The 288358-nt window shown below is 36.9% G+C and overlaps 11 protein-coding genes and 1 long non-coding RNA gene across 25 annotated transcripts in view; 5 read left to right on the top strand and 7 right to left on the bottom strand.

Moving 5' to 3' along the window:
• The window catches only part of LOC139963333 (transcriptional repressor scratch 2-like), a 15063-nt gene extending 13845 nt beyond the window's left edge, over nt 1–1218 (top strand). The window contains exon 2 of the mRNA XM_071963976.1: nt 1–1218. This exon is cut by the window's left edge and continues 3075 nt beyond it. The gene's annotated coding sequence lies outside the window, so the exon portion shown is untranslated.
• Nucleotides 1219–33263: 32045 nt separating this feature from the next.
• LOC139963340 (uncharacterized) lies at nt 33264–45051 on the bottom strand. Of its 3 annotated transcripts, none has more exons than XM_071963990.1 (6): nt 44761–45051; nt 42722–42950; nt 42036–42084; nt 41516–41680; nt 39504–39616; nt 33264–37386 (listed from the first exon to the last, which is right to left on the bottom strand). In XM_071963990.1, exons 1-6 carry the CDS (start codon nt 44885–44887, stop codon nt 36882–36884), a joined length of 1188 nt encoding a protein of 395 aa, XP_071820091.1. In that variant the 5' UTR covers nt 44888–45051; the 3' UTR covers nt 33264–36881. The 3 variants fall into 3 exon arrangements, with proteins under 3 accessions (XP_071820091.1, XP_071820109.1, XP_071820102.1); XM_071964008.1 differs by having other exon boundaries at nt 42722–42926; nt 44686–44842; XM_071964001.1 differs by having other exon boundaries at nt 33265–37386; nt 44686–44842.
• A 1855-nt stretch (nt 45052–46906) lies between these two features.
• On the top strand, nt 46907–70138 carry LOC139963436 (L-methionine gamma-lyase-like). Its single transcript, XM_071964200.1, has 10 exons — nt 46907–47353; nt 53759–54001; nt 54757–54915; nt 55527–55661; nt 56384–56556; nt 57408–57519; nt 59659–59772; nt 60942–61073; nt 63466–63611; nt 65931–70138. Exons 2-10 carry the CDS (start codon nt 53765–53767, stop codon nt 65992–65994), a joined length of 1272 nt encoding a protein of 423 aa, XP_071820301.1. The 5' UTR covers nt 46907–47353; nt 53759–53764; the 3' UTR covers nt 65995–70138.
• On the bottom strand, nt 69203–98436 carry LOC139963497 (uncharacterized). Its single transcript, XM_071964321.1, has 6 exons — nt 98112–98436; nt 94946–95615; nt 94137–94390; nt 92438–92681; nt 91255–91452; nt 69203–72903 (listed from the first exon to the last, which is right to left on the bottom strand). The coding sequence occupies exons 2-5, from the start codon at nt 95346–95348 to the stop codon at nt 91325–91327; spliced, it is 1029 nt and encodes a 342-aa protein (XP_071820422.1). The 5' UTR covers nt 95349–95615; nt 98112–98436; the 3' UTR covers nt 69203–72903; nt 91255–91324.
• On the top strand, nt 79548–85390 carry LOC139963350 (uncharacterized). 3 transcript variants are annotated; one of them, XR_011791568.1, is made up of 3 exons: nt 79548–80161; nt 81617–81831; nt 82516–85390. It is a non-coding gene; the product is annotated as an uncharacterized lncRNA (long non-coding RNA). The 3 variants fall into 3 exon arrangements; XR_011791566.1 differs by lacking the exon at nt 79548–80161 and adding an exon at nt 80235–80817; XR_011791571.1 differs by lacking the exon at nt 79548–80161 and adding an exon at nt 80235–80817 and having other exon boundaries at nt 81620–81831.
• Nucleotides 98437–99157: 721 nt separating the features above from the next.
• LOC139963451 (uncharacterized) lies at nt 99158–113468 on the top strand. Of its 5 annotated transcripts, none has more exons than XR_011791587.1 (5): nt 99158–99831; nt 100443–100544; nt 101319–101509; nt 111553–111617; nt 112553–112692. XR_011791587.1 is itself a non-coding variant. In XM_071964224.1 (4 exons), exons 1-4 carry the CDS (start codon nt 99158–99160, stop codon nt 112693–112695), a joined length of 1110 nt encoding a protein of 369 aa, XP_071820325.1. In that variant the 3' UTR covers nt 112696–113468. The 5 variants fall into 5 exon arrangements, 3 of the variants coding, with proteins under 3 accessions (XP_071820325.1, XP_071820335.1, XP_071820343.1); XR_011791588.1 differs by lacking the exon at nt 112553–112692 and adding an exon at nt 112179–112544; XM_071964224.1 differs by lacking the exon at nt 111553–111617 and having other exon boundaries at nt 112553–113468.
• On the top strand, nt 101593–105479 carry LOC139963380 (uncharacterized). Its single transcript, XM_071964078.1, has one exon. The coding sequence runs from the start codon at nt 101740–101742 to the stop codon at nt 103573–103575; it is 1836 nt and encodes a 611-aa protein (XP_071820179.1). The 5' UTR covers nt 101593–101739; the 3' UTR covers nt 103576–105479.
• A 595-nt stretch (nt 113469–114063) lies between the features above and the next one.
• Nucleotides 114064–139202, bottom strand: LOC139965453 (uncharacterized). The gene is made up of 8 exons (XM_071967796.1): nt 139055–139202; nt 137778–138754; nt 137024–137291; nt 135207–135481; nt 123120–123257; nt 121786–122700; nt 120917–121184; nt 114064–118990 (listed from the first exon to the last, which is right to left on the bottom strand). Exons 2-8 carry the CDS (start codon nt 138696–138698, stop codon nt 118758–118760), a joined length of 3018 nt encoding a protein of 1005 aa, XP_071823897.1. The 5' UTR covers nt 138699–138754; nt 139055–139202; the 3' UTR covers nt 114064–118757.
• An 808-nt stretch (nt 139203–140010) lies between these two features.
• On the bottom strand, nt 140011–149692 carry LOC139963393 (protein unc-93 homolog A-like). Of its 2 annotated transcripts, none has more exons than XM_071964123.1 (4): nt 149549–149687; nt 148121–149096; nt 146121–146388; nt 140011–144639 (listed from the first exon to the last, which is right to left on the bottom strand). In XM_071964123.1, the coding sequence occupies exons 2-4, from the start codon at nt 149027–149029 to the stop codon at nt 144356–144358; spliced, it is 1461 nt and encodes a 486-aa protein (XP_071820224.1). In that variant the 5' UTR covers nt 149030–149096; nt 149549–149687; the 3' UTR covers nt 140011–144355. The 2 variants fall into 2 exon arrangements, with proteins under 2 accessions (XP_071820224.1, XP_071820215.1); XM_071964114.1 differs by having other exon boundaries at nt 140012–144639; nt 149554–149692.
• A 2829-nt stretch (nt 149693–152521) lies between these two features.
• LOC139963387 (protein unc-93 homolog A-like) lies at nt 152522–172349 on the bottom strand. 2 transcript variants are annotated; one of them, XM_071964100.1, is made up of 5 exons: nt 172167–172349; nt 157376–157502; nt 155238–156218; nt 154383–154650; nt 152522–152805 (listed from the first exon to the last, which is right to left on the bottom strand). In XM_071964100.1, the coding sequence occupies exons 2-5, from the start codon at nt 157415–157417 to the stop codon at nt 152522–152524; spliced, it is 1575 nt and encodes a 524-aa protein (XP_071820201.1). In that variant the 5' UTR covers nt 157418–157502; nt 172167–172349. The 2 variants fall into 2 exon arrangements, with proteins under 2 accessions (XP_071820201.1, XP_071820192.1); XM_071964091.1 differs by lacking the exons at nt 157376–157502; nt 172167–172349 and adding an exon at nt 156536–157359.
• On the bottom strand, nt 160640–172172 carry LOC139963403 (protein unc-93 homolog A-like). Of its 2 annotated transcripts, XM_071964138.1 has the most exons (5): nt 170892–172172; nt 170030–170297; nt 162567–165440; nt 162339–162403; nt 160640–161764 (listed from the first exon to the last, which is right to left on the bottom strand). In XM_071964138.1, exons 1-3 carry the CDS (start codon nt 171789–171791, stop codon nt 165208–165210), a joined length of 1401 nt encoding a protein of 466 aa, XP_071820239.1. In that variant the 5' UTR covers nt 171792–172172; the 3' UTR covers nt 160640–161764; nt 162339–162403; nt 162567–165207. The 2 variants fall into 2 exon arrangements, with proteins under 2 accessions (XP_071820239.1, XP_071820247.1); XM_071964146.1 differs by lacking the exons at nt 160640–161764; nt 162339–162403; nt 162567–165440 and adding an exon at nt 167806–169055.
• Nucleotides 172350–179716: 7367 nt separating the features above from the next.
• LOC139963505 (probable G-protein coupled receptor CG31760) lies at nt 179717–225961 on the bottom strand. 3 transcript variants are annotated; one of them, XM_071964351.1, is made up of 12 exons: nt 225843–225961; nt 219226–220019; nt 214538–214664; nt 213877–214043; nt 212511–212682; nt 201766–201834; nt 198489–198598; nt 192464–192690; nt 191737–191881; nt 188924–189026; nt 183645–183767; nt 179717–182532 (listed from the first exon to the last, which is right to left on the bottom strand). In XM_071964351.1, exons 2-12 carry the CDS (start codon nt 220008–220010, stop codon nt 182299–182301), a joined length of 2262 nt encoding a protein of 753 aa, XP_071820452.1. In that variant the 5' UTR covers nt 220011–220019; nt 225843–225961; the 3' UTR covers nt 179717–182298. The 3 variants fall into 3 exon arrangements, with proteins under 3 accessions (XP_071820452.1, XP_071820444.1, XP_071820434.1); XM_071964343.1 differs by lacking the exon at nt 225843–225961 and adding an exon at nt 222988–223359; XM_071964333.1 differs by lacking the exon at nt 225843–225961 and having other exon boundaries at nt 219226–220579.
• Nucleotides 225962–288358: the final 62397 nt, after the last annotated feature.

Below are 288358 nucleotides of genomic sequence, written 5' to 3' on the forward strand. Positions count from 1 at the left end.
TAGTGATTTGAAAATAGCTGCGTTGGCATTTTCATTAAATCGTTTGCAAAAATGCGTTGTATTTTTAGGACTAATTCCGGCGGGGAAAGTGTTTAGCCCGTGACTTATCAAAAAAGAGAATATTGCCACTGTCATATCTTCCTTTTGTTTTATCAATCAGACAGTTAGGTAATTAGCAACTCGTTATTAGTTCAGTGTAGAATTATTTCGTGTCTGCAAATTTTACACATATACTACACACAATATAATATCGTTATTTCAATTAAATTAAAAAGTAAAGGAATACTTTACGCCTCACTTTGGAATATTATCTGGTTTGCCGTGTTATTGTCAACAAAACAGAAAAGAATAACTTGAAAAGATTTGAAAGCGTGATAAGCCTCAATATTATTCTTGGAGATGTTGCTTATATATTTTATCATAAATAATGTTAGAAAGGTTCGAATTCCACGTAGGAAGCAATATTTCACGTATTAAATTGGCCTAAATGGGTTTGTAATTTTGTGGTTCGAGGGACATTTGTTTGAACCAAATTGAGCCTGACAATAATGAAGATCCAATTAACTCCGTGGATTCTACGCCTGCTTTCTGTTAATCGAATATTAAGCTCGTGAAAAATCATCGTTAAGTTAATAGTTTACATTTGAGTAACCGCATTGGTGTGCTTCGGTCATTAAAAGAGCGAGGGGGGGGGGGGGGCGAATGAGGTGGCTACGGTTAATTCGTTTTAATTGTAAATATCAATATGATATTGGCAATTTCTGGGTCATATCCATTTTAACTTCAGACTATTAAAAACTCAGTATTACGGAGGCTACGTCCAAGCAAATCTGTCCAGTAAGTGACCAAGCGCATTGTTTGACATGATGAATTAAAGTGTTCAATTGAGAAGCTAAATGACGAATAACGTTGCGATCATAAAAGTGATATTCGTCAAAAGTATAAATATGGAGAATATTTAGTTATCATTGTTGACCGCTGTATTATAACATTCACGTTTTAGTATTCCATTACTGTACGGGAGTCTGATTTCATGCAAAATACTTTTTGTTTTATAGAATAGAACCACTCACTTTAAAATTTGGTACTTTATATTGACGTTACCCATGCATTCCTTATGTTTATTCTTTATCAATAGACTCATACACTGTGTAATATGGCTGCGTGTGGTCGATAACTTGAGTTGATTGGTGCTGTGAATATATATATATATATATATATATATATATATATATATATATATATATATATATATATATATATATATATATACATATATATATATATATATATATATATATATATATATATATATATATATATATATATATATATATATATATATATATATTTATGGCGGTATTACAATATTTTATAGATAACACGGTGCAATGATTCGTTTTAGTTTGAAATTATTTATTATAATTTAAATACGTTTTATCTTATCATATTAATTACATTGCGGCATGCTATTAGTAATGTCAAATGACGTGTGCAATATGTATATTGTTGGAAATTGTTTCTGAAATATAATACATATTTTCTAAACGTAAACTGCATCCAATTTTAATCTCTCCTTTATCTTTATTTAGATGTAATTTATTCTGTTGTTTCAAATTAGACATATCATGATATAAATTTATAACTATCTACATATTGTTACCATGATTCAAGTACCCCCTTCAAATTGCTTCAGTATTTAGATTTACAGACAAGGAGAAAATAATCAAGATGAAGATGCGGGCAGTTTATAACAAAAAATACGAAGAACTAAGAAAGGCTCTGACTAATGCGAATTTACTTTTTTCCTTTGACAAAGCCAGACTGTCCCCACGGACGCCCAGCATAGTACGGTAACAACAACACTTACATAAAACAAGTTACATACGTATATCATACAAACAACTCTTTCATGCAACATATTACATATGTATATCATACAAACAACACTTACATGAAACTTCTAACGTTCGTACATCATACAAACAACTCTTATATACACCATATTACTTATGTTTATATTACAAAAAAACTTACATGAAACATGTTGCATACGTATATCATACAACATTTTTCATATGTATATCATACAAACAACAATTACATACAACAAAGTGCATATGTATTGTATACAAACAACTTACATAAAACATGTTACATACGTATATCCTGCAAACAACACTTAATTACAACATATTTCACAACACTTACATACACCATATTACATATGTATATCATACAAACAACTTTTTCAGGCAACATATTACATATGTATATCATACAAACAACACTTACATGTAACATATTACATATGGTTATCATACAACATATATTACATTTGTATTATCATACAACAACACATATAGGCCCACATACAACATATTACATATGTATATCATACAAACAACACTTACATGAAACATGTTACAGACGTACATCATACTAACAACTAAGAAAACATATCATGAAGTCTTCCCAAATATAGTTTCATAAAATTTATTTCTATAAATTGTGACTGTTTCAGCGAGCCTCAGAAAGCGTGCTTTTGCAAATTGTATGGAGGTGTTAAGTTGTCAATTTACTATACCTTTGACGGCACCTGAGTAATCGCGCTACACCATTTCGTAGACAAAATCGTGTTCTATTTAAATTAATCTTAAACAGTTTGACAAATATTAAAATGTTGTTCGATGCTCCTCTTCCATAACAATGTAATCCATTATACTGACTCGGCAAGTTTCATTTTAAATGAAAAAAATGTAAATTGTCTAAATAGCTTTGTAATTTGATAAAGAAATGGAATTAATACTTACGTGAAAGAAATTTGATGAACGGACTGTTAATAATCGAATTAAGTTCATTAAGTGTTCGCTAATTAGCCTTTCCTGCCTTTTTTTTAATTATTTGCCTGTATAGGCAGGGAAGTAACCGATGCAGTCAAGTTGGCGGATGTGGGAGCGCGTGTATGTGTGTATGTGTGTGGGTGTGTGCGTGCGTGCGTTTATGCATGTATGTGACGCCCCAGCTTGTAAACACGATATCTCAAGAAAGGTAACCTCTGTGTGGCTTTCCAATAATTAGGGTGGAGGTCAAAGGTCATTTGGGGGCAGTAGGGAGCGAATGTGAATATCTCAAAATCTCCATAACCTGAACATCAAAATAGCTCATATACGCAGGATAGGATAGACTTATGAAGTGTAAAGTGTTTACACAATTATGTGAAGGTCAGAGTTCATTTAAGTTTTCCTTGTCAACACGATATTTCCAGGTAGGAAACGTTAGTGGCTTATATATTTTGCATGTGTCTTCAATATAATGAGTACAAAAACATTATTGGTTTGGGTGGAGGTCAAAGGTCATTTGGTCTCATCAAAGGTTACACTTTGTAAAGCCATATAAACACAAATCTTGTAAACACGATATCCCATATTACATCGCATATCTCATATTTGGGCATGTGACTTTCTTATAGTGAGTGCAAGAACCCTTTTATTTTGGTTGAAGGTCAAAGGTCATTTGGGGTCAGCAGAGGTTCAAATGTCAAAATATCAAAAGGACTTTATGTTCAGAACTATAAAATTCAAAAGAGAATTTATATGCATGGTAGATTACCCAAAGGGTAAGTAAACTTGCTCCACAATTGGTATAAGTGAAAGCTCATTTAAGGTTTCCAGAAGTCAAACCCTACGAAATTTCTAACGGTTAGGTCTCAATGAAGATGTGAAACTTATGCTGAATTGACTTCCACATATGCAGTAGAAACTCCTTGTTGTTTTTGGTGGAGGTCAACGGCTTAGGTACATCCAGTAGGAACGTCAGCCAGGGTTAGCTTGCAAACTACTCTTTTGCTACATATGATATGTATTTATAGGCAAGTAACCACTGCGAGGGATCTCCCTCGGGATTTCCCTCGGGTTTTTATTTTTTAATTTTTTTCAATTGCCATCTCAGGTTTGGTGTTACTGACTGAACGCATCAAAGTGATTTGACGCAACACCTGTAATGTTAACATCAGTGATAAGTCTGGAATACCGGGCTGATTAAAGTTAATCTACAAAGGCATGGGGAGGACAGTCGGGGGACTTTTACATACAATCGGGGGAAGAGTTATACCACTCCTCCGGTCAGGACGACACTAGGCGCTGGTCCAGGGGAGTGTGATGGCACACCGCCCTTTCAACCTCACAGAAAACTTCAAAAGTACTTATTAGTACAACCTTTCGTTATAATGACTTATATATAGTCTAAGTCTACCGTGCCTCAAAGGGCACTATATGGCGAAAAATCCTCCTCCCCCCCCCCACACACACACAGGGGCCAAACCGGCTCCATTATGAGAACCTTTCATCCATCTTTTGCTCTCTCATAAAGGTTCATGTCACTATACCTAAATCAGTAGGGGGAAATTGTCCCCCTCCCTCAACCCCCCCTGCCCCTCCCACACACTTTTGTAATCCTGTACACACCACTGATGAACTTTATATTTTACCATACTTGAAACAAAGACAAATCTCAAGATACTGAGAGGCTTGAAAGAAGGACTCGACAAGTATTATTCTTCGTGACAGAGCATTACAGAAATGACCCTTGTTTATACCATTTTCATTCGTTGGAATAAAAAATTAAACAACGAGGTCTGTCTATGCTCTGAAGAAAGAATATTGACACATTTAGCAGAAATGGTAACACTTGGCATGTAAACATGCTTGAAACTAGCCTTTGTGCTACTTGTGTACATGGGTGTCATAATGAATACTTGAACCTACCACACTTTAACAGCGGATGGACCTAGCCTATCCTACATTGAATACAAATGGCAGAAGTGTGTTATTGTCAGTTACTCTATTCACCAAATTATTTTTACCGTTTTATTGATGACTTCCTAAACGGTTTTGAGCTGCACCTCTAAAGTTAGTGAATTGTAGAATAGTCCCCCTCCTTTGTGCTGGGTCTATATATCTGGTTTGTGTAATTCAGGGTGTCTTTCTGCAAGATATGTATTTTTGCAAAATACGTTTTGTAACCATATGTATTTTTCGTGTGGCATTTGACGCAGTTATAGTGATAACGTTACCCGCAGCACGAAAGACCAGTCTCTACCCAGGAAGCTGTGGACCTTTTAAAATGGAATGGTTGAGGGGGTGCGGTTGGCACACCTACTTACACACCTACTTACCTAGGCATATACAGTTCTTTTATAATCACAACATCCTGTTTATGAACTCTAGTGGATGCAAATAAATTAGAATAAAATACTCTTGTGATTCCAAACTGACATGTTTGAAATGCAGCACAATTTGTCAAGTGGAAATCTACGGCTTGTTGTGCCATATCAAACGAAAGGCAATCGACAAAGAAATGAAAGATTTTCGTAGCAAATTAATCTGAACCGAGCTGATGTCGCCAACAATTGAATTTTAAAGGAGCATTCCAGGCTTATCCATAGTACCCCCTCCCCAACCCCAATCCCCTCAACCAACCCCAACCCCTCTCCCCAACCCCCAACCCCAACCCCCAACCCCACCGGTTACAAAAACCTAATGTGTAAAGCAAATAAACAATAACTAATAACCACAGAGGTTAAAATGTGTATCTATAGGGGCTGTGAAATTGTCATCTATTAATATACAAATCAAATGCGATATTGGACCGCGAGAAGGCTGGGTAAAATGGCAAGCTTTCACTAAATCCGCCACCCCATCCATGGACTAGTAATGAAAGCTGTCTCCCCCCTCCCCCTCCCCTTCCCCCATCCCTACAATATCACCGTTATGTTCCACTCGATAACTGTCTTCTGTAAATTTTTCTCTTGTATTGAAAAATAATATTTCTTTAAATCTTACATAGATTTTGTTCAATATCTCGTCATCTGCCATTTTACATCACCATGTGTGCCTCTGAAAACGCCGTCATAATTTGAGGCCATAACGAAATAAATATAGCGTACTATTCAAATAATAGATTTTTCCATCCAACTTTTCTCAACTTCACCCTCAACTTTAACAAACAAAGCATTGTAAAGTCCTTTTGCGAAAGATTTGATTTTTTTTTTTCCTCTCCGATTTTTTTTTTTTTTTTTTTGCACCTAAAACGTGACAATTAGGCATCCACGGTGCAATCTTGATGAAAACAAGAATTGTATGCTGATGAAATTACAGATTATTTCATTCCACATTTTGTCCATTAAGAAGGAAAATTTTCAAATTATGTTTGCTGACACGCTGCAAGGTCTTCGCACAAATAGACAAAGCACTTTTGGATGATTTTATCAAGTTACAAATTGTTGCTCGAAAGCCTGTCATGCGAGCTAAGCATTCATGAACCTGTTCGAATTATCGACGGGCATATGCATGCTATATAGGAACATATTTCACTGTTTTATTTTAATTCCGTAACGTGACCGGCACGACTTTATCTGATTTTTTATTGAACTTTCAAGCGATACGGTTAAATTTACGTCAATCACTATCGTCAGTATAATGTGGAAGAATTTGGCAAATAAAAGGGAAAAATCAGTGTGGAATTTTTCGCCACTTTTCTCGTGTTTTTGAATTTTATATAAGTGAAAATGTCACAAACAAAGTCAAAGAGTAACTGGGGAAAATAGGAGGGAAAAATTATATCAAATGGAATGATTAGTATAAATACGCTTAATATAAGTTTTCTCTGTATATCAATCAATTCAAAGACAACGTTACATTATAAGATATCTTTTGTTGGATTATTTTGGAAGTCGTTTATGTGACTTTATAAGTAAAGTTAATCTGTTAATGTTACATTAATCATCTAATGTTCACAAATGACTCCAGATTACAACATGGACGAACAAATGCATGATCAGGATAGTCCTCGGAGTAATATATCACATAGGGAGGGGGGGGGGGAGGGTGTGCTTGAAGGCACTGTATCTGATTTCAGTGATTGACTAGATGGCTCTGGAGGCGCCTTTAGCTCCTTTGCCATCTCAGCCCCATGGCTACATCTCTGATGAGGGGAGAAATCGTTATTATATATAGAACAGTAAAAGAACACTCATTGCCAACGCTCCGATTGCAGGTGAAGTATGAATGTTTTCCATCCAGGGTCTTTCTTAAAACACAATCAAAGTAGAAGCAGAATTTTCCAAATTAAAAAAAAAACTTACTTGACAATTCCACGATAGCATTTAACTGTAGTTTACCCTTTCCTTCAATTTTTTCCCTTTTTTCCCTTTTTACATTTAAAAACAACAGTTCAGTAAATAAATGGCGTTAACAGAGTGCCATTTAGTTTCATCATATCACTGACGAGAAGACAGTTGAATGTACATTAATATACTAAACTTACTTCATTTATAATGCAGACGATAGGAAAATTGTCCTTATTTATGATGGTATTAACTTCTTTATTTAAAATTAGCGATATCTTGACCATTGCAAAACTATCGCAAGTTAGTATCAAGGTAGTCCCTCCTGAATTAATAACCATAATATATATATATATATATATATATATATATATATATATATATATATATATAGTGTATACTTCCATTCCACAGGAGGGACTACTTGATAGCTCTATTTAGTTATCAACTAAAGGGACCTATTAAAGTCTTCTTAATTACTGCCGTCAAGCGTTTATCACTTTACGATTCCCCAATGAACTCTTTTTATGTACTTTATGGAATTTTCGTCCTCTATCGATATCGATTTCTTTAAGTATATATTATGACGTTTTAGTCTCCATTTTTCAAGATTAATGGCCCCGCAAAAGCGTCTCTAGTCAATATATATATATATATATATATATATATATATATATATATATATATATATATATATATATATATATAGATATATATATATAGATATATATATATATATATATATATATATATATATATATATATATATATATATATATATATATATATATATATATATATATATATGTGTGTGCATGTGCGTGTGTGTGGGTGAGTGTGTGTGTTAAAGCTAGAAAAGAAAAGCAGCGTTATAATGTTATCCAGTATATCCTTCTTTCAGTAATTCCACAGTCATGTTTTTTCTATAATGTTCTTCTGTATGTCCCTCTTACAGGTATTCCACATTCATGTTTTTTATATAATGTTCTTCTGTAAGTCCCTTTTTCAGTAATTCCACATTCATGTTTTCATACACTGCTCATGAGTGCGTCATCCTTTCTTGACCCCCTTCTAAGTTGCCCTTTGTTCATGTTTTTTCTGCCCCAAACTGTTACCTCACCAAACCACGGTCAGCCTCTGAAGGTCCCTGTGGAAAACTTTATTCAAAGTTTGTCATGATTCATTCTGTGCTTGCCATTACCTTAGAGAATTGCTCTTCATATTTTAAGATTTTTAAAGGTTCAGGTTGGCTTGTGAATTAAGAAAGTGTCGTTCTTTATATTATGTTACTTTAAAGGAGGTCTGTCAATAATTGAACAATTTTAAAGTCTGGAGGTCCAACAAAAGTTACCGATAAAACATAACAATAAATGATGGCAATGGCCATCAATTGAGGATAAACGGCTATGTGTGTTTTAAAATCGAAGAACAGCCTCTAACAAAACGTGATCTCTACAATGCAAATAGTTGTTCATATTTATGATTGATGGGTAATTTACATTAGTTTTCTCTACACGGGTACACTAAGGGGTTAATTATTGATGGTGAAGTTAAACAAGGTTGTTAGATAAGCAATATAAAGAAACACACAATCTTAAAACCAGAGAAGCATACAACCATCAAGCAGGAAAATATATGGAAAGAGTGGAAACTCATTATTCAAGATAAAGGAACAATTATATCAATTTATAGAAATAATTACAGAATAAAATGCAAACATAATAAAGATGCCTAAGTAAGTATTAATTATATCATCATTAAACTTAAGAGGTGTATCTTGTTGAATGTTTTATCTAATGGAAATGCAAGAATATTTTCGGATAGCAATTCCTTCGAAGTTTTCGCCAAGCAAGTTTCTCTGCCGCCAATTTTTTTGTGTGGCTTTTCGCCCTAACGTACGTCTTGTGTCGATGTATATATAGAGCATTATACAATCACATCCATGCTTAGCGCATTCAATGAACTTTATTGAAAATATTCAGTCGATGTACACATAGATATAAATATATATATATATATATATATTATAGATATATGTAGAAAGAAACAGAGTATCAATATGTGAGATACTTTGTAATGAGGGAGATAATGTGTATACCGTAGGGAAAGCATGCATGATATGCGACTAGGCACTGACTGCCATCGAAAGATATGAGTCATCGGATGAAGAATGGATATTCAGCTTTAAGAAATATTAACGAAAACAGCAAATAAAGATACACTATATATATATATATATAAATATATATAAATATATATATATATATATATATCTCTATATATATATAAATATATATAAATATATATATATATATATATATATAAATATATATATATATATATATATATATATATATATATATATATATATATATATATATATATATATATATATATATATATATATATATACACCTGCCTCAAGTCATGAATCCATCTCATTAGTGTAAATATATATGATTGAGGTATAGAAACTAAAATAATGGTATGGCCTACGAACTTGCAAAGGGGAAAGTGTGTGTCAAGTTTGAAGCATATTTATAAATACATATACATTTAGACATATTGTTTTGGTTCTTAATGCCAGAAGGTAGCGAACAAGCTGTCATTGCGAAGGGCTTGATAAGGTTGATGACAAATGTTGTAAGAGCATTTAGATTATTAGTCAAATTGCTTAACCGAAGGACAAATTTATTTTTGAAAGTTCTGTATTTATTTATAATAAAATATTAGTTTTGTAGGAATTCAAGAGTTAGAAGTCACTGTCCCCTGCAACAAGTGTATACGAGTAGGTAACACTAGCACTGTCCTAACCAACTAGATGTAATGTTGTGTACTATCCTAACCAACTAGAGTTATAGCTGCGTACTGTCATAACCAACTAGAGGTCATGTTGTGTACTGTCCTAACCAACTAGAGGTAATGTTGTGTACTGTCCTAACCAACTAGAAGTAATGTTGTGTACTGTCCTAACCAAATAGAGGTCATGTTGTGTACTGTTTTTACCAACTAGAGGTCAATTTGTGTACTGTCCAAACCAACTAGAGTTATAGCTGCGTACTGTCATAACCAACTAGAGGTCATGTTGTGTACTGTCCTAACCAATTAGAGTCAATGTTGTGTATTGTCCTAACCAACTAGAGGTAATGCTGTGTACTGTCCTAACCAACTAGAAGTAATGTTGTGTGCTGTCCTAACCAACTAGAGTTATATAGCTGCGTACTGTCATAACCAACTAGAGGTCATGTTGTGTACTGTCCTAACCAGCTAAAGGTAATGTTGTGTACTGTCCTAACCAACTAGAGTCAATGTTGTGTATTGTCCTAACCAACTAGAGTCAATGTTGTGTATTGTCCTAACCAACTAGATTCAATGTTGTGTACTGTCCTAACCAAATAGAGGTCATGTTGTGTACTGTCGTAACTAACTAGATGTCATGTTGTGTAATGTCCTTACCAACTAGATGTCATGTTGTGTCCTGTCCTAACCAATAAATATATATATATATATATATATATATATATATATATATATATATATATATATAAATAAATAAATATATATATATATAATATATATATATATATATATATATATATATATATATATATATATATATGTGTGTGTGTGTGCGTGTTCGTGTATGTGTTGTTATGACAGCAGTGATGCTTGCTTACATCATACAATTAAACTGGATTATAGCGACGTGGGCGAAAAAGAGCAAACTATGTACAGTGGCAACTGTTACATAGCAAATCAAAGAAGAACAAGAGGAAGATGGAGAATAAAATAGTACAAGTGGTCGGTTGAAGCGATTCCCTTTAATCTTTTGTTTTCTCGAGAGTCCCTCTAACAGATGGGTATTTATTGAATGCTGGATGTGAGGCGTATCGGTCGGTTTGAGATTACCTCAGCGTTACTCGTTATGCACGATCACTCTTGTGTTACTTCCCTGCGCCGAATCCCGATCGCTTGATATACTTTCAACTTGCCAGGTAATTAAGGGCACCTTGATCAATGGTTTTCCAATCGAAAATAAATGCGCGGACTTGTTTCTTCCTATTCCCCAGACGAAAGCGTGAAAACAGATCTTCTAGTCAGGAAGTTGAAAATGGAATCTTAGTTCAGGCCACCTGCGTCTCACACGCCACTGAGCTCCAAACGTGCAAGACACAAATTACATTTCGCTGTCATTCCAAATGTCGCCGGATTGCCTTTATGTTTCTCTTGAAATCCTTTTGTGGCAATAATTTTTTTCTCTATAAAAATAAAAGGGAAAAAAGAGGCCTCGAGTCTAGTCAAGGTCTGAGTTTTTATTCTACAGGTTACTAGAAAGTGTTAACAGGTTGCTATAGTCAGCGGAGCGCTCTTGTTTTGACGTTACTTTGTCAATAATTCACCAAGTTAGAAAGAAAAAAAAATTACATAGCCAAATGGAATCGATCAGAAAACGTAGTTATCAAATGACTAACCATTCCATAAATTACGATGTATGCCAAGTGAGGGGAAATCTTAATAGTGTGGCAGATGGCAGCCGGTTCTCTCTCACTCTTTTAATGAGTGTACAAAAGTCGCCGTGTGCTCTTTACAGACTTTGACGTCAAGACGTTCTATTTACATTTGAAGATTACATATTGAGATACAAAATCAGTTTCCGTTCATAATTTATGGCTTGGTTCTCCTCCCATCTTTCCCATTTCTGATATTTATATATATATTGTTGTGACAATAAGTTTGCACACATACAAGAACATTAATGTTATTCAATATATTACAACTTCCAAATAATGTCAAAAAATTTGCTATGGGTGATGACTGATATATTTTCCAGTCTATATACTGTTTACAATTGGAAACGTTTTACGTGAATATGAAATGCTAGCAAAAGAGCCAGTTAATAGCCAACCAGCGGTAAATTTGATACCCTTTTTGGGTTAATTGTACTAATATGCTATTGCCTCTGCTCTCCGCCTAGCTTGTTAAATTGGTGCATTTATTTAATAACATACAATCAATTTGATTATGTCTTTTGGTTCGATACTCTGAATGGTACATTTTGTGTGATACAGTAACTATGACTGTTTCGTAATGATCTTTTGATTATCTTTTGAGACTGTTTAGATTCCCATTCGGTAAGTTGTGTCGCGGAAAGAATATGTGTGGATAGTGAAGAATAGTTTTTTAATACGTGACATAGGGACAGACACAAGCTAGAGTGCACCACTATATATATATATATATATATATATATATATATATATATATATATATATATATATATATATATATATGTGTGTGTGTGTGTGTATATCTATATATATATATATATACATATATATATTTCTATATGTATATATTTATATATATATATATTTATATATTTATATTTATATATATATATATATGTGTGTGTATATCTATATTTATATATATACATATATATAAATATATATATATATACATATATATATATATGTATATATATACATATATATATATATATATATATATAGATATATATATATAGTTATATAAAGATATATTTATTTATTTCACTCTAGCTTGTGACTTCTAAGAGTCATCTATGAGTGTTCTTGTCAATGTCGTTCTCCTTAAGAGACATCAGCATGTAATAAATCTATTAAGAATGACATAGAGGTTTGCGCCATATTGATATACACGTTATGAACATTTAAACAGCATGGACTTTGACTTAGAACGAAAGACAAGAACCATATTTTTTTTTTATCTTTGTAAGAAAAAGAAATTAAGATGATGGCTTGATAAATGAAATTAGATTTAAGCAATAAAGATGATGTGATTATAATAATATATGAACGATTTTTTTTGGGGCGATTTTTTTTTGGGGCGGGGTGGGGGGTTATAGTATTATCAGAGTATATTAGTACCATTCTCACAATGATATTATTACACAGGGCACTCTAGTTTAGTTCCAATAAGATGGACACCTTTTTAAACCTTGTTATATTCAAATCACTACAGAAAAATTCATTCAAAATAAAGTCAAATTTACACCAGCAGTTGTGTTCCTTCAAATTGAATTACCATTAACATACAACAACACGTTTATAAGGTTAAAAAAAGCCAACATTCATCCACCATAAGATGTTAGCATGTTCCCCTTATACTCCCCTGCCGTCCGGTATTCAGATTTGTAGGGTCGTCACCCAGTACAGCACATGATGCGCTAGCAATTTGAGAATTTGATTTCATCAGTATCACTAATACAGTCCAGACCAAAGCATATACAACCTGTGAGTAAGGTTCAGATCTCTTGAAACACTCTACGATCCAACACGTTCCTCTGCCTGAAATGTTATCAAAACATTGCAATATTAAACTGATTTGCCATTTTTTCATCCATGCTCTATTACAAAATACTTTTCTTCTATTAGCACCGTTAGAAAAAATTTCTTCTTTTTCTTCTTTTTTTCATTAAAAGAATAAGAAAAAGAAACAGGAGAGAGAAAGAAAGAGAAAAATGTAAACTGGCAGAGGATGCTCGGATCTGGAAATGTACAAGGACAAGTGTGGCAACAGTTATTAATTTGAAGAAGCCGATATAGTGTTCTTATTGATTGTGTTCATTGGTGGGCACCTGATGATCGCCGTGCGCTCTATAATTAAACTCTAATGTTTATACAGGGAGACAGTTGCCCGATAACACCTCACGATCTAAAGATTAAAATTTGAAGGCTGGATCAAAGAAAAATATGAAAATTAACAAAGAAAAAGTAACTAGAACCTTGAAAGAACGTTTTATTATTATTATTATTTGAATCTTTTTGGATCAATGACTTCTAAAGGCATTGGCCAGTGATCGATTTATCTGTTTTTAAGATAAAACAGTTGTAAATAATCACTTATAGCTATAAATATTAGTTGAAGGAATAGAACATTTTGGTCTCATAATTTAATTGTTGTAATCAAAGATTATGAGACAGCTGGAAAATTTATTGTCCAATTTTTTTTTACTTTATCAACAATTTATTTTGACAATATTTCCATACTTACTACTCATTTAGCATCATCTCGATAGTGGAGGGGGCGGTACAGTAATAGCATATATTCTGCTACATGGTAGTATGCATGCAGTATTCTGCATGGAGTTGAAACTAAAATAAGTAAATATTAGATGTAAGATGATGCTGAGTGAATAGCCATACCACATACAAAGGATTTGCTTTTTCAAATTATGAATCGACATGTAAATGTCTATTAAATTGAAGTGATTTAAAAGCAAATAGAAAAAAAAAACGATTTATTATCCCGAGAAAATCATACTTGTAATAATTGTTCCAGTTATTCTAACTTGAGAAAAGACAACATTTTCTTGATTCTTTAACACCGTTCTCGGGCCTATCTTGCAATTAAACTCCTATAAAATTAAAGCTTGACATTTTCAACATAAATCATATATCACTCGATCTTTAGTCAATACACAGTGAAAAGTAACAGCCTCATTAGGATATTAAATCACAAACTTGTAAATTATTTTATTGACTGACGACCGTAAAAAAACGTTAAATATAAAACCTTTGTCCCGTCTCTATTGTAAAACGTAAGATAAACCCTAACACAACAACACATTATCAGTTATATTCTATATCTTACTTGAAAATTTTTCAAGATCCTTAACAAGAAAAATTAAATTATGTATAAACCTATGTTAACAGCTTAAAATTAAGTGTACAAACATATTGCCCTTCGTTGAGTCATCTGCGCGATGGCTTTAGGCAAACAATTCGTGTTGGTCTGCTATTGTTATCCCATAATTTAATTAAACAAGACATTCTTCGTTTATGTCATATTTGACATTAAAACTATATTTCTGTTTATGTATCTGAATATGTATCTTCCCTAAAGGTCAATAAGAGTGGCTAATCCTTCAACTAATGTAAACTCATGTGTTTGGATCCTGAGGTCACCCACACTCCCTCCCTCCGTCCCAAAATTTGTTTTTATAATTTGTATTCTACAGTATTATGCTCTAAAAGTACTATCAAACTGTATTGCATGGCGCATGCACCTTTCAGTTTACATTTTGTCTCTGCATGCAGAGTAAATACAAAGGTTAACCAAATTCCTTTGTCCTTTTGTTTAAATTATTAGAGACGTAATTTTTGTAAACTGTCTGAATATATCAAGTTTTGATATCAAGTTTAGCATTTTAAATTAAAGAGAGAGAGAGAGGGGACTTTGTCTCGATTGACACCTTGAACTTAAACGAAGAAGAGCCTCCACTCTGGAAGGTTATTGTTAGACAAAGCTAACCTCTAAAAGAATCGTTATTAGTTTAATCTGCCCGTGTGACGAACTGATTCACTCAAAGGTGTGCCAGTTTTAATTTGTTCACACGTTTCAAACATACTATCAGCCAAGTCATTTAATTCAGTATTCTTTGCAACCACGTCTATCCATCACTTCTTTTCAGGATCAAAACGTGTCGAAGATGACAGCAGATTAAATTGCACTGTATGAGTTTTTAACCTCTGCATATCCATCGGAGAGGAACCTCTGCTCCATAATTCTCTTAAAAAAAGAAGGACGGTCAAACCAGGGATTACGAGGAATATGTTTGTTTTTGAGGTTAAAGTCAAAAGAAAACATGGTCTACGTTTGCTCAATTTGTATAGGTTCAACGCCGTAGTCTAAGTACTTCTTGTATAAGGCATGATTCCGATACCGTGTATGCTTCCTACAACTAACAACCATCATTCTGTATCATCTTTTTATATTGTCTAGTCACGAGTACATAAATTAGACCAGGTACGTTGGCTCATTCTATAGTCTACCAAAAACTTGATATTCAATTCCACGCGATCCTCGGATCCCGAACTGGAGTGGACACAAAAGAGTTAAGCAGAACGAGATTGTGTTGTTTAGAATTATACGGATATGTCTGCCGTCATTGTTTGAGTCAAATTTTGATTGGCCGCTTAACGATCATAGTATTCAACAAAGGTTATAATACGACAGGGTTGCCCATGTGCTCCTTCTTCCTGTTCTCCACCGTACACCTCCGCACCCCTTCCAACAACACCCCTCCTCTTTCCTCCCAACAGCCTTGAGTAAATCAATCAATCAATCAATGAACTTGCTGCAGGCCACTGTAGATAACTCCCGACAATCCTGTGAAACATCTAAGTAATTTATTAACTGTGTTTTCTTAAACTTTGATTCATAATGTTAACTTGAAACTCAGAAATCAGATTGTTGCAGTTTACTGCAAAGATATATGAAATACTTGAACTTACCGTTTTATTTCGTACATTCTGAACAATCTCATACAAAGCTCAGAATGATATATATCGCTGCATAAATTATTAACTCCTATTTAGAACTTACTTTTGTACTCTTTAGAAACTTTGTAGTGATATCCATATAAACAATATGAAAACGTATAGACAATAATTATGTAGAACAAAGTAGATGTATACGGCATTATACACACCTCTTCGTTTGATAAAGTCTAGTTAAGCGTTAACCGCCCTCCCCCCCCCCCCCCCCACAGATGGACATAGAGCTTCGAATAACGAAATAATGTATACTTAGACGGTTATTAAAGGCGTCCTTACCATCTCAGTTATTATAGGCGTCCTTACAATCTCATCTCCGTTCGATAGTCAAATATATCACTTGTCCGCTAAGGTCTACAAACCTCGCAGAGTCTAAACACCTGAACAGCTATACCAACATCCTGAGGGCAAATGAGTACCGCTGTTCAAGTCCTTGCTATAGTCTCTATGCAAGTCCCTGTAAAATGGACAGAGAGAAGAAGAATAATTATAAAGAAAAGAAAAAAAAAAAAACCTGTTGAAATTTCATCATAATCTCTGACTGACAACTTCATAGACATGAAATGTCTTTCTCTCAATTCCATTAACTGACAATTGGGGGACTTGGTGTAGTTTGAGGTAGATGTAATTATAAGTCTGACAAGTGCTAGTGTCAATGATGGTGGAAATACAATTAAATAGAGTTTTCATTTTAGCTGTATTAACTTTTGATCTTTTCAAGAGTAGGAATTCCTCCTCAACATGTTCATTGCATCTGACAAAAGTAAAGTTTGAGCTTGTTTGATGGTTTCATTAAGATATATGGGTCTCCGTATTGCAAAACCGTGTTGAAAACATGCGTTTTTCAAAGGATTGTATGAATTCTCGAAGGACTTGAGGATTGGAATTTAAAAGGGCTTAAGAATGTATAGAGCCAAATAATTTCTAAATTAATTCATAACCTCTGATATTTATACCAAAAAGGTTAGGACAGTATAGGAACTGTATAGACGGGAAGATGTCAATAACAGCTGTTTTAATCATTACAAGTAAAATAAAATAATTAAAGAAGAAGAAGCTATTACTGTGATATACTGTAAGTTTCTACATAGCAAGGAATTATGAAACATATCTCAGTTCAAGTTTTGGATTGTTAATACTCGAAGTGTGTCTTTATGAAATAACTAAAGATAGTCCTCGCCGTGGTATGACCTCTGACCACCCCTGCCATGTACCCTGGATCCATGGTCTGTAAATTACAAAAATACTGTTTTTTTGTTTTCGCCATCGAGATATTGATTGCTTCTCGGTTGTCAAATGTACATACAATGCATTGTAATTAAACATGCAGCATTTTTAATCTTTGCACTTACTACTGCAGCGAACTTACTATTTACATAGTCAAACCTTTGACAACAACTGAATCACTTTAACAAATCCAAACTTTTGTGTAAAGCAACGAGGCCTTCCGTGAATGTTTTCTTTGTAACTTTAAGAGACTAAAAGTAAACATAGAACTAAGCAAATTCGTTATCTTTAAAAATTTCCGCAAGGAGGCCTGTAGTCTTTAAACGGAAAGTTTGATTTCAGATATCAAAGACGAAAGATGAATTACTCAAATTCAAATGTATTCACAAAATCGTAAACATATTAAAGTAGAAAGTCACCATCTTTACTTTGCAAGTGAGGCTTCCCTTAAAGTTATTTCTGCCGGAACATCTACTTCAAATGTCAGATTATCTATAAAGATGACAAGGCTGGTTAGGAAGATGTGTTCGAGGTGTTGAAGTCATGTTTGAACGACACGAAGATGACGAACGTATGTTACAACGTACAATCGCTTTCTTTTCAATTATAATTTCTCAAATGAATATTATATGTACTTTATACAACTGATGCATGATACAGACAGATCATATAAAATACTATAAGATAGCAATGAATAACTCTCTACTTGTTGAACCCACATTCATTCATTTTACAATCTCATAACCTTTGTTGTCCCAACGGCTCATATTTTCAAGGATATAGTATTGGATGGTATGTTTGCCTTACATGGAGGCCAAAAAAGGCTCACTAACAAAATGTTTGAATTATAATTCTATCAATTATGAGGAAGAGCCGTCGCTTATTTTTTTAGTATTCGTACGGAAGACATGTCTGTGAATGATCACAAGTCTGTGAATGGTTACATGTCTGAGAATGGCTACATGTCTGTGAATGGTTACATGTCTGAGAATGGTTACATGTCTGTGAATGATTACAAGTATGTGAATGAAAAAGGAAAAAAGTATATTACAATGTTTTGTGATATCAGAAAATCGGGCAACAGAACTGTTACATGTCTGAGAATGGCTATATGTCTGTGAATGGTTACATGTCTGAGAATGGCTACATGTCTGTGAATGGTTACATGTCTGAGAATGGTAACATGTCTGAGAATGGTTACATGTCTGAGAATGGTTACATGTCTGCGAATGGTTACATGTCTGACAATGGCTACATGTCTGTGAATGGTTACATGTCTGAGAATGGTAACATGTCTGAGAATGGTTACATGTCTGAGAATGGTTACATGTCTGTGAATGGTTACATGTCTGAGAATGATAACATGTCTGAGAATGGTTACATGTCTGTGAATGGTTATATGTATGTGATTGGTTACATGTCTGTGAATGGTTACATGTCTGAGAATGATAACATGTCTGAGAATGGTTACATGTCTGTGAATGGTTATATGCATGTGAATGGTTACGTGTCTGTAAATGGTTTCATGTCTGTGAATGGTTACGTGTCTGAGAATGGCTACGCTAAAGGAAAAAAGTATATTACAATGTTTTGTGATATCAGAAAATCGGGCAAACTGTAAACTTTAAAGTTTCTTGCTTTTCATTGAAAAGGGTAGTACTTTACGAATTAAAACTTTCTTTTGGTATTATTGTTGGGATAAGGCTTGGGGGAGGGGGGTTATGCTTAAATTTAATTGAGTTACTCTGAGAAAACAATGAAAACGATTACTGAGCGACAATAATGGGATCGAACGAGTCAACTTAATGCGATAGAAACCTACTATTGAGATTCGGTTTAACAATTTAATAATTATTCTACTGATAGCGGAATATCTTCATCAAAGATGGTATAATTACAGTATTTGGTGATGTTAGTAGTATGTGTCACGACAGACCGATAGATATGACAAGTATCTCGTATAGAGAGTTTTATAACACTGAAGTTTCGACTTTGAAAGTAATTCAATGTTTTCACATTTTGTTACGACATTTTGATTAATAAAATTTAAACCCCAAGTATCAGATCCATCTGTTACATACAATCTGGATTACTCAATTAGTTGATCCTGGAAATCTGATACAAACCTAAACAAACTGAAGAACGATTCAATGCGTTCCGAATAATTACAAATGCTTTAAAACAGTGTCATCTACATAATTCAAAAGAAATCTTTTCTTTTCCTAAATTCTTATCAACTCACATACTCTATTGCTTTACGATATGAAATCGTTCACTCGAATTTAAGCCAGGTCAAAGGTGAAGACTGGAGGAAGAACAAAGATGCAGCATACGTTGTGAAATTATTCCATCAAGATTTTAACGACAAGCATAACAGTCAACCTGGATCGATATAGACTAAACCCATTAACACTTGTCTAACTTTTATGTTGGAAGATCATCGACTAAGTCAATACTTGGAAGCTTTTTGGGGGAAAACATTTGTTATTATTTTGGTGACTGTTATTTACCTGCACGATCGCAGCGAAGAGGGCTTTCTTTGTTGACAAAGATGTACCCAATGATACGGATTTATGATGTTTAATCTAGAACCTTTAGCGAGCAACACCTCTCCAGAGATGAAGGATTCTGTTTCAATCAACTCCTATAGCGGCCCTGGCTCAACTTGAGCTTCAGAAGAAACTCGTCCCTTCTCCCGCGTGATTTCGCCGACTTCTAGTTAGAGGCAAATCAGTCGCCTGCGATGTTTGGATATCATTTCAGTGCTAAGCAACAGTCTCAACCCCTGCGGGAGCATACATCACTTGGCTTCATCTGGCCAATCCTAGCATTTAATCAACGGAACTGCTCATTCGATTGCTTCAACTTCTCCCTTCTCTGTCCACCATTTCCTCGAACGCTACAATTTCTTAAATTAATTGTGTTGGGTATCCATGGCCTTAAACTATGATGGTTGTGGCTTTATACAGCAATAAGACAATCCATGTGGCGATTACGATAAATCCGATCTTTTGGCGCAGTGGTGAAATTTGGTTTCATTGGAGAATATAACATGATCATAAATCCCCGCGGCCTTCCAAGACTTGTTCGCGAAGAGGATTGGCGGTAGTAGTAGGACCAGTGACGAAGAGTTCGTCATAAAGAGTCACGATACGTGCACTAATTGCCTGCTCTGCGTCGGTTGACTGATAATTTCTGTAATTGTTGAAACAACAACCATCTATAATTAGGAAAGTGATATTCAATCTTTTGAGTTTTACAATTTTCATGTGTTTAACAGATCTTGTCATGATTAAAAATATGAAAAGGGACACCTTCGTTACTTTAATTGAAACGGTTGCTTGTCAATACTAATTTACTTTAACACGTTTTTCTAAAGTATTTTGCACGATTGGATTGATCCGAGCAGAATCTGTGGCATAGTTTGGCGAGAGTTTATCGAAAGTTTATGGGGTGTATTAAACTAGCTTTGCGTATACATAAATATTTTGTATATACATAAGAAAATGTCTAAGTCATTTCGTTTACTGATGATGCACAGATGTTTCCTAAAATCATGGAAAACCATACAATTAGAGACACAATGATGCAAAATGAAATGATTATTTGTTATGAATATTTGGTAACATATCTACAAAATGAAAGTCAGTCTGTTCGGAATTATGAAAGGGAAAGCTATAAAACCAAGTTCGTTTTGTCGGCGAGGCTCTGTCTTACAATGAACCACGACTGAAGCTGACTATAAAAAACATTATATGTTATACACTTTGATGATTTTATTCTTGCAATAGTTTGCAAAGTTTAACAGAAAAGATTGACAGTTTTAATGTTGGTTGAAATTAAACAGATTGTATGTTTTGTGTCTTTTCAATTAACATTATATTTATGATTGTCCATGTAACAAAGCCCACAGTGAACTATCAATACCGATCTGTTTACATATCATCTATAATGTCATGGCAAGTTTTTTTCGGCAAATATTCGTATGCATGTGTGTATGTATGTATGCATGTATGTATGTATGTATGTATGAAATATGTATCTATAGTGATTCCATGCAGACACACTTAATTGCTACATAACCTGTGAGTATAAATGAGATATGTCTCTGGAAGCAATATACCAAAATAATTTTAATATATCTTCAGTGACACCTGAAAAAAAAGAGAAGAAAAAAAGAAAGAAGGGGAAAATAGTATTCACACAAATCAAATACAGTGGACAGGTGTTTTCCGAAATTTTGACAGTGCGTCATTTATTTCTTCATAGACCAACATTTTCCCTCGTCCTCATTAATACCAAATATGGTAGAATAATGCTGGCGCGAAGGAGGCCACAAGTAAATGAGTTGGAAGCTCCCCCGGGAATATCAGATGATTAACGAATCATCATCGACTATTCTGTGCCTTCTGCTACTGCTGCTACTAACGATGATGATGAAGTTCTTTGGCAGGGCAGTATAGTTGTGCGACTAGGACAATCTTTCTTCGCCAATTTCATCTACAAGTCTTTGTTGTTGCCAGCGATCCCGTGAGACGGTACTGGCGGGAGAGCATGGAATTGAACTTTTCCCGGGTGTTGTTTATGTCAAATTTCTTCCGAGAGAAACTGCTCCCTCGACGGCAGCTGAAAATTACCGGGGTCGCTGGCGCGTGAACCGTTTGATGAAAGTCGCAGAATTGCATTTGGGAGAAGCAACAAGCCCGTAGCAGTTGATTTGAACGATATTTGCACGTACATATATCTATATATATATATATGTATATGTAGATATATATATCTATATATATATAGTCGGCATTGAGCCTGTTGAATTTGCCTACAGGTATCCTTTAGCTGTTGAATCATCTTCGTTAGAAACCCTAGTTTCTTTCTTTCTCTTATTATATCAGTTTAACTGTTTCATTCCTCGTCACACGTAACGTGACATATACTTTACAGCTTACAATTCTCGCGTCCAATGGGATTTTACCATTCTCCGAGGAACTATTCTGACGGAAGGGAAACTATTGAATATTTAAATTTCCTTCAGATAGACGTCCCGCTAGCTTTTATGCTGTCAATTTATGCCAATTTCAACTTGGAAAAACATTGTTTGGGAAACACTGGGCTATCATCTTGCCAAAAGTTCACACTTTTACCAAATTCAGTGTGACAGTTCCAACTACAATCATTGACGCCCATGCAATATATATGAATTTAGGTGTATTCGTAATAGTATGAAAAATGGATATTATGTAGCACATTGATATTTGACGTCTTAAAAAAAAAGTGCCTACAATAAATTCCCATCTGAATTGCTATCTTGTCAGCAGGCCTTCATGGGGGTAATTTTTGTGACGTTGCCAGAAATTATTACTGTTACTAAATCAATCCAAACCATGAGTAAAAAAATAAGACAGAGGGGAACAGAATTGTGAAGTTAATTAAAAAAGCAATCATGGTGAAAAGGCTGGATTTAAAGCGGTGCAGTGCTAAAAATTATTGTGACATTTTTAGTAAACAAATCAAAGTTTACAAATACACATAAACAATCTCTTAACTTCGGTCAGTAAACAAGAACAAAAAACTGTCTATTTCAGTGTCTCAGACATTCACTATCGAACACTGAAGGAAAACCAAACAAGAGGTTTGACAACTTGAGAGTTCAGTTTGGCAACTATCAAGTTAGGTCTAAAACAAACATGTCATGGATGGCCATCCAATTTTAACCTCTAAAATTACGGAAAAGGTTGACATAAATTACAAAAGAATATTAGTAAGGAAAGAAAGGTCTAAAATGATGCCGATTATTTCTGAAGCAGAGCTATATAGGAGCATTATATCAGGTATCGCTCCCTGGGTTATTATATTCATATTCATGAGCATTGATAGATCATATGAAATAAACATTAAGATTACCACGCTGTGCTGGATATCCCCTTCTGCATGAATACGAGTACTTCTCGTCACCTCGATTAGGCTATACGGGGTAGACATTCAGGGCTGCACTGACTTATATCCTTGCCCAAGCGATACACTGTTTGTACACTATTCATTGCATAAAACTGATCAGTTTTGTGGCAAATAACAGAGGTATTATTGATAACGACAAAATAGGGAACAAAATGCAATGAACTCATTATTTATACCGAGATATGGAGGTACTTTTCTAAACAAAAATTAGTTCTTAATTAAAAGAGATTTACACCCCACGTGCTATACATATAGGGAGAATGAAATAATTACACAGTTAAATGAGATACTATAACAGTCTAATAATGCTGTCTCAAACTACCATCATATTTGGACTGACTGCATCTCAATATTTAACATTTCTTAAGTGAGTCGGAAAGTGACTTTCTATAGGCTACATACAGTACTATACAACATGCACAACCACTCAATGGATTGTGTATCAAGATGTGTTTTTTTTTGCGGGGGGTTGGGGGGGGGGTGGTGGAAGGCGGATGCCCAGCTTTGATCACTTCATGGCGATAGGGAAATAGTCATGATATCGTCCCGCCTGCAACATTCTCAATGTCTGCAAAAAATACAAAAAAAGAGTTATTGTAAGACCCGTCCTAAAAAGTGATATCGATACATGATCTCGAAAATATTCACATCTATGTATCTATATGTATATATATATATATATATATATATATATATATAAACATATATGTATATATATAGATATATATCTCTATTTGATACCTTAGGTCGACAGTGTATGGTAAAAAAAGCGACCTTAGGTCGACAGTGTACCTTAGGTCGACATTTCAGTGTACACCTAATGTTTTTGCTACCATTTTAAGACACTTTTTTATTGTCGCAAATAGCTTTATAATGTTCTCCGTCCTCTAAAACGTTCATTTACAAGGTTTGGTTAGGGTCGATTCAGGGTTAGGGTTAGAAAAAAGGGTTAGGGTTAGATAAAATTTAGTGTGTAAGTCAATGTAAATGTCGACCTAAGGTATCATTTAGAGTTATATATATGTATATATCTATATATATATATATATATATATATATATATATATATATATATACATATATATATATATATATATATATATATATAATTGAAATTATAGTGAGTTGGAAAATCCAGAACAGTGAACAAACTTCCAGCCTCTAACGGGATTCGACCCGATTTTTATGTGGACACCCTAACCACTAGGCTATGGACGCTGATTGTATATCCAGAGGTTCGAACCCGGTAAGGAAGGTCGTAATTCCACTGTCGGCGCTTGTCACCTGTATCGAACAATATACTAGCTCAGTTTTGGCGACATACATGCCAGACCCCAGAGATCAAACATGATGCTAACCAACTCGAAATCATTTGTAATTCCTAATGCCGGAACTCGAAAGAGATACTCTGAACAGACAATGTTAAATGAAATGGAAGTAAACGACAAAGTCAAATGAATATGTAATTGATATATATATATATATATATATATATATATATATATATGTATATGTATATATATATATATATATATATATATATATATATATATATATATATATATATATATACATATATGAAGTTGATTTTCACACTACAAACTATTGGATATGCTAAACTATCTATAGGGAGTTGTCATATGAAATGTCAACTCCCAGATATATGGTATTGATAATCAAACTATCAATAATAAGTACATAAAGGGAGTGCGAAAGGTCTAATAAATGTGTCTTAGAAAATGGAAGAAAGCAGTCAGTAAGTACACTTTTCTATTCTATCTTCTTAATAGCCCCTGTGTACGTCAGACACTGATTGACAATGGTAAGTGGTAATGGAGTACAACTACAATAATTTCTATTATACACTGCGTATTGCAATTTGTTGTTGTTATTAAAAACAAAGTGCACATAGGTGAAGAGAACATTAGGGGTTATAAGGACACATTTAGTGTTATACATATAGCTTAGGAATTTTACAACATTTTGATGCAAAAAGTATGTTTGCATAATGGATCGGACGTAAGATGAACAGGAATTTTTACTATCGAACAACGTGACAAAGTAATCTCATTTAATTAAGATGGAAACACATGATAAAGATGCAGACGTGTTTCCTTCCTTCCTAACCCTTCCCGCCCTCCCCCCCCCCTCTCCCATGCCTCCCCACAACTCCTGCATTTATTATGATCGTTCCAATACCCGATCCTACCATCGATTCAGAAATTAAACAAAGGAAGCCGTTCCGGTATTTCACGGTACATTATCAGTTCACCCGTCACCTCAAATCTCAGCTAAAAACCTTTTTGTGAATTCATTGAATATTGGAAGTAAACAATGTAAATTAAATGTCACCATATATAGGAGGCGATTCAGGCCAGTGTGATGTAAAGCCATCCATCCATGTAACTGAACTTAACACTAATTATCCATATAAAAACAGACAGCCCTCTGGATTTTGTGGTCTGATGAATTCCGACCTGTTTTTAAAAAGAACAACTGACTCCCTGTCTAATTATGTTGTGAGTCCCTGTCACCGTATAAGTCAATGCATATATATGATATAAACGATACTTTCATTCAACTATGAAAATAGGCGCCGAGAACCAAACATTCGAACTTTCAAACTATTTGTAAGGAATATTGATCTCCATTGAACCAGTTCATTTATTTATTTTTCTATTCTTGATTCTCTAGGAATGCGAAGATGCAATAGTAGTTGTAAGGGTGATTTGGCTAAGCAAACAGACAATTTTAAAACGGCCAAAAGTAGCCTAATTAAGGAGAAAGGCATTTTGTTGGGAAGCTTTTAGTTAAAAAAAAAATTGGATGACAAATTATTCGTCGGAATTTAAGATCTTGCTAAGGATCACTGATATTGTGAAATCTTTTGTCTGTTTAAAGCTCGTACGGAATTTGGTTCAATGTTCTCTTTCCTCGAAAAATATATTCATGCAGTTGTCCATTGCATCGAGTAAAAATTTATTAAATCATTTATGATATTTCTAATAAAACAAATTAATCCTGTCGGGCAGTTTATGTTCAAAAAACACATTTTAATTATAGATATATAGTTTACACAAAAAGCTGCAAAGAAAATGTTAGTAGTATATATGTCGCATTGGCAAACCAGAATATTCGATATTGAGCTGTTGCGACCACGAAGTGCCGTTATATAAAATTCCACCCTCACCTCCCCCGCACTTCTAGAAGAGGTATAGAAAGAATACAAAGAAGTGAACCCCCACCACCACCCCCATGTCCTAATAAAATCAGCTTTTTGTCATTAACTTTTAGAAACTGTTAGATTCTTTTTCATATTCTTCAATTCTGTAACAATTTTATGACAGCTTGACAATAGTAAGATTTCTTTTAAATTCGATTGTTTCTCCCGCCACGTTAAACGTGATGTATGTTGTTATTTAACTGCTAGTTCATGGAACTATATATTAAAACTCAACGATTTTGATTTAATAAAACATATAAAGTTCTTTTCTCTGCAGAACTCACACATCGCAACTTCCTTATGTACGGGTCTACAATACGTCAATGGCGTATTTATAACTTAATGACTATGTAGCTTCGTTTATATTGTATCGAGCGGAAGTTGCTAATGTCATAAAACTAGTAAAATGAAGTTGCTGCTAATTGAGTTAATTGAGTTATACGATATACTGCCTTTATGTGTACTTGACATGGATCTCGTGTAAGGAAGAGAAATATGTCTCTAATGTTATTAATAATATGTACAAACATGCATTATGAATTAGAAAAACTAATTCAATTTTCGATACGATTTCTATGGTCATTGACATGATAACACTAAGCTTATTTTACGACATGTCTGCTTGGTAGCAATAATCACCTATATACAGACACAAACGTGCCACAAAATGCTTGGCAAAATGTTATTAATGTTAACCATAAACAGGAACAGATTGGTAGAATATTACATTTGATGTAAATAGTTAAAAGCTGTCCAAATTCTAAATAATACTATATGTTGTTAGAACATTTTGTAATTAATTCTGAATTTACACCGAGGAGTGAAGTCATCTCCAATGAGATGATGAAAAAATTGTCTGTGCGAAACCGAACATTGTTCGACTGGGAAAATAATAATAAAAATTCGTTTTTTCTTATAGAGTATAACGTGTCACAAAAGTTAAATAGTATACAAACTATATTTTGATCACTATATGGAACTTTGGAAAAAGAAAAATCATATTTAGCTATATCATTTTCATATTTTGTTTGTGAAATGTTCATTACAGGAAGGAATAGGCCTCCCCTTACATAATGTTATATGTGTAAAGCATCTGTCGACTTCAAATTCTATGTTAGATTACTCCTTTTACAGAATAAAAGTTAAAACTACAAATCAATCGTTTCTCATGTACGGCTATAAATCAGACTAACTCACTCTTCGTCATGATAAACATGAACATGTCATCGAAAGTAAAAACCTTCATTCTTATAAATAGAAAGCAATGATTTTGTATTTCCTAGCTTGCGCATATGTATTCATTACAATTTAAGAAAAACACATACACGAATGCAGCACAACGTATATTTCGGTTCTGGTAAAATTCTCAAGCTGTAAAGCAGATTCCCCAACACCCACCAACACCCCACCCCACCCCAACAAATCATTTCTCCTCGCGCAACCCACTAACGACGTAACATATTTCAATCTTTACCTAGATTTGAATTCTGGAAGCCCACAACAAGAATAGGTCTATACTCTTTTTGTTTTTGCCACAACCCATCCACTTATATTCTAAATCTCCCTTGACCCTTCAAATGGAACTTAATTGTGCAAAGAAAATTGCAAAAGACCATGATATAATTATCCGCTCCTGGGTAAAATTGGGGCTGTGACTCTGCTGCTGAAAAATAAAACTATGTGTTGTGTTTACAGAACATGCAGTATTGCAGGATATGCAGTGTTAAAAACACATAGTAAGATAATAAGGTTATATGGAAAAGTACTATAATCTACCGTTGTTTATCTACATGTGTTTAACCCTTAGTTACAAACCAATCGTTCAAATTAGTTAGCGAAGACAACATATATGGACATTAATTTGTATACTATTAACGCGGTATAAGAAGATAGTCCAAAAGGCACTGTATTGAACTGGTATTGGTGAACCTCTTGTGAACTTCTCTCTTAACATTCAAGCATGTAGCCTATAGATCAAATTACATTTGATTTATATCTGTATATATTAGTGTAATTTCACATTGATTGGTCCTTCGTTTCTCGGAATATTTTGCGAAGATGGGCAGAGGTCGAACAGAGAAGTTGGTACATAGAAAGGACTTGGAAATGGCTCGATTATGAATTGTCTTTATTAACTCTCAGCGGTTTTAATGAATTTGGTTAAAGGTCGAGCAAAATAATTGATGTTATCTCAGATTGAACCAGATTAAATGCGTAAAGTTACAGCTGACGTTATACAGTCTCCAACTTGTTTATGAAACTACAACTGTGAACAACGATGTAACATATATTTCATTCTTTATCCAAACAATAAAGTTATGGCGTCATATTAACTGCAGTCTCTCTAAAGTACGTCAGTGGGCCAATCCACCAACTTTTTCAGAATGTTTTTAATTGAATTTGGCTTAAATTTTAATCCAATGAGTTAAAATTTCTGTGTGAGAATCAATCCGTAGGATTACTGGGTTCATTTTTTCTGTCGTTCCTTCTTCTTTTTTCGAGAAAGATGCTTTTCTCTACAGTTTTGAATCACCAGCAAAGGAAGTAAAATCAATTATTTAATATGTTTGACCCTCCCCGGGGGAGAAAAACCACTCTTCATAACCATTCTTTCCTTTCTTCCTAATCTGCTTTTGCCGCCAAACGCTTTCTTTCCCCTTCTGTGGGATGTGAGAAAGACTTTTATCTTAGATGTGTTTCACAGGGTTGTTTCTCACACTTGCCACAAAGTTAATCCAATAACAGTTCGCAAAATCGCGCTGCAGGCTGAAGTTAGTTACCCGCAATTTATGGTTTTTATGCACCACGCGCCCGTATCATGACTCTAATTAATTTTAGTTATAAGTTTTGCAGCTTTCTCGTAAACTTAAATTCCCGCCGAAACAGAAAAGCCGATTAGATTAATTTCCTTGAGTGCTTGTAATATATTTCCCGCGGATCCTTGTAAACATAGCAACAAGGTCGCATCCAACGTCGCCTGCCAACAGGTATGTGTAGTATACGGTATATATGCAACAAACCGCTTCCAACAACATTCACATAAATCATTGGTTAAGGTTTGTTACGACAGGGATGTGAAGATTTCCCCCATTCGCAATTTAGTCATTTAGCTTATTGGGTTGTTCGGCTGACAAAGAAGAAATAAGAAAGTAATGGTTGATTTCATTCGATAAGAATTCATTTGTTAAATTAGTCTGAAAATGCTGGCTACCGGACGTCATGCAGTATAGGATACGACTGTAAGTGAAAGACGATATAAATAAGAATTCGGTGAAAGGTCCCAATTAAGAGAGAAAAATGATCCGTTAAAATCACCAAATTAACAGATTACATTGGCCAGCCTGCAGTACATGGTGATGGGCTATCTGTTTTGACCCAGCATAGGTAACACTGGTTAGTCACGTGATTAGTAATTGTGTAGAATGAGTAGGTGACTGTATATGTATGGTCAGGAATGGCTAGAACATAAATTCAGAAATTCAGAAGTATACATGACGATACACGCCTTCCAAAGAGCAACCATCGATCCACTATTTGCAGAAAAGGAGTCCGATGAAAAAAATATATAAAAAAGAAAGAAAAAGAGTTAAATTTGCAAATGAATCAACGTTTGGTCATTTTGTGGGGTGGGAATAGGGCGTTGCATAGGTCATCAAGATAATGTTTCTACGAGCCAATATACGTTACCGATAATATATTGATTGTCATGGAGATATACATTCCTGAATACGGCGAATCCGAGCTAGAAGACGCGACTCCATAAACGCAAACGCAAACCACGCATAACGCACACACATATATATGTAAAATATATAGAGAGAAAAATATGCAAGGAGGTATAACAGTATAATAAAAATATGCAAGAAGGACGTATACTAGTATAATAAATTTATTGATCTGCCCTGAAAACTATACCGTAAGTAATGTAGGTTACAAATTGTGTTTAAAACTGTATTTTGGGCTGACTTCGCTACAAAGTTGGTTCCTTTAAACGTTATCTTACTTCGAAACGCAAATACCACACCAGGAACTTACGAAGACAAGAAAAAATATAAGATTTGTTAATAAAAATTTAAAGTACACAATACCAATTCGTGCGATACAATTGTTCTTTACTGGATTATTCAACGAAACTTTTTCCTTGAGTAGGTGTTGATGTGTTAATGCTATCCCATAATCCCAAAATTCCGAAACAATAAAAGTCGCAAATAAAAAAAAAAAAAAAAGTTGTATAGTATATTATTTGCATGTGATTATTACCACATAAATCAATTGCGATGACACAGTGAGAACTCATTAATTAAAACTTACTTGATGAGTAAACAAGGAAGGTTTATTAGTTTGAGTTGCTGTTCACTAAATAATTCACTTTTCTTCATAGCAGCTAATTGCGAGCATTCGAATAAAACATGGACTAAAAATTACATAAATCAAAGTGTTGGAGATTTCATGTAGTTTACCACGATTTTGATACTCATCGGGACGAGAGACTATTTTTTTCTTCATAAATTTGCATTGCCCTATATATATATATATATATATATATATATATATATATATATATATATATATATATATATATATATATATATATATATATATATATATATATATATATATATATATATATATACGTTGCGACACCTTCATTGTAGAGCAATCAAAGTGTAAGAAATGAGATGTGTAAGTATGAATGTATTACTGTAACACATAATGGAAATATAAATGAATATGAAAAACTTTATGGGTTTTGTGGTACTCGGAAAGTTGTCTGCATATAACCTACCCTCTTTTACCTTTTCATTTTTCTTTGACTATGCACACTGTACAGATGTCTTTAGCCTCTGTTAAAGTTAAAATCGCTCGCTCTGTGACGTAGTGGCGCTGACCTATGACGAACGAGAATAACTTTGGGGGATGGGCACATTGTAAGTGAACCGGAATAAGATAGGGTTTGAGATAATCACCGATTGCCCCAAGAAAGGGAACGGGTTAAGGGAGAGTACACTTATCGAATCACCCGAGTGTAGTTTAACAACGAACCAGGGCTCATTCCAAACATTAGGGGTCTCGATTTGGTGTCACTACTTATATAATATATATATTACTATATATTAATATATAATACTATATATACATATATTACTATATGTGTATACTACTTTATGTATATATATATATATATTATATACAACATTTTACACCAACCTGGCTGCAGACCTGTGAAGATAGAATTGTCAAGTGATTACCTTAAATCTTAAGCCGCACAGTTTCTAACACTTCTATAAATATTATTTTCGTTCTTATCGCATATCTATATGAGAAGCCACTCAAACTCAATGTATTCCTCGGGATTCGCTATTGTATATACAAGTCAGTTACATATTTGGTCAATGTTATTTCTTGTTATAATCTTTCATGTTTCAAGGTTTTAGAGACATAAGTTACTCAAATCTCTATTTATCTTCTCGAATATTTGGTCAATATGGCCTATACTTCTACGGTCTGTTTCTATACTATCGATGTCAGAAGTACTTAAACTGAGGTCTTCTCTAGTTTCATTTGACTATAAATTACTAAACAACTTGTGTATAAACTAATATAACTATAAACGTCTGGAAGGAGAAAGAATAGTAGACGATGGTCATTACTGGAAAATGGACTGCAGAGCAGAATATAAATTAAAGAAAGAACGATTTCATTTGGACGGAAAGAGCTACTGTATTATATATTATAAACGTATATAACCAATAAAATGTGCATTCGAAGCGATTTGTTTCCTGTATAAAAAGAATCTAAATTTATCCATTGGTTTAGTGACGACTAAGAGAGTTAGATGTATATCCTGGAGGTATAAGGGAGACAACCATCTTGTCATGACTGCACATTTGAGACAAACATCCCTGCCAGATTCATTACTGCTACCCCATTTAACTGATGGAAAACCCTCGTGATGGTTTCATAGGAAGGAATACGGCCAACTATAGAAATAGCTACATAGTGCACATCTGCGAACTCCACCACTTCAGTATTAAAGTAGGACTTAAAAGCATCACAGTCTAGCTAAGATTACGTACTAGCCCTAAGCAAAATACAAAGACATTTGAATGTGAGTCAGTGTTGCGCATGGACTTCTGTTGTTTCTGCTAGAAAACAAAAATGTCTGGACGACCTATTATATAGAAAACAGTAGAGATACACGGTTATTGCTTAACCTGAATATATTGGTTACCGTGTAAGGAACAGGGAATAATGTACTCACTAGTATATACACACACACACACACACATATATATATATATATATATATATATATATATATATATATATATATATATATATATATATATATATATATATATATATATATATATATATATATATATATATATATATATACGTGACCATCAGAGAGCTGATCGGATAATCTAAGAGAAAATGCTTAAAATATGATGTAACAGGTTTTAACAGTCGTGGATCATGCAATGAAATCATAACAGATTATTCATTTTTTTTTTTTTCAGTATATTTCAAATCATTTTACAATTTGACGTAACACGTTCGCTTTAAGAAAGTCAATAATATGACCAACTAAACTTGACATTTCACGCAACAGTTCCTCAATCTTTCCTTTTCAAATGTGACATTGTTTTTTTGCTTTCCATATACACGTCCGAATAGCTCATGTTATTATATCGATCTCTAAGGTATGGCGTTTGATTTAAGAAAAGCAATGATATAACCGAATAAAATTGACATTTCAAGAAAAAGTTTCACAAACTTTTTCCAATTTTTAAAAAAAAATTGCTTTCCCTTCGACACTTCTGAATTGCAACTCTCATTGTACACCGATCTCTTAGGAATTTAAACCTTTAGTTGCTGGTTTCCTCTCATACCGACATAACACTTCCCAGCTCATTCTATTATGAATTGCCACAATCTGGTAGAATTTACTACTCCACCGAAACCACAACAGAAATGATGAAACTGGCGTGCGATTTTCAAAATACGATAAACTATTACATAACTTAGATACACCCGTATTTCTGCATTGGATTATAATTCGTTAATAACTCGTTAATCAGGAGTATTCAATTGTCAGTAACCGCATACATCTCTTAGTAAGATTGAGGGGGGCAGGGGGGGGGAGGTATCCAATGATATGTCAATATAATACGGTGTTGTCAGAATCATACATTATTCTCATGAAAGCAAATACTCAGTGCAGTGGCAGATCCAGGATTATACAGGGGGGGGGGGGGGAGTGACTGACCCATGGATCAGTGAAGCAAACCCCCATGTAGGGCCATTTGAATATCTCTTCCCCGAATTTTCTTCTTCTCATTTTACACATGAAATGATGCATTCTCATGCATAGTTATGCTATAAATTAGGTCTATAAATATATGTCTACATGCAAGGATGTGCTAATACCTACTCATTTTTCGTGTGAGGTAGTAGGGGGGGGGGGCTGTACACCCCACATACCCACTTCTTCCGGTGCCAGGCCTGGGTAGTAATGATTTTGTCAATGACCATTACCCGATAAGATCAATTTTTGTTTCTCATAACGAACAGTTTGCTAGTTTTTAGCCTCGACATGTAAAGTAAAGGGAGGATTTAATCCTAATTTTTCTTAGTCAATTCTTGTCCAGTATGAATCAGTTTTGTTAACCTTTACCATGCTTTAACTTTTATATCTCAAAATTGATTTCCTCATGTTTACATCTCCAAAAATTGCTCACAGAAATTGAATAAGGTCAAATTACACCATCCAATTACCTCACATCATAAAACAATCCTGAGTTTGACAGCCGAAATTTCGGTCTTAAATTTTGACCCTTTGTAGACTTTTCTATAGACTCTGTCAACAAGTGATATCATCACCACTTCAACAGCTCATACAGTCTTCTTTATAAATTTGATGTAGAAGTATACATTTTATTAACTAGCATAGTAGTGTCTTGCTCGTGACCTACTAATTCTGAATCATACAATAAACATAATATTAATAGTTCTCAAGTCCAAGGAAGTCAAAAAGTTAATTATGAGAAAATAAAATACAGGACAAAGGAAATTATTAGGACAGTGGACAGAGTAGTGTAAACTTGTAACAGGAGGAAGATGAGTAGACTTGCTTCAAGTCTTTTAAAAAAGCTGCAAGGCTTCACAATCTTACCATTAGAACCCTGATAAAAGTGGTAACAAACATTAGCCTCATACTAATAATAATTATCAGCAGTTACTTTTACGATACTTAGACAAACCACAAATGTGGGAGAAACCAGCAAGGGCTTATGGATTACAACTTACACGTCAGGTGGATTCCAATTCAACATTTTAACTCCGATTTGGAACCTTGTTAATTTAGAAAGTCATTTCAGATGGGAAAACCGTAGATTGCTCTTGGATGAAAACCCACCTTACTCTGAACCGGCCGGGTATCGAAACCGGAACCTCCCAATTGCTAAGCCTCATTGCTTCAAATGCCATCGCCTTTACCCACTCAGCAACAAAACTAGCCTCATTTCCCAAGATTTGTAGTAAGGAAATGTATGTACAACATATTGTCCTTAACATAGTCATAAATATATGAACTTGGACATATAAGATTGACTTATACTGACTGGAAAAAATTAATATCAGCAAAGTATGGCAGCTGCACTCTGCTTTGGGTTGTAATGTTATTATTTTATAATTTTTTTTTATCATTTGACTTAGCCTTATTGTATTCAACATATCTTGAAGTCCTTCAGCTAACTAAGAGATTCTAGCAGCTACTCCTAATTCTGGAGTTTTATATTTAATCCATGTTTTAAAATGTTGTGTCGCACAAAGTAAATGTAATGTTTTCATCTTTGCCTTTGCTACCCAATGAAGTTTCTGCCTGATTATATTTTTTCCCTATAGGGTGCTCTTGGTAGATTATAGTAATGTGCTAATTATTCATGTTCTTACATATCTCCTTTGTTGTTGGAAAATAACATCACTCCATTGTAGCAAGTTCAATGCAAAATGCAGTTTAAAGGGTGTGAAGACTAGTGCACAAAGAAACCTCTCATGCCGGTAATATGACTTGGTTTCGAATGAGGTGTAACAGAAGTGTTATACACCACCATCGATCCCAGAAAATACACACACAGCTTGCTACTGTCGGTAATTAGACACTATTGTACAGTCAATACATACAGCTGCGGTCAGTGCCCACAACACAGTGTACATAGCAGCCATGGACATCTCAGGTCTAGATAAAAGATAACAAGGTATCACGTTTCATTACTGTTTGCATTTTGTAGCGACAAGAAGAAAACTTTACTTGCAAGCAACGGAAAGTTTTTCAGAGCGCGGCACACGGTTTGGGGCGAGTCTTCAATGCCTTTAAGACAGGTCACAAACTTACAAACTCTATCAGTGGACCATAAGCACAATAAAGTCAGTAATATCCAAATGAAAGCATTCAGAATATTACTAAAGGAAACTTTCTGTTAAATCATTACAACCATCATTATTATTTTTCTATTTTAGAACCAGCTGGTGTCTGAGATGATTGCCATGGTTATTTGCTCATTATTACATATGATTGCTAGCCTCTAAGTCCTCTGAACTCAGAGCAGAATGAACAACACTATGTCATGTCGTGTCCAGTGCTGTACTTAATTTACCAATTTCAAATCTGCTTTAATTGTAGCCAACTCTCCAGAGCTAGGCAGCCATTATTTACCATAATTATATTTATTAATGCACATATCCATCAATATTAGATATGTTGAAAGTTTTAGATATTAATGATAACTGTATCTTAATGTCACTGATGACAAGCCACATCAGTCGGGGTTCTGTCAAAAATAACCTAATTAATAATGAGTATTGTCAAACTACTCAAAAACCCTACATCTATACAACCAATGTAAAAGGAATATCAAATAAGTTGATTCAATTCCACCAACAATTGAAAAATCATATGTGCTTACATCAAGTTTTGTTGTCGAAATTAGCATTTTTATCACATTCTTAACACCTCTATCAATTGTCATCTTCTCCTCTTGTCATCTTCATCCAATAATTCCTCATCAAAGTTGTTATTACCCTGCTCATCAAACTCTTCTAACCCGTCCTTCCCGTGACTTTCTACATTATACAGTCCTTTCACTCTTCCTTTTTGCCTCCTCTTGACAGAGTTTTTGAATTTGTCAATACTGCCCTCAATCGTCACCTCTGTGGTTAAGTCCAGCTTCTTCTGTGCTTGTAACTTCAACAGTTTGATCTGTGAATGTATTTCGTTTTGATTTAGTCCAAGTACTGGGTCTAACTCCCTTCTTACACCTGCCTCTACCTCTCCTTCTGGTCCAGGGGGTGTGTCCAACGAGGGTTCAGACCAGCTCTCTGTCTCCTCTGGTCCCCCACCCGTATCCTCAGCCGGAAAATCGGCCATTTCTAGCAAACGATCTACCTCTGCTTTCATAGCAGCAGTCTTTTCTTGCAAGAATGCTATTTGGGGGATCTTTCCCAGCACTCGATGGTTGATGAGTTCATGCCTATTGAGATAAAAAAATAATAGAAAATACTTGCATAAGAAAAGTGAGTGCATGTAACTGTGGAAAAATTCTGAAATAACTTTTGAAAGAACAAAGAAAGTGTTCCTTCATGTCTTTACTATACTGTGTTTTTCCATTTTCCTGTATAGGTCTGGTGGAGGGAGGGCTTCCTTTATGTTTTTACTATACTGTGTTTTCCCTTTTCCCGTACAGGTGTTGTGGGGGGGGGGGTGGGCGAGGTGTTCTTTTATGTCTTTGCTATACTGTGTTTTCCCTTTTCCCATATAGGTGTGGTGGGGGGGGGGGAGGGCGAGGTGTTCTTTTATGTCTTTGCTATACTGTGTTTTCCCTTTTCCCGTACAGGTGTTGTGGGGGGGGGGGAGGGCGAGGTGTTCTTTTATGTCTTTGCTATACTGTGTTTTCCCTTTTCCCGTATAGGTGTGGTGGGGGGGGGGGAAGGGCGAGGTGTTCCTTCATGTCTTTACTATACTGTGTTTTTCCATTTCCTGTATAGGTGTGGTGGGGGGGGGGAGGGCTGGGTGTTCCTTCATGTCTTTACTATACTGTGTTTTTCCATTTTCCTGTATAGGTCTGGGTGACAGAGGGGAGGGGTTCCTTTATGTCTTTACTATACTGTGTTTTTTCATTTTCCCCGTATAGGTCTGGTGGAGGTAGGGGGGGTGTTCCTTTATGTCTTTACTTTACTGTATTTTCCCTTTTCCCATACAGGTCTGTTGTGGGGGGGGTGGGGAGGTGTTCTTTATGTCATTACTACGATGTGTTTTTTCTTATCTAGATCTTAAGTGCAAGTGCATAACTGCTTTCAAATTCTTTTTATTTAGATGGCAGCAACAATATAGTACTATGCATGTACTGTATGTAAGCATCACACTCCAACTAGGTAAACTGGATAAAAGCACAAAATGTAAGGAATAAATGTGAGAACTACAGCCTTCATTCCTGTTTCAGCACAGTAAGATTAACCATACGACAAGGCTAGTTTGGATATTATACAAGGGATGACTCTCGGCCCTCTCAAGTCAACACCATTCTGAGCAATCTCCACATTCCAACCTCATTCTCTATCCCCCCCCACCCCCCTTTCCTTCCCCATAACTCCTACTTCACTGATACTGACAATTACAATGTAAGCCCAGTAACACTTGCATAGTGCCCTGAATCACTGACTATTCCAATTGGGACTACCAATCAAACACAGGGTTAGACAGTGGTGATTCAGATTTTATTCAAGTATTTCACCTTACCATATGAACAACCTCTGCAACATCTTGAAAGATCATACTCCTCAAGAAAAAATGAACTTTTCAAACTTTCAACTCATCAAGAAAACCGTTAATTTACTCAAACTTGAATTCAACCAGAAATGTTTGAAAACAGGTGAAAAGTACTCAAGTACAACAAGATTGGGAGAGGAAATCTAACACATCCCTTGCCCCCTGGTAAGATGGTTTACTTACTCATATTATGTCAAGAATAATGAGAAAATATGTCACAATATACATGTGTAGAAACATTACCCTCTAGATCAGGGGTTCCCTAACTGGAGTGCATGAAACCCCAGTGGGTGCGTGAGTCCATCCCAGGGGGTTCGTGAGACGTTTCTGAAAGTCAAACTAGAGTACTTTTTGTTGAACTAAAATCTAATATATCATATAATTTAGTAATGTACAAAAGTCGTACCTATAGACAAACTCTTTTCGCATTCCATAAGCATATGTTGCCATGGTAGTACCGTACCGTGCATGTGATAAATAGCTGAATTATGAAACAGACACAGGCTGCATGACTTGCTGAAGTTGGTGTATGCATGACAGTACGTTGTGAAGATAACAAGCTGATCTGATCTTGAAGTTTCCAAATAAATATTTGTTCGTCTCTTGGTTTTTTTTTCATTACAATAATACACTATGAACTTGATCTTTTACAAAGCATTGTAATGCGTGTTATAGTATAATAATGACTCAGATAGTGTCTCGAAAAGTTGGGGGTTCGTGAACAATTCTGACATCCACAGGGGGCTTGTGGGAGGATAAAGTTAGGAAAACCCTTCTCTACATAGTAATATCACTGTGGTGAAAAGTGTAACAATTCTGTACCTTATCTGACGGGCATGTGAATCTAAAGTAGTCTGTATCCTCTGGTCATCTTCGTGATTCCCACTAGCCTGCCAGTAAATTCTACAGGTGCTCATGTCCCCCGTCAAACGGACCTGGAAGAGAGATTTAACATATCGATTAGCCAACGCATTCCATTCAAGATAAAATAACAATATAATATCAAGATATAATGATATAATTTAGCTAATTATACTCCTAACGATGGGTTAGGCATTCGACCTTTAACATCTGAGATTTTGTTGGTAACGTAATCTTTGCAATAGAAGCTAACGAAGAACACATATTACGAACAATCTGCAATTACTAGAATGTAAGCAGAGCATCAAGGTGATAACTGAGGCCTGATTTTTACAAGTGTTTTTAAGACTATTAAAAATAACTTTCAACATCTAGCTGATGCACTTCTTGAACAAGGTCAACCAGCTTGTTGTCTCCAAGCCTTTCACTTTCTTAAGAAATTCACACTGGTCTATCTATCACTCAGTGTAATTATAGTCAACCCTTGCAAGGAATACATTACACTTCACACTTATATAAAATTCAAGCAAGAATAACTAAGATGTAAACTGTTTGTCCGTACAGTTGCATATGTGTAGAGTTAACTGTCATCTGGCTTATTTACATATATAATGTTACCTGTCTTCTAATATATATGTACAATAATATTTTATCTGTATACAGTTTAATTCATAAAGTATGGTCATATGTTATCTGGTATAGTTACCTATATATCATGTTACCTGTCATCTGGTATATTTACATGTTTGTATCGTAAGGTCATATATTATCTAGTATATAGTTTAGTACATATAAGTATGATCTTATTTTTTTTGTTATATATAGTTATATACGTAATATTACCTCTTACCTGTTAGTTACATACATTTCAAGTTACCTGATATCAGTGGCATAACCAGGGGGTTGAGAGTGGTTGGAGCACAGGAGCCTTAGGGGCCCCAAAGATAAAAAAGGTCACACAGCATACTATGTTCAAAAGTAACCTCAGTTCTCCTCATGTTACTTCGTAGAAGGCAGTTAGCCGCCCCCCCCCCCCACCCCCAAGTCTACTATTTACATTGGTTGGTAAAATTTTGAAATTTTCTTGTCCATTCTAACCAAATGTTTTGAGATATTGATCAGTTTAAATTTTTGAAGCATGTAAGCTAATATTAGCTGCAGTGATTTACAAAATCATCATTGTCACATTAAATTCATTCATTTTCCATGAAGAGGTATGTAAATGTAGAACAAAAGGATCTATTCTTCTCGGACAGGGTCGATAATAACCAAGAAAGGTAGGAGCTATGTTTGGCATATTTAGTAGTCAGTGTAAATACACCTTCCAAGAATCTCAAATTTCTCTGGAGCAACCTCAACTGGTGTTGGTTTAACAAATGTATTTACAACTGTGCAAACAAGTAGAATTTGCTTTTTTTTTATTATTATTATTTTTTTATTATTGTCATTTTTAATGAGGGTAGTCCTGCTCAGTGCAGAGCACTCCTTTTCATTTAATGTGATTGTTTCCAGCTTCATATTAACTGCAATGAAATTTGTTTTTTTTTCCTTGTGTATATCTTTGAGTAACATGGTCAAATATAAAAGCTGCAGGGTTTACTCCAAGCTTTGAAACATCGTTCAGGACTAGCAGCCCATGCCATTTGGTCATGCCATCTCCTCGGCCGTTGATGTGTCTCCCATTCTGACGTCATTTCAGTGGCCACCCCATAACTGACATGACCAATCCCACAGCTTACATCACCTCTAAATAAACTTACAAAATTATGTCCTCTGATGCAATAAAGACCACGAGCTGTTCTTTCCATCAAATGAGGTAAATGCTTAGACAAGCCAATGTTTATAATTGTTTGTAGATACTAGTCTTTTATCAACCTTACCCCAACGATGGACACCTGGAGATCTTGTAGCTCCTGACTGATAACGCCAGAGTTCATAATTGTTTGTACATACTAGTCTTTGATCAACCTTACCCCAACGATGGACACCTGGACATCTTGTAGCTCCTGACTGATAACACCAGAGTTCATAATTTGGTCCACATGCTCGTGAAGAATGGTATTATAGGTCTTCAGTTTAACACTTTCCTCTGGTCCCATCATCTTTGCACCTGTCCTTTGTCTGGGTGGATGATTCACCTACAAGTGTCAATGAAGCAGGGTATATTATGAGTGTGATTGACACTTACAACACACAGAATGGTTAAATACTGTATGTCTGGCATATAACAGGACCAAACAACATTGCAATATTAGCAACAGTACTTCCTCAAGGGAAACTTTTTCAATTTTTTTTAAGACTCACATGATGCATACAAACCAATTCTCTGAGACACCAAAGCATAACTAACTGCAAGGAGGGAATATACGAAAATGGTGATTTTTTTTTACAAAATACACATCCATAAGGAGCTGTAGAAGTACTGTAACAGGCTTTTCACTTTTCCACCTGAACTTGATTGCACATCTTACCCTTTTCACAGTTATTACTTACCATACTACCAAGCTGTGTGTGTGATACTGCATCAAAAGAATATTTGTGCCTGCATGAAGAAGATATAAATAAAAACAATTTTTCAGTCGTAACACCATCTATAATAAGAAGAGCTCTAACTTCTTTCCTACTCTCCACGAATGAAACTTGTAAATCTGAAATGGAAGACAATCAACCAAAGACATTGTAGGGCCATTGTCACTAACATGTGGCTATTACTATATAATCTCATATGCTGTAGATTTTATGCAAATTTATAGCATATGATTGATAACATTACCGACATTCGGGGTCTTCTTATCTCAGTATGGTGCGGTCCAGTCCTGTCCATAATATCCCGCTAGATGTACACTACTGTAGGACTTGTAGAATGTTACTCTTCCAAGTATAAAATTAATAAACTTGAAAAGCGTTCCTTCCATGTTATGGCTGAATTATACATGGAAAGTTAATTTCCCTTTGTGGATAGAGAAAGTTTGGTAAAAGAGATACAACTTCCCCTTCCCTCCATATCACCTTCCCAACCTCTGGCAAAGTAAATGAGTCAGCCAAGCAATTCATATTTAGTAAATATTGAATTTCATTAAAAGGAGCTGAATAGGTTACTAGTGTGTGAAGTTTATTATACACAATCTTACTACAATGTGCTCACTTGGAATGCAAGGAATCAAGAAGTACAAACTTACTTGTTTTTTTCCAGTAGCCTTTGTAAGTGTTTATCTACTTTTCTTTGCGGGGATCTGCGACTGTATGTATTGTTGCTGGTACAAAGGGTAGCTCTTGCGATGTCTTTGGTACTGTCCAACACTTTGATGTGACTAAATTTACATTGATTGGAGATCATGGTGAGGTGGCTGAAATGCCTGAGCATTTTGGCTAACATCAGAAAGTCTAAAAAGAAAAACAAAACCAATCCTGGGGAAGAAACAGACTGGTATTAGAAAATTTGCAAGGATTGTTCATCACTGTAAAACTAAAACCAAGTAGCACCTTCATTGCATATTATAGTACAGCAGACAAAAATAACATCAATATTTATATCTAAGAAACTCTGCTTTTTACATTAATCTTCCAAGTTTAATTGAATGAAAAGTTGGAAGCTACGTATGAAACGAGCAAACTAAATTTTGACAAAAGGCAATAGTATTTTCCTATTCGGACTTGCTCTTTTATACGTTAAACTGAACAACTTCTCCAGATGACCAGGATGCCAAATTGCTAATTATACATTTTAATGAGATGAAAACCCAATAATCAGTTTTAACATATGATAAAGATACCAACGGCCAAAATGCAAAAGAAAAAGAAGGAAATATTAAGCACTTTCCGGGAGTTGTTCATTCATCACAATCACTTCCATTTATACCATACCATAAAGATGATGGAAGGGTTATTGATGAAGTAAACTAAAAAATTTGATATGTTATGCACAATATGTATTACAGCATCAACTAGAACATTGACCACCAGTAAAATCATCTGACAGCAGACCAACTTTTAAGGATTTTTTGCTGGTTGTCCATTGGACAACATCAACATTATGATGAGATTTGTACTTCATTTCAATAGGAGTTCTAAAGCTGATTTTGCAAGGAAAGACCACATAAAACAAGTGAGCAGACACAGGTTCTGTGAAACAAACAACCTTTGTGCATCATTAGTGCTGTTCACCCAATTAAAATGCTACTTGACAATTATTACGGCCAGTGTTTCCTCTAAGAAATTTCCCATTGAGTCAAAATGGCTAATATCTGAACATTTGACTCACCGCCGTCCTGGGGGAGGGGTCTAAGGGGAGGGGTAAAATTCGGTGGCGAATTATTATATTGAACCAAAGCACAATCCGTCAATGTGTTTCGTGACTCTTCGCGATGTTACATTTTGCCGACAGTATTTGTACCAGGGGTGAAGCAAGGATTTTCAAAGTTGTGGACAAGACTATCTGAGTGGAGCGCCACCATCGGTTGGCGCGGAGCGTACAAGAACATTTTTGGTTTTACAAACCCCCCAGATGGCCGGAAACGGCCCTTCCAGAGTGTTCATTCTGGTTCCCTGGCCTCTTGGTAACTTGAGACACCTCATTCCATATCACTTTAAAACCCAAAAAACAAATGAGTTAAAATAGTACGTAATTCAATACTACATAATGTATTTAAAATTAGCAAGGTACATGTACAGAGTAAGCCAGTAACAACAGGCAACAAAGTGCTGCAGCTCTATTAAGTCTGTTAATCAACGATAAGTTTATTTGACTGTGGAATGTTTCTCAACTGAAATATTATCTGCGTAAACGGGTTCTTAACTAAGATCGGGTCCTAGTCATTAGTAGGAATCGCTTTGTGCATATTTATAATGGCACACATAGTACAGCTTTAATAATTCAATTGGTGAATTCATAGATATGAAAGTGTGTCACGGCAGTACAACACTATATTACGTATACAACGTAACCAAAGGTTAGCATATTTTACAATCGAAGCGTTCTCTTTCTGACATTGAAATGCTAATTAAAGTTGAAATGATTTACCACGCAGTAGTGGAACCCATACTAACAGTAAACTTAGTTTACCCATGTCTTAATCTCTTCTTGAGAAGTTGGCAATATTGGTTATTACATTCATAAAACATAAAAATGCACCATACTTCATACCTTCTTGTCTCCAAACGTCTTACAAGAGAAGCTGGTTACGAAAAAATTGTACCGAATTCAGGACTTTGGAGTCACCTGCACTGGAAATTACTGGGAGATAGCGATAATGTGTGTTACTGTTTACTGTTAGGCATGAAGACGCATACTCATGGTTGACCTGCCATATAAAACATGCGTCAAAACTTCGTATATCTAATAACATGGTTTTATAACTCCCAGGTCAGGCTGGCTATAGTGTGAGTTATCGTCATCATAATGTTGCTGTAAACACCTAAACACTTTTAGGCACACTATCCAGAATCTCCTATGGGGACTGAATCAACACCCAGAAGATCCCTTCGCAGTAGACCCCCACCCGTGACTATTCATGCTACAGTAAGAATGCATGAAAGCTGCATTGGACTATAGCTGAGCATCCGCGCTAAACATTCTTGTAGTTGTGTACTGTAGTTCCGAAACTGTAGATAAATTTTGCGCTTTCTGCTCTCACAGTTCCAGGCTAATATTGATCCCAAATGACCTCTGACCTCCACAAAAATATTCTTACATACAAATATAGGGTATGTGGAAGGAATATGCCCGTCTCAACCTTGAAATAGGCTATAGTACGTACCATATCACAATCTTGATTTTAACCTATAATTATAACTTTTTGGTCTAAATATGCCTCAGAAAACTTTCTTATGTCTTAACTTTCTAAAAGTTTGTGCTTGGGTAGGTCTCCCTGCCTCCCTATGTGGGAGGCGACTTCAACAATATTATACCCTTATAGCTTTAAAAATCCTGGGTCCAGTTGCATGTGCCTCTTTCATAAGTTGCCATAACCATGCCTAAATATAACCCCCTCACCTTGAAAATCATAAGTACGCGACACTGCTCATGGAATGGCTTTTTTTAAAGAATGCACAAGTGGGCTGGGTGCGAGGACGGGTGGGGAGAATAAAAATATAGACCTTAACTCACTTGATAGAATTTTTTAGTTTTATATCGAAATTTCGGCTATTTTAGTAAGATCTCCAAGCAAGTTTTCCGACTGAGTATTGTTGTGTTTGTTCGTTTTGAAAAAAAAAAAAAAAATCGGAGTTAATTACGTAAAGGGTATTTTCCCTACTCATGTCATGTGATAATCATTGTCCAATCATAAGTATAATTCCAGTATAATTCCAGTTAACATGAACAAGTTGAAATTTCGACGTTTATTTCGAAATATATCATATACAGGGAACGTCCAAGGGCTGCATGTCAAATGCCCCCCCCCCCCCAACTCACACACACACAAACATACGCACTTAGGGTGGAAATAACTTAGCTATATTGGGAAATTTGTGATAAATAGTCAATATTTGCAGATGAAACATTGAAATGTCGAAATAAACGTCGAAATTTCAACTTTTTCGTGCTAACTGCAACTCTACTCAGTCGGAAAACATCGAGATCTTACTAAAATAGCCGAAGTTTCGATATAAAACTAAAACTAAAAAAAGATATATTTGAGATAGATCATTGAAATTCCGTTATTTTTAAAAAAAATCTGTCATTATTTTTTGTTAAATAATGAACATATATCTTTACTTCCGGTGATCAGACGGGGGAAAACTGTGCAAGAGGAGAACGCGGGAGCACAGTGTGTTAGGGGAAGGAGAAGCCCCGCGGTTAATATGTTACAATAAAACAAAAGGTCCTTGCTCATAACGTGTAACCTAGACATGTCATCTCATCCTGGACCATAACCCGAACAATTTGGACATACATCTTCAAATGATGTGTAGGGATGTATAGGGATGTATAGGGATGTTATAGCATGCTCCATCGATTTTCATCGTTCTGACCATTTTAGTGGCATTTATCTAATTAGAACTCTGTTGTGCGCGGAACGGTGGTGTCTTACTCTGCAACGACAAATATTTCAAAGCACAAAGTTGCATGACACCTTTGCAACCCCAGGCGTGGAGGAATATAGTTTCACTGTGTTTATCGTATGTCGCAACTGTATAGTAACTGAAAAAGATTGGGTTCATCATGGAGCTCGACAATTAAATGTACCAAGCTATAAATTAAACAAAATTCTGTGAAGTTAGTACGGTGTTTCCGCAGTGTATAACGAAGCACACATTCTCCACTAGGTGTATTCAGGCAAACGTACAACAGTTCACGCGACAGGAACTTGGAAGCCTTTCATATATCGAACACTTTTTAAGAAATGTGTTTTAAATTTATTCTTTACTGAAATTAATCAGTTATACACAATAAGACTGATCGCTGCCATGTCTATGCGTTATGATAACGGAAAAGTAATACTGTACGTGTGGTTAGTATACGCTTCTGTAGGAACCTACCAGACCGAGGTACGGCTGTCCAGGGTGTTGTTATTTGGTCTATCAGGCTTACCAGCTGCCACATGTGCCAGGGATTTGCAATTCTAAATAGCAGTACCACATCACCCAAGATCCTGCAAAAGCTTCGTGTAGTTTATGTTGTGCGGGTTGCCTACCAGTACTAATACTAGTAGTTAGATGAAAATCGCATTGTTTGAGAGTTTTGCAGGAAAATATTAGCAAGAGTTAAACTATCGATACAATACACCACGAGTGTTTTCATACCGCAGGATCTATACTTCATCTTTCAAGAAAATCTTTCGGTTATTTGCCTAAGGAAACACTTTCAAAAGGTAGGCATCAGTTGGTCCCTATTTTCAGGGAAATCAGTGTATTGGCTTGGCGTTTGGGTTTCGTGGTGTTGCTTAGCAGTATATACAGTATACCACCTGTACTAATGCAGTTATTGAGGTATTGGTGCATATAATAGTAGTACTGGTACGTTTTAATCTGTGTAGTTATGAATATTGTATTAGTACTACTAACAAAGGCTAACATACGAAATGCTATCAAGACCAAGGTTTAGAGCTGATGATAACAATGTGCATTTTGTTTTCAATGTCAATCGTAAACTAGCTCAGGCATTATAGAATGTCAGTGCAGGGGCAAATCCTGAGAGATGAGAGGGAGGAGCTAGGCGTTACATCTCAGTGAACAGATTTTGGCATGTGTTTAGCTTCAGAAATGTATATAGATTTGCTCAAATCAGGTACCATTGGTCTAGTGGAAAATTAAGCATTCTTCTTATGCAATTATTCCATTCTCTTTACTGGTGTTTTCTTATGCACCACTTGTAGAATAGCCAGAGCGTACAGGTTGATGTCAGTTATCAGAAGCACATGATTTGACTCCCATTCCGTACCTTACAGCTCTCTTTCTTTCAAGTTTGACATACATACAGTAGCAGTAAGAATTTGTGAACATTAAAATATATGTAACTTGTATGAAACTTCAGAATGCATGGAGGACTGATAACAATATTTCATGCAGAATACTACAACAAACAAAAAAGAAAGCATTAAAAACGATCAATCAATACACAGCTGATTTTGAGTTTTGTTTACTTGTATAGGATAAAATCTTTAAATTGATTTGGAATGTTCCTGGTATGTTTTACATTTTCTGGTTGGATGTTTCATATCATGTTTGTACTGTTTTGTGAATTAAAATGAGGTTGGGTATCTGCTGTAGAAATCAGGGTCTACTAGGTCTACATTATTTTGCTTAACATGAACCTCTGGAGACTAGCACAAGTGGGCCCTATTTCTCCTCAACCCTAGATCCAGACTCAGTATGTTGCAATGTTAAGGATCTGGTCCAACCCTCTCTTCTACTTTGGCTGGTAGCCATACTTTCTTGTCACCATTCCAGACCCTTACATTGTCACCAGACTACAGTGACTTAAGTGGGTTTCGTTCCCTTATCATGTAGTAATATTTTTGCTTCCTTTGATATTTCTTAAGCTGATCTTTGACAGTTCGATGATTCGGCTATCACACATATCATAATATTTATACAACTTCTCTGTGCAAAGTGGTAAGTATCTCCACTTTCAGCCGAAAGACAGCAGAGCAAACTTTCAGGAGTTGACCTTTGTACAGAGTGTTACTTTTACATGTTCACATGGCAGCAGTGTTCTATTTGAACATGCACCTGTGCTATACGAAACTGCTGTTCAGGTACAGTATGACGTACTAGATAATACCATGTTAGATCAAGGGAAGAGGAAAGTGCTAACTGGGTCATTACAGAATGGCAAAACAAGTTCCAAGACCTTACGTGTGGCTGCGAGCCTCGTGCGAGGAAGAATGGTTGCTATTTGATACATAAACCATAAGACAAAATTCCATAAACAGGTGTTTTTCTGCATGAGCTGGTTACAACAGAGGGGACTGAAGATAAAGGCTAAAGAAGCAGGTGGTAACAGGAGTAAAACATACACAACAAATGATAAAGTGAGCAAATTGTGAGGATAAACTGATAGTGGTGGGCTGCTCCCAAAGGTATTGGTGGGGAAAACTTGACCACGAGAAGGGAATTATCATCTCCTTTGGCCCCAGCTTAAATCTGTCAAAAAGTTCACACACTGTATTTACAGACTTAGCTTCTCTGAGACATAAACTTTGAAAGTCTTATCTTGTTAAAAAACAAGACATCTACTTTATTTTCTTATTCCTGTATTTAAGCGAACCCACATTTCTTTACAGCATCGATAATCTATGACCACATGTAAAGAGGGTTGGCTAATATTCCATGAAAACTTAGTAGTTTTAGAACCTATTTGACATACAATGAGCTAAATCAAAGAAAGTCACAAATTAGAGTAATTGAAACAAAGCAGTGATTTGTTTAATACAAATCAATTGTGTTGTGAATATGAGATGGAGTGTACAAAGGCTCATTTTCGGATAGTTCAGGAACGTAGAATCACGTTTTATTCAAGTTCTACACTATCGATATTTACTGCTGTATCACATTTCAGTCATTTTGTCAAGCATAAATTTATTGTAAACACTACTGTACATCAGTAAATGGCATCTAAGAACTCGTGTTTATTTTTCAAAGCAGATTGCAATTTGTGGGCACTGTGGGGTGAAAGTTTTTAATTACCTTTGTTTTTTTTCTTTGTTCATTTCCTCTATTGTTATTGTGTTTATCTGTACTGTTTAACTTGTTTAAGGGGGATTGCTTGTACAAGCTAATGCTTTTTCAGTCCTCCTCTACCACCTTTTTTTTATCTTGACTTTGTACTACTGTACTCCTCTTTTACATTGTGGAACATACTCAAGATCAAGCTACGACCCGATCGTCTTATGGACCATACTGAAAAGCAGCACATAGGAAAACCAGTTTTTGAAAAAGGAGCAGGGACAATTAGATCTTTTTTCCAATCGGTTCCTTTAAGTTCATCTTTGATTCATCTTCATCACTAGGTTCATTTCCCCAAAAAACGTGAGTTTCCTCCCGAGGCTGAGGAGACTGGACATGCTGATATCATAAAGTCTGGTAGTATAGCCGCAACTTCAGAAACAATACAACGACCAACCCCTCAGTTGAAAGAGGAAATGTGGGAAGTGCAAAGTCAATCAGAGAAACTTGATTACATTCAGAAAGAAGTGAAGGAACTGAAGAATAGGGATGCACCGGATATCCGGTCCGGCCGGACTATCCGGCCGGATAGTGAGAAATTATCCGGTTCCGGTTCCGGCCGGATCTTTTTCAAAATCCGGCCGGATCTTTTGCAAAATCTGGCCTGAATTATTCCTTAAAAAGGTGTTGGTATTAACTTAAATCAATGTAAACTATTTCCAAAAATTAATAAAAACATTCAAAGGAAAAATTAGGTTTAACATGTTTAATTTAATTTTCTCAATGGTCAGACCCACTGTTTCTAAAGATCAACCAAAATAATACAACTACTGTAATAATATGAAGCTATATATGATACAACAAATACAGTTTGCAGTGAAATCATTTCTTGCAGCCTTCATCAGTTTAATATTGTGCAGTTAAAATAGGCCATTCATATACTGTACTTATCAGTCAAAATACTGGTCCATTGAATCTTTACTTTCCCATTATTGTTGGCATTCATGTTTTCTCTGAATTTTTATGTGTGAAACAATCTCTTATATGGTTAAATACTGTACATACGTCTGAATTTTTTTTAATTCCACAAAAACCACTTCATCTTAAAGTTCATTCTTAAACCTTAGAATATATAACTTTAATTCTCATCAAAAAAGATTAATTCCAGAGCTGAAAATGAAAACAATTTCAAAAGTAACCTTTCTACAGTTATCACATACAGAGACAATTATCTTAGTAAATAATTTAACAACATGTGACTGATCTAAAAAAATGATTTCCATATAAATTTATATTTTTTGGAGGTTTCAAGCTATCATTCCTTTCAAAGGTAGTATGCAGTATTTTTCCAGCAAACAAATTTACATACTGTAGCTTGTCAACAATTATATTGTAGCTATTTTATTAAAGAATGTAGATTACACCACTTCAAGTCGTATTTAATCTCATAAATGGGGTCTTAATTTCACCTTCTTTATAATATGCGTATACCTCACCTAAGATTTGCTCCTTGTTTCATACTTCTACTTCTTATTAATGATTTTCTTTTGTGTAATGAAAAAAATCCGGTTCCGGCCGGATTTTATCCGGCCGGATTTCATGTACTATCCGGCAAAATCCGGTTCCGGCCGGATCCAAATTTTTGGATCCGGTGCATCCCTACTGAAGAAAGTGGATGAAAGACATGAAAATGTTTCTCTAGAGTGCACTGCTATAAGTCTCAGAAGGAGCAACAGAAACCTGTTTTGGAGTGCAGGGATGTGAACAAAATTTTGAGACAAGCTAAGACCATTGAGAAAATTTGTTACTTGGCACCGTTTTGAGAGCAGGAAGATGATGTGGAATGTTTGTTTGCCCTTTGTGTCTCAATACGTTCCAACTTCAGGGAGGGAAAAATGATTCAGCTGAACTCTAACATGGAATTCTACAATTACGATTTTGAAGTCAGGGTTGACTTCAGCAGTGGCAAAAAACCAATGGCATTCAAAAACTTGAAAACATGTATAATGGAGCATATCCAGTCACAGAAACATAAAATGGCACAACATGATAAAGACCAACTATTAGCAGAACATTGAAGGACATGTGACAGAAACATGAAAGTCAGAATGATTCTCGCAAGGACAGCATATAAAATAGTTAAACTTGGCCAAAGCTACTCGAACTTTGAGACTTAGGTTGCTTACTGTACAGTAAATGCAATATTTGAAGTTGCATGGACAGCAAAAATCAAGCAGGTAATTCGTTGGGAATTGCCTTCAACTGGAAGATTTAGACCAGTTGGTATCCTGGCAGATCAACTAACAAAAAAACACAAAACAGGTCATATAGTAGGGATAGTCTTGCCTATACCGGAACGGGATTTAGCAGAGGCCTTTTTGGTACCCCTTCTTTAGGATACCAATCATGAAAGAACATAGCAGAAGGACCCTTGCTGAACAAATTATTGCTGTGATTCAGGATTTGGAGTGTCCCCCCAGCAAGTAAAAGGAGGAAGCTTTGATGGGCAATATTTCGGATTGAAAGTACCAAATCATATTCATGAAATTCTTAACCTCTCTTCTGATTGGTGCATATTTATTTGGGATATTGCACATTGACTGAACCTCTGTGATCACGGCATCAGAAAGATGAATTTAAAAAAGATGAATTTAAGTGGCTTGTCAAGATCACTGACCTAATTGGAGTACCATTCAGTAAAGTTTCGTACGACAAATCCTATGAGCATTTGCTATCAATTTACGCTGATTTGAAAGTTAAGTTGAAAGCCCCAACCTGCTACAGTGACACACGTTTTGCTGCGTTTGTACATAGGTGTATATGAATGCTTCCTTGATGATCGTGAGCCAGTTAATACTTATTTCGCTCGTCAATACATGGAAGGATGACACAGGAGTTGTTAAGCGTGTACGGGATGGAGCGGGAAATGCACAGTTTCTAATCACTTTTGTGGGATTATGTGACATATATATACAATCTTTTCTCTGTCACATCTCAGTGTGCAGTGTGTCTTCAACCGTTTTTACTATATTGTACAATCGTGTACTGTACAACAAAATTTTGTGACATGGGGGACAAAGTAAAAACCTGCAACATCGTAAACAATGAAGTATTTACCCAGTTGTTTCCTCGTTTTCAAAACTACTGTATATAATGAGATATCTACTTCACTAACATATGGTAAAGCTTCGCATCATGCTCCTGGTACTTTATCGCGCACTATAGGCATGGACATTGCTATGACACAGAAACCCCCAGAATGATGCAAAATATCTGCATTATGACAACCAAAATCGCCTCTCTGATTTTTGTCATGAATAGAATCGCTGATGATATCACTGCAAGAGTATTGCATGGCAAGCCTGAAAATGTTAGTTACATGCGTCAGTGCTTTGACTTTCACCTTTTGGTCAAGAAAATAATGAAACCTGGCGCACTTATGGGGAAGGCGATCTAGAACATTTATTAGGGAAAGCCCTCAAGCAAATTTGTCCCCAGACTGACTGACAATGAAAGCACAATATGCGAAATGGATCGACTGAAAAGGAAAACATGACCGACTGAATACCATCCTGATTGCAGGGCAGAGGTGAATACCATCCTGATTGCAGAGCAGAGGTGTTTGTCAGTTACACTCTGCCGACTCAATGAAATGATCAGAAATGATCTTTCCTTAAACTTTCCTTAGAATTGTTCAAGGACCAACCCAACTTTCTGCATCTTGTTGCCTCGTGTGCAGTTAACACGCATGCAGAAAGCATGGTTGAAAGTATATGGGCTCTTTGATCTAAATTCATGCTCCTTCGCGTCCTCCAGTGGATCATAAACTTGTCAGTAGGGAGGTATTTCTTCACTGGCATGGCCCAGAAATACAAAAAGCAGATCCCCTATTTAGATTGTCTCTTTTTCATCATTTTGGCTCCCAGGAAAAGATTGATTTGTTCACAAGAATCTTGCTGATCTCTTAATTGACACTTGCAAGTCAAACACTCAATAGTCAAACCTTTAATAATAATTTGTCAATGTTAATTTACAATGTGTTTCATACACTACAAGGAGCCACAAAACCCATTGGCATTGCAAGTTCTTGTTTTATCTCTTTCCACCAGATTTAAATGGGGGACTCAACGAGACCGCTGAGAGTGGACACTACATTCCCGGTGAATGAGCTATTCACTAGGAAGATGGAGGAAGTCCGAGACTATCCTGATGATGTGAGAATGGAGACAGTGATGGTTTCCTCTCAGCCCCGTTTAATGGGCCAAGAAAACTGTATGCCAGTGATACCATCCATAAGTGTCTCAGCAACGCATCAGTTCAAGAAAGCAGAGTTATACGGTGATTGTGTGGCAGTAAGTTCAGTTGACAAACTTAACAGACGTTTAAAGGTTATCAGTCTTGTCTCTTCATTAAGTCAGGTTTTAAAAGTTGCTCCTGTAAGTTGTGAACCTTCTGAATCATTCCCTGATACTGAGAGGTGTAAACTTTTACAATTAAGTTAAAATTTCTCAGTGAAAGTAAATGCTATGGGATCTACTTAAAGTAGCTGTGTGTATATATAAGCTTCAGCTGGAGTGTGTACACCATAGCATTTTGCAGGGCTTGAAACAGCTGTTTGTGTATTATACCTGGAAAAATTAATTACTATGATCAGATGTTTCACTGAATTCCCACTAGATAAACTCATTACTCAAGCATACTGAAACTTTCAAAGGATGTTTCGGTTGTTTCCCCTTAAACACAAAGTAATTTGCTGACCCAGTATTGTCGTTTTACTATCCCTGCTGAATGCCTGATAACCTTTGTTACAACTTACTGCTTAAGTGTTGTGTGTACAATATACCCTTGTTTTGCCATAAAATGTCATAAAATTTTGTTTGCTGGCAGGAACATGCATACACGTTCTCGTTGCAGAAACAGGATGTATGGTACATATAGTGCATAGTGGTTTACAGTACATGGTTTAGATACTTTTTTAAATAATATCCCTGTAGAATCAGTTTAACAGTAACAGACGGCTTTACATATATGTTGGCCTGTACGTTTCATATTCCCTGCAGGATAATTACAACGCTCACTGTTTTTGTCACTTTTATTGTCTTTACAGAATGGTTATATTTACCATCGCTTGGGAAGTCATTCAACAGAAGCTGCGGCACATGTCATCAATAACCTTGAAGGAGGTGAGGGCGCTACACTGTTTTCATCAGGCATGTCAGCAATCACTACAACATTCCTTGCCATCTTGAAGTCTGGAGACCATGTGGTAAAAGAAAATTATACTGTAACAGACCATTATTTGGGAAATCATTTTGCTTAACATCATTAAAGAGCAATCAATGCTGAACTGTTTTATATCTAGTCTTTCACTTGCTGCTTTAACACTGTGCAGTACCATTAAGAATAGGATACGTGACCAGCATTCTACAGAAGTGAATTTCTTTCTATATTAGAGTTAATAAACTTAGTTGTATGAATATCTATGTCCCATGAATGCATCAATCCCTGTTTCACTCTGTGTATTTGCAGTAAAAAGGATTTTGATGCCTACCTTACAGATTGAGGAAACATTGCTTTTATAGCTGAAGCTCTTATTTTCTAAAGTAAAGTAAAGTAACGTAAGAATTTAAAATATATTTAATAGAAACTTATCAGTCACCACCCACCCAGACTTTTCTCTGCTGTGAAGACATAAGGCATATTTTGTCATTGAAATGCTTACAAGCTGGTGAGGGGAAATTGTCTTCAGGAAAGTATCTTCCTCAATATTTTTTTAAAAATTTATTTTGGGTGGACTTTCTATTACTTGTATCTTATGATCAATTTTTATCTTAATTTCATCTTAACTGAATATATCTGTGTTTTAATCTACTGTAGATCGTGCCAGACCCTGTTTATGCTGGAGTGTTTACATTCTTCAAACATATGGCTGGTAGATATGGCATCGAGAGTACCTTTGTACCTGCTTGTGAAATAGAGGAATATAGGAAGGCTATCAAGCCAAATACCAAGGTAAACAGACTTAGTTGTATTGTATACCTTCGTAAATAAGCATTAGTGTGATTGATGCTGTACGTTGTAGGTTAAAATTTTGTTTGTATCACTGTGTGATATTTCAATGCTCAATGGATGATTTGCTTCAACTACTGTAAGTGCATTAGGTAGGATTTGTTTGTTCAGAAATATAAATACATATTGTATGTCATACTTAAAAGTACACACTAGTTGGATTTATCTATAAGCTGACTGTTTCACAATGTTTGAGCTACTGTAACAGCTCTCACAAATGCATAATGTAACTCTTACGTGCATGGAAAACCTTTACTGCATTTGAGAATGCCCTTTGTTGACAATTACACTGGGAAATTTTGGGTCTGTTAGCTTTGAGAATAACACTTGATACTTGTCAAATTTGAGGGTAGTTGTTGTAAAAGTTGTCAAAGTGACAAGTTATAAAGGGAACATGGTGTTATGTAAACTTGCACTGGTTTGTTCAGGTCAAACTACAATCGATTTGGATTAATGTTAAACTCAAACCAAAATTGTTTGAAATAAATATGGTTCTGTTGTGACTGTTGCTTTAAAGGTGCATATGTTGAACAGCTGGTCACCTGGGTAACATCTCTACCATATCGAGTCTAGTTTTACTATTAATAAGTAACACAATGTTGCCATTCGCATTCTCCTTATTGTGGAATAAGATAAGCTTCATGCTTTATCATATTTACTCCTAGCTGTTTTTTGGTGAAACACCAACCAATCCCACCATTGGCGTTCTGGACCTTGATGCATTTGCTGCCCTCACAAAGTCTGTTCCAAATGCTATATCCATGGTGGATTCAACATTTGCAAGTCCATACAATGTGCAGACATTGAGGCATGGTATTGACATTGTTGTTCACAGCACGTAAGTTAGTCACTGTGTGGTTTGATTCTGTGTTGTATCTATATTACACTCCCACTATATTAGTGGATAGGGCAAAGAAAAAAGGAAAAAAAAGCCTTGGCACTCTACTAATCATATATAAATCATTTTAAATCATATCAAATCATTTTAAGTTGTTTCATAACAAGCATGGTAAGTTTGTGAATATCATATTTGGGTTGTAGGTTCCCCTTAATTTTTTTAAAATTTTTGATTTTATTATTGTCATATTTAATGCGGGTAGTCCTACTCAGTGCAGAAGCACTGCTTTTCAGAGGAGCCGTCAAGAATGAGGGCATACAGTCCATTAGTTTTGCTGGAGGTCAAAGTTTCAAGGTCATTTCACATTGAAAATTTGTCAAAATCTGAATGTGCCATGTAAACAAGTCAATAAGTTCAGCTTCAGATGGTGAAATTTTATATTTGACACATAAATACCATAAGTGATTTATCAATTGTTGTTGCTTTTTGTGTGGGTCAAAGGTTATTTACAGCTACAGTATGATTGCCACATGTACGAATGGTTCCCTACTTGTCTGTGTTCTGTTTGGAAAGTGCGCAAGCCATATTTTGATCAGTCAGAAGTTTAAATATGGTTGGTATTAGAACAGCTATTTGTTTTAGAAGGGGCCGGGATGCTCTTGTCTTGGGGGAGTGGGGGGTGGGGGTGTTACCTTAACACACCAGGCTCTTTTCATGAGCGGGAAGGGTTTTATGCTTGTTCCATGATATCCATTGGTTGCTGTTTGACAACCATTTTTAATTCGCTAGTATAATTTTAAAGTTTCCAATTTTGAAATTTTGACCAGTCATTCCTTTTATTTTTCTTCTAGGACCAAATACCTTGGAGGACACCATGATCATATGGGAGGGGTTATGTGTAGCTCAGATCCAAAGCTCTTCTTCTACATTTCTGAATTTCAGAAGCAGCTTGGCACAATCCAGGTATTGTTAGATACAGTCATCTAGTAGACATCTCCTCATAGTTTGATATTAAGCTGTGTTTTTGCATCAAAGCTTAACTTTGTGTCATACTGTCCAGCTTCAGCAGCCATTGTACAGCAACAATCTCATATAATTAATAGCCCCATTAACTAACTCATCATTCCCCTGTAAGTTTAGTCTGGTTCCAATTCGCAAGTTTCTATGAAAGGACAATTTCGACCTCACCTGGTCGTACGATTTTCATGGCCTAAAGTACTGTTATACAGGTTCTGCTTTCCTGTACCTATTCTTTCTATTGGTGGTTTAGTGTGGTCTTATCAGATTGTGACAAACCCCAATGAAAAATCCATCTTTAAGATATTTTCACCAAGGAAAGGAATATGATCTTGATGTTGTGGTTAGAGTAATACTTCTTAATCCTATTGTATATGACCAAGGAGAACCTCCTTGGTACAACAATCAAATTTTATCAAAATGCATGCTGTCATTAACATCTCAGTATAAATGATATTTAGGTTTAATTTTTAATGTATTCAAACAGAAGAAGGAGAGAAGGAAACAAATTTGTCATTCAGATTGATTCCCCATGGCTGCTAGAATTTCATCAAAAATTGCTTTAAATGTAATCATTTCAAGATGATATTGTGATAATTGGTAACTTACCCTTGCCTTTTATCTGTTAGGATATTTGTAACATACCTTGTGTGTAAGCTAATTATAGAGTTAAATTGCACATCAATTTGTTACCAGAAGATCAAACTAGACAATGATGTATGGAGTTGTCTCCTTAATTGATTCAAAGTTTTCAAGCTAATCAGAAAACAAGTAAGATAAGCATTATAGACCCGTCCTAATCTGTCATGTCATTTTCATTTTATTGGAAATCTGTGTTAATGGAAGGTATAAGATAGTTTGAAGTATGAAATACAGGTCGTCTTTGTTTACCTAAAGTGTGACTGTGAACACCTGTATATTCAATGTTCAATAGTGACACCTGTTTTCTTTACTATCGTTTGTGGCTGATGAACAAAATATGCCACACTTTAATACTTGCACAGCACAAGCCAAGCAATTGTCTCTATATGTAGTAAGAAGTGCTAATTTGCATCCTGTCAACAGACTTATTGGATGGTAAAGCTGGTAGGCACTTTTCTGTGTTGACGTTATTGCTACTGAATATTTGTACAAGGAAATGTAAATCTTCCACTGAGCTCTGATGCAAATAACATAACTGCCTGCTACACAAGATTGGTCTATATTTGATAAAAGTACATATCCAATTGCAGGGGGTAGGAAGCTTCCAAAAAGTGGGGGGCACAACGTCAGAGGGGCACTTTCTCATTCCACAACCACCACTCTTTATGCTATAAACCGATACACACCAGCCATATCACTTAAATATATGTGATGTGTTAGTATGCAATCAATACTATTTATTGAGATTGTTTATTGTTAACCTTGCTACAAAAAGATATGGGATGCCATTTTAAAAATAGCATGTTCAGACTAAAACTTAATAGTTAAAATAAAATATTAAAATTAACAAAGGCTTAAGATATCCAAAAGACAGTTCATCATCAAAGGGGCACATTTTATTTGCCAGTAGGACACATTTGTTATTTTGGACAAAAGGGGGGGCAGGTGCCCCCCGGCTCCTACCCCCCTGTTTCTTCCAAATATTGTAGTTTGTAGAAACTGTTTCCTAGTTTGTCTTGAAGTGTATTAAAGTATGATGGCCAGGGTCAACAGCAAATGTGTGTGCAAGATAAGAATCCACATCTAAAGATCAGTTTGCTGTGATGATTTACTTATAAATCATACATAATCAGTAATAAAAAATTTAAAAGTTTTGCTGTGTGCTATACACTCAGGCAAGTTCAGAAACATTGCTATTAAATTTTATAAATTACGTTTGGTAAAATGTTAAAATGACTTTCACCGGCACTTTTGATATGATAACTTTTATTACAATGCTCTTTCATGTATCATCATATTAGCCTGCACTCATGGTAGTTAAATAATGATGACGAGAGGTATATAAAGGTTCTTGACATATTTGAAATCATCACCAAGGTTAGGAAAGAAGGGGTTTTGTGCTGTTTATGTATGATTCATCTTGTTCAGTTTCTCTTCTTGTAGGGGGCATTTGATGCCTTTTTGTTGATGAGAGGCATCAAGACACTTGCTGTCCGGATGGAGAAACATGCCACCAATGCTATGAAAGTGGCTACATTTTTGGAAGGGCATCCAAAGGTACGAAATTCTTTGGAATTGATCAGCGTTGCAACTAAGCGTGACATCATGTTGGGTTATGCTTAAGACATACCGGCCGATATTTCTTAAGCATAACCTCTAAGCACAATCTAGTTGGGTCATGCTTAAAACATACCGGCCGTTAAGTCTTCACCTTGAAGATGAGAGATTACCTGATGCTTTATGCCATATTTCCCCTAATTTACTCCGGCCTGTCGAAAATGAGTTGCAAACAGTCACGTACCCTTAATACAAAAGGTCAATAATACAGTGAAAGTTTTCTTTTCAGATGTGCAGTCATAAATTCCCTGTTTCTTTCAAATTATTTGAGTAAAATTTCAAGCTACGTGTGTCATTCATTACCAAACTACCGAAAAGGCCACCGATTTTGATAGACTTAAAGTTGGTACTGTTAAAAAAGGTATACCTTTTGATATCTATTAACGACTTACTTATATTATACTTATATTATCAACAAAAAGCTTGCGACCGGTACCGTTCCTGATCGTATTCAACTTGTTAAAGAGCTAGCTCTTGCTCACGCATTAAATCAATTGAGTACAGCCTAACAGTAGGTAAAACAAAACAGCTGTAGCCATTTTCTGTTTAGTCCTGTCTATAAAGGCTTTTGATCGACCACGCAACTCTGTTGAAGAAACTTTATCAAAACGGTATCAGTGGTGTTGGCTCAGAGTGGAATAAAAAATGTGTCCGATAGGAAGTTTGAATCTAATAATGGAGTCCATTCTGGTTCATTAAGCGTAACATGTGGGGTCCCTCAAGGATCCATGTTAGGTCCATTACTTTTTATTATCTATGTCAATGACATAGCTAATGTTTCAAGTTTTGTACTATTGCTCTCTTTGCAGAAGATGCAATCATTATCTTTACAGGACATTAGAAAACACTATCTGTATTGAATTAAACAGATATCATGAATGTGTTTCCGCTAACAAGCTCTCCATTAATGTAAAGAAGACAAATTTAGTTATCTTTTAAGACCAATACTTCAAATAGATCGATTGTTAATGACATTAAAAACCTCCATGAATGTTGTTTCATGGCAGAGTGTCGATCATATTATTGTTTAAAGGCGTGTTTATTGACTGTGACCTTAAGACTAATGACACTGCATTATTATTTTAATGTGGTCTCCGTTATTTGAACAGGTTGCTAAAGTTTACTATCCTGGGCTCAAGTCTCATCCGTATCATGAGGTGGCAAAGAAGCAAATGAAGACCTTTGGTGGTATGGTGACATTTATCATGCATAACAAGAAATCAGCAGAGAAGCTGGTTGATGTAAGTCTTTGTCTAATTGCAACTACCTTAGGAAAACTTATTGCTTTGCTGGTTATCAACACAAATCCAACATCTAAGGTCACTCCTTCTGCAATAAATTCCAGTGATACTTTTTTAATTAGTCAGGTAATTAAACAGTCAGCCCAAAGTGTGTTTCCATTTCATATTTTATATATATATCTATATACTACATATCAAGATAATGCCATACTGGACAGTTTGTTTTCTTCTAGCAAAACCTCTCATTAGGCAGTTTGAATCTTGTTTATGTTCTGATAAAGAATGGAACTTTAGCAAAACCACTCATTAATAGTTTGAATTTTGTTCGTGTTCTGATATATAATGGAACTTAAGCACAACCATCAATAGTAGTATGTATTTTGTTCATGTTCTGATTTAGAATGGAACTTTTAATATTTATTTGCATTCAGTGTGTAAATTTTCCCGTTATTTTTGTGTATATTTCAGAAGGAAACTGTTGCATGCCCTGCATGTTCAGTAAAGGATCTCTTAACACAAAAGAATATGTGTTGTGGAATTAAAGCAGCTTAGCACAGTTTTCACACTCCTGTTTGAATCATTTTGAATCAGGTTGTAATACACTCTGCACGAGTCTGATTATGTAATACTGCGGTGATGTAATAAGTTATGGTCTTGTGTTCTGATTGGAAGGTATAGTAAGTTTGTTATGTGGCGTTAGGCTTTTGTATGATCTTGACTGGTTGTTAGGTGCCATATGTGTGTGAAATATCCATATTTAAATTGGTGTACTTCCTGTAGTTACTGTACCAGTACTGACTACGGTGACAGCCCAATATTCATAAGGTTCTATATTCATAAGGTTCATTGTTCATAAGGGTCATTATCCATAAGGTTTATTGTTCATAAGGTTCGCTATTCATAATGAGCAAAAATGTTCATTGTTCATAAGGTTCGTTATTCATAATGAAAAATGAAGGTTCGTTGTTCATAATTGGTAAAAGGGTTCGATATTCATAATGATGTAAAAGGCTTGTTATTCATAATAGGACGAAGGGTTCGATATTCATAAGAGCAAAGGGTTCGTAATCTATAATAGACAAAAAGGTTTGTTATTCATAAGGGTGTAAAAGGTTCGTTGTTCATAATTGGTAAAAGGGTTCGATATTCATAAGGGTGAAAAAGGCTTGTTATTCATAATAGGACGAAGCTAGGGTTCGATATTCATAATAGAGCAAAGGGTTCGTAATATAATAGACAAAAAGGTTCGTTATTCATAATAGGAAGAAGGGTTCGATATTCATAATGGAACAAAGGGTCTGTTATTCTTAATTGGCCTAGCCAAAAAGGTTCGGTATCATTCACAATGGGAAAAGGACCCCCTTTAGGAAACGTACAAGTTTATGCTGTTAATATGTCGAAAATGTAGGTTTTGCTGCAGGGGGTAGGGTGAAGCCTGGTCTTGATAGTGTGTGGCTCATATTCTCTGCAAAATTATGCATCCGCCACCATCTGGTGGTGCCCCCCATAAAGACTGTTGTGCCCCCCCCAAAATAAAAAGTCTGTTGAGGCCACTGGTTGAACTCTATAGGCGTTCGCGAAAATGGAGGACGTCTTTTGCACTTGTATGATGCACTTCTCTCCTATTATGAATAACGAACCTTTTTTCACATTATGGATTACGAACCCTTTGATCGATTATGAATATCAGACCCTTTCTACTATTATGAATAACGAACCTTTTTTCCCATTATGAATAACTGACCCTTCGCTCCATTATGAATATCGGACCTTACTTCCTATTATGAATAACAAACCGTTTTGTCTATTATGGATTACGAACCCTTTGTTCTATTATGAATATCGAACCCTTTGTCCCATTATGAATAAAGAAACTTTTTGTCCATTATGGATATCAAACCGTTTTTCCCATTGTGAATATTGAACCTTTGTTTCTATTATGAATACCGGACCTTATGAATTATGATCCCTTTTTATTATGAATAACGAACCTTTATTTCCATTATGAATAGCGAACCTTTTTATAAAAAAAATGCATGTTATGAATAACGAACCTTATGAACAATGACCCTTATGAATAGCGGACCTTATGAATATTGGGCATGCAGACCCCCTGACGACAGCAGTGTTGACATTCTGCAGTATATTACTTCTCTACATTCAAGGCATGATCACTTTAAGGATCATTCACCATGTTAGTCATGCCCGCAAAGCTTTGCTTTTCTTTTAGTCAGGTCATCCATTCAGAAATTTCCACCCAATTGCAGACTTGAGTTATGATTTTTAATTGAAGCAAGGGATGGTTGTATGTGTGATTTGTAATGGTTAGGCTTGGCAATACTACCATGTACACTTAAGGATCCCTCATGTCTGTTTTATGTTCTCCTTCCAGTCCTTAAAGATTATCCTCCTTGCTGTATCGTTGGGTGGCATTGAGAGTCTGGTGGAGCATCCAGCATCCATGACTCATGGTCCTTACTTGATGACTGATGAGGAAAGAAAGAAAGGTGGAATTGATGAAGGCCTCATTAGATTCAGGTAATTGACTGACCTATAGTAGACATTCACAACATATGGACAGACAGACAGACCTACAGACAAAAATAAAACCAAATATAGATTGCATAATATCATAATAACAGCAAACTGAGAGTTCACTTCCCCCCTACAAGGGCCGGCTGGGAAAAAATTGTCCTTTTGTAAGCAATTGACTATAATTCTGGTCAAATCAGGCTGCTACTTTTGTCAGGCCAAACAGACTTTGGTAATGCAACTTCCTTCCCTTCTCAATCCATGTAACTTGCAGTGTTACAGTTTGAAAAATTGGAACTTTTTTCTAATAATAGAAGTTAGAGGCATATTGTTTCATTAAACCTTTATATTGGCTGGAAAGGGAGAAGCTGGGGATTTCAATTTATGTGTTGTTATGATATTTTATCATAATTATGTATGCAAATTAGGTCACCACTTTTATTTTATTCCCTTTTATTTGGGCGGGGGGGGGGGGGGGGGGGATTGGGGCATAATAACGTTTGGTAGGCCAAAATACTTCTGCCACCCCCCCAACCCCTCTCAGTCTATTCATTTCAAACAGGTGACAATTGACTATACTTGTTATTAGATTAGAAAACCTAATATGCCAATTGAACAAAGCCCAATACAAAATCCATACATGAGAAACTTTGACACATTTAAGATGCACTTTTCCAAAAATGGACAAACATTGAATACTGTATACAGTACTGTATACCCTCGGTCAATTGGTTTAGAGTCCATGATAATGCTTTGCTTTCTAGCTAAAGATGGTAATTAATGAACAAATATTGATCAATCCCGCATAGTCTGTGTAGTGGTGTACTTGTGGCTTCAACAGGCAGATAGTATCACACTAGACCAATCTTCCACAACATAAAACTAAACACTATCTATTCAGAACATCTTCATCCAAAGAATGAGATCCATCAACTTTTCTCCTGTTCAGGCATTTTTGTCTCAAGGTTTTCACATTTTTAAATGACCTTGACCACCTCTTTAAACAATTGGCATTTTGAACTCAATATGAAACCTTTACCTACCAGGCTTGAAATCCATTCAAGTTTCCCTTCAGATATTGTTTGACACAAGCACACACCCAGATGCACATGCACACCTTTGGTAAAGTTTACAATTAATTTGAGGCCAAAACTTGGATTATTTCACGATATTTATCACAAGTAAAAGTGAAAGACTACGTAGGTTGTCTATGTATTAAATGTTACAAATAAATGGAGCGAAACAGCCATATCACTGGAAACTGAGAATGTATTTACTGTGAAGCTAACTGCTCCAAGGAGATTTAGCAAACCCAACCATCTTTATAGTTAGCTTTATGGTAGATATCTTTGTGATGAACCACATCCGCACATACTGTATATAAGCAAACTTATTTGGCAGATACTGGGTATGAATAGGTCAATGGTGAGGGGCTTGCGATTTATCATGTGTGACGGTATGTGGTGAAATCATTCAGTACAAATTTCCTGTTTGATCAGCTTTTCCATATTTTCAAGTTTTGTTTAAACAGAAATTACAAATAGTGCCAGTATTTGATTAATTATGAGCCATTATTTTAGGTTCAGCATTTGTAAAGGACATCTCTACTACAGAAAGTAAATATGCTAATAAGTCATGAAAACTTTGAAAATGAAATATTCAAGAGTTTGATGAACTCATATCTATATATGAGTGATGAGACATTTCTCCCAAATAGAATCAGATTTTTCTTAGCTATGTGACCAAGTTGTCCATCACATGTGTCTGTATCACATAAGCCATGATGGGTTGTTGGATTTGCTAAGTTTCCTTTTAATTACAGTATTCAAAGTTACCAGATGTTCCAAAGAAAACAGTTATTTGTGTTTCATCATCAAAAGTGTCGACAAGTTTTATAAACCTCCCAGAGTGCATCACTCCAAAAAGATTGTATAGATCAACCTAAACGCTTCCTTGTAAAGTTTGACATCAAATAAGTGGTTATTTAGCAAGTAAGTTAAATGAATCCAAACCAATTTTAATACTTTTTACATCCAGACAATTCTTGTCTGTTATTGTTTTTGTTAACCCATTGTTAACCATATGCAATTTTATAGAACATTTGTCAATTTCAAAATGTGTTCATTTTTGTCATATTAAATGAAACATGACTGTATTGTCAAGCTTAATAGATATCATTGTTATGATATTTTGTTCTATAGAAAGATTCACCAACATCAAAGCAGTAGTTTGTGTATCAAGTTATTACTGTTGTTAGTTATCACATACATATTTGGTTTGTGGAAAATTGCTAAAGATCCTCTCTTTCATTTTTTCCATCTACAGTGTTGGGATTGAAGATGGGGATGACTTGGTAAATGACTTGAAACAAGCATTGGAGAAAGTCTAAGATATGATACCTGAAAGTTACATGATCGGTTTCTCTTCTTCGGAAAGGTTCAGTTGTGTATTAAATATATATGTTTTGAAGTGTTTTCTGATAAGAGAGTTCTCATTAAATGCATATTCTTTTTCTGAAATGTGCTATATTATTATCTCACAGTGTGTATTCTAAGAATACCTTTATCCTGCCATATTCCAGAGATGACAATCCAGTAGCTTAAATTATTTCAGATGGGAGGGGAGGGGGGGGGGGATAATGGTGAAATTGAGGAGAAAAGTCTTAAGTTATCAAGTCTGACCATAATGAGGGCAAAGGGCATAGAGATCTTGCTTACATGCCAGATTTTGGTGCAATCTATGTCGCTTTGTTTCACAGCCTTATTAATGACTTTGGTCACATGAACTATTCATCATTATATGTATCAGATAAGGATAAACCTGAAAGGAACGCTCATGCTGGAAAGTTAACAGTCATCGGGTAGTATCACAGTAGTGCCTTTCTAGACAGAACAGTAATTTTGTAGTATGCACTATGGTGCTTTTAATTTGTACTTAATTATATTGAAGTATATTTTGATAATTCATTCCTCAGGCCTGCCTCAACAGGTGATGGTAGAATTTCATTTTTCTTATCAGTTTTAAATAATATTAATATAGGTCAGTTTTATTATTCTTTGATGATAAATTTTTATTGCCACCTTTTTAACACATCAATAATGACTATCACAGTAAGAAAAAACTTTACTTTGTATTCCATTAATAATAATAATAATTTCAACATCCAGATGGTTATTCAATGGGAACCTATTTGATAAGAAAACTAATAATATTGATAACATGTTTTGGGTTGGGATGACAAGGGAGGGGATAAATATATCTTCATATTATATATCTTCATTAGTGGTTACCTACTACACCTGAAATGTGACCTGAAATTTGACCTTTGACCTGAAATGTGACCTGTGGCCTGAAATGTGGGTCTAAGTAACCCTCCCCCAAGGCATGCAAACGAATCCAAATTATTAGTTATTTGACCCATGTATTCAACTCACATAAATTATCTTAACTGGCCAACAGCCAATGGCAAACAGACCAAAACCACCTCATAGAATCATATGGCAACTATGGCTAAGGTGTGACATATACTTCCAACTCAAGTGGTAACCAATGTGCGTGCCCATGCGGGTGTGGTTTAATCTGAAAATTTACCTATATAATCCGATCAATAACGAAACATAAATGGATAAGCTTGGAAAACATTTAATCATGTTACTCTTAATAATTCATTAAGGACTTATGACAAAGGTGAAATTAAATGAATCGTACCCTGAAAATTGGTCAATTTATAGTGTATGTGATATCCCGTAGTGTGGGAACCGCCATTCACTACACGGCGTAGAACTAAGTTGGACTTATCAGAAATGGTCGCTGTCCCTATAGTAAGCTACAAAATAGTTTTGAATCTTTAAGTCGATCAATCTGCAAGATCTAAACACAGATAAACTCAAGACGTTGGGCCTTTGTAGCAATCTTTGACGGAACATATTTTCTTTGAATCAGTGAACATTCGGAGATGACTCCCAAATCACTGTGACGGGTGTCAGAATGGTAGATCGAGTGAAGTAAGTATGCATGTCATAAAACACTCAAGGTCATTTTCTTAAGATAGCGCCCTCAAATTTTAAAGTTATGGTAACTTCCGTCTGAAACAAGGCCTCTCTCTTGCCTACATCTGTATCTGCTTTGTGAATGTAGGCCAAAAGTAATGAAGCGTGTATGAATGATTTTACTGTATTAATTTGGAACGACAAATAATTGGAGAAAATTATAATCTGTTGGTAGCTATAAACAAAAGTTAACTTCATGATATAGTGATAATAGCAATGGCTTCTCTAAAGTAGGTTTCAGTTTATATCAGATAAGTCAGACTATGCATATGTTGCTAAGTATATGCCATACTGATGCATTGTGGGTACTTACAGTACCTCTATATGTGGGAATAAAATGACGTAAAGTTAGCTGTTTGGACAAGCTGCATTCCGTTTAAAGTAAACTCCAAAGTATATTACCTTTTTGATTCTTTAAAAAGTTAGATCTGCTTTCAGTTCCAAGCCTAATACTTTTTAAGAAATGATTTGATCTTTCATTTTTCAGAGTATGTAGTAATTTCTTTTATTTATAGCTTTTCCTTTTTTATTCATGTTCTCCAAGTAAGAAGGGAACTTAATAAAAATGAATATACAGTGATATTCCTTATTTCCTAGAACAGGCAAAAAACTGGAGTCTTGGAAAAGGAGCAAAAAAATACTTGGAAAATAGTGGCTGTGAGGCAAATTGTTATATCAATCTTGCTGGCTTGCTTACAACAGTTTTAATTCATGTTATATTGATGATAGCAATGGCTTCAGGAAAGTAGGTTATCAGTTACCAGATAACTATAATAAACCAATATGTATGTTGCTATGTATTTGCCATTAAGATGCACTGTGGGTTCTTATCCCTATGGCAATACAATAAACACCTGCCTGCAAATTTCGCATGACTTTTTATTCTGCTGAGGTAAAAAGTTGGAACATTCCTACACCATTGTGTCAATTTATTTACACAATGTAGCTTATTTTGCATAAATTACTGATATTATCTGTTAGCCTCAGGCCAACACCTATCTCCAACAAGCTTGTTTTTCAATTGCCTAGCTTATTTTCATATGCCACAGGTGAAAAGTGAATTATCACTGATTTGGTATCAATCAGATTTCCGACAAAAGAGGGCATTTGAAGAAAGAAAAAACATGAAACTTGAAAGAAAGTAGGACAGGTGGCGTTACTACATTCCATGTATGAGACGTTATTGCTACACTTAACATTTTAAAGGGGTAATATTTTAAACCATCTGCCATGCATTGAATAAGTTCAAGGGTCATTTTATGGCCAATTGAGAGCAGAGTTCTATTGTGTGAGCAGTTGCCAGTATCATGCATTGTGAAATTTATAATTTTATGAAGGTTATTTGTTATAAAATGACCCGAAAGTGCCGTCAACATGCATTCTGTTAAAAGTTTCTAAAGGTTATTACTATTTGGATTCTATATAAACTTAAAATCTGCTTTCAGTTCTAAGCCTAAAGGTTATGAGGAAATTATTTTTATTTTTACGAGTACAATCTTCACTGTTACAGAATACGTACAGTAGTAGTCGATTGCTTTTTTTAATAGATTGTTTTTTTTTTTTTCATGTTCTCCTTTCATAAGTAAATAAGGAAGCATAATTATATGCATATGCATTGACATTCCTAATTTCCTAGTAGCGGATTTTAATAAAATGGGCAATAAACACGAGTGAGTCACCTTGGAAAATCAGTATTGCAGGAAAAATGTCCAAAGATTACAGGAAAATATTGACCAAAATGTTTTGTTGATGACCTTTATACCTCTGTTCAGAAACTGTCCTATTACTCTGCTGTTGTTAGGATATCTGGCTGTAATAATGTACCTGAGCCACCCAGCATAACCCAAGCAGGTTTAACTTTGTTTGTATTGATAAGATAAAACCATGAAATTACCACAAGTGTGTCATAACATGTACCACACCATTTAAGTGGTACAAGGATTCATATTGCATACATATTTGAACTGTAGATTCTAATCTATAATGCAACATGTTATTGTACCAATTAGGCTGCAAATTTTTGTAAGTTACATTAAGATGTTGTTTGGGCATTGAAGAATCAAATCGAGCACAACTCAATTCCATTTTTTTTAATCCTCCAATTTGCATGGCAGGATGATCATTTTATTCATTCAATAAAATTACTACTTATAAAAAAAAAAAATGGAAAAATGCATGTCATTGACATTTGGGTAAAATTTAAGTACATTTTTACCAACTTTGCTCCTATGTTCTTTGCATTGGTGTATTATGGTATATCATATGTTTTTGAGTTTTAAATTGAATTTCAAAGGTTAACACTTTATCTACTCATAATAGCTTTAATAATACATTTTCCCCCCAATATTTAAATGAAATGATATGTAATATGCATCAGATGTGTTGTTTGCATCCTTCCCTTTCTTTAGTTGAACTATATAGCAAAATATATGTATTCTATTCATGGATATTCATATGGTGATATAATATAATTAAGAAAACATCGTCCTTTCTTTTTCTTTTCTTTTTGGTTTCGATGATAATCATAACCTTTGCATTCATGCGTGTGTGTGTGTGTGTGTGTGAGTGCGTTTGTGATGCCCAACTTGTAAACACGATATCTCATGAAGGGAAGGTCAGACCAATTTCATATTTAGTGTGTAGAAGTACCACATTGAGTACAAGGAGCCTATTGTTTTGGTGGAGGTCAAAGGTCATTTGGGGTCACCAGTGGTCAAATTGTAAAGTACCACATTGAGTTAAAGAAGCCTATTGTTTTTGGTGAAGGTCATTTGGGGTCATCAGAGGTTAAATCGTGAAACCCTTGTTAACATGTACACCCTCATCATACATTATATCAGATTCATGAAGAAAACTGCTGTTACATCATCAAAACTACAATGCATTTTGCATTCTGGTTTAGCTTCTGCTATCTTCCTGCTTTGAAGGATGACTTTCGGCATTATTTGTAGTGTTCATATGTCATCGTGAAACATTTCTAAAAAGAGAGGGATGTGGGGGTGGGGGTATTTGAGAGCTATTATAGCTTTTCTATAGCTGTTCCAGTTGTATCCTGATTGCCTGGAATTTTCTTTTTAAGTTGAGTAATTGATAGACAAATCCCCCTCCCCACCCACAAATCACCTTCCAAAATGAAAGCAGACACTAACAAGAGTGTACACTGAACATCTGTATGAGTTTTCCTTCTTTCTTAAAACTTTAATTTGCCAATTTACCTGAAAGATGTGTAATATACAGAATATATGGTACACCCTGATCAAAAGTTTCAAGATTGAGCTCATAAGTGAGCAGAATGCAAAATGAACCAACAATGAAGTACTCTAGCATTTCCTGGTCTTAAAATATACTCACAGAGACATCATAAACGGAGGTGTGTTGCAGGTGTGCTACAGTGTACAGCCAATTAATCCATAAAGATGGAGATCAATTCTTTAAAGTAATTGTTGGAGTCGATTTTGTTCATGCCATCCTATCATATAATCCATAACAGCACAGACTGGACATGCCTTTATTTCAATTATAAAAGTGAAATTTTGAAATTTCCAATTATGTTGTCATATATGATTGTCACTAAATATGAACAAAAGTGTCTGGGTGACAACAGATCAAACTAAAATTTGAGAACAGTTTGGTTAAACAAATTCTTTAGTATGTTTTAGTCTCATTTAATTAGTTATATTTGGGTTCAATTATTAAGTAGTACTTGGTATATTTGGTGAATTTATCAACCAATTGTAAAAAAAGGGTTTAATTTCACAAAGATTAGAGTGAAGTGATTGTGCTTAAGCATTACAAACTTATACATTTGATAGAACTGACAGGGTTAAAGGATGACAAAATTAATTTTAATATGATGTAGACTGTTAACAAAATACACAGCTATCAGTCAGAATGGCATTCCTATAACACTGTTAAGTTTTAGGAAATGACCAGGATTTTTACTAGATTTTTAACCAGCTGAGGTACATCCCCTTACACAAATTTCTAGTACCCTTTACATGCATGTATATTTCTTGAGCATGTTTTTTGCGCGGGGATTGAAACAATACATGTATGAAAATGCCATCCTTACATGCACTATGCCATGCGTGAAGCATGTATTTGAAAAAATACATGCATGTAAATGAGCTACATTACATGCTCCAGCAAGTACATGCCTAAAGCATGTATTACTCAATGTTTCATACATGTACATGCTTAAAGCATGTTTTTTGCGCGGGGTTTGAAACAATACATGTATGAAAATGCCCTCACATGCACTATGGCATGCGTGAAGCATGTATTTGAAATGTTTCATACATGTACATGCTTAAAGCATGTTTTTTGCGTCGGATTTGAAACAATTCATGCTTGAAGCATGTTTTTCAATCCATTGCATGCACTAATGCAAAGGAAATCTACATGCATGTATTCCATGGAGATACATGCATGAAAGTATTCCATGAATGCATGCATGAGGAAATGTTTTTAAACATTATAGTTTTGGTTGCTTTGTGTGACAAATACATGCTGTACACATGTTTTTAAATTCTGATGTAATGACACACTTTTAGACACAAATATTAAATGTTACATTGAAAGTTAATTTATTGAAATACTAATTACATGGCTGTATATGGATGACAACTGATTTGTGTGTTAATATTATCGGTATTAATATTGCTGATGAGTATAAAATCAGTGAAAATCCAAGGATTGAATTGTGACAAGTTTTTGGCATTATCTGCAGCAAGATTGCAAATTTATGCATAAAATAAGTCTCGCAAATGAGGCAATGCTTAGAAATAAGGTTACTATCGATAAAAAACTGGTTAAGAATAGACTACTTACAAGAAATGTGAAGAATAGACTTGTTAAGAAACGGTGAGGATGAAATGCAAAATCTGGACTGAAAGCACCGAACATGGAAAATCGAAGTTTTATTTATGTTGATAACATATACTAACAAGTGTAGTGAGAAAGGCAAATTTGAGTTATCCTGTCAAGCTACAAAAAGTATATGCAAACTGAAAAATAAGGAATTGGTCACATGTAGATAATGAACGGTAGATTAATTATGAAATGGAATATGGCTGATAAAAAATATAATGCAGGTGAGCTAAGAAAGAAAGCACCTTAAATGCAATTATACAAGTGTAATAAAAATGGTATATCAAACATTACATATGCCCATGGGGCACCCTTAATTGTGACTACATTTTCCTCACTATGGATGTGTAGTGTTATAGTATTATAGTATAGTATACAAGTATACTGTTGTAAAGGTAGTAATGAATGAATCATGTTGAAAGGTAAGATCTGGATACTCAAAACAGCGATCAAGTCATAAAATTTTGCAACGTTTAGCCAATTAAAGAATGGATTGGAAGCTTACAGAATGTTGCATCACAGAATGGCCACTCTGTATGCTATAAGGCACATATATAGAATATATATTTGTCATTAAATTAAGGCAAAAAGAAAACATGAGCAACATTAGTATAGTTAAGCTACACCAAAAATATGTGAACATTCTAAATGCATTAAATTTGGCATAATACATAAAACAAATTACTAACTTGGTCCATTGCTGAATTCTATTCCTATAGGCTTGGTAATTTGTGGAGCCGAATAGCAAATTAAGAACAGAGTAGAAAACTTTCTAGCAGGTACCTATAAGCCAAACACTAGCTTTTCAAGATTTTTACAGCACATGCAACTCATCAATTTCTGTAAACTTCTCCCAGGGCAAATAGGGAATATCTACTTCACATAACTCACATACAAACAAAGTTCATATTAATTAAACTCTACATTTACACTTGCAAAGATATCGGCATATCAAGATTAAGGCATATTTTGTCAATATCCATATGACTCAAAACAAAAGGGAGCATACATTTCCCCAAGCCTAGCATGCAGTATCACGGGAAAAAAACACGCGTTTAAATCGCCGTTTTCGGTCTGTAATTGCGACGTAAATTCCGAGTTCCAGCCTGTTTCCGTTACGTTTCCACTCCTGAAACTAGTGATTAAGGTAAGCTTACGACCCAACTTAAACGCGTGAGTTTTCCGCGTTCGCGATGACTTATTTACCGAGTACGCGGTGACCGTAAACGCCAAGTGTCATCCAAATACGGTGAAGCTCACTTAATCGTGCGGTTTCAGGGAAGGGTAATCTTTACGTTTCCGGTCACAATTACAACAGATTCGCTACCTTAAACATGACCGTTAATCTGGAGTTTACGTTTGAATCCAGCAGTAAACTTTTCGCATTGATCATCGTAAACGCCATGATTACACCAATATATACGGAGAAACGTGGTCATCGTAAACACATTACTTACGAACAATACAGGGGCTGGGCTTATTCGCCACGTTTAGGGAGTCTTAATCGGGTTGATTAGGCTGAGAAATACACGGACCACCTCTATCAAATATTACATTTGATTTAAAGAAAATTAAAAATAATAAACATAAAATCACACTCGTTTGATTTTCCACTTTTTTATTTATATATTTGCACCTCATATCGCATCGTAAACGTTTATTTGTTATTTTTACACTTATACAAAAATTATGTAAATTAACGAAATACCACTTCTAATGTGTAAATACATCTATAATGCAACTCATTATTGCTTTACATCATAGTGTTGAATATTCAGCTTTTTGAATACAAAGTTTAAACCTCGAGAAGCCATTTTCCTTTTCAAATTTCAAAACATGCATTATTGTCCGGAGAATGTTTTTTGATGCCCAAATATTACTCTACTTACATTGTGGCAATTATATACACATGCAACGATTTTAATGCCAGGTGAAAGAAGGAAAAAAAAACAAGTAAATATGGAATGTTTCTATTTTTAGTTACTAGTTTGCAAATCAAAACCTCTGAAAACCAGCTACCCACTTGAAGTAACTTCACATATCAGCAGTTAAATTGAACCAAACAAATTTATGTTTAAAATTCGGTGTGTTTATCCTGAGATGATATAAACGCTTAGGCACTCCTTCCATGATGGTTATCGGCCCCTCGACCCCCCCCCCCCCCTCCACCCAGGCCCGGAAACGGTACCAGCCTCTTTTATGTGGAACGAACTTGGCACAGAACACCACTTCCTGCCTCATTTCGTAGCACGCTTAATATTTTGTTGCTGCTTTAAATTTTATTGTAATTAACATATATTTTGATATAAAATGCAATGATAGCCCAAACAAGATCTCTAAATTTTTTACCCTGAAAGTCTGGAATTAACCATGCATGAATAATGAAAGACAAACGTACAAGTACAACAACATTTCGACGACAAGTTATTAGGCCTATGCTCTATAGCTATGTCTTATTTTAAAATATGATTTACTAAATGATTCATTAACAATTAATAGAATCATGCTTTTTTCTTGGCTTTTGTTAAATATTTTAAGGATAACTTTATCCTTAACTTTTAATCCCTTGATGGAATATATAAGCTGTGAAGGGAAATTTAAAAAAAAGGCTTCCATTAAAGCAAAAGACTAACAAGAAAATAATAATTAATCTGACATCTATTATTATGGGCATATTCTTTCTTCCTTGTTGCATTTATCTCAGGCATGATTTCGTTTTAAAGGTATATCATGTAATTACACCAAATGTTAAATTAGAGAAAGCTCTTCTTTATTATACAAAATCGTCAACTGCAACTTGTTTGTATCCGAAACAACGGCGTTTGCTGTTTGTTCCTGGTGCCTCATTAATCAACAAATGCTCAGGACAGGATTATCCACGTGCAACAGGGGCACGAGTTTAAACGTTGGGTAAAAAATTCAAAGAAATATTTTTATAACGTTACATTATTCTACGTTGTATACAGTACAAAAAGTTCAAAGAAGTCAAACGAAATGGACTTCGATATGCAGTCTTTACGCTGTTGATCAATGACTGTTTTTATGTGATGTTTTAATGTACGTATCATAACCACCGTGGGCAAATAGATGTCTTTTGTGAGCTATACATCCGGCGTTATCCGGTACCAATGTATCTCTATGGGAGCTCCAATATAAACTGTTTGCCACGGGCCTCCCACAAGCTTAATCCGGCACATCAAACAATGACCATTTTCACCATTTGGAGGGGGTCATACCTTCATTGTTATTCTTCAGCCTAATTAACAGCCCAAGTTGGGGCGTCAGTCGGTACGCATTTTAAAGATACGTCTCCTTTCCTAACGGTGGGTATCCTTTTTTCTGGACTTTTCGCTAAGGAGAACGTCCTTATAGAATGAGTCCAGCCTCATTTTGTTCAGTCTTTCCGACTCCGACTTCCAACTCCTGCACTACGGTACCCTAGCTCGTTCGCTCTCCATGTCAGATTCCTCGGATGACATATACTCAGTTGACATCACTGTACAGTCTGTCTTTTCTCTCCTCTGACCAGTCTATGTTCTTCATTGCGCTCAATCTACACTGAAGTTTCTGTAAACAAAGACACAAGAATAAGTATGAATTAGACATATATAAAGATCAGTTGGCATATAGTTTACTTTTGTCGAAAAATATACTAGCTCCAACTGTCAATATCTCCAGCCCCCCCCCCCCAGTGAAAAATGTGGAGGCGCGGAAGTATCATCCCGCCCCACCCCCCCCCCCCCGGCTTCGCAAGTCAGAAAAACCCCTTTTTCATTTCCAAATGAGAAAAAAAATCTCATTTGGAGCACCAAATTGCATCTAAGGCCAGGTGAAAATACAAAATTAAGTTTACAAAATGGGGTGGGTGTTGAAGTGTGCTTTATTGCACCATATTGCATCTGAGGCCACCTGGAAATGCAAAAACTCCCCTTAGACCCCTCCCCCGGGCCGGCCATCAGTCTTCAATCCCCCTACTCAAATGTACCTTCCTACGCCACTGTATGTTTCAACGGTTTACAAAGCAGATTTGTTTATGGGTTGGGGGAGGTAGGGGGTACGTGGCCGGGTGACGTTCACCATCACAAGGTTAGAACGTGAATGTATCAATAACAGTATACCCTGGCAAATTGTGCATGAAACATTTTACAGATATCTAAAAAGAGATTATTATATTATTTCTCTCACTGTCATATTTTAACTCTTTTAATTTATCGTTTTTAAAGGAGCGAATGCCTGTACAGGTCTAGGGTTTATATAACGGTGACTTTTAGTGATTGAAAAATTACATTAATAAGTCTTGGCCTAGTGTTACGTACCGAACAATCCAGTAGCACAGAGAACTTCGTTTTCGGTTTTTTTCGAAAGCAGTTGTTCCTTCTCAGCCAGTAGTGCTCGAAGTGCCTTTAATTCTTCCTTCAAATGTTTGCACCTAGCTTTCTGTCACAACATGTGCATACTGCCGCGGTAGTTCCAACTGTCGCTGCTTCTAAATGTTTTTTTTTCTTTTCCAATACACGTATGACATTTTCCTGCGGAACATCATTAAAAACCAGCGACGGATCGAATTGAAAGTGTACTTTTATAAACTGGCAACCTTGCTTCCAAGGAGCTTCTGCAATAAACCATGGAAGCCGGAATCGTCCATTTTGAATGCTCTTTGCAATGTAGAACTCGATTGAGGATCAAGTGCGGTGTGAATCAAACCAACGTGTTGCTACTTGTGATACCGCCTTTTACTGATTTCAAATTGCCCGCTTTCTAGTAAGCCCAGGCTGTGACGTAATTAACTGTACTGAATACGTTATTGTTACTAACCAACTGGAGTAGCCAACCAGTGACAGACAGTAAACTTTATCATTGTGATGTGACCGGAAATTTCACTTGCTTATCTGGAAATGGTATTTATAGTAAGTGAGCAGTATACTTTTCTGTTTCGTACATATATTGCGGTGGGTATTTGTGCGTTTCATCGCTTTACGTGCATGATATAGGCCTTGAATATATATACTTCTTCGAATATCACTTGACGGCATATTGAGAGAAATCGGCAGAGCAAAAAACGGACTGTGAAATCTATCTCGACTAATCTATGAAAAAGGATATGGACAATGGGAATCGTAAGAGGAGCATTTAAAACGGGGGAGGGGAGGGGAGGGGGAGGGGCAGGGGGGCATGTGGTAGGAGGTTGAAGGTTGGAAAAAGTTTCGCACAAAATTTAAGCAAAAATTACTTAAATCTCAAATATGGATTTGCGCCGCTATGACCGACAAAGTTTAGCCGAGGTTTTTGAAGCCTGACACTGAGTACCGATTGTTCGATATCCCAGTTCCGAGGCTTGTGCCCCCCCCCCCCACCCACCCACCCTGTCCCCGTTTTGAAATAAATGCCCTAAATAGCTATTCTGGACCCGACCATTTCTAAAGCCGCAAAAACGGCATCACCAAAGAACCGGCTAATTATATTTTAATTTCTATCTCAGGACTAAACTCGGAGGGGGTACATATTGTTGGATAGAAGGAGACATCCACAAATATCCACAATATGACTCATTTGTAATATTAGATGAATTCCATGACCATTCTGGATCAGTTTAGGGGCAAATGTTGTATCCATGAGATGTCAATGTGTTACTCGATCACCTAACTTTCCAATTAAAATTAACGGATTACATTCTATAACAAAGGCATATGCAATTACACAGGTTCATAATAAAATTAAGAACGATTCTTTGCATTAACAGTTAAGTTTACCACATATTGGGGAACCTGACGAGGGGGGGGGGGCGAGTGGGTGGGGTGCACCACATGGTTTTATTGGGCCCCCAATGTAGCGTTAAAGGAGGTCTAATTAAAGTACCCTAATTATTGTAAATGCTCATTTAAACGTCGCGGGTTCTCGGAAGCCAAAGGGAAAACTCGAATGGATTTCAAGTGACAAAAATTGTGCGATGCTATGTACTCAGTGTGAATCCTCCAAGCCATAGTTTTTTTGTTTTTTTTTGTCTTGTCTTCGAAAAGTCTTCCACGCAAAGCGATTCTTTTCACATATCAGTTCATGGAAACTGCAATTATTATATTATCATTATGTTCTACTAGTCCATAAATTTGTTAGTACAATCATGGAGGTAAAAACCTCTATCATACAATGGTACAATGTCCTTTCTACGCTTCTGTAGCTCCGTAGTTAGCGTCCAACATTGATATTTCCGAATTCTACGGTCCAGCAACAATAGGCAGCTAAATTCAAATCTGTACGGAAGCCGTGAACTGCCGCTTCTAAAACTTGTTGACGATCTCGTGAACTTATGTTAAAGTCGGAGGAAACTGAATATAGCAGTTTGTCGATCATTTAACCATGCTTTGACTCAGTGATCATATAGAAGCTGGAATCTTACAATAAACAATTAAACAATGTGAAGCGTGTCACAGTGACAATAGCATTTGATATTTACATGTTATTCAGTATATCACGCCTTTTTGACAGTAATCACAAACACATTCTTGCTATATTTTTCAGAGACCCACGAGTTATCATTTTAAAAGGTTTGAAATTCTGACACTCTTCAAAATGCGGCAGTATTTAATTTTTAATTTTATTCAGTTCCATATCAACAGCGTAATGATATAGCTACATACCATTTTTGACATTCAACATATTAAATATCACTTGTGTATTTAACGTTACTTGGTCGAGATGTAGTTTGCAATAATTTTCAGGAAAATTCGTTTCATATATATAACTATTGGAGAATAAAACCATTACCTTGATCCGGCACATGCATATGGATTTCGCTGTGTGTACTACGTATTGTAATGTAGGCGCTCTATTTTTGCCTTTATACGGCACTTATGTATGTTTATTTACTATTTATATATATATATATATATATATATATATATATATATATATATATATATATATATATATATATATATATATATATATATATATATGAAAATCGTAATGAGTTTGTAAATCAAGAACATGTAGTGAAACAAACTTTCAGCCTCCGCCAGGATTCGAGCCACGGGCCTCCCGCTCTGTACGCGGACACCCTAACCACTAGGCTATATGGACGCTGATTGTATGTCCAGAGGTTCGAAACCGGTAAGGAAGGTCTATATGTTTGGGACTTGCTATTCTGTTTATTTAAGACTTGCATGTGTCTCAAGCATGAATGTATTACGGTACCCTCACACACTGAAAAAATAAACTAGTCAATATTGCCACGGACTAACGTTAAATTAGTTTGTAACGTTAGTCAATGCACACGAACTAGCAAAAATCTTCGTTTCATCGCTGCTTCTTAGTCAGTTTACACTGACTAAGAAAAATATAATCGCAGCTTAGTCGGTGGCGACGGACTAAGGTATTTTAACCCATGGACTAAGAACGATACGGACACCCGATTTACGCCATAATCGTAGCTTAGTCGGTGTCGACGGACTAATGTATTTTAACCCAATTCGATTCACTTCAATTTGGAAACCGAGAGGCAACGGCAGCTTGCTGGACTTGGCATAGTTTCATACGATCACTCTAAGCAACTTTCAACCGTAAATCACCCAAGAAGGTCTTTAGAAGAATGGAGGTATTAACTGCCATCATCGGCCTACCTGTTATTCCATTAACTTGAAGGTAAAATTAATTAAAGTTAATTGTTAGGCCACTGGCACTAGTACTCATGTATTATCGTTAGTGTAATGCTACCGTTGTCACGCTGGCGTTTCGCAATACACAAGTGCAATGACAGTGAGTAGCCTATAGGCTTCTACTGGGTACTGCAGTGCATTCTCAACACTACAGTGTGCATTCTAAACACCAATTAACAATGTGTTATGTGTGTATTGGGCTAGACTGAACAGTGGCACATAATCTTCTAATTTATTCCCAAACAAATGCTGGAACTATAAGTCTCAATAGTTTATTTGAAGTCTACACTCATTTGGTAAAGATTTCCTGTAATTTCCCATGTGAATCTAAATGGGTAGGCTTTGTGATATTGAATAAGCAAGGCTAGACCTTCAAACGTACAGTCACAGTAGGCTGAACAAATTATGTTGGCTAGTCAACGGTATTATATGTTGCGAGCAGTTAGGATGCAGGCTTCAGTTCTATTTAACCTTTTCATTTATCATTTTTTAGTATTTAATTTCCGGTCACGCTCAGGAAACAATTGCGACATTCCTTCACGGTCGACTTGTTTACTGTAAGAAGTATTAACCGTTTTTTCTCAGGAAAGCTTGATAGTCTGAAGTTATTATAACATGTGCTTTTAGTATACTGCCAAAAGAGTAAGTTGTTGTATTTGTATTGATATTTTATGTAGAAGTAACGGAAAATTTAGTATGTTTAGTTTGGTCTATAATTGCACGTTTTTTTTCTGTCCAATGTAGTGCAGGGTTCACTTGCGCGAATTCAAATTATTCTGTTTATGTATATGTATATGCATCGATTCGTAGATTATGATGTTTTTTGACATTTATTTGTAATTCAAGCATATCTGTTTAGTAGCAAAGTTTAAAGGTTAAGATTAATTAGTTTTCTCTTTTTGATCCTAGATTGAATGAAACTCATTGACGTAAATAATAGATCAGATGATACAGTTTAACGCAGTTGCTAAAACTCTGGGTATTCTCTAGTCTTCGCCGGTCCATTATATACTTTAGTACTACTAGTAAGACTAAATCAAAACGGCCGAAAGACAAACTTAGTGTAACAAAGTATTGATTCTCCTCTAGCCTAGGTCTAAACAGGCTTGTTATGTGAGCAAGCAAAATAACAACTAAAAACGATTAGGCCTATAAATAAGTTGGCTCAGTGCATTTCTGTTTCTAAAATTTTATATTTTTAAAGATCATAAAAACAAACAAAGATTTAGCCCATGTTTTATTATCTCTGTATTCTGGGCATTTGATTCTGGTTGCAATGGTGATGACACTCTCGTTCAAATTTTCAGCTTATACAGTCTGCTTCAAACTTTGGGATTGTTTTTTGAGACTATAGTGGAAGCAAATCTCACATAACTTTGTGGTGACAACTCTATTTTTTTTTTCTTCAAATGATGAATACTTTGCTGTTTCTTTTTTCCAGCAGGAATTGAGAAGCCAAATATCTAAGTCAAGGGTGAGGTTTCCTGTGATGTACGACACCAGTGTGGAGGCAACAACAGAAGAGGAGAACTGTGTTATATATGGCTTAAAGACATGTTTTAAGATGATATATTGGTACCCTTCGCAGAACAAAAGAGTTTATCCAAGAGCCCAAAAAGCAAAGGAACAAGTACCATAGAGAAAAAAGATGGAAGAGTGAGTTTAACTATTGTACCCAACTGTTTAATGATATTAAAGATATATACTTTTCATAACCTGTTTTAAAAAAAAAACAGTCTAGTATATCATTTACGTGCAAGCTTCATAAGTTTGGTCAAATTTTCACTGATCTGTAGAGCGGGAGTCCAGAGGGTTTGGTTAGCTTGGAAGGTAACCAATTGCCTGGTACATGGCCATTTGTTGCTCTTGGGGCCATACCTGACACATTGTACTTACTTTGATGTGTTACCATGAAAACTGATCTAGGTTAGCTATCAGGTGACTTTAAAATTGCTCTCCCAGCCACACCCACCACAGTCGGTTTGCCAGTCGTCTGGTTTCATATACAGGAATGCACTGTGAACATTGTGATGTACAAGGCAATTGGTTACCTTCCCAGCTAACCAAACCCTCTGGGCTCCCGGTCTATTGGGATCATTATTAACATGATTAACATAATTATTAAGCTTTGAAAAATAACTTGGTGTTATGCTGTGCAAAGCTAATAATTATTTGGTAAAGCTGCTATTCCTGGCTTATAATTTGAGGGACCTAGATTTAAATGTATACTTCCCAATATGTTATAAAATTTTAATGTAAATGTATGTTTATGATAATGTGAGTTATCATGTGCTATATCTGTATCTGTGCTTACACGTATATCATATTTTCTGTTCACAGGTCAATAATGGTGCAGATTTTGGCTTCCTGAAGACAAGTGGGAGGCCATTTGTAGTTAAGAGAAACACTCTTTGTTCGTGAAGACTTAACTGGTGTCGATTTGGGGTACCACTTTAAAACGAAAGTCATGAGGAACCCTTGCCCAAGATTCAACTTTGCATTATTGTGCAGTGCTATACTTTTGCGATTCATGTTTGATCCATTAACTTGTCTTAACTTTGTTGGAATAAAATCATATTTTCAGATTTTTGTTTACAGTGATTTCTTCTCTATCTGTCGAAAGTCAGCCTTTGTAGACATCAGAAGTTTTATCAGAAATAATACTGCCAATGTACACATTATTTGTGTTTCTTCTGCTCTCTTTTCTTTCAGTGATGCTAGTCAGTGAAACTAGTCGGGTTTAATTCTTTCAGTGATTCTAGTCAGTGCAACTAGTCAGTCGATACCGACTAAGAAAGGTTAGTCGGGAGAGGCACCATCCTGACTAATGTAAAACCTGCTATAAACTAGTCGGTGGCTCATATAAATTAGTCGGTAAAGACCGACTAATGTCACCAACTAATGTAACTGACTAATATACATTTAGCGACTAAGAAATTGTTGATCGACTAAGTTGACGGACTAAGATGACCCACTAAGAAATCCAACTGACTAAGGAATAAATTAGTCGGTATATCAACTGACTAAGGCTATGTTAGTCGGGAGAGGCACCAGATGGACTAACGTTATGTTAGTCGGTGAACCAATTTAAGTTTTCAGTGCAGGATAATACTTCCGTGTCTCAGGTATGCATTTCTTTAATGGAATTATATAACGGACACAGGACAATCTTAGCTATTACATATTTGCATATAGGTGCGTGATTTTTACAAACACCACACGTGAATATGCCAATTTTTTGGCATAATGCTTATTTTCTCAAGCGATATAAATTATTTTCGACATTTCCGTAAAAACTACACAGTAATGAACGTCGTTTACGTATTATACACAGGGACGTAGCTAAGGCCTGATGATTGAGAGTGGGTAGGGGGGGGGGGAGATGTAGTGGCTGAAATTCCAACTGGATGGGATTTGGAGCCAGAAAATTCCGACTGCTGCCTTGTAACCCGCAGCCCCCCCCCCCCCCACACCATACTCGTCAACGATACAGTCAGTGTCAGTCAGTCAGTCAGACACTCCATCTTTCGCGACTGCACTTTTGTTTTTTCGGTACATTTGTACCACTGGCCCTCACTTCACAAATTTATTAATCACTCTGGTTAGCGAGTAAGCAATGAGTATAAGTTATCTGCTTGATAGGCTACATAGACTACCAACTAAAAAGGCTATGTTAATGTAACAAAGGGGAAAACTTTTCTTTTTCAACAAATTATATTCGACGACATAGTGAACTACCCCAAAATACAGTGCTTTTTCCTAGCGCGCTTAATATTATTTTCTTGGGGGGGGGGGGGGGCTATTTATCACTCACATGAAAAAAATTAAATTGTTCACTTCATTCCAACTGAGCATTGGGAATGAAGTGAACAGTTAAACATTTTGCAGAAAAATGTTGAGTTGACGAGATACGATAAGTTGCCAATTAAACATTTTGCAGAAAATTTTACAATTGCTCAATTGGGATGAAGTGAACAATTGAACATTTTGCCAAAAACATGTCCAATTAACGAGATAAGATAAGTTGTCAATTGAACATTTTGCAGAAAATTTTTCAATTGCTCAGATGGAATGAAGTGAACAAGTGAACAATTTGCAGCAAAATGTCCAATACACGAGATATGATAACTTGTCAATTAAACATTTTTCAAAAATTGTTCAATTGCTCAGCTTAAGCAACTAAGCAATCCAACATTTTTATGTTTTTTTTTTATAAGATTTTATCTTGTTATTTTAACAATTTACTGAAAAATTTCACTTTATGGGCAAAGTTTTTCTTATGTTGATGGCCATTTTAAGCTTCCGTAGAATAACATTGAGCGTTTTAATTAATTGTATACGTTGTACAGTAGTTTATTAGGCATTTTTTTTAGAGTATTCAAAATCACACAAAGTTTTGTATGGTGGAGTATAAGAACCGCGAGATACAATTTCTTAATATGACAAGGAAAACGTGGTAAATATAACTGATTAAAGGTCAAGTTTGACCGAAAATTGTAGGTCACTCACAAATAGCAAGAATTTATGAAAAATAGAGTGCGACAGTCGGAAAAATTAGAGTGCCACAGTCGGAAATTCCGTACTCATAAGCGTACGTATACAATTGTAATCTAAGGCTGATGGGTACAGTTTCTTCCTCGTTATGATCCCCCACTATAATTTTCAGTTGATATATGTAATCAACATATTATGTTAAATTAAAAGTAAGTATAGGTATCATCAACCTATATATGAAATTGATCGCAGAGTCAATCAGGCGTAATAGATTTAGGGAGGGGAAATTGATTGTGGGGTGAGGGGCTTCGAGTTCAAATACGTATACTCATCAAAAGTAGTCTGTAATGGCCCCAAATTACGGCATGCTGTAATTGCTGGAAGTTTTCAAAAAAGTCCTTTCCTGAAGGTGTTCACTCTCCATATTGTTCGCTGACATTATAAACACACACAACAAGATGACTAAATTTCCCAGTTAGGTAAATTTCCTCCAAGGTGGTTAATAAAACAGCTTAAGAATTTTAACATAAGGTGACCATATTTTAATATGTAGCATATATGGGACCAATAAATCATACTTAGTATGATAGTAATATTTAGTAGTGTAGGGTCTACTCGTTTGTATTGGGCTTTAACCTAGTGAAGTTGCATATAACAAGGTTTGAACCTAACTGGAGACCAAAACTTCCCGGTATGTAACACCTTCGAAAAAAAATGAAGAGGCGCGGGAGGGGGTCGGGGGTCGGACAGAGGATTCAAGAAAGTATGTAATATATTGGCTTCTTTAATAGTGCAGTTCCTAAAGGGTCTACTCGTTTGTATTGGATTTTAATGCTTTCTAAATCGCTTAATTTTCAAACATGTTCTGTGAAGACTACTATATTTCAGTCATACTTTCCCAAGCGTGGGCACAATTCCCCTAAGCGTGGGCACAATAAAGTTACTGTCACACATGCATGTTAACCAATATGTATATGTGTATCTATGTATATGTGTCGGGGGGGGGGGGGTCGGGTGTCGGAAAGAGGATTCAAGAAAGTATGTAATATATAGGCTTCTTTAATAGTGCAGTTCCTAAAGGGTCTACTCGTTTGTATTGGGTTTTAATTCCTTCTAAATTGCTTAATTTTCAAACGGTTTCTGTGAAGACTACTATATTTCAGTCATACTTTCCCAAGCGTGGGCACAATTTCCCTAAGCGTGGGCACAATAAAGTTACTGTCACACTTGCATGTTAACAATATGTATATGTGTATATATGTATATGTGTCGGGGGGGGGGGGGGTCGGGGGTCGGAAAGAGGATTCAAGAAAGTATGTAATATATAGGCTTCTTAAATAGTGCAGTTCCTAAAGGGTCTACTCATTTGTATTGGGTTTTAATTCCTTCTAAATTGCTTAATTTTCAAACGGTTTCTGTGAAGACTACTATATTTCAGTCATACTTTCCCAAGCGTGGGCACAATTCCCCTAAGCGTGGGCACAATAAAGTTACTGTCACAAATGCATGTTAACCAAAATGTGTATATATGTATATGTGTCGGGGGGGGGGGTGGGTCGGGAGTCGGAAAGAGGATACAAGAAAGTATGTAATATATAGGCTTCTTAAATAGTACAGTTCCTAAAGGGTCTACTCGTTTGTATTGGGTTTTAATCCTTTCTAAATCGCTTAATTTTCGAACAGTTTCTGTGAAGACTACTATATTTCAGTCATACTTTCCCAAGCGTGGGCACAATTCTCCTTAGCGTGGGCACAATAAAGTTACTGTCACACATGCATGTTAACCAATATGTATATGTGTATCTATGTATATGTGTCGGGGGGGGGGTGGGTCGGGTGTCGGAAAGAGGATTCTAATATAAAGGCTTCTTAAATAGTGCAAAGCGTGGGCACAATAAAGTTACTGTCACACATGCATGTTAACCAATATGTATATGTGTAGTGTATGCGGCTGCGTACATTATACATATGTTGTCTATGTATATATGTTAATCGTACATATGTCTGTATCTGAGACTGTATCTGTGGACTGTATTGGCCGCAAATTAAGCAACTTGCAATAATTGCTAGGAATGTTCAAAAAAATACTTTCCTTGGAGGTCTTCGCTCTCCAAATTGTTCTCAGACATTCTTAATGAACACAAAAGATGACTGAATGTCTAGTGAGGTAATTTTTCTTCCAACGAGGTAATATAACCGTTTAAGAATATTGACCAGGGGTGAGGTGACCATTTTTGAATATATGGCATATATGGGGCAATACAGCATACTTTAATCCTTCTACATAACCTATATTAGTTGCATATAACAAGTTTGAACCTAACTGGACACCCAAACTTCTCCCGTAGCAACGTAAACACCTTCGAAAATTAAACGGGTGAGAGGGGGGGGGGGGGGGTCGGAGTGTTTGAAAGAGAATATAAGAAAGTATATGATGTATAGGCTTTTGTCTCACTTGCATTTTTTTCATGGGGCCTTCTCGTTTGTACATGGTGTAATGCCTTCCAAATTGTTAAATTTAAGAACAGGTTTTATGACAACTAGCCTAATATATTTCAATCATACTTTCCCAAGCGTGGGCACAATTCCCTAAGCGTGGCACAATACGGATCATATGTATATATGTGTGTGTATAGTGTACGCGGTTGCGTGCAGTACACGTTGTATATGTTCATTTTAATCGTTACGTCTGTATCTAGCCGGTAAGCAATAGGCCCTACCTACAAGTTGTTTTTCATTCTATATATTAATCTTCGTGGCATTGTTCCACTAATTTTGAGGTGAATGTTTGTAAAACGTTTCCATGTTTGAATTCAGAGTTCAATAACATTATCTACAATAGAAAATTTTCAATAGAAATGAACGTGGAACACATTTCTGGCGTCAACATGTGTCATTTATTTACACTTGCTTTCTATGGCTGCAACAGAAACATTTGCAGCAATGAATAAGAGAGGAAAGGGAGAGCAAAATCGTTATTAAGTTGTCGCATTCCTGCAGTAAAGAGTGCACCGTCTTAACTACAAATTTATAAATATATACTTTGTACCTCGTGAAACGTGTTTGGTAAAGTATGTTCTTTACTTTGAATCTTTTACTTGCAATTGTTTAGATTTTACACCCCAATACAAAACCAGTATATCCCGCTCCAAAGGTTTGCTGTTTTGGCCCCTAATATGCCAGGTATTCAAATATGCATGGTCACTTTTGATACAAAAAAAAATAAATATTGTATTTGTATTACCACCCTTGAGGAAATTAACATTCAGTCATTTTATGTCTTTAATTTAGAAAGTATGAGAACAATTTGGAAAGTAAAGACCTCCTGGAAGGTAATTTTTGTAAACTTCTGGCAGTTATATATAGCGTGCTATAATTTGTGGCATATGCAGACTACCTTTCATCCATTTAGCCACCGACAAATTGCTCAACGGGCAAGTATTAGCTTTGAAGTTATGTTTTCAGGATCACCGCCCTATAAGTGTGTTATACATGTGCACATAATGGTAGCAGTGTTATACATATGAGCTGTTAATGTTACCCTAAAACTGAGGCTTTCTAGGCATTAACCCATCATTTCATGCTCACGACCCGACCTATAGCCAGATTGTTTAACAGGTGAGTTACAACTCCCTGATTTAACTAGTAATTAGCTAGGAAGCACATTAACGCAGGAGGATCGCCATCCTTTTGGAAATTTTCCAGTTCATATACTCCCTTAATGGGGTATAAGAGAATGTATAGCAAACGCTGATACGTGTGCGAAAATTATCAAAGGAGAAAACAACCTCCCCGTGTGAAAAGAAAACAAAGAACAATAAGAAAGCAGACGTTAATTCAGTAAGAGTATACTATTACTTTCAAACGTAAATAGTATCAGCAGGGAGTTGTTATGCAACTCCCTGGTATTAGTCAGCCATACATTTCGTAATCTATTCGCGGTCACATTATTAACCTTCCTGTTGTCATGTAAGCAGCTTTGACCGCGTTTGAAAACAAGCGCGTTTTTTCATGCTGGTTTTGCTGTCGTTTGATTGGAGGATGAACAGCGACTGATCAGGGAGGTCTAAAATATCACCTCCCTGATCAACAGATGAGGATTGTTCATTGCGGTTTCACAAATTCTCTACAATAAACCAATTGGATGCACTGTTCTGTTTGATACAGTATAAGGCAGGCCGTATCGTGTATTTTCATTGTTGTATCTGCATATGCATCAAGAAGCAGATAAACCAAACACGTACCATACTAATCGGACATAAATAATAATAATAAATAATAAAAAACGTCAAGCCAACTTACTTTAACACATAAATAATTATACATAAAAAAGTTAGACAGACAGATGAGGAGACCCGTGTATGTGTCTTCTCATCTGTTTTCTCATGATTCCAGCGGTAGTGATAAGAATATCGATCAGCCATGCCATAGCGCCGAACTTAATTCTTTGTGAGGGCGAGCTGTTTGCTGAGGTATTATGATCGAGGGCCCGCAACGTGAATTACGTAACTTACCAAAATGAGCAACCACGAGGAAATTTGCTGATACTCTCACAGAATTATCTTGAGGAGTTTTGTTGGTTTGACGGCTGCATATATATATATATATATAAATATATATATATATATATTTATATATAGGCCTTTATATATATATAGGCCTATATATATATATATATATATATATATATATATATATATATATATATATATATATATATATATTATAACTGAACAAAGTATGAGAAATACATTGTGAGGTACATATGGTTGTATGTATGTGCAAGCCATGCACATTCACGTTGAAAGATATATGCTGTATGAGAACAATGTCAGATATTCAAATATGGTCATCTTTGGTCAAATCCTTTAACTTTTTTATATTACCACGTGCACCCTGAAGGAAATTTACCTCACTGGACATTCAGTCATCTTGTATGTCCATTTACTAGAATTTCAAGAGAACACTTTGGAAGAGTTAAAACCTCTCTTTTTGAAAACTTCTAGCAAGTACTTTAGCATGCTATAATTACAGACGAACATATAATGAACCGAATAGGCAGATGATTGTCTCGGTAAAAATTACCCGTGGGTATAAATTAAATGTGACGTATATGGGCGTTGTAATCATACCGTAATCACGTTCTGTGTATTTCTTGAAATTTCCGACGCTTAAGTTAATATTAATCATCTCTTAAATTCCGAATCTTTATTGAGTCAATGTAAGCGAAGTTGATGTAATCATGCTGTACTGACACTCGTGGTATGTGTATGCTCTTCGCTCGACGCGTAAGTGAATCGTAATCTTACCGTAAATTCCGAATTCAGTGGAGAATACATTCAACGTAAACGCAATGCGTAAGTTGGTGTAATCATGCTGTAATCCCGTGGTGTGCATGCTTCGGAATTTCCGACGTGTATATCCTAAACATGCCGTACTGTGCCTGTTTCAGGCGAACGAAAATAACTTAAACTTGACGTTTAAGGATTTCGTAATCAATACGTAAACGCTGAAATGAAAGTATTTGGGTATTTGTAATTTTTTTTACAAATTGTTTGTAAATTTGTAAATTTTTTACAAATTATTTGTAAATTTTTAACTGCACTCGTTTCAGCCAACGTAAATGTTGAAATTTTGTTCATGAGATGCAGTCACAGGGTAATATCATTATCGGAAAGATTGACATGAGAATTGTGTCCAGTGTTTTATTTCATGGAACAATCAACGTTAACGTCATGCTTAAGTTTGGCGTAAGTTTGTTGTAACGCGTTGTATCTATGCTACGAGTTTCCGATGTGTAAGATAATCGTAATCCTGTCGTAAATTTCTTCGTGGCGAGATTAAGGTCAACGTAAACGTGGAGAAGAAATAAGTTTTAATCAATACGAAAGTAATTATTAACTTCCGATATGTAAGTTGTCATAAACGTAACGGAAATCTGTTGGTTCGTGTTTACAATGTTTACGGATGCGTAATCACATCGTAAACGCGTGGTTCCAAAATGTACGGGTTTCCGATGTTTAAGGTGACCGTAAGCAAGACGTAAACATCCAAGGACTGTGCTTACGATAACTTAAATGCGTGTCTTTCTCCCGTGTATATGTCAGATATTATGTTTACAAGCTACAGTATTTCTCAATTATCAGAGGTGACACTTTTTGTAAAGTTGGTACATATGTTTAAACATCAATTATTGACTTTTCGATGAACTTAAAATTCAACCATTTTGCATGTATGTAATCCTTAACTCATTCCAATTACATTGCTGCAATTCACTTTACCAATTACGGACGTTAAATATTTGAAAAAATGGCAGAAAAGTCAGCCTTTTAGGAAAACTATATCAGACATTCCTAAAACATTCCTCAGACATCAGGTGACCATGTTTTTTTAATGGGTTATAGTAGGTTTTCTGCAGATTTTTTTACACATGTTGATTTTGGGTATGTAAACTCCCAAATTAATAAAAAAATTACCCCAAAAAAGTTGGTCTCCATAGTTGATGTTTAATCTGGTACAGAATCCACCCGTAATTGAAGAATGACTCACACCTAAACCAACAAGAATCACCTACTTTCCATGACCTATACAATTGTCACATAAAACATATAAACACAAGCATCCAACTTAACTATATACGGTACCGGTACAGAGTTTAAAATAATTTCCTGGCTCGTCTGACCTCTCTCCTTACTTCAACGCATTTGCTGTTGACCACAGAATTCAAATCTTTGTCAGCGGGAATGGGCACCCCATTTTTCCGACAATAGCAGAGAACAAAAGCTGTTGCATAAAAGAAAGAAGTTTTTGTTAACTTAAACTAATGGATGCTTCTTACACTTGTGATTAAAACAGCATGGTTGTAATTTTATACAGTATAACATTCAGAGGACTTCAGACCTTCATAAAGCATGGTGGTGATGCATTTATGACAGGAACATGCAAATCAACAATTAGCATAATCAAGTTGGCAAGGCCAAGTTATGGTGCTTACACTGTTCTCACTTTTGTTTACATTTGTTGACCATACAACATAGAGTTATTTCTAGTGTTCGACTGATTGTGATAATCGGTTGGTATACCGATTAGTCAATTAGACGATGCCGATTACTTAATATTTCATCACTTTCGTTGATGCAGTTTTCAATCCATGGTCTTCGGCAACCACCGGCATACTGTGACCTACTTTTCGCTCATCGCGATGAAAAAGTTGTTGTGAAGTAAAAGTTATAGCCAGTTGCAAGAAAAGTTTGGATGCAATGTATATTACAACAGGTCATATATTATCCCTTCACAAGGCCTAATATTCAAGTTTATATACACACAATACGCATGCATGCAGTGCAATGAGTGTTGTAAGATTATGTAGATTAATTGGCTATACAGTACTGGCCTAATAGTCATTTCCATAGATCTGTGCATTAAGAACACATGCAATTTGACAGCTGTTCAGTAAATCAGTTTCCACGAAAATTAATTTCTCAGCTAATATTTTCTACCCCTCCCCCTGCACTCGTATATAGGACTTTCTTTTAGTTGTGAAAAATATAAGCCAGCCAGACTGCCCTAAAATAAACATAGCAAATGCAATGCCTCACGGGCACATCATCTTGACTTACGGATGTCACTTTGTTGCTAAGCCCAAACTGAGCCTAGCTGTGCAATGAATAAGAACGTTACCCTGCGGTTGTCAGGACGAAATGCATCATGATTAATACTTTTAATACAAAAGGCTTAATCAGCATAAAGGGTAGTTTAAATGTTTTACCTTTAGCAGCATCCAGCTTCTTACTGTCAAGAGGAATGCTTCGGGATCCATCTGGCAATTTGTTCACCGCTGTCTTCCTCCCACCAACAGCGCATCCATTTCTCAATTCCTCTGGTGAAAAGAGAACTCCAAGGAGCTTTCTTAACATAAATGTTGGTCCTTTTTTCCCCTTAAGGATGACACATGTTCTTTTTTGAACTGTTATGTACACCCCAGTTCCCTTGACCAACTCAACCAAGTCACTCTGAGAAATCAACCAAAAAAAGAAAAGAAAGTTCTAAAAGAGTCAGTAACATTTAAAACATTAAAATGATTGAACTGGACTATTTCACAATGGAATATCGTATGGGTTTTATCAGTGAGAAAACAGTCACCTGTTCCTCAGTCCATAATCTAAGGTTTGAAATACAAGAGCCCTGAAATACCACCAAAGGATCATACACAACAATATGCAGTTTATAGATTACTTTGACTTGATATCCATCAACACCCCAAAGGTACAATAGCACTTTACCAAAGGATCTTTAAAAATTAACAGTTCAATACAGCATCATTCATTTAAAGTAGGATAGCCTGTTGGTAAAAACTGTTAAAAAAAGAAAATTCAAAACCATACAAAGTTTTGCTTTCATTTGATTCTGTGAGTTTAACTGCTTTTAAAGATCAATTGGTAGGATGTTTTGTAGGTATTCTCCTCACTTGAAAGAAGGGAAAGTCCTATGGGCATACAAAATTGCTATCGTGACATATCCCACACATAAGGAGATTTGAACGAAAAACTATTATTTCCTCCTTTATAGGCCATTCCTTGTTGGAATTCCAACACCTAAGGCAGTTTTTGATAGATTTCTTAGTAGGGGGCATACATATAGCAGATTTGGGAGGACACTGTACCCATATGTAGATTATTTTGGTAACTAGCTATCCTCCTTTAAATTTGGCGTCTAATTGCTATAGCATAAGCTAAGTTTTATAGAATTAATGTTACAAATTTGCATAGCTTCCACACAGGCATGTATGAGAAATGTGAAAAATGACAAGAATAGTGGTCTACTGAACAAACAAGCAAGATGGAAGAGATACCATGCGATACATGAAACAAATATTAGCTTTTTACACAGAAAATATCAAATAAATATTATAAAATTATTTAAACTGAATTTATAATTGAATTTGTTGGAGTGAACTTGATATCAGTGAACTTGGCAAAACAACAAGATAGTGATAATTGCTACTTTCAGACTCACAATAACTTGACATCTCTGTCAAACTAGTCACACTATCAATTGTTATCATATAAGAAACTATACATATCTGTGATTAAAGCCAGTTTTAGTACATTGTGGAGATAATGTCTACACAAATAAATCCTGCAACTTGACAAAAATTGTTATGTTACTCTGATGTTGACTATCCTGTAACAAATGACACTTCAACAAAAATGTACTAATTTAGCTGAGATGTTAAGTTATCACTAGTCTAGTCAGCAAAACTAATAATTTTATACCAACATAATACATTACAATGGGAAAGTCTGGAGAGATGTTGAGTTTTTGTATTGTAAGTTGAAAACAGGACAAAAACCACTACATCTGTTGAGCTGTTATTTTAATAATATGGATACCTCACACCTTCAATGTTCACTCATGTCCACCATCTCAACCGAATTGTTTATTAAAAATATATATAATATACGTACCCTTTCCATGGTTTCATGGGTTGGCAAATCTGAGGTATCAGATGTTTGAGACGAGGAATGACCTGATACGACAGGACTAGGCAAGGATGGAACAAATAAGGACTCATGGTCAGGCATGGATGGAGTAGAGTATGATGCACCACATGAGGATGGACTGGAGGATGATAGCTGACATGGGGATACATGAAGACTAGACTCCACAAATGTGGCTAGTTCTCGCATGAATTTCACCTTTCTTGGTGTGACACATATGCCTAAAGATAATATCAGAACAAAAATATGTTAGACATTTGCAAATTACTATGAAATGGACAGATTGAGGATGTCTTTGAGTAAATGGTTTAAAACATTGTGATTAAGCCCTCAGCGCCAACCATCCATGTTACCTAAGGAGTTGAAAGACCACTGCCATGTGGGAATGTACCTATAATCAACTAGAATGAGTACATACATGTATGTTAAAACCACCCTGAGCATGTCAAAACCATGATTTCTAACAGGGAGAGGGAGGGAGGAATAATCAGATATGATACTGTGTTTAGGCAATCTATGAAATATCAAGGTTATAATTAAATCATATTGTCCAGTTTACAGTATACTGTTTTTCCTTGCTGAACGCTTGAAATGTCTTTGTCAAGCGTGAAAGGGTTCTAAAGACCAAGAGTCTCTTTCTGCTAAAAGAATTCAAAGTATTAAAATGCCATGTATTGCACAATACATACAGAGAACACATTACTTGATCCCCCTTTTTATCAGTTCTGGCACAATCCCTGAATGCTGTTCATCTTACTGTAGGAAAGAAAACATACCTGAACCTTCCAATTGAACAGTTTGAACTGCTTGTGTGCTGGTGGCAGCTTCCAGTGTCTTCTTGTTCTCAAAAAATTCAAGCTTTAAGTTTTCATTCTCCAACCTAAGGCTGTTGCATTGTGCAGTCAGTTCATTGTTCTGCTGAATAAGTTTAAAATTTTCCTCAATTAATGCTAAATTTTCAAGGTCTGACTCTGATGACCCATCATCCATGTTGTGGTATTTTATGTTGGGAGCATCTGTATAGCTCATGTCATTGGCCACCTCCACTGCTTTTGCAATGCCTTCAAATGCATAATTGTCAAGATGTAATGTCAGTCTCATCTTGCACCACGTATGGTGGTGCCACCTCCTGGACAACATCAGATCCAGAGTCACTAAAAAAGCTACTACAAACTGCATGCTTGGCTCTCAGTTTAGCATTTATCTGTTCCTTAGAATTGTCTTCTTGCACTGATTTCACACATACTGTTTTTGTTTTCTTTGTTTTCTGAACTTCTGCTTCTTCATCTTCACCCTCTATTCCCTCTTCAGCTTCAATCACCTTCCTGCTTTTCTTAATTTTGCGTCCTCTGGTGCTTTTACTCTCTTTGAAATCTGCTTCTTGCAATTCACTTGCAATTCCTTTCTCTAACTCTGCTTCAACATCTTTCAAGACTTGTAGATTATCTGCAAGAAAGTAATGAAATGTCATTTTTTTTTTTTAAAGATTCTTGCACACATCAGCATCAAGTTAAGAAGTGTGATTGTAAGAAATTCATTTATAGTTACACAATTTCAATACACGGGGTAAATATTAAAGGCTGGGTTTCAGGTTTTCCAAGACAAATGTGCCAAGGCTTCTGCACTCTTGATTTAATTAGGTATTAAATTTCACCATTTGTTGTCTCTATATGTTTTATTTTCCACTGTACACCATACCTTACCCTGATCATGGAGGTAAAAACAGACCTCCATGCCCTGATTAAAGTAATATATGCCCCATAATGTTAATTTTATGCAATCTCTGCTGGCCTGGCTACAGACCACAGTGATAATATTATGATGATTCAATGTACAATTATATGCTTAAATATATACTTCAATAAAACTTATTGTTTGCAATCGTATGTTGGTATGAGGAAGATTAAAATGGTTGATTGTAAAAAGGTGCAGATAAATCCTAATAGTAGACCTAATTTTTGTAACTGGTACAACTATAACATAACCAGAAATTTCAGTTGTGAAAGTTCATGTCACTCACTACCATTAGGCCATGATTATGCAACTGACAGGCCATCCACAGCTTGCAGCAATAATTAGGGATCATATACACTCACTGCTTAGAATTTTGATTTACTGGAAATCTTTTACTGCTAACTTTTCTACAAAAGTTGGGTTTTGTTTTAACCACAACATTTACTTCTTGAGATATTGTGTTTACAAGGTTTTAATACTTTGACCTCTGTTGACCTTTGACCTCCATGAAAAACAATATGGATCATCTATTCACCAAGGGCTATCTACAAAGCAAGTTTGAAGTTCAACCAAGTTTGACTACATGAGATATTGTGTTTACAAGGTTTTAGGACTTATAACTTCTGTTTACCTCAAATGACCTTTGACCTCCATGACAAACAAGCGAGATCATTGACTAACCAAGGGTTACCCACATACCAAGCTTCAAATTCAACCAACTTTTACTTCTTGAGATATTGTATTTACATGTGTAACGCCGGGGAAAAGGATGTTCTGTGGTGAAATTCTTGGGGGGTGGGGTGATGGGAGCTCGGGGTCTCTGCCGATGACCACAAGAATGGAATAGAAACGATGGTTTTTGTTCTAGTCCATGTGTATTAAATCTACTAGCGTGTACTCTGACACCAACTAGCGAGCTCTACGTGAAAAGGAATGGAAAACAAAGTGGCAATTCTTAAGACTAGTTCTAAGAATAATTTATAACTAGGAGTACTATTTTTACGACTAGGAGTAACAATAATTTCCGATTAGGGTTAAGGTTAGGCTAGGGTTACCCCTACTACATGCGCAGTTGTTTTATTTACTTTACTGCACTTGAATTCGCCGATGTCGTAAGAATAGTTTACAAATAATTGTTACGACTAGTCGTAAGAATAGCCACGGCCAAAGGAAAACAATGTCTCAGAAGTAAAAGCCATTTACAAATAAGATAAAGTGAAAATCTTAACATTACAAGAATAAGGAGCAGCATGGCAAACAATTATGTAAGACACTTAAATAAATGAAAGTAAAACTAAGGGATGGTTACACTGAAATGAGAATACTCCTATTAGGTATCAAGAGTACTCACTTAATAATGAAATACAGGGACGGCTCCTTTAACTACGTGTGGTCAAGTGACCATACACGAGTGAACATTATAAGTTCACAATTCTGATTAGGAATTAACTAGAAACTAATTTATGGCAAAGCAAAAACAAATGATGGTTATTCCCCTCATAACCATAACTTAAAAACTTTAAAAATGGCTCTATAACAATGGTTGCACATTAGCTAACTTTCTAAAGTTATAATTAAAAAGGTGTACATATTTCCCAATACAAAAAAATCTCTTTAAAACCCAAGAGAAGTGTCCAACATTTAGTTAAAACAACCTCTCAGTACACATTAATAACATGTCATTGAAAGCAACTCGGCCTCAAGTTCACACTGACATTACGAACATGAGTAAAGACTATTAGTATCTAACGACTCTGGGCGCGGCCATCTTGCTTTCTTAGGCGCTATGCAAAAATATAAGTGTACTATGACGTAAGGTCCCCTAGGCCTAGGCTACAATACAATTTGTTCATGTGACGTACGTAAATTACGATCTTAGGAACCACTGATATCATTGAGTATGGAGATATAAAATTATGATAAAGGTTGATAAAAGTTTCTGGAAAAGCATTTATACTAATATTAACGAAATCTTAACTCAGCATTTTAATGAAATATTGGATTTAAAGCTACGATTTATGCTGGAAAGTTTAGCCTAGGCTATACTACTCTGGCAGTAGCCTACCATTGAATTAGTGTAAACAGGACAGAGACCGCCAACCGTGACTCTGAACTTGATCGAGAGAAACAAAATCTAATCGATATTATGAAACACAGAACCCTTGTTTGCTTGAAAGATATAAAGAAGAACAGATATTATATAATTACCTCATAGAGCTATTAAAGAAACAACTACAAATGGGCTGCAAAAGCGTAGTAAAGAGGTAGGCCTAAATAGAAAACTTGAAGGTTTTGTGTTCACTAGTAAAAGTATCGTAGTGTCTCAGCACAATGGAGTTCAAGGCTACACCACGCCCTGAAGGGTCTCCCAATCTGAACGGAAGGGTTTTGACCAGTTCCGGTGGAGTTAAATGCTAAGGCATGTCTGCTATGCCAAAAGGGCATGGCTCTACATAAGGTTGACCTAAGATAACCATGGCTTTCAAAACAATTGCTCAGGGCAATTTTCAATAATAGAGCAAAAATAAATAAATTAAAAATAGGAATCAAGATAACACCTACCGCTGATTTTTATGATTCGTGCCTGGTATGGCCCAGTTGCTCCCCACATAACACCTGTTGTAATCCCTTCTCTAGCATCTTCCTTCTTGCATACTGCTGACAAAGGCACTCTACTAACCTTCATCTCGTCCACCCAGTACACCACACAGCGTTGTTGCTTTGCCCTAGGTCTAACAACAACCTCACTAGAGCTTGAATCTCTTGCTTTCGTTACGCTGGACATTGCTAGTAACTCCTTGACGTTCATTATGTCTCCCAAGTTCAATCACGGTATTACTTTAGCTTACTACTGAAACAGAGACCCTCTCGCTCTAGACCAGATCATGCAGACGATAAGTATAGGCTACAGACACACGTACATATTTTAACGTTAGGATATATGGCGTCATCAATAGCGCCCTGATATAACTCGGTGTCAACTTCTCTGCATAACAAACATCTCGGCCCAGAAACAACTCGGCAATTTTTGAAATAGTGGTATATACTTTTCCCTGTTAGTGGTGATAGAACAAGGGGGATTGCCCTTCCTCGAAGATCCCAGCTGATATAAGGCGGGAAAAAATGACATGCAGATCTGTACGCCAACTATAATGTGTGCGACTTATCTCCATGGTGATTTGTTTTGGCTCGACTTCTAAGAACCGTGTTGATAGCCGGTACGACCAGGCCGATATATTTCAGAGCATGTATGCATGCAGCGCTCATACTCATTGTCTGTCGAGTCGGTCATACGGTTTACGTTACGGCTGCAAGGTCGAGCTAGGCTACTGAGTACTGTAGCAATCAATCTGTATCTAGGCTACCTCTCAAATGGAGGAAACTTAACATTTACGGGCATATTCAAACAAAAGATGGAGCTGACTGACAAAACAGGTGAAAATGAACTCAACATTAAACGAAGCCGCAGAGAGGAAGAAAACTATGGCGGTTCATTTGTTCGTCCAAGTCAAAGGGAGCCTAGCGCTAGGCCTAACGTTAGGCCTAACGTTGAAATGAAACGTTCGCGAAGCACACAGTGGCGATTAGATAAGGCTATTGCAGCTCATAGTGGAACAAAAAATGATTTCTTCAGTTTGGATTACATCAAAGGAGTCCAACATGAGGATGTTAGCTTCGTCGGAACGTCAGTCAATTCGCCAACTAGTAATATGCCACTTGCACTAGTAAGTGGCCTAGGGCCTACTTGTGATTCAAAATTAAACCAAAAATGTGCAGACCAGTCAACTAGGCCTAAATTGGACCATGCAGGCCCATCAAATGCTATGACATGTCAGACAGTATCTGGTTCAAATTCAACAAGGAATCATGAAGTTCCATCAAGTGCCATATCCTCTAGTAAAGATGAATGGAGCTTTGAAACTGAACGGTGAGCAAATACCTAACTACAAGATGAGCATTTTAGCTTGTATAATTAAAGGTTGGCTAAGTACCTTTGGCTAGGCAAATTATTATAAAATAAAGGCCTAGGCCTATAGGTGTGTGTGTAGATTAATGTACCATGGTATACTGTCTGATTGACGTAACTTGGAAGTTCTGGGCTTGAATCTAACAGTTTCTTGTGACTATATATCTTCATCAAAATAGCAGTTGGCACCACTAGTAAAAGGTGTGGTCTAAGGGAAGCTAACTTTTTTTTATCACTTTGGGAATTTCATTTTTGAATCTTGTAGCTGAATAGACCATAGCACGCTACCACAGAAAATTTTCTTGAGATTACATAATCGACCTGCCTTAGTAGTAAAATGACCTCTCTTTACCAATTTAGTCTGCAACTCCTGCCACATATTTGTTCTTGTATGAGGGTCTTTGTGTAGCCTATATGCTGTATGATTAACTACACAGTATAGACAAAGAGCCTCATGGTGTCAAGAAGCAATGGGAAAGATCCGACACACAGGAATATGTAAAAATCTTCCATCTGATTTTGTTTCATATTTAATGCAAATATCTTTTTGTATTTTATTTTTTGTATTCTAGTTCCATGGGCGATGATATAACAAGAAGAAGCAATGCTCCAGGTGACATAGGTTTTGACAGGGAAGAACTGGCTAGACTGAATTCTTCAGTACAATCAATCAAGTAAGTACTCTGTATCACATAAACTTGTGCAGTATCCCACACAACCGTTAGTGTTGCTAGAAGAATTAGGATAGCAAAACTTGATAGCACTACTTGTTTAATTCCCATATTTGGGTTACTATATGGTTCAGAGAGCACCCTAGTGCAAATGCTGCTACGTGGCTGCCGATGCCACTCTTTCAAAGGTATAGGCCTACTACACACTCAGTGACTCAAACACATTAATGCTGTCCATATTTAACATACTACAAATTATGTAAAAGTGGGCCTGATATTTCGATCCTAGCAGGATCTTTTTCACAAACAAAGGAGTAGTCCTCTACATATGGGCCAGTATCAAACTAGTGGTACAGTACACATTGCTAGCCTGTGACGTACAATGCGAATCAAACATTGCATAGAAATTTGCACACAAAAGCTTCAGAAATCAAATAGACATTAGGTCAAACAAAAGCACTACAGTGGAATGTACACAGACTGGATTCCATCAAACGATAGTTACACCACACTTGTATTTAAACTACATGACTCATTTGGGCATAAAGTTTAATGCAGTTACTTGTATCAACACTTACAGGTAATCCAAAATTTAACTTTATGTTCTTTAATTCAGTTGTGCTTCTTTTACTTGCCACCCACATACCCAAGTTTGCCACATTTTTACTTGTAATGTATGGTTTGCAATTGGTATATTTTTTATTTTATCAAAATTGGGCAAACATTGAATGGGTAAACCGATAATTTATTGTGATGATTTTTATCTCTTTTTATCAGCAGTGAAGAAGTGAGTTTTGAAGATGACATCGACAGTGTTAATGTGGATTTTGAAGAAACGGATAGCATGGAGGAATGTGAAACTTGGTTTGACTCTCAAGAAGACTTTGACATGAGTGAAGATACCTTAAATGGAGACATGTCAGTGACTTGTGACCAAACTGAAGCTGAAAATTCTGCTAGTGATGAAGGTAAACCAATTTACCATGGTTCAAAGTTAAGTGTTGGGCAAAGTATGCTTCTGATTTTGTTGTATGCAACGCGTCATCAATGAACAGGAGTTGCTCTTGTAGACCTCCTTACATTAATTTCCTTGCATTGCTTGACACCCAACTTGTGCAGAACTAGTCTCCACCTGTTTAACAAATTTTTTGCAAACTTGAGAAATCCTGTGAAATTTCATAAATTTTGCAACTTCTGTATGTACCTGTTGGAGAAAGAGGATCACCGTCCAATATGTGGAAAAGATGTTTCAAATAGTAGTGCAACTTCTGTTTTTATAGAAATTCCCATTGCTCAACAGATTGTTAATCTAATGCAGAAGCCAGGGTTTTATACAGACTTACAGCATAGATTTCATCGGAAAAAATCTGACCCCAAAAATATTGAAGACCTGTATGATGGTATTCAGTACAGGAGGCATTCCCATAATGGTGGGTTTTTTGATAACAAAAACAACATCTCCTTTATGTGGTATACGGATGGCTGTCCAATCTTTAAATCATCTCGTCTCAGTATGTGGCCGCTCTATTTTGTTATAAATGAGCTACCACTCAATAAAAGGTTATTGAAAGAAAACTTAATTTATGCTGGACTGTGGTTTGGTGAGAAGCCAGCGATGGGGTCTTTCTTGAAGCCATTTCACGAGTCATTAAAACAGTTAAAAGAAGTTGGAATTTCTGTTAAAGTTCCAAGTGATGAGGAACCTATAACTGTGCGAGCAATAGTACTCTGTGGAACGTGTGACTTGCCTGCTCGTTGTTTAGTGTTGAATATGACACAGTTCAATGGGGCATATGGATGTTGTCATTGCAAACAAAAAGGCAAGTCTGCTTCAACTGGCAAAGGTACTACATGGACATACCCATTTAAAGAGGTGGATCCCAAAGGTCCAAAGCGAACACATAATGATATGATGATGGATGCAAAGAAGGCCTACACAGAGAAAAAGTCTGTTGATGGCATCAAGGGGCCAACATTCTTAAGTTTTACTGGTTGCGACTTGGTTCATGGTGTAGCTATAGATTACATGCACACTGTTCTTCTTGGTGTTGTACGGAAGCTGCTGCACCTTTGGTTTGATAGTTCTAACCATAAGGAACTGTTCTCGATTGGAAAACAAGTTTATAAGGTAGATAAACGTTTAAAGGAAATAAAGCCACCCCATTTCATTTCTAGAGTTCCTCGTAGCATTAAGGAACACCTAGGTTATTGGAAAGCGTCTGAGTGTAGATCGTGGGTATTTTATTATGCTATTCCAGTTTTGTCTGGTATATTGAGTGATGTTTATTTAAATCATTTTGCACTTCTTGTTGAAGCTATGTTTTTGTTGAATGGAGACTCTATTTCCCAAGAACAGCTTTTACATTGTGATCGTTTGCTTTACCAGTTTGGCTGCACCTTTAGCATTCTATATGGAGATAGATATATGACAGCTGTTGTACATCAGCTTGTCCATATAACAGATGTTGTGAGACATTTAGGCCCACTGTGGGTGTATTCCTGCTTTGCCCTTGAAGATACAAATGGATCACTTTTGAAAATGGTAAAAGGTACTCAAAAACCAGAATTACAAATTGTTGCTAATCTCCAAATTATGTTAAAGCTGCCAACACTGTCTCTTCTGGTTCATGAGGAATCATTCATCAAATCCTTTGTAAAGAAACTAACTTACAAGAAAAGGCAAGCAAAAAACTGTTTAAAGGTTTCTGAAGTTTTCGATATAGTTGGGACACAACAAGAATACTACCCTTCAGAAGTTGAAATGAAGTTGTTGGCCAACTACCTGGGATTTGTCCCTAAAAGGTGTTTTAAATTTCTGAGATTGCAACTTAGAGAAGTAATGTTCCATTCAATGGAATATGTATTTGTCAGAAAGAGAAATTCATACACTGTAAAGTACATAACAAATGACAAGCATGCATTTGGTCAAGTTAGTTTTTATTTGAAATGTGTTGAACAATACACATGTAAACAGAAGTTTTGTTTATGCAGTAGCAGGTATGTAGCACTGGTCCCAGGTGAAAATTCCAGTTAATACCTGTTGAACAGGTTTTAACAGGTACCTGTTGCAACTGGTATTTGGTGACAGGTAATAACAGGTATTAAATGGTATTAACGGGTGTTAACTGGTATTGACAGGTATTAACTGGTATTAACAGGTTTCAACTGTTTTCAACAGGCATAACAGTTTTTAACTGGTATTAACAGGTATTAGCTGGTATTAACAGGTTTCAACTGTTTTCAACAGGTTTCAACAGGCACAACAGCTTTAGCTGGTATTAACAGGTATTAACTGGTAATAACAGGTTTCAACTGTTTTCAACAGGCATAACAGTTTTTAACTGGTATTAACCGGTTTCAACTGTTCTCAACAAGTTTCAACAGGCACAACAGTTTTTAACTGGCATGAACAGGTATTAACTGGTAATAACAGGTTTCAACTGTTTTCAACAGGCGCAACAGCTATTAACTGGTAATAACATACTGTATGAACTGGTTTCAACTGTTTTCAACAGGGGTAACAGGTTTTAACTGGTTCTGTTTTCAACATGTCTTTACTGGTATTGAAAACGTTTGAACAGGTAAGAACATGTATGGAAGGTTTTAAGCTGGTTATAACAGTAGGATTTTCCACACGTTCAATTGTTTTCAACAAGTTATCTGGTGAAAACAGGTGGCGATGAATTTCAACAGGTTAAAATTACTCTTTACAGTTGCACATGATGTAGGTCTAACACTTAACAAGCAAGTTAAGGCGAGGGAGAACTTCCAGCAGATGGAGTAAAAATCACTGTTAACAAAAATCTGAAAATATCATTTTATTCCAACAAAGTTAAGACAAGTTAATGGATCAAACATGAATAGCAAAAGTATAGTACTGCACAATAATGCAAAGTTGAGGGCAATGAAAAAGAAAACATAAATTTGGAGTCTAACAAGAAAGCAAACTTATGAAGTAAACGCTTTCATATTACACATTAAAAACTTATATATATTATGAAATACCAACTAAATATGTTCATTAAAACAATGATTTCATGTATTGCTGTGGCAATTAAGAAAGGAAACTCTATCTGTTAAAACAATATAAAGGTTAATTTTTTATCAATCATTATATCAAAATAAAAGTTACAGCTGAATAGATAAAAGTTATTCAAGAGTTAGCATTACCAAACTATGTAGTGTGCAATTCTGCATGCTAGGCAGACAATAATAATAGCTAGTCAGACAGTAACCTTTTGAAAGGAATTCATTCTTAAATTGGCTACCAATCAGATCTTAAAAAACAATATTTACCTACAAAGCATGTATTTGTAATGCATATTTATACTGAACACATATGTGACGACAATGAACTGTCTATTCTGGAGTTTGAATAAAAATCTGAATACTGTTTAATGGCATTTGTACATACTGATTATATACTAGAAATGTTAGTTCTTTAAAAAAAAATAAGGCAAAAGTGGAAAGATGACTTTGCCAAGTAAAAATCAACATCAGTCTATAATAGTCATGGTTAAACCACTTTCAAGAAAAAACTGTCCAGAAGATCTCCATTGAAAACTTAAGTTGTAATTGACAGCAACATACTTTCCATTTCCTGAATTTAATTAAAAAACTAAATACCATATAATGGCAAACAATAACTGTTTTAAACATAATAATAAATATGGGTTTAATCCTACTTTGAAAAAAGAACTGTCTAAAAAAATTCCTCTGAAAAGTTAACTTGTCAGTGACAGCAATATGCTGTCAGTTTGAATAAAACTAAAGACTGTTTAATGGTAAGCAATAACCATTGAAAAAAATAATATGATACTAATGCTTTAAGGCCTTCTTTGTTTTACGATTGACGTCAGCTTCTCGGATATGTATTTGCTGAACCTTGCAGCTTCCTCAGTAAACTGCAGCTTTCTTTCAAACGTTCCACGAATTGTGCTGCAAGAAACAAAGCGTATGAACACTTAAGAATGGACTTATCATGATTAACAGTAACAGTGTGGTCCTAAAACTTAACAAACTCTCTTGCATTGCTGGATGAGTGCTTTCATGGAAAGTTAAGGTCAAACTTTCCTATGGTTTATAATGTCTCACGATATTTATCTCTGTTGGTATCCAACCTGAATGGACTAGCAATCACAGTCTAACCAAGAACATTCTTTTGGTTTAGAATTTGGGTTTGCTCAATGTAGTTTGATTGTAGGCTTCCTGTCAGAACTCAAAGGCAATTAAGAACCAACCAAAATGATATCAGTTGTTAACTCATGATACTGGAATGCATAATCCTACTGATAAATAGTTCTGTCAGTGTTAAAAAATTACTTACTCCTGAAAAACAGCTTATTCAGTAAATTATATTGTACACTTGTGTACTATGTCATGAGCTTGTAATATAAATGGTAACTTGTTTGAAAGCTTTCCATAATGACTAACCTTCCATAGCATTAAGCTTCACGGGAGACAACAGCGGTTTTCCATCTCTGTCACTGTTGAATCGTGTGCAAGCATTCCCAACGACTTTCGTTTTCAAAGTGTTGGTACCCCAAATCAACACCAGTAAAGTCTCCACGAACATAGAGTGTTTCTCTTAACTACAAATGGCCTCCCACTTGTCTTCAGGAAGCCCAAAATCTGCACCAATATTGACCTGTGAACAGAAAATATGATATACCTGTAAGCATATATACAGATATAGCACATGATAACTCACATTATCATAAACATACATTAACATTAAAATTTTATATCAACATATTGGGAGGTAAACATTTAAATCAAGGTCCCTCAAGTTATAAGCCAGGAATAGCAGCTTTACCAAATAATTACTAGCTTTGCACTATAACACCAAGTTATTTTTCAAAGCTTAATAACCATGTTTATAATTATCCCAAATCAGTAAAAAATTGGCCCAACTTATGACGCTTGTACGTAAATGATGTACCAGACTGTTTTTTATATATATTATATATAAACAGGTTATGAAAAGTATCTAAATAATATCATTACACATTTGGGTACAATAGTTAAACTCACCCTTCCATCTTTTTTCTCTATGGCACTTGTTCCTTTGCTTTTTGGACTCTTGGATAAACTCTTAATATCATCTTACACCATTATGTCTTTAAGCCATATACGTTCTCCTCTTCTGTTGTTGCCTCCACACTGGTGTCGTACATCACAGGAAACCTCACCTGGATATTTGGTTTTTCAATTCTTCCTGGAAAAAGGAAATAGCAAAGCAGCAGTAGTCATGAATCATTTGAAAATATGAAATAAAGTTGTCACCACAAAGTGATGTGAGATTTGCTTCCACAATAGTCTGAAAAAAAGATTCCCAAAGTCTGAAGCAGACTGTATAAAGCTGAACATTTGAACCAGAGTGTCATCATTGCAACCAGAATCAAATGCCCAGACTACAGAGATAATAAAACATGGGCTAAATCTTTGTTTGTTTTTAAGATCTAAAAATACAAGATTTTCGAAACACAAATGCACTGAGCCAACTTATTTATAGGCCTAATTGTTTTAAGTTGTTATTTTGCTTGCTCACTTAACAAGTCTTATTTAGACCTACTGTAGGCTAGAGAAGAAACAGTTCTTTGTCACACTAAGTCAGTTTGTCTTTCAGTCGTTTTTTTAGTCTTACTAGTAGTAGTACTTAAGTATATAATACCGGTGACTAGCCAACATAATTTGTTCAGCCTACTGTAACAGTAAGTTTGAAGGTCTAGCCTTGTTTTATTCAATATCACATAGCCTACCCATTTAGATTCACATGGGAAATTCAAGAAATCTTTACCAAATGAGTGTAGACCTAAGCTTCAAGTAAACTACAGTATTGAAACTCAGTCCCAGCATTTGTTTGGAAATAAATTAGAAGATTATGTGCGACTGTTCAATCTAGCCCAATACACACATAACACATTGCTAATTGGTGTTTAGAATGCACAGTTTAGTGTTGAGAATGCACTGCAGTACTCAATAGAAAACCTAGGCTACTCACTGTCATTGCACTTGTGTATTGCGAAACGCTAGCCTAACAACGGTCACAAGTGCCAGTGGCCTAACAATTAACGTTAGTTTTACCTCCAAGTTTAAGGAACAACAGGAAGGCCGATGGTGGCGGTTAATACTTCCATTCTTCTATAGATCTTCTTGGGTGATTAACAGTTGAAAGTTGCTTAGAGTGATCGTATTAAACCATGCCAAGCAATGCTTACGCTGTGCAATGCAAGTTCCCGTTGCTCCTCGGTTTCGAAATTGAATATGGTGTTGAAGTCAAAGTTCAACCTCGTACAAAATGTGATTATCGAAAAAATTTAAAATATTGTCTTTGGCCCCAATTTGAGAGTTTCATGTCACTAAAAATTACAAATATCATTAATTGATATCAAAAAATTAAAACAACAGTAAATAAGAAAGAATTAAATCATAATACAATTTAAACAGTAATTATTTTTATCTTGATCTTGACTTGGCAATATGTGTCTTACTTTCTTAGACTATGAATCACTGATCTAAATATAGATGCGAGCTCGTCTCAATCTTTTGATGTATGTGTATGCTACGTATTCATATACTATCTGGAAGAACTCTCTCAGAAATTTAATATGTGAATTTTTCATTTTACCTTAATGTACCAAATAGGATAAACAATTCAGTGATCAGACATAGGTTATACCACATCTTTGCAGTGGCAAAGCCAGCGAGGGCGGGGAAGGTGGGGGGCAGGGGAAAGAGTACCTCCACAAAAAATTTTGGGGACGTGATGTCCGACGGTGAAAAAAACGAAGGGAGCAAAAAAAGAGGAAATAATTGCATTATTTTGCATATAAGCCCTTTATGAGAAACACAAATTTTCAAGCCCCCCTCCCCTCATAAACCTTCCCTGACAACGGTGATCCACCATTATGTACCTTAAAGTGGAGACAGAAATTTTAACCAACTGGTACCTGTTGAATGCAACTGGTGTAACAGGTACCTGTTAAACCAGTTGTTTTCAACAGGTACCTGTTAAACCAGTTGTTTTCAACAGGTACCTGTTAAACCAGTTGTTTTCAACAGGTACCTGTTAAACCAGTTGTTTTCAACAGGTACCTGTTAAACCAGTTGTTTTCAACATGTACCTGTTAAACCAGTTGTTTTCAACAGGTACCTGTTTAACCAGTTGTTTTCAACAGTTACCTGTTAAACCAGTTGTTTTCAACAGGTACCTGTTAAACCAGTTGTTTTCAACAGGTATTTACCTGTTGAAAGCAACTGGTTTAACAGGTACCTGTTAAAACCAATTGGTACCTGTTACAGCTTACAGGTAATTTACCTGTTGCAACAGGCAATTAACTGGTATATACTGGTTTTGGTCACAATACCTGTTAAAACCAGTTGTCGTTAACAGGTACCTGTTAGTCCCTGTTGGTTCCGGTTAAAACCAATTGAAATTGTAACAGGTATTAACAGGAATTTTCTCCTGGGGTGTGTAACATGGAAAAACTGCCAATTTCTCTGACGAAGGATGATGTATCCAACAATAAATTAACACATATTAATGTAGTTGCTCCACCCAACCAACGTTTTTTTATTTCTGTGTATGATTTGGTTGCTGTTTGTGTGTGCATGGATTTCACTGATGCAAAGAATATTAGTTACATTGCTGAGGTTCCAAATCTGATTGAAAGTGATTGAAACAGAGGGCCCTGTTTAAGTTACGTATAACATAATCTTTTTATTGGAAAGCTGATTCTGATCAGTATTGTTTGGAGAAAGAAAGTAATCAACACAACAGGGACACTGTAGATATAAATGACTATATGAATAAAATTGTGAATTCAGTACAATGCAGAAAAATTTTATTCTTGTTCACAGTTGATTTTCAAACTCTATTGATAGTTATTTAATTTGTATATATACTAATTGTGTTCATTCAATGAACACAATTAGTATACAAATTAAATTTTGTTTTGAGTTTGAAAATCAGTTGTGAACAAGAATAAAATTTTTCTGCATTGTACTGAATTCACAATTTTATTCATTTAGTCTTTTATATCTACAGTGTCCCTGTTGTGTTGATTACTTTCTTTCTCCAAACAATACTGATCAGAATCAGCTTTGATTGAACAGTACACACCAGTCGAAGAGATGCATAATATAAGTACTATAAGTACAGTAAATGGTATGGTAGTCAAAGGTTTTTTGCTTGCATGGAGACCCAATACTACTGGCTATGTAAAACGATATCTATGTATGGGTAAACTAGACTTTTGTTTACATGTACCACCTTTTTTATGTTTGCCTATCATAAAATTGCAAAATTTTGAATGTAATTAACCCAAATGAGTTAGAAGAGTCAGTCATTTTAAGATCAAGTGAATGTTGCTGTTTGTGGTTTTTCTTTTGTACTGTGTACAGTAAAGACACTGTAGTAAAGTGGAATTTCCAGAGTATGTTCTTGTTTTGGTCCCCCATGTCGCTTTAACTTAAACAGATCTCACCAAGGTTATCCAGGGTAGGCATGACTTGTTCCCTGTCAGTTGTTCACGCTGATATTAGTGGGCATCATACAATTTAGTGCCTGTATATTTTCTCTTAATGGGTTGAGGATCTTAGTATTTCTATAAATTTAACTTTCATTTGTATCTAAATGATTGTTTCCTACCTTGTATTAAATGTTTTCCCCGTAAATATTCTTGTTACTGGTCAAAATTGATAGTTACGCCATGTGATACGTCTAGATGCTCGCGTGCGGTGCTTGTGAGTTAATTGCTCTTTGTTCTTGCGCTTGGCCACTCACCGATCACTGAAGCGAGACGTCCGATTTCCGTGCAGAATATTGTTAGCCAAGAAGTGACTGTTTATCAAGTGATTTTTCTTGTAGGAATAAGTGGGTGAGTTTAATAAGTATTTTTGTACATGCGTGCAAGTATAGATGAAGACTTAATGTCTATTTGAGACCAAAATGAACTTTATTTTGCTGAAGCTAAGTTCCGTTACGAAGTATTTTAAGTAGCGTGTATCGTAACCTGTTATATACTAGTTGTGCGGGTGTATTAGTTACGATCATTCCTTCACCTCGATTGTCAACTTTGGATCTTGTTATTTGAAGATGATAATTTTAATATGAATAACTATATGTTAAGCTCATCTCTAGTTGTGACTAGCGGTGATTATCGATGTTGATTATTTCATATTTTTAGAAGTAACGGTTATGAAATGTATTGTACTTTTCAAGCTAAGGTATCACAGTGAGTGTACATATATGTGAGAGACGGATACGCTCGATGATTTTACGGAAAGAGGGAGACATTCTGATTTGTACTATGAATGTTGATAATATGACATACTATGAGAAAATAAGGTTATTTGGTGATGAAGTATGATATTATTCCAATGTGAAAATGGATTTCGTTATTTAGTGTTTTCTATTGTCGTATGTTGGTTGGTTATCACATCGTTTCAACTCCTAATTCTTTATTGATTATTTGATGTCAAAGTACATTTAGTTGCCATGGTAATGAAGAGTCTTAGTAAAGAATGAACTCAGCAATGGAGGTAGCTGAATTTATAAGATGTTTACAAAAGAACTAATATTTTATTAGGATGGGTTCAGCTTTATAAGGTATGGGTATGATGGGATTTACATTCCATTGTGGATGCATATCTTTGGTTTTTTTATTGTATTCTTGTTATATATTGTACATACAGTAGTGTTATTAGATAAAACAAAGGTCAAGATTGTTGTGTTGAGACAGTGTCACCTGAGCTCTATTGATATTTGGAGAATTAACCTGATAGTATCGCTGGAATGTGTGATTATGACAGCATTGAGTGTTCGTAACATGAGTTGATTTCATTCTTTGGTATTTCCAGACATAACACTGTAGCAGGATTCATATCAACATTTCAATGATTGAATTATGGGAATGGGGTGTCTTGATTATTTTATGTCGTAGTGACCAATGTTATATGATTTTTTGGTTGGCACATCTCTATATTACCTGTTATATTTATTTTTTAGGTAACTGTCCTTGAAGGTGTAAAACTATCCTTGTGAGGGTACATTTTCTACTGGGTATCTGGATGGTGAGTCATGGTGTTTGGTAGTGATGATTATCTTATTTTTCAGCACAGTTCTGCTAAATTACTGCAAGGATATGTATTGGTATCATCTGAACACAATTTTATTGTTATTTGGAAACTGAATGTTTTAGTAACAGTTTTGTTTATAACCATATATTTGGACAATACCTTCTACAGAATTTATGCTTCATATTTTATTGCGTGCACTTACAGAGAGAATTTAGTAAGCAGTTTCAGTAGAAGAGGTGACTATGGTAAAGATGATCAAGTACCTAAAACTGACAACATAGGCTGTGACATGCTTTAATTTAAGTTTTCTCTAACCAACTATCTCGATTAGTAAGGTTATGTTCCAGGTTGGAGATTTTCTATGCTTGATAACATTTGTTTAACTTGCATAAGTTTTATACAGAAATCCCATGTTGATTGTTTACGATGAAGCATGGAGCATAATTACATTTTTTTTATTTATCCAAGTCATTTGAAACATGCTGTTGTGTGAATGCAAACTTTATTTTATCATTTATTTACTTTGGTTTGTAACTTGTGAATTCCATGTTTCAGGAGCTGTTTATCCAGTATTGATAATATAGACCGACAGACCGTATACTTCCTGGTTGTGTGATTCTTTCCCGAGGCTTACTACCTCAAATTTGCGTTCTTCTTCAACACCAATCGTTTATATTTTATATAAACTATTTATAAGCTGCAATATGTTTGTACACAAATTCCATAAGGTTACAGCAGGTCATGTTATGACCTTTTTGTTGTGAAACAATAATTTCAACAAGCATTTCCTATATATATATGTAAGGAATTTCATAGTAATCTGAATGTTCTTCTTCATTGTACAGTATGTACAGTAGGTAAAATCAATTTGAAAAGTATTTGTTGTAACTTGCTGTGGTAAGCCTCTCATCTTTCTTTCTGTTTTACAGGCTGTCGTTCACTTTTGACTCAAGAGGGCATTGCGTATCTCTTTGGAAATTTGTCAAACCTTTACAGCTTTATTCTATGGCGCAAGAGTTACCTGAATAATTTGATTGAAGGGCTCGTGTTCAGTACTCAGAAGGAAGAATAATTACACTTAGGCTGCCGTTCTATTATTGTTTTCTTGGGGGGAGGGGGGGAGGGGAGTAGGGGTGGATGACATAAGTTGATTTGCAAAGAACAATCCAAAGACTATTTTTGCTGTTAGTCATGTTGTAAAGTAATGCCAAATATAGGCTTTGTTTTGGCCTACAGTACTCAAGGAAGTTGGACTGTGCATGTTACACTTAGCTTAGGCTAAGTCTACCAGAACAGGAAAAACATCAGCTTTGGTGAACATTCAAATTTGTACATTTTCTTGAGATGTTCTGAAACTAATTTTATCTTTTTTAATTCGTTTGTTTGTATTTATATGCCTCAACCATACTATTCAGTCTCAAAGTGCAAGCAATTGTGGTCTAGGGATGTTATACTTGACTTCAAAAGAACGTAAATGTCATAGCTTGGCTTGTGCTTTTAACACAGGTTGTCTTGGGGGACATAAGTTTTTATCTGCAGGATGCAAACTTTTTCGGGCAGATGCGCCCCTGGAACGTGCGTTTTGAATTCCTAGTAACTAAAAACACTGGCTGACATTTTCCAATTGACTGTTTACATTTGGCCATCCAAAAAACATTTGGTGTCCATAAAAAGGGTTGTGACCCCAATTTGACTACCAGGGGTGTAACATACAGTAGAGTAGTAGTCCACTTTACTTTCACCAACTCATTGTAGTAATGCATTAGTGAACATTTGTGAATGTATAAGTGGTAAAATAATTATTTTGAGAGTGCAGGCAATTCCAAATATAAATTCAAAAAGTCATACCGCATCATCCTGTATTTTTTTTGAAGTTTTTAAATTTCTGTCATCACAGTATGTAAAGTTGGAATCAAGGCACAGTGTGAAGCATGTACAGTAGCAAAATACACAATGGCATTTCCTAATAACTCATGGAAGAATACCAAATCAATGCTTTATATTTCAGGGTGCTCCATTTAATAACATATGTCACCAATGCACAGGCTTGGGGCGATAACATCTGAATGTAATCGATTACGATTACTTGAGAATGTATGATTACGATTACGATTACAGCCTGAAGTTGAAGTAATCGATATCAATTACATTGTAGTGTAATCGTGATTACAATCATGATTACATTGTGGTTACTTGCACAATCCTCTGCATATCTGTTTAATATAACTCTCTGCCGGGAAATAGGGCAATGAAATAGGGCAAAGGAAGGGCATTTACAGTATGTACGGAAAAAATTGTGGAAGTACTGTATATCTACAATTCCTACCAGGCATTACACATTTATGCCTTAACACGTTTAAGATGTGTAACCCATAAGTCCAGTAAAAAATACAATTTAAACAGGCAAAGAGTAAACAGACATATACTAAAGTAAAACAAATGAAGATTTTCATGCAACACTATATTTTGTAAACTAATAATTTCTGCATAGCAGCAAAACTAAAAACTCTTTTACATTATAACCCAAATAAAACTAAACAGCTTTGAAATGGGGCATTCCACAGTACATGGGACATGGAAGGCCAAAGTAAAAGTAAATTATTTTCATCAACAACTCTGGTAAAGCAAATTCTGATCCACCAAATTCTAGAAGCAGGAACACTTCTTTGGTCACACTAAAAGCCAATAGTAAGAATTAGCTTTAATCATTTCTACTAGCTTTGCCCTTCTCATTCAAATTTCACTGTAATCATAAATGTAATACGATTACGATTACTTTGCCCTTGTAATCGATTACGATTACTTTGTAATTTTCACAAAAGTACTCGATAACGATTACTTCAAAAAATGAAATCGATTGTAATCGATTACGATTACTTTGTAATTTTCACAAAAGTACTCGATAACGATTACTTCAAAAAATGTAATCGATTGTAATCGATTACGATTACTGATTACGATTACCCCAAGCCTGCCAATTAATGCATGAGGTTACTTGAAACAACCAGCTAGCTGAAATTCGAAATAATGAATGCTTGTTTGCATCTTAAGATGTCAAGAGCTCATCTGGAAAAGTAGAAATAATCAAACTCTTCATTCCTACCAAAACTTATTGTGATTAAATATGATATAATCATCCTATATACAGTATACCATAAAATTACATCCAAATTGACTAATTGCATGTGTGCAATTGCAAATTGATCAAAGTCCAAAATACATGCACTGTCAATTTGAATACATGCACTATGAATTTGACAAAGTCCAAAATACATGCTTCACAAGCATTCATAAAACAACTAAGTCCAAATACATGTTTGACAGTTTGGTTACATGCATGCATACACCAACTTACATGCCCAATGGACACTTAATTGCTGCGATACATGCTTAGTGTAAGGTTTACACGCATGTATTCGAATACATGCATGCATAAATACATGCTTCCTGGATGCATGCATGTAAATTGTATGAAAACAGCATGTGTAGAGCATGTACATGCATGCAAATTGCATGTTTTAGCCTTTTCATACAAGATACATACAATTTACATGCAATTTGCATGCTTCAATTTGTATGAGGGGTTCATCACTTGAAGTGACTGGCTTGTACAGTCTAATACACAACATTAGGTCAGTTATTAGGGGCAACACAGAACTCAATGCGAATAAGTCTTGTGGCCTAAAACAACAATGTTTACAATGTAGTACATACTGTATATTGTCAAGGGCAATGATGTTGAATGATATCCAATGGTGCAGTCTGTAGTTGATATGAAGTTAACAGAAAGTGTTTTGGTTGAGTCATTAGAGTTTATAAACAAGCAGTCTTTGTCTTTCTTCTTTTTTGTCTTGGAATGTATCAACAATTACAACGAGTCAATGTTTTCTTTGAGTCATCCTTTAAATGAAAGTAAGTTTGCTTTTAACATAACACGTACCATTATCACTAGATTCAATGGGAAAAAGGAAGTACTACATTTGTTCCTGCTTTTGTTCAATTTGAAAACCAAACAGATTTAACACTGAGCATATGCCTTTGGGTTCACTGTAACATTATGAAGCAGATGCCTACAACTTGTTCTATTGTCGTCAGTGAAAGAGGAATTACACTTGATCATACGCCAATCATTTAGAGCAAACGCTAATTGGGCAACTCGTTCTATACTAAACCAGAAAAATGTAAACTGACATTGTTATTCTTATGCCATGTAATTTTATTATACATGCAGATTACAAATGTAAACTGACATTGTTATTCTTATGCCATGTTATATTATTATACATGCAGATTACAAATGTAAACTGACATTGTTATTCTTATGCCGTGTTATTTTATTATACATGCAGGTTAAACATGTAAACTGACATTGTTATTCTTATGCCATGTAATTTTATTATACATGCAGATTACAAATGTAAACTGACATTGTTATTCTTATGCCATGTAATTTTATTATACATGCAGATTACAAATGTAAACTGACATTGTTATTCTTATGCCGTGTTATTTTATTATACATGCAGATTACAAATGTAAACTGACATTGTTATTCTTATGCCGTGTTATTTTATTATACATGCAGGTTAAACATGTAAACTGACATTGTTATTCTTATGCCATGTAATTTTATTATACATGCAGATTACAAATGTAAACTGACATTGTTATTCTTATGCCATGTTATATTATTATACATGCAGATTACAAATGTAAACTGACATTGTTATTCTTACGCCATGTGAGTTTATTATTCATGCAGATTACAAATGTGGGAGAGAATATTCCAACGGTTGAAATTGTCTCTGAATAAAACTAACTACCAATTACATACCTCGACAACACGTCACAAACATCTATAAAGAGTTCCCCCTCCCACACTCTATCTAGGGGTTTCTACACGTTCCATCTGTTTCAGCTGATTATAAATATATTGGCTTTGATCCTAATGAACGTTGACCAAATATCTCCAAAGTAAATATGACATTAATACATCATTAAGATATGGACAAATTTATAGTTTGAAGGTTTCACAATATACAGTATGCTATGTCCACTTGTTAAAGTTTCTCCACCACACCAAAATCAAAAGCTATGGACTACCATACATCTGGGAGTAGTGTTGTGCCAAGTACTGTATCATACTCAAACTTTAACATGGTTCTTTCGTGTTTAAAATCTCTGATATATATATATACGCTGCATGTAAACACACACTTATTGGAATGAATTAGATTTCTCATGATTTGGACAAATGAATTTTAAATATAATCAAATGTATGAAACTAAGTTATGGCCTGATGTTTTATAGAAACAAACAAACATTGTTATACCAAACTAAAATTGACTCCTCTCAACTTAAAAAAATATACCAAGCATGAAATAAATGCATCAAAAACCTTTACAATCACTTCCTATAAGAACACAGGCATGTTGGGTATAAATGCTCCCAAAAATGCTAGTGCCACTGTGTTTCATTTCAGGTTAATCTAAAATTGTCAAGAGCACTGATTTTTTTTTTGATTTTTTTATTGCTGTTGATAGGAACTGACAATATTGAGCTGTCAGCCATAACCATAATTATCAATCTTTTGTTCGATTCTGACAGATTTGTGTAATTAATATATTTTTAGCATGACTTACTTTGTCATAGATGTAGGTTGCCTACTTGGTGCTGAATATATTTAGCACCGAAGCTACACCACTGGCCAGGCAAACCTTTAAGCTCTCACTGAATAACCATGCTATTCTCCTTGAAGGTATTTACAAATTATTTTAGTCATTTAACAGCACCAATTTTTAAAAATGCTGTTTGCAATATTTCAGAGGCTAAATAAACAAAGGCAAATGAAATGATCTCAATATAATGCTCCAATGAGATGATTAAATTGTCACTGTAATAGATTTCAGTCCAATAACTTGTATACTGAGTTTCAAAAATACTATGAATAAAACTTTGGCACTGTAAGATGTTTCCTTTTTTATTATTAAAAATATTATCAATATTCTTAGGAAATGTTAATCTATTAAAACTTTGACAAAAGATTGCATTAAAAAAATATGAAGACTTGTTCCAGACAAATTGAATATAAAAATAATAATAATCCACCTTCCTGCAATATTACTCAATTATAGAGTGTAACTGGACTGTAGGAAGTATATCTTCTCACCCAAAACAGACTGTGAGAGGAATTATTGGTCATGCTGGTTGCTGAGGACTTCCCTGTCCAAATTCATTTATGCAAAGCAGGCCATAGGCCTAGGTGGGATGAAAGTTATATATAGTAGGTGTAGGCGAAGCATTGGGTGTTTGTTATGAAAAGTGAAAGAACTTTCTCAATCCTTTTGTTGTATTGCAGAAACCATTAAAATGTTGTGTAGCAAAGCAATAGAGAATAGTTTCAAATCCAACCAGCTGCTTTATATAAGATAAAACACTTCTAACTTTAAAGCAGCATTTTGCGTTTGGTCGCCGTTTCCCACTTTTTTGACAAGTCCATCAAGTTTTTTACATATCACAAAACAGCAAACTAATTTATTAACCAGTTTTTCCCCTGCCAAAAGCGTTAATTGGCGAGTAATTAAGGACATTTGCAGATAATGAGAAAAGTGTCGTCCGACAATTTACACATTAATATTAACCGCATACAGTTCCCCCAACCCACCAGTTTGAAATCAACCAATCAGAGATGCAGGTTTAGTTATGAGCCGTTGCTGAAAATAGATTCAAACGTCGAGTTGGTAACTTGGTACAACCAGGGAGCTGGACTCTAACAGCTCTCTGGTACAACTGCCATAGACAAGCTACACAAATAAAGCATGGTGTTGTATTACGTATTGGCCAATGATGTTCGTAGCATTTAAATATTCATATTATGGACGAGGTTTATTTGGATCCCAACGGAAAATATCTTCGAGAAAAACAAAGTTGAAAGTTGTAAATTTTTCGACTATTTTGCCACCATTTGAAGTAAGATTTGAATAGATTAGATATAGTTATGTATGTCGTTATGGCATCGTGGAATCAGTGAGGTTGAGAAAAATCATAGAAAAGGACGCAAAATGCTGCTTTAAAGGACAGTGTTGGAACTGCTTGCTATCACTGCCTATCAACTCTCGTCGATGAAATCCCAGTTACAAATCAGCGAAAACTACCTGGTTTGTTTCTCTTCTTATTTTGTACTCGCAGACAAAGTAGGCGATCATGGAAAACAATAACCAAATACCAATTCCAATGATTTTATGAAAAATACAGATCCCATCTGGAATGGATAAGACAAAGCTGATGCAAAACCCAGCAGACTGCCAGAAACGGTAGTTAGAGAACGCAGGCTCCTGACAACCGGCAAAGATAACACCAATGATTGCTGCGAAGATAGGAATGAGAGAACAGAGTTTAAGTAATGAGATCCATGGAAGAGAGTAATTCATTCACAAAAGAGAGCATGAATTACGTAAATAAAGACTGGGAAGCTCTGATATTAGCCTACATATTGTGTCCAGTGTCAGATAATGCAACATATATCTGTAAAAGAAAAGAAAAACATGATGCAATGGTAATTGAAAAACACATGCCTATATCTTAAGCCAACAATAAAGTTCCCTTCCTATATATGGTTGATTGAATGTTACCTACTGTAGTTTGACTGGCTAATCAGTCTGTTATTCCAGAACATGAATGACTGTATTAAAGTGTATGAAGCCGTCATGGCAGAGGTTTTGCACAAGCTTTACTTTCCTTTCATAATCACATGACATGTGATATATTTGGAATGTTTGCTTAGATGACAAAGTTCTCTGTATTTAGAAAAGCAGGTTTATTTTAAATACTATTTTCCTCTGTGACTAAGTGATTTAAATATTACATAGAAAAACAGAAACACTTTACAGCTCAGCCTTCTTTTAAAATACTACTGTATTTTCCTCAATTACCATGATTAACTATGACACCATTCACACTGCTGTTGCCTAATGCATTCACACAGTATCAGAAAAGGTGAAAATCCTGTCCTATATATAGTAAAGATGCTGAAAGTTTCTAGCAATGTTGATTAGAAATCAACCTGGGTCTTCAAAATATCCCTTAAACCTTTAGAACTTGACATCCTTGAAGGAATTAACTTCCCTTGCACTTGATGTTCCTGGTTGTCTATGAACAAGTTGGATTGATAGCTCCAACGGAAAGCCATGTATGCAACTACAGTATGTGAGAATATAATCACAATAAATGTGGGTAAGAAAAAACATTGAACCAAATTATGCAGAAATTAATTTTAGTAGTTAACAAGTAACACAGTTGTCAGGCATAGTACACATATATACTTCATATCTGGATTGCACTGGGTACTCCTTTTTGATATGATAATATAATTGAGTATTCATAGTACATTTACTCAAATCCTATGAAAGCTCCGTGCAATGTACAAGATGTACGACGTACATAAAACATCACCATGGTGTCAATATTTTCTGGCCAAGTTGAATTTGAACATATTAAATGCAAAGAGTGTAACTGACTGACAAATTGAATTTATGTTATAGTCTGTGAGAAATTACCAGACATACTGTAGCTTGGGCACATTTGAGTACATTTCAAGCATATTTTCTTCTTATAGTATATATATTAAATTATTTGACACTGATTTTTGAGGGAGTAAGCAAGGGTGGTGGGGGGGGGGCGGGGGGAATGGTGAACATTCCTGTTTGTCAGTCAGATGTGGACTTGCTATAAAGTAACTACTGTATCTATTATTAGTTATGATATTCCCATTGAAACTCTCATTTATCTACTGCTTAAAGTACACCAGGGAATAATTTATTCAGTATCACATCACAAAATGTATTCAAAATGGTAAAATTGATTATATACAAGTAGAAATATGTAACTCAACAGTTTTAATCACAATAACCATAGCATTTAACATGAAATGTGTAATGTGCAATCCATAAGCCCTTGCGGGGTTCTCCCACATTTGGGGTCGATTGAGCATCGTAAAAATAACTGCTGATTACAATTATATATTATTAATATTATTAATAGACAAAATTTAGCTCGTTCAAATCTGCTTTACAAACTTTGAACTACTATACTAAATTATTCCACAAGTACAGGAGCCTGCATCTTTACTTCTCACACATTGCAATTTACGTTAAAATACCAGGTGCCGTACTGTACACCTATTATTTCATCACAATACTTAAATAGTTTCTGCAGAAAAGTAAGGGAAAACATGTAGGGTTTTTAAATGATGAACAGAGTTCATGTACACCACTGTACGCTAGAGAGTACTCACATGCACACTGAGTCTGAAAGACAGCATCCCCTACACCCCATCCAACAGCAACAAGATATAGCTGCCATTCAGCTTGTTGGTTTGGTTTCCAGACATAGAGATACACCAACAGACCTGCATGGACCACAGATCCAAGACAAAACAGGAATATTCGGCCGGTAATCTTCTCTAGCTGGCCTGAGATGAGACTGCTTATAACATCTGAAACACCATATGCAATCATAACTAATCCTACTGCGGAGACGCCCTGAGTGCAAGTAATGTAGGACTGTTGAGACAAGAATGGAAAAATGAAGAAACTAGTTCACTTCTGACAAATTCCATGTTATAGTTATGTAAATATGGTTTAGGCAAAGTAACAGTAAGGATTTTGTGGTTCAAGGTTATTAAGGATGAATGAAATGTTAACTGATCTGACCACTGTTTCTTGAACTTCTTCCTTTTTTTTTTGGCAGGATGGGGGGGGGGGGGGTTCATTATGCACAAATCACTATGATCACAAAAGTAAAGAAAACGTATACATTTACAAGAAAGGAGCAATAATGGATGCTGACAGAATATACTTAAAGCTCTCTAACCGAGGCCACCAACCTGCAACAACACCAAGGGCTCTCCGCTGTGTGTATAACATAAGAATAGCACAGACAGGAAAATACTAAGCTTTTCTTAAAGCAACTAACTTTCATCAAATTCAAAAGATTGTATCTGTGAAGTAGTTTCTGTTCTCTGAATATTTGGCCGCTCTGTAAAGCAGAAAAGTTTCTTTACAATCTGTGAATAATGTTGGCCAATAATTTATCTTGTCCTTGATATTGCTCCAACCTTGTTATTTCTTTGCATATGCAATACTGTATGAAGTTCAGACTCACCTTTGTAAAATCTCCAACAATAAATGCCTGTTCAATTCCACTATACACAAAGACTGGTATTAGCAGGAAGAGTTGAAAGTTACCCATGAGTCTTACAGTGGACAAAACCAGAGAAAGAGAAGTTCCGGTGTCCGTTTCAATCCGTGTAGTAGCTGATGGCTGCTCATCTAGGAAGCACATTGAGAGCAATACAGCCAACATGCCACTCACAGAAAATATACAAAACAAAAGTTGAACTTCAGTCTTGCCTGGGCTTGGCGGGTTACTTTCGATGGGGGCACCGCAACTTTGGGAACCGCAAGAGCTGAAATTTGTTGGTCTCTGGTCTTCCATTCCAGCATCCAATATAGTGAAAGATAATAAATTCCCCCAAATTTGGTTGGTTTGAAAGAAGGCAAACAGGACACCATTGAAGCGACTGATGACAAACTCTGGAACTTCATTGATTAATTCGGCAAGTTGAATGGCAGAGGTAGTGAGGTAGGTTCCCTGAGCCACCCATAGTGGTGCCGCAGAGAAACCGAGCAGAAAGCTTGCTGGGATTAAAGTAGCATATGATGGAAAGAAGTTGGCGTAGGAATAAATGCAGTAGCAAAGTGTCGCAAAGACAATTGTCCATTTGGCTCCAAAATATTTAATGACTGTTGGAGCTAGTAAACTGGAGAGCATGAGAGAGCCATAGACAATAGCGAGAGACAGGAAACCCAAGCCGTTGGAAGTATTTACACTGCTCTGTATATTCTGAATGGCTCCATAGGCAGTAAAACAAAACAAGAATGTCAGACTCAAGACAATCAGATTTTTCCAATGTCGTTTCCTTGTAAATATAACACTTCGCTCCCTTCGCACCACTTCGTATTGTCTTTTAAGTAAAGTCTGGTTTTCATCGTCAGAATATTCAGTCCCAAGGGTGGACATTTTGAGTTACGTCAATCTTCTCATCCCAGTTAAAGAGTTCTTTCTTAACAGATGTTTGATGCAGGTGCTGTGAAGAAAAATGATGCTGTGTAGTTATAACACCAATGAACAGGTACAGTATCTGACAATATCAGGAACGCTGTTCAAAAGGGATTTAATCGGCTGAAACTTTAAACCTCCTATACTGAATGTCGTTATCTTTTAAGTAATTAAATTTCATAAGCATGATACTCAAACGTGATACTGTCGAAATGGCTAGGCCGTAAGTCATGGCACAAGTAACTATAGCTTAGGCTAAGTTATAGTTATACAGTAGTTGGGTATAGATGAAATGTTAAAAGTAGGAACAACTCCACACAAAAATAATTAAAACTAACTTGAATGTCACTGCAAATAGATACCTAGATCGCAATTACCTCCCCTGGAAGAGGGTGATTCCGAAGTTGTAATCTAAAGGCCAGGAAATCCAATGTTACAAAGCAATCCCAGTCTTTGCTCACAACCTCAAGTTCCGTCTGTAACTGTCGACTGCTGTGCTGTTCTGCAGATCTAGGCTGCAGTATCACAAGACTCATGTACTTTGACACTTGTTTACAATTTGATTGCGCAATCACTGCACACGCTCAAAGAGCCATGAAATATACTACATAGGATTAACACTGCCGTTACACTCCACGCAGTCATGTTCACCTATCCAATGAACGTAACGGGACTTTTCGCAACCGACTCATTCGCAGTAATTGGACCCGGTGTGACAAGAAATGCGGAAATTTGTGTCCTTCGGACAGTATTATCTGCCCGGGCGGACATTATTAAATTGGGATAAACGTCCGTGTCGAGTGATTTCTGTCTGGGCGGACAGGGACTATCGGAAAAGGCTAATTTTACATATCATTCCATCATTCCATCACATTCCATTGTGGAAAACTATCCAATGTTGTCTGCATATGTCCCGCAATAGATTATTCCCAAATTGGAGATAATGATGCTCTCTTTAGCACTGTCATCCTTCAAATTATGACAACTTCAGTCCCATTTCTTTGAAGAGCAATGTTTTCCAAGAGTTGAGATTTAGCTCTGTTTTGAACTGAAATAACCGTTGGCCTTATTTCGCACTTTAAAATGTTGCCGTAGATTAGTATTGCACAGGGACGTCGCTAGAGGGGGGGGGGGGGGGTGTCTCCAGTGGCGTAGCTACGGGGGGGGCCTGGGGGCCGAGGCCCCCATGAAACCGGCTGGCCCCCCCACTGGACCCCCCACTGGGAATGGGGTAAATAAAAAAAAACACTCATCAGTGCGATTCGCTAATATTTTTTGTTCAATAATTTGGGAAATAGAGTTACACAATTTTCTCGTCTGAATGGTCACACAGCATGGCATGGCAATGGTCGATGCGACGATTGCGACCATACACCACGAACCTTGTTGTGCTGCGTGATAGCGATATCTGCTGAAAATATGTTCAGTGCTTCCACCTAGCGCAACAATCCATCAAAAGATTGGCTCCATTTGTACTGAGCCGAGGTATCAGGTATTCATGGGCGGCGATCATGGGGGGGACATGTCCCCCCAATATTTTAGGTGGGGGGATACAGTATCTTATATCCCCCCCCAATATTTGGTGGCATAGTTATTTTTAAGCATATGTTTTGTATTTTTTTATGATATCGCTAGTAATTTCAAACTAGAAAATGCTTAGATGCAACTTACAAGGCCTGGGAAGTGCCATTTCCAGCGATCTGGGAGGCATTTTCGGCCAAAATTTTCTTTTGCGCTTCGCGCCAACTTATGGTGGCGCTACGCTTAGAAAGTCTGGGTACAAGCTTTGCCCCTCCCTTGGCAAATTCCTCGCAAAGCGCCTGTCTAACCGTGTCACAATTTGTTACTATATATGACCGAAAGTAGTTTTTACTTTTTTTTCTCGAAATGAATAGCTAGACGGACCGCATCCGTAATGAAATTTGGTTTGCATCTTGTGTATGAGTGTAAGTACGTACAATCATACATAGGATCCACATCGATATGGGTTCACTGGGTTTCCATTTGGCCTGTTTCCTACAAGATTTCTAACCGCAGGTGCGTAGCCAAGGGAGGGGGGGGGGGTGAAGGGATGGAGACCGCCCTCCCCCTCGAGCATATTTTTTTGGTATTTTCTATGATATCGAAGTTTTATAGTAGCCGTTATAAGAGGTTTTAATATTTGTACACCAATAACTTAACTGTGTCTGAAATTTCGAAAATTCCTTGACCAACATTCTTCATCATAGTATACTTCCCTCTACACTCGTACAATTTTGACCGGTCTGTTAGTGGTTGAGGGGGGTTTTCTATATTGGTTGTCCATAGATGAAATTTAGTGCAACATTATGGGTATGTTTTGAAGTGAATTTATTATTCAAATTCTGAACAAATAATGGGCTTAAAACCTTGAAAAGTGGGGCTGACGGGTATTGTGGGGCGTTACGTAGAATTACCTACAAATGCAATGAGGTCGAACATGATGTGTGACTGGTGACAATCTTGACAAAAGGTTATGAATGAAAAAAAACTAGTAGGAAAAACTTGGTTCTCAGGCAAAAGTGTACATCTGGTTGGTCATTTTCAAGCCCGAGATGTGCCATTTCCGGTCATCTGGGGGGCTATCAAAACCAGAAAAATTTTCTTGTACGCTGCGCGCCAACCAATGGTGGCGCTCCGCTTTGACAGTAATTCGCCTGCATCCAAGCAGATATCCCCCCCCCCCCCCAATATTTGAAACAGATCGCCGCCCCTGCAGGTATTCATATATTGCCTCGAGTCAAATGAATATATGTCATTGAATATTCCACAAAACAACTTTTTTTATGGCCACGAAACTGTCGAAACAGGATTTTCCACTACTGGTAAAGATATAAAATATTGGGAATTCTGAAATTCCTGCAAATGATGCCAACTTCCCTCAAGTTAAAAGTCTGGTTGAGTTGGCAAGGCCAGTCAGCATGAAAGAGAAAAAACTTTTCTTGCATTTCTGTCACCAAAGTTGCACATCTTTTTGGTTGCTATTTTGCCTCACAGCTGCCATCTCCTGCGATCTGGGGGGTGCTGAAATCTCAAATTTTCTCTGTACGCTCCGCGCCAATCATGGTGGCGCTCCGCTTAGATAGTAACCTCCGGCCCCCCACTAGAAAGAACAGCCCCCCATGGCCCCCCACTCAAAAAATCCTAGCTACGCCACTGGGTGTCTCACCCCCCAATCTTGGTAAAAATGACGATAGTTGGAAAATTTGAGTACGACAGTCGGAATTTCCGACCGTGTCGGAATTTCCGACTGTCGCCAGCTTCAATTCGGAATTTCCGATTGTCGCGCTCTAATTTTTCTGACTGTCGCACTCTTATTTTCATATGTTCTTGTAATTTGTGAGTAACATAAAATTTTCGATCAAAATTGACCTTTAATCAGTCATATTTACCACGTTTTCCTCGTCACATTGAGAAATTGTATCTCGCGATTCTTATACTCCACCATACAAAACTTCGTATGATTTTGAATACTCTAAAAAAAAAAAAAAACGTTCGCCAGCTTCAATTCGGAAAATTTATGTATTAATTTTGCTATTGGGTGGGTCGACCCTGTTCGCTAGCTTAAAGTAAGTTCAGGATATACCAGGGACGTAGCCAGGGGTAGCAGGGAGCAACTGTTCCCCCCTTTGAGTATCGGAAAAAATGTTTAAAAACTGTTGTTTTTTTAGCATGGTATTTTGTCAGTGCTCTTTTGATCTTGAATACTCGTCAGCTCCGTTAACTCGATTATAATCGTAATAACATGAAGGCCTACTGATTCAACTACTTACTTAGTTTGGCAGATGCAATTAGATAAATTTAGCCTATAGCCTATTTCAAACCTACAGTTGGCAACTGCGTAATAAAATACATATTGCCTACCTAACCTCACTCGATGGAATGTCACGAACCGTATGCACAACGACGACGACAAGTTCGTTCTCATCCGTTCTATGATTCGTCCTAAGTTGTTGCACGGACAGCATGTTATTAAGCTAAGCTAGCAATCGTACGTGATACGCACTTCCTATAAATAATTATTACACTGTTAATACACTGAGATAAAGATATTTTCTTTAGGCCACTGCAAATCTGGCTGTCTAACAAAATATGAAAGTTTATATTGTCCATCAATTAAGTTCGTCAAATGTATTTAAGTCCAGACATTGGACAATAGACAAGAATCATCCTTCTGGAAAAATTGTAAAAGAGCACTATGTTTGTCTTTCTGATATATTATGTAAAAGAACATGTAAAAGAATTCAAACAGGAAACAAAATCTGCTGATAATACGATATCATATGATAATGATGAAACTGGCAACAAATTGCACCAGATCGCATCTAAGGACCTTCAATTGTTCAAAAAAATCTCCTCCCATTAGACCCCTCCCCCATATCAATCGCAAAAAGTACTTCCCCTTTAAAAATCCTGGCTACGACGTTGGGATATACATTGTCTCTATGGTATACTATTAAAACACTCAATGCTAATCTACGGAAGTTTAAAAGTGCCATCAACATAAGCAAAAACTTTGCCCCATAAGGTACAAATGTATTCCAAAAAGTTCGGAACAAAAGTGCAGTCGCGAAAGATGGTGTGTCTGACTGACACTGACCGTATTGTTGACGATGAGTGCGGGGGGGGGGGGGGTACAAGGCAGCAGTCGGAATTTTCTGACTCCAAAACCCATCCAGTTGGAATTTCAGCCACTACACCCCCCCCCCCCCCCCAATCATCAGGCCTTAGCTACGTCCCTGGTATTGCAACATAGAATATAATTATACCGAGTATCTCAACAATCGGAAAATAAATAGGCTAAAACATGTGCTCGAATGTTTCTATTTCTTGGAACATAAGTTATCAAACCAAGCATCATGCCTAACTCTTTAAGGCATGTCCGACTGACAGACAGGTGGAGAGAGAGAGAGAGGTGGAGAGAGAGTGATAATAGCATTATAGCAACACCTATTCTTTGAAAGTGCACTACGGAAACATTATTTGTGCCATACATGTTAGTACGCACTGAACATGTTTTTTGCCTCTAGCGTGCAATGAGAATTTTGGCTAAAACAATTCAATCATCGTCGTCTTATTCAGTTAATATCAAGAAGAAAGACGAAAGTAAATAATACGTGACTCGCTGTAATGATCGACTAACAGATAGAGAGAGATAATAGCAACACCTATTTGTTTTGAAAGAGCACTGCGGAAACGTTATTCGTACCATACATGTTGGTATGCACGATACAAATATGCAATCATGGTCGACCTACCTAAGTTTAATTTCAAGAAGAAAGACAAAGACGAAAGTAGATAATGCAAGTCTCGCTGTTTAAATGGAACAGAATGGCCTTAGAAACCGTCTAATTTAAAGAACGTTTTCAGGGATGCCCTCAAAATTCCCCGCCGAGACAGTCGCGACTGCTGCGCGCGGAGACTCTGGCTCTACTGCCCGTGTGGCAGTAATGAGTGTCCGTGCGTCCGTAGGACCGTACCTGTCGACCTTACAGCGTTCTTCGGTACCCCCCCCCCCCCTTCTGTCTCTTGTGTAAATGAACACTCTTAGTTACACGGCAGTCTAAAGAGAAAGGAAAATATATGTTGATAGTAATGATATAACGACAAATTGGCTTTTTGAGAAAGTTGAAACTTAAAAGAAAAAATAGAAAATTATTACCTGGTCACAATTATAACAATTGAAAAGGTTTTAAATGACTACGGTTTTTTAACCCACATATCATATATATAAAACCAATTTAAAATGGTGTAATTCATCAAATTCCGTGCAAATTGTTGTTTTTGTTGCAAAACTTTAAGACGATTCAGAGGAAGTTAATGGAACTATGTTTTTCTCAGTTTTTCGGTTTCGATGAAACTATCAGTCATGCAGGTAGAAGAGTGCGTGCATGTGACATGCCACTTGCTTGTAAACGCTTTCTGGTCACTTCGCCCAACAACCATTTCGCCCAACCAGCCTGGTCATTTCGCCCAACCAGCCTGGTCATTTCGCCCAACCAGCATGGTCATTTCGCCCAACCATTTTTTTACTCATATTCAGTCAGAATAATATTACTTTTTCTATTTCACTAGTTTAATTTGATTTGTTTTGGGTTATATGACATGAAAATATAGCACCAATGGGAAACAAGCAGCACCAGTGACAAGCACGGAGTCTCCTCCTAACTGCATTGATATATGTTATAGCGTGAACAGTCCATGCAGTATGATGTACCAGCTCCCATGTCCAAAGTACAGACCCCTAAATATACAGCCACGTAAGGCTACTTGATTCGCGATTCCCATCGTTCGTGATAGGTTATATAAACAGTCTTAGCTCGTTATCTCTAGACCACTAATAGATATGTGTCCGCAAAGTTGTCCTGGTGTGGTGACCACTGATACGTGTGCTCTTCTCCTGCATACTTTGTGCTTGAGCAGAAGATGGTGTTTGTCAAACACTCACAGCCTAAAGAATTAGTTATGTCACTTGTGTTAGAAGCACGATGTGTCTGATATGATCATTTATTTGTCCATAAACTAAATGATCATATGCAAGAATAACTAGGGATATTTTTGTAAAGGAATGGCGGGGGGGGGGGGGGTAGGGGTCACTTTTACAAACGGGATCTTTGCGAGCCTTGTGATATAAAATATCGGGGTAGAAACCGACATAAAAAAATCCTATATAAATAGAAATAATTTACTTTTTTTCAGTTCGTTATGGATACATGGAGCTGTTCAATATGATGAACTTCAACAAGTCATTCACTTCTTTAAGTATAGCCATCCCCTGACGTATAAATCTTCCCAAATCCAACACAATATCACATTCATCTGTTACAGATTAACAGTTTCTATTTTATTAAATTAGATAGCATAAATCAATATTATCGCCTACATGTCGCACGTCTTTAGCATGTCGCATGCACGTCTTTAGCAACTCCACGCTATGGTAGCAGTGATGGTATGCCTTTCCTATCTTTGTAATCACCGACCACCTAAAAGAGAATGGTAAATAACAGAGAGAATAAACACTCATATAGTTAGGAAAATCGAATTCCCCAAACGAAATTCACGTTATATCGCAATTTACGGGATCATAGAGCCAAATTTATGTTTGATATATATATAAATAACCAGAATGCAAAGTGCACACTTCAATTCTAGTAATACAACAAAAGGCATGGAGATGTGAAAACAATATTCACATTGGCAGCTGATGATCGAAATGGATACTTATTGTCTTCTTCTACTCAGCATTTAGGTATTGTTTTGACAATGCTTTCACAATTTGACCCAGTCGACCTAACATTACCGTTGATATCTACCAAATTCATCATGGTTCTTCAACTTAATGTCGTACACATATAAACTAAGTTCACGTGATCTGACCAAGCTTCCCTTCTTGAGATATCCTTTTCACAAGGTTTCAACAATTTGACCTTTGACCTCCAACAAAGCAAAAGCCGACAGTCTTCTTTCGCTCAATGTGATACACTAACAACTAAACATGAGATTAGACAAAGCTTCTCTTTTTGGGATATCATGTTGGGATATCATGACACCAGTTGAACCCAAATGACTTTTGACCTCTAGTAAAACCAATAGGCTCCATGTACTCAATGTGGGACACACAAATATTAAACATGAGATCTGTCAAAGCTTTTCTTAAGGTATCAGGTCAACCAGGGTTTCAAAATTCCACTCTTTTTAGGAGAAGGCAACTCTCACTCCGAATACCCCCGACGAGAAACGTATAGAAATTTTATGCCAACTTCCCTAATGCTCAGAATATATTCCAAAATTATATATTAAAATGAATGTTGGACTGGGCTGTCATTTTAAAGGAACTATAAACTGAAGCAAAGGGTAACATCACTTTTAAAGTGTACCAAACTTCAATGAAAGACTCAGAGTTGTTTCAATAATTATTATGAATTCATGGAGTTTGCAAATCGTTGATTAAACTTCAAATACATATTCTAATGCTCTAAACAGTTCCCAAAGGAAAGTGTGTCCAGTTAACATATGTTATGGTCATGTTAGCATATCTAGCATTTCTTTGGGTCACAATTCAGTCCTCTAACCGTTTTACAAAATACGTATTATGGTGTTCTGCAACTCTTCTAGAATTTGTGTTTACTCTTACCGTTCACAATATGGATATAATGTTTGGATGCTAATAATGTGATCGATATGTAAAGATTGCTCTAAAAGTGTTGCATTTCAAGAGTATATGCATGCTGAGAAATTGGAAGAACTAGTATGATAACAAAAATTGTTCATGACACCTGTGCTTCTCGTCAATCTCCGTCAAAACATCTCCGCCAATAAACAGATAATATATAAGCAAGTTGTTCAATTACTCTTGAACAACTACTGCTATAAAACCTGGAAAGTGCTTCCAAATGATATAAAAACTGTTAAATCTTATGTAACGTTTAAACGCAAACTTAAAGCCCACCTAATTGAAAACTACGCTGACTGAGTATTGATTATCTCTTGTTTATTTTTCTCTTCTCTTAATTGTTACCTTCTTCCATTGTTATTTGTTATTTTTTGGTCGCTAGCTCGATAAACTACTATTGTTTTTCTAGTGTCCTGTTTATACTATACCACTTTGTTCTATTGTTCTTATGTATAGACGAAATAAATGAAATGAAATGAAAAAAAAAAAAAATGTTTCTATGCCTGAGCCTTGCAGGAACATTCAAGTTGTGTTCTATTTTGCAACTGAACTTTCACTTCTTGGTTTAATGAAAGCCTTTTGATATGTGTACACTTTGAGTTTGATAATACAATGAAGTAGCTTGATGGATTTGTACAGCCAATATGACAAGCAAACACTATTTACCAGATATTTTGTATATGACCGAAAAACTTTACCCTTCACGTTTAATATATACAGTAGCTAAAATTTAGTACAAATGTTTATAAATACGGCATGTACACAAACTACGTACGCTTGCATAAGCTGCCACTAAATGTTTCATATAGGCTTATTATTCAATGTCGTTAATTCTGGAGAAAACAAGTGTTGCTTCAACGTCATAGCGTTTGCAAGAATGCAATTATAACATAACCTAAACTATTTACAAAAGGGGCAGGTAATTTGTAAATAAATAATTACTTCTTTAAACATTTTATCCAAGATCCGCTTACAAAACAAAATAATCCGCAACTGGATAATTTTACTTAAGGAAGTTTCATTTTTATATAGTGTCAATTCAAGAACCTTAACTAGCGCTGGCCGGCTGCGTTGCCTCAACTAGATCTGGTACTTATCCAAAATATTTACAGATAGGCTAATCCCTCCACCATTTGTACTTGCCCACTGCTACCTGGACAAGACTATATACACTGCTCATGCTGACAACATAAAAGTTCATTAAAGGTACATTGGATACTTTAGCTGATGTGGTAACTTGATTTCCCTCAGCTCTAAAATTATGTGACAAACTAAATCAATTCTAAAGCTGGAACATAGCCGTTTAGGTTTTAGGGCTTTACTAAGACTTACGACTATCAGATACATTTTCATAACACAGTGATTGCAATTTTGTGTACAAGGTGATGATCCAGTAATTTCTGGGTTTTTGTTTTGCCTCTGATGAGGTGTCATCCTGAAAAGATGCCCGAAGTAAAATGTCCCGTAGCTTTCTCGGTCTTGTAAGTGAAATGACAGGTGGTTCTGCGAAAACTGATTTCCGACGTTCGGTGCTTTGGAGTATGTGAAAATTCTTATGAATGATATTTGCCAGTGGCATTGTCTGCAAATCAGTCTAGATTATTCATGATTTGGTATACTCAATTGTAATGGGATAACAAATGTTAACGAATGTGGTTGGAAAGTTTCGACGAATAATTCGGGAGCTAAATAAAATTTAAAAAGCAGCTTAAACCCTGAGCATATGACTTTGGTTAACATTATGAATCAGATGGCTGTAACTTGTTTTAATTTTTGACAGTGAAAGAGGAATAGCACTTCTTTTTATAAGCCAATCATTTAGAGCAAAAACCATATGGGAAAATCGTTCTATAATAAACCAGAAATAAACTTACATTGTTATTCTTACGCCGTGTTAGTTTATTATACATGCAGATTAAAAAGGTGTCTGAGAATATTCCAACGGTTGAAATTGTCTCTGAATAAACTTACTACCAATAACGTACTTGCACATCATACAGCCACAAACATATATAAAGAGTTCCCCTCTCACACTAAAAAAAAAATCTAAGGGTACATTGGCTTCTACATGTTCCATCTGTTCAAGCTGATCATAAATATCTTGGCCATGATCCTAATGAACGATGACCGAATATCTCCAAAGTAAATATGACATTAATAAATCATTAGGATATGGACAAATTTATATAGTATGAAGGTTTCACAATATGCTATATAATAATATATAATAATAAATACCATATGTTAAAGTGCTGTTATCATGAAATAAAACATGCTCAAGAGCACTGTACAAAAGAACCAATACCTAGAATATAAAATAACAAACTTAAGAAAACCTAAAAGTAATAAAAACAGCAATAAAAGTAAAAAATGATATAAGACAGGTTTATAAACCACAATAAAGAACATAAATATATAAATATACATAAAAAATGGGCACAGTAATGTGAATAAAACAACGAAAAGATTAATGCCCATACTCAAGCCTAAAAAGATAAGTTTTCAAATACTTCTTAAAAGTGTCAATAGATGTGACATTTCTCAAGTGATGAAGAAGATAATTCCAGAGTTTAGGACCTGCTGCACTGAACGAACAATCTCCATTTGTGACTTTGTTAGTACGAGGAATGACTAGAGAAAGATGACTTTGGGACCGTAATGCCCTAGCTGGAGTGTAGCGTTTCACCAAATCAGTCATATAACTTGGAGATTTATCATGAAGAATACGATAAACGTGCAGAATGAGCTTGTAATTTATCCGGCGATGAATTGGCAACCAATGCAGGTCTCGGAGTACTGGAGTGATGTGTTCGTACCGACGGGTTCTGGTGATAATTCTGGCAGCCGTATATATTCTGGACCATCTGTAGTTTTTTGATTGAGGAGCATGACGTTCCATTCAGGAGAGCATTACAGTAGTCAAGACGAGATGTAACCAGCGAATGGACAAGAGACTTAGTTACCTCCTCGTTAAGGGATGGACGAATTCTCCCGATGATTCGTAATTGGTAGTAACAAGAGTGACTGATTAAATTTATATGGTTTTCCATGGACAAATACGATGCTATTTCCTTTTGTTAAAGTATCTCCTCCACACCAAAATCAAAAGCTATGGACTACCATACATCTGAGAGTAGTGTTGTACCAAGTACTGTATCATACTCAAACTTTAACATGGTTCTTTGGTGTTTAAAATCTCGGAAATACATACGCTGTATGCAAACACACACTAACTTGAATGCATTAGATTTCTTTGGGCAAAGAAATTTGCAATATAGTCAATTGTATGAAAGCACCGTGTTTCATTTCAGGTTAAATCTAACAGTGTTAATGCACTGATTTTTTGTACTAATTTTTGTTGTTGATAGGAACTGACAATATTGAGCTGTCAGCCATAACATAATTATCAATCTTTTGTCATATTCTGACAGTCTTGTGTTAAATAATGTTTTTAACATGACTTAATTTGTCATAGCTCTACGTTGAATCTTCATTAGGCCTACTTGGTGCTGAATATAATTAGCACCCAAGCAACACCACTGGCCAGACAAACCTTTTAGCCCTGACTGAATAACCGATGCTATTCTTCTTGAAGTTGATTAAAATTAATTTTAGTCATTCAACAGCATCAATTTTTAAAATGGTGTTTGTAACATTTCAGAGGCTAAATAAACAAAGGCAAATGAAATGGTCTCAATATAATGCTCCCATGGGATGATTAAAAGTGACTGTACATTATTTCAGTCCAGTAATTTGTATACCGAACTTCAGCAATGCTGTGAATTACACTTCTGCACTGCAAGATTGTCCTTCTTTTTTATTATTACAAATATTATCAATATTCTTAGAAAATGTTAATTGATTATTACCTTCACTGGAAAAAGATGGCATTAAAAAGTATAAAGAGTTTGTCAGAACAAGTTGTGCATAGTAATATTTTATTTTTCAGAAAAATGTCTCAACTATAGGGTGTAACTGGCCTGTAGGAAGTATATCTTCTCACCGATATCGGACTGTTGAGGAATTATTGGTCATACCAGGTAATGAGGACTTCCCTGTCCAAATTCATTTATGCAAAGCAGCGGAGTGATGGTTCTAGACAGTCTAGGCAAAGCTTTGGGTGTTTGTTATGAAAGGTGAAAAACTTTCTCAATCCTTTTGTTGAAATGTATAACAGAAACCATTCGAATGTTGTGCATCACAGCAAGAGAGCATAGTTTCAAAATCCAACCACCTGCTTTATCTACGATATAACCCTTCTATCTTAAAGGACAGTGTTGCATGTCACTGCTTGCTGTTGCTGCCTATCAACTCTTGTCGATGAAATCCCAGTAACGAAGCAGCGATAACTACTTATTTTGTACTCGCAGACAAAGTAGGTGATCATGGAAAACAACAACCAAATACCAATTCCAATGATTTTTTGAAAAATACAGATCCCATCTGGAATGGATAAGACAAAGCTGATGCAATACCCAGCAGCCTGCCAGAAACGGTAGTTAGAGAACGCAGGCTCCTGACAACCGGCAAAGAAAACGCCAATGATTGCTGCGAAGATAGGAATGAGAGAACATAGTTTAAGTAATGAGATCCATGGAAAAGAGTAATGCATTCACAAAAGAGAGCATGAATTACATAAATAAAGACTGGGAAGTTCAGAAATTAGCTTTCATATTGCTTCCAGTGTCAAAAATGCAAGATTTATCTTGAAAAGACAAGAAAAACATGACTCAATGTTAATTGAAAACCCATCCCAATATCTTAAGCCAACAGTAAAGCTCCTTCCCGATATATATGGTTGATTGAATATCACTAATTTTGACTAGCTATACACTCTGTTGCTCCAGAAAGTGGATTACTGTATTAACATCTGTGATGCCGTAATGGCAGAGTTTTGGCACAAGCTTTACTTTGGTTTAGTAATCTCCTTTGGTGATTTATCCTTGACAGGTGGTACATTTGTAATATTTGCGTAGATGCCAAAATTTTCTGTAATTAGAATTTCATAAAAATGCAGTTGTCTTTTAAATATTATTTTCCTCCGTGATTAAGAGATTTAAATGTTACATTGAAAAACAAGAACATTTTACAGCTCAATTACCATGATTAACTATGACATCGTTCACACTGCTGTTGCCTGATGCATTCACACAAGTTGGATAAATAGCTCATACAGTAGGCAATGTATGCAACTAAGTAATTGAGAATATGATCACAATATTTGTGGGTAAGAAAAGAGATTGAACCAGAATTATGCAACAATTAATTCAGTAGTTAACAAGTTATACATTTGGCAGGCATAGTACACATACTTCATATCTGGATTACACTGGCTACTAGTTGATATGGTAATAAAATCCTATTAATACTTAGGAAAGCACCGTGCAATGTACAATATGGACGATGTACCAGAAACATCACCACTGTGTCAATATGTTCTGGTTAAGAAACATTTGAACATATTAAATACAAAGTAAGTAACTGACAGACCAATTGAATTTATGGTACAGACTGTGAGAAATTCCAAGACACACTCTAGCTTGGGTACATTTGAGTATGACAAGAATCCTTTCTTCTTATACGATATTAAATTATTTGTTACTTTGAGATTTGTGAGGGAGTGAGCTAGGGTGGGGTGGGGGTGGTAGGAGGAATGGTGAACATTCCTGTTAGTCAGATGGGGACTTACTATAAGAAACTAGTATTATCTACAGTTATGTGACATTCCCCAAAAAACTCTCACCGGATAAAGTGCTATTTAAAATTGTCAAATTACTATGCCAGTCGAAAGATATAACTCAGCACTTTCGGGCACAATAACCATAGTTAATAGACAAAATTAAGCGCCTTCAATCTGCTACACAAACTTTGAACACTAAATTATTCCTTGTACATTAGCCTGCATCCTTACTTATCACACATTACAATTTACCTTAAAATACCTTCTCGGTGGCATACCGTACACCTATTACTTCATCACAATACTTAAATGGTTTCTGCAGAAACGTAAGGGAAAACATGTAGGGGTTGTATATTGTAATAGGTGAACAGAGTTGTACATTACTGACTGCTAGAGATATCAGTACTTACATGCACACTGTGTAAGAAAGACAGCATCCCCTACACCCCATCCAACTGCAATAAGATATAGCTGCCACTCATCTTGTTGGTTTGATTTCCAAACATACATGTAAACCAACAGACCTGCATGGGTCAAAGATCCAAGACAAAACAGGAATATTCGGCCTGTAATCTTCTCTAGCTGGCCACAGATGAGACTGCTTATTACATCTGAAACACCATATGCAATCATAACTAATCCTACTGCGGAGATGCTCTGAGTGCAAGTAATGTAGGACTGTTGACACAGGAATGGAAAAATGAAGAAACTGGTTCACTTCTGTCGAATTTCATGTAATAGTTATAGAGTTTAGAAAAAGTAACAATAACGATTTTTTGGTGCCACATTAGTTAGGGGTAAATAAAATCCCAACTGAGCTTACGTACTGATTCTTTAGCAATATACAAAATATACTAAAATTACCACACTCTCTGACCGAGGCCACCAAACCTGCAACAACACCAAGGGCTGTCAGCTGTGTTTATATGTAACATAGGAATAGCACAGACAGGAAAGGACTTGGCTTTTCTTAAAGCAACTAACTTTCATCAAATTCAAAAGATTGTATATGTGAAGTAGTTTCTGTTCTCTGAATATTTGGCAACTCTGTAAAGCAGAAAAGTTTCTTTACGATCTGTCCTTTCATATCAACTTGTCTTTGATATTGCTCCAACCTCGTTATTTCTTTGCACATATACAGTACTGTATGAAGTTCAGACTCACCTTTGTAAAATCTCCGAAAATAAATGCCTGTTCAATTCCAGTATACACAAAGACTGGTATAAGCAGGAAGAGTTGAAAGTTACCCATGAGTCTTACAGTGGACAAAACCAGAGAAAGAGAAGATCCAGTGTCTGTTTCAATCCGTGTAGTAGCTGATGGCTGCTCATCTAGGAAGCACATTGAGAGCAATACAGCCAACATGCCACTCACAGAAAATATACAAAACAAAAGTTGAACTTCATTCTTGCCTGGGCTTGGCGGGTTACTTTCGATAGGGGCACCGCAACTTTGGGAACCACAAGAGCTGAAATTTGTTGGACTCTGGTCCTCCATTCCAGCATCCAAAATGGTGAAAGATAATATGTTACCCCAAATTTGGTAGGATTGATAGAAGGCAAACAGGACACCATTGAAGCGACTGATGACAAACTCTGGAACATCATTGATCAATTCGGCAAGTTGAATGGCAGAGGTAGTGAGGTAGGTTCCCTGAGCCACCCATAGCGGTCCCGCCGAGAAACCGAGCAGAAAGCTTGCAGGGATTAAGGTAGCATATGATGGGAAGAAGTTGGCGTAGGAATAAATGCAGTAGCAAAGTGTCGCAAAGACAATTGTCCATTTGGTTCCAAAATATTTAATGACTGTTGGAGCTAGTAAACTGGAGAGCATGAGAGAGCCATAGACAATAGCGAGAGACAGGAAACCCAAGCCGTTGGAAGTATTTACACTGCTCTGTATATTCTGAATGGCTCCATAGGCAGTAAAACAAAACAAGAATGTCAGACTTAAGACAAACAAATTTTTCCAGTGTCGCTTCCGTGAAAATATTCTACTTCGCACCCTTCTGTATTGGTTATTAAGTACATTCTGGTTTTTATTGTTAGAATATTCACTCTCTAATGTGGACATTTTGAGTAACATCAAATCTTCTCTTCCCTGTGAAAGATTTTTTTCGTTACAGACGTTTGATGTAGGTGCTGTGAAGGAAAATGTTACTGTGTAAGCTTTAACACCAAGAAACAGGTATCTGACAATATCAGGAATTATGGTCAAATTGGATCTAATCGGCTGAAACTTCAAACCACATATCGCTATCTTTTAACTAATTCAATTTCATTAGCATGATACTCAAACGTGATACTGTCATAATGGTTAGGCCGTAAAATGACACAAGTAACTAGATTAGGCTTAAACAGCTAGTTATACAGTAGTTGTATACATGTTAAAATAGGAACATTTCCACACAAAAATAATTAAACCTAATAGATCGAAAATACCTCCCCTGGAAGAGTGTGATTCCGAAGTTGTGATCTAAAGGCCAGTAAATCGAAAGTCACGAAGCAATCCCAGTCTTTGCTCACAACCTCAAGTTCTTTAACTGACGACTGCTGTGCTGCTCTGTGACTCAGTACCACCATTCAGAAGACTAGTGTTGACATGCACATGCAGATTCAGGCTGCAGTATCACAAGATACTTGCACTTTGACACTTGTTTACAATTCAATTGCGCAATCACTGCACACGCTCACATTTCATTGAAAAGTACTACAGAGGGTTAATCCTGCCGTTACACTTCACGCAGTCATGTTCACTTAACCAATGAACGTAAACGCGGTCTTATATTTTCACATTACTTATGGATTTCTCGCAACCGACTCATTTGTAGTAGCTGGACCCGGCCGTGAACTCGGATCTCTATTCGTGTTTGTTTAAAAATCCTGGAGTTTCGATAGATAGCGATCATCATACGGGTCATCTCTGGATGAAATTTTGTCAGTTTTCCAGAGACAGTGTCCTCAATATCTCTACAAAAGTTCCTGGTCCTGAAGATTTTTGGTTTCGATGATAATCGTAACCTATGAAGTCATGCAGGCGGATGAATGTGTGTATGTGTAGTGGTGTTCCTCTGAGCTCTGTGTTACTGTCCTAGCTCTGCCATTGTTTTTCGTTGCGACCGTGATGCCGATCTGGTATGATTCTTTCTATGTAGTTTAATAGTTTGACTACCAAGAAGTGCTGACTTATTCCAGTACGATTATAAAATAATGGTTTTTCTTGGAGTGGTAAATGCATTTTAAATATAAGAGCAAGGTGATACTACGCTGGTGCTATTAATCCTACTAGGGATCCGTATAGGCCTGCTGCAGGATATATCTATGGAAAGAATTGATCAGCAGGAAAAATAAAATCCCCATCAAGGACGCTATGGGAGTGTGTCAAAACACGATATAGGAAAACCCCTGAAGTATTTTATTGATTGCTTTGCGTGTTGAGTTAATTGGATGGTAATTATTTTTAAAAAAAAACGAAGACGCAAAAAAACCCAGAATCGATTACAATGCTTAAAATGCTTTTCCAAAGCATCATTTCTTACACTCATTCACACTACTTGTAAGTACGACTTTCTCAGGCAAACCGTTCCACTCATACACAACCCTATCAGAAAAAGTAATGACGAATATTAACCCTATTTGCCATCCCTGGGACCAGGAAGAAACCATATCCAAATCCATTTGAAATTGCTCAGAATCGATTTTGGAAGAGACCCCATAATAAAGTTCGGTGTCATCAGCAAACTTTCTGGCTGTAAAAAAATATCTCCGTCTATTATAGGCAGTGTATCGAGGTTGCGAAATAAATGCGGATAAAAAATGGTATGATAAGGAGAAATTTAAATTATAATATTAGCAGACACGGGTTAGGCTTCATCTTGAGTATGCTATTCAGTCTTGGAATCCTTACTTTTCTCAAGACAAGTAAATTTGGGGAAAAGTTCAAAGACGTGCTATACTAGATTAACTCACTCACCGAAGGATGTTGCCCATCATGATACGACTTCGATTCTCAAGCTCACTATACACCCATGGAAGTTAGTGCCCGGATCGGCTGTCTTTTCCACAAGTATTTTCTTTATAGCTTTCTTGATTGGGACTGTAATGTCTTCTCTGACATTTTTTCTCACCTTGACTAAACTGTACTGAATCTATTGGTGCTTATGATATTTTTTTAATACTTACGTTACCTAGGCCTGTTGTAGATTGTGCATATAGTTGGTTTTCAGCTACTAAAGTTCAACGATCAGTTGCATTTGAAAACATTTTAAATGTTTGTGATATTCGGTCTTTCCAACAAACTACCAGAATGACCCACATGATCACTGCCTGCCAGAAACTAGACTCTGACAAGTTATTGCATACAATACGTCAATCGTGAGGTGTCTCTGAGTGATGACAATCCTTATAGTTGATATCTTTAAAAACAATTCAAAGTTTCATATCCTAGCTATAACTACATGTAACGGGCTTAACGAACGGTGCTTCTTTTGAGAATTTTCGTTTTTCGTAGCGGGTTTGATAATTCAAATGGCTTATCGGTTGCCACTGCATTCCTGAAAGCAATAATAAGTGTGATTTAGAATAACGACCTCAAACCACATCACGCTTTCATCCACCGCGCGTGAGTTTCTTTATCCTGAAATCGGAAGCTTTGTTTCCACCCGATTCACATAGTTTCATACAATAATATTGGATCATAATGATATAATATAAAACAATTATGTTGTTGCATACAGTATTACCCGTTTCACATATATTGCATCATAATACTATCACATAAAACACCATCAATAAAATGTGCATAAAATATTACCCGTTTCACATATCATACAATAATATTGGATCATAATAATATAATATAAAACATCCACAATTATTTTGTTGCATACAGTATTGCCCGTTTCACATATATTGTATCATAATAATATAATATAAAACATGCTCAATATTATTTGCATATAGTTTTACCCGCTTCACATATCATACAACAGGATTGAATCATAAGAATATAAACTCCCAAAAAATATTCAAAAGGCCCCCGACACGTAAGCACGTCTTGCAATTTTATGAACAAGGTGATCATCCAGTAATTTCTGTATTTTTGTTGTTTTTGTGTGCCTCTGATGAGGTGTCGTCCTGAAAAGATGGCAGACGAACTAAAATGTCTCGTAGCTTTCTAGGTCTTGTAAATGAAATGACAGGTGGTTCTGCGAAAACTGATTTCAGACGTTCGGTGCTTTGGAGTAAGTGAATTTCTTCTGAATGATATTTTCCAGTGGCATTGTCTGAAAATCAGTCTAGATTATTCATGATTTGTTATACTCAATTGTAATGTGATAACAAATGTTAACGAATGTAGTTGGAACTTTTCGACGAATGATTTGGGCGCTAATTAAAAAAAAACAGCTTTAACCCTGAGCATATGACTTTGGTTGAACATTATGAATCAGATGCCTGTAACTTGTTTTAATTTTTGCCAGTGAAAAAGGAATAACACTTCTTTTTATAAGCCAATCATTTAGAGCAAAAATCAAATGGGCAAATCGTTATATAATAAATCAGAAAAATGTAAACTTACAATTTTATTCTTACGTACGCCGTGTTAGTTTATGATACATGCAGATTAAAAAGGTGTGAGAGGATATTCAAACGGTTGAAATTGTCTCTGAATAAACTTACTACCAATAACGTACTTGCACATCATACAGCCACAAACAAATATAATGAGTTCCCCTCTCACACTAAAACAAACATCTAAGGGTACATTGGCTTCTACATGTTCCATCTGTTCAAGCTGATCATAAATATATTGGCCATGATCCTAATGAACGTTGACCGAATATCTCCAAAGAAAATATAGTTTAATAAATCATTAGGATATGGACAAATTTATAGTATAAAGGTTTGTTTCCCAATATGCTATATAATAATATATAATAATAAATACCATATGTTAAAGTGCTGTTATCATGAAATAAAACATGCTCAAGAGCACTGTACAAAAGAACCAATACCCGGAATATAAAATTACCAAACTTAAGAAAACCTAAAAGTAATAACAACAGCAATAAAAGTAAAAAAAAAATGATATAAGACAGGTTTATAAAACCACAATAAAGAACATAAATATATAAATATACATACAAAATGGGCACAGTGATGTGAATAAAACAACGAATAAGATTAATGCCCATACTCAAGCCTAAAAAGATAAGTTTTCAAATGCTTCTTTAAAGTGTCAATAGATGTGACATTTCTCAAGTGATGAAGAAGAGAATTCCAGAGTTTAGGACCTGCTGCACTGAACGAACAATCTCCATTTGTGACTTTGTTAGTACGAGGAATGACTAGAGAAAGATGACTTTGGGACCGTAATGCCCTAGCTGGCGTGTAGCGTTTAACCAAATCAGTCATAAAACTCGGAGATTGATCATGAAGCATACGATAAACGTGCAGAATGAGCTTGTAATTTATCCGGCGATGAATTGGCAACCAATGCAGGTCTCGGAGTACTGGAGTGATGTGTTCGTAACGGGTTCTGGTGATAATTCTGGCAGCCGTATATACTGTGGACCATCTGTAGTTTTTTTTATTGAGGCGCATGACGTTCCATTCAGGAGAGCATTACAGTAGTCAAGAAGAGAGACTTATGGACGAGAGACTTAGTTACCTCCTCGTTAAGGGATGGACGAATTCTCCCGATGAGCGTTATTGTTTGTAACAAGAGTGACTTATTAAATTTATATGGTTTTCCATAGACAAATACGATGCTATTTCCTTTTGTTGAAGTATCTCCTCCACACCAAAATCAAAAGCTATGGACCATCATACATCTGGGAGTAGTGTTGTACCAAGAACTGTATCATACTCAAACTTTAACATGGTTCTTCGGTGTTTAAATCTCGGAAATACATACGCTGTATGCAGACACACACTAACTTGAATGCATTAGATTTCTTTGGGCAAAATTTGCAATTAAGTCAATTGTATGAAACTACAGTGTTTCATTTCAGGTTAAATCTAAAAGTGTCAATACACTGATTTTTTGTACTAATTTTTGTTTTTGATAGGAACTGACAATATGGAGCTGTCACCTATAAGAAAATTATCAATCTTCTGTCCTCTTCTGACAGACATGTGTAATAAATATGTATTTAACATTGACTTACTTTTTCATAGCTGTACGTTGAATCTTCATTATGCCTACTTGGTGCTGAATATTATTAGCACCCAAGCAACACCACTGGCCAGACAAACCGTTTAGCCCTGACTGAATAACCCATGCTATTCTTCTTGAAGTTGATTACAACTTAGAAAATGTTAATCGATTATTACCTTTAATGGAAAAAGATGGCATTAAAAATATAAAGAGTTTGTCAGAACAAGTTGTGCTTAGTAATATTTTATTTTTCAGCAAAATTTCTCAACTATTGGGTGAAACTGGCCTGTAGGAAGTATATCTTCTCACCCAAATCGGACTGTTGAGGAAGTATTGGTCATATCAGATAATGAGGACTTCCCTGTCCAAATTCATTTATGCAAAGCAGTCCATAGGCATAGTCGGGTGATGGTTCTAGACAGTCTGGGCGAAGCTTTGGGTGTTTGTTATGAAAAGTAAAATAACTTTCTCATTACTTTTGTTGAAATGAATTACAGAAACCATTAAAATGTTGTACATCACAGCAAGAGAGCATAGTTTCAAAATCCAACCATCTGCTTTATCTACGATATAAACCTTCTATCTTAGAGGACAGTGTTGCATGTAACTGCTTGCTGTTGCTGCCTATCAACTCTTGTCGATGACATCCCAGTTACGAAGCAGCGATAACTACTTATTTTGTACTCGCAGACAAAGTAGGTGATCATGGAAAACAACAACCAAATACCAATTCCAATGATTTTATGAAAAATGCAGATCCCATCTGGAATGGATAAGACAAAGCTGATGCAATACCCAGCAGACTGCCAGAAACGGTAGTTAGAGAACGCAGGCTCCTGACAACCGGCAAAGAAAACGCCAATGATTGCTGCAAAGATAGGAATGAGGGAACAGAGTTTCAGTAATGAGATCTATGGAAGTGAGTAATTCACTCACCAAGGAAAGCATGAATTACATAAATAAAGACTGGGAAGTTCTGATATTTGCCTACGTGTTGTGTCCAGCATCGGAAAATGCAACATTTATCTTTAAAAGAATAAGAAACACTACGCAATGTTAATTGAAAAACCCGTGCCAATGTATATATGGTTGTTTGACTGTTTGATTGGCTGACCAATCCATTACTCCGGAAAGTGGATTACTGTATTTAAATCTGTGCTGTCGTCATGGCAGAGTGTTTGCACAAGCTTTACTTTGGTTTAGTAATTTTCTTTGTTGGTTTATCATTGACATGCTGATACATTTGTAATATTGACGTAGATGCTAAAGTTCTCAGAAGTAAGTATTTCATAAAGAGGCAGTTGTATTGAAGTATTATTTTCCTCCGTGACTAAGAGAATAAAATTTTACATAAAAATCAAGAACATATTACAGCTCAATTACCATTGCATTGTATGCAACTAAGTATTTGAGAATATGATCACAATATTCGTGGGTAAGAAAGCAAATTGAATCAGAATTATGCAGATATTAATTTAGTAGTTAACAAGTAGTTACATTTGGCAGGCATAGTAAACACTACATATCTGGATTACACTGGATACTCCTTTCTGATATGATAATATAATTGAATATGTACAGTACATTTACTCAAATCCTATTAATACTTAGAAAGCTCCATGCAATGAACAAGATGTACGACGTATATACATAAAACACCACCATTGTGTCAATATTTTATGGCCAAGTTGAATTTTAACATATTAAATGCAAAGAGTGTAACTGAGAGAAATATGGAATTTTATGGTATAGCCTGTCAGAAATTCCCAGACATACATTAGCTTGGGCACATTTGAGTATTACGAGCCAATTTTCTTCTTTTAGGATAGTAAACTATTTGATACTCTGAGATTTACAATGGAGTGAGCTTTGTAATGGGGTGAGCTTGGGATGGTAGGGGGGGGGGGGTGAACTAATATTATAGGTATGTGACATTCCCATAGAAACTCTCACCGCTAAAAGTTATTTTCTGCCTACAATACAGCAGATAATAACTGTTCCAGTATCTCATCACAAAAAGCTATTCAAAATAGTCACATTGCTATACAAATCGAAAGATATAACTCAGCATTTTCGGGCAAAATAACCATAGTAGTTTATAGACAAAATGTAGCGCTTTCAATATGCTACACAACATTTGAACACTAAATTATTCCTAGTAGGGTAGCCTGCATCTTTACTTATCACACTTAACAATTTACCTTAAAATACCTTCTCAGTGGAATACACCAATTATTTCATCACAATACTTAAATAATTTCTAAAAAAATATAAGGGAAAACATGTAGGGGTTGTAAATGAAGAGCAGAGTTATACTCTACTGACTGTTAGAGTTATATATGTACTTACATGCACACTGAGTCTGAAAGACAGCATCCCCTACACCCCATCCAACTGCAACAAGATATAACTGCCATTCAGCTTGTTGATTTGGTTTCCAGACATAGAGATACACCAACAGACCTGCATGGACCACAGATCCAAGACAAAACAGGAATATTCGGCCGGTAATCTTCTCTAGCTGGCCACAGATGAGACTGCTTATTACAGCTGAAACACCATATGCAATCATAACTAATCCTACCGCGGAGATGCCCTGAGTGCAAGTAATGTAGGACTGTTGACATAAGAATGGAAAAACGAAGAAACTAGTTCACTTCTGACAAATTCCATGTTATAGTTATTAATACAGTTCAGGCAAAATAATTAAGAGGGTTTTGATGGTGCCACATTAGTAGGAAAAAATGAAATCCAAACTTATTCTTCATGTTCCTCCTATTTTCCTTTTTTTCTTCTTCTTCTTATTATTGTTATTTATTTATTTTTCCTCCGTTTATTTCAACTATACATTAATATAAAAAAATACAATTAACGTTTATATTCAAAAATAGCAAAAGTTAAATAACAATGAAATTGAGCAACACTATGCAGTATAATAACGACCAACGTGGCGGATAAAAACAAATAAGTATGATAAAAACAATTAGAAGAAGTACTACAAATAATAGAAAAAATCACAAAAAGAATCCCAGACTCACTAAAAAAATATTAAAACGAATAACAGCAAAATATAACAATTGAGGATGCGGAAATTGCGAAAATTAAATATTTGAGGTACTTATTAATGAGAAGAAAGCGTCCTTGAGTTCCTCGAAATTAATTCTATTCTTACTATTCTGTTTGTTATGTCGAAAAATATAGTTCTCCACCTTTAATGCAAACGTGAACTTATAAATAAATTCATTACTACTTAAGGTCTTGTTGTAAATATAGAACTTAAGATGAAGAATGAGAAAATTATAACGATGACGTTTCTTTAATAAAAACCCAAAGAAGAAATCCTCTTTTGTGACGTGAATATTTATTCTTCTTCTTCTTCTTCTTATTATTATTATTGTTGTTGTTGTTATTGTTGTTATTATTATTGTTATTATTATTATTATTATTATTATTATTATCATTATCATTATCATTATCACTATCACTGTCATCGTCATCGTCATCGTCATCGTCATCGTCATCGTCATCGTCATCGTTATTATTATTATTATTATTATTATTATTATTATTATTATTATTATTATTATTATTATTATTATTATTATTATTATTATTATTATCATTATCATTATCATTATCATTATCATTATTATTATTATTATTATTATTATTATTATTATTATTATTATTATTATTATTATTATTATTATTATTATTATTATTATTATTATTATTATTATTATTATTATTATTATTATTATTATTATTATTATTATTATCATTATCATTATTATTATTATTATTATTATTATTATTATTATTATTATTATTATTATTATTATTATTATTATTATTATTATTATTATTATTATTATTATTATTATTATTATTATTATTATTATTATTATTATTATTATTATCATTATTATTATTATTATTTTTGCACAAATCACTTTTATCAGAATAGTATTAAATAAAAAGTTAACATTTACAAACAAAAATGGAGCAATATTAGATACTGACAGAATATACTAAAATGAATAAGCTCTCTAACCGAGGCCACCTAACTGCAACAACACCAAGGGCTGTCCACTGTGTGTATAACGTAAGAGTAACACAACCAGGAAAATACAAAGCTTTTCTTGAAGCAACTAACTTTCATCAAATTCAAAAGATTGTATCTGTGAAGTAGGAATTCTGTTCTCTGAATATTTGGCAGCTCTTTAAAGCAGAAAAGTTTCTTTACGACCTGTTAATATTATTGGCCAATAACTTAACATGTCCATGATATTGCTCCAACCTCGTTTTTTCTTTGCACATATACAGTACTGTTAGAAGTTCAGACTCACCTTTGTAAAATCTCCGAACATAAATGCCTGTTCAGTTCCAGTATACACAAAGACTGGTATTAGCAGGAAGAGTTGAAAGTTACTCATGAGTCTTACAGTGGACAAAACCATTGAAAGAAAAGATCCAGTGTCTGCTTTAATCTGTGTTGTAGCTGATGGCTGCTCATCTAGGAAGCATACTGAGAGCAATACAGCCAACATGCCAATCACAGAAAATATACAAAACAAAAGTTGAACTTCATTCTTGCCTTGGCTTGGCGGGTTACTTTCGATGGGGGCACCGCAACTTTGGGAACCGCAAGAGCTGACATTTGTTGGTCTCTGGTCCTCCATTCCAGCATCCAATATAGTGAAAGATAATAAATTCCCCCAAATTTGGTTGGTTTGAATGAGGGCAAACAGGACACCATTGAAGCGGCTGATGACAAACTCTGGAACTTCATTTATCAATTCGGCAAGTTGAATGGCAGAGGTAGTGAGGTAGGTTCCCTGAGCCACCCAAAGTGGTGCCGCAGAGAAGCCGAGCAGAAAGCTTGATGGGATTAAAGTAGCATATAATGGAAAGAAGTTGGCGTAGGAATAAATGCAGTAGCACAGTGTCGCAAAGACAATCGTCCATTTGGTTCCAAAATATTTAAGGACTGCTGGAGCTAGTAAACTGGAGAGCATGAGAGAGCCATAGACAATGGTAAGAGACAGGAAACCCAAGCCGTTGGAAGTATTTACACTGCTCTGTATATTCTGAATGGCTCCATAGGCAGTAAAACAAAACAGGAATGTCAGACTTAAGACAATCAGATTTTTCCAATGTCGATTCCGTGAAAATTTTCCACTTCTCACCCTTCTGTATTTGCTATTAAATAGATTCTGGTGTTTATTGTTAAAATATTCACTGTCTAGTGTGGACATTTTGAGTTACGTCAATGTTCTCATCCCTGTTGAAGAATTCTTTCTTAATAGACGTTAGATGCAGGTGCTGTGAAGAAAAAAATTACTGTGTAGTTTTAACAACAATGAACAGGTACAGGGAAATATCAGGAACGCTGTTCAAAACGGATTTAATAATCGACTGAAACTACCAACCATCTATACTTCATGACGCTATCTTTTAAATAATTAAATTTCATAAGCATGATACTCAAACGTGATACTGTTGTAATGGCTATGCCATCAACATGAAACAAGTAATTATGTTATTCTTAGAGTTATACAGCAGTTGTTTATGTGTAATGTTAAAGTAGGAACATTTCCGCACTAATTTGAATGTCGCTGCAAATAGAAATGACCTCAAAAGTGGTACTGTAGTAAACATGACACAACTTACTAGGTTATACAGCAAGTTTTACAGTAGTTGTCAATACATTTGTAACGTTAAAGTAGGAACATTTACACACATAAATTAGCTTAACCTTAATAAATCGCAATTACCTCACCTGGAAAAGTGTGATCCCGAAGTTGTGATCTAAAGGCCAGTAAATCCAATGTTACAAAGCAATCCCAATCTTTGCTCACAACCTCAAGTTCTTTAACTCTCGACTGCTGTGCTGTAACTCATACCACTATTCATATGACTAGTGTTGAGAGGCACATGCAGATCTAGGCTGCAGTATCACAAGACTCTTGCACTTTGACACTTGTTTACAATTCGATTGCGCAATCATTGTACACGCTCAAGTTTCATTGAAACGTACTACAAAGGATTAATCCTGCCGTTACACTTCACACAGTCATGTTCACCTAACCAATGAACATTACTCGGTTACATATTTTATATTGCTCATGGACTTCTCGCAACCGACTCAATTGCAGTAGCTGGACCCGGCCGTGGACTCGGATCTCTATTTGACTCGATTAGCCTGTTGGTTTAAAAATCCTGGTTTTTCGAAATATGGCAATCATCATACGGGTCATAACTAGGTTGAAATTCTTTTAGTTTTCCGGAAACACTGTCCTCAATATTTCTACACAGGTTCCTGGTCAGGATGACGTTGGTTTCGATGATAATCGTAACCTATGCAGTCATGCAGGCGAATGAATGTTGAGGTGTCTCTGGGTGATTATAATTCGGATGCAGTCATTAAATAAACATGTTATACTTAAATGCAATTCAAAGTTGTCATATCCTAGCTTTAACTTCGTGTAACGAGCTTAACGACGGGTGCTTTCTTTCGAGAAGTTTCGTAAAGCTTGACAACAGGTTCTTTTTTTTTTCGTACAGGGTTAGATAATTCAAATGGGCTCATCGGTTGCCGATCCATTTCTGAAAGCAATAATTAGTGTGATTTAGAAGAACGACCTCAAACTACATCACGCTCTCATCATCCGCGCGTGAGTTTCAGTTTCCTGAAAAATTAAAAAAATAAATCACCCGATTCACGTAGTATCATATAATTATGTTGGATCATAATAATATAATATGAAACATCCACAATATTACCCGTTTCAAATATATTGGATCATAATAATATAATGTAAAACATCCTCAATATTAATTTCGCTCGTTTCACATATCATACAATATTATTGGTTCATAATTTAGTAAATATTAACTCCAACAAAAATATTAAAAGAGCCCCTATAGAATTTACAAGTAAGCACGTCTTGCAATGTTGTGTACAAGGTGATGATCCTGTCATTTCTGGGGGTTGGGAGGAGGGGGGTTAGGTTGGGCTTATGATGAGGTAATGGGCTAACAAATGTCAACTTATGTGGTTGGAACGTTCGACGAATAATTTGAGAACTAAATAAAGAAAAAGCAGCTTTATCACTGAGCATATGACTAAGCTTTAACATTAACATTATAAATCAGATGCCTGCAACTTGTTTTAGTTTTGACAGTGAAAGAGGAATTATACTTCTCTATAAGCCAATCATTTAGAACAGCAACCATTTGGGCAACTCGTTCCAAACTAAACCTGAAAAATGTAAACTTACATTGTTTTTCTTACGCCGTGTTAGTTTGTTATACATGCAGATTAAAAGGTATGAGAGAATATTCCAACGGTTGAAATTGTCTCTGAATAAACTTACTATCAATTACATACCTCGACCTCAAACATCTATGAAGAGTTCCCTCTCACACTACATCTAAGGGTATCATTGGATTCTACCATCTGTTTCAGCTGATCAAAAATATATGGTTCTGATCCTAATAAATATTTACTAATATCTCCAAAGTAAATATGGCATCAATAAATCATTAGGATATGTAAAAATTTAATTTTGAAGGTTCCAAAATATGCTATTTCTACTTCTAAAAGTATCTCCACCACAACAAAATCAAAAGCTATGGACCATCATGCATCTGGGAGTATTATTGTGCCAAGTACTGTATCATACTCAAACTTTAACATGGTTCTTTCGTGTTTAAAATTTCGGAAAACATATACACTGCATGTAAACACACACTTGTTGGAATGAACTAGATTTTACATGCTTTGGGCAAAGGAATTTCCAATATAATCCAATGTATGAAACTAAGTTAAGAGCTGAAGTTTTATAAATACAAACCAACAAACTAAAATTTACTCCCCTCAACTTCAAAACAAAACACGAAATCATACATCAAGATATGACAAGCATGACATAAATGCATCAACAACCTTTAAAATCACATCCTTTTAGAACACAGGCTTGTTGGGTATAAATGCTCTCAAAATGCTTTGCCACTGTTTTTCATTTCAGGTTAAATCTAAAAGTGTAAATGCACTGATATTTATTGTTGTTGGTAGGAACTGACAATTTAGAGCTGTCAGCCATAACATAATTATCAACTTTTGTCCTAGTATGAAAGATTTGTGTAATTAATATGTTTTATCTCTTTGACATCCTAACATATGGCGCAATACAGATAATAATTTTGTCTACGACACATATAATACAATAATATTGGATCATAAAAATATAATTGTCCAATTAATATGTTTTAAACATGACTAACTTTGTCATAGCTGTGTTGAATCTTCATTGGGCCTACTTGGGTGCTGAATATGATTATCACCCAAGCAACATAACTGGCCAGACTAACTTTTAGCCCTGAATGAATAAACGTGCTGTTATTTTAATTTTCAGCAAAATTTCTCAACTATAGGGTGTAACTGGCCAATAGGAGGTATATCTTCTCACCCAAATCGGACTGTTGAGGAATTATTGCTCACACCAGGTAATGAGGACTTCCCTGTCCAAATTCATTTATGCAAAGCAGGCCATAGGCATAGTCGGGGTGATGGTTCTAGACAGTCTAGGCAAAGCTTTGGGTGTTTGTTATGAAAAGTGAAAGAACTTTCTCAATCCTTTTGTTGAAATGTATTACAGAAACCATTCGAATGTTGTGCAACACAGCAATAGAGCATAGTTTCAAACTCCAACCATCTTTTTTATCTACGATATAACCCTTCTATCTTAAAGGACAGTGTTGCATGTAACTGCTTGCTGTTGCTGCCTATCAACTCTTGTCGATGAAATCCCAGTAACGAAGCAGCGATAACTACTTATTTTGTACTCGCAGACAAAGTAGGTGATCATGGAAAACAACAACCAAATACAAATTCCAAGGATTTTTTGAAAAATGCAGATCCCATCTGGAATGGATAAGACAAAGCTGCTGCAGAACCCAGCAGCCTGCCAGAAGCGGTAGTTAGAGAACGCAGGCTCCTGACAACCGGCAAAGAAAACGCCAATGATTGCTGCGAAGATAGGAATGAGAGAACATAGTTTAAGTAATGAGATCCATGGAAAATAATAATTCATTCACAAAAGAGAGCATGAATTACATAAATAAAGACTGGGAAGTTCAGAGATTAGCTGTCATATTGCTTCCAGTGTCAAAAATGCAACATTTATCTTGAAAAGACAAGAAAAACATGACGCAATGTTATTAGAAAACCCATCCCAATATCTGAAGCCAACAATAAAGCTCCTTCCCGATATATATGGTTGATTGAATATCACTAATTTTGACTAGCTATACACTCTGTTGCTCCAGAAAGTAGATTACTGTATTTAAGTCTGTGATGCCGTAATGGCAGAGTTTTGGCACAAGCTTTACTTTGGTTTAGTAATCTCCTTTGGTGATTTATCCTTGACAGGTGATACATTTGTAATATTTACAGTAGATGCCCAAGTTCTCTGTAATTAGAATTTCATAAAAATGCAGTTGTCTTTTAAATATTATTTTCCTCCGTGATTAAGAGATTTAAATGATACATTGAAAACAAGAACATTCTACAGCTCAATTACCATGATTAACTATGACATCGTTCACACTGCTGTTGCCTAATGCATTCACACAAGTTGGATAAATAGCTCATACAGTAGGCAATGTATGCAACTAAGTAATTGAGAATATGATCACAATATTTGTGGGTAAGAAAAGAGATTGAACCAGAATTATGCAACAATTAATTCAGTAGTTAACAAGTTATACATTTGGCAGGCATAGTACACATACTACATATCTAGATTACACTGGCTACTAGTTGATATGGTAATAAAATTGAATATTTACAGTACATTCATTCAGAATCCTATTAATACTTAGAAAAGCACCGAGCAATGTACAAGATGGACGATGTACCTGAAACATCACCATTGTGTCAATATGTTCTAGTTAAGAAACATTTGAACATATTAAATACAAAGAAAGTAACTGACAGACCAATGGAATTTATGGTACAGACTGTGAGAAATTCCAAGACACGCTCTAGCTTGGGTACATTTGAGTATGACAAGAATCTTTTCTTCTTATACGATATTAAATTAGTTGATACTTTGAGATTTATGAGGTAGTGAGCTAGTGTGTGTGGGGGGGGGGGGGGGGTGGTGGTAGGGGGAATGGTGAACATTCCTGTTAGTCAGATGAGGACTTACTAAGTAACTAGTATTATCTACAGTTATGTGACATACCCAAAGAAACTCTTACCAGTAAAATAAGATTCAAGACGGTCACATTGCTATACAAGTCGAAAGATATAACTTTTGAGCACAATAACCATAGTAGTTAATACACAAAATTAAGCGCCTTCAATCTGCTGCACAAACTTTGAATACTAAATTATTCCTTGTACAGTAGCCTGCATCTTTACTTATCACACACTACAATTTACCTTAAAATACCTTCTCGGTAGATTACCGTTCAGCTATTATTTCATCACAATACTTAAATGGTTTCTGCAGAAAAGTAAGGGAAAACATGTAGGGGTTGTATATTGTAATAGGTGTACAGAGTTGTACACCACTATATGCTAGAGATATCTGTACTTACATGCACACTGAGTCTGAAAGACAGCATCCCCTACACCCCATCCAACTGCAACAAGATATAGCTGCCACTCATCTTGTTGGTTTGGTATCCAAATATAAAGATACACCAACAGACCTGCATGGACCACAGATCCAAGACAAAACAGGAATATTCGGCCGGTAATCTTCTCTAGCTGGCCACAGATGAGACTGCTTATTACATCTGAAACACCATATGCAATCATAACTAATCCTACTGCGGAGATGCCCTGAGTGCAAGTAATGTAGGACTGTTGAAACAGGAATGGAAAAATGAAAGAAACTAGTTCACTTCTGTCAAATTTCATGTAATAGTTATAAATAGAGTTTAGAAAAAGTAACAATAACGATTTTTTGGTGCCACATTAGTAAGGGTAAATCAAATCTCAAATAAGCTGACGTACAGTACTGATTCTTCATTTTCCATCTTTTTCATTTTTTTAATTATTATTATGCACTTTCATCAGAAAAGTACAGAAGAAGTAACCATTTCTGAAAAAGGAGCAATATACAAAATATACTAAAATTACCACGCTCTCTGACCGAGGCCACCAGACCTGCAACAACACCAAGGGCTGTCAGCTGTGTGCATAACAAAGGAATAGCACATACAGGAAAAGACTTAGCTTTTCTTAAAGCAACTAACTTTCATCAAATTCAAAAGGTTGTATCTGTGGAGTAGGTTCTGTTCTCTGAACTTTTGGCTGCTCTGTAAAGCAGAAAAGTTTCTTTACGATCTGTTAATACTGTTGGCCAAATACTTTAACTTGTCCTTGATATTGCTCCAACCTCGTTATGTCTTTGCACATATACAGTGCTGTATGATGTTCAGACTCACCTTTGTAAAATCTCCGAACATAAATGCCTGTTCAATTCCAGTATACACAAAAACTGGTATTAGAAGGAAGAGTTGAAAGTTACCCATGAGTCTTACAGTGGACAAAACCAGAGAAAGAGAAGATCCGGTGTCTGTTTCAATCCGTGTAGTAGCTGATGGCTGCTCATCTAGGAAGCACATTGAGAGCAATACAGCCAACATGCCAATCACAGAAAATATACAAAACAAAAGTTGAACTTCATTCTTGCCTGGGCTTGGCTGGTTACTTTCGATAGGGGCACCGCAACTTTGGGAACCACAAGAGTTGAAATTTGTTGGACTCTGGTTCTCCATTCCAGCATCCAAAATAGTGAAAGATAATATGTTACCCCAAATTTGGTAGAATTGAAAGAAGGCAAACAGGACACCATTGAAGCGACTGATGACAAACTCTGGAACATCGTTGATCAATTCGGCAAGTTGAATGGCAGAGGTAGTAAAGTAGGTTCCCTGAGCCACCCATAGCGGTCCCGCAGAGAATCCGAGCAGAAAGCTTGCTGGGATTAAACTCGCAAATGATGGAAAGAAGTTGGCGTAGGAATAAATGCAGTAGCACAGTGTCGCAAAGACAATTGTCCATTTGGCTCCAAAATATTTAATGACTGTTGGAGCTAGTAAACTGGAGAGCATGAAAGAGCCATACACAATAGCAAGAGACAGGAAACCCAAGCCATTGGAAGTATTTACACTGCTCTGTATATTCTGAATGGCTCCATAGGCAGTAAAACAAAACAAGAATGTCAGACTTAAGACAAACAAATTTTTCCAATGTCGCTTCCGTGAAAATATTCTACTTGGCACCCTTCTGTATTGGTTATTAAGTACGTTCTGGTTTTTAGTGTTGGAATATTCACTCTCTAATGTGGACATTTTGAGTGACGTCAATCTTCTCTTCCATGTGAAATAGTTTTTTTTTCGTAACAGACGTTTGATGTAGGTGCTCTGAAGGAAAGTGTTAAAATGTTAAAGTGTAAGCTTTAATACCAATAAACAGGTATCTGACAATATCAGGAATCATGTTCAAATTGGATCTAATCGGCTGAAACTTTAAACCACCTATACTTCATATCGCTATATTTAAATAATTAAATTTCATAAGCATGTTACTCAAACGTGATACTGTCATGATTGTTAGGCCGTAAAAAGACACAAGTATCTAGGTTAGGCTTATACAGCTACTTAAACAGTAGTTGTGTATACATGTTAAAGTAGGAACATTTCCACACACAAATAATTAAACCTAACTAGATCGCAATTACCTCCCCTGGAAGAGTGTGATTCCGAAGTTGTGATCTAAAGGCCAGTAAATCCAATGTCACAAAGCAATCCCAGTCTTTGCTCACAACCTCAAGTTCTTTAACTGTCGACTGCTGCACTGCTCTGTAACTCAGTACCACCATTCATATGACTAGTGTTCACGGGCACATGCAGATCTAGGCTGCAGAATCATAAGACTCGTGCACGTTGACACTTGTTTACATTTCAATCGAGCAATCATTGCATTGGTTTTTCGAAATATGGCAATCATCAAACGGGTCATCGATTTCGATGATAATCGTTACTATAGCTATGCAGTCATGCAGGGAAATCAGCGTGTGTCCTTTCCACATGTATTTCCTTCACAGCTTCTGATTGGGACTGTAATATCCTTCCTGACCTTTTTCTCACCTTGACTAAACTTGTTTGAATGTGTTGATGCTTACAATGGTTTTTTAATGCATACGTTACATAGGCCTGTTATAGATTGTGCATATAGTCGGTTTGCAGCTACTATCAAGTAATTCATCGATCAGATGCATTTGAAAACATGTTTGTGATATTCTGGAGAGTTCGGTCTTTTCTACAAAATGCCAGAATGACCCACATGATCATTGCCTGCCAGAAACTAGACTCTGGCAAGTTATTACATACCATACATCAATGTTGAGGTGTCTCTGGGTGGTAATAATTCGGATGCAGTCATTAAATAAACATGTTATACTTAAATGCAATTCAAAGTTGTCATATCCTAGCTATAACTTCGTGTAACGAGCTTAACGACGGGTGCTTTCTTTCGAGAAGTTTCGTAAAGCTTGACAAAAGGTTCATTTTTTTCGTACCGAGTTAGATAATTCAAATTGGTTCTTCGGTTGCCGATCCATTTCTGAAAGCAATATTTAGTGTGATTTAGAAGAACGACCTCAAACTACATCACGCTCTCATCATCCGCGCGTGAGTTTCAGTTTCCTGAAAAATTAAAAAAATAAATCACCCGATTCACGTAGTATCATATAACTATGTTGGATCATAATAATATAATATGAAACATCCACAATATTACCCGTTTCAAATATATTGGATCATAATAATATAATGTAAAACATCCTCAATAATAATTTCACTCGTTTCACATATCATACAATAATATTGGTTCATAATTTAGTAATATTAACTCCAACAAAAATATTAAAAGAGCCCCTATAGAATTTACAAGTAAGCACGTCTTGCAATGTTGTGTACAAGGTGATGATCCTGTCATTTCTGGGGGTTGGGGGGGGGTATGTGGGGCTTATGATGAGGTAATGGGCTAACAAATGTCAACTTATGTGGTTGGAACGTTCGACGAATAATTTGAGAACTAAATAAAGAAAAAGCAGCTTTAACACTGAGCATATGACTAAGCTTTAACATTAACATTATAAATCAGATGCCTGCAACTTGTTTTAGTTTTGACAGTGAAAGAGGAATTATACTTCTCTATAAGCCAATCATTTAGGACAGAAACCATTTAGGCAACTCGTTCCAAACTAAACCTGAAAAATGTAAACTTACATTGTTTTTCTTACGCCGTGTTAGTTTGTTATACATGCAGATTAAAAAGGTGTGAGAGAATATTCCAACAGTTGAAATTGTCTCTGAATAAACTTACTATCAATTACATACCTTGACCACAAACATCTATAAAGAGTTCCCCACTCACACTACATCTAAGGGTATCATTGGCTTGTTCCATCTGTTTCAGCTGATCATAAATATATTGGCTTTGATCCTAATAATATTTACTAATATCTCCAAAGTAAATATGACGTCAATAAATCTTTAAGATATGTACAAATTTAATTTTGAAGGTTCCAAAATATGCTATTTCTACTTCTAAAAGTATCTCCACCACACCAAAATCAAAAGCTATGGACCATCATACATCTGGGAGTAGTGTTGTGCCAAGAACTGTATCATACTCAAACTTTAACATGGTTCTTTCGTGTTTAAAATTTCGGAAAACATATACACTGCATGTAAACACACACTTGTTGGAATGAACTAGATTTCTCATGCTTTAGGCAACGGAATTTCCAATATTATCAAATGTATGAAACTAAGTTAAGAGCTGAAGTTTTATAAACACAAACTAACAAACTAACAAACTAAAAGTAACTCCCCTTATCTTCAAAACAAAAACGAACACATACATCAAGATATGACAAGCATGACATAAATTCATCAAATACCTTTAAAATCACTTCCTTTTAGAACACAGGCATGTTGGGTATAAATGCTCTCAAAATGCTTTGCCACTGTTTTTCATTTCAGGTTAAATCTAAATGTGTAAATGCACTGATATCTATTGTTGTTGATAGGAACTGACAATTTAGAGCTGTCAGCCATAACATAATTATCATCTTTTGTCCTATTCTGACAAACTTGTGTAACTAATTTGTTTTTAACATGAATTACTTTGTCATAGCTTCAGGTTGATTCTTCATGATGCCTACTTGGTGTTGAATATAATAGGCGACTAAACTACACCACTGGCCAGACTAAAATTTTAGCCCTGACTGAATAACCATGCTAGTCATCTTGAAGTTGATTAAAATTTACTTAATCATTTAACAGCACCAATCATTAAAATGCTGCTTGAAATATTCCAGAGGCAAACTAAACAAAGTCAAATGAAATGGTCGCCATATTATGTTACATCGAGATTATTAAAAAATCACTGTTGATAAATTTAAGACCGTTTATTTTTATATTTGTGAATAAAACTTTGGCACTCTAAGAAATATTTTTTTCCCTTTCTATTAAAAATATAATATTTTTAGAAAATGTTTATCTATTAATAATTTAATACATTCATTGGCAAAAGATTGCTTTATAATATACTAAGTGATTGTGTTTATCAAACATACAGAACTATCCCTTTTGCAGGCTTTGAGATCCACAAATACAATGGAGTTGGCTATAGAGGTACAATCACCCTGCTATCAACTTAGAGTTTGTTCTTGTGGTCCAATAGCTTTATTCCTTCTTTGCATAGAGATATTTTTAAAGACCAACTATGGAGGCTTTTCGATGAACATAAAATCCCACCATTTTGCATGTATGTAATCCTTAACTCACTCCAATTATATTGCTGTAATTAACTTTACCAATTTCGGACGTTAAATACGTGAAAAATGGGAAGAAAAGTCAGCTTTCTATGAAACCTGTTTCAGACATTCCTGAAACATTCCGAAGACATCAGGTGACCATGTGACGTCACTGTTTGTATACCTCACTCACAACAATACTTTTAGTGTGTAATAGGCCGTGGGCCGAAGTAGGAAAAGTGATCTAAAAATTAACTTTCGTTGCAAAGTCACGGGGTCTACATGAAACCCATTATATTTTATTAGCAATAAAATATATTATTTTTTTTATATATTTTCCAAAATCAGTTGTTCCCAAGTGTCAATGTTGCACATTAATGTTTTTTAGGCCAAAATGGCGGCAATTTCCCCATACATATCCTGCACAAAATACAATAGACCACAAATACCATAAAATTGACCAGAAGGAGAATCTACCTTCATGTTGAGGTCCCACCGGCTATTTTGAACATATGTGGAATGATAATTTGTTTAGTGGGGGAAGGGGGGTCTACTAAAAGGTCACAAAGCACTAAAAACAGAAATAGAGGGCGCTGTCCATTTCAGTATATCGGAGCATTGCATACTGCTATGCGAAAAATTATAATTAAAATTACTTCGCGATGCTTTTCATTGTAATTACATGGAAATCTGTCATAATTTCTGATCATGTGCCAAACATCATTCTCCCTAGCCCAATTCTATGCACTGCAATTCCCATAACTATGTTTGGTAGCTGGACATGGATATATTAAATGGTGCCTGCCCCTCTCCAAAATTTCAGAGATTGAAGCCCCTCTTGAATTGAAAATATTGAGGCAAAGTTAAGGGATTGGGAAGGTATGGAGAAGGGTGAGGTGGTGTAAGGAGGGGATATGTATAAATCTAGTTTATAAATGAGGAAAGCGTATGGGAGTGAAGCTCCAATGTAAACCATAAAGTGTTATGTAAAGAACTTAAGAAGGCGAGAAAGGTGTGTTAGTTTCAGTTCTGAATTATATTATTATTGCAAAAGACATTTTTCAAAAAACTTTTGAAGCATTTCTTTTTAAAGTTACTTTATAAAGGGCCAAAACATTATGAATAAAGAAGTGTAACTAAAAACAAGCATTTAGCATATTTGGTCAACGGCATATATGAACCGTGACAGTATTCTAGTTATTGTTACACTTTTTGAACAAGACATTCAACATGCACTGAGTGAGGACATTATGTGGTACAATGATAATTACATTTATATAACCATTCAGAGAGTCAACTTAGTTGGAGATTCCTTGGTTTTCTTTGTTTACCTTCGTGAAAACTACAAATACAAATAATAATTATACAAACAACTACAATATGCACATTCGATGGAATACATATACAATAACAAGTGAATATATCTTCTATGGTAGTAAGGCTAGTCCATTCAGTGATATATAGTCCCATCAAACTGTCGCTAAGTTCTTACGAATAGAATATTTACTATCTCTGTAATTGATGGATATACATATTACAATTGGACAGGAAGAAGCCTTTTGGTCCGGGGTAAACTTGCATCTAAACCATAACATAAATTAACGTACCTCTTTGGACTCTTTACAAATTTCGGCTCAGTTAAGCACTCTGATAAGGTGTGGTAAAGATAAATTGTGTCTTAACAACATGCATGGTCGGCCTATCTGTACAAGGCTGTGCACCCTCTCTCGGAAAATGTCGAGTGAGAGACATCTCGGCCTCGTACACAAAACAATTTAAAGTAACCATTGTGCGGTACTGTAATGTGAAGGATTCCACATCTGAGAATATTTGCCATGCAGGAGAGCACGGGATTGCTGCCGAGCTCACAAATTATGAATACGAACATGTTTAAATAACAATGAATAGATGTTACGTATAGAAATTGTGAATCAACTGTTACAGGACCTATGAAGTACATTGTACATTTTCATAAAAATTTGCAGGAATTTAGACATGGCAACTTTCCATCATGTCGTCTTTCAAGCAGAATTGCAAATTTGAAGGTCTTGAATAATATAACTACTGACGACAGAATGTGGCCACTGTGTAGTGTGTCGACTGATCTCAGCAGCTTTGGGGCAGGTCCTTGATCCATTGATTCTGTTGACAGAGCAGATGAAGATTTATTTAATATGCATTTGGGATACACAAATGGGCTTCTTTACTTCACCTCAAGTAATTTAAAGTGCTTTCAATCCCTTCCATATTGCATAGCTGATACATAGTTTAAAAAGAGATATGCAACATTACAATAAATGTCCACATTAATAAAAACAGTGACTGATAAAGCTCAAATAAAATATGCTTATTAACTTATGCTGCATACCATGAGTTTTGCAAAATTGATTATTCTACATTAATTGTTTACTTTACAATTCAACGATTTCATCCCTCCTCCTCCCTCCCTTATTTACTTTTAAACAGAACATGGATCTGAATTTCCATTGAAATACATTTAATAAGCAAGACAGTATGCATGTCTGTTTACTAACCAAACCATGTTGCCGTTTTTTTCTCAATGATATGTTCACACATGGAACGGGACTACAAGCAGTTATGTATGTTAAAAGAGCAACGTTTTGCATCATTACAGTATCATAAGTATTTGTATTGGCCTATATTCCAACACGTACATATTTGCACTCTATTTCAAGGCAACAGACGGAAATCTTACCTGATTGATCATTGAGTGTGAAGTCTCCAAAATCTGTGCAGTATCAGTTTTAGCTGGTAAATCCTCTGCAAGACAGAAAATAAAGAGAGAGATTTCAACAACAGTTTTGTTGAATTGAGCCTAGGATGACGATCATATATTTACTTTGTGATTATGATTTACTTCAAGGCCTGTATTTAAGAGACAGGTTTCCATGTAATATATCAAGAATACTTAAATACAACTCACCAACTGATTGTGTAAGTTTAGATATAGCCCTGGAGATTTTGGAAACGTCGGTAAACTTTATATAACATTGCCGATGATACCCGCACGTTGTTGTGTCCAACGTCAAGTTGAGTTCTGCATTGTCAGACAAAATAGTATTGGCAATATCCACTAATTCTCCACCTAAAGTCTTCCATTCCTTAGCACATCTGATTACTTAAGCTTTGGAGACATTGGTGAATGCAATCATTTTCCCTGTGGCTGTCTTTGAAACGCGGATAATGCATTATAATTTCATTTTCGTTCAGCAGGCCGCCTTATCACTAGTTGACGCCATGTTCAAATGTTGCCAGATGTTAAAAAGTATTGCGCAAGCCTGTAGACGCGATTGTGATTGGTTACTCGTGACATCATACGCTGTATTTTCGCCTTATAAACTCTCTCCAAATTTGATTAAAATGTTAACGGTTATTAATAACAACTGCAAAAATGTGCACGTTAGACAACTGGGAACAATCGATAACGGTGATTTCATATTATTTTCATAATTATAATGGCATTTGTTGGTAGTCCTCTCTGTGTTGCAACGAACTTAAACGATTTTGGACTTGGGCCCACGGTCTATAAAGTTGTATACTTGAGCTGCCAAAAACATCAACGATATTACTCCTTTTCCCCCGAAATGCCACAATTCTGTGTTGTTGGAGGTTGCAGTTATACCTCATCCAACAAAAGCATCAGCTTTTTTAGATTTCCGAGTAAAAGAACCGACGTAAAACGCCGCAGACTTTGGATCAATTTTTGAGATCCACGCGGAAAGATTTTTCAGCACCCGGAGTATCTCATGCCCATGAGTCCACATGCATGACCCTGCCTCTGTGTAAGCTGCAAATGTCTCATTCTGCGAAAGTTATATTCTTTCGATAGCTGTGTCGGACCATGGCCGGACATAGCTAATATGAAATTGACCGTAAACAAGCTCTGGACGTCCTTACATGTAACATTATATCACGCAATTGACAGTATAATATTTACCGTAAGAGATGACCGTGTATATACCGTGCCTATAGGGTAGCATTGTTAGTACATGTATGGCTCACAGCATGTGTAAATAGTCATGCTATAGGATTTCATCGCATTTATCTATTTCCTTTGTTGTATTCCAGTATCGTGAGTTAGTGATACATTGTGTTATATTGCCCGTTATGTTTATTCCGGCATCTGCATGGTCCAAGGAGTTGAATAAAAACGGTTCTATGTAGCGATCGGACGTTTTATTTCGTTAGTGACTGTCTTGTGATTGTGGGATGTAAGTGGTCAAGGCCTGTTTCAACAAGACCTAACTCTATGGAATTACACAGAGTCACGGTAGTATTTCGCCCAGGATTGAACGAGAAACGTGGATTTGGATATTCACTGCTAAATTTTGTTTATTGAAAGGATACTTTTTCTGTGTTTGTACTTTTGGATATTAAAACGAGTAAGTACTATGTTCAGCTGAAGCCTAGTCATGTATATGCTACCCTGGTCGATTCGGGTCAGCGTCTTCTCGTAGTTGTTCGATATGTATGTTTAGTGTCTTTTTGGTAATTCGTTGACAGTAACGTAAGCCATTTTCCCGTCACATATCACGCATGAGGCATCTTTTAGGTCTATTCTTCTGTTCAGTTTACGGTATCTTGCGATCAAATTGTATTACGGAATCGCCAAGCTGCTTGCATGTTCTACAGTATATTGTACCGTACGCTCCGCTATGTAAAAGATGCTTCCATTTGAGTGGATATTTTGCTAATGAAATAACCAATTTAACTAAAATTTCTGCTTATAATTGTCTTCAAACTAGTTGTTAACCTTCATGTGTTCTTGTTTTAAGCTAACAGCTTTTCAAACGCTCGAAATTAGAATCAAAAACAGTATAATTAATCGCTATCTGTGTACAAACAGTGCCTATATCAGCGTTTGATTTTCGCGGTATACAAACAATGACGTCACACGGTGACCAGAGGCTCCTTTGGGTCAATCTCTGTTTTCAGACATTCCAGAGGTTCATGTCACGTGACTACCCAAAATGTCCATTTTTGTGGTCGTTTTTTGATGGGTTATAGTAGGTTTTCGAAGATTATTTTTTACACATGTTGATTATGGGCATGTAAACTCCTAAATTAATGGAAAATCCCCCCCAAAAAATTTGCCTCCATAGTTGGTCTCTAAATGCTTGGATTTCAATGCTAATGGGATAATAATATTAAACTTTCCAGGTAACTGGCTGAACTATATAGTGTAACAGGCTTGTAGGAAGTAAATCCTCTCACCCTAAACAGAATGTGACAGGAATTATTGGTCAATACCAGTTACTATGGACTTCCCTTCCAAATTCCTTTAAACAACGCATGCCATAGGCCTAGATGGGATGAAGTTCTATACAATAGGTGTAGGCAAAGCATTGGGTGTTCTTTAGGAAAAGTGAACGAACTTTCTTAATCCTTTTGTTAAAACTTATTGCAGAAACCATTAAAATGTTGTGCAGCAAAGCAAGAGAGAATAGTTTCAAATCCAACCAGCTGCATTATCTAGGATATAGGCCCTGCTGACTTTAAAGGACATTGTTGCATGTACAGTGCTTGCTATCACTGCCTATCAACTCTCGCCGATGGAATCCCAGTTACAAATCAGCGAAAACTACCTGGTTTGTCTCTCTTCGTATTTTGCACTCGCAGACAAAGTAGGTGATCATGGAAAACAATAACCAAATACCAATTCCAATGATTTTATGAAAAATACAGATCCCATCTGGAATGGATAAGACAAAGCTGATGCAAAACCCAGCAGACTGCCAGAATTGGTAGTTGGAGAACGCAGGCTCCTGACAACTGGCAAAGATAACACCAATGATTGCTGCAAAGATAGGAATGAGAGAACAGATTTTAACTATGAGTTCCATGGGAAAGAGTAATTCATTCACCAAGGAAAGCATGAAGTACAGCTTAGATGTATCCTTGGTGTTTAGAATACATATGTAACGTCACAAACTGACTCAGAGACATCATAAAGAGACTAATTACCAGGATGTTTTGCATACATATTGATTCACAGGGCCTGTGGAAAATTTGGAATAAAGGGAAATTTCCTGAAAGAAACTTACAAAAATGATTTTAGAAACAATCAACTTCCAACGACAAACAATTACAATAATGATGCATAAATATCATGAATAGCAATAGCAGATATGGTATCCCTCACTTTAAACAAAGATGAATGTATCACTCTAACTTCAAATGTACGGGAGAACAATACTATACTGCTTTAAGATTCTAGTATTCACAGTACAGACAGCAATGGGTAATACTGTAGAAACCAGTCAGAGCCTTAAAGGAATACCAATAGTAAACAACCTTGCATTTTATCAGATAAAACAACAAAGATGTCACCGCTTTCACTATTCAATTCACAAGGAAATACAAATATTAGCAGAAAATACAATTAATCTATCAATCGTGTTGGAAAATATGAGTGATTGATTACAACAGATATGTTAATGGTCCATTGCCACAGAGAAAGTAACTATGCCAAAAGATTTCACGGACTTCAAACCTCTAAAGGGGAATATCCTAAGAGATTAACAAACGCCTACACACAGTACATGGACATATCATATAAAACAAGCTCAAAACTGAACACAAGATTCAACTATTTTTAGATATGGTTCCATCTGTGACGTAGAGTAACCCCTTAGAAATCAATCAGAATGAATCACTATTAGAGACAGAAAACATGGTGAACTAAATCCTTTGTTCTCTAATTCTCTAAGAGCCTTACTAGATACAGTTAGAATAATTATCAAAAATATATTCAGACTCCAGAAACTATGGCGCGAGAAAGCGGAATATATTACGTAAAAATATATATGCTGTACTTGCGAAATATATACATGGTTAACTTCAAAAATACATTTTAGACATATTTGTATATATGTTTATAATAAAATATTATCTAACAATAAGTATTCTGTAAAGATATATATGCTAACACAAAAATTATATGTTTCTATGCCAAGAAATTATTTATTCTCTAAGAGAAAAAAATATATTCTCTAAGAGAAAATATATATATATTCTCTAAGAGAAAAAATATATATATTCTCTAAGAGAAAATATATATATATTCTCTAAGAGAAAAAATATATATATTCTCTAAGAGAAAAAATATATATATTCTCTAAGAGAAAAAAAAATATATATTCTCTAAGAGAAAAATATATATATTCTCTAAGAGAAAAAATAAATATATTCTCTAAGAGAAAAACAATATATATTCTCTAAGAGAAAAATATATATATTCTCTAAAAAAAATATACAATTGAGTGAAATGCGCCCTGCACCACTGACGTAACAGTTTACCTGCCTTACAGATTTCAATAGGCACTTGCGGTAGATCGCAAGAAAATTTGAGTTGTGGAAATGACTTTCCCACGTTCGTTTCATTTGCAAGGTTTGGCAAACTGCTTACGTAACACACCGGCTAACGTTCCAAACTAATAACCTTGGAATGTGAAGAAGTGAGCAGTTACTGTTAAGCCGGCTAGTTACGGTACAGAAGGCTTCGCTGTGGCGAACGTACCGTCGTACAATCAGGGAGTTGTTATGGAATAATCCCTGGTACTATCATGTGCAATGTGATATCGCAAACCCACTAACTATGAACTGCATTAAGATTCTGAGCAAACATGTGCGTTTTATGAATGGCCAGTGTAATGAACAGGCTGGTCACTGCTGAAGTTACTGAACAATAACAAACATCTTAGTTAACACTTACAGAGCTCCGTACTTTGTACAGAATATATTTTTCGTACAGAATATATTTTCCGCACAGAAATAGGTCTTTGAATGTTAGAGAATATATATATTTTCTTTACACACAGTAAAAATATATTTTTGCACAGAATATAATTTTTCCTGAAGAATATATATTTTTTCTGTCTCAGAATTTATATATTTTGTTAGAGAAAAATATTTTTCTGTCAGAGAATATATATGTTTTTTAACAAGATGTCTATATATATATATATATATATATATATATATATATATATATATATATATATATATATATATATATACATATATATATATATATATATATATATATATATATATATATATATATATATATATATATATATATATATATATATACATATACATATATATATATATTGAAAGAAAATATGTATTTTTCTCTTAGAGAATATATATTTATATTATAAATGTTTTTGTGTCAGAGAATATATTTTTTTGCAGAATATATATAAATATGTCTAATATGTATTTTTGAAGTAAACCATGTATGTATTTTACAAGTAAAGCATATATATTGTTGTACACAATATATTCCACTTTCTCGCGCCATAAGAAACATACAATTGTATAACAAGAAGAAACCTTGTATAAAACTTGTATAAAATATGTCAAAGAACTTTAGCTTAGAACTAGATAGATGATAACATGTTAGCACAGAACTATCTGGTGAACTTACATTATACCAAGACAAAATGTATATCATACCAATGATGGATTACATGCAATGTTACAATATCAGATAACTTACAAGTAATCTTAATTGAACCAATTAAGGCAATATCAAACAATTCTCATGATGAATTCCAAGTCATCAATGTATATTCAATACACATACTAATTCAACTTATGCGAATACCATTAATTAAAAATGACACAAAAACCAAGAAACTTACCCTAGCCGTGTTCCTAGTCCTTAAATGAATAAATCAAGTAGAACTTCTAACAGAAAATCTACTTGATGCATGAAACTACTAAATCCAAAAAATGGAAACTGTAAAAGGCATGTCCAACTCAGTGATCACAAGAAGAACAGTGGTAATGACATGGGTGACAACAGACAATCCGTAGGGTGGTTGATAAGTCATTACCAAGAAGTCTAATAAGGATTCTGGAAGATGCATCAAGAGGGCTTATACTTCAAGGGGTTGACCTATCAAATGCCAATTTCACACATAGATACAAATATCAGTGGATTACTGAACTAAAGTGTGTAATGCCATCATGACAGACTTTCTTCACAAGCTTTACTTTCCTTTAGTAATACTCTTTGTTGATTTATTCTTGACCTTGCTTAGATGCAAATGTACTCTGTATTTAGAATGTCATAAAAATGAAGGTCTATTTACGTGTTACTTTCCTCTGTGGCTAAGTGATTTAAATATTACATAGAAAAACAGAAACACTTTACAGCTCAATTACCATGATTAACTATGACACCGTTCACACTGTTGTTGCCTAATGCATTCACACAGTGTCAGAAAAGGTGGAAATCTTGTCCTATATAGTAAAGATGATGAAAGTTTCTAGCAATGTTGCTTAGATATCAACCTGGGTCTTCAAAATATCCCTTTAACCTTTAGAACTTGACATCATTGAAGGAATTAACTTCCTTTGAACTTGATGTTCCTGGTTGTCTATCAACAAGTGAGAGCTCCTGTGGAAAGCAATGTATGCAACTACAGTATGTGAGAATATAATCACCACATTTGTGGGTAAGAAAAGAGATTGAACCAGAATTATGCAGAAATTAATTTAGTAGTGAACAAGTTATACATATGGCTGGCATAGTACACAGACTTAACGTCTGGATTGGACTGGGTACTCCTAGTTGATATGGTAATATAATTGAATATTTACAGTAAATTCACTTAGAACCCTATTAATACTCAGAAAAGCACCTTGCAATGTACAAGATGTACGATGTAACTGATACATCACCGCAGTGTCAATATTTTCTGGCCAAGTTACATTTGAACATATTAAATGCAAACAGTGTAACTGACAGACCAATTGAATTTATGGTATGGCCTGTCAGAAATTCCCAGACATAATGTAGCTTGGAAACATTGGAGTATGTCAATCCTCTTTTTATCTTCTAGGATATTAAATTATTGGACACTTTGAGATTTATGAGGGAGTCAGCTAGGGTGGGGGGGGGGGGTGGGGGTTAGTAGGGTAATGGTGAACGTTCCTGCTAAGTAACTAGCATTAATAAGAGGTATGTGACATTCCCATTGAAACTCTCACGGGTAGAATTAACTTACTGCCTCCAATATGGCAGGGAACAATTTATCCAGTATCACATCACAAAATGTATTCAAAATGGTCACATTGCTATACAAGTCGAAATATGTAACTCAACATTTTTAATCACAATAACCATAGTATTTAATAGACAAAATTCAGAGCCTTCAATCTGCTACACAAAATTTGAACACTCAATTATTCCTTGCGCAGTAGCCTGCATCTTTACTTATCACACATTACAATTTACCTTAAAATACCTTCTCGGTAGCATACTGTTCACCTAGTACAATACTTAAATAGTAAGAAAAAGTAATGGAAAACATGAAGGGGTTGTGAATGATGAACAGAGTTGTACACCACTGTACGCTAGAGAGTACTTACATGCACACTGAGTCTGAAAGACAGCATCCCCTACACCCCATCCAACTGCAATAATATATAGCTGCCATTCAGCTTGTTGATTTGGTTTCCAGACATAAAGGTACACCAACAGACCTGTATGGACCACAGATCCAAGACAAAACAGAAATATTCGGCCTGTAATCTTCTCTAGCTGGCCACAGATGAGACTGCTTATAACATCTGAAACACCAAATGCAATCATAACTAATCCTACTGCGGAGACGCCTTGCGTGCAAGTAATGTAAGACTGTTGAGACAGGAATGGAAAAATGAAGAAACTAGTTCACTTCTGTCAAATTTCATGTTATAGTTATAAATACAGTTTAGGCAAAGTAACAATAACGATTTTTGGGCCAACATTATTAAGGGAAAATTAAATCTAAACTGATCTAACAACTGATTTTTGATTTTCTTCCATTTTTTATCATTTTTATTATGCACAAATCTCATAAATCTGGAAAGTGAAGAAAAAGTAAACATTTACAAAAATGGAGCAATAATGGATACTGACAGAATATTTATTCAAATTACCAAGCTCTCTAACCGAGGCCACCTAACTGCAACGACACCAAATGGCGGTCCGCCAGTTACTGTGTGTATAACATACGAATTGCACAGACAGGAAAAGACATAGCTTTCTTAAGGCAACTAACTTTCATAAAATTCAAAAGTTTGGGTCTGTGGAGTAGTATCTGATATTTGAATAATTGTCAGTTGTATAAGAGCAATGTTTTTTTTAAGATCTTCATACTTTTAGCCAAGAATATATCTTCTCCTTGATATTGCTCCAACTTCGTTATTTCTTATGACATATACAGTACTGTAGGACGTTCAGACTCACCTTTGTAAAATCTCCGAAAATAAATGCCTGTTCAATTCCAGTATACACAAAGACTGGTATTAGCAGGAAAAGTTTAAAGTTACCCATGAGTCTTACAGTGGACAAAACCAGAGAAAGAGAAGATCCAGTGTCTGTTTCAATCCGTGTAGTCGCTGATGGCTGCTCATCTAGGAAGCATATTGAGAGAAATACAGCCAACATGCCACTCACAGAAAATATACAAAACAAAAGTTGAACTTCATTCTTGCCTGGGCTTGGCTGGTTACTTTCGATGGGGGCACCGCAACTTTGGGAACCGCAAGAGCTGACATTTGTTGGTTTCTGGTCCTCCGTTCCAGCATCCAATATAGTGAAAGATAATATATTACCCCAAATTTGGTTGGTTTGAAAGAAGGCAAACATGACACCATTGAAGCGGCTGATGACAAACTCTGGAACTTCATTGATTAATTCGGAAAGTTGAATGGCAGAGGTAGTGAGGTAGGTTCCCTGAGCCACCCATAGTGGTGCCGCAGAGAAACCAAGTAGAAAGCTTGATGGGATTAAAATAGCATATGATGGAAAGAAGTTGGCGTAGGAATAAATGCAGTAGCAAAGTGTCGCAAAGACAATTGTCCATTTGGCTCCAAAATATTTAATGACTGTTGGAGCTAGTAAACTGGAGAGCATGAGAGAGCCATAGACAATAGCAAGAGACAGGAAACCCAAGCCATTGGAAGTATTTACACTGCTCTGTATATTCTGAATGGCTCCATAGGCAGTAAAACAAAACAAGAATGTCAGACTCAAGACAATCAGATTTTTCCAATGTCGTTTCCGTGAAAATATTCCACTTCGTACACTCCTGTATTGGGTATTAAGTAAAGTCTGGTTTTCATTGTTAGAATATTCAGTGGACATTTTGAGTTATGTCAACCTTCTCATCCCTGTTGAAGAGTTCTTTCTTAATAGACGTTTGATACATGTGCTGTGCAGAAAAATGTTACTCTGTAGTTAACACCAATGAACAGATATCTAACAATATCAGGAATCCTGTTCAAAAGGGATTTAGTCGGCAGTAACTTTAAACCTCTTATTCTGACTGTCGCTATCTTTTAAATAATTACATTTCATAAGCATGTTACTCAAACATTATAACGTCGTAATTGCTAGGCCGTAAACATGACACACGTAACTAGGTTAGGCTTATAGTTATACAGCAGTTGTTTATGTGTAATGTTAAAGTAGAAACATGTCACACTAATTTGAATGTCACTGCAAGTAGATCGAAATTACCTCCCTGGAAGAGTGTGATTCTGAAGTTGTGATCTAAAGGCCAGTTAATCGAAAGTCACAAAGCAATCCCAGTCTTTGCTCACAACCTCATATACTGTAACTGTCGACTGCTGTGCTGTTCTGTAACTCAGTACCACCGTTCATATGCCTTGTGTTGACAGGCACATGCAGATCTACACTGTTTACTGTCTAGGCTTCAGTATCACAAGACTCTTGCACTTTGACACTTGTTTACAATTCGATTGCGCAATCACTGCACACGCTCAGAGATCATTCAAACATACTACAAAGGGTTAACTCTGCCGTTACACTTCAAGCAGTCATGTTCACCTATAGCTAACCAATGAACGTAAACGCGGTCACATATTTTCACATTGCTTACGGACTTCTCGCAACCGACTCATTCGCAATAACTGAACCCTGCAGTGGACTCGGATCTGTACTCGACTCAAAGTAGGGAATTGAATTATAAAACTGTTTATCGAAATTGGGCCATAATCATATGGGCCATCACTGGATGAAATTCTGTCAGTATTCCAGAGACAGTTGTCCTCAATGTTTCCAGAAAAGTTCCTCGTCCTGATCATTTTTACTATTTATGCTTAGATCTTTAGCGAGCTAAGTCAGTGTTCCACTGTCTATTTTATTATGGAAATGCATGGATGATGTATTTCTTTTAGATGATTGGAACGTTGCTAATGTCTCTCTCATTTTTATGAAGGGTGATAGGTCTCTGCCTTGTACCTATAGGAAAATCAACCACACTAGTGTTGTGTGTAGGCCTAAGGTTATAGAACCCATGATTCTTAAGAAAAGGTGTCTAAGTTGTCAGGGACTTTGAAAGTCGTGTTTTAAATAGGAATATCTAAGCACGGCTCCTGTCAAAAAAAATCTTTTGTTGCATTTATTCGAAGATGTAATAGTTCTTTAAAATTTGTAATTGTCAGTTTCTATGATTTTCAGAAGGCTTTGGAAAAGATGATCGGTGTCTTTTGCGTAAGTTACATTTAATGGACTCTGTAAATTAGAAATTTAGAATTTCCTATATGCGAAAGGGAAGCAGAGGGTATTTTTCATGGGTTAACGTTTCTTCTTTAATTGGCAGAGGTATGAAGTGGTGTTTCTCTGAGCTATGTGCTACTGTCTTAGCTCTGTAAGTTGTTGTTCGTTGCGACCGTGATGCAGATCTGGTATGATTCTCTCTATTTAGGTCAAAAGGTTCAATACCAAAAACTCTCATATGCAATCTCATTGCTATCCTTAAATACAAATTCAAAGTTTTCATATTTTAGCTATAACTTCATGTAACGGGCTTAACGAAGGATGCTTCTTTCCAGAAGTTTCGTAATGATTGACCACAGATTCTTTATTTATCTGTCTTACCGGGTTCGATATTCAAATGTCTCATCGGTCACCGTTGCATGTCTGATTGAAGGCAATATTTAGTGTGATTTTTGGAAAGCGACCTCAAATAAATCAGGCTCACATCCTCCGCGCGTGAGTTTCTGTTTCCTGAAATCGAGAGCTTTAAGGCGGGAGGGGGAGGGGCGGGGCAATATTGCCAAAGTTTGAATACACGGTCGCTTGCCTGAATCGTTCCTGATTCTCGTCCAAATCGTTCCCGATTCTTGCCCGAATCGTCAACGACTCCTGCTTGAATTTTTCGACAACGGCACAATGAAAACGTCACGAGATAGTCGGCAATATTTGGCAAATTCGGCAAAAGTTGTTGAAAGTTTTTGGCAGCATTGGGGCACTTACTTTTCGACTGTAATCTTTTCTTCAAACAGTATTGATTATAAGCCCCCCCCCCCCCCCCCAGTCTGCCCATGCATGTTCTAATATATTAACTAGTCTCCTTCTTACAAAAATCCACCAATATTAACAATTCATGACAGCAGTCACACAGAGGTCGGCCTATTAGTAATTAGAAAAAAATTCTCATTACCAAATGTGGAACACCCTTACAAGCAGTGGCGTACTAAGCGGTGGGGCGGTCCGCCCGGGTACTATTCAGGGGAGCCCCCATTCTAAAAGTAGAGGAAAAAAGAGAAATAAATGAAATAAATAATAATGAAAATCCCTAAACATGTAAACAGTCCAACACTTTGCAAAAGAAAACACCACTTTGCATCTAAGCCAACTTTCGTGCTGACAAAAGAAGGATCCGTCCTGGGTGCCATCTATTCTAAGTACGCTGCTTACAAATGACAATTTCAATAATATAATACTCGCAACGGCCATCAGCATATTTCATGTGGCTCGTGTAGTAAGTTTCGAAACTTCGGGCATAGTTTCATTATCCGGGCAAAGGGTTTCTGCCTCCCCCTCCCCCTCCCGCCCGAACGCCTATTTGTACCACAATAATATGATATAAAACATTCACAATAATATCGTTGCATAAAGTATAACATGGTATAATGATATATTATGATAACAATAATATATTGTTCATTATTTTAATATTACAGTACAATAGCAATGTATACTAGCTTGTGAATCGGCTGTTGTGTCATCACTCGATGCAAAACTCTGCTATACGTGGATCATCGTAAAGTGTACCGATTTCATATAACTTCTAATTTTGATGAGCTCTGGCAAAAAGGACGTAGGCTATCTGTCGGATACATACGTAGTATGTAGGCCGGTGTGTTAGATTTATGCATAATCTGTGTTCGGTTAACGATGTTCCATGATCAGATATGCAGCTGAAAACATGTTACAAGTTGAGAGATTTCCAGCTTCTCTGTAAACTGCCATAAAAACCGCCCTCCCAAATTATCCCTGACAAAAACATCATTCTTGAGGGTCTCTGAGTGAAGATAATAATTTAACATATTTCCATGTCCTAGCTATAGTTACATGTAACGGGAAGCTTAAACGATAGTTGCTTTCCTCCAATGCAGAAGCTTGGATATTATTGACACCGGGGGTTACAACAATTCCCTTTTAGAAAGGAAACCATATAGTGGATTACTTTAGATTTGTTTATACCAACGTAAAGCAACTTTCAAGTACAGGAAATACAAGTCTCTGTTGAAATATGTTTGATGCCGACCCAGTTACACGTTACAGTAAAATGTAACATCAAACGTGGTGAAGAATAAAGCTTTTCAATGTTTCCTTAGGGGATGTATGAAGTAGAAAAGCGGAAAAGCGGAAAAGCGATGCATGTACGCGTTGAAAATCAACTTCCTTCTGTAACAAATACATGCACCCTTCTTCGGATCCTAACTTCACTGATGAAATACAAAATCCTTGAAAATATTAACCAACCACATATTCCTAATACTTTTGATAAACACAAATTTCCTTGGCGAATGAGGTAAAATATGTGATGCAGGATCCGACCGACTGCCAGAAAACGTAGTTTGAAAACGCAGATGCTTTATCCTCGCTCAGGAATATGTTTCCAACCAAAGCTGAAATATTAAACTAATACATATACCAATCATATCATGATTTATTATACTCAATTGTTATGTGTTAACAAATGTTCATGTGGCTATGGCGATTTGACGAATGATTTGTGAGCTACTCAAGCAACGAGCAGTTACACTTTTTACCTTCGGAATTTAAACGGCAATTACTTATATGAAAGTTGTTTTCAATATTAGTGTCGATCTATTCATGAGACACACAAGACATTTGAATCATCCAGATTGAATCCGCTACATCCCAATTAACATCGACGAGGAGAAGTTGCCAAATCAGACCAGTTACTGCATCCCACAGATAAAGATACACCAGAAGTGAAAGTTGTACAACGATACTGAACAGAATAATTCAACCAGCTGTTTGGACCAGCGGTCCACCAATGATGGTACCGGATATTATACCCGAGACCCCATCAGGATCAGGCCCACCGTTAAAACATCCTGTGTGCATGTGATGAAAGACTGGAAGGGAAAAATATACAAATTTGATAAGTCAATAGAAATAAACTTTAAAAAGATAAATGAAAATGAAATACGTTGGTAAATAAATTAATAGCTAAAATCCAATATTAAAACAATGAAAGGATTCGTTTGGAAGCCTAATACCTTCGCAAAAACATAACAGCTCTCTTCTATGTACTGGCATGGGTTTAAAAGAGTCCTTATCATACATGAAACATATGACACAGAGTCGGTGAAATATTTATTGTATAGATCTAATACTGCTAAGATACGATATAGAAAAAGACGTTCGCGCTCATCTTAGTGTCAAATCTGCGTCCTATCTATTTAATACTATATTCACTCGTGGAAAATGAACAAAAGTGATGAAAATAGACTGGATTCCTTCCAATACCAGTGTTTGAAGAAGGCACTACAAATATTCTGGCCCAATATCATTTCAATGGATGAGCTCAATAAATACACCCAAACTGCAAGAATAAGTCAAGAAGTCAAAAGAAGAAGATGGAATTGGATTGGTCATGTTTTAAGGAAACCAAATGATCACCATTGTATGATTGCCCTGATGCGTCCTATCTATTTAATACTATATTCACTCGTGGAAAATGAACAAAAGTGATGAAAATAGACTGGATTCCTTCCAATACCAGTGTTTGAAGAAGGCACTACAAATATTCTGGCCCAATATCATTTCAATGGATGAGCTCAATAAATACACCCAAACTGCAAGAATAAGTCAAGAAGTCAAAAGAAGAAGATGGAATTGGATTGGTCATGTTTTAAGGAAACCAAATGATCACCATTGTATGATTGCCCTGACATGGCGGCCAGAAGGGAAGCGGAAAGTTGGCAGACCAAAAACAACGTGGAGGAGGACAGTGGAAAGAGAAAGAAAGCAAGGCGGGTGGAAGACTTGGAATGAGGCAAGGGAAAGTGCACGAGACAGGGACAAGTGGAAACAGCGTGATGGCCTTATGTGCCACAAGGCACGAAGAGGATAGTTGAGTTGAGTTGTCACTTCACATAACGTGTTTTCTACGCTCGTTTAGTTACATGCTTTACATGCAGCGCTGCTTGGAGCGTTAGCAAAAAAGCTCATCGTCGATGACGTCATGATTGCTCACTTTGATTACGTCACACAGACATCAATCACCCAGTCCTTTGTGCCTGTGTCCGCTAACCTCTGTAACTATGTATATACACGTTACATACTATGCTTTTGTGTACTGTCATAGCAGGTTAGGTACTGTCGCACATCAGCTATGAAGCCCAGGATACTATTTTCCGTCGGACCAGAGCGACGCCTGTCGGACATAATCTTGCTGTTTGCCAGAAAGTGTCGTTCTGAAGAAAAAAACTTTCCTCCAAAATTTAGAAGTTTTATCTTGAAATTTGACGTTTTACGTTTGACATTGAAATTCTATCGTGATATTTTGACGTTTTGTCAAGCTTTCGATGTATTATCCCAACATTTCGACAATTCGAATTGCTTTATCTAAAAGTTTCGCCGGCCTATTGTTCAAGGCAAAATAGAGACAATTCATCGCAAAATAGCGACCTTAAAGCTGGAATGTGAACGGTTTATCTTGCCGTTTTATCACAAAATTCCAGCATCTTATGTCAACATTTCGAAGTATCATCTCGATACTTTGAAAGTTAATTATAACATCAAAACGTTTTATGTTGAAATTTTGGACGTTCTAGCATGAAATTGGAACTTTCATTTTCACTATTTTTACACATTATTCAAAATGTTAATGTTCTAAATTTGACAGTTTAGCTCGAAACTGTTAAATTTCATATCTAAATTGTGACGTTTTATCACACAATTACGTTTTGTGTCGATATTTTGATGTTAAAAATTTCAACATTTCGATGTTTAGCTCCAATGTTTGAGGATATAACTCAAAATGTCTCCGTTTTAGACGTCTTATTTCAAAATGTCGATGTTTTACCTATAGGTATTTTTAAAGTTCTTATCTAAGATGATCTTAATTATGATGTTTACGCGACTTCAAATGTCGAAATTTTGGAAGTTCTAGCTCGATATTCGAAAATTATATTTAAACGTTTTAACCTTGACATTTTGGATTTTCATCTTGTAAATTTTTAAATTTTATCTCCAAATTTCGACGTTTGTGACATATGAACACGCTATCTTGAAATTGTACGTTCCATCTCCCAATTTCGATATCGTAATAACGACTTTAAAAGTCAAAATTTCGACGAAATTTAGAAAAAGTGGATCACACGAATGTTCATTTGCGGTGTGAGCGTTCAAGACCCGAAGATGCTTGAGTTAGGGGATGTTAAGGGAGACATTTTGTCGAGGCTAACAGAGACAATATGTCGGAGAAAAATTCCATCATCCATCCCGTCCCTGAAGATATCGTTTGGCTTCATGTAAACCGCTAAAACAAAGGAGTTATGATCAATTGAATCTCACATTCATGAACTCACCAGCTAGGAAGCCCAGCTCCATACCACTGTACATCACGAAAGGAAGCAAGAGGATGGGATTGATATTTCCCATCATCTTCAAAGTGGCCACCAGCTGTGACTTCCAAGACTTGACATTTATAACAGATGCGGAAGAAGAAGGTAACTCATCCAAGAGAAACAAAGCAAGCAGGACAGATATTAAGCCACAAAGAGAAAATCCCCATTAACAACAGATTTATCTCGGTTTTATCTGGTACTATATAGGTTCACTATTAATGGACGCGTGCACCACAGCTATTCATTCCACAAACACTCACGTTAACTGGCTTCTTGTTAGAACCTTTGGGCTTCGGAACCGAATATGAGATCAGATTCCCCCATATTTGGTTTGAATGATAGACAAGATATATAGAATCCTATTAAATCGTCTAATAACGTCATGCGTATAATCGTTAGTAGAAATGTTAGCATATTGAATAGCGGCTTTAGCAATGTAAGTAAATACTGGTATCCACATTATAGACGCCAACAAAAATCCCATAATGCAACTCATTGAAATTAAAGTTCCAAAAGAGGTATAAAAATGAGCAAATATGTAAATACAAAGCAACATGCTGGAAATAATATTGCCCATTTTAGTTTGAGAAAATAAATGACAGTCGTTCCCACAAACGACCCTATAGCAGGAGCTAGTGCCACCAAGCCCATGCCGTGTGAAGAATTAATATTCCTCTGTGTGTTCCCTATTGCTCCGTATGCATATTGTAACATTAATCACATATGACATTACATTCACACTAAAGAAAAGGTTGGGCAAATATGTTACCTCAGTACATGGGCACGTTTATGTCCAATCAAAGTGACGATAGTTTATCTAACTTAACAGTACACAATAGTCTGCATTTTTTTGGACGCAAAACTTTACCCCAGATTGGTTAGAGACATATACCCAGTGTTAGGTAAATATTTATTTAAATATTTTGAGAGGGTCGATGTTTGATACTATTTATTATGGGATATTATCAGTTGATATCGCACCCTTCCTTGGGGTGGGTGTGGGGTGGGAGGGGGTAAGAAGAACATGGGTGCACTCATTATAACATAAGTTACCTAGTTGTGAATTATGTGAATCCGTTTGAAAGTGGAGAATAATTGAATAACATTTAATTAAATTGACGTGCAAACCGGAAAAAAGGTGGTCACAACCAGTTGTTTGATGTTTTCAATCCTTTATTCACTATTCACATTTATTTACTTTATTATATTTATTTATCCTATCGATTCTACAATTCGATCTCTATAGAAAGCTAACCAGACACGTAGTTCAGTTATAACGTAGTATTATCTAATAAAATAAAGAAGCTTATTGTAACAAATAGGCTATGATCAAATCATAAATTTCATTTTCTCTTAACGATCAGTCTCAAGTGAAATTTATCGTGATCAGTTGCGCAAATGAAACTCTTGTATGTGAAACAATAGGTTATTATATCAGGTTACTTATACAATATGAACAGATTAATATGAAAATATAACAAAGACTTTTGTGCATAGTATCTGAAGCACAATTGTTTGTTATTTTGTCTTTTGAAAAATTGAAAGATGTGTGCAGAAAGACATGAGGCTATTCTTTAAAGTGCAAGTACGTAAACTGCATGTAATATTTCCCACCGACAACCCACATTAAAAGCTATACGTCTGTATTTTAGACTTACAGATGTCATCTAGTGAAAGATTAGGAGATTTCTATGGAAAGAAAGTCTATAATGAAGAATCTGAATGTAGTGCTTGCATATATATATATATATATATATATATATATATATATATATATATATATATATATATATATATATATATATATATATATATATGCACTCTTAACATGGATATATATATATATATATAGGGACTCTTAACATGGATATATATATATATATCATACTGCGATTTTGAAAATCACTGAATACAAAGCCTCTGTATCGATCTCTACTTCCAATGGAAATCGGAAAAATTGAAATCTTATTTGCATGGAAAGCTTGTCACTGTAGAAATAAATTCATATAATTTATCTATGATTGACACTTCTTTCTTTCTCTTATCATACAGTGAATTTCAAATGCAACTTGAATATGTGAATACGGACCGGTATTAACTTTGGACGTAAAAAAATAAAGCAATTGCTTTAGAACGAAATAATAATGGAAATAATTTAAAAAGAGATTGCATTGAACAAACTAATTACAGCCGTCGGTCGTCGTAAATCTTCTGACATCGTTAAAAGGTTGAAGAATACGTGAAGGTTACCGCCGTACCGTTTAGTAATTGGTTGGTTGCCATAGCTACAGGTGTATACAATTGTGAAGAAATTAAGCTCAAGGAAATGTTCATGTATTAAACTTGTGTAACAGGCATGAAGACAACTTACCGTATATGATCTGTGATGATCACTCGAAGAAAAAAAATCGTAATTTTGGTTAATTCTAACATGAAAGCAGGTATTGGTAATACAGTTATTCCCGGTTATCACATAAAGTGTTGCATACCTGGGAATTCTCCTTTAAAGAAAATCGATGATGCCGTTTAGCACATTGCTTCAGGCCTGATTCATTGTTACATAAGCTCGAACTACATGACGAAAACATGTTCTTTTCACTTTTTGCACAAACAAAACTGATCACTCATGAATACACTTTAACACTACAAGTCATTAGAACAGTACGTTATGTGATGTAATAAATATCTTACATTTTCCTATCGTTTTGTGTTGCTTTTGAGAAACAAATGACCGAATGGCCTGCGTGATAGACTTAGTATGACAGCCACTTTGTATAATGACCCTTTGTTATTTAGAAGGGTAATTTCTAACAAAACAATAAGAATATTATAAAGACGTGTAGTAGGCCTACTGATGAAAAAAAAAATTGGGGGCTAATGTTATGTAAAGATATGGAAATTACTTGTTTGCCTTTGATTCCAGCATACTTCAATGCATGTCATATGTGACCAAGGCAGGAAAGTGATCAGATATGAGAAGATGGAGAAAACATATAGTTATTATACATAAATGGTGACTGCGTTTCGCTGACAAAATTAATAATCTGAAGTCAATCGTTCCGACGGGGTAGAGTGGGGGGGGGGGGCGGAGAGACCGTTATACATTTTGGGAAATGTTATGAAAGATGGGATGACGATAACACTGCTCCAATGCATGGTAAGTACTATGACATTCGACCACACACTGGAAGGTTCCATCCATTTCTCCTCCCGTTCCTCTACTTCCTTCTTACCATTTCATCCCTCTCTGACCTCTTCTCCCTTTCCCTCTCTGACCATCTGACCCTCCCTCTCTGACCGCAGACTCCCTCCCTTCCCCTCCTCATAAATATATGTGTTCCTTTAAACGCAACTACGGGTTTCTTGAGCCAAACACATTATAAATATGAAAAATGTCCATAAAATCTATCGTATTCAGCCACGATGTTAACAGTAAACATATGTGGTCCGTGTCACCACCTGGAAAGTTCCTTCCCCCCCCCCCCACCTCCATCTTCCCTGACCATCGACTCCCTCCTTTTTCCATTTCGCCTCATAACTTTGTTTCACCGAATACATTTGTAAAATAGCACAGTTTTAAATAATTCACCGTAAAGTCGGTTAACTTTAGGAAACAATGATAAGGTGTGGTCCATGTCACTGTCGTTAGGGATGGGTGGAGCTGGGCGGCGGGGTGTGCATGGTAGCAGTCTCCTTCTCACAGTTACATCTGACATCTTATATCTTCTTCGGTCTCATTCTGTTAGTATTGTTGAACTTGTTGTAGTCGTGGATAATGATGCAGCACTGTCATGGTGGTCAGCTTTCATATACACCTTTGGTCTTTTAAAATCTTCGTTACGTTTACGCAGTCTCCCTCTCTGAGTTGACATATCTTGATCGTTACTCGTTTGTCCTGCTGTTTGTGGACTGTCTCGTAGTTCCGCAGCAATCTTAGAGATGAAGTTTTCCATCCTGTCCATCTCAGACTGTTAATGAGAGATAAAGAAAGGTCATATTTTCCATTACCATGACGTCATGATCTGTCAAACAACTGAGCAGAGGGTGAGGGTACTGGGGAGGGTACTGGTACTGGGGGTGAGGGTACTGTGGAGGGTACTGCGGGAGGGTACTGGGGAGGGTACTGGGTGAGGGTACTGGGGAGGGTACTGGGGAGGGTACTGGGGGAGGGTACTGGGGAGGGTACTGGGGGAGGGTACTGGGGGAGGGTACTGGGGGAGGGTACTGGGGAGGGTACTGCGGGAGGGTACTGGGGAGGGTACTGGGGAGGGTACTGGGGAGGATACTGGGGAGGGTACTGCGGGAGGGTACTGGGAGGGTACTGGGGAGGGTACTGGGGAGGGTACTGGGGGAGGGTACTGGGGGAGGTTACTGGGTGAGGGTACTGGAGGAGGGTCCTGGGGAAGGTACTGGGGGAGGGTACTGGGGGAGGGTACTGGGGAGGGTACTGGGGAAGGGTACTGGGGAAGGGTACTGGGAGGGTACTGGGGGAGGGTACTGGGGAGAGTTGTGACGACATACCAGGAGGGAATAAGTCGATACCCTAATCTTCCTCAGATAACAACTAAACTCCATGAATCCGAAGTACATGAGCAAGCTTTGAATGAGTGGAAAACTAACGGATAAACGAGATTCATTTGAAACACGTCCATTCTGTTATGCGTATTGACAGCAAATATGGTATAGTTCGTTGGTTATTCTGGTTTTCACTTGGTTTAATAGGTCTATAATGAATACGTTTTCTACGACCTTGTATTCCACAGCCAGTGACAACACTGATATCACTGGGTGCCTCTTTTAAGGAAAAATAATGAGAATACACATTTCTTAATCCTATATTTCACGGATGCCCCGATTCACCCCGAGCCAGACTACAACTTCTCCTTACCCCCCCCCCCCCACACCCAACAACACAAACATAGTACGTACGGTACGTGCTTACTTGCTCAACCATGAACTATAGTAGCAACTGACCCACGAGTATAAACACACATGCATGAGCAGTTTCCATAAAGAAACTTCTCATAAACACTAGTTAACACTCTGATAGTTATTAGGATGATTACAATATTGACTGTACCTTAACGTCCGGGTTCACTGATGAAAACTCTATTGTTCCAGAGTCGACGGTGGACACTGTTGATACTTTCTTCTTCGTGTTCGACTTTTCCGCCTTGTTAGCCTCTTGGTAAACGAACACGATCTAGTGAAACGTAAAGACAAAAAAAAAACGAAAAAAACTTGAGACCAAAAACAGAGAAAGACAAACAACTATACTTTATTCGTAATATACATGTTATTTTGCAAGTGATTGTATGAAGTTCAACATTATCATGACCACGAACTGTTGAAAAGAGATCCCATTGCATTACTTCTTTCAGTGTAATGATCCAGGGGTGTTTTAACATCATCGATTGGTATATTATTTTGAGTAACCATGAATCGATAGGCGAGGTAAAATTGGAGACCAGAAAACACAGAAAACTGCCAAAACGTATATTCCCTGACCATTGAGACAGGGCTACCGTATACTTATTGGTAAATAGGTGTCAGAAGGACAAAATTACACACTCATTAACTGACCACACTCTCGTTAACGCATTACACTCAACTGAACTGACTGCACTCTCGTTAACTGATTACATTCTCTTTAGCTGACTACATTCTCGTTAACTGGCTACACTCTCGTTATCTGACTATACTCTCGTTAAACTGACTATACTCTCGTTAAACTGACTATACTCTCGTTAAACTGACTACACTCTCGTTAAACTGACTATACTCTCGTTAAACTGACTATACTCTCGTTAAACTGACTACACTCTCGTTAAACTGACTATACTCTCGTTAAACTGACTATACTCTCGTTAAACTGACTATACTCTCGTTAAACTGACCAAACTCTCGTTAAACTGACTACACTCTCGTTAAACTGACTATACTCTCGTTAAACTGACTACACTCTCGTTAAACTGACTATACTCTCGTTAAACTGACTACACTCTCGTTAAACTGACTACACTCTAATACATATATGGACAAATGTACACATTAATTAATACAATGATGACGTACATTGCAAAAGGAAGTGACCAAACAACCTATGTAGGCTTGTCTAGTAGTTCACTCCCTGCATATACTGTTAGACTATAATGCATAAGGACACACACACACACACACATATATATATATATCAAGATATAAAAACAGAACATAACCAAACAATAAACACCTAAAGCAATGCTAAAGAGGGAAATGTGGTAATAGTCAGTATTCTCTCAATTAGCTATTTCTTAATTTTCTTCTGAAAGATGAGAATGTGCTATAATGTTTAATATCCTGTGGCAATGAGTTCCAGAGAGACAAATCACGTTTGACAATATTAGATCTAAAACGTGTAGTGTGAAGGTTAGCAGCTGACCTAGTGTTATAACTGTGGATTTTGTCATTAGGTACAGAAATTTGTAGGTAGGTACAGAAAATGTAGGTACAGAAATTTGTGACATTTGCTGGCAGTAGATTAAGAACAATTTCAGTAAGCAAACGTAGCTATATCGGTATGTATGAGATCAACAAGCTTGAGTAAATTTAGAGAAGAAAATAACTTACTAGTATGATTAGTATGTTTAACATGTGAAATGTGACGAATTGCTTTCTTTTGTAAAAGTATCAATTTGTTGAGGTGGATTTTGTATGCACCAGATCAGCAGTATGTCAACTATGGTAAAATTTATGTAAGATCAAAAGAACGTAGACTACTTTTTGGAAGGAATTATTTTAACTTTGAGAGAATACTAGTTCCCTTAGTGGCCATAGTGTCAATATGATTTTTTTCAGAGTTAATCTCGAATCAATAATGACACCTAGACATTTTGTATAATCTACCTTGGCTTGTGAATACAAATGTAATTTAGTGTTCAGTGACGGTAAACAGTGTCATTTTTACTAACTGTTGTTACTAAAAAGTAATATTATTGTTTTCGTTAACATTTAGTGCCTATTTGTTAGCAGAAAACCAATCATGATAAGCTTGTAATTCATGGCAAATTGTGCCCTCCATCCCTTTCAAGTCATTCCCTGTAAAAAATATGTTTGTATCATCAGTAAAGAAAATATTGGAATTTACATTTGAGACATTGCATATGTTGTTAACGCAAATAAAGAAGAAATGGACCTTGAATAGAAAAAATTAACTAATAACACTCTCGTTAACTGACCACACTATCGTTAACTGACTACATCCTAGTTAACCGACTACAACCTAGTTAACCGACTACACTCTAGTTAACTGACTTCACTCTAGTTAATTAAGAACACTCTAGTTAAACGACTACACTCTAGTTAACTGACTTTACTGTCATTAACTGATCACACTACCGTTAACTGACTACACCCTAGTTAACCGACTACACTCTAGTTAACCGACTACAATCTAGTTACTGACTACACCCTAGTTAAACGACTACACTCTAGTTAAACGACTACACTCTAGTTAACTGACTTCACTGTCATCAGCTGACTATACTATCGTTAACTGACTACACCCTCGTTAACTGATTACAATCTCATTAACCGAGTACACTCTAATTAACTGACTACACTCTCGTTAACTGACTACACTCTAGTTAAACGACTAGTAACACTCTATTTATTTGACTACACGGTGATCAAACTGACCTAACTACCGTTAACTGACTACACGCTCGTTAACTGATTACGAAATATCATAGAACACTTAGGATATTATATTTTGTCTCTGCATGGGGTCCAATAGTTGCGAAGAACCCCATCACATCCCACCGTTTATTAATTTGTATCACTTCAAACCAGGGGCGTCAATCCGATTTGAAATGTGGGGGGCGTAATCGATTCGAGTATTCCGGCCGTATAAGTACTATCTAAGCGGAGTGCCACCATCAGTTGGCGCGCAGCGTATACCAAGAAAATTTCAGATTTCAATACCTGCCAGATCGCTGGAGATGGCACTTGCCAGGCTGGATAGCAGCCATCTAGTTGCGAGATATCGGGTGAAAATTACAAATTCGTCACTAAGAAAATCTGCAATAAAGTTCATGCGACCTTCATTTTTGGTGGATTATTTCTTTTATTAGTGATTCCAATTGACATGAACATTAGAACCCAGTGCAAGTTGACAAATGATACGGCGAACTGGAACCCCAGCCCCATTTTGCCCTATGTTTTAGGATAGAATACCCCTCAATTGTTCGAACCCATGACAACTAACAATCTGTGAATAAATTTTATCGTCAGACTTAGAATAGGTCCCATGTGAGTGGTGGCTAAAGTGATGAAGGCATCCAAATAAATCAGTGGTTGTTCATTGGAGTACTCACGCAAGTTTCCTCGGTTGCTAGGTGGATCTGCATCTGGTAATCGGGTGAATTCTGGTCGGAGCGTACTATGTAACCACCGTGTACCCAGGAACGTAGCTAAGGCCTGATGATTGAGGGGGGGGGGGTGTAGTGGCTGAAAATCCAACTGGATGGGTTTAAGCCAGAAAATTCCGACTGCTGCTTTGTACCCCCACCCCACCCCCCACCCTCGCGCTACTCTTCAACGATACGGCCAGTGTCAGTCAGACACCCAATCTTTCGCGACTGCACTTTTGTTCCGAACTTTTTTTCGATACATTTGTACCCACTGGCACTCATTTCACAAATTTATTAGCCCCCCCACCCCAACCAAGTATTTTTGTGAAATTTCGGGCAAAATGCTGATAAATATTCGGGCACCTACTGAAAGAAATATAATTTGCAATGTGTTTTTTAGTAGTTAAACTGATATTATTATTACCATTAATATTGTAACGACTTTCAAATAATTCTAACCAATATGGAAGGGTAATAAGACGGAAATGATTGTATGCTATTTGCATGCGATGTAAAAACCGATACATGTCTATATGACATGCATTAACATGTGGAACGCGCGCGTAGCGCGCGAAAAATTTTGGTTGTATTTTTCGGGTAGGTCGTTACAACCCCCCCCCCCAAAAAAAAAAAAAAATTGGCTCCTACGCCTATGACGGTAGTTCTATTAGGCATTTTTTAATTGGAGTATTCAAAATCATACGAAGTTTTGAACGGTGGAGTATAAGAATCGCGAGATACAATTTCTCAAAGTGGCAAGGAAAACGTGGTAAATATGACAGATTAATGGTCAATTTTGACCGACATTTTTCAATTTTTAGGTCATGCACAATCACAAGAATAAATGAATAGGCCTAGATAAACTAGAGTGCGACAGTCGGAAATTCCGACTGTCGCACTTCAATTTTCCAACTATCGTCAGTTTGACCAAGTTTGTGGTGAGACACTCCCACACCCCCTCTAACGACGTCCCTGCGTGTACCCAGTGTTCTCACTGTGGAGTAAACTCCGGTATCACTCAACAACAAGGTAACATGGGATGCGCTGCCACGGAATATGCTCCCTATTTCATTTCCCCAATATTAGGGAACGGGCACCGTCTTTGAAACACCATCTACTGCTAAACAACCACTATGTACAAGCTTTGGCTCTAGCTATGAAGTGCTGTCTCTTATGATAATGACGGAGCGCACTAGTTTTCAACTGGAATCGCCCGAAGATGCGGCGTCTGTAATCCGAGGAACCAACGAACTTATCTGCCAACTCCTCCGGCTTCAACTGGGCTAGACGTTCGCGGTGAATATAGCACACCATCACATGGTTCAGCCTCTGTTGAGTCATGGTGCTCCGTAGCCATGTCTTCAAACGCCTCAAAGCACTAAAATATCTCTCGGCTTCCGTCGAACTGGCGGAGGAGACGAGGAGCAACCGCAAGAGAGCTTCGACTTCACCAAACATAGCCCGTACCGCTGGATTCATCAACTTGAATATTTGTCTATACCCTTCAACCGACAACAACTGGAACTGGCCTCGAAAGAAAGGCAGACTAAGCTTAAGATTGTCGGAGAACTCAGGGTACCAACTCACGAGATCTGGGTGGAATTCTCCATTCAGCAACATTGAGTGATATTCGATGATATGAATCCTGAGATGTGTAAGTCCTAACTAAATAGAGATGCGACATTACTCTTTTTCCAAATGTGTGTGTGGGGGGGGGACATTTGATATTGTTTCCCCCACCCATCGAAATGTGGGGGGACGTGTCCCCCGTCTCCCTTGGATTGACGCCCATGCTTCAAACTATAACAAATAACAACATGCTATTACATGTCGATTCAATAGTCTGAAACTTTCACGGACCATTCTCACCTTTGTCATTGCGTCACAGAACTTAATGCGATGTGTATGCTTCTTAAGGTGATTCTGTTACCTAACGTTATCCCAGCATAAAGTAAGAGTAATACTTTACCTTTGACCCAAAGATAAGCCCCACCATCATAGTAGCCGTCAGATGAACACGTGTAAAGCCAACTAGTGCGATAAGGTTAGGGCTACCCAATGTATCGTATAATCTATAAAGAGAAAACAAAGAATGAAAGTATATAAGAAGGTAAACACTGTAAGGCCAATGCCCCCCCCCCCCCCTCTCTCTCCACCCACCTCTCTCCATTCCGCTCTCTCACTCTCTCTCTTTCTATTCCAATCTATCTCTCATTCCCTAATATTGCATTATATGCACTTTGAACGTTAACTCTTGGTTTTTATTAGTCCAAATTAGTACTATTAAAAGCAGTTACGGTAAACAATTTCTTTAAGTTCCTCCCCATTAATCAATATCCTCTCTACGTCCTTCGAGACAGTAGGCATGTTGATGTTATAATTACTGTCTAATGCATTACACAAAGTACTTAAAAACAGTAATGTATTGATTCGGTTACTATTTCACTTTACTCACTATAAATCCAGCAAGGTTATCACATTGTTTAGTAAATCAACACAAATCGATCCTATATAAGAGATTCTTCTTGAAATGGGAAAATCTACGTTGCAAAGAGCACCACATAAACTTGGTAACAAATTAGCAAACAAAACCTATGAAAGATAGTTAATGGATACATGTAGTTAATATTTTACCTAAATCTCTTGTGAGTTTTCCATATCTTTCCACCTATGTTCGGAATACATGAGATGTGACATTATTACAGAAGGTTTACAGTCTAGTGACAATATTAACATTATTGCCCCCCCCCCTTTCTTCACACCCCCACCCCACAGATCCATGCGTTATATGTAATATTACATTCATATTTAACTATCAGTGTATAATTAAACCTTCCACTTGTGTAACTGCAAACGTAAGCACGTAATATGTTACCATGGTAACGACGTATACAGTGCTGGCAACTTAAATCCTCTCTTTACGCATATAATATTGATCTCTTGGTATTCATTAATAAGAGGCCAATCAAGGGTCACCTTTTGTACACATTATCTCGTTGTAAGTATTACCATTAAACAGAAATCACAATAGGTCGAGCACAAGACACGCAATCCTTTAGGTCACACACGGTTCGAATCCCGTTCCAACTCATATCATTCTGTGCTTTGCCAAATTCGCTTAAAATCATTTCCAAGCCAGCTTTCCATCTTTTCATCAATTCATTCATAACGGAACGAACATTTTGAAATCTTTGTTGTTATTTATTAGTCTGCCGGTTGAAATTTGTCAGTAATGACAGCGAGACAAACTTTCTGATATGTAATTAGAGTTATTGTAAGATAGTTACAAGTTATTAAATAATGAAAACAAACATGCAGGAGGGGGCTTAACCATCACAGCATTTAATTTTTAAGGAACAAGGCACTAACCCAACAATCGTTTTTAGCTTAGGCCAATATGATGGAAATCCATGTGATGAATAACTTTCTCAAATAGCTAAGAAAATGATTGCTCCGTTCGGGAGATATTTCCTACTTCAAACCGTCGTTGTGTCTGGGAGCTGTCATTTGTAAAACTTTGTAAAATTAATATAGAAACATTTTAATTTCGCTCGGTTTATTTTTCTTTTCACGATTTTCAAGGTAGACTGTATACAGTGTTGAAACTGAAACAGATGCTAACATAAATCCTATAAGAAGCTTCATCTTGGTTAGGTTTAACATCTTTATTTATGTTAGCACATGTGGCTCAGTGATATCGTATTAAGACTTGATCGAGTTTTCAGTCTTTTTGTGTGAAGGAACACTGAATCTATGATATCTCCCAAATGGAATTAAATATTTCTCAGCTGTTATATATATATATATATATATATACATATATATATATATATACATATATATATATATACATATATAGAGTAGGTTGGCGTCTATCTTGGCGCAGAGTGCTCTATGTCCATTGGACAGAGCGGAATATATGTTGATACTAGATGAGACTAGTGGAACACTAGTAGTTGTAACTCGGAGTTTCACGCTTTGTAGCGATCTTCAGACAACTGTTGTCTGAAGATCGCTACAAAGCGTGAAACTCCGAGTTACAACTACTAGTGTTCCACTAGTCTCATCTAGTATCAACATATATACATATATATATATATATATATATATATATATATATATGTTATATATATATATATATATATGTTATATATATATATATATATGTTATATATATATATATATATATATATACATATATATATATATACATATACATATATATATATATATATATATATATATATATATATATATATATAAATGAAAATCGTAATGAGTTGGAAAATCAAGAACAGTACTAGTGAAAAACGGGATTCGAACCCGGGCCTCCCGCTCTGTACGCGGACACCCTAACCACTATAGGCTATGGACGCTGATTGTATGTCCAGAGGTTCCAAACCGGTAAGGAAGGTCGTACTTGCACTGTGGGCGTTTGTCACCTGTATCGAACAATACTAGTTCTGTTTTGGTGACATATTTGGCCTTACTCTAGAGAAAATCATTGTGATTCCTAAAGCCGGATCTCGAAAGAGATACTTTGAACGTTGGGCTTTTGACTCATCAAATGTTTGCCTATGCTTCAATTCGTATCCACGAACACTAGTAATTTGCTTCCGGTTTGTCTGTCGTTCTCACCGTTTACTCTCTTCTCCTTGTTGACTTTATTTCTAAAAGTTCTATTTAGTCATAGTTTAGATCCTTCCATGTATAGTGCATTAAGCAGGAGGGTTAGATAAAAAACGAAAAAAATGAAATTGAAAATTCAATGTATGCACTTACGCTATTTCTAAGACCGGTACAAAAATCTGTACAATGGTTTGGTTGTAAATACTAAAACTTATAAATCGAGATTCGTTGAATTCTGAGGGCGCCTTTCTGACTCTAACACAGAGATAAATACCCCAGATAAGAAGAACCATCTCGACTTGAGGAAAAAAAGAAGAGAAAATAGCAAGAAATTATAGAAAAAACTAAAATATTCAAGTATGTTATAGAATATAGAATTTTAAATCTTAGACGGTCATTAATAAATACCCCCACCCCCTCCAACTCCACATTCCCGATCGCTGAACTGAATTCCTGTTACACTGTAATGTTTCATACCCACTACTATCTGCATGGCGTCAGAAGCCCCATGACACTCAATAAATGATACCCCCCCTCCCCCGTTTCTCAGTTATTTGATACGGAGTGTTAGCTCAGTTTTGGAGTGTTAGCTCAGTGGTTAACGCCGGTGCCTTTCAATCATAAGGTCCCGAGTTCGAGTCACTCAAAAATTAACGTATGTCGTCCAGTAACAGAGTTGTTGACAAATGACAATTCATAATCATGGACGTTAAAATATGAATGTAAGAGACTGACTTCGGTTAGCTTGCGGCTTTGATAAGCCAATGATGGCTTCTTCGCGAGGTTCCTGCTTGCAGGAGGATCTAAAACACATACATACATACACACATACATACACACAGATAAAATCCTCTCCTATGGTCACTATTCTTATACTTACCACCAAGTCCAGCATAGTCCCACCATTTGACAATGCAGGACTGAAACTTAACATTGTAGCCAGCCTCTACCACCTGAGAAGTTTCCTTCACGTTTGAGAAGTCTACCAGTGCAGCCACTACCAGATAGGCACACGTGATAACCAACAACACACCGAGTCGGGACAGCAGACTAGAGTCAGGTATACGCACACGTTTAGCACTACGAACCTTAAACACACGAGTTATACTGAAATGAAGAAAAAACAAATCTGAACGATGAGCACAGACATCTGGAAAAAAGAATTATTATCAGATACATCCATTCGATGCTCCCCGGCAACCCTAACCCCATTGTTCGATGCACAGAACCATCTACTTTTATATCTTAAAGCAGATGACTGCGCAACGCGTTATAGCAAGGCTGCGAAGGTACACGTGCGCACAAAATGATGACATTGAGTTGTTTTAAAAGTTCGAGAAGGTCAGCACTTTATCAAAATTTTAGTAAAGGCCTAAAACACTTTAAACATCAAAAGTTTTTTTTTAACTCATAGCTTTGATATAATGACTATCACAGTTGTCATGGCAACGGTCGCCATGCTAAGTATGTTCCGGGTAAGGAGTCTCGATCGGTGAGTCACTCGTGGTAGGGTGGCAGAGGGTAGCCGGAAGTCCTTATATCTGAGAGAGTCTAACTATGTTAGTTTAGTAGAGAAAAGGATTAGGAGGGACACTTAAGTCCCCATCAAGGACCCTATAGAGAGAGAAAAAAAAAAACTGAAGACACAAACACTCAGACCCGATTACAATGCTTAAAGTGCTTGTCCAAAGCATTCTTAAACCCATTGACACTACTTGCAAGTACAACTTTCTCAGGCAAACCATTCCACTCATTCACAACCCTATTAGAAAAAAAGTTATGCCGAATATTAATCCTACTATGTGACTTTTGGAGTTTAAGACCATGACCTCTGGTACAACTACTGTTAGCAAACATGAAAAAGTCATGTTCGACGTAGTTGTACGTTCGTGTAGTTGTACGTTCGAACGTACAACGTAGTTGTACGTTCGTGTGGCTGCTACATCCGTTATTTTGTGTGAACTAGCAGCTTGGCCGGCTTTCTTCAAACTTGAGGGTACCCAATGATGGGAACTTGAGTCTTTGTAGACCTTCAGAACGAAATGTACACGCTATGTATATCGTATTTCTACCTGTCAGTTGTGGAAAAAAAAATACTTGAAACAAGGGTAAGAGGTCATTTCAATGGAAATTGTCTAATATTTGCTATAAATCCAAATTGGAAGGATTGAATTGACTATCCTCTTCGCAGGTATAATTGTTTTGTCAAGTGCTATCAAAATATTTCGTTACCATGGTAACTGAGGTCACAGGTTGCAGACTTACATAACGAAAGGCCCGAGTTCAAAGGTCGAATAAAGCTAAAGGTTTCTTTTCGCTATGACTATTATGACGAACGTTGACGTGCAACCTCCACAAGAGTGAAGTATTAAAAAGTAAAAAAAAAATGTAGTTCTTTTTTGTGGCGACTGAAGCCCAAAATAGGCCTCTATGTTGTATTGTTCAGTGCGGAGATGTGAGTTTTACACATGCTATTATGTAGTCAATAGTTAATTGTTTATGAAGGTTGTTTGCGATTAATGCATCTCCGCGGATTTCCCTTCCTTTTTACCCTTTTCCCATCTTGTTGTTGTTGTTTTTGTTGTTGTTGTTGTTGTTGTTATTGTCATGGGCATTGTTGTTGTTGTCATCTGACGTAGACTAACAACTGAGAATACGTTGTACCACGTTTACTTGTTATAGGATGATTTCACATGCAGAGGGCCTGTATCACGGTAATGATATCATTGAAAGATGCTCAACAAACATATCATCACGTCGTGTTTCATTAATTATTGCTTATTACAAATATAACTACTACTCTGTACGTAAAATGTTCTCAGCATTTTGATCCAAATCAAATTGAACATTTTATATAGTGTACGTCACAATACAATCTTTGCCGGTGACTTTCCTAAAACTGAGTATAGTTAACATCCTCTCGAATACAATGCTATATGTTTCGCTAGAATCTGACTACGTCTTATTCAAAGAATAAGTCAATGCTCAAACCATTTCAATAAATTGATTATTCAAAGAATAAGTCAATGCTCAAACCATTTCCATAAATTTATATATGTTTCTTGTCCTTCCTTCTTTCTTCTTTATTTGTTTTATACTATTTCTCATTTGATTTCTCTTGGCAACCCATCTTAGCTTACAAACTAAGAAATATGTGAATAAACAACAGCAAATATGTTCAATAAATAAAGATTAGCTGAAAAACAAACGTAATTAAATTAATCGTACAAGCCCAATAAATTATACCATGGTAGACAGTAAATACCTTTCCCAAATATTAACTTCCTATATTCCTTGATATTCATTAATGTTAAAATAATCTTTTAAATACATCCGCAAACTATACACAGAAGGAAAGGTTGTTAATTGCCTTCATTTAAATACATTAACCTTCAGCAGAATTATCACAAGATTAGCTACGCGGGCACCCCCCCCCCCGCCCCTCCTAGCCTCCAAATAAGACTACATATATGCCCCGAAGGTTTATTTTATTGTTTGCGTTGATAACAACATTGTGCAAATAATTCCAAAGGACAGATGTAAAATTGAAATAAAAATTATGTGCTGAATTGCCTCGATTTCATTGTAGCAAATTGTACACGTCTCGGTGGTAATGGCGTTTATAATACAAAGATATTTATTTGTAGAACTACGGAAGGGACAGTGCAATATAAAGCCCATGATTATTGCGATATAGATTCACACCATTCTTTTTATAAGACGTTCTTTTGTACGAGTTTACTGTAAACAGATTTACACGTGAAATAATAACGGTGTGACATTATCTTACATTATTTATCGGGTTGGGAAAGTTATGGTCTATAGATTATTAAAATAAAAAAGTCACTCCATGACGTTGTAATAGAGTTAATTAGACTACGTGGTATTCAAGAAAATGAGTAATAATGCCAAAAGTAGTAACAAGATGGTCTTGTCCGTAGAATGCACCATTTGAATCAATTGGGTCGATTACCTTCCTGATAACGAATAGGGACAGCGAGTCAAACGCTTTTTAAAAATCGATGGCAAACAGCAAACTAGGGATTTTAGTTTGCTTTCTGAGGGCTGTACGTGATATCATTAGCTACACAAATACAGCAAACCATGGATTTAGTTTGCTTTCTGAGGGCTGTACATGATATCATTAGCTACATAAATGCAAATCACCGATGTAAAGTCCTCTTAAAAATCCGTGTTGATCCAAGGTAACACAGTCTTTAAGCGATTGGCGATGTATAAGGTGATGTAAGACGGTGGAAGTTTATAGAACCAAACGTTAAGAAGAGATATGGGTCCACAGTATTTCAAAAAGTTTCGGGGTTTATATTGTATTAACGAAATAATATCATGAGTAACTGAAAATAAAGAATTTCCATAACCATAATTTCAGAGCCCGCACTAAGGGATGACCAATTTCATCCCAGCAAAATTTAAAAAATTCTACCGTAAACCCATCCGATCCAGGGGACACATTCTTTTCCATACTTTTTTTTAAAGTTCTGGTTAATTTGCACATTACTAAGGACTCCTACTAAAGTCAGAGGCTGCTGTAAGGATGCAGGATTTATCACATGAGAAAAGGTTCATTAATTTCAAAGTCAGCATCAGAAAGGAGCGTATCATGTGATGCTGTACATGTGTGCTATGTAGAAATCTTAAACTGCGTGTTGAATATCGTCATGGTCAGAAATATCTTCATCATGTATCATAGTTATGTGAGATGAGTAATTAACTCATTCACAAAATCACGTTTTTCTATATATAGAAAATATTGGGATGGTTTCTCCCCGTGTTCAATCCATTGTGGACGTGACCTGATTACAATTCCTCTTAGTTTAATTGCCCTTATACTTTCAAGCTCGTTCTGCTAGACATCAATATAATCGTTTAATATAAAACACTCAGCCAAAATAAAGTTCCAAACGTTGAATTTCACTTAAAAGACATAGCTCTCTTTCTTTCTTTACTCGTAACTTATGAGCTGAATGGGAAATAGATTTTCAACGGATATTTAAGAGCAACGCTTCAACACATACTTGATCATTTACATGGAACTGGATATCTTTTCTATTTACTTGTATAAACGTCTTGAAGTAAGTTTGGTACATCGCTATCAGTAATAGTTTCAACAAGGACCATAGCGTTTACGTAACAATCCTCCCTTAATAGTGAATTGTTAATTTTCCAGACACTTTGACCTGTTATGATATTATGATATTATTCAACTTAATGGTTGCGGTAATCAAAGAATGATCTGATTTATAGCCATGCATGATTGAAGAATTAACAACAGAATATATTCAGTAGCCCAGAAGATACTCAAAATAAATCCACTCGACTCTGCTTAACAATTGTATTTTGGCGCCAAGTAAATGCTTTCTCGGTGGGGTGGTAAACAAGTCACACGTCCAATAAATTGTAGTAATCCATTAGGGTTTCACACGGCATGGTGAGCTTTCGAATTATTATCATGCAAGTTGTTACACGTATCTAATTTCTGGCTTGAGTACCGCATTCCAATCACCGACAATAAAATAATACAAAGAATTAAAATTCTCAATGATACCTTTTACGTAATCATGAAAAAAAGTAGGGTTTTTGTGTTTGGGCCATACAAAGCAATTAAATTTATAGTGTACTGACCGATGTTTAAGTTAATGGCAATTAAATTTCCATCATCGTCATCAAGTTCAATCTGATTAACATTGAAATCGAAAATTTTATTGTAGTATTGTAACCTGTCTAGAGTTAGAAGAAACTGATGAAATATAACCACCATAACCCCTATTCCTTGGTAACTGTATTACTTAAATTTTGATCCCAGTGAACATCCTGGAGACAATAAATTTGGCTACTAGTAGTCTTTAAATAATCAAAATAGTCGGCCATTTTTTTTATCATAAATATCCTTAACTGAAGTTCCTCAAAATCATGCATAACTTTAATATAGGCAGCTTCTTCAATTAACGTTTAACATACTACAAATACATAGAATGAAAGTGCGGGAGTCGCCATGGTAACAGAATATATCTCACCCAAGTCTCGCCATCTTCAAACCAGCTATTATTGATCTATGTTGGTAATTTATAAGCAATCAAAAGTCGCATGTGCTATTTTAGAATACTTTAATACTCCACAATCATGTCTTGTAGAATGATGTATTATCACATCTCAAATAGTCCTATACACTATCGTTGAGCTTGCTATATACGCATAAATCCACTCCAATAATTGTCTCCGCATACATACAATGACCTTTCTTTATTAAGATTTATTTCCTTTCTGTTTCAGATTTAATTGTGAGGTATTAAAAATAACAACCCAGCGCTCTGGTTTAACAGTCTACGAATCTATATCAGAGACCGTTATGAAAGTGAGAACAGGATAGAAGCAAATATCACAAAGCCTGGTGCAGTGTGTTTTTTAAAGTTAAACAAAACATATATTTTAATGATGCAAAGAAGCAAAGCTTCAATCGGTAGTAAAATGTTAAACGTCTTGGGTAAGTTCAAATATTAGCTCTAACTACTCCTACTCCAAACTTAAAACGTTTGATAGCAGCTTGGCGTCTGAACCAACGTTTTCAACTATTACACAAAGTAAGATTGCAAAGAATCAAACTAAGATTAAATTTATGACCAAATAAAGATTAATGAACAAGTAATTAATGAATTCCATTTTCGATTCTCAACATTTCGTGAACCGAACACGTTTTCATGTCAGGCCTATGAAAAGGTACAAAAAAAAACACACAGAAAGAAAAAGATTATGTCATAATTTTCGATTTGTTTACATCAAAATCGAACTAAAACGTGGGCGGTAATATACCACATAACACCTCCATTATTCCCTAAATGAAATTGAAATTATCATTTTCTTTCACCATAAATAATGCTTGAACTCACCGCCAGGTTTTAAGCAGTAAAGCGCCGTAAACGAGAGAAAACCCGAAGTGACGGAGACACGATTGAACGAAGCATGACACGGGGTCAACCCATTCTGTTAGGAACAGTATCTGCAGCAGAATAAAATATGTATGAGAGGGAGTATGAAACTGTTAGAGTTCCTTTCGAATATTGTGTATTCATTTAACTGATTGTCACACACAGTGGCGTAGGAAGGTACTTTTGAGTGGGGGGGGGGGGGGGCTGAAGACCGATGGCCGGCCTGGGGGAGGGGTCTAAGGGGAGGGGATTCCCCCTCCCCTTTGAAATTTTTTGCATTTCCAGGTGGCCTCAGATGCAATTTGGTGCAATATAGCACACTTCAACACCCACTCCATTTTGTAAACTTAATTTTGTAATTATTTTGTAATTATTAATTTTGTAATTTTCACCTGGTCTTAGATGCAATTTGGTGCTCCAAATGAGATTTTTTTCTCATTTGGAAATGAAAAAGGGGTTTTCTGACTTGCGAAGCGATGGGGGGGGGGGGCGGAATGATACTTCCGCCCCTCCACATTTTCACTGGGGAGGCTGGCGCCCCCCAGCCCCCCCCCCCCCGGTTCCTACGCCCTTGGTCACACACTCTATTTCAATATACTTTTCGATTTGTACGAAGGCATCTCAAAGCACGGTATCAGAAGTATAGTTTTATACAACATACGCATCAAGTCAGCTTTATTGTTTCCGGTGTTTTTAATACTTAGTTCGACATAGACATAGGAATATCAGGGCCGGGAAGAGAGAGGTGGGGTGGGAAGGGAACAGTCCCCCTTTTTCTAAGTAGGGATCCACTTCAAGGCAATGGTGTAATATTCAAACTTTTGAAAAATCTTTTCATTAGCCAAAAGGGGGCCATGGAATTAAATCATAAATTGCTCGTTTGATATAAATATATATATATATATACTTCATCATTCTTACAATTTTCGAGCCAATATTTCTCGAGTTTATGATATCAACTTGCCATAAAAGTCACAACTTGATCAGAAGTCGTCCTTAAGTTGGACATTTGTAGATAAAGCTAATCAAAGTTTTAAATAAAGAGCTCAAAATAACAAGAACAAGTCAAATGTCAATGTCAAAAAATATATAATTTCGAGAAAATAGCTGATATATTTGACAGCCAGCCCAATCTTTCTACTGACACAACTGATCGAAAACTCGTGCATAGTGTTTCATTCAATCATCTTCATTCGATTTGTAACATTGTTGTATAATTGAATTTGAAATTTGATTGCAAATTAAGTGTTTCAGATTTTTTACCGTATTATAAAGTAACACTTTATATCGTTTCTTATGTGGCTATTCATATATATTGTAGAAATCAAATTACGAAAACGAAGCCATATTTACCGATATACTTGGCATTCTCTATTTTACTTTTCAAATTTAATTTAATTTTTGTTTTCTTGCCTTACCATATTTATTTCCTTTCCCTCTCTATCTCTCTCTCCCTCGTAATTCAATGAATAATTTAGAAAGTAAATTTGGCTAAATTTCCTTAAATGGTTGTTATCACGGACATTCCCTAATTTGATTAGTTTATGGCATGCTATTTTTGAATGAACGTCAAATTAAAATATAATAAAATTTGTATCCAACACCTGATTACAATGTTATCTGAATTGCTGTCTCTAATCTAATTTTTGAATAATGTGATACACAGCAATTAAAGTGAAAGCACTTACCCCTATGCCACAGACATTAAACGGTTTAAATTAATAAAAAAATACATTTGTATGATTGTCTACCATAACAAGGCCTGAAATGCTCGATACATAAAACAGACATTTCCATATTTCGTAATTTATCATTTTTCTGACATAGTCTATACTCTTGGTGGAGTAGCTCTAGCACGTTGACGGGGTAAAAAATATATACAGAGATAAAAATTGTTTTAGCTTGTTTTAAATATCAGTGATAAATTAAAACCAAACAATTTATCAATTATTTGTTTTTATTAGGGCTAACTGCTTAAATAACTTGGGAAATTACCCAATAATTAAGGAAAGTTGTAGCTGCTAAGTTGGTCATACCATCAGAGCTTGAAGCCATCAGTCTCTCAGCAAATGCCCCTAAATATGCTAGATCAACTGGCTATGGTCAGTGCCAATATGAAGAACTGTACATGACACACTTGCTAACCTCTGCTAGAAATTAAACTTTGCCGAGTCTGTAACGAGTAATGCAAATTTCGACTTTCCGTAAATTCCAGCTGTTCCGTGGGTTATGACTTCCTCACCATCCCCCACCCCCACCTCCTTAAATTCCAGCTGTTCTGCAGGATAAAGTTACTCCCTTCGTAAATTTCAGCTGTTTTGTGGGATGAAGCTTCCTCCCTCCGTAAATTCCAGCTGTTTTGTAGGATATAGCTCACTCCCTCCGAGAATTCTCTCAAATGTTTAATTAGCTAAGGTTATACACAACCCGCGACACACTGCCCGACTGATCGCAGCCCGACTTAACTCGACTGCCGGTTCGTGGAAATTCGGACAGGGTGCGTGTGCTAAGGATCCTATAAGTTAACCTACATTCTGAACTAACTCTATAGGTTCCGGGCGGTTCCAGGATTTCAAACATGATGGGTGTGTGGCCCTAATATCGTTGAAGCGGACTCCCATAGAGTGGGGAGGGCCGGAGTTCTCCCCGGTAGTAAATTAAAATCTCAGACGCGTTCTAAAGTATGTTATAGGCTATAAATTGGGTAAACACACCGTGGTTCTGCCAATAACTGCTATTCACCACCACACCACACACTGGATACGTGCCTGATCTTCAAGTACTCTGCAAATAACGTTGTTGCGTTAATGCGTTTAATATCTAACGAGCCCCAATTCATGGAGAGATGGAAATTTATAGTAAGAAGCAAGCACTAATCTTTGAATATGTTCCGTGACAATGTCACTATAGATGAAATATAATCTTGCTTTTGGGTTATACGGGCTATTGGACTGGAAGCGTTGTCAACGTGGCGAACAGACTACCATGAAAAATTATTAATTAATATCGCAGTGTGATTAATTAATATCGCAGTGTGATCCATGTATAATATTGTTATATACCAAACTATATTTCCCAAATCATGTAAGAAATGAAGAGACACGATCAATCTTTATCCCGTGATATCATTTTGGTAATCTTGCAGCCTTGAAGACTTAAAAGTTAGTTGAAATCACCCCCCCCCCCGCCCCCCCCCCCCCAAAAAAAAATGTTGAAAGAATCTAGCTGACAAACTAACCTCTGTATGTAACAGGGATGCCCCCAGTAGAAGTATATACAACAAACTTGGACTGGCTGCCTTGATGACCTTCAAGAAAGAAAGAAAAAATCACTCATAGAGAACGACTTAAAAGGCTTTTTTACTTCTGTTTCGGTTCAGAGGACGTTGGTGACCGCATTTGGAGATTAACTCTAATCGTTTGTTGAGTAAGTACATCTTTCTCCTCGAGGGAAAAAAAAAACATTAAAAAGCTCTGCATCACGCGTGGAACACTTAATTCCATCAGTTTTGACATACTACTGTACACACACACACACAAAATATGTATATATATATATATATATATATATATATATATATATATATATATATATATATATATATATATATATATATATATATATATATATATATATATATATATATATATATATATATATAAAGTTGGTTGGTTGGCGTCTTTCTTGGCGCAGAGTGCTCTATGTTGAGACTAGTTGAGACTAATGGAACACTAGTAGTTGTAACGGGTGTGTCTAAAACGAAGACCTCTAAATCGAAGATCGAAGACAGAAGACTGGTGAAATCTCTAAAATGAAGACATCTAAAATGAAGATAGAAGACTGGAAAAATCGAAAACAAATAAAGAAGTCTTCGTTTTTCGATCTTCGTTTTCGAGATTCGCAATATAGACAAATCTCGGAAAGGAAGACCGAATAACGAAGACCTGCAATAATAATCATTTAAAACAGATACAATGGTCATGAAACTTTCCGAGTAGATCATACAAGGTTTAATGGCCATATAAAATGCACTCATGCAACATATTGTTTTGAACAGACAGGTTTCTCTGCTCTCTTACCATTGAAAAAAGTGCTACCCAAAATAGTATAACTCATGGTTCTATTTCATAGAGTGGAATAGAGCGGATTTTGCATGCAATCAACGAGCAATTGACCAATCAAATGACCAGAATACAAATTGGTGTTGTATAAAAATGCATCTTATGGATTAATAGTAGTGTTATGTGTTTTAACCATCGCATCTGCAACACTGGTCTTTCAAAATTAATTTTGTGCCAAAATCCATGATTTAATTTGATAAAAGAAATCCATTCGAGTGGCTTAGTTTGATCAATGACTCATAATCTAATGAATCATATTATAACCATACTGAAAGAGCTGCTCTTAATCGAACCATTGTGAAGTTACATTAATCATGCTCTCATTATAGCAGAACTGCTCAAAGATATACGCACGTGCATAGCGTCAGACCCATATATAGGGGTTCCTAAGTTGCGCTTAAAAAAAAAACCGAGGTCACATTTTAAACCACATTCACGAAAGTATGTCAGTATCAAAACATTTGCTGAACAAAAATGTAAATAATTAAAACTACTTTTGGATATTCAATTTAATAATCCAGATCTAGGTTGTGTCCAAGGCTATAGCGTGCGTGTTTTTATCATATAATACCGGCTAAATATCTATAGCTTGTATTTACTACATGATGTATTCTTCCTACCTGATAAACAGAAACTATGTCATATGATTGTTTCTAATACATTAAACTCCGCCGAATAACTATACATGTTCGACATTCTCTTCCCATGCCAGCTATATAAGTTGATTACTTCACGCCGATCTGAGTATAGCCCGTACCCCCCCCCCCCCCCCCCTCGCAAACAGCACCTCAGTGAACACAGGAGAATAAGAATGAGTAAGGTGAGTGTGAGAATACATTCATGAGTCGACCTACTGCATGTTGGGAACATGGAAGTTAGTCAGGGTAACATTCATGTTTGGAGTAGGGCTATATATGGGGACAGACAAAAGTATTCCAAACGAGACATTGCATAATTAAATGCAATTGTGCCATTTGACGTAGTCTCAAATTCGTCTTCTCTTGCGGGCTGGCAACTTTAACAATATAGTTTCGATTGGCCCAGCAGCAATGTTAAACTATATAGTGCACTGGTCCATACTAACTAAATACATGTACACAATACTTAATTAGCCCTGTAGACTGTAGTATATTATCTATTGTTTAATTAACTTCAGATAGGATCTTTGGTCTTCTTTTTACTCGGCATTTGAGAATGTTCATATACGGACAACACAATCACATATGAATATTTAGATGGGACATAAACCTTTATGAAATGGCCAGATTTGGATCAGGGATGTAATCAAAAAGGGGGTGCACGTCCTCTGCATTGAAGCCGCCTCCCATATAGGTGGATCAATGGGTCCTCCCCCAGAAAAAAAAAAAAATAGAGAGTTTAGACGTCAAATGCTGCATACTGAGGCATATTTTAGACTATAATTTAGGTCCATAATTTGGTCTAAGCGCTAGGTACGTGTGCTAATAAATACTTTTGAACTTTTGAGTGCAGTTGAAATGTGGGGGTGGGGGTTCAACCCCTTCCACGCCCCCTAAATCCCTATCTGTGGGTTTACTCCGCCCACAAGGTATTGTCTAATTCTTCCCCATGCAGTGTAAAAACTCCCACGACGGGACGTAATTTACCCAACTGACGATTAAGGGGTGGGTAAACCACTACCTCCCCTCCCCCTCGTCGCTCGCCACTGCTTGTAACCTATAGATTTGATTACTATCTGAACGGAGGTTAACAATCATATCGCTTTAACAAAGAGATGTGATTGTTATCTGAGACGCTCTCTGATGGACACACTTCATGTCTGTGTTACACATGAAGATATCATATCCATTGTACATTTTGTCCGTATTCGAATCCAATCGGATCCAATCAAAGGTTGTGTCTACAACCCATGTTTCAACATTGCTTCATAATCGCCTGAGTATCGACATTATCACAATGCGTTCTTATAGTTTCACTGAACCCATTGTAGCACATGACTATACAGCCGATTACATGTTAAAAACTTAAGTATATTTTTGCACCAAGGTGAAGATTATAAAAGAAAATAATATGAAATATATATATCAAATTCCTGATTCCATTCGGTGTTCTCAATATTTCGTCACCCGGTCCCTTTTAATTCATACTACCATTAAACATATACTGAAAAAGAAAGTTTTAATAATTCAATATTTCCCCTTATCACTCCACTATTTGAAGTAAATGCAAGCAATCACACCAACGTTATGAGATGTTAGTATAACGAAAAGCTTTAATATCGTAAAAGTGCAAAAATCAAACGCTCGTAAAAACCAAACAAAGAGAAACAAAGACGTAACGAAAGCCTGAAATCCTCACTGTTTATTATATACTCTCTAAATGTACTATGCTATACATCTTCTAGTTCTAAACTATACGAGAACGACAAAAGCCTTATCATAATTTATTATTAAAAAGTGGACTTACCATCTTAATAATTAAAAATCCTTTTAACGGATTTACTTTCTTACTTGGTATACCCTTGCATGGGGTAATTCGATATAACGAAAGTAAATTCATGAATCAAAAGAAAAATTGTTTTTTTTTTGGAAATGATTTGTATATACATTATTACAAACATTATGTATTTTGTTGCGATATTTAATACCTCACATATAGTTAAATATATAATATAGTAAACCATTTCATCAACAAGTCATGCAATTAAAGGGGGAAACACACACACATTGGTCCAACTTCCATTTTGGTTACGCTTGTTCCGTTTACGATATATATATATATATATATATATATATATATATATATATATATATATATATATATATATATATATATATATATATATATATATATATATATATATATATATATATATATATATATATATGATTCATTGTACTAATTACATTCCACGATAATGTTATACATCGACAACACATCAAACTCTCTGCTTTTTATTGATGCAAATTAAAGCACGGATAAATTTTGATAAATTCAGTTGATAATAACTTAGCAACATAAAGTAAATTTGATGATAATAAAAACTTAAACTTCAAACCAATAATTAATTTCTCGATATAAAATTAGATAGTTTCTAAGGTCGTCTACAGTTTGCAATTTAAAAAAAAAGGAAAAAAAAAAGACGGTTGCTGATGTAATCCACATATGACGTCACAGAATATTGTGCAATATTACCTCAGCTAAATATTTGAATATATTTTAATGCTTTGGTAATTCTTAAAATCGGAACAAGCTATGCAGCTGATATTTGGATAAATGTATTTCATATCCCAGCCTACGTATTTTATACTATCATCTTCCTTTATAGTTTAATTTATTTTGTCTTTCTTTACTTGAAAATTTTTTAAAGGATGTTTTAGAAAGTTATTATTATTAGATATAGTTACAGAAATAATGTATGAGCGCAGGAATTTTAACTGATAATACTCAAAGACTTATATAGGAGTTTGTGTGTCGTCATTCATAGACGAAATACAATCTCATGGAATAGATGGAGGTGAAATCCTTACTACTGCTTTAGCACTATAAAAATTCATTTGTTCCGACAGAACCGACATGTACGTAATATGAGAGTCAAAATGCATAAAAACCTAGTTTCGCGCAACAGAAAAATAAACATTCCGTCATCGAACCATAGTCAGGAGGTAAACATTGTCAGGAGAGAAAGAATATATATACGCTGTTGTTACATCAATAACGACCATAAAAGTATCGGCAAATTTAGACTGATTCTATTTAGCTAAAATATTATTAATTATGTTCAGTCAAGTGAAAATATTTTTTTTCTCGAAAACTGACGGTGAACTTGTTTTCTATTTGTTGGAGAAAGATGAATTAAATACTATTGAAGTTGTGGTTGACCCATTTAAGTGTATTTTAATTAGAATGAACTTCAAAAACGTTGAAAGCATGTATAAATGGGCAGTAGCGGTTACATATGTAAGGGCTAATAAATCACAGGGCTTCAACTACTTAATTAGGAATCGAAGACGTCCAAAACAAATATTATTTTCTTCATCAGTGACACATTGTAGACAACAAAAATATTACAAAAATAAGGAGCGGATCGAGGATATTCAAAAGGAGGGATTGCGGGCGTCGGGTCATTGAAGCCGACTTGTCTGTAGGGGTGTACTCCACCCCTCCCCTCACAACCTCCTCCCCAAGAAATTGAATTTTGGCTATAAATTAGATTATTAGGTCTACATGCACGCAAAGTTATGCTGATAACTATAATTTGTTTACACCCACCTCCTGGATTCACGTCTTGAAACGTCTTGAATGTATGTTTAACGAGTTCCCATCTCAGTGTACAATCACTTGAAGCTGACACAGACTCTGATTTGCATTATTTTATCTGATTTGCACATTTGTTGAATGGAGGCTTAAATTCCACCTATTTGCTCAAACTTTTCGCTTATTATTTATTTATTTATTTATTTGTTTGCCACAAAAGTACAAAGTGGAGGAAGTCTTCCATAAAGCTTAAAAGCTTAGCAATGTGGAAGACTCCCTGAAGAAAGAAAAGAAAAGAAAAGAAAAAACAAAATATATATATGTGTATGAATACATACATAGATATAAGTACAAATTAAATGTTCAATATATATATATAGTAATTACATAGAGGTATAATTTAGTTTTAGTCAGTAAGTAGCAATTATTTCCTTACAAAACCACTTCTTAAAGGATGTGACTGACTTTTTACTCTTTAAATCGTTCATTAGAAGATTCCATGTTTTTGTTGCACGGTTTTGTAGGCTTAAAGTTCCAGTGGTGGTATTGTAGAGATTATAGTGGGCATGATTAGCATGCCTCGTGTTGTGATTATGTACATCTCTGTTACTGGTTAAAAAATTGTCAAAGGCAGCTGGTAGTAATCCATTCCAGGTCTTGTAGGCAAATAATGCAAGCTTAACTTTAATGAGATCGTGCAATTTTAGTAAGCTGAGTTTCTTAAATAGGGGACTGGTGTGCTCACGTGGGGCTGAGTGTGTTATGTGGCGAATGGCTGCCTTTTGGAGTATTATAAGATTGTTAAGGTTGGTGTTGTATGTACCAGACCAAATAATGGAACAATAAGTGAGATGCGGGACAACCAGGGTCTGGTATAGTGTTCTGAGTATGTTTTCCGATAGATAATATTTCAACTTAGATAATATGCCAACATTCCGTGCAATTATACTGCAAATAGTTGAAATATGGTTACGCCAGCTAAGTTTACAATCAATATTTACACCTAAAAACTTAGTAGTATAAACTTGCTTAATTATTTTACCATCCATACATATATCTTTATTCCAAATAAGTGTATTACGAGTATTAAAGACAATGTAATTACTTTTTTGTACATTTAGTGATAATTTGTTGGCTGAAAACCAATTACAGAATTTATTTAATTCATTTGACACGTTGGAAGATAATGTGATTATGTCGTCGCTCTCGAAGAAAATACTGATGTCATCAGCAAAGAGAATGATTTTGGCTAGTTTGGAGACATGGCAAATATCGTTAATATATAGAATAAATAACAAAGGACCTAAGACTGAACCCTGTGGAACGCCGCAACGAATTTTAGCAAGATCGGATCTAGAGTTTTTATACAAGGTATACTGATATCTGTTCGAAATATAGCTTTCAAGCCAGTTGAGAGTAGTTCCTCTAATGCCGTATGAAAATAATTTATTGATTAGGATGGTATGATCGATCGTGTCAAACGCCTTCGAAAGGTCGAGGAAAACACCAATGCAATTTTTGCCATTATTAAGACTAGTATGTAAACTGTTAAGTGCATCTGCCAAAGCCAGTTCAGTAGAATGTTCGGGTCGAAAGCCGTACTGTTCTTTACAGAGAATATTATATTGGTTATTATACTATATATATATTATACTCATTATTATAGACTGCAATTGATCAAACTTTATGATACCGTCCATGACTGTACTTGACGAAGGGAAAATTCAATAGTAATTAATGAAATATATTTTCTAATACTTTATTCTCCCACACACACTAGTTATAGGTGTATGAAATAATTATATCAATACACACTAGAAATTAAGAAAACATGTTCGTGTGTTTCACCATTTGATATGAAAGTTGGCTACCAGTCAAGTTAGTGAACACTCTTGTTTGGTATTACAGTTATGGATTTTTTTTTCTAAAATCATGGTTAGGATGTGAAAGGTCAAAAGAGTTCAAAACCGTGTTAACGGGGAAAACTGCAAGTGTAAAGCTTAGATGAACATCACATTTGATATTTACATCCCCAATTTAAAATCTTAAGTACAGTGCTAATTTAAATTGTCTTACATTTGGGCGTCGTAGTTAATAAATGCCCTGCACTGTACTTGTTTGTGATGATGTAAGAGGTGAACCTTGCCAAATATAATCATCAAAATAATTACCCTTTTATAAGGGCGTAGATTTCATTTCATGGTTTGTAGATGTGTACAAAAATCTGATACCTTTTGGTATAGTTACCCGAGAATTCATGTTACAGTAGGCCCTGCATCTACCCCATTCTAGCCTCAACCCCACCTTCCTCACCCCGGTCCGCGCTCTCTGTTATATTAATTTAAGTTAGGCTATTAAAAGAATTACCGCAATGAAAGACTGCACAAAGAAACTCACAATCTCACTTCAATCTTACGCAGCTCGCCAACTTTCCGGTGATGGTGACATAAGTTAAAGACAGCGGGTTATTGGGTGAATTATGGCACCATTTATCTATGTTTCTTAAATGTTCCACTTCTCAATGCGTTTACGAAAAAGGATCTCGTAAAACGGTATCCCATATCATATACAGACGTGATACTCTTCGTTGGTTATTCATAGCCGTTAGTTTTTGCTATTGATTTAGTATAAGAACCGCCTTAAATCTCAGCCCAACCGACATTTAATAGTGTATTAATAGTCGGTTCTTTTCTGCAAGGATGCAATATATTACCATTACTAAATGTACCAAGTCTTTTGTGCTGATTCTGGTTTTACAATCGCTGCCCAAACAGAAGCTCGCCTCTTGAATTGCCAATTATGTTTGTTCAATTTTTTGTCTTAAAGTGTTATGTTCGTCGAGTTGAAAATTGTGTTTTCATGAGATTTATAATATTCAATGATGACCATGTTATGTTTCGAATGATTATCAGAGTGGCTATCGCCCAGAAAATATCACTTCACTAAGCACAGGAGAATATAATATGCCGTCCTAACTGGAAGAAACGCCCAGGATAGGAAGAGTGAACTGATGGAGACCTGAGCTGAATATATAGCAATTCATCAATTCACGTATAACGTAAAAAAAAAAAAAACAGAAATATGTCGAAGAACATAACACCTAATAAAATGGAGACACGAGGGCGTGGAATAAATCCTTGCTGTTTGCTGGAGAACGGACGTGAAGTTGAGAAGAAAATGAGGCCAAACTAATCTTTCATAACTCCTCTGCTTAGCATCGGCTTAGGCTTCCGAAACTAACGTTAAACCGCAGTATTTCCACAGACCATCTTTCATAACTCCTATATACTTAGCATCGGCTTAGGCTTCTGAAACCTAACGTTAAACCGCAGTGTATCCACAGACCAGGGGTTAAGTGCTGTTAAGCATGATGAACCTAATATGATATAATTACATGAGTAGCGCCACATGCGGCTTATGATGCATCTATATATGTTGTTGTTACATCAATAACGACGATCAAAGTATCGCCAAATTTAGACCGATTCCATTTAGCTAAAATGTATTTCATTCTGTTTAGTCAAGTGAAATTTTGTTTTATGAAAATTGACGGTGAACTTGTATTCTGTTTGTCGGAGAAAGATATTTAAATACCATTGAAGTTGTGGTTGACCCATTTAGGTTTTTTTTTTTTTTTTTTTTTTAAATCGGAATTAATCAAACGTTGAAAGCATTTATGAATGGGCTGCAGCGGTTACATTGGTAAGGGCTATTATACTACAGGGCTACATAACAACTAATTAATTTGGAATCGAAGACGTCCAAATATTTCTTTTTTCCTTCATGGGACATTGTAGACCTCAAAGACCCAACCCAGTTGACTTTTACTAGTTGTCTTAATAGTAGGTACTTATCTGCATGCATGGATGTATCATATTACTTTAATAAATGTACTAAGTCTTAAGTGCTTTCGCTGGTTTTACAATCGCTGCCCAAACATAACGCTTGAATTACCAATTATGTTTGTTCAAACTTTTTCTTAAAGTGTTATTTTCGTCGAGTTCTGGGATTCTAATAACCAATAACTGACAGAATGAGTTAATATTAAATATCTCAAAAAGCCTCTTGTCATGGGAGGACATCAGGGGCACATGATTACTAACTTGGTATGGGAGGACATCAGGGGCGCATAACCACTGACTTGGTATGGGAGGACATCAGGGGCGCATAACCACTGACTTGGTATAGGTTGGACATCAGGGGCGCAGAGTCACTGACTTGGTATAGGTTGGACATCAGTGGCGGTATCCGTTGGACATCAGGGGCGCCTAACCATTGACTTGATATGGGAGGACATCAGGGGCGCATAACCACTGACTTGAAACAGGTTGGAAGTCAGGGGCGCATAGCCACTGACTTGGTATGGGCTGGACATCAGGGGCGCATAACCACTGACTTGGTATCCGTTGGACATCAGGGGCGCCTAACCACTGACTTAATATGGGAGGACATCAGGGGCTCAGAGCCACTGACTTGGTATGGGCTGGACATCAGGGGCGCCTAACCACTGACTTGGTATGGGCTGGACATCAGGGGCGCCTAACCACTGACTTGGTATGGGCTGGACATCAGGGGCGCATAACCACTGACTTGAAACTTGTTGGACATCAGGGACAGGGACACATAGCTACTGACTTGGTATACATCAGGGGCGCATAGCCACTGACTTGGTATGGGTTGGATGTTGTATTAGTATCCAGTTTTAATTATTTTCAATATGATTTCTTCTTGGATTGTCTCTTCTGTATCTGGGAGTAAGCTTTTTTCTCTAAATATCTGGTTCCAGAATAAAATATATTTCTTACTCTTAGATGTTAAGAGGAGCTATTCAGACGTCAAAATAATTCTTGAAGTCTTCCACATGAAACCTAAAAGCTTACAAAGGGAAGTCTGGTAAGATCAGATTGTATTAAATATCATGAAACAGCTTTACTTGTTGTAATGGATCAACTGGGGTAGGCCTCACTCGCAAATTTAGTTCAGTTAGATTTGGAAATTTTGAGATTTTTGAAAGCGACATATTGTGTTTTGCTGTAGGTTTGGATCCGTCTCAACAGGTCATGTATATTACTCACATGTAATTTCGGAACCCTTCAGTATAACTATAAAATATCTATATGTGCGGTAACAACTTATAGCGAGTTGTGGCTTATTGGTTTTATACAACAGAGGAAATGATTTATCCACAAATCGTAATGCAAAGTTGCATAACGTTATTATCAGAACTAAAAGTAAGGTAGCATGGAAATAAAATTTCAAGTATTTATTTAATATTTATTTAACGTTGAACGTACAATCGCCAAATTGTGAAAATCTCAACGTATAAGATATAACTGTAAAGTTAACCGAGTATTGCCTCAAGCACATTCAATGGTATATATCCTCGGACCACTTCAAATGTCGACTGCGAGTGCAAACCCACACATGAGTATGCGTCGTCTTCCACCACCCCCCCCCACCCGACCGCGACCACCGGCATAAATTGCCCTACTCCGACCCTCGACCCCTAACCCGACCGTCCAACAATTCGACCGTTTCTTCCAAAACGAGGGAAACATGCTGCAGCTTATACTACTTCGATTTTGAAAATATTTTTTATTGTCTAGAACATCGATGTACTACTTACCCGGTTTTCTCTGTTTAAAAAGATGTAGATTCCTGTAATAAGAAGTACACATATGGTAACCGCCTGCGTAGTCAAGACGATCAACTCGAGAATGGTGTTTATCTCCAAAACACACTTCCTGTCATCCAGGCAAAATTCACATCCTTCTGCACAGGGGGCGCAATTAAACCCACTGCATGAAAAGGAAAAATATGCCGAATACTTAATTGACATAATTCACATAATTCACATCATCATCGTCATCGTCGTCGTCGTCGTCACCGTCACCGTCACCGTCATCGTCACCGTCATGATCATCACCATCGCCATCGCCATCGCCATCGCCATCGCCATCGCCACCACCATCACCACCACCACCATCACCATCACCATCACCATCACCATCACCATCACCACCACCACCACCACCACCACCACCAACACCACCATCATCATCATCACCATCACCATCATCACCATCATCATCATCATCATCATCATCATCATCATCATCATCATCATCATCATCATCATCATCATCATCATCATCATCACCACCACCACCATCATCATCATCATCATCACCATCATCATCATGATCATCACCATCACCATCATCACCATCATCATCATCATCATCATCATCACCATCATCATCATCACCATCATCACCATCATCACCATCATCACCATCATCATCATCATCATCATGAAATATGCTAGAAAGTCAATTAATGGGCACTGGTGTACGAACTGTATTACTTCATTACCACTGTTAGAGCATTCAGAGACATAATATATATTTTGATTCAAGACCTGATATCCAAAAATAATTCCAAACAACCAGAAAAGAAAAGACTTTTTTCAACTGTTTACACTTTTAGCATGCTTCACTTTAGGCCAATTCTAATGACATTGAAATATTTGGAATAGAAAGTCGCGAATTTGTGTAAATAGTACCAATGCAACCGTAAAGTAATGTCTTAGATACATTACCCAATCATACGCGAGTGTTTAATGTAACATAATATCGAAAGAAACCGCGTTGTAATAACTGAGCAAGGGGAATAAGATGCCTATGTTAGAAATCAATGTAGGTTGTACAGTGGAATATACAGTATAGCATATGCGAGTTCACAAGACATTCAAGTTATATACAATGACGTATCGTTCAGGGCCATTGGAGTAATATCCTCGTATAAAAAAACACTTACGCACTTAGTTCTACCCTATATTATCTAACCAGAACCTATATTCAGGTGCGTTTACATTTATTAACGTACATTGTCTTCATTCTGTACATACAATCCATTTTACTTTTACAGGAATAATCTTCGTTGGGCCTCAACATTACCACAGGAAGAAAAAAGAAACTCGCCAGCCGTACCTGTCGTATGTATTAGGTATGCCCTGAAGTTTTTTGAAATATTCAGCTTCAATTACAGCTCCGTCGAAGGCTTTGTCTTCGGCATTAAACTCTGGAAAGTAGTAACCTTGATTACACATGCAGCGATACGACCCCCGCTCAAAGCCACGGTGTGGGATGTTTAAGCACTATCGACAAAAATAATACGAATGGAAGAAAGGTTATTAATTAGTCTGACATTTCGTTAAAGCTTCACACTGTCCTCAGTTGCATACAGTGTTAAATGATTGAGTTGGTGAGTTCATAATACTCTTGACAGCACTGTAGAATTTGATATCCTTATTAATACTCAACGCTTAATGTAAACAAAAGTCACAAGTTTAATGTATTGGTTTAGTCCAATTTTACTGTTTGCTGTCTCACATCAGCACGTCCTGTTACTTCTAAAAAGAATTATGTTATATCAAGGCTGCTGAATTCCTCACACAACAGAAATAATTAATGAAACAGATTTCGTCTCCATTTAATGAACATTTCACGAGCATATATGATACACATAACTGTTACCATAGCAGCAGCCTTTCGTAAGCATATTTAAATTTATAAGCTGTATGCGACCGACAATTGAAATGGGAACTACAATTCATATCATGTCGGTTGTTGTTGTTGTTGTTTTGCTCACCGTAGTGGTATTTTTACAGCGATGAGTCCCCACGAAAGGATCAAAGACGCCGCCTTGGTCTTCTCCACTCAAATCGCATTGTTGTATATCTAGGCTGTTTAAGCTGACGTCGATGGTTGTCACACCCCTATACATGAAAAAGAAAAAACACACATAAAAAACGATATAAAGGCATTAAAATCCTCCAACCAAATGTGAACATTATGTACTGCTGTATGGGTCATATTCATCTTGTTATAAAAAATTTAGTAGTTGTGAAGAGGACAAAGGACGGGATTGAAACATTATTATGTGACCTGAAGTCTCGAGCACTATACAAACTGAGATATCCTGCAACTCTTATTAAGCAAGCCCAAAAATGTCTTCGCTTCTTTTTAAAATTTGAATTTAACATCTATCAGTTTTCTAGTTTCAGGTTATATACTTGCAGATGGTAATTGTCATAACTTGAAGAATCATACTTGAGATTATATCACATTGAGTACCTGTTAAAAGCACAGCAACGAATGTACAAAGCCCCCTAAAATCATTGCAAATTCAAGCATCCACTGTTAACGAATGGCTTACCACAGCAAGTAGAAATTCTTACCGTTGTATTAAAATATTTATAACCTGTCCACTAATTGCAAATGTTATAGAATTAAGTTTTAATGAAGTAATTAAACCTTGAAAAGTTATCAAATGACGTCAAACATGAATTATTTTAGTAGTAGTTAGTCATTTCATGGTCTTTTGGTTTTAATAATTTTGAATTTGACTTCTTATGGTAATGATAGCAGTTACCTATCGATTTGACATTAATATATCAACTGAAGGATAAATCCTTGCTCTCCATTCTCGTTTGTCTGATCGACATCCAAGCAATATCGAAAAAATGAAAAGATTCCGACTTCCCTGCTTTCCTGCTTTCCAGTTGAAACAGTTATACGGTACTTTATTTTCATACTTATTCTTACTGGTCATCGATTCAATGGTTCACTAATGCCTTGTAATTCTAAATCGTTAGGAAGATTGTCCTCAAGAATGAATTAAATAAATTAGAATTGCATACAACATGTTGGCGTAGTAAAAGGCCATTAGGGAGTGCAAACTTACACTGACGGACGGACATATAGTTTGTTGACAGGATTATCAATTCTATGTCTACTTTTTAACATCTAAGTAACAGAAATTCTATCTTGAGGTTATAAACGATTATCATATCTTGTCCCCCTCTCTAATACTGTCTGTATTGCGTTCAACCTCTTAGCGTGTTTTTTTTCCAGCTTCTTGAGAGCACGATTGCTGCAAGTTTTAATACATATATCTGTATTTCTATAGTGATGAAGGGAACACTGACGAACAACATCATATACAACAAATATAATTACTGTGTACTAAATGTTCCAATAAGTATTCACTTCAAAATTGATCTAATCAAAGTTTCATGATTGACGGGATATTTCCATTGACTGATAAGTGTTATCATCAGATCACGATGAAATGACACAGATTGGAATCATGATTCACTGGTTCGATGACTCTCCAAGGAGGAAAGTTAAAGAACAAAAGTACGCCATCTGAGTAGTAAACGTGGTATTCAACGCAATGTGTATATGGACCGTATAGCTGCGTTTCATACTTTATTTCTCACTTCCCATCAGGTTCAGTCACCTGCTACGTAAAACATTATTCAGTTCTCTTATCGTCCCCTCCCCTCTCCCGCCCCTACCCCACCCCCCTCAAAGTGCATTTTTCTGATAAGCAGTCCATACTGTCACATGTTCACTATTACCGACCAACATCACTCGTGTCTTATTAGAGTATATCCTAATTATGCTCCCAAGCATCAACAACAACAACAGTAGCAACAACAGACATAGGCGTATGTCTGTTGTGGGGGGGGGGGGGGGTCTGTATGATCTTGAACTGGTATAATTACTTCATCAACTTTCTCCTTCCCGTCATGTTTTACAACAGTTCGTGATTGCACTCGTTACTATCAGCCAAGAGTGTAATGCGAAATATGAAATTCTGGATATTCATTTGACAATACATGAGTCCATTACCAGAAGTAATAACATAAAAAACAAAAAATAAAATGATGTTTTTTATTTAGTTTGATTATCCAAATACGACAGAAAAAGACAAATTCGGAAGTAATATCATTTGATGTAATATGATGAATGTTAGTGCAGGTTACAGTGCTTTTAGACGTTTAGCTCGTGGAAGCCAAACGACCTCATAAGTAAAGTTAAAAACGACAGCAACTAATGATTACGAATCACAACACCTTGGCATGGAAACACAATACAATATAAACACATCCATTCAGTATACAGTCATCAGTCATACTTAGTCAGTGGATAATGATTATGTAAAAAGACCATTTTACGCTTATTATTGATAAACATTAAGAATCGTGACTTCGTCTCTTTGCTGTAATTTATAATAAAAGTCAGCTAAAGGTAATAAAGTTTATCGATTTTGTCAGATTCAACCTTGATTCGGAACACGTTGTATATTCTTTTGGGTTTCTTTCATTTGAATGGCTGGGTTTGTACTTTAAGTTGAAACTAATTGGTTTAGGCAGACTTTCAGGGAAGGATTGGAAGATTTCAACAACCAATTTATCTGTCTATCTGTCTATCTGTCTATCTATCTGTCTATCTATCTGTCTATCTATCTGTCTATCTATCTGTCTATCTATCTGTCTGTCTATCTATCTGTCTATCTATCTGTCTGTCCGTCCGTCCGTCCGTCCGTCCGTCCGTCCGTCCGTCCGTCCGTCCGTCCGTCCGTCCGTCGGTCCGTCCGTCGGTCGGTCGGTCGGTCTATCTGTCTGTCGGTCGGTCGGTCGGTCGGTCTATCTGTCTGTCGGTCGGTCGGTCGGTCGGTCGGTCTATCTGTCTGTCGGTCGGTCGGTCTATCTGTCTGTCGGTCGGTCTGTCTATCTGTCGGTCGGTCGGTCTGTCTATCTGTCTATCTGTCGGTCTGTCTATCTGTCGGTCGCTCTGTCTATCTGTCTGTTTATCTGTCTATCTGTCTGTTTATCTGTCTATCTCTCTGTTTATTTGTCTATCTGTCTGTTTATCTGTCTATCTGTCTATCTGTAAGGTTATCTGTCTGTTTATCTGTCTATCTGTTTATCTGTCTATCTGTCTATCTGTTTATCTGTCTATCTGTCTGTCTATCTGTCTATCTGTCTGTCTATCTGTCTATCTGTCTATCTGTCTATCTGTCTATCTGTCTATCTGTCTATCTGTCTATCTGTCTATCTGTCTATCTATCTGTCTATCTATCTGTCTATCTATCTGTCTATCTATCTGTCTATCTATCTGTCTATCTATCTGTCTATCTATCTATCTGTCTATCTATCCGTCCGTCCGTCCGTCCGTCCGTCGGTCGGTCGGTCGGTCGGTCGGTCGGTCGGTCGGTCGGTCGGTCGGTCTATCTGTCTGTCGGTCGGTCTGTCTGTCGGTCGGTCGGTCGGTCGGTCGGTCGGTCGGTCGATCTGTCTGTCGGTCGGTCGGTCTATCTATCTGTCTGTCGGTCGGTCGGTCGGTCGGTCTGTCTATCTGTCTGTCTATCTGTCTATCTGTCGGTCTGTCTGTCTATCTGTCGGTCGGTCTGTCTATCTGTCTGTTTATCTGTCTATCTGTCTGTCTGTCTATCTATCTGTCTGTCTGTCTATCTGTCTGTCTATCTGTCTGTCTATCTATCTGTCTATCTATCTATCTATCTATCTATCTATCTATCTGTCTGTCTGTCTGTCTGTCTGTCTGTCTGTCTGTCTGTCTATCTATCTATCTATCTATCTATCTATATGTACTCTACCTAGTAGAATCCTACGTCGTATTTTGCATGTCGTTTATCTGAAGAAGTTGTCACTGTCAATTCCTGAATAAATAATTCACTATTCTCTGTTAATTGAAATGCTCTCTTTGTTTGATTTTTACGAATGAACAGAATTTGTAAACGTTCGAATACATAGAAACCAGCCAAGACTTCTTAGTTAAATGAAAAATTCACCAGTTTATCATTTTCGTGGCTGATTATGTTCCTCATTTTTTTTACCGGCCTTCTATTGATTTGAGATGTTTACTCTTTCAATTTTATACCTCTGAACATTTCAAGTGCGTGTCATATCAATTTACTTAACTTGTTACAAGCACTTGCCAATGATATTCATATTAAAAATAAACCTGTTAAAACTAAACTAAAGCAAGATATACACACTCATAGTATATTAAAATATGCTCCGCGGAGTTGGTCAAACAGAGTACTGGTAAACATTCTTTGTTGATTTTGTTGTGCAAACTGACTGAATTTATTGAGACAGGAGTGCAAGAGGTTTGAATGAAAGCTCCCAGTGAAAGATATAACTTTACCTTTCTTCCTCCACCTCCACCTCCACCAACCCTACCCCCCCCCCATCCCGACATTTGTGGGCCAAAAGTTTATATTTTCATGATGTCATGGAACCAGCTATGGATAAAGTAACCTGGGAGACAAGTATTTCTTCAACCTTGATTTTAACTTAAATGTTGCTGCTGACATAGAGATGGTCACAAACAGACTGTAGTACTATTACTATTACTAGGGTGCTCACTTTCATGGTTCCCGCATACCTACTGCAATACTTACACGAAGCCCGCATATCTACTGCAATACTTACACGAAGCCCGCATATCTACTGCAATACTTACACGAAGCTTAGTTTTCTTGACGTTCCTTCTTCTTCGATATCTGAGAATGTTTCATCTACATCTGACCAGAAGAAAGGCATACTAAACGTCACCATCCACACGTCACCGCCACCACAATCAAAGTATGGTTTCGTCCAGTACCCGTCGTCGAGGGTCAAAAGTAGATCGGAACCATAACGAACGGTTTCATAAGAGCTGTTAAATTCAGTGGTTTGTTCAAACCAGTTGAATTCACTTGCTTCAAATCTTGTCAGAGGTATATAGAACCAATCGGTACCGTTGGTATGGTAATCGTAACCTATGGATAAGTCTTTTGCGGTAATTCCTTCCGGTGCTCGAAACGCGTATGGGCAATAAATTTCGTAATCTCGATAATGATACTTTATAAAAGCAATCGCTGACCCAAACACGTTGATGTTATTTTCCACGTTAGAGAGAACTACCGCATACAGTAAATCGGTGTCGGCTTCGTGTATGCCCCTCATGTGATGACCCGTTCGAAAAAGTGTCGACAACAAATTAGCAGCTCTCACAGCAACTTCGGCTTCAGCAGTCCAGCGTATTTTATCATAGTTTAAGTTAAGTGATGGCCCAAATGAGCAGTTGTTCTTTTGTCTCGCTATTTGTTCGACGTAATCTAACGCCTCTGCCACTGGGTCGTATTCTCGAGCAGTCGTTGCTCGTCCTTGAGTGACAAAAAGGCAAACACACAACATCAGCAGAGTAACACCGGCACCTAAATGACTCCAGCTGACGAAACAGGAATGTTTCTGCTCATTCACCATCTTTGATTGCTTAAGGATTTGTAAAAACAATAAATAGGAAGAGTGCATTAACATATCATTAGTACTCTGCATATACACAAATTGTCATCATGTTCTCTGTACGAACCTTCAATAACAATGCGACTCGACTTTCCGTTGTGACTAAAATCGATTGACGTGTTCCTATTAAGACACTGAATGGATTGTTTAGACGAGAATGGTTGCTGGTTGAACTTTGAAGGTTAATGAATCTTGTGAAGAGATATAAACGGTTGTTCTTGGAAGAGTGTCATTTGATTCGTGAAATATGATGGCGTGTGTCATATTTCTTTCAGTCATCTGGCAGTCTATAGCTGTCAATGTTATATCCCACTTCGTAACGTTGCAGCATAGACGTTGTAAACAGGGTATCAGTATGCAGGATGGGGGGGGGGGGGATGATTTTTGTGTTTTACTGCAAATTTACCAAACTTAACAAACTTTCTTGAAATAAGATTGTAATTGATCAAACTCAGACATATACCTACCAGGATTATTTCTTTTATCAAGCAAGTGGTTAATGATTTATTTAGTTTTTAATATATCGTTTACACAAAACATGGCGTTTGTGTAGGTCTGTCATTGGTCGTACTGGAATGTACTGGCTTAATTGAGCAGTCGGGCTGGGGTGGGGTGGGTGAGTTTGGGTGGGATGGTGGTGGGGAGAGAACAGTGGGAGCTGTACCTCATCATCACATAACATTCATCCAATAGGAATCTGCCATTGTTAGATATATATATATATATATAAATATATATATATATATGTATATATATTTATATATATATATAAATATATATATATATATATATATATATATATATTTATATATATATATATTTATATATATATATATATATATATATATATTTATATATATATATATATATATATATATATATATATATTTATATATATATATATATATATATATATATATATATATACATAGGCCTATATATATATATATATATATAGATATAGATATATATATAGATATAGATATAGATATATATATATATATATATCTATATCTATATATATATATATATATATATATATCTATATCTATATCTATATCTATATATATATATATATATAGGCCTATGTATATATATATATATATATATATATATATATATGCGTGTGTGCGGGTGTGTGTGTGTGTGTGCTTTAATTTTACTTTTCTTTTTTTTTTTTTTCTTTTTTTCAAGGTTAAACTTTTGTGCGAATGTACAATACTCATGGGGCATGGTACTTTTATGCATTCATATCACATTGTTTTGGAACAATCTGGAACTCTTAGTATTATAATGGCATCGCCAAGGTGGAATTTTTATACGGGCCTACGATCCCAATTCCGTATCCTCCCTTAGTTCGCAAAAGCATCCGGGAGATTACGATGAGAGTCCGGCCTTCGGGCCAGAAGTGGGCTAGCTGACTTGCAATGGAGGGCTCACGTCGATTCGGACTGGGTTGATGTTCAACGTTCAGTGAAACCATGGCCTCGATGAGGCGTTATCTCTTGTTAATTTTAGCTTTCTGTCTTCAATTTTATAAAACAATAATTCAAATTAATTATTGCCTTTTTCATTCATCTTTTTCTCGCTAAGTAATCACAATTTATTTAAGATTAAATTGATGCTCATGTCTGCCTAGGTTCGATTCCCCGCCGAAGCACTATTTTATTTTATTTATTATTATCATTATTATTTATTTTTTGGGTCGTTGTTAATATCTGCATGTATATACATGGTGTTTTAAATGTGTTTTGCTTTGTTTGTTTGTTTTTTTTATTGGGGTGGGGGGGGGGGGTTGTTTCTATTTGGTATTTTGTTTCGCGTAAACACAGTAGGTAGGTCATTGCAAAATTTTGCACAACTTGTCAATAGAAACCGATCGGAACTTAAGAGTGAGTAGTAAATTTGATTTCCGTCTCGCTCGTCGCCTTTCACTGGAAATTTTAATGAAAGTATACATAAGGACGAAAACTGTACCTGCAAAAGAAAGGCTTCTTTTGTACAGTGTAAGGCCACCGCGACGTCTTTTCTGACAAGCTTGATAATATTTGTTCTTCGGGAATGTTGTGTCATTACTTAGCCTTTATAAACCGTTAAGTGTGGAAACAGCTATGCTCCTGTTAGAACAACTTCACATTTCTTAAATGCTGATTTACTGAGGCAGGCGTTTGAAAGACAATGTGATACAAACAGGTACGGTAACGTCATAAACAATGCCACGAGCTCTCCGTGCATTAAAAACGATCGAAATGTGCGGTATTCATGACGGTACACAAAGCAGATAATGCGGATACAGCAGACATAGTCGAGAATTAAACCTAGTAGCGTGGAGGTTTCAATTATGACATACTAGGACTTTCTACTGGTAAACTTTACTCATTGTCGAATAAATCTATCTAATTTCTACCTTATCTAGCTTTAACTCTGTATTTAACGTATTATGAGCAAAACAAATATGAAATTCACGACAATTCCATGGGACTTGTTTATTCGTTTAAAAAATAGCTCCGTTTCGAATCTAACGCTCCATTGCTATGGTAACATCGTGAATAATAGCCCTGCCGCTAATGAATAGATGACATGTAGAAGATGGCCATCGATGGCGCTCTCAACTTCTCGTGCCACGTCTGGCACCTACAAGAAGTAACCGACATATTACTGGCGCAATCCCGACCGAACATGATTTTAACTCTCCTACAGACTTTTCTACACTGATCTCAGAAATCATTATAAGTGCCGTCAAAATGCCTCAGTTGCTAATAGGTACATGTCCATGACGACGTAACACTGTTCTCGTTGTGCATAAAACTGAAGTCAAAAGTAAGGCATATACTGATAGGCCTAGACTAGGTATACTTTGCAGACTATGTATAGGCTAACTTAACAGACAGACAGACATGCATACAGAAAACTTCAGATCATGTAAAATATCACTAACCGTAATCACGTTATGTTAACTATGTCTTCAAATGTCGTCCTTTTCTTCTCTGCAACCCCGGGCCGTCATTGGAGTCGTTCGAACACACTAACTTAAGGCGAAGAACGACGTCAAGATATATCCAACGTCTAGACTACACTGCTTGCAATGGAGAGAGAACTGCCCAGTACAGTACAGTACAGTACGTGTTGATATGAACGCCTACAAAATGACAACAAATATTTTCCATTGAAAATCCACTGTGTATGACGGTATAGTAAACACTCGTATATAGATCAACGCACACGCGCGCACGGAGGTATTATGTACATACAGCATGCAATGCAGACAAATATTTCGGAGCGCGCGCTTCTGATTTTGTGCCGATATTCTTGTGGGCGCTCTTGTATCACTGTTTGCATGCGCGCACGGACAAGATAGACGCCAGACTATCACGCTGTAGCTACTAAACCTTTACTTACATGTGTACAGCAGTAGACTACTGTGATGGTTGCATGCGGCAGTTTAATTTTGTGTGCACAATATGTCAGCATTGTACGGTGGCTTAATGAGGACATAGGAAAGAAAAACAGTGTCCCGAAATCTCACAATGTTGTCTTTTTATCTCAAATGTTGCCTCTTTTTTTCCCTTCAAAATTTGGATCCAATAACAAAAGTCCAAATGTAGAGACAAAAAGTCCAAATTTTTCAGATTTGAGCAGACTTGTTTCCTTTCCTAGGTCCCTATTAAGCCACCGTAGTATTGTAACTATTCTATGGTCAAAAAAACTGTACAAATCGAACGGAATTGCTAATGTTAAGAGACTGGCCTTTATAATCGCTGTAAAGTCAGGACGCGATGGTGTTTATTCCAGTCACGGTTGGCAGCCCTCTTAGGGTTTTAATCAGGAGCTTTCTATTTTATAGCTGTTGTAGGTGTCGTACCAGAAGTAATCCTTCCAGTATCTTACACACTAAGTCCGTCACGTTTAGGGTCCGCTAAAGTATAGCTAGAAGTTGTCAACTGACAAATCATACCCCAACGTTGATATCTGAGGGCTTGGCCTGTCAGGGTGCATGCACATTTCTATATCATGACGCAGTTTAGACTTTGAGCTAGAAGAGGAGCAAGTTAAGCACACTGAACCGTCTGCTCGCACGGAGAAACATATCCAGATTTAAACACAGAATTTCTTAACTGCTCTGTGTCACCTCCAATCCTCCTTATTTGCACACCATCTCTACTTTGATTTAGGCGCTTCCACATCAAGACATTCAAAACGATCGTGGTGACTGGAAATATGCCAAAACTTCAAGCACTGCGTTAGGTCATTTTACGTCTAGTGTGTGTGTGTGCTTTTGCTTTACTTGTCTTTTCGTGTTTTTGTTTTCTTGTTTGTTTTTTTCGTGTTTTTTTTTTTTTACGGTTAAACTTTTGTGCGAATGTACAATACTCCAGTTGGGGCATGGTATGCATTCATATCACATTGTTTTGGAACAATCTGGAACTCTTAGTATTATAATGGCATCGCCAAGGTGGAATTTTTATACGGGCCTAGGATCCCAATTCCGTATCCTCCCTTAGTTCGCAAAAGCATCCGGGAGATTACGATGAGAGTCCGGCCTTCGGGCCAGAAGTGGGCTAGCTGACTTGCAATGGAGGGCTCACGTCGATTCGGACTGGGTTGATGTTCAACGTTCAGTGAAACCATGGCCTCGGGGTGGGGGGGGGGTTGTTTCTATTTGGTATTTTGTTTCGCGTAAACACAGTAGGTAGGTCATTGCAAAATTTTGCACAACTTGTCAATAGAAACCGATCGGAACTTAAGAGTGAGTAGTAAATTTGATTTCCGTCTCGCTCGTCGCCTTTCACTGGAAATTTTAATGAAAGTATACATAAGGACGAAAACTGTACCTACAAAAGAAAGGCTTCTTTTGTACAGTGTAAGGCCACCGCGACGTCTTTTCTGACAAGCCTGATAATATTTGTTCTTCGGGAATGTTGTGTCATTACTTAGCCTTTATAAACCGTTAAGTGTGGAAACAGCTATGCTCCTGTTAGAACAACTTCACATTTCTTAAATGCTGATTTACTGAGGCAGGCGTTTGAAAGACAATGTGATACAAACAGGTACGGTAACGTCATAAACAATGCCACGAGCTCTCCGTGCATTAAAAACGATCGAAATGTGCGGTATTCATGACGGTACACAAAGCAGATATTGCGGATACAGCAGACATAGTCGAGAATTAAACCTAGTAGCGTGGAGGTTTCAATTATGACATACTAGGACTTTCTACTGGTAAACTTTACTCATTGTCGAATAAATCTATCTAATTTCTACCTTATCTAGCTTTAACTCTGTATTTAACGTATTATGAGCAAAACAAATATGAAATTCACGACAATTCCATGGGACTTGTTTATTCGTTTAAAAAATAACTCCATTTCGAATCTAACGCTCCATTGCTATGGTAACATCGTGAATAATAGCCCTGCCGCTAATGAATAGATGACATGTAGAAGATGGCCATCGATGGCGCTCTCAACTTCTCGTGCCACGTCTGGCACCTACAAGAAGTAACCGACATATTACTGGCGCAATCCCGACCGAACATGATTTTAACTCTCCTACAGACTTTTCTACACTGATCTCAGAAATCATTATAAGTGCCGTCAAAATGCCTCAGTTGCTAATAGGTACATGTCCATGACGACGTAACACTGTTCTCGTTGTGCATAAAACTGAAGTCAAAAGTAAGGCATATACTGATAGGCCTAAACTAGGTATACTTTGCAGACTATGTATAGGCTAACTTCACAGACAGACACACATGCATACAGAAAACTTCAGATCATGTTAAATATCACTAACCGTAATCACGTTATGTTAACTATGTCTTCAAATGTCGTCCTTTTCTTCTCTGCAACCCCGGGCCGTCATTGGAGTCGTTCGAACACACTAAATTAAGGCGAAGAACGACGTCAAGATATATCCAACGTCTAGACTACACTGCTTGCAATGGAGAGAGAACTGCCCAGTACAGTACAGTACAGTACGTGTTGATATGAACGCCTACAAAATGACAACAAATATTTTCCATTGAAAACCACTGTGTATGACGGTATAGTAAACACTCGTATATAGATCAACGCACACGCGCGCACGGAGGTATTATGTACATACAGCATGCAATGCAGACAAATATTTCGGAGCGCGCGCTTCTGATTTTGTGCCGATATTCTTGTGGGCGCTCTTGTATCACTGTTTGCATGCGCGCACGGACAAGATAGACGCCAGACTATCACGCTGTAGCTACTAAACCTTTACTTACATGTGTACAGCAGTAGACTACTGTGATGGTTGCATGCGGCAGTTTAATTTTGTGTGCACAATATGTCAGCATTGTACGGTGGCTTAATGAGGACATAGGAAAGAAAAACAGTGTCCCGAAATCTCACAATGTTGTCTTTTTATCTCAAATGTTGCCTCTTTTTTCCCTTCAAAATTTGGATCCAATAACAAAAGTCCAAATGTAGAGACAAAAAGTCCAAATTTTTCAGATTTGAGCAGACTTGTTTCCTTTCCTAGGTCCCTAATAAGCCACCGTAGTATTGTAACTATTCTATGGTCAAAAAAAACTGTACAAATCGAACGGAATTGCTAATGTTAAGAGACTGGCCTTTATAATCGCTGTAAAGTCAGAACGCGACGGTGTTTATTCCAGTCACGGTTGGCAGCCCTCTTAGGGTTTTAATCAGGAGCTTTCTATTTTATAGCTGTTGTAGGTGTCGTACCAGAAGTAATCCTTCCAGTATCTTACACACTAAGTCCGTCACGTTTAGGGTCCGCTAAAGTATAGCTAGAAGTTGTCAACTGACAAATCATACCCCAACGTTGATATCTGAGGGCTTGGCCTGTCAGGGTGCATGCACATTTCTATATCATGACGCAGTTTAGACTTTGAGCTAGAAGAGGAGCAAGTTAAGCACACTGAACCGTCTGCTCGCACGGAGAAACATATCCAGATTTAAAACACAGAATTTCTTAACTGCTCTGTGTCACCTCCAATCCTCCTTATTTGCACACCATCTCTACTTTGATTTAGGCGCTTCCACATCAAGACATTCAAAACGATCGTGGTGACTGGAAATATGCCAAAACTTCAAGCACTGCGTTAGGTCATTTTACGTCTAGTATGTGTGTGTGCTTTTGCTTTACTTGTCTTTTCGTGTTTTTGTTTTTCTTGTTTTTTTTTTTCGTTTTTTTTTTCACGGTTAAACTTTTGTGCGAATGTACAATACTCCAGTTGGGGCATGGTATGCATTCATATCACATTGTTTTGGAACAATCTGGAACTCTAAGTATTATTTCGACCCAAGAATCAACAGGCTGGCGTGGTAGCCTGAACGGTTGGAAGACAGCACTGCGCGTCGGTGTTTGTTGTCAGGCTGTGTGAATCGCGCCGATCGGATGACAGACACTGCTTTGTTTATAATGGCATCGCCAAGGTGGAATTTTTATACGGGCCTAGGATCCCAATTCCGTATCCTCCCTTAGTTCGCAAAAGCATCCGGGAGATTACGATGAGAGTCCGGCCTTCGGGCCAGAAGTGGGCTAGCTGACTTGCAATGGAGGGCTCACGTCGATTCGGACTGGGTTGATGTTCAACGTTCAGTGAAACCATGGCCTCGATGAGGCGTAATCTCTTGTTAATTTTAGCTTCCTGTCTTCAATTTTATAAAACAATAATTCAAATTAATTATTGCCTTTTTCATTCATCTTTTTCTCGCTAAGTAATCACAATTTATTTAAGATTAAATTGATGCTCATGTCTGCCTAGGTTCGATTCCCCGCCGAAGCACTATTTTATTTTATTTTATTTGTTATTATTATTATTTATCTTTTTGGGTTGTTGTTAATATCTGCATGTATATACATGGTGTTTTAAATGTGTTTTGCTTTGTTTGTTTGTCTGTTTTTTATTGGGGGGGGGGGGGTTGTTTCTATTTGGTATTTTGTTTCGCGTAAACACAGTAGGTAGGTCATTGCAAAATGTTGCACAACTTGTCAATAGAAACCGATCGGAACTTAAGAGTGAGTAGTAAATTTGATTTCCGTCTCGCTCGTCGCCTTTCACTGGAAATTTTAATGAAAGTATACATAAGGACGAAAACTGTACCTACAAAAGAAAGGCTTCTTTTGTACAGTGTAAGGCCACCGCGACGTCTTTTCTGACAAGCTTGATAATATTTGTTCTTCGGGAATTTTGTGTCATTACTTAGCCTTTATAAACCGTTAAGTGTGGAAACAGCTATGCTCCTGTTAGAACAACTTCACATTTCTTAAATGCTGATTTACTGAGGCAGGCGTTTGAAAGACAATGTGATACAAACAGGTACGGTAACGTCATAAACAATGCCACGAGCTCTCCGTGCATTAAAAACGATCGAAATGTGCGGTATTCATGACGGTACACAAAGCAGATATTGCGGATACAGCAGACATAGTCGAGAATTAAACCTAGTAGCGTGGAGGTTTCAATTATGACATACTAGGACTTTCTACTGGTAAACTTTACTCATTGTCGAATAAATCTATCTAATTTCTACCGTATCTAGCTTTAACTCTGTATTTAACGTATTATGAGCAAAACAAATATGAAATTCACGACAATTCCATGGGACTTGTTTATTCGTTTAAAAAATAGCTCCATTTCGAATCTAACGCTCCATTGCTATGGTAACATCGTGAATAATAGCCCTGCCGCTAATGAATAGATGACATGTAGAAGATGGCCATCGATGGCGCTCTCAACTTCTCGTGCCACGTCTGGCACCTACAAGAAGTAACCGACATATTACTGGCGCAATCCCGACCGAACATGATTTTAACTCTCCTACAGACTTTTCTACACTGATCTCAGAAATCATTATAAGTGCCGTCAAAATGCCTCAGTTGCTAATAGGTACATGTCCATGACGACGTAACACTGTTCTCGTTGTGCATAAAACTGAAGTCAAAAGTAAGGCATATACTGATAGGCCTAAACTAGGTATACTTTGCAGACTATGTATAGGCTAACTTCACAGACAGACACACATGCATACAGAAAACTTCAGATCATGTAAAATATCACTAACCGTAATCACGTTATGTTAACTATGTCTTCAAATGTCGTCCTTTTCTTCTCTGCAACCCCGGGCCGTCATTGGAGTCGTTCGAACACACTAAATTAAGGCGAAGAACGACGTCAAGATATATCCAACGTCTAGACTACACTGCTTGCAATGGAGAGAGAACTGCCCAGTACAGTACAGTACAGTACGTGTTGATATGAACGCCTACAAAATGACAACAAATATTTTCCATTGAAAACCACTGTGTATGACGGTATAGTGAACACTCGTATATAGATCAACGCACACGCGCGCACGGAGGTATTATGTACATACAGCATGCAATGCAGACAAATATTTCGGAGCGCGCGCTTCTGATTTTGTGCCGATATTCTTGTGGGCGCTCTTGTATCACTGTTTGCATGCGCGCACGGACGAGATAGACGCCAGACTATCACGCTGTAGCTACTAAACCTTTACTTACATGTGTACAGCAGTAGACTACTGTGATGGTTGCATGCGGCAGTTTAATTTTGTGTGCACAATATGTCAGCATTGTACGGTGGCTTAATGAGGACATAGGAAAGAAAAACAGTGTCCCGAAATCTCACAATGTTGTCTTTTTATCTCAAATGTTGCCTCTTTTTTGCCCTTCAAAATTTGGATCCAATAACAAAAGTCCAAATGTAGAGACAAAAAGTCCAAATTTTTCAGATTTGAGCAGACTTGTTTCCTTTCCTAGGTCCCTAATAAGCCACCGTAGTATTGTAACTATTCTATGGTCAAAAAAAACTGTACAAATCGAACGGAATTGCTAATGTTAAGAGACTGGCCTTTATAATCGCTGTAAAGTCAGAACGCGACGGTGTTTATTCCAGTCACGGTTGGCAGCCCTCTTAGGGTTTTAATCAGGAGCTTTCTATTTTATAGCTGTTGTAGGTGTCGTACCAGAAGTAATCCTTCCAGTATCTTACACACTAAGTCCGTCACGTTTAGGGTCCGCTAAAGTATAGCTAGAAGTTGTCAACTGACAAATCATACCCCAACGTTGATATCTGAGGGCTTGGCCTGTCAGGGTGCATGCACATTTCTATATCATGACGCAGTTTAGACTTTGAGCTAGAAGAGGAGCAAGTTAAGCACACTGAACCGTCTGCTCGCACGGAGAAACATATCCAGATTTAAAACACAGAATTTCTTAACTGCTCTGTGTCACCTCCAATCCTCCTTATTTGCACACCATCTCTACTTTGATTTAGGCGCTTCCACATCAAGACATTCAAAACGATCGTGGTGACTGGAAATATGCCAAAACTTCAAGCACTGCGTTAGGTCATTTTACGTCTAGTATGTGTGTGTGCTTTTGCTTTACTTGTCTTTTCGTGTTTTTGTTTTTCTTGTTTTTTTTTTCGTTTTTTTTTTTCACGGTTAAACTTTTGTGCGAATGTACAATACTCCAGTTGGGGCATGGTATGCATTCATATCACATTGTTTTGGAACAATCTGGAACTCTAAGTATTATTTCGACCCAAGAATCAACAGGCTGGCGTGGTGGTCTGAACGGTTGGAAGACAGCACTGCGCGTCGGTGTTTGTTGTCAGGCTGTGTGAATCGCGCCGATCGGATGACAGACACTGCTTTGTTTATAATGGCATCGCCAAGGTGGAATTTTTATACGGGCCTAGGATCCCAATTCCGTATCCTCCCTTAGTTCGCAAAAGCATCCGGGAGATTACGATGAGAGTCCGGCCTTCGGGCCAGAAGTGGGCTAGCTGACTTGCAATGGAGGGCTCACGTCGATTCGGACTGGGTTGATGTTCAACGTTCAGTGAAACCGTGGCCTCGATGAGGCGTAATCTCTTGTTAATTTTAGCTTCCTGTCTTCAATTTTATAAAACAATAATTCAAATTAATTATTGCCTTTTTCATTCATCTTTTTCTCGCTAAGTAATCACAATTTATTTAAGATTAAATTGATGCTCATGTCTGCCTAGGTTCGATTCCCCGCCGAAGCACTATTTTATTTTATTTTATTTGTTATTATTATTATTTATCTTTTTGGGTTGTTGTTAATATCTGCATGTATATACATGGTGTTTTAAATGTGTTTTGCTTTGTTTGTTTGTCTGTTTTTTATTGGGGGGGGGGGGTTGTTTCTATTTGGTATTTTGTTTCGCGTAAACACAGTAGGTAGGTCATTGCAAAATTTTGCACAACTTGTCAATGGAAACCGATCGGAACTTAAGAGTGAGTAGTAAATTTGATTTCCGTCTCGCTCGTCGCCTTTCACTGGAAATTTTAATGAAAGTATACATAAGGACGAAAACTGTACCTACAAAAGAAAGGCTTCTTTTGTACAGTGTAAGGCCACCGCGACGTCTTTTCTGACAAGCTTGATAATATTTGTTCTTCGGGAATTTTGTGTCATTACTTAGCCTTTATAAACCGTTAAGTGTGGAAACAGCTATGCTCCTGTTAGAACAACTTCACATTTCTTAAATGCTGATTTACTGAGGCAGGCGTTTGAAAGACAATGTGATACAAACAGGTACGGTAACGTCATAAACAATGCCACGAGCTCTCCGTGCATTAAAAACGATCGAAATGTGCGGTATTCATGACGGTACACAAAGCAGATATTGCGGATACAGCAGACATAGTCGAGAATTAAACCTAGTAGCGTGGAGGTTTCAATTATGACATACTAGGACTTTCTACTGGTAAACTTTACTCATTGTCGAATAAATCTATCTAATTTCTACCGTATCTAGCTTTAACTCTGTATTTAACGTATTATGAGCAAAACAAATATGAAATTCACGACAATTCCATGGGACTTGTTTATTCGTTTAAAAAATAGCTCCATTTCGAATCTAACGCTCCATTGCTATGGTAACATCGTGAATAATAGCCCTGCCGCTAATGAATAGATGACATGTAGAAGATGGCCATCGATGGCGCTCTCAACTTCTCGTGCCACGTCTGGCACCTACAAGAAGTAACCGACATATTACTGGCGCAATCCCGACCGAACATGATTTTAACTCTCCTACAGACTTTTCTACACTGATCTCAGAAATCATTATAAGTGCCGTCAAAATGCCTCAGTTGCTAATAGGTACATGTCCATGACGACGTAACACTGTTCTCGTTGTGCATAAAACTGAAGTCAAAAGTAAGGCATATACTGATAGGCCTAAACTAGGTATACTTTGCAGACTATGTATAGGCTAACTTCACAGACAGACACACATGCATACAGAAAACTTCAGATCATGTAAAATATCACTAACCGTAATCACGTTATGTTAACTATGTCTTCAAATGTCGTCCTTTTCTTCTCTGCAACCCCGGGCCGTCATTGGAGTCGTTCGAACACACTAAATTAAGGCGAAGAACGACGTCAAGATATATCCAACGTCTAGACTACACTGCTTGCAATGGAGAGAGAACTGCCCAGTACAGTACAGTACAGTACGTGTTGATATGAACGCCTACAAAATGACAACAAATATTTTCCATTGAAAACCACTGTGTATGACGGTATAGTGAACACTCGTATATAGATCAACGCACACGCGCGCACGGAGGTATTATGTACATACAGCATGCAATGCAGACAAATATTTCGGAGCGCGCGCTTCTGATTTTGTGCCGATATTCTTGTGGGCGCTCTTGTATCACTGTTTGCATGCGCGCACGGACAAGATAGACGCCAGACTATCACGCTGTAGCTACTAAACCTTTACTTACATGTGTACAGCAGTAGACTACTGTGATGGTTGCATGCGGCAGTTTAATTTTGTGTGCACAATATGTCAGCATTGTACGGTGGCTTAATGAGGACATAGGAAAGAAAAACAGTGTCCCGAAATCTCACAATGTTGTCTTTTTATCTCAAATGTTGCCTCTTTTTTGCCCTTCAAAATTTGGATCCAATAACAAAAGTCCAAATGTAGAGACAAAAAGTCCAAATTTTTCAGATTTGAGCAGACTTGTTTCCTTTCCTAGGTCCCTAATAAGCCACCGTAGTATTGTAACTATTCTATGGTCAAAAAAAACTGTACAAATCGAACGGAATTGCTAATGTTAAGAGACTGGCCTTTATAATCGCTGTAAAGTCAGAACGCGACGGTATTTATTCCAGTCACGGTTGGCAGCCCTCTTAGGGTTTTAATCAGGAGCTTTCTATTTTATAGCTGTTGTAGGTGTCGTACCAGAAGTAATCCTTCCAGTATCTTACACACTAAGTCCGTCACGTTTAGGGTCCGCTAAAGTATAGCTAGAAGTTGTCAACTGACAAATCATACCCCAACGTTGATATCTGAGGGCTTGGCCTGTCAGGGTGCATGCACATTTCTATATCATGACGCAGTTTAGACTTTGAGCTAGAAGAGGAGCAAGTTAAGCACACTGAACCGTCTGCTCGCACGGAGAAACATATCCAGATTTAAAACACAGAATTTCTTAACTGCTCTGTGTCACCTCCAATCCTCCTTATTTGCACACCATCTCTACTTTGATTTAGGCGCTTCCACATCAAGACATTCAAAACGATCGTGGTGACTGGAAATATGCCAAAACTTCAAGCACTGCGTTAGGTCATTTTACGTCTAGTATGTGTGTGTGCTTTTGCTTTACTTGTCTTTTCGTGTTTTTGTTTTTCTTGTTTTTTTTTTTCGTTTTTTTTTTCACGGTTAAACTTTTGTGCGAATGTACAATACTCCAGTTGGGGCATGGTATGCATTCATATCACATTGTTTTGGAACAATCTGGAACTCTAAGTATTATTTCGACCCAAGAATCAACAGGCTGGCGTGGTGGCCTGAACGGTTGGAAGACAGCACTGCGCGTCGGTGTTTGTTGTCAGGCTGTGTGAATCGCGCCGATCGGATGACAGACACTGCTTTGTTTATAATGGCATCGCCAAGGTGGAATTTTTATACGGGCCTAGGATCCCAATTCCGTATCCTCCCTTAGTTCGCAAAAGCATCCGGGAGATTACGATGAGAGTCCGGCCTTCGGGCCAGAAGTGGGCTAGCTGACTTGCAATGGAGGGCTCACGTCGATTCGGACTGGGTTGATGTTCAACGTTCAGTGAAACCATGGCCTCGATGAGGCGTAATCTCTTGTTAATTTTAGCTTCCTGTCTTCAATTTTATAAAACAATAATTCAAATTAATTATTGCCTTTTTCATTCATCTTTTTCTCGCTAAGTAATCACAATTTATTTAAGATTAAATTGATGCTCATGTCTGCCTAGGTTCGATTCCCCGCCGAAGCACTATTTTATTTTATTTTATTTGTTATTATTATTATTTATCTTTTTGGGTTGTTGTTAATATCTGCATGTATATACATGGTGTTTTAAATGTGTTTTGCTTTGTTTGTTTGTCTGTTTTTTATTGGGGGGGGGGGGGTTGTTTCTATTTGGTATTTTGTTTCGCGTAAACACACTAGGTAGGTCATTGCAAAATTTTGCACAACTTGTCAATGGAAACCGATCGGAACTTAAGAGTGAGTAGTAAATTTGATTTCCGTCTCGCTCGTCGCCTTTCACTGGAAATTTTAATGAAAGTATACATAAGGACGAAAACTGTACCTACAAAAGAAAGGCTTCTTTTGTACAGTGTAAGGCCACCGCGACGTCTTTTCTGACAAGCTTGATAATATTTGTTCTTCGGGAATGTTGTGTCATTACTTAGCCTTTATAAACCGTTAAGTGTGGAAACAGCTATGCTCCTGTTAGAACAACTTCACATTTCTTAAATGCTGATTTACTGAGGCAGGCGTTTGAAAGACAATGTGATACAAACAGGTACGGTAACGTCATAAACAATGCCACGAGCTCTCCGTGCATTAAAAACGATCGAAATGTGCGGTATTCATGACGGTACACAAAGCAGATATTGCGGATACAGCAGACATAGTCGAGAATTAAACCTAGTAGCGTGGAGGTTTCAATTATGACATACTAGGACTTTCTACTGGTAAACTTTACTCATTGTCGAATAAATCTATCTAATTTCTACCTTATCTAGCTTTAACTCTGTATTTAACGTATTATGAGCAAAACAAATATGAAATTCACGACAATTCCATGGGACTTGTTTATTCGTTTAAAAAATAGCTCCATTTCGAATCTAACGCTCCATTGCTATGGTAACATCGTGAATAATAGCCCTGCCGCTAATGAATAGATGACATGTAGAAGATGGCCATCGATGGCGCTCTCAACTTCTCGTGCCACGTCTGGCACCTACAAGAAGTAACCGACATATTACTGGCGCAATCCCGACCGAACATGATTTTAACTCTCCTACAGACTTTTCTACACTGATCTCAGAAATCATTATAAGTGCCGTCAAAATGCCTCAGTTGCTAATAGGTACATGTCCATGACGACGTAACACTGTTCTTGTTGTGCATAAAACTGAAGTCAAAAGTAAGGCATATACTGATAGGCCTAAACTAGGTATACTTTGCAGACTATGTATAGGCTAACTTCACAGACAGACACACATGCATACAGAAAACTTCAGATCATGTAAAATATCACTAACCGTAATCACGTTATGTTAACTATGTCTTCAAATGTCGTCCTTTTCTTCTCTGCAACCCCGGGCCGTCATTGGAGTCGTTCGAACACACTAAATTAAGGCGAAGAACGACGTCAAGATATATCCAACGTCTAGACTACACTGCTTGCAATGGAGAGAGAACTGCCCAGTACAGTACAGTACAGTACGTGTTGATATGAACGCCTACAAAATGACAACAAATATTTTCCATTGAAAACCACTGTGTATGACGGTATAGTAAACACTCGTATATAGATCAACGCACACGCGCGCACGGAGGTATTATGTACATACAGCATGCAATGCAGACAAATATTTCGGAGCGCGCGCTTCTGATTTTGTGCCGATATTCTTGTGGGCGCTCTTGTATCACTGTTTGCATGCGCGCACGGACAAGATAGACGCCAGACTATCACGCTGTAGCTACTAAACCTTTACTTACATGTGTACAGCAGTAGACTACTGTGATGGTTGCATGCGGCAGTTTAATTTTGTGTGCACAATATGTCAGCATTGTACGGTGGCTTAATGAGGACATAGGAAAGAAAAACAGTGTCCCGAAATCTCACAATGTTGTCTTTTTATCTCAAATGTTGCCTCTTTTTTTCCCTTCAAAATTTGGACCCAATAACAAAAGTCCAAATGTAGAGACAAAAAGTCCAAATTTTTCAGATTTGAGCAGACTTGTTTCCTTTCCTAGGTCCCTAATAAGCCACCGTAGTATTGTAACTATTCTTTGGTCAAAAAAAAATGTACAAATCGAACGGAATTGCTAATGTTAAGAGACTGGCCTTTATAATCGCTGTAAAGTCAGAACGCGACGGTGTTTATTCCAGTCACGGTTGGCAGCCCTCTTAGGGTTTTAATCAGGAGCTTTCTATTTTATAGCTGTTGTAGGTGTCGTACCAGAAGTAATCCTTCCAGTATCTTACACACTAAGTCCGTCACGTTTAGGGTCCGCTAAAGTATAGCTAGAAGTTGTCAACTGACAAATCATACCCCAACGTTGATATCTGAGGGCTTGGCCTGTCAGGGTGCATGCACATTTCTATATCATGACGCAGTTTAGACTTTGAGCTAGAAGAGGAGCAAGTTAAGCACACTGAACCGTCTGCTCGCACGGAGAAACATATCCAGATTTAAAACACAGAATTTCTTAACTGCTCTGTGTCACCTCCAATCCTCCTTATTTGCACACCATCTCTACTTTGATTTAGGCGCTTCCACATCAAGACATTCAAAACGATCGTGGTGACTGGAAATATGCCAAAACTTCAAGCACTGCGTTAGGTCATTTTACGTCTAGTATGTGTGTGTGCTTTTGCTTTACTTGTCTTTTCGTGTTTTTGTTTTTCTTGTTTTTTTTTCGTTTTTTTTTTCACGGTTAAACTTTTGTGCGAATGTACAATACTCCAGTTGGGGCATGGTATGCATTCATATCACATTGTTTTGGAACAATCTGGAACTCTAAGTATTATTTCGACCCAAGAATCAACAGGCTGGCGTGGTGGCCTGAACGGTTGGAAGACAGCACTGCGCGTCGGTGTTTGTTGTCAGGCTGTGTGAATCGCGCCGATCGGATGACAGACACTGCTTTGTTTATAATGGCATCGCCAAGGTGGAATTTTTATACGGGCCTAGGATCCCAATTCCGTATCCTCCCTTAGTTCGCAAAAGCATCCGGGAGATTACGATGAGAGTCCGGCCTTCGGGCCAGAAGTGGGCTAGCTGACTTGCAATGGAGGGCTCACGTCGATTCGGACTGGGTTGATGTTCAACGTTCAGTGAAACCATGGCCTCGATGAGGCGTAATCTCTTGTTAATTTTAGCTTCCTGTCTTCAATTTTATAAAACAATAATTCAAATTAATTATTGCCTTTTTCATTCATCTTTTTCTCGCTAAGTAATCACAATTTATTTAAGATTAAATTGATGCTCATGTCTGCCTAGGTTCGATTCCCCGCCGAAGCACTATTTTATTTTATTTTATTTGTTATTATTATTATTTATCTTTTTGGGTTGTTGTTAATATCTGCATGTATATACATGGTGTTTTAAATGTGTTTTGCTTTGTTTGTTTGTCTGTTTTTTATTGGGGGGGGGGGGGTTGTTTCTATTTGGTATTTTGTTTCGCGTAAACACAGTAGGTAGGTCATTGCAAAATGTTGCACAACTTGTCAATAGAAACCGATCGGAACTTAAGAGTGAGTAGTAAATTTGATTTCCGTCTCGCTCGTCGCCTTTCACTGGAAATTTTAATGAAAGTATACATAAGGACGAAAACTGTACCTACAAAAGAAAGGCTTCTTTTGTACAGTGTAAGGCCACCGCGACGTCTTTTCTGACAAGCTTGATAATATTTGTTCTTCGGGAATGTTGTGTCATTACTTAGTCTTTATAAACCGTTAAGTGTGGAAACAGCTATGCTCCTGTTAGAACAACTTCACATTTCTTAAATGCTGATTTACTGAGGCAGGCGTTTGAAAGACAATGTGATACAAACAGGTACGGTAACGTCATAAACAATGCCACGAGCTCTCCGTGCATTAAAAACGATCGAAATGTGCGGTATTCATGACGGTACACAAAGCAGATATTGCGGATACAGCAGACATAGTCGAGAATTAAACCTAGTAGCGTGGAGGTTTCAATTATGACATACTAGGACTTTCTACTGGTAAACTTTACTCATTGTCGAATAAATCTATCTAATTTCTACCGTATCTAGCTTTAACTCTGTATTTAACGTATTATGAGCAAAACAAATATGAAATTCACGACAATTCCATGGGACTTGTTTATTCGTTTAAAAAATAGCTCCATTTCGAATCTAACGCTCCATTGCTATGGTAACATCGTGAATAATAGCCCTGCCGCTAATGAATAGATGACATGTAGAAGATGGCCATCGATGGCGCTCTCAACTTCTCGTGCCACGTCTGGCACCTACAAGAAGTAACCGACATATTACTGGCGCAATCCCGACCGAACATGATTTTAACTCTCCTACAGACTTTTCTACACTGATCTCAGAAATCATTATAAGTGCCGTCAAAATGCCTCAGTTGCTAATAGGTACATGTCCATGACGACGTAACACTGTTCTCGTTGTGCATAAAACTGAAGTCAAAAGTAAGGCATATACTGATAGGCCTAAACTAGGTATACTTTGCAGACTATGTTTAGGCTAACTTCACAGACAGACACACATGCATACAGAAAACTTCAGATCATGTAAAATATCACTAACCGTAATCACGTTATGTTAACTATGTCTTCAAATGTCGTCCTTTTCTTCTCTGCAACCCCGGGCCGTCATTGGAGTCGTTCGAACACACTAAATTAAGGCGAAGAACGACGTCAAGATATATCCAACGTCTAGACTACACTGCTTGCAATGGAGAGAGAACTGCCCAGTACAGTACAGTACAGTACGTGTTGATATGAACGCCTACAAAATGACAACAAATATTTTCCATTGAAAACCACTGTGTATGACGGTATAGTAAACACTCGTATATAGATCAACGCACACGCGCGCACGGAGGTATTATGTACATACAGCATGCAATGCAGACAAATATTTCGGAGCGCGCGCTTCTGATTTTGTGCCGATATTCTTGTGGGCGCTCTTGTATCACTGTTTGCATGCGCGCACGGACAAGATAGACGCCAGACTATCACGCTGTAGCTACTAAACCTTTACTTACATGTGTACAGCAGTAGACTACTGTGATGGTTGCATGCGGCAGTTTAATTTTGTGTGCACAATATGTCAACATTGTACGGTGGCTTAATGAGGACATAGGAAAGAAAAACAGTGTCCCGAAATCTCACAATGTTGTCTTTTTATCTCAAATGTTGCCTCTTTTTTGCCCTTCAAAATTTGGATCCAATAACAAAAGTCCAAATGTAGAGACAAAAAGTCCAAATTTTTCAGATTTGAGCAGACTTGTTTCCTTTCCTAGGTCCCTAATAAGCCACCGTAGTATTGTAACTATTCTATGGTCAAAAAAAACTGTACAAATCGAACGGAATTGCTAATGTTAAGAGACTGGCCTTTATAATCGCTGTAAAGTCAGAACGCGACGGTGTTTATTCCAGTCACGGTTGGCAGCCCTCTTAGGGTTTTAATCAGGAGCTTTCTATTTTATAGCTGTTGTAGGTGTCGTACCAGAAGTAATCCTTCCAGTATCTTACACACTAAGTCCGTCACGTTTAGGGTCCGCTAAAGTATAGCTAGAAGTTGTCAACTGACAAATCATACCCCAACGTTGATATCTGAGGGCTTGGCCTGTCAGGGTGCATGCACATTTCTATATCATGACGCAGTTTAGACTTTGAGCTAGAAGAGGAGCAAGTTAAGCACACTGAACCGTCTGCTCGCACGGAGAAACATATCCAGATTTAAAACACAGAATTTCTTAACTGCTCTGTGTCACCTCCAATCCTCCTTATTTGCACACCATCTCTACTTTGATTTAGGCGCTTCCACATCAAGACATTCAAAACGATCGTGGTGACTGGAAATATGCCAAAACTTCAAGCACTGCGTTAGGTCATTTTACGTCTAGTATGTGTGTGTGCTTTTGCTTTACTTGTCTTTTCGTGTTTTTGTTTTTCTTGTTTTTTTTTTCTTGTTTTTTTTTCACGGTTAAACTTTTGTGCGAATGTACAATACTCCAGTTGGGGCATGGTATGCATTCATATCACATTGTTTTGGAACAATCTGGAACTCTAAGTATTATTTCGACCCAAGAATCAACAGGCTGGCGTGGTGGCCTGAACGGTTGGAAGACAGCACTGCGCGTCGGTGTTTGTTGTCAGGCTGTGTGAATCGCGCCGATCGGATGACAGACACTGCTTTGTTTATAATGGCATCGCCAAGGTGGAATTTTTATACGGGCCTAGGATCCCAATTCCGTATCCTCCCTTAGTTCGCAAAAGCATCCGGGAGATTACGATGAGAGTCCGGCCTTCGGGCCAGAAGTGGGCTAGCTGACTTGCAATGGAGGGCTCACGTCGATTCGGACTGGGTTGATGTTCAACGTTCAGTGAAACCATGGCCTCGATGAGGCGTAATCTCTTGTTAATTTTAGCTTTCTGTCTTCAATTTTATAAAACAATAATTCAAATTAATTATTGCCTTTTTCATTCATCTTTTTCTCGCTAAGTAATCACAATTTATTTAAGATTAAATTGATGCTCATGTTTGCCTAGGTTCGATTCCCCGCCGAAGCACTATTTTATTTTATTTGTTATTATTATTATTTATTTTTGGGGGTTGTTGTTAATATCTGCATGTATATACATGGTGTTTTAAATGTGTTTTGCTTTGTTTGTTTGTCTGTTTTTTATTGGGGGGGGGGGGTTGTTTCTATTTGGTATTTTGTTTCGCGTAAACACAGTAGGTAGGTCATTGCAAAATTTTGCACAACTTGTCAATAGAAACCGATCGGAACTTAAGAGTGAATAGTAAATTTGATTTCCGTCTCGCTCGTCGCCTTTCACTGGAAATTTTAATGAAAGTATACATAAGGACGAAAACTGTACCTACAAAAGAAAGGCTTCTTTTGTACAGTGTACACTCAAAAAAATGAAGTGTTAAATTTGAATCGTAAAGTGTTGAATTTAACACCCCACCCTGTTTGGATTAGGGACAACACCCACCGGGTTAAATTAACACTTCAGAAGTGTAACATAATATAACACTTTGCGAGTGTTGCCTTAACAACACCCATACAAGTGTCAAAATAACACTTCCTGGTGTTGAAGGTACACTACAGGGAGTAAAATTAACACAATAAAGTGTTCATTTGTTAAAACTTCTGGGTGTCAACATGACACTTCAGGAAGTAAAATTAACACCATAAAGTGTTCATTTGTTAGCACTTCTGGGTGTCAAAATTGCACTTCAGGGAGTATAATTAACACTCTAGTGCACATTTTTTGGCCTTCTGGGTGTCAAAGTTCTGCTTCAGTGAGTAGAATTACCACCATATAGTATTCATTTGTCATCTGTGTCAAGATGATACTTAATGGACTCTCAACACACAATAGTGCTCTCTCGTTTATACTTCTGGATGTATATTTAACTGCTGGTTTGTAAAGTTTTACATGTTTATTATGTAACGCAAATACAATACTGTTATGTAAAATTTTGCCAGAAAAGTTTACATCGCACCCTTTTAGTAAATATTTTATACAGGTTTTAGGTTAATTATTACCTAGTAATTAGGTAAACAATATGGATGCATGTTTGAATCGCTCACAGCAGAAAGTTACATTTAAGAGAGAGCAAAAAGCAATGACAACACAAACAATTCAGAATGTGGGATTTTCAGCAATTAAACACCCTACTACCTTCCTATTCCAGAGGTCCATTTATTATATCCCATTAAATGTAAAACGAACAATTTAGGCTATAAAAGTATTGTCTTGTGGAATTAAGTCAACTTAAAAGTGCCAACATTTTCAAATGCTACAGTGCAGTTACTTGGTCTTTATTTGTCGAGTAGAGGATCGATGTTAGTTTAGTCCCGACAAAGCTGCAAAGTTTCATGCGGAAGCGTGGAATTCCAAAGATAAGAATAGAGAATATTTATAATGTTCTGTGACTTTTATTCCTTCACTACTCCTTCACTCAATCTCTCAGGTCTTCATCAGTTTGCAGTCACTTCACTCAGCCACACCCTTCATTTTCCCAACAGCCAGCACAACAACACACAAGGCCAATATTCCAAGTCAAAGTCAAAGTGAACAGTGAACTCCCTTCCTCTCACACAATATCATAAGTAGTCTGTACATAGCATACACTGTAGAAACACACACACACACACATCTCTAACCCCTCTTGACCCCCATCTCCCCTTATCTCTCCTTCATCCTGCCTGACCTACATAAGCACCAACTTTCGGACTTTCACTGGCTCACGCCTAAGAATTCCATCTCCATAGCAATAATATTTACAAAGTATAGTTAAAGAGGTATATTATAGAAATAGAAAGTTGCGATATATAGATTGTTCATGGTTATAGAAATAGATAGTTGAGATATGTAGATTGTTCATGGTTATATATATAGTCTTTAAGTTTGTTCTCGACATTATTTTTTTGCACATGTATGCCTTTTGGTTTCTAGATTAAAGACAAAGAAACAACTCTTCCCAAAGTCAATTTCAAATAAGCAACAACTTTAGAAAACTTCTGATCCATGGGATGAGAAAACATGGAGTGCTGTGTATGATGACTGCTACACTACAGTGACTATGTCTTTGTTGTTGGCAAATGCCTTTTGGTATTCCAGATTAAACGCAAGAAACAACTCTTCCCAAAGTCAATTTCAAATAAGCAACAACTTTAGATATATGCTGATCCGTGGGATGAGAAAACGTGGAGTACTGTCTATGATGACTGCTACACTGCAGTTACTTTGTCTTTGTTGTTGGCTCGTGCCTTTGGTATTCCAAATTAAACAAAAAGAAAAAAACTCTTCCCAAAGACAATTCCAAATAAGCATCAACTTTACATACATTCTGATCCGTGAGATGAGGAAACATGGAATTCTGTCTATGACAACTGCTAAACTGCAGTAACGTTGTTTTTTTTTGTCGGCACGGTGAGCATAAAAATCTCGAATCTGGTTGCGTTTCACACCACCAGGCAACTTGTAGACAACTTTTTGGAAAAATTCCCAGGCACCGAGACTTGCAATTTGGTATAATTCAGATTTAACACGTAGAATAATTTGAAGCAAACATCAATGGCTTCATAAATGTCCTCTGGGGTAGGGCATGTCTCTGGATGATCACAAATGACTGCTTGGGGTGTATTTTGCTTCCTCCAAGAAGTAACACATATTGCTGAGGTCTTTCTGAAATCTTTTGCAAATAGAATTCCAAGTTGATGCTTCCTAAGTAACAACAAAGAAAAGAAAAGAAAATTCCCATCATAATGAAGTTGTGTTAAAACCTTGGAGCATAAGCAGTTTTTTACATGTACCCCTCACAAAACATGAACATTCCTAAAGAAAATGCACACAATTTAATCAGTTGTGATTCTAACTTCTTCAAGTACGTTTGAATCTAGAAAGCCAGATGGCCTATAGTGATTACTTGTCAAAACAGGAACTTGCATTAAACTTTCATCAGACAAGGTAGGCAACTTTTATAACCAATGCATCATGTTAACAATGCTTAAAACAATGCTCACTCCCACTGTATGCAATTGTGTAGATTGATAATGAATTATAACAGCTAGATCACTTCTATAAGATATCTAAATTATAGTTGGGCCTAGGCCTAGGTCTAAAAGTATCACCAATCCACATCAGCTTCGGCCTACTTGCTACAACTTACAAGCTAAAATGGCAATTAGTGGTAATTATATATTGCATTACATGAATATATGTTTATCCCTTATTGAACATAGTACCAGCGTAACTATAGGCCCATGCCTGATGCTATTTAAAATGCATTGTCTTGAAATAGCCTAAGTATACCCTACTACTACTAGTACTAGGCCTAGTAGTAGTACTACTTAAAAAAGTGACTCGCAGGGTATACGAAGTTACGGTTAACGCACAAAAAGGAATAGAATGCACTAGATTACAATAAAGGCCTAGACCAAAGTCCTCCGTCCGTCCGAAGGCAATTCCGTTTAATGTTTACTTGTATGTAGGCTACACTGATTCGTTGACAATTATGAGTTGACTATGACAAACAGCAGCTAGCCTATTATATTAACTTATAGTATGACTTTAACGTTAGGTCTACGTAACGCAAGCGATTCAAATGCATTCGTCTACCCAGCTTAGTCGTGGGTCTCTAAGCATATCTCGTAATTGTCACGTACACTTACATAATATCAAAACATACCTTCGAATTTTTCAATCAATTCTTCCAGGCCCCAGTCTCCTATAACGTCATTTTCATGCCATTGTAGCTCGTTATCGCACACTGAGTACGTAACGTTTTGTGGCTTGAACGTATATATGGCTGTGGTTACTATAGTACATTTAGTAACGATAAATGTCGACAAACTGGTACAGGTATTGCTAGGTACGGTAAATGGGTGTTCACGGTACTAAGAATCCAGCTGACGGGAGGTTTGACCAATCAGAATGCTCGAACTGAAAGTACACTTCTGCAGGTGTTAAAAAATCCACGCTACATAAATTATGTAACCCTACTCAGGGTCAGAGTAACCCTTCAGGTGTAGGGTGAACGGTTACACCTGGAAAGTGTTAAAATTCAACACTCCATTTTTTTGCGTGTAAGGCCACCGCGACGTCTTTTCTGACAAGCTTGATAATATTTGTTCTTCGGGAATGTTGTGTCATTACTTAGCCTTTATAAACCGTTAAATGTGGAAACAGCTATGCTCCTGTTAGAACAACTTCACATTTCTTAAATGCTGATTTACTGAGGCAGGCGTTTGAAAGACAATGTGATACAAACAGGTACGGTAACGTCATAAACAATGCCACGAGCTCTCCGTGCATTAAAAACGATCGAAATGTGCGGTATTCATGACGGTACACAAAGCAGATAATGCGGATACAGCAGACATAGTCGAGAATTAAACCTAGTAGCGTGGAGGTTTCAATTATGACATACTAGGACTTTCTACTGGTAAACTTTACTCATTGTCGAATAAATCTATCTAATTTCTACCTTATCTAGCTTTAACTCTGTATTTAACGTATTATGAGCAAAACAAATATGAAATTCACGACAATTCCATGGGACTTGTTTATTCGTTTAAAAAATAGCTCCGTTCGAATCTAACGCTCCATTGCTATGGTAACATCGTGAATAATAGCCCTGCCGCTAATGAATAGATGACATGTAGAAGATGGCCATCGATGGCGCTCTCAACTTCTCGTGCCACGTCTGGCACCTACAAGAAGTAACCGACATATTACTGGCGCAATCCCGACCGAACATGATTTTAACTCTCCTACAGACTTTTCTACACTGATCTCAGAAATCATTATAAGTGCCGTCAAAATGCCTCAGTTGCTAATAGGTACATGTCCATGACGTAACACTGTTCTCGTTGTGCATAAAACTGAAGTCAAAAGTAAGGCATATACTGATAGGCCTAAACTAGGTATACTGTGCAGACTATGTATAGGCTAACTTCACAGACAGACACACATGCATACAGAAAACTTCAGATCATGTAAAATATCACTAACCGTAATCACGTTATGTTAACTATGTCTTCAAATGTCGTCCTTTTCTTCTCTGCAACCCCGGGCCGTCATTGGAGTCGTTCGAACACACTAAATTAAGGCGAAGAACGACGTCAAGATATATCCAACGTCTAGACTACACTGCTTGCAATGGAGAGAGAACTGCCCAGTACAGTACAGTACGTGTTGATATGAACGCCTACAAAATGACAACAAATATTTTCCATTGAAAACCACTGTGTATGACGGTATAGTAAACACTGGTATATAGATCAACGCACACGCGCGCACGGAGGTATTATGTACATACAGCATGCAATGCAGACAAATATTTCGGAGCGCGCGCTTCTGATTTTGTGCCGATATTCTAGTGGGCGCTCTTGTATCACTGTTTGCATGCGCGCACGGACAAGATAGACGCCAGACTATCACGCTGTAGCTACTAAACCTTTACTTACATGTGTACAGCAGTAGACTACTGTGATGGTTGCATGCGGCAGTTTAATTTTGTGTGCACAATATGTCAGCATTGTACGGTGGCTTAATGAGGACATAGGAAAGAAAAACAGTGTCCCGAAATCTCACAATGTTGTCTTTTTATCTCAAATGTTGCCTCTTTTTTTCCCTTCAAAATTTGGATCCAATAACAAAAGTCCAAATGTAGAGACAAAAAGTCCAAATTTTTCAGATTTGAGCAGACTTGTTTCCTTTCCTAGGTCCCTATTAAGCCACCGTAGTATTGTAACTATTCTATGGTAAAAAAAAAAATGTACAAATCGAACGGAATTGCTAATGTTAAGAGACTGGCCTTTATAATCGCTGTAAAGTCAGAACGCGACGGTGTTTATTCCAGTCACGGTTGGCAGCCCTCTTAGGGTTTTAATCAGGAGCTTTCTATTTTACAGCTGTTGTAGGTGTCGTACCAGAAGTAATCCTTCCAGTATCTTACACACTAAGTCCGTCACGTTTAGGGTCCGCTAAAGTATAGCTAGAAGTTGTCAACTGACAAATCATACCCCAACGTTGATATCTGAGGGCTTGGCCTGTCAGGGTGCATGCACATTTCTATATCATGACGCAGTTTAGACTTTGAGCTAGAAGAGGAGCAAGTTAAGCACACTGAACCGTCTGCTCGCACGGAGAAACATATCCAGATTTAAACACAGAATTTCTTAACTGCTCTGTGTCACCTCCAATCCTCCTTATTTGCACACCATCTCTACTTTGATTTAGGCGCTTCCACATCAAGACATTCAAAACGATCGTGGTGACTGGAAATATGCCAAAACTTCAAGCACTGCGTTAGGTCATTTTACGTCTAGTGTGTGTGTGTGCTTTTGCTTTACTTGTCTTTTCGTGTTTTTGTTTTTCTTGTTTTTTTTTCGTTTTTTTTTTTTCACGGTTAAACTTTTGTGCGAATGTACAATACTCCAGTTGGGGCATGGTATGCATTCATATCACATTGTTTTGGAACAATCTGGAACTCTAAGTATTATTTCGACCCAAGAATCAACAGGCTGGCGTGGTGGCCTGAACGGTTGGAAGACAGCACTGCGCGTCGGTGTTTGTTGTCAGGCTGTGTGAATCGCGCCGATCGGATGACAGACACTGCTTTGTTTATAATGGCATCGCCAAGGTGGAATTTTTATACGGGCCTAGGATCCCAATTCCGTATCCTCCCTTAGTTCGCAAAAGCATCCGGGAGATTACGATGAGAGTCCGGCCTTCGGGCCAGAAGTGGGCTAGCTGACTTGCAATGGAGGGCTCACGTCGATTCGGACTGGGTTGATGTTCAACGTTCAGTGAAACCATGGCCTCGATGAGGCGTAATCTCTTGTTAATTTTAGCTTTCTGTCTTCAATTTTATAAAACAATAATTCAAATTAATTATTGCCTTTTTCATTCATCTTTTTCTCGCTAAGTAATCACAATTTATTTAAGATTAAATTGATGCTCATGTTTGCCTAGGTTCGATTCCCCGCCGAAGCACTATTTTATTTTATTTGTTATTATTATTATTTATTTTTGGGGGTTGTTGTTAATATCTGCATGTATATACATGGTGTTTTAAATGTGTTTTGCTTTGTTTGTTTGTCTGTTTTTTTATTGGGGGGGGGGTTGTTTCTATTTGGTATTTTGTTTCGCGTAAACACAGTAGGTAGGTCATTGCAAAATTTTGCACAACTTGTCAATAGAAACCGATCGGAACTTAAGAGTGAATAGTAAATTTGATTTCCGTCTCGCTCGTCGCCTTTCACTGGAAATTTTAATGAAAGTATACATAAGGACGAAAACTGTACCTACAAAAGAAAGGCTTCTTTTGTACAGTGTAAGGCCACCGCGACGTCTTTTCTGACAAGCTTGATAATATTTGTTCTTCGGGAATGTTGTGTCATTACTTAGCCTTTATAAACCGTTAAATGTGGAAACAGCTATGCTCCTGTTAGAACAACTTCACATTTCTTAAATGCTGATTTACTGAGGCAGGCGTTTGAAAGACAATGTGATACAAACAGGTACGGTAACGTCATAAACAATGCCACGAGCTCTCCGTGCATTAAAAACGATCGAAATGTGCGGTATTCATGACGGTACACAAAGCAGATAATGCGGATACAGCAGACATAGTCGAGAATTAAACCTAGTAGCGTGGAGGTTTCAATTATGACATACTAGGACTTTCTACTGGTAAACTTTACTCATTGTCGAATAAATCTATCTAATTTCTACCTTATCTAGCTTTAACTCTGTATTTAACGTATTATGAGCAAAACAAATATGAAATTCACGACAATTCCATGGGACTTGTTTATTCGTTTAAAAAATAGCTCCGTTCGAATCTAACGCTCCATTGCTATGGTAACATCGTGAATAATAGCCCTGCCGCTAATGAATAGATGACATGTAGAAGATGGCCATCGATGGCGCTCTCAACTTCTCGTGCCACGTCTGGCACCTACAAGAAGTAACCGACATATTACTGGCGCAATCCCGACCGAACATGATTTTAACTCTCCTACAGACTTTTCTACACTGATCTCAGAAATCATTATAAGTGCCGTCAAAATGCCTCAGTTGCTAATAGGTACATGTCCATGACGTAACACTGTTCTCGTTGTGCATAAAACTGAAGTCAAAAGTAAGGCATATACTGATAGGCCTAAACTAGGTATACTGTGCAGACTATGTATAGGCTAACTTCACAGACAGACACACATGCATACAGAAAACTTCAGATCATGTAAAATATCACTAACCGTAATCACGTTATGTTAACTATGTCTTCAAATGTCGTCCTTTTCTTCTCTGCAACCCCGGGCCGTCATTGGAGTCGTTCGAACACACTAAATTAAGGCGAAGAACGACGTCAAGATATATCCAACGTCTAGACTACACTGCTTGCAATGGAGAGAGAACTGCCCAGTACAGTACAGTACGTGTTGATATGAACGCCTACAAAATGACAACAAATATTTTCCATTGAAAACCACTGTGTATGACGGTATAGTAAACACTGGTATATAGATCAACGCACACGCGCGCACGGAGGTATTATGTACATACAGCATGCAATGCAGACAAATATTTCGGAGCGCGCGCTTCTGATTTTGTGCCGATATTCTAGTGGGCGCTCTTGTATCACTGTTTGCATGCGCGCACGGACAAGATAGACGCCAGACTATCACGCTGTAGCTACTAAACCTTTACTTACATGTGTACAGCAGTAGACTACTGTGATGGTTGCATGCGGCAGTTTAATTTTGTGTGCACAATATGTCAGCATTGTACGGTGGCTTAATGAGGACATAGGAAAGAAAAACAGTGTCCCGAAATCTCACAATGTTGTCTTTTTATCTCAAATGTTGCCTCTTTTTTTCCCTTCAAAATTTGGATCCAATAACAAAAGTCCAAATGTAGAGACAAAAAGTCCAAATTTTTCAGATTTGAGCAGACTTGTTTCCTTTCCTAGGTCCCTATTAAGCCACCGTAGTATTGTAACTATTCTATGGTAAAAAAAAAAATGTACAAATCGAACGGAATTGCTAATGTTAAGAGACTGGCCTTTATAATCGCTGTAAAGTCAGAACGCGACGGTGTTTATTCCAGTCACGGTTGGCAGCCCTCTTAGGGTTTTAATCAGGAGCTTTCTATTTTATAGCTGTTGTAGGTGTCGTACCAGAAGTAATCCTTCCAGTATCTTACACACTAAGTCCGTCACGTTTAGGGTCCGCTAAAGTATAGCTAGAAGTTGTCAACTGACAAATCATACCCCAACGTTGATATCTGAGGGCTTGGCCTGTCAGGGTGCATGCACATTTCTATATCATGACGCAGTTTAGACTTTGAGCTAGAAGAGGAGCAAGTTAAGCACACTGAACCGTCTGCTCGCACGGAGAAACATATCCAGATTTAAACACAGAATTTCTTAACTGCTCTGTGTCACCTCCAATCCTCCTTATTTGCACACCATCTCTACTTTGATTTAGGCGCTTCCACATCAAGACATTCAAAACGATCGTGGTGACTGGAAATATGCCAAAACTTCAAGCACTGCGTTAGGTCATTTTACGTCTAGTGTGTGTGTGTGCTTTTGCTTTACTTGTCTTTTCGTGTTTTTGTTTTTCTTGTTTTTTTTTTCGTTTTTTTTTTTTTCACGGTTAAACTTTTGTGCGAATGTACAATACTCCAGTTGGGGCATGGTATGCATTCATATCACATTGTTTTGGAACAATCTGGAACTCTAAGTATTATTTCGACCCAAGAATCAACAGGCTGGCGTGGTGGCCTGAACGGTTGGAAGACAGCACTGCGCGTCGGTGTTTGTTGTCAGGCTGTGTGAATCGCGCCGATCGGATGAAAGACACTGCTTTGTTTATAATGGCATCGCCAAGGTGGAATTTTTATACGGGCCTAGGATCCCAATTCCGTATCCTCCCTTAGTTCGCAAAAGCATCCGGGAGATTACGATGAGAGTCCGGCCTTCGGGCCAGAAGTGGGCTAGCTGACTTGCAATGGAGAGCTCACGTCGATTCGGACTGGGTTGATGTTCAACGTTCAGTGAAACCATGGCCTCGATGAGGCGTAATCTCTTGTTAATTTTAGCTTTCTGTCTTCAATTTTATAAAACAATAATTCAAATTAATTATTGCCTTTTTCATTCATCTTTTTCTCGCTAAGTAATCACAATTTATTTAAGATTAAATTGATGCTCATGTTTGCCTAGGTTCGATTCCCCGCCGAAGCACTATTTTATTTTATATGTTATTATTATTATTTATTTTTGGGGGTTGTTGTTAATATCTGCATGTATATACATGGTGTTTTAAATGTGTTTTGCTTTGTTTGTTTGTCTGTTTTTTTATTGGGGGGGGGGGTTGTTTCTATTTGGTATTTTGTTTCGCGTAAACACAGTAGGTAGGTCATTGCAAAATTTTGCACAACTTGTCAATAGAAACCGATCGGAACTTAAGAGTGAATAGTAAATTTGATTTCCGTCTCGCTCGTCGCCTTTCACTGGAAATTTTAATGAAAGTATACATAAGGACGAAAACTGTACCTACAAAAGAAAGGCTTCTTTTGTACAGTGTAAGGCCACCGCGACGTCTTTTCTGACAAGCTTGATAATATTTGTTCTTCGGGAATGTTGTGTCATTACTTAGCCTTTATAAACCGTTAAATGTGGAAACAGCTATGCTCCTGTTAGAACAACTTCACATTTCTTAAATGCTGATTTACTGAGGCAGGCGTTTGAAAGACAATGTGATACAAACAGGTACGGTAACGTCATAAACAATGCCACGAGCTCTCCGTGCATTAAAAACGATCGAAATGTGCGGTATTCATGACGGTACACAAAGCAGATAATGCGGATACAGCAGACATAGTCGAGAATTAAACCTAGTAGCGTGGAGGTTTCAATTATGACATACTAGGACTTTCTACTGGTAAACTTTACTCATTGTCGAATAAATCTATCTAATTTCTACCTTATCTAGCTTTAACTCTGTATTTAACGTATTATGAGCAAAACAAATATGAAATTCACGACAATTCCATGGGACTTGTTTATTCGTTTAAAAAATAGCTCCGTTCGAATCTAACGCTCCATTGCTATGGTAACATCGTGAATAATAGCCCTGCCGCTAATGAATAGATGACATGTAGAAGATGGCCATCGATGGCGCTCTCAACTTCTCGTGCCACGTCTGGCACCTACAAGAAGTAACCGACATATTACTGGCGCAATCCCGACCGAACATGATTTTAACTCTCCTACAGACTTTTCTACACTGATCTCAGAAATCATTATAAGTGCCGTCAAAATGCCTCAGTTGCTAATAGGTACATGTCCATGACGTAACACTGTTCTCGTTGTGCATAAAACTGAAGTCAAAAGTAAGGCATATACTGATAGGCCTAAACTAGGTATACTGTGCAGACTATGTATAGGCTAACTTCACAGACAGACACACATGCATACAGAAAACTTCAGATCATGTAAAATATCACTAACCGTAATCACGTTATGTTAACTATGTCTTCAAATGTCGTCCTTTTCTTCTCTGCAACCCCGGGCCGTCATTGGAGTCGTTCGAACACACTAAATTAAGGCGAAGAACGACGTCAAGATATATCCAACGTCTAGACTACACTGCTTGCAATGGAGAGAGAACTGCCCAGTACAGTACAGTACGTGTTGATATGAACGCCTACAAAATGACAACAAATATTTTCCATTGAAAACCACTGTGTATGACGGTATAGTAAACACTGGTATATAGATCAACGCACACGCGCGCACGGAGGTATTATGTACATACAGCATGCAATGCAGACAAATATTTCGGAGCGCGCGCTTCTGATTTTGTGCCGATATTCTAGTGGGCGCTCTTGTATCACTGTTTGCATGCGCGCACGGACAAGATAGACGCCAGACTATCACGCTGTAGCTACTAAACCTTTACTTACATGTGTACAGCAGTAGACTACTGTGATGGTTGCATGCGGCAGTTTAATTTTGTGTGCACAATATGTCAGCATTGTACGGTGGCTTAATGAGGACATAGGAAAGAAAAACAGTGTCCCGAAATCTCACAATGTTGTCTTTTTATCTCAAATGTTGCCTCTTTTTTTCCCTTCAAAATTTGGATCCAATAACAAAAGTCCAAATGTAGAGACAAAAAGTCCAAATTTTTCAGATTTGAGCAGACTTGTTTCCTTTCCTAGGTCCCTATTAAGCCACCGTAGTATTGTAACTATTCTATGGTAAAAAAAAAAATGTACAAATCGAACGGAATTGCTAATGTTAAGAGACTGGCCTTTATAATCGCTGTAAAGTCAGAACGCGACGGTGTTTATTCCAGTCACGGTTGGCAGCCCTCTTAGGGTTTTAATCAGGAGCTTTCTATTTTATAGCTGTTGTAGGTGTCGTACCAGAAGTAATCCTTCCAGTATCTTACACACTAAGTCCGTCACGTTTAGGGTCCGCTAAAGTATAGCTAGAAGTTGTCAACTGACAAATCATACCCCAACGTTGATATCTGAGGGCTTGGCCTGTCAGGGTGCATGCACATTTCTATATCATGACGCAGTTTAGACTTTGAGCTAGAAGAGGAGCAAGTTAAGCACACTGAACCGTCTGCTCGCACGGAGAAACATATCCAGATTTAAACACAGAATTTCTTAACTGCTCTGTGTCACCTCCAATCCTCCTTATTTGCACACCATCTCTACTTTGATTTAGGCGCTTCCACATCAAGACATTCAAAACGATCGTGGTGACTGGAAATATGCCAAAACTTCAAGCACTGCGTTAGGTCATTTTACGTCTAGTGTGTGTGTGTGCTTTTGCTTTACTTGTCTTTTCGTGTTTTTGTTTTTCTTGTTTTTTTTTTCGTTTTTTTTTTTCACGGTTAAACTTTTGTGCGAATGTACAATACTCCAGTTGGGGCATGGTATGCATTCATATCACATTGTTTTGGAACAATCTGGAACTCTAAGTATTATTTCGACCCAAGAATCAACAGGCTGGCGTGGTGGCCTGAACGGTTGGAAGACAGCACTGCGCGTCGGTGTTTGTTGTCAGGCTGTGTGAATCGCGCCGATCGGATGACAGACACTGCTTTGTTTATAATGGCATCGCCAAGGTGGAATTTTTATACGGGCCTAGGATCCCAATTCCGTATCCTCCCTTAGTTCGCAAAAGCATCCGGGAGATTACGATGAGAGTCCGGCCTTCGGGCCAGAAGTGGGCTAGCTGACTTGCAATGGAGAGCTCACGTCGATTCGGACTGGGTTGATGTTCAACGTTCAGTGAAACCATGGCCTCGATGAGGCGTAATCTCTTGTTAATTTTAGCTTTCTGTCTTCAATTTTATAAAACAATAATTCAAATTAATTATTGCCTTTTTCATTCATCTTTTTCTCGCTAAGTAATCACAATTTATTTAAGATTAAATTGATGCTCATGTTTGCCTAGGTTCGATTCCCCGCCGAAGCACTATTTTATTTTATATGTTATTATTATTATTTATTTTTGGGGGTTGTTGTTAATATCTGCATGTATATACATGGTGTTTTAAATGTGTTTTGCTTTGTTTGTTTGTCTGTTTTTTTATTGGGGGGGGGGGTTGTTTCTATTTGGTATTTTGTTTCGCGTAAACACAGTAGGTAGGTCATTGCAAAATTTTGCACAACTTGTCAATAGAAACCGATCGGAACTTAAGAGTGAATAGTAAATTTGATTTCCGTCTCGCTCGTCGCCTTTCACTGGAAATTTTAATGAAAGTATACATAAGGACGAAAACTGTACCTACAAAAGAAAGGCTTCTTTTGTACAGTGTAAGGCCACCGCGACGTCTTTTCTGACAAGCTTGATAATATTTGTTCTTCGGGAATGTTGTGTCATTACTTAGCCTTTATAAACCGTTAAATGTGGAAACAGCTATGCTCCTGTTAGAACAACTTCACATTTCTTAAATGCTGATTTACTGAGGCAGGCGTTTGAAAGACAATGTGATACAAACAGGTACGGTAACGTCATAAACAATGCCACGAGCTCTCCGTGCATTAAAAACGATCGAAATGTGCGGTATTCATGACGGTACACAAAGCAGATAATGCGGATACAGCAGACATAGTCGAGAATTAAACCTAGTAGCGTGGAGGTTTCAATTATGACATACTAGGACTTTCTACTGGTAAACTTTACTCATTGTCGAATAAATCTATCTAATTTCTACCTTATCTAGCTTTAACTCTGTATTTAACGTATTATGAGCAAAACAAATATGAAATTCACGACAATTCCATGGGACTTGTTTATTCGTTTAAAAAATAGCTCCGTTCGAATCTAACGCTCCATTGCTATGGTAACATCGTGAATAATAGCCCTGCCGCTAATGAATAGATGACATGTAGAAGATGGCCATCGATGGCGCTCTCAACTTCTCGTGCCACGTCTGGCACCTACAAGAAGTAACCGACATATTACTGGCGCAATCCCGACCGAACATGATTTTAACTCTCCTACAGACTTTTCTACACTGATCTCAGAAATCATTATAAGTGCCGTCAAAATGCCTCAGTTGCTAATAGGTACATGTCCATGACGTAACACTGTTCTCGTTGTGCATAAAACTGAAGTCAAAAGTAAGGCATATACTGATAGGCCTAAACTAGGTATACTGTGCAGACTATGTATAGGCTAACTTCACAGACAGACACACATGCATACAGAAAACTTCAGATCATGTAAAATATCACTAACCGTAATCACGTTATGTTAACTATGTCTTCAAATGTCGTCCTTTTCTTCTCTGCAACCCCGGGCCGTCATTGGAGTCGTTCGAACACACTAAATTAAGGCGAAGAACGACGTCAAGATATATCCAACGTCTAGACTACACTGCTTGCAATGGAGAGAGAACTGCCCAGTACAGTACAGTACGTGTTGATATGAACGCCTACAAAATGACAACAAATATTTTCCATTGAAAACCACTGTGTATGACGGTATAGTAAACACTGGTATATAGATCAACGCACACGCGCGCACGGAGGTATTATGTACATACAGCATGCAATGCAGACAAATATTTCGGAGCGCGCGCTTCTGATTTTGTGCCGATATTCTAGTGGGCGCTCTTGTATCACTGTTTGCATGCGCGCACGGACAAGATAGACGCCAGACTATGACGCTGTAGCTACTAAACCTTTACTTACATGTGTACAGCAGTAGACTACTGTGATGGTTGCATGCGGCAGTTTAATTTTGTGTGCACAATATGTCAGCATTGTACGGTGGCTTAATGAGGACATAGGAAAGAAAAACAGTGTCCCGAAATCTCACAATGTTGTCTTTTTATCTCAAATGTTGCCTCTTTTTTTCCCTTCAAAATTTGGATCCAATAACAAAAGTCCAAATGTAGAGACAAAAAGTCCAAATTTTTCAGATTTGAGCAGACTTGTTTCCTTTCCTAGGTCCCTATTAAGCCACCGTAGTATTGTAACTATTCTATGGTAAAAAAAAAATGTACAAATCGAACGGAATTGCTAATGTTAAGAGACTGGCCTTTATAATCGCTGTAAAGTCAGAACGCGACGGTGTTTATTCCAGTCACGGTTGGCAGCCCTCTTAGGGTTTTAATCAGGAGCTTTCTATTTTATAGCTGTTGTAGGTGTCGTACCAGAAGTAATCCTTCCAGTATCTTACACACTAAGTCCGTCACGTTTAGGGTCCGCTAAAGTATAGCTAGAAGTTGTCAACTGACAAATCATACCCCAACGTTGATATCTGAGGGCTTGGCCTGTCAGGGTGCATGCACATTTCTATATCATGACGCAGTTTAGACTTTGAGCTAGAAGAGGAGCAAGTTAAGCACACTGAACCGTCTGCTCGCACGGAGAAACATATCCAGATTTAAACACAGAATTTCTTAACTGCTCTGTGTCACCTCCAATCCTCCTTATTTGCACACCATCTCTACTTTGATTTAGGCGCTTCCACATCAAGACATTCAAAACGATCGTGGTGACTGGAAATATGCCAAAACTTCAAGCACTGCGTTAGGTCATTTTACGTCTAGTGTGTGTGTGCTTTTGCTTTACTTGTCTTTTCGTGTTTTTGTTTTTCTTGTTTTTTTTTTCGTTTTTTTTTTTCACGGTTAAACTTTTGTGCGAATGTACAATACTCCAGTTGGGGCATGGTATGCATTCATATCACATTGTTTTGGAACAATCTGGAACTCTAAGTATTATTTCGACCCAAGAATCAACAGGCTGGCGTGGTGGCCTGAACGGTTGGAAGACAGCACTGCGCGTCGGTGTTTGTTGTCAGGCTGTGTGAATCGCGCCGATCGGATGACAGACACTGCTTTGTTTATAATGGCATCGCCAAGGTGGAATTTTTATACGGGCCTAGGATCCCAATTCCGTATCCTCCCTTAGTTCGCAAAAGCATCCGGGAGATTACGATGAGAGTCCGGCCTTCGGGCCAGAAGTGGGCTAGCTGACTTGCAATGGAGAGCTCACGTCGATTCGGACTGGGTTGATGTTCAACGTTCAGTGAAACCATGGCCTCGATGAGGCGTAATCTCTTGTTAATTTTAGCTTTCTGTCTTCAATTTTATAAAACAATAATTCAAATTAATTATTGCCTTTTTCATTCATCTTTTTCTCGCTAAGTAATCACAATTTATTTAAGATTAAATTGATGCTCATGTTTGCCTAGGTTCGATTCCCCGCCGAAGCACTATTTTATTTTATATGTTATTATTATTATTTATTTTTGGGGGTTGTTGTTAATATCTGCATGTATATACATGGTGTTTTAAATGTGTTTTGCTTTGTTTGTTTGTCTGTTTTTTTATTGGGGGGGGGGGGGGTTGTTTCTATTTGGTATTTTGTTTCGCGTAAACACAGTAGGTAGGTCATTGCAAAATTTTGCACAACTTGTCAATAGAAACCGATCGGAACTTAAGAGTGAATAGTAAATTTGATTTCCGTCTCGCTCGTCGCCTTTCACTGGAAATTTTAATGAAAGTATACATAAGGACGAAAACTGTACCTACAAAAGAAAGGCTTCTTTTGTACAGTGTAAGGCCACCGCGACGTCTTTTCTGACAAGCTTGATAATATTTGTTCTTCGGGAATGTTGTGTCATTACTTAGCCTTTATAAACCGTTAAATGTGGAAACAGCTATGCTCCTGTTAGAACAACTTCACATTTCTTAAATGCTGATTTACTGAGGCAGGCGTTTGAAAGACAATGTGATACAAACAGGTACGGTAACGTCATAAACAATGCCACGAGCTCTCCGTGCATTAAAAACGATCGAAATGTGCGGTATTCATGACGGTACACAAAGCAGATAATGCGGATACAGCAGACATAGTCGAGAATTAAACCTAGTAGCGTGGAGGTTTCAATTATGACATACTAGGACTTTCTACTGGTAAACTTTACTCATTGTCGAATAAATCTATCTAATTTCTACCTTATCTAGCTTTAACTCTGTATTTAACGTATTATGAGCAAAACAAATATGAAATTCACGACAATTCCATGGGACTTGTTTATTCGTTTAAAAAATAGCTCCGTTCGAATCTAACGCTCCATTGCTATGGTAACATCGTGAATAATAGCCCTGCCGCTAATGAATAGATGACATGTAGAAGATGGCCATCGATGGCGCTCTCAACTTCTCGTGCCACGTCTGGCACCTACAAGAAGTAACCGACATATTACTGGCGCAATCCCGACCGAACATGATTTTAACTCTCCTACAGACTTTTCTACACTGATCTCAGAAATCATTATAAGTGCCGTCAAAATGCCTCAGTTGCTAATAGGTACATGTCCATGACGTAACACTGTTCTCGTTGTGCATAAAACTGAAGTCAAAAGTAAGGCATATACTGATAGGCCTAAACTAGGTATACTGTGCAGACTATGTATAGGCTAACTTCACAGACAGACACACATGCATACAGAAAACTTCAGATCATGTAAAATATCACTAACCGTAATCACGTTATGTTAACTATGTCTTCAAATGTCGTCCTTTTCTTCTCTGCAACCCCGGGCCGTCATTGGAGTCGTTCGAACACACTAAATTAAGGCGAAGAACGACGTCAAGATATATCCAACGTCTAGACTACACTGCTTGCAATGGAGAGAGAACTGCCCAGTACAGTACAGTACGTGTTGATATGAACGCCTACAAAATGACAACAAATATTTTCCATTGAAAACCACTGTGTATGACGGTATAGTAAACACTGGTATATAGATCAACGCACACGCGCGCACGGAGGTATTATGTACATACAGCATGCAATGCAGACAAATATTTCGGAGCGCGCGCTTCTGATTTTGTGCCGATATTCTAGTGGGCGCTCTTGTATCACTGTTTGCATGCGCGCACGGACAAGATAGACGCCAGACTATGACGCTGTAGCTACTAAACCTTTACTTACATGTGTACAGCAGTAGACTACTGTGATGGTTGCATGCGGCAGTTTAATTTTGTGTGCACAATATGTCAGCATTGTACGGTGGCTTAATGAGGACATAGGAAAGAAAAACAGTGTCCCGAAATCTCACAATGTTGTCTTTTTATCTCAAATGTTGCCTCTTTTTTTCCCTTCAAAATTTGGATCCAATAACAAAAGTCCAAATGTAGAGACAAAAAGTCCAAATTTTTCAGATTTGAGCAGACTTGTTTCCTTTCCTAGGTCCCTATTAAGCCACCGTAGTATTGTAACTATTCTATGGTAAAAAAAAAAATGTACAAATCGAACGGAATTGCTAATGTTAAGAGACTGGCCTTTATAATCGCTGTAAAGTCAGAACGCGACGGTGTTTATTCCAGTCACGGTTGGCAGCCCTCTTAGGGTTTTAATCAGGAGCTTTCTATTTTATAGCTGTTGTAGGTGTCGTACCAGAAGTAATCCTTCCAGTATCTTACACACTAAGTCCGTCACGTTTAGGGTCCGCTAAAGTATAGCTAGAAGTTGTCAACTGACAAATCATACCCCAACGTTGATATCTGAGGGCTTGGCCTGTCAGGGTGCATGCACATTTCTATATCATGACGCAGTTTAGACTTTGAGCTAGAAGAGGAGCAAGTTAAGCACACTGAACCGTCTGCTCGCACGGAGAAACATATCCAGATTTAAACACAGAATTTCTTAACTGCTCTGTGTCACCTCCAATCCTCCTTATTTGCACACCATCTCTACTTTGATTTAGGCGCTTCCACATCAAGACATTCAAAACGATCGTGGTGACTGGAAATATGCCAAAACTTCAAGCACTGCGTTAGGTCATTTTACGTCTAGTGTGTGTGTGTGCTTTTGCTTTACTTGTCTTTTCGTGTTTTTGTTTTTCTTGTTTTTTTTTTCGTTTTTTTTTTTCACGGTTAAACTTTTGTGCGAATGTACAATACTCCAGTTGGGGCATGGTATGCATTCATATCACATTGTTTTGGAACAATCTGGAACTCTAAGTATTATTTCGACCCAAGAATCAACAGGCTGGCGTGGTGGCCTGAACGGTTGGAAGACAGCACTGCGCGTCGGTGTTTGTTGTCAGGCTGTGTGAATCGCGCCGATCGGATGACAGACACTGCTTTGTTTATAATGGCATCGCCAAGGTGGAATTTTTATACGGGCCTAGGATCCCAATTCCGTATCCTCCCTTAGTTCGCAAAAGCATCCGGGAGATTACGATGAGAGTCCGGCCTTCGGGCCAGAAGTGGGCTAGCTGACTTGCAATGGAGAGCTCACGTCGATTCGGACTGGGTTGATGTTCAACGTTCAGTGAAACCATGGCCTCGATGAGGCGTAATCTCTTGTTAATTTTAGCTTTCTGTCTTCAATTTTATAAAACAATAATTCAAATTAATTATTGCCTTTTTCATTCATCTTTTTCTCGCTAAGTAATCACAATTTATTTAAGATTAAATTGATGCTCATGTTTGCCTAGGTTCGATTCCCCGCCGAAGCACTATTTTATTTTATATGTTATTATTATTATTTATTTTTGGGGGTTGTTGTTAATATCTGCATGTATATACATGGTGTTTTAAATGTGTTTTGCTTTGTTTGTTTGTCTGTTTTTTTATTGGGGGGGGGGGTTGTTTCTATTTGGTATTTTGTTTCGCGTAAACACAGTAGGTAGGTCATTGCAAAATTTTGCACAACTTGTCAATAGAAACCGATCGGAACTTAAGAGTGAATAGTAAATTTGATTTCCGTCTCGCTCGTCGCCTTTCACTGGAAATTTTAATGAAAGTATACATAAGGACGAAAACTGTACCTACAAAAGAAAGGCTTCTTTTGTACAGTGTAAGGCCACCGCGACGTCTTTTCTGACAAGCTTGATAATATTTGTTCTTCGGGAATGTTGTGTCATTACTTAGCCTTTATAAACCGTTAAATGTGGAAACAGCTATGCTCCTGTTAGAACAACTTCACATTTCTTAAATGCTGATTTACTGAGGCAGGCGTTTGAAAGACAATGTGATACAAACAGTTACGGTAACGTCATAAACAATGCCACGAGCTCTCCGTGCATTAAAAACGATCGAAATGTGCGGTATTCATGACGGTACACAAAGCAGATAATGCGGATACAGCAGACATAGTCGAGAATTAAACCTAGTAGCGTGGAGGTTTCAATTATGACATACTAGGACTTTCTACTGGTAAACTTTACTCATTGTCGAATAAATCTATCTAATTTCTACCTTATCTAGCTTTAACTCTGTATTTAACGTATTATGAGCAAAACAAATATGAAATTCACGACAATTCCATGGGACTTGTTTATTCGTTTAAAAAATAGCTCCGTTCGAATCTAACGCTCCATTGCTATGGTAACATCGTGAATAATAGCCCTGCCGCTAATGAATAGATGACATGTAGAAGATGGCCATCGATGGCGCTCTCAACTTCTCGTGCCACGTCTGGCACCTACAAGAAGTAACCGACATATTACTGGCGCAATCCCGACCGAACATGATTTTAACTCTCCTACAGACTTTTCTACACTGATCTCAGAAATCATTATAAGTGCCGTCAAAATGCCTCAGTTGCTAATACACTGTTAAAAATAATGGGCAAAATTTACCCAACTTTTTAACCAACGTTGGGCATGTATTCAGCAACCTCAAAAGTTGGGCAAAAATTGACCAACCCAAATAGGTATAATAAATTCTCAACAGTTGGGAGGGGAATTACCCAACTGTTTAGGTTAGCCATTTCCCCAACTGTTGGGTGGGTCATTCATTTTGTTGGGCAAATCATTTAACCAACGTATGGGTTAAGGCACCAGTTATGTATCCATCTGTTGGGCAGTTCATTTAGCCACCTGTTGGGTGTATACTAAATTTGTCCCAATTGTTGGACAATTCATGAATTTTGTTGGGCATTTGCAACAACCAAATGTTGGGTTAATCCTGAACCACTTCCAACTGTTGGGGGTTTCTTAGATCGTGTTGGGCAATAATGGAAAAGAACTGTTGGAATTCTAAAAAATCTAAGACATCACATCCTTTGAAGTAAAGAAAGATACTGTATTTTGTAATACTTGGAACACCTTTATTCACTGACCTTGAAGAAGACATATATAACTATCATGGGTGAATAAACTTATTGTTGAATGAACTGAACTTGAACAAGACATATAACTATAATGGTTGAAGGAACTTACTGTTGACAGTATAATTAGATATAAGAAGTCTTAAATTCAGGTATTCTTGAAACAAGGGTATGAACTGAAATAAATTAATTAACGAAGCCATATGTTTCATTTATGTAGGGTTCACGCACATTCCTTGGAAACTCATTTTGATCTGAAAACAACCTTCCCTAAAGTGACATTAACATTTGTGGCCTCAATTTTCTTAAGAATCCCACAGGATAAATTTTATTGAAAAAAATGCCAATGGCTTTGTGATTCCTTGCCATGAGAACTAAAATCCCCCTTGTACATCATACACCAACTTTGCATTAATATTTTAACCTTTTAACTTAAGTTTAACCCCAAAAGTTTCAGTAATGTGGATCAAAAGCACACATACACCCTCCATTTCTGGAGTACCCATGCATGAAAGTGTACTGGTTAAAATTAATATTTAACCAATGCAAGGGTGGATCAAAATGGGCTGCAAAGCTCCATACTATACAGTTAAACAGGAAGCAAAACAGGTTGTCAGCAATGTTCTTGTACCCAAAAGCTTACTGCCTACAGCCCACTACTGCCCTTGCTGTCTTTTCTTGTTTAGGAAATGGAAATTTGCTGTGGTCAGACTCACTCCCTCTCTAGATCTATGTTAGGACCTATGTTTTCTGACCATAGCTAATCACTTATTACCTTTGGAGTCTTTTAAACTCATCATTAATTAATTAATAATTATGTGGAACCATGTACAAGTTGAATTTACAAAATTTAGAGCAATTTCTTTTGCACTTGAACAATTGTCTTCCACAATCTAATGATATTGGCAAAACATTTTCCACAAAATGATTACTACATAACTAGCCATCTTTAAATTGTTGAATAGGAAAAAGTCTCTTTTTTAGATGAACATGAATGGAACACTTTTAAACTTTTGTTCAAATGAATAATGGTATTAAAGGAGATATGAGGGCTGGCAAAAAAATGTCTTTGAAAATGTTCTTCATGATAATAAAAACAAAGATCCGCAAATTTTGATATATTGCTATGCTAATTTCTGTGTTTCTGTGCTGTGAACAAGCTATACAATGTTCATATGATTTAAAAACTGGTAACATTCTTTAGGGCCATTCCATGTGACGTAAGACACAAATCAGAGCGAAATTTTACACTTGTTTTCAATATCATGTTCAGTACAAGTCTGTAGTTAAGCTAGAAGCCTATAGTTACTGAACTTTGAAAACCCAAAATAAATTCTGTCACCACTGCGAAACATTCATGCTTTCCCATTGCGAATTATATCGCCCTCCACCTTTGTCACGTAAGTCACGCAGAGAAATGAAGAATTTAAACTTTTTGGAGGAAATCAATAAATCCTGTGAAGCATTGAGAGAAATCTGCTAAGGTGCCTATTATATCTGAAAAGGACACATGAGGAATAACTTCAAGGTAAAATTTAGTTGATATGCATTTTATACTGAAATTCTAATGCAAATTAGTCACGTAAGGTACACTGTTCAGTTTCCTTTCAGTTTCCAAATATACAAGGTAACACAGGCTAAGGAAATGTTTGCAAGTTCATTACATTGAGATGGAGGAGGGGGAAGGGTCTATTCTACATATGCAAAAATGTAAAAATAGTGGATAGAAAGAGCACAAGTATGTCAGTTCATTGTACACTAGCTCATTACACAGTAGTTGCTGGAAGAATTTTAATTGGTGGTGCAAATTAAGAGTAAGTTTCAAAAAAAATTTGCAGTCACATTGTGCATGAAGCTCTGCCTTTCATGGGTGCCCTTAATAATATTGTCATTTTGAATACAATAACAGAGTAAGTTCAAATCTAGATGTTCAGTTGTACATAAAAAGTCCTATGGACTAGTTCTGCAAAATATCTTAACATAAGTGCTACAGTAGCTAAATAGTTCCTTAATTACCCGTAAAATCACTGCATTACTGCCCATTTCAGCACGTTCATTACACAAATGTAACCTACATATACTTGTATCATCCACTTTTTTTACCCAATTTCATGATAAATGCATGCTTCAAAAATGAATTTCTAGACACCTTGTAATTTGTGTCGAAGTTTGAAACAGCGGTGTTAGGGCTTTGGATATGTATCCCATTATGATACCTCGAGGAAAAAAGGCTCCGAGCCAGGTGATAAACTGTTTAAGGACTGGCAGCATTCTTCATGAAAGCTCTGAAAGACCGGATGGAGGAGGAAAGATTCTTCATTCCTGATTGCTTATATATGCAACTTTCAATGAAATCCCAAACATTTCGGCAGTGGTGCTGGTACTGCAAGTTGAATATGTAGTGTGCTATATAGCAGATGTCGACTCCTTCAGAGAGTGTCTGCACGCTCACTGTGTGCATCTCCAAGATAACAAACACTTGTGATGGTGTCAACTTGAAGTCTGAGTAAAACCCAAGGATGAAAGGCTGAGATCTTCATTCACTGCTTATTCCCTGTAAGTATGAAGGCAAATGGGTGTGCTCCTGTGAAACCAATAGAAGCAATGAAAAGTAGCTTTTAGCATTCCATGTTCAAATTTCTTTCTTTCTGGTGTGTTCGATATTACAGCCAAAACCATTTACTTTATGTATATCACAAATATGTTATTGAACTTGTAGTATAAATTAAAAATGGAAACGCTCCCTTTTGATATGTCTAACCAGTAGGATGATAGCAGCACACCACTGATTCATATGTAGAATTAGTTTGGAGAGACTTGACTGACTTAAGATCATCCAAGTGAACAAGAAGATTGTCGTAGGGCATTAGTTGGCACCTCCTTCCCATTCGAAATATAAATGTAGATCACAATGGGTAAATGCTTATTTTGAACACAGGGATTTTGCACAATCCAATGCCCAACATTAGCAATACTTCACCTAATGCTACTGATGCTACTGATGCTAATACTACTACTACCACCAACGACAACGACAAGAAGAACAAGAAAAAAAAAGAACAACAACAACAATAACAATAATGATGAAAATACAGCTTAAAGGGTTTTACAGATCAGTGTAGCCAATCACAATTCTCCAACAATCCTGGAGAGTAAGTTGCTGCAGTCTTTGTAATCCACACAGGGTTTTGCTCGGGTTCCTCACAAGTTCACATTTTTACCTGAGTGGAGTGAGGCTATCAAGATAGAGTGCCTTGCCTAAGGACACAATGTAGCTGGGATTTGAACCACTGATTCTTGGATTACGAGATTCAAACCCTAGCAAAGTCAGCAGCTGATATGAATACTGCATTTAGACATACCCTTTTTAATTCAATAAATGATGAAGCATGATCTGTTGCCGCTGATCGTCCTCCAGTTTTGGCCTTGCTCCTGGTCCCAAAAATAAGTGGTAACATGAGCAATGACAGGTTGTCCTTCTCCTCTGCAAGTGAAAACCAAAATGCCAAATTTAGCAAAGCATAAAAACCTCAAAATCAATGGTTGTTGTAATATAATAGTCTATTGGGAAGTAAATACCAAATTCAATAGTCACCAGGTTAGAAACAATAGGGTAGGTAAGTAGCTGGGAGACCCCCCTCCCATTCAAAGAAAGCCTGATCCTGTATTCAATATGGGAAATATACAGAACATACTTAACATCATCAACCTGGTTGTTCCTGAGGTAATATGGTTAAAGGTCATTGTTTGACCTCTGCTGACTTAATTTATTGTCCTTTGACCTACAGTTTCTATATTATCTACAATAAACACTAAGAAATTACCGTAATATGCTGAAGCTACTGTAGCTTGCCACTGTAGCATAATAAAAACGATACACATTGTAAACATAAGCCCAAGATTTCAACCACGGATCACCATAGGCTTATTATAAGGATAGAAAAGGTTATTGGAAGTTCGAACTCCACACTTAACCTTAACTAGCCTACTGTAGGAGTAGGACTCGCTTAAGTAATCTAGGCTAGTCACATAGTACGCACGTCGGTATACAGGTATCCTTTTGTCACTGGCTACACTACTGTATAGGCTCTATACGCTAACGTTAGTATTACTACTAGGCCTAGCATAGGAGTACAAAATGTTGATGAAAATTGTGTGAAAGAATCGTCCCAGTTTATTCCGATTACTTCAATCCCTTCACTGAAATGATTACCTTTCATAGACTGAATTATGTCGGGAACAAACAACCCACAGCTCTTGAGTAGATCTTCCATTTCGACTTTTGAGGCTGTCAACTCGACGGAATATGTAACCCTTCGTCGTGCACGCGCGCTCAAGCACACTTTGCATACAAAATTGCCCAACGTTGGTAAACGTCGCCAAGGTAAAGCCGAATGCTTGCCCAACGAATGGTATAAAGAACCGAAATTTCGCCCAACATACGATTACGATGACAGAAAAGACCAACATGTGGACAAATATGAGCACGGAGTTTACCAACTCGATGGGTAAACAAACTAATCTGCGATTCGATCATTTTTATATATAAATTGGGCACTATTTGACCAACACAGTTGAAAGGGTACTTGCCCAACAATTTTTTTACCCAGTGTTTTAACAGTGTAGGTACATGTCCATGACGTAACACTGTTCTCGTTGTGCATAAAACTGAAGTCAAAAGTAAAGCATATACTGATAGGCCTAAACTAGGTATACTGTGCAGACTATGTATAGGCTAACTTCACAGACAGACACACATGCATACAGAAAACTTCAGATCATGTAAAATATCACTAACCGTAATCACGTTATGTTAACTATGTCTTCAAATGTCGTCCTTTTCTTCTCTGCAACCCCGGGCCGTCATTGGAGTCGTTCGAACACACTAAATTAAGGCGAAGAACGACGTCAAGATATATCCAACGTCTAGACTACACTGCTTGCAATGGAGAGAGAACTGCCCAGTACAGTACAGTACGTGTTGATATGAACGCCTACAAAATGACAACAAATATTTTCCATTGAAAACCACTGTGTATGACGGTATAGTAAACACTGGTATATAGATCAACGCACACGCGCGCACGGAGGTATTATGTACATACAGCATGCAATGCAGACAAATATTTCGGAGCGCGCGCTTCTGATTTTGTGCCGATATTCTAGTGGGCGCTCTTGTATCACTGTTTGCATGCGCGCACGGACAAGATAGACGCCAGACTATGACGCTGTAGCTACTAAACCTTTACTTACATGTGTACAGCAGTAGACTACTGTGATGGTTGCATGCGGCAGTTTAATTTTGTGTGCACAATATGTCAGCATTGTACGGTGGCTTAATGAGGACATAGGAAAGAAAAACAGTGTCCCGAAATCTCACAATGTTGTCTTTTTATCTCAAATGTTGCCTCTTTTTTTCCCTTCAAAATTTGGATCCAATAACAAAAGTCCAAATGTAGAGACAAAAAGTCCAAATTTTTCAGATTTGAGCAGACTTGTTTCCTTTCCTAGGTCCCTATTAAGCCACCGTAGTATTGTAACTATTCTATGGTAAAAAAAAAAATGTACAAATCGAACGGAATTGCTAATGTTAAGAGACTGGCCTTTATAATCGCTGTAAAGTCAGAACGCGACGGTGTTTATTCCAGTCACGGTTGGCAGCCCTCTTAGGGTTTTAATCAGGAGCTTTCTATTTTATAGCTGTTGTAGGTGTCGTACCAGAAGTAATCCTTCCAGTATCTTACACACTAAGTCCGTCACGTTTAGGGTCCGCTAAAGTATAGCTAGAAGTTGTCAACTGACAAATCATACCCCAACGTTGATATCTGAGGGCTTGGCCTGTCAGGGTGCATGCACATTTCTATATCATGACGCAGTTTAGACTTTGAGCTAGAAGAGGAGCAAGTTAAGCACACTGAACCGTCTGCTCGCACGGAGAAACATATCCAGATTTAAACACAGAATTTCTTAACTGCTCTGTGTCACCTCCAATCCTCCTTATTTGCACACCATCTCTACTTTGATTTAGGCGCTTCCACATCAAGACATTCAAAACGATCGTGGTGACTGGAAATATGCCAAAACTTCAAGCACTGCGTTAGGTCATTTTACGTCTAGTGTGTGTGTGTGCTTTTGCTTTACTTGTCTTTTCGTGTTTTTGTTTTTCTTGTTTTTTTTTTCGTTTTTTTTTTTCACGGTTAAACTTTTGTGCGAATGTACAATACTCCAGTTGGGGCATGGTATGCATTCATATCACATTGTTTTGGAACAATCTGGAACTCTAAGTATTATTTCGACCCAAGAATCAACAGGCTGGCGTGGTGGCCTGAACGGTTGGAAGACAGCACTGCGCGTCGGTGTTTGTTGTCAGGCTGTGTGAATCGCGCCGATCGGATGACAGACACTGCTTTGTTTATAATGGCATCGCCAAGGTGGAATTTTTATACGGGCCTAGGATCCCAATTCCGTATCCTCCCTTAGTTCGCAAAAGCATCCGGGAGATTACGATGAGAGTCCGGCCTTCGGGCCAGAAGTGGGCTAGCTGACTTGCAATGGAGAGCTCACGTCGATTCGGACTGGGTTGATGTTCAACGTTCAGTGAAACCATGGCCTCGATGAGGCGTAATCTCTTGTTAATTTTAGCTTTCTGTCTTCAATTTTATAAAACAATAATTCAAATTAATTATTGCCTTTTTCATTCATCTTTTTCTCGCTAAGTAATCACAATTTATTTAAGATTAAATTGATGCTCATGTTTGCCTAGGTTCGATTCCCCGCCGAAGCACTATTTTATTTTATATGTTATTATTATTATTTATTTTTGGGGGTTGTTGTTAATATCTGCATGTATATACATGGTGTTTTAAATGTGTTTTGCTTTGTTTGTTTGTCTGTTTTTTTATTGGGGGGGGGGGGGGGGTTGTTTCTATTTGGTATTTTGTTTCGCGTAAACACAGTAGGTAGGTCATTGCAAAATTTTGCACAACTTGTCAATAGAAACCGATCGGAACTTAAGAGTGAATAGTAAATTTGATTTCCGTCTCGCTCGTCGCCTTTCACTGGAAATTTTAATGAAAGTATACATAAGGACGAAAACTGTACCTACAAAAGAAAGGCTTCTTTTGTACAGTGTAAGGCCACCGCGACGTCTTTTCTGACAAGCTTGATAATATTTGTTCTTCGGGAATGTTGTGTCATTACTTAGCCTTTATAAACCGTTAAATGTGGAAACAGCTATGCTCCTGTTAGAACAACTTCACATTTCTTAAATGCTGATTTACTGAGGCAGGCGTTTGAAAGACAATGTGATACAAACAGGTACGGTAACGTCATAAACAATGCCACGAGCTCTCCGTGCATTAAAAACGATCGAAATGTGCGGTATTCATGACGGTACACAAAGCAGATAATGCGGATACAGCAGACATAGTCGAGAATTAAACCTAGTAGCGTGGAGGTTTCAATTATGACATACTAGGACTTTCTACTGGTAAACTTTACTCATTGTCGAATAAATCTATCTAATTTCTACCTTATCTAGCTTTAACTCTGTATTTAACGTATTATGAGCAAAACAAATATGAAATTCACGACAATTCCATGGGACTTGTTTATTCGTTTAAAAAATAGCTCCGTTCGAATCTAACGCTCCATTGCTATGGTAACATCGTGAATAATAGCCCTGCCGCTAATGAATAGATGACATGTAGAAGATGGCCATCGATGGCGCTCTCAACTTCTCGTGCCACGTCTGGCACCTACAAGAAGTAACCGACATATTACTGGCGCAATCCCGACCGAACATGATTTTAACTCTCCTACAGACTTTTCTACACTGATCTCAGAAATCATTATAAGTGCCGTCAAAATGCCTCAGTTGCTAATAGGTACATGTCCATGACGTAACACTGTTCTCGTTGTGCATAAAACTGAAGTCAAAAGTAAGGCATATACTGATAGGCCTAAACTAGGTATACTGTGCAGACTATGTATAGGCTAACTTCACAGACAGACACACATGCATACAGAAAACTTCAGATCATGTAAAATATCACTAACCGTAATCACGTTATGTTAACTATGTCTTCAAATGTCGTCCTTTTCTTCTCTGCAACCCCGGGCCGTCATTGGAGTCGTTCGAACACACTAAATTAAGGCGAAGAACGACGTCAAGATATATCCAACGTCTAGACTACACTGCTTGCAATGGAGAGAGAACTGCCCAGTACAGTACAGTACGTGTTGATATGAACGCCTACAAAATGACAACAAATATTTTCCATTGAAAACCACTGTGTATGACGGTATAGTAAACACTGGTATATAGATCAACGCACACGCGCGCACGGAGGTATTATGTACATACAGCATGCAATGCAGACAAATATTTCGGAGCGCGCGCTTCTGATTTTGTGCCGATATTCTAGTGGGCGCTCTTGTATCACTGTTTGCATGCGCGCACGGACAAGATAGACGCCAGACTATGACGCTGTAGCTACTAAACCTTTACTTACATGTGTACAGCAGTAGACTACTGTGATGGTTGCATGCGGCAGTTTAATTTTGTGTGCACAATATGTCAGCATTGTACGGTGGCTTAATGAGGACATAGGAAAGAAAAACAGTGTCCCGAAATCTCACAATGTTGTCTTTTTATCTCAAATGTTGCCTCTTTTTTTCCCTTCAAAATTTGGATCCAATAACAAAAGTCCAAATGTAGAGACAAAAAGTCCAAATTTTTCAGATTTGAGCAGACTTGTTTCCTTTCCTAGGTCCCTATTAAGCCACCGTAGTATTGTAACTATTCTATGGTAAAAAAAAAAATGTACAAATCGAACGGAATTGCTAATGTTAAGAGACTGGCCTTTATAATCGCTGTAAAGTCAGAACGCGACGGTGTTTATTCCAGTCACGGTTGGCAGCCCTCTTAGGGTTTTAATCAGGAGCTTTCTATTTTATAGCTGTTGTAGGTGTCGTACCAGAAGTAATCCTTCCAGTATCTTACACACTAAGTCCGTCACGTTTAGGGTCCGCTAAAGTATAGCTAGAAGTTGTCAACTGACAAATCATACCCCAACGTTGATATCTGAGGGCTTGGCCTGTCAGGGTGCATGCACATTTCTATATCATGACGCAGTTTAGACTTTGAGCTAGAAGAGGAGCAAGTTAAGCACACTGAACCGTCTGCTCGCACGGAGAAACATATCCAGATTTAAACACAGAATTTCTTAACTGCTCTGTGTCACCTCCAATCCTCCTTATTTGCACACCATCTCTACTTTGATTTAGGCGCTTCCACATCAAGACATTCAAAACGATCGTGGTGACTGGAAATATGCCAAAACTTCAAGCACTGCGTTAGGTCATTTTACGTCTAGTGTGTGTGTGTGCTTTTGCTTTACTTGTCTTTTCGTGTTTTTGTTTTTCTTGTTTTTTTTTTCGTTTTTTTTTTTTCACGGTTAAACTTTTGTGCGAATGTACAATACTCCAGTTGGGGCATGGTATGCATTCATATCACATTGTTTTGGAACAATCTGGAACTCTAAGTATTATTTCGACCCAAGAATCAACAGGCTGGCGTGGTGGCCTGAACGGTTGGAAGACAGCACTGCGCGTCGGTGTTTGTTGTCAGGCTGTGTGAATCGCGCCGATCGGATGACAGACACTGCTTTGTTTATAATGGCATCGCCAAGGTGGAATTTTTATACGGGCCTAGGATCCCAATTCCGTATCCTCCCTTAGTTCGCAAAAGCATCCGGGAGATTACGATGAGAGTCCGGCCTTCGGGCCAGAAGTGGGCTAGCTGACTTGCAATGGAGAGCTCACGTCGATTCGGACTGGGTTGATGTTCAACGTTCAGTGAAACCATGGCCTCGATGAGGCGTAATCTCTTGTTAATTTTAGCTTTCTGTCTTCAATTTTATAAAACAATAATTCAAATTAATTATTGCCTTTTTCATTCATCTTTTTCTCGCTAAGTAATCACAATTTATTTAAGATTAAATTGATGCTCATGTTTGCCTAGGTTCGATTCCCCGCCGAAGCACTATTTTATTTTATATGTTATTATTATTATTTATTTTTGGGGGTTGTTGTTAATATCTGCATGTATATACATGGTGTTTTAAATGTGTTTTGCTTTGTTTGTTTGTCTGTTTTTTTATTGGGGGGGTGGGGGGTTGTTTCTATTTGGTATTTTGTTTCGCGTAAACACAGTAGGTAGGTCATTGCAAAATTTTGCACAACTTGTCAATAGAAACCGATCGGAACTTAAGAGTGAATAGTAAATTTGATTTCCGTCTCGCTCGTCGCCTTTCACTGGAAATTTTAATGAAAGTATACATAAGGACGAAAACTGTACCTACAAAAGAAAGGCTTCTTTTGTACAGTGTAAGGCCACCGCGACGTCTTTTCTGACAAGCTTGATAATATTTGTTCTTCGGGAATGTTGTGTCATTACTTAGCCTTTATAAACCGTTAAATGTGGAAACAGCTATGCTCCTGTTAGAACAACTTCACATTTCTTAAATGCTGATTTACTGAGGCAGGCGTTTGAAAGACAATGTGATACAAACAGGTACGGTAACGTCATAAACAATGCCACGAGCTCTCCGTGCATTAAAAACGATCGAAATGTGCGGTATTCATGACGGTACACAAAGCAGATAATGCGGATACAGCAGACATAGTCGAGAATTAAACCTAGTAGCGTGGAGGTTTCAATTATGACATACTAGGACTTTCTACTGGTAAACTTTACTCATTGTCGAATAAATCTATCTAATTTCTACCTTATCTAGCTTTAACTCTGTATTTAACGTATTATGAGCAAAACAAATATGAAATTCACGACAATTCCATGGGACTTGTTTATTCGTTTAAAAAATAGCTCCGTTCGAATCTAACGCTCCATTGCTATGGTAACATCGTGAATAATAGCCCTGCCGCTAATGAATAGATGACATGTAGAAGATGGCCATCGATGGCGCTCTCAACTTCTCGTGCCACGTCTGGCACCTACAAGAAGTAACCGACATATTACTGGCGCAATCCCGACCGAACATGATTTTAACTCTCCTACAGACTTTTCTACACTGATCTCAGAAATCATTATAAGTGCCGTCAAAATGCCTCAGTTGCTAATAGGTACATGTCCATGACGTAACACTGTTCTCGTTGTGCATAAAACTGAAGTCAAAAGTAAGGCATATACTGATAGGCCTAAACTAGGTATACTGTGCAGACTATGTATAGGCTAACTTCACAGACAGACACACATGCATACAGAAAACTTCAGATCATGTAAAATATCACTAACCGTAATCACGTTATGTTAACTATGTCTTCAAATGTCGTCCTTTTCTTCTCTGCAACCCCGGGCCGTCATTGGAGTCGTTCGAACACACTAAATTAAGGCGAAGAACGACGTCAAGATATATCCAACGTCTAGACTACACTGCTTGCAATGGAGAGAGAACTGCCCAGTACAGTACAGTACGTGTTGATATGAACGCCTACAAAATGACAACAAATATTTTCCATTGAAAACCACTGTGTATGACGGTATAGTAAACACTGGTATATAGATCAACGCACACGCGCGCACGGAGGTATTATGTACATACAGCATGCAATGCAGACAAATATTTCGGAGCGCGCGCTTCTGATTTTGTGCCGATATTCTAGTGGGCGCTCTTGTATCACTGTTTGCATGCGCGCACGGACAAGATAGACGCCAGACTATGACGCTGTAGCTACTAAACCTTTACTTACATGTGTACAGCAGTAGACTACTGTGATGGTTGCATGCGGCAGTTTAATTTTGTGTGCACAATATGTCAGCATTGTACGGTGGCTTAATGAGGACATAGGAAAGAAAAACAGTGTCCCGAAATCTCACAATGTTGTCTTTTTATCTCAAATGTTGCCTCTTTTTTTCCCTTCAAAATTTGGATCCAATAACAAAAGTCCAAATGTAGAGACAAAAAGTCCAAATTTTTCAGATTTGAGCAGACTTGTTTCCTTTCCTAGGTCCCTATTAAGCCACCGTAGTATTGTAACTATTCTATGGTAAAAAAAAAAATGTACAAATCGAACGGAATTGCTAATGTTAAGAGACTGGCCTTTATAATCGCTGTAAAGTCAGAACGCGACGGTGTTTATTCCAGTCACGGTTGGCAGCCCTCTTAGGGTTTTAATCAGGAGCTTTCTATTTTATAGCTGTTGTAGGTGTCGTACCAGAAGTAATCCTTCCAGTATCTTACACACTAAGTCCGTCACGTTTAGGGTCCGCTAAAGTATAGCTAGAAGTTGTCAACTGACAAATCATACCCCAACGTTGATATCTGAGGGCTTGGCCTGTCAGGGTGCATGCACATTTCTATATCATGACGCAGTTTAGACTTTGAGCTAGAAGAGGAGCAAGTTAAGCACACTGAACCGTCTGCTCGCACGGAGAAACATATCCAGATTTAAACACAGAATTTCTTAACTGCTCTGTGTCACCTCCAATCCTCCTTATTTGCACACCATCTCTACTTTGATTTAGGCGCTTCCACATCAAGACATTCAAAACGATCGTGGTGACTGGAAATATGCCAAAACTTCAAGCACTGCGTTAGGTCATTTTACGTCTAGTGTGTGTGTGTGCTTTTGCTTTACTTGTCTTTTCGTGTTTTTGTTTTTCTTGTTTTTTTTTTCGTTTTTTTTTTTTCACGGTTAAACTTTTGTGCGAATGTACAATACTCCAGTTGGGGCATGGTATGCATTCATATCACATTGTTTTGGAACAATCTGGAACTCTAAGTATTATTTCGACCCAAGAATCAACAGGCTGGCGTGGTGGCCTGAACGGTTGGAAGACAGCACTGCGCGTCGGTGTTTGTTGTCAGGCTGTGTGAATCGCGCCGATCGGATGACAGACACTGCTTTGTTTATAATGGCATCGCCAAGGTGGAATTTTTATACGGGCCTAGGATCCCAATTCCGTATCCTCCCTTAGTTCGCAAAAGCATCCGGGAGATTACGATGAGAGTCCGGCCTTCGGGCCAGAAGTGGGCTAGCTGACTTGCAATGGAGAGCTCACGTCGATTCGGACTGGGTTGATGTTCAACGTTCAGTGAAACCATGGCCTCGATGAGGCGTAATCTCTTGTTAATTTTAGCTTTCTGTCTTCAATTTTATAAAACAATAATTCAAATTAATTATTGCCTTTTTCATTCATCTTTTTCTCGCTAAGTAATCACAATTTATTTAAGATTAAATTGATGCTCATGTTTGCCTAGGTTCGATTCCCCGCCGAAGCACTATTTTATTTTATATGTTATTATTATTATTTATTTTTGGGGGTTGTTGTTAATATCTGCATGTATATACATGGTGTTTTAAATGTGTTTTGCTTTGTTTGTTTGTCTGTTTTTTTATTGGGGGGGGGGGGGGGTTGTTTCTATTTGGTATTTTGTTTCGCGTAAACACAGTAGGTAGGTCATTGCAAAATTTTGCACAACTTGTCAATAGAAACCGATCGGAACTTAAGAGTGAATAGTAAATTTGATTTCCGTCTCGCTCGTCGCCTTTCACTGGAAATTTTAATGAAAGTATACATAAGGACGAAAACTGTACCTACAAAAGAAAGGCTTCTTTTGTACAGTGTAAGGCCACCGCGACGTCTTTTCTGACAAGCTTGATAATATTTGTTCTTCGGGAATGTTGTGTCATTACTTAGCCTTTATAAACCGTTAAATGTGGAAACAGCTATGCTCCTGTTAGAACAACTTCACATTTCTTAAATGCTGATTTACTGAGGCAGGCGTTTGAAAGACAATGTGATACAAACAGGTACGGTAACGTCATAAACAATGCCACGAGCTCTCCGTGCATTAAAAACGATCGAAATGTGCGGTATTCATGACGGTACACAAAGCAGATAATGCGGATACAGCAGACATAGTCGAGAATTAAACCTAGTAGCGTGGAGGTTTCAATTATGACATACTAGGACTTTCTACTGGTAAACTTTACTCATTGTCGAATAAATCTATCTAATTTCTACCTTATCTAGCTTTAACTCTGTATTTAACGTATTATGAGCAAAACAAATATGAAATTCACGACAATTCCATGGGACTTGTTTATTCGTTTAAAAAATAGCTCCGTTCGAATCTAACGCTCCATTGCTATGGTAACATCGTGAATAATAGCCCTGCCGCTAATGAATAGATGACATGTAGAAGATGGCCATCGATGGCGCTCTCAACTTCTCGTGCCACGTCTGGCACCTACAAGAAGTAACCGACATATTACTGGCGCAATCCCGACCGAACATGATTTTAACTCTCCTACAGACTTTTCTACACTGATCTCAGAAATCATTATAAGTGCCGTCAAAATGCCTCAGTTGCTAATAGGTACATGTCCATGACGTAACACTGTTCTCGTTGTGCATAAAACTGAAGTCAAAAGTAAGGCATATACTGATAGGCCTAAACTAGGTATACTGTGCAGACTATGTATAGGCTAACTTCACAGACAGACACACATGCATACAGAAAACTTCAGATCATGTAAAATATCACTAACCGTAATCACGTTATGTTAACTATGTCTTCAAATGTCGTCCTTTTCTTCTCTGCAACCCCGGGCCGTCATTGGAGTCGTTCGAACACACTAAATTAAGGCGAAGAACGACGTCAAGATATATCCAACGTCTAGACTACACTGCTTGCAATGGAGAGAGAACTGCCCAGTACAGTACAGTACGTGTTGATATGAACGCCTACAAAATGACAACAAATATTTTCCATTGAAAACCACTGTGTATGACGGTATAGTAAACACTGGTATATAGATCAACGCACACGCGCGCACGGAGGTATTATGTACATACAGCATGCAATGCAGACAAATATTTCGGAGCGCGCGCTTCTGATTTTGTGCCGATATTCTAGTGGGCGCTCTTGTATCACTGTTTGCATGCGCGCACGGACAAGATAGACGCCAGACTATCACGCTGTAGCTACTAAACCTTTACTTACATGTGTACAGCAGTAGACTACTGTGATGGTTGCATGCGGCAGTTTAATTTTGTGTGCACAATATGTCAGCATTGTACGGTGGCTTAATGAGGACATAGGAAAGAAAAACAGTGTCCCGAAATCTCACAATGTTGTCTTTTTATCTCAAATGTTGCCTCTTTTTTTCCCTTCAAAATTTGGATCCAATAACAAAAGTCCAAATGTAGAGACAAAAAGTCCAAATTTTTCAGATTTGAGCAGACTTGTTTCCTTTCCTAGGTCCCTATTAAGCCACCGTAGTATTGTAACTATTCTATGGTAAAAAAAAAATGTACAAATCGAACGGAATTGCTAATGTTAAGAGACTGGCCTTTATAATCGCTGTAAAGTCAGAACGCGACGGTGTTTATTCCAGTCACGGTTGGCAGCCCTCTTAGGGTTTTAATCAGGAGCTTTCTATTTTATAGCTGTTGTAGGTGTCGTACCAGAAGTAATCCTTCCAGTATCTTACACACTAAGTCCGTCACGTTTAGGGTCCGCTAAAGTATAGCTAGAAGTTGTCAACTGACAAATCATACCCCAACGTTGATATCTGAGGGCTTGGCCTGTCAGGGTGCATGCACATTTCTATATCATGACGCAGTTTAGACTTTGAGCTAGAAGAGGAGCAAGTTAAGCACACTGAACCGTCTGCTCGCACGGAGAAACATATCCAGATTTAAACACAGAATTTCTTAACTGCTCTGTGTCACCTCCAATCCTCCTTATTTGCACACCATCTCTACTTTGATTTAGGCGCTTCCACATCAAGACATTCAAAACGATCGTGGTGACTGGAAATATGCCAAAACTTCAAGCACTGCGTTAGGTCATTTTACGTCTAGTGTGTGTGTGTGCTTTTGCTTTACTTGTCTTTTCGTGTTTTTGTTTTTCTTGTTTTTTTTTTCGTTTTTTTTTTTTCACGGTTAAACTTTTGTGCGAATGTACAATACTCCAGTTGGGGCATGGTATGCATTCATATCACATTGTTTTGGAACAATCTGGAACTCTAAGTATTATTTCGACCCAAGAATCAACAGGCTGGCGTGGTGGCCTGAACGGTTGGAAGACAGCACTGCGCGTCGGTGTTTGTTGTCAGGCTGTGTGAATCGCGCCGATCGGATGACAGACACTGCTTTGTTTATAATGGCATCGCCAAGGTGGAATTTTTATACGGGCCTAGGATCCCAATTCCGTATCCTCCCTTAGTTCGCAAAAGCATCCGGGAGATTACGATGAGAGTCCGGCCTTCGGGCCAGAAGTGGGCTAGCTGACTTGCAATGGAGAGCTCACGTCGATTCGGACTGGGTTGATGTTCAACGTTCAGTGAAACCATGGCCTCGATGAGGCGTAATCTCTTGTTAATTTTAGCTTTCTGTCTTCAATTTTATAAAACAATAATTCAAATTAATTATTGCCTTTTTCATTCATCTTTTTCTCGCTAAGTAATCACAATTTATTTAAGATTAAATTGATGCTCATGTTTGCCTAGGTTCGATTCCCCGCCGAAGCACTATTTTATTTTATATGTTATTATTATTATTTATTTTTGGGGGTTGTTGTTAATATCTGCATGTATATACATGGTGTTTTAAATGTGTTTTGCTTTGTTTGTTTGTCTGTTTTTTTATTGGGGGGGGGGGGTTGTTTCTATTTGGTATTTTGTTTCGCGTAAACACAGTAGGTAGGTCATTGCAAAATTTTGCACAACTTGTCAATAGAAACCGATCGGAACTTAAGAGTGAATAGTAAATTTGATTTCCGTCTCGCTCGTCGCCTTTCACTGGAAATTTTAATGAAAGTATACATAAGGACGAAAACTGTACCTACAAAAGAAAGGCTTCTTTTGTACAGTGTAAGGCCACCGCGACGTCTTTTCTGACAAGCTTGATAATATTTGTTCTTCGGGAATGTTGTGTCATTACTTAGCCTTTATAAACCGTTAAATGTGGAAACAGCTATGCTCCTGTTAGAACAACTTCACATTTCTTAAATGCTGATTTACTGAGGCAGGCGTTTGAAAGACAATGTGATACAAACAGTTACGGTAACGTCATAAACAATGCCACGAGCTCTCCGTGCATTAAAAACGATCGAAATGTGCGGTATTCATGACGGTACACGAAGCAGATAATGCGGATACAGCAGACATAGTCGAGAATTAAACCTAGTAGCGTGGAGGTTTCAATTATGACATACTAGGACTTTCTACTGGTAAACTTTACTCATTGTCGAATAAATCTATCTAATTTCTACCTTATCTAGCTTTAACTCTGTATTTAACGTATTATGAGCAAAACAAATATGAAATTCACGACAATTCCATGGGACTTGTTTATTCGTTTAAAAAATAGCTCCGTTCGAATCTAACGCTCCATTGCTATGGTAACATCGTGAATAATAGCCCTGCCGCTAATGAATAGATGACATGTAGAAGATGGCCATCGATGGCGCTCTCAACTTCTCGTGCCACGTCTGGCACCTACAAGAAGTAACCGACATATTACTGGCGCAATCCCGACCGAACATGATTTTAACTCTCCTACAGACTTTTCTACACTGATCTCAGAAATCATTATAAGTGCCGTCAAAATGCCTCAGTTGCTAATAGGTACATGTCCATGACGTAACACTGTTCTCGTTGTGCATAAAACTGAAGTCAAAAGTAAGGCATATACTGATAGGCCTAAACTAGGTATACTGTGCAGACTATGTATAGGCTAACTTCACAGACAGACACACATGCATACAGAAAACTTCAGATCATGTAAAATATCACTAACCGTAATCACGTTATGTTAACTATGTCTTCAAATGTCGTCCTTTTCTTCTCTGCAACCCCGGGCCGTCATTGGAGTCGTTCGAACACACTAAATTAAGGCGAAGAACGACGTCAAGATATATCCAACGTCTAGACTACACTGCTTGCAATGGAGAGAGAACTGCCCAGTACAGTACAGTACGTGTTGATATGAACGCCTACAAAATGACAACAAATATTTTCCATTGAAAACCACTGTGTATGACGGTATAGTAAACACTGGTATATAGATCAACGCACACGCGCGCACGGAGGTATTATGTACATACAGCATGCAATGCAGACAAATATTTCGGAGCGCGCGCTTCTGATTTTGTGCCGATATTCTAGTGGGCGCTCTTGTATCACTGTTTGCATGCGCGCACGGACAAGATAGACGCCAGACTATCACGCTGTAGCTACTAAACCTTTACTTACATGTGTACAGCAGTAGACTACTGTGATGGTTGCATGCGGCAGTTTAATTTTGTGTGCACAATATGTCAGCATTGTACGGTGGCTTAATGAGGACATAGGAAAGAAAAACAGTGTCCCGAAATCTCACAATGTTGTCTTTTTATCTCAAATGTTGCCTCTTTTTTTCCCTTCAAAATTTGGATCCAATAACAAAAGTCCAAATGTAGAGACAAAAAGTCCAAATTTTTCAGATTTGAGCAGACTTGTTTCCTTTCCTAGGTCCCTATTAAGCCACCGTAGTATTGTAACTATTCTATGGTAAAAAAAAAATGTACAAATCGAACGGAATTGCTAATGTTAAGAGACTGGCCTTTATAATCGCTGTAAAGTCAGAACGCGACGGTGTTTATTCCAGTCACGGTTGGCAGCCCTCTTAGGGTTTTAATCAGGAGCTTTCTATTTTATAGCTGTTGTAGGTGTCGTACCAGAAGTAATCCTTCCAGTATCTTACACACTAAGTCCGTCACGTTTAGGGTCCGCTAAAGTATAGCTAGAAGTTGTCAACTGACAAATCATACCCCAACGTTGATATCTGAGGGCTTGGCCTGTCAGGGTGCATGCACATTTCTATATCATGACGCAGTTTAGACTTTGAGCTAGAAGAGGAGCAAGTTAAGCACACTGAACCGTCTGCTCGCACGGAGAAACATATCCAGATTTAAACACAGAATTTCTTAACTGCTCTGTGTCACCTCCAATCCTCCTTATTTGCACACCATCTCTACTTTGATTTAGGCGCTTCCACATCAAGACATTCAAAACGATCGTGGTGACTGGAAATATGCCAAAACTTCAAGCACTGCGTTAGGTCATTTTACGTCTAGTGCGTGTGTGTGCTTTTGCTTTACTTGTCTTTTCGTGTTTTTGTTTTTCTTGTTTTTTTTTTCGTTTTTTTTTTTTCACGGTTAAACTTTTGTGCGAATGTACAATACTCCAGTTGGGGCATGGTATGCATTCATATCACATTGTTTTGGAACAATCTGGAACTCTAAGTATTATTTCGACCCAAGAATCAACAGGCTGGCGTGGTGGCCTGAACGGTTGGAAGACAGCACTGCGCGTCGGTGTTTGTTGTCAGGCTGTGTGAATCGCGCCGATCGGATGACAGACACTGCTTTGTTTATAATGGCATCGCCAAGGTGGAATTTTTATACGGGCCTAGGATCCCAATTCCGTATCCTCCCTTAGTTCGCAAAAGCATCCGGGAGATTACGATGAGAGTCCGGCCTTCGGGCCAGAAGTGGGCTAGCTGACTTGCAATGGAGAGCTCACGTCGATTCGGACTGGGTTGATGTTCAACGTTCAGTGAAACCATGGCCTCGATGAGGCGTAATCTCTTGTTAATTTTAGCTTTCTGTCTTCAATTTTATAAAACAATAATTCAAATTAATTATTGCCTTTTTCATTCATCTTTTTCTCGCTAAGTAATCACAATTTATTTAAGATTAAATTGATGCTCATGTTTGCCTAGGTTCGATTCCCCGCCGAAGCACTATTTTATTTTATATGTTATTATTATTATTTATTTTTGGGGGTTGTTGTTAATATCTGCATGTATATACATGGTGTTTTAAATGTGTTTTGCTTTGTTTGTTTGTCTGTTTTTTTTTATTGGGGGGGGGGGGTTGTTTCTATTTGGTATTTTGTTTCGCGTAAACACAGTAGGTAGGTCATTGCAAAATTTTGCACAACTTGTCAATAGAAACCGATCGGAACTTAAGAGTGAATAGTAAATTTGATTTCCGTCTCGCTCGTCGCCTTTCACTGGAAATTTTAATGAAAGTATACATAAGGACGAAAACTGTACCTACAAAAGAAAGGCTTCTTTTGTACAGTGTAAGGCCACCGCGACGTCTTTTCTGACAAGCTTGATAATATTTGTTCTTCGGGAATGTTGTGTCATTACTTAGCCTTTATAAACCGTTAAATGTGGAAACAGCTATGCTCCTGTTAGAACAACTTCACATTTCTTAAATGCTGATTTACTGAGGCAGGCGTTTGAAAGACAATGTGATACAAACAGGTACGGTAACGTCATAAACAATGCCACGAGCTCTCCGTGCATTAAAAACGATCGAAATGTGCGGTATTCATGACGGTACACAAAGCAGATAATGCGGATACAGCAGACATAGTCGAGAATTAAACCTAGTAGCGTGGAGGTTTCAATTATGACATACTAGGACTTTCTACTGGTAAACTTTACTCATTGTCGAATAAATCTATCTAATTTCTACCTTATCTAGCTTTAACTCTGTATTTAACGTATTATGAGCAAAACAAATATGAAATTCACGACAATTCCATGGGACTTGTTTATTCGTTTAAAAAATAGCTCCGTTCGAATCTAACGCTCCATTGCTATGGTAACATCGTGAATAATAGCCCTGCCGCTAATGAATAGATGACATGTAGAAGATGGCCATCGATGGCGCTCTCAACTTCTCGTGCCACGTCTGGCACCTACAAGAAGTAACCGACATATTACTGGCGCAATCCCGACCGAACATGATTTTAACTCTCCTACAGACTTTTCTACACTGATCTCAGAAATCATTATAAGTGCCGTCAAAATGCCTCAGTTGCTAATAGGTACATGTCCATGACGTAACACTGTTCTCGTTGTGCATAAAACTGAAGTCAAAAGTAAGGCATATACTGATAGGCCTAAACTAGGTATACTGTGCAGACTATGTATAGGCTAACTTCACAGACAGACACACATGCATACAGAAAACTTCAGATCATGTAAAATATCACTAACCGTAATCACGTTATGTTAACTATGTCTTCAAATGTCGTCCTTTTCTTCTCTGCAACCCCGGGCCGTCATTGGAGTCGTTCGAACACACTAAATTAAGGCGAAGAACGACGTCAAGATATATCCAACGTCTAGACTACACTGCTTGCAATGGAGAGAGAACTGCCCAGTACAGTACAGTACGTGTTGATATGAACGCCTACAAAATGACAACAAATATTTTCCATTGAAAACCACTGTGTATGACGGTATAGTAAACACTGGTATATAGATCAACGCACACGCGCGCACGGAGGTATTATGTACATACAGCATGCAATGCAGACAAATATTTCGGAGCGCGCGCTTCTGATTTTGTGCCGATATTCTAGTGGGCGCTCTTGTATCACTGTTTGCATGCGCGCACGGACAAGATAGACGCCAGACTATCACGCTGTAGCTACTAAACCTTTACTTACATGTGTACAGCAGTAGACTACTGTGATGGTTGCATGCGGCAGTTTAATTTTGTGTGCACAATATGTCAGCATTGTACGGTGGCTTAATGAGGACATAGGAAAGAAAAACAGTGTCCCGAAATCTCACAATGTTGTCTTTTTATCTCAAATGTTGCCTCTTTTTTTCCCTTCAAAATTTGGATCCAATAACAAAAGTCCAAATGTAGAGACAAAAAGTCCAAATTTTTCAGATTTGAGCAGACTTGTTTCCTTTCCTAGGTCCCTATTAAGCCACCGTAGTATTGTAACTATTCTATGGTAAAAAAAAAAATGTACAAATCGAACGGAATTGCTAATGTTAAGAGACTGGCCTTTATAATCGCTGTAAAGTCAGAACGCGACGGTGTTTATTCCAGTCACGGTTGGCAGCCCTCTTAGGGTTTTAATCAGGAGCTTTCTATTTTATAGCTGTTGTAGGTGTCGTACCAGAAGTAATCCTTCCAGTATCTTACACACTAAGTCCGTCACGTTTAGGGTCGGCTAAAGTATAGCTAGAAGTTGTCAACTGACAAATCATACCCCAACGTTGATATCTGAGGGCTTGGCCTGTCAGGGTGCATGCACATTTCTATATCATGACGCAGTTTAGACTTTGAGCTAGAAGAGGAGCAAGTTAAGCACACTGAACCGTCTGCTCGCACGGAGAAACATATCCAGATTTAAACACAGAATTTCTTAACTGCTCTGTGTCACCTCCAATCCTCCTTATTTGCACACCATCTCTACTTTGATTTAGGCGCTTCCACATCAAGACATTCAAAACGATCGTGGTGACTGGAAATATGCCAAAACTTCAAGCACTGCGTTAGGTCATTTTACGTCTAGTGTGTGTGTGTGCTTTTGCTTTACTTGTCTTTTCGTGTTTTTGTTTTTCTTGTTTTTTTTTTCGTTTTTTTTTTTTCACGGTTAAACTTTTGTGCGAATGTACAATACTCCAGTTGGGGCATGGTATGCATTCATATCACATTGTTTTGGAACAATCTGGAACTCTAAGTATTATTTCGACCCAAGAATCAACAGGCTGGCGTGGTGGCCTGAACGGTTGGAAGACAGCACTGCGCGTCGGTGTTTGTTGTCAGGCTGTGTGAATCGCGCCGATCGGATGACAGACACTGCTTTGTTTATAATGGCATCGCCAAGGTGGAATTTTTATACGGGCCTAGGATCCCAATTCCGTATCCTCCCTTAGTTCGCAAAAGCATCCGGGAGATTACGATGAGAGTCCGGCCTTCGGGCCAGAAGTGGGCTAGCTGACTTGCAATGGAGAGCTCACGTCGATTCGGACTGGGTTGATGTTCAACGTTCAGTGAAACCATGGCCTCGATGAGGCGTAATCTCTTGTTAATTTTAGCTTTCTGTCTTCAATTTTATAAAACAATAATTCAAATTAATTATTGCCTTTTTCATTCATCTTTTTCTCGCTAAGTAATCACAATTTATTTAAGATTAAATTGATGCTCATGTTTGCCTAGGTTCGATTCCCCGCCGAAGCACTATTTTATTTTATATGTTATTATTATTATTTATTTTTGGGGGTTGTTGTTAATATCTGCATGTATATACATGGTGTTTTAAATGTGTTTTGCTTTGTTTGTTTGTCTGTTTTTTTATTGGGGGGGGGGGGTTGTTTCTATTTGGTATTTTGTTTCGCGTAAACACAGTAGGTAGGTCATTGCAAAATTTTGCACAACTTGTCAATAGAAACCGATCGGAACTTAAGAGTGAATAGTAAATTTGATTTCCGTCTCGCTCGTCGCCTTTCACTGGAAATTTTAATGAAAGTATACATAAGGACGAAAACTGTACCTACAAAAGAAAGGCTTCTTTTGTACAGTGTAAGGCCACCGCGACGTCTTTTCTGACAAGCTTGATAATATTTGTTCTTCGGGAATGTTGTGTCATTACTTAGCCTTTATAAACCGTTAAATGTGGAAACAGCTATGCTCCTGTTAGAACAACTTCACATTTCTTAAATGCTGATTTACTGAGGCAGGCGTTTGAAAGACAATGTGATACAAACAGGTACGGTAACGTCATAAACAATGCCACGAGCTCTCCGTGCATTAAAAACGATCGAAATGTGCGGTATTCATGACGGTACACAAAGCAGATAATGCGGATACAGCAGACATAGTCGAGAATTAAACCTAGTAGCGTGGAGGTTTCAATTATGACATACTAGGACTTTCTACTGGTAAACTTTACTCATTGTCGAATAAATCTATCTAATTTCTACCTTATCTAGCTTTAACTCTGTATTTAACGTATTATGAGCAAAACAAATATGAAATTCACGACAATTCCATGGGACTTGTTTATTCGTTTAAAAAATAGCTCCGTTCGAATCTAACGCTCCATTGCTATGGTAACATCGTGAATAATAGCCCTGCCGCTAATGAATAGATGACATGTAGAAGATGGCCATCGATGGCGCTCTCAACTTCTCGTGCCACGTCTGGCACCTACAAGAAGTAACCGACATATTACTGGCGCAATCCCGACCGAACATGATTTTAACTCTCCTACAGACTTTTCTACACTGATCTCAGAAATCATTATAAGTGCCGTCAAAATGCCTCAGTTGCTAATAGGTACATGTCCATGACGTAACACTGTTCTCGTTGTGCATAAAACTGAAGTCAAAAGTAAGGCATATACTGATAGGCCTAAACTAGGTATACTGTGCAGACTATGTATAGGCTAACTTCACAGACAGACACACATGCATACAGAAAACTTCAGATCATGTAAAATATCACTAACCGTAATCACGTTATGTTAACTATGTCTTCAAATGTCGTCCTTTTCTTCTCTGCAACCCCGGGCCGTCATTGGAGTCGTTCGAACACACTAAATTAAGGCGAAGAACGACGTCAAGATATATCCAACGTCTAGACTACACTGCTTGCAATGGAGAGAGAACTGCCCAGTACAGTACAGTACGTGTTGATATGAACGCCTACAAAATGACAACAAATATTTTCCATTGAAAACCACTGTGTATGACGGTATAGTAAACACTGGTATATAGATCAACGCACACGCGCGCACGGAGGTATTATGTACATACAGCATGCAATGCAGACAAATATTTCGGAGCGCGCGCTTCTGATTTTGTGCCGATATTCTAGTGGGCGCTCTTGTATCACTGTTTGCATGCGCGCACGGACAAGATAGACGCCAGACTATCACGCTGTAGCTACTAAACCTTTACTTACATGTGTACAGCAGTAGACTACTGTGATGGTTGCATGCGGCAGTTTAATTTTGTGTGCACAATATGTCAGCATTGTACGGTAGCTTAATGAGGACATAGGAAAGAAAAACAGTGTCCCGAAATCTCACAATGTTGTCTTTTTATCTCAAATGTTGCCTCTTTTTTTCCCTTCAAAATTTGGATCCAATAACAAAAGTCCAAATGTAGAGACAAAAAGTCCAAATTTTTCAGATTTGAGCAGACTTGTTTCCTTTCCTAGGTCCCTATTAAGCCACCGTAGTATTGTAACTATTCTATGGTAAAAAAAAAATGTACAAATCGAACGGAATTGCTAATGTTAAGAGACTGGCCTTTATAATCGCTGTAAAGTCAGAACGCGACGGTGTTTATTCCAGTCACGGTTGGCAGCCCTCTTAGGGTTTTAATCAGGAGCTTTCTATTTTATAGCTGTTGTAGGTGTCGTACCAGAAGTAATCCTTCCAGTATCTTACACACTAAGTCCGTCACGTTTAGGGTCCGCTAAAGTATAGCTAGAAGTTGTCAACTGACAAATCATACCCCAACGTTGATATCTGAGGGCTTGGCCTGTCAGGGTGCATGCACATTTCTATATCATGACGCAGTTTAGACTTTGAGCTAGAAGAGGAGCAAGTTAAGCACACTGAACCGTCTGCTCGCACGGAGAAACATATCCAGATTTAAACACAGAATTTCTTAACTGCTCTGTGTCACCTCCAATCCTCCTTATTTGCACACCATCTCTACTTTGATTTAGGCGCTTCCACATCAAGACATTCAAAACGATCGTGGTGACTGGAAATATGCCAAAACTTCAAGCACTGCGTTAGGTCATTTTACGTCTAGTGTGTGTGTGTGCTTTTGCTTTACTTGTCTTTTCGTGTTTTTGTTTTTCTTGTTTTTTTTTTCGTTTTTTTTTTTCACGGTTAAACTTTTGTGCGAATGTACAATACTCCAGTTGGGGCATGGTATGCATTCATATCACATTGTTTTGGAACAATCTGGAACTCTAAGTATTATTTCGACCCAAGAATCAACAGGCTGGCGTGGTGGCCTGAACGGTTGGAA

This window comes from Apostichopus japonicus, chromosome 3, assembly GCF_037975245.1.
Source record: "Apostichopus japonicus isolate 1M-3 chromosome 3, ASM3797524v1, whole genome shotgun sequence".
NCBI classification, from domain to species: domain Eukaryota; kingdom Metazoa; phylum Echinodermata; class Holothuroidea; order Aspidochirotida; family Stichopodidae; genus Apostichopus; species Apostichopus japonicus.

Coding starts and splice junctions, on each gene's coding strand:
- LOC139963436 (XM_071964200.1), top strand. CDS start 53,765: ATGGGGGACTCAACGAGACCGCTGAGAGTGGACACTACATTCCCGGTG. Junction 57,520..59,658: donor AGCAGCTTGGCACAATCCAG/GTATTGTTAGAT, acceptor CTCTTCTTGTAG/GGGGCATTTGATGCCTTTTT. Junction 61,074..63,465: donor CAGCAGAGAAGCTGGTTGAT/GTAAGTCTTTGT, acceptor TTCTCCTTCCAG/TCCTTAAAGATTATCCTCCT.
- LOC139963387 (XM_071964091.1), bottom strand. CDS start 156,676: ATGGTGGTACTGAGTTACAGAGCAGTGCAGCAGTCGACAGTTAAAGAA. Junction 156,219..156,535: donor ATCACACTCTTCCAGGGGAG/GTAATTGCGATC, acceptor ACTTTCCTTCAG/AGCACCTACATCAAACGTCT. Junction 154,651..155,237: donor TGTTCGGAGATTTTACAAAG/GTGAGTCTGAAC, acceptor CTGTTTCAACAG/TCCTACATTACTTGCACTCA.
- LOC139963497 (XM_071964321.1), bottom strand. CDS start 95,348: ATGCAGTTTGTAGTAGCTTTTTTAGTGACTCTGGATCTGATGTTGTCC. Junction 94,391..94,945: donor TGTTCAATTGGAAGGTTCAG/GTATGTTTTCTT, acceptor TATTATCTTTAG/GCATATGTGTCACACCAAGA. Junction 91,453..92,437: donor GAAGCTGGATGCTGCTAAAG/GTAAAACATTTA, acceptor TTTATGCAACAG/CTTTTGTTCTCTGCTATTGT.
- LOC139965453 (XM_071967796.1), bottom strand. CDS start 138,698: ATGTTACTCAAAATGTCCACATTAGAGAGTGAATATTCTAACAATAAA. Junction 137,292..137,777: donor TTTTCGGAGATTTTACAAAG/GTGAGTCTGAAC, acceptor CTGTGTCAACAG/TCCTACATTACTTGCACTCA. Junction 121,185..121,785: donor TTGTTGGAGATTTTACAAAG/GTGAGTCTGAAC, acceptor TTGTCTCAACAG/TCCTACATTACTTGCACTCA.
- LOC139963505 (XM_071964333.1), bottom strand. CDS start 220,082: ATGCAGAGTACTAATGATATGTTAATGCACTCTTCCTATTTATTGTTT. Junction 191,882..192,463: donor GGACTATGCTGGACTTGGTG/GTAAGTATAAGA, acceptor TTTTTCCTCAAG/TCGAGATGGTTCTTCTTATC. Junction 182,533..183,644: donor CAGTGAACCCGGACGTTAAG/GTACAGTCAATA, acceptor TCTCATTAACAG/TCTGAGATGGACAGGATGGA.
- LOC139963393 (XM_071964123.1), bottom strand. CDS start 149,029: ATGTCCACACTAGACAGTGAATATTTTAACAATAAACACCAGAATCTA. Junction 146,389..148,120: donor TGTTCGGAGATTTTACAAAG/GTGAGTCTGAAC, acceptor TTATGTCAACAG/TCCTACATTACTTGCACTCA. Junction 144,640..146,120: donor CTTTCAGACTCAGTGTGCAT/GTAAGTACATAT, acceptor CTATCTTTGCAG/CAATCATTGGCGTTTTCTTT.
- LOC139963403 (XM_071964138.1), bottom strand. CDS start 171,791: ATGTCCACTGAATATTCTAACAATGAAAACCAGACTTTACTTAATACC. Junction 170,298..170,891: donor TTTTCGGAGATTTTACAAAG/GTGAGTCTGAAC, acceptor CTGTCTCAACAG/TCTTACATTACTTGCACGCA. Junction 165,441..170,029: donor CTTTCAGACTCAGTGTGCAT/GTAAGTACTCTC, acceptor CTATCTTTGCAG/CAATCATTGGTGTTATCTTT.
- LOC139963340 (XM_071963990.1), bottom strand. CDS start 44,887: ATGTTATTAGATATACGAAGTTTTGACGCATGTTTTATATGGCAGGTC. Junction 42,951..44,760: donor CCCAGTAATTTCCAGTGCAG/GTGACTCCAAAG, acceptor TTTCTTCCCCAG/GATTGGTTTTGTTTTTCTTT. Junction 39,617..41,515: donor TCCAGGTGTCCATCGTTGGG/GTAAGGTTGATC, acceptor TCTCTCTTCCAG/GTCCGTTTGACGGGGGACAT.
- LOC139963451 (XM_071964224.1), top strand. CDS start 99,158: ATGCAGCGCTCATACTCATTGTCTGTCGAGTCGGTCATACGGTTTACG. Junction 99,832..100,442: donor TGGAGCTTTGAAACTGAACG/GTGAGCAAATAC, acceptor TTTGTATTCTAG/TTCCATGGGCGATGATATAA. Junction 101,510..112,552: donor AAATTCTGCTAGTGATGAAG/GTAAACCAATTT, acceptor TCTGTTTTACAG/GCTGTCGTTCACTTTTGACT.
- LOC139963380 (XM_071964078.1), top strand. CDS start 101,740: ATGTACCTGTTGGAGAAAGAGGATCACCGTCCAATATGTGGAAAAGAT.